This window comes from Candoia aspera, chromosome 2, assembly GCF_035149785.1.
Source record: "Candoia aspera isolate rCanAsp1 chromosome 2, rCanAsp1.hap2, whole genome shotgun sequence".
NCBI lineage: Eukaryota > Metazoa > Chordata > Lepidosauria > Squamata > Boidae > Candoia > Candoia aspera.
The window spans coordinates 262949684-263181946 of NC_086154.1; the positions used below are offsets into that span (position 1 = coordinate 262949684).

At 45.3% G+C, this 232263-nt stretch overlaps 3 protein-coding genes and 1 non-coding gene across 5 annotated transcripts; 1 reads left to right on the forward strand and 3 right to left on the reverse strand.

The window, feature by feature from the left end:
• Positions 1-12539: 12539 nt before the first annotated feature.
• NOL6 (nucleolar protein 6) lies at positions 12540-76949 on the reverse strand. The gene is made up of 26 exons (XM_063295892.1): positions 76872-76949; positions 74954-75181; positions 65576-65692; positions 64364-64543; positions 60060-60228; positions 59470-59604; positions 58022-58185; positions 57165-57285; positions 55207-55265; positions 54540-54641; positions 53689-53804; positions 52956-53133; positions 47215-47337; positions 46489-46637; positions 45865-45940; positions 43467-43607; positions 42504-42621; positions 40632-40786; positions 38513-38676; positions 37794-37946; positions 35714-35811; positions 27553-27677; positions 26397-26486; positions 18818-19018; positions 15496-15597; positions 12540-12880 (listed from the first exon to the last, which is right to left on the reverse strand). The coding sequence occupies exons 2-26, from the start codon at positions 75179-75181 to the stop codon at positions 12731-12733; spliced, it is 3414 nt and encodes a 1137-aa protein (XP_063151962.1). The 5' UTR covers positions 76872-76949; the 3' UTR covers positions 12540-12730.
• Positions 76950-83960: 7011 nt separating this feature from the next.
• On the forward strand, positions 83961-142039 carry UBE2R2 (ubiquitin conjugating enzyme E2 R2). Its single transcript, XM_063295883.1, has 5 exons — positions 83961-84143; positions 134259-134345; positions 135588-135685; positions 137322-137456; positions 138896-142039. The coding sequence occupies exons 1-5, from the start codon at positions 83967-83969 to the stop codon at positions 139122-139124; spliced, it is 726 nt and encodes a 241-aa protein (XP_063151953.1). The 5' UTR covers positions 83961-83966; the 3' UTR covers positions 139125-142039.
• Positions 142040-145362: 3323 nt separating this feature from the next.
• UBAP2 (ubiquitin associated protein 2) lies at positions 145363-228109 on the reverse strand. 2 transcript variants are annotated; one of them, XM_063295887.1, is made up of 28 exons: positions 228020-228109; positions 201290-201429; positions 197928-198005; positions 196703-196813; positions 194532-194685; positions 193734-193811; positions 189931-189985; positions 187679-187782; positions 185684-185736; positions 183238-183305; positions 180403-180592; positions 178256-178469; positions 177331-177614; positions 176506-176675; positions 174180-174387; positions 171970-172009; positions 170457-170634; positions 169819-169867; positions 167945-168125; positions 164970-165061; positions 164126-164173; positions 154696-154774; positions 154168-154382; positions 151761-151860; positions 149603-149710; positions 148652-148719; positions 147766-147957; positions 145363-145575 (listed from the first exon to the last, which is right to left on the reverse strand). In XM_063295887.1, exons 2-28 carry the CDS (start codon positions 201386-201388, stop codon positions 145480-145482), a joined length of 3312 nt encoding a protein of 1103 aa, XP_063151957.1. In that variant the 5' UTR covers positions 201389-201429; positions 228020-228109; the 3' UTR covers positions 145363-145479. The 2 variants fall into 2 exon arrangements, with proteins under 2 accessions (XP_063151957.1, XP_063151956.1); XM_063295886.1 differs by having other exon boundaries at positions 164126-164176.
• LOC134492618 (small nucleolar RNA SNORD121A) lies at positions 179995-180080 on the reverse strand. The gene has a single exon (XR_010067494.1). It is a non-coding gene; the product is annotated as a small nucleolar RNA SNORD121A (small nucleolar RNA).
• Positions 228110-232263: the final 4154 nt, after the last annotated feature.

Consider the following 232263-nt stretch of genomic DNA (forward strand, 5'->3'; position numbering starts at 1 on the left):
TATCATTCTTGTAGCCTCTCAATTTTAAATCCACTTTCAGATCAGTCTCAGTCTTGTCTGGTAAAACTTGTTCCTCTTTCATAAACTTGTTTCTCTTTCATTGGGTGTTTGGGCCTCCCAGTACCAAGGTAATTCCATCATTGGTCCTGGATGGGGTGGCACTGCCCCAGACAGACCCAGTGTACAATTTGGGGGTCCTCTTGGACTCAGGGCTCCTGCTGGAAGAGCAGGTGGCAGCTGCGGCTAAGAGGGCCTTTGCACACCTTCGGGTTCTGCGCCAGTCGCACTCATTCCTGGACCAGGAGGCCCTACTCACTGTCACTCATGCCCTCATGACCTCTTGTTTGGACTACTGCAACACGCTCTACATGGGGCTGCCCTTGAAGAGCATTTGGAAGGTTCAGCTGGTGCAAAATGCAGCTGCCCTGGTTATAAACAGTGTCGGCTATTCCGCACATGTAATCCCATGGCTCCTGGGGCTGCACTGGTTGCCAGTGTGTTTCTGGGTGCAATTCAAGGTGCTGGATGTCACCTTTAAAGCCTTCCATGGCTTGGGACCGGGTTACCTGAGGGACCATCTTTTCCCGGTTGTTCCTACCCTTCCAATCCGGTCTGGCAGGATGGGCATGCCCCGGGTCCCGTCAGCCAAGGAATATCGGCTGGCAGGGACCAGGAGACGTGCCTTTTCTGCCGTGGCGCCTGCCCTCTGAGACATCCTCCCTCCTGAGCTTAGGATGGCCCCGACCCTTTTGGCTTTTCGGAAGGCCTCGAAGACCTGGCTGTGTGCCCAGGCCTGGGGTCCTGAGTGTGTGAAGGGCCCCATTTCTTGATTGTGCTGACACCAATGGATTTTAATATCTTTTGGCTGTATCTATATTTAATTTTCTGTATTGTTTTACTTGTCTGACTATTTTTTTATTATTGTTAGCCGCCCAGAGTCACTGGTCTGAGATGGGTGGCTATATAAATTTAATTAATTAATTAATTTAAATAAATAAATAAATAAATCTTTTAAACATAGTCTATCTATAGAGGCAGACACTTTTAAAATTAACTTCTGAGTCCATTGTTCAAAAATATCCTTCAATATGTCCAATGTTAGAGTATTTTGCTCTATTCTCTATTAGTAAGTCATATTTAAGTGTTCTTCTCCTTTAGTTGTAATCTTTAGTTCCTTCTGGTTCCCTCTAGTGTCCAGCCTTCAAAGACCCATCCTATCTGGTTTTTTTAAGAATTCAAAACAACAGCATTTTCCCACTGGAAGGATTCTTATAATTAATCTCAAAAACTTATTTCAAATCCATCTGGACCCTTCATCCATTTGTAATTTTCCAAAATCAACGTTCTAATCACCCTTTTGCTGTTTATTCCCAACGAAGAATTTTTTTAAGTCCTTAAACCTGTACTTAAAACTTCTTTCGCTAAGGATTAAAGGAAACTCATCCGCTGAGTGCTATAAAATTTGTTGATCCGAAGGTTCCTAATAGTTGAAAAGCAGTTAAGAGGCAATTTCCAAAAGTGATTAAGAAATGAGGTTCGCAAGCCTTATGGCTATATAGGCCGCATTACAGCTGTGAGCTTGGTTGAAATCCCTCGACTCCCAGCTGCTCGACTCACAAGTCGACCACAAAGACCTCAGGTCTTGCAGTCTACTCACAAGGAGCAGCTTTCCAGAGTACATGTGGGCAATCTCATAATCTCTCCTTTTTTTGGAGAGAATTCACTGTCTGGCCACCAATCTCCGCAACAATGCTGGCCCAACTCCTTCAGGGATGTCTAGTTCGCCATGAATCCTCACCGGAAGTCCAGTTTCTCTTCTTAAAGATTTACAAAATTAAGTGAACGTTTATTTATTTATTTATTCATTCATCCATTCATTCATTCATTCATTCTTCACATTTCTATCACCGCCCATCTCTCCCAAAAAGGGGACTCTGCGTGGTTGGGATATTGGGATAATATCTATAATAATAACTTGGGATATTGTTATAATTATAGTGTTCAGAACAAGAAAATATATAGCAAGAACAAAGGAATACTGTTCTGCTTTCCTTTTGTTTGTGTGTAAAAACTGTTTATTTTTATTTTACATAATTTTACACATGTCTGTTTGAAAGTGGATCAAAAAACCATTTGGTTTGGGGGGAAAAAGAGTGGGCATCAGTTCCTATGCCCAGCACAGTTCTGTCCCTCCTCAATGCATCTATATCCAGTACTTTCACATTTCCTTCTCCCATATTTCTCTAACAATCCAACATACCCAAAGCTTAATCCAGTGGGAACGTTAGTAACAACAAAAAATTAACTCAGCTAAACTAAACTCATGTGGCAAAAAGCCTTGTGTGGCGCAGAGGGGTAGGCAGCAGTATTGCAACCGAAAACTATCCCCGCAACTGGAGTTCAATCACAGCGGAAGCCGGATTCTCTCTCAGGGAGCCGGCTCAGGTCCACTCAGCCTTCCATCCTTCCAAGGGTGGTAAAATGAGCACCTGGCTTGCTTGGGAAGGTGGCGACTGGGGAAGGCCATGGCGAACCACCCCGACAGAGTCTGCCAAGAAAACGTCGCAAAAGCGGCGTCCCCCCAAAGTGTCAGACGTGACTCGGTGCTTGCGCAGGGGACCTTTCACCTTTCACAAACTAAACTACCTAACCTGGATGTCCTTTCCAAGGGGGAAAAAATGGGGAAAAAGATCTGAACATGTACTACCATAAACATTTTCCAAGTTACTTTAATTACAACTTATAATTTATATAATTTATAATAATTTAAATATAAACATATTTAATTATAACTGTCATAAACTTACTTTTGATTGATGGTTTTGTTTTTGGCTGTATTTACACAACATGCTTAATTGCTTCAAACTTCTTGACTGTAAAACCACCAATTCCAACCTCAGAATGCCTGTTTAGAGGTCAGAAACAGGCTGATCTTGGAATATTTGGCAAACCTCTATGCTTAACTGGATCAGTTAAAGACTATTTAACAGTATTTTCCAATCTAAGCAATTTCTGGATGTTTGGACTTCAACTCCCAGAATTCTCAGCAATGGCCTTGCAAGTTAGGGAATTCTGGGAATTGGTCCACATATCTGGAAATTGCCTGAGTTAGAAAACACTGACCTCATGACTGCCCAACATAATAAGCTTAGATAACATTAACAGTCCCAGACTTTAAGTTTGGAATATTTGATCAAATTTTCATCTGGCAGAACTTTAGGAGGTATATTTAATTTAAAGCTGTTGCTTACATTTAGAGATTGTCTCATCTTCTCATCTACACACACAAAAACACATGTGCTCCAGATGTGCACATATTCAAATCGCCATAGCAAACACCAGCATTTTAAATTAGTTAGAGCAAAACCTTTCCAGGCAAAATAAATTCATAACTTACAAATGTCCAAAACTGGAGTGGTAAGCATCCACAACTAGCCAGAGTGACACCCAACAACAAAACACGCAACAGGACATCACTACACACACTCTTCCCCTTCAACTTAGAAAGTTTAATCTATCTCAGGAGCTTTTGGTACAGTTTTACAGACGAATTATTAAATCTGTTATCTGTTCTTCTGTAACTGTCTGGTTTGGTTCTGCAACCAAGCAGGACAAATATAGACTTCAACGGATAGTTAAGTCTGCAGAAAGAATTTGCAATCTGCCTGCCTTCTATAGAAGACCTGTATATTGCAAGGGTCAAAAGGGGGGCGGAGAAGATATCTGCAGACCCTTCACATCCTGGACACAAACTGTTCCAACTTCTACCATCAGGACGGCGCCACGGAGCACCGAATGTCAAAACATCTAGACATCAAAACAGTTTTTTCCCTTGTGCCATTGCTCTGTTGAACTCCTAATTAATGTAGCATTATATAATGATCGACAATGTATGGTAAGACATGACTGCTAAGATGTGACCGGTAATGCTCTGTTAAATGTGAACATACGTTAGACAACAGGTGCAGTACACTGTCCCTTAATTCTCCCTTTAAATATGAGTGTCTGTTAGTTAATAGCTGTAGTATTTTTTCCTTCAATTTTTTTTCTTTCTTGATTGTATGGTTTTAGTAACTAACATTATTACTTTACTATTGTTTAGTCTTGATGTTAGGTAAATATATTGAGAGGTCTTGCACCGAAGTCAAATTCCTTGTATGTCCAATCATTCTTGGCCAATAAAGTATTTTGTTCTGTTCTGTTCATACATGTATCATGACATCCCACAGAAGTACATAAAGGGCAGAGTTTGAGTCAGGAAGATGCAACACAGATTTCATCTTGTGTCCCCTTCATGGGCTCCAGTGATTGCAGTACTTTATCTAGCAAGCTAGAACATAATTACAGATACTGCTTTACATTTAACTTGCCATCTTTAGTTGAAGACTATATAAAATTATTCTAACTATGGCATGAATACATTTTTTTGTTATCCTTAAATCTTTTAGGCAATTTTTAAAAATATAAATCAGCATCTAACTGAACTTGGTTGTTCTCCAAAAGAAAAAAAGTTAACCAAGATTGGGCCTGGTTACTGGTTGGGTGGAAGACCACTAGAAAATCTTAAGATTGTAATCTAGACTGGGAAAATACCAACAACAAGAGGCTGGCAGAATGCAATGGCACACCCATATTGTTGCAAGACAATCAAGTGTCTACGCAATGACCAGGACGAGAGATTGACTTGAGGAAATCTTTAAACTCAAGGGAGTCTCTAGCTTAATCATCATCATAGCCATGATCCTACACTAAGCATCCTTAAGTCCCATCTTTTGGGTAGTTTGAGTGTCACCTTATTGGAATGTGGCTGAACTGTTTGCTGGCGACCTGTCCGTCCTGCCTGACCCACAGTCCTACTTCTTATAATATAATCAAAGCTGGAATATATTTTGTGAAGCAACAGCAGGCTATTTTCAAAAGTGAAAATAAAAATGTGTTTTGCAGAAAGCTGGTCCAGATGTTGCTTCCTCGCCTGAGTTATATCTTTAAGTTATAACCTTCTCATCACTTAAGAGAAAGCCCAGAGCTAAGGACAAGATGGGGCTCCCTTCTATGCCAAGCGTTTGCAACCGTTTGCTCCTTTTTTCTCTTCTCCTTGCTTCTGCCCTTTTGTGTGAATCTCCCGAAATCTCTTTTACTTTTAATCGCATTGAAAACGTTGCTGCATATCCCCTCCAAACTTTGAGGTTTATGAACGTTCGCTTGGAAGCCTTTTGCTCAGAAAGCCTAAACAGAGATGGTGGACAGCTCCTTCAAAGCCACACCATCTTTTTTTCAGGATGGAACTAATTCCCATCAGGAATAACGCAGGCATAGCCTTCCCTAATTCTTCTCACACTCCCACATCTAAAACTTCAGTAGACCAAAAGGCACATTTCTAACTGCCCATGTCCGACATTCCCCAAAAAGGTCCTCATCTGAGGTTGGGGGACAGCCCCCCAAGGAAGGCTGTGCCAGGATCACGTTCTGCAGTGACCAGATGTTGCAGCCTTCTCAGCCCTGAGATGGATAACTATCTACAAATTCAGGACATCTGCACAGATCTCCATTATCAGAGAAATGTCAGCCCCCTAACCTGTTCACCAAATATTGTTTACCAAGAGAATTACGAAGTCCCCACCCGAATGATTTCAGAGATAAACTGGGTAATAAAGTGAGACTATCCAATTATCAATTTTTCAGCAACCTAATCTCTTTCCCCTTTCCATCAATCTTGCTTGCTGTTGTCTAGAGTTGGTACCAAGGCCCCAGTTGTTGAGTCTGATCAAAGTGCAGCAGGGGTGTTTTGTTAAGCTGGGTTTATGGTTTACAGATATTTCAAACTGCAAAAGCAGGGAACACTCACTCACATTAAGAGCCACCCAAAGAAATGCATCATGAAGTTTGGCTGGCCACTCTCCAGTTTCTGTGAGCAGGGTGGAACGTTTGAAGATGGAGCCAGCTCTACAGTTGGAAACCAGCTGTGTGTGATGAGTAGCTTCTCCCCAATAAGGCGCAGACTCAAACTTAGGCTGGCTAAGGAAATCTGGTTTATTGAGAAGGATACAGTCACTAGAGAAAGACGGGAATGAGCACGTGTTGGGCTCCTTCCCTTTATATACACGTGTGTAGGCCTTGCCCCTTTCCGCCCCCCCTGTCCGTGTGTCCGTTCCCGGCCCTCTTGATGGGTGATTCGGGTGGGGCCGTCCAACTGCCATTATCCTCCTTCTGTGTGCGCCCCAGGTGAATGCCCTGGGGCCCTTTGGAGTGGCTGGTGATTATGTTGATGGCCGCCCGGCCTTGGGCGTGCCACCCGTGCAATCTGTTCTTGAGGGGGGCAGCCTATGCATGCTTCCTGCCCCTCCCTTCCAACAGGAAGGCATGATCACGTTGTAGGGCATGTATGCCTTAGAACGGGGCATGACACTGTGCCTTTTGCTCCTGTCCTGTTCCACCAAGGGAGTATTAAAACTGTCAGAAAATCCAGGATGAATCGTAAAGCTGGGCAATTAAACATGCCAGGGCAATGGAGGTTCATTGTAAAGAACGGGAGCTTTGCTCAAGCAAGGGTTGCAAAAAGATCTCATTATCTTCTGAACAAAAGCAGTCATTTCTCTGGTTTGAGATGAGCACCTTCAAGAAGGATGAGATTTTAAAAGATTTATGCCCGGCTGATGAGCAAAGAGATGGGTGGATCTGCAGCAGCAGAGTTTTCCTTTCAGCTTCACCTGCTTTATTTGACAGGCCTGCTTTCATGCCGAGGGTTCAATAGTAGCATCCTGGTTCTGTCCATCAACTCTTGTAACAGTTGGCTGGAGTGCAGGATGAAGGACAAATGTGATGCTAAAAGAGGAGGAGGAAGGGAAAGGAGGTGCCTGCAGACACGGTCCTCCAGGAGCCACTTTCTTTCAGGAACATCAGAGCTCTGGTCTTCCTATCAAGCCTCCCTTCAAAGCTTCTCCAAGGCAACATTTGATTTTTCTCCCATTATGTTGTCAGCCTTCACAGAAGAAGCAGATCCAAGCCAAGCCAAGACCTTGTGGCTGCACTGATACAACAGACAGACTTTGGATTGCCCTAACCTTATTTCTGCCTCTTGTGCAACCCACTATGTTTGGTTAGTTGTTGGTACAATATAATGTAAACCCAGAAAACATTAATCCAACAACCGGGTTAAGTGTGTTACATGAATAGAGCCTTATCTTTCATGAAAGAACCTTGAGAAGTTCCATGAATGACCCTGAAAAACTCCACCCTATTTAGCTTTCCTACACCTGCATTTGCACAACACACTTCACCTGATCTGCATTTGCAGCGTGCAAAACTTGGTTAGGGTTAACGGTGGCATAGATGAATAGCTTAGCATAATGTACACACCCAGCTCAGTTGGTTAGCATTAGGGGTGCCGTGTGAAAGCAGCCAAAGTTATCCAATGGGATGGACAATCTCTAGCCCTACTAGCTCATTCTGTAGACCTCATCTTTGAACAGCCTGACTGGGAAGGCAGCTCCCCAAAATCTGGAAAGCCCCACATTGACCTCTGGTGAGCCAGCTCTCTCCCAGGCTCAGTATCTAGAAAGGAGGAGTAAGCATGCTTCTAATTTCCAAGTAAACCCTTTTAGTAGTTGTTGGTCTACTGAAAAAGCTATTGGTCTATTAAAAACAGGAGACTGGCTTGTGCAATGAGATAAAAGAAGCCAGAAAATTTGGGGTGAGGGGTGGGTTTCACAGGAGGAACTGAGTAAGTTTCTAGCAGTTGGAAGAACGTGCTGTCACTTTCTGCATTGTCCTGTGTCCTCACTCCAGTTTAGCAGACAAAAGACTGACATGTGTGACTCCACTTCATTGGCACTATGTATAGAAATTGTAAGCTTTCACTTCGGGGGAGAAATACATTTACTTCCTCTACTACCTATTTATGCATGTATGGCATATTTCTGTTCTCACAATCCTTTTTGGAGAGAGGGAGGAAATGATCAGGCACTCACATTGCATTCACATATCACAGTAAATTAGAAAGTGATTTGTTCATGGCTCAGCTATGATATTAACCAGCCATTAAATTTCATTATTGTGACCCAGTCAGCAAACCATGATTGCAAAATGCAGTTAATGCGATGTATGCACTTAGTCACTGTCCTGTCCATTGCCAGAGCTTCATAGTCAAGTAGATTTAGAGTCAGATCCAGCTGGTTATGGAAAATGAGCTTACTATCCCCATGTTCAATTTTAGGAGGAACCAACAGGATCACCTAATTCTTCTTCAAGACTTTCTGGTGGATTTCACCTACTCTGTTAAACCTTAGAGTTGATTGGGAAGAAGGTGATGCATCTCACAACCCTTGCAGAAGTCTCCTTCTGTTGCACATTCTCCAGATGTGTTGGGAGAACAACTCAATTCCTAGGCTGTGTGGCCCAAGGCAATCTCAACAATACTAGCCTATTTCTCCAGATGTACAAAGCAGCCTTGCAACCAATCTATGATTAATCTCATACAAGTGGGGAAGGAGCCAGGAAGGCTCTGCCCTAGACTGAGCAGTTTAGATCTGCAGCTGAAGTGGGATCAGGGATTGGCAATATTTCTGGGCTCAGGAGCTTCTGTTAAGTCCTTGGTGCTGAGCTTGGTTGTTTGCTTGCACAGTTCAACCCTGAGCTACAGATACTCTTTTATTGGTATCAGGAGCTTCTCTGGAACTTTAACAGGCTGTTGTGGCTACTTGGCCAACTCGGCCGACATAGTGGACACAACCAAGGCCCAAGTATTCTTCAACTCATCCTTGACTTTTTTCCTGAGACGTTCAACCTTTCGAAAACTTATGCAGCCCTGGAGCATTCTTGTACATAATAAGAATGCTAGAGATTGGCCCTTTGCTTCACAGCAAGCCAGCATCTGGTGAAACTAGAAGTGAAACAGGCACTAGTTCCAGAGCCCAGAGCTACCACCAGCCGGTTCCTATGTTAGCCATGACCAGCCCAGCTTGTTTCTTTCAATGTCCATTTTATCACCCACCATTTATTAGCTACTAACTGCCTCTGATTGCTAGTTCCCATGCTAAAACTAAGCTCCTTGATTCTCCATTTCCTTTTCCTGCTTTGCTCCTTTGCTAGTTGCAACATCACAGCGGCAGGCCATTGCACGCTTCCTACCTCCACTGACTTTTAAAAGAAAATTTTGTTTTAATAAAAAAAAAGTTTTTATGAAAAGGAAGAAAGTAAACACATACTAAGGGCTACAGAAGCCTCTGAATAAATAAAAAGTTTTATTCGGAGGCTTCTGTAGCCCTTAGTATGTGTTTAAATTGAGTCACACTTTTTCCGGTTCCTTACGTAGGGAAAGAGGAACATAACTGTATGACGGTTGTTATCAACCACCTACTGCCTTGGAGTCCCAGAAACAAACAAACAGGACAATGTTGTGTGTTATGGTGACACCCTCACCCACACACTTCAGCAGCAAAATGTAGAGAATCTACCGAGTCACTGCAATCAGTGAGAAAATTATTTTTTATTTATTTCACTGGGAAAGGCGCATGAGGGATTAAAATTTGAGGTGAAATGTACAGTCCTGCAAAACATTCGAGTTGAGATTGGATACTCCAAGGCCAAATGGGACATTTAGGAGTGGGAATACTTCAACATCAAAAACGTTTTGCGTGCTTCCGGTGTAGTGCTTCTTTTTTCTTTAAAGAACTTTATTGATTTTCAAAGCATAGTTAAGCAAGACTTTTATATGCACAAAGATGGAGACTTACAAATCCCTACAGTGGAAGAATGGATGATTAAACTGATGGAATTGGCCCAACTGGCTAAATTAACAGCGCTCATGCAGTGTTCCTCAATCTCAGCAACTTTAAGACGTGTGGACTTCAACTCCCAGAATTCCCCAGCCAGCATGACTGGCTGGGGAATTCTGGGAGTTGGACTCCACACATCCTGAAGTTGCTGAGGTTGAGAAACACTGTCCTAGTGAATAGTCCCATTTTAGGGGTATTTAAATTACCTTGGAACCCAGGGTCATCTGGGTCTGAAAAAATGGAGGCCAAGTCCTGCAGAAAACACCAGGGCCATCTTTCTTCCCTGCTCCCATCCAGCCCCCTTCCCCATCTCGCATTCGTCCAATGGCGCAAATGCAAAACATTAGCTAATACTGCAACCACACTTTGGGGGGAAAATGTCAGCTGGAGAAACACGATAGCAAGAGCTATCGGGGGGGTGTACGTTACAAACAAATCTCAGTGAAAAATCCCGGCAACGTTGGGGTTCTGCTAAAACCAGAAAAGTTTTAGACCATTCAGACCCACGGAGAACTTCCCAAGTGTACAAGCAACAGCTGGCAATTTCCAAAGTTGGGGTTTAGCATCGGCACAGAAGAAAAACGGAAGTAACGACTAGGGTGACATTACGTGCATCACTACGCCATGTCAGACCCAGCATGTCCTACGCACCTGGAGATGAAGTCATTTCTAAATTAGACCCAGTCAGACTTGTGGAAAAGCAAGGAATTCTGGGATCAAATATCTGTTATTATTCGAAAGATTCTTAAAGTGGGCTTACTACTGAAACTGCTTCTCTTGGTTCTGATGGATCGACGGTTTGAGAAGCGGAACGGGACTCCGTTTTTACATACGGCAACAGCAGCAAGACTCTTCTACGCCCCAAAATGGAAAACTTACAAATCCCTTCAATGGAGGACTGGATAATTAAATTAATAGAATTGGCAGAAATGGCTAAACTGTCAGCATTGATCAGGGAAAATACCGTAACTGGATTTGTTTCTCCTTGGAAGCCACTTTTGGACTATTTGCTTGTAACAGAAAAAAATTGAATTTTGATTTTGGGTTTTGACAATTAAACGGTTTGATTTTACGGAAATAATGTTATTAAAAGTTTAATTAAGAGATTAACTTTTTCATATCTGTGATGAAGGAGGCTAGGAGTCACCTGTCTTTTATACCTTTCTATCTATTCTTGCACTGTTTTAGCTTTACTTGTTTCTTTTTAGATCTGTATTCTATCTATTTTATATTCTGTATTTTGTATTTTAATTATACTTTGAAAAATATTAATAAAGCTATAATAATAATAATAATAATAATAATTAGACCAAATGAAACCTGACTTTGTTTTAGATGAAGTGGCCAACTCGTATTCTGCAAAACCAGACAAGGTTAACAGAAGTAACTCTGGTCCCGCTGCCCCTGCATAAGGTGTTTGGTTACAAGTAATCCTTGCTTAACGACCACAATTGGGACTGGAATTTTGGTTGCTAAGTGAGGTGGTCATTAAGCAAATGACTCAATTTTATGACCTTTTGTGGTGGTTGTTAAGCAAATCACAGTGGTTGTTAAGTGAACCATGTGATCGTTAAGTGAATCACACAGTTCCCCATTTATTTTGTTTGCCAGGAGCCAGTCGGAAAAGTCAAAAATGGTGATCCCGTGACTACGGGATGCTGCAACTGTCATAAATGCAAATCAGTTGCCAAGTGTCCAAATTATGACCACGTGATCGTGGGGATGCTGTGATGGCCGTAAGTGTGAGGACCAGTCATAAGTCGTTTTTTCTAACACCGTTGTAAGTCTAAACCATCACTAAACAAATGGTTGTTAAGCAAGGACTCCCTGTAGCTTAGGATTCAATGTATTCTGGGAAGCCAGAAAACAGGATAAATAGCCACATTAAAGTGGGTCCATCTCTTTGGGGGGTTTCTGTTTTTCCCTACGGATGTACGGGGGAATGAAGTGAGTGTAGAAAGGGTGTGGTGCTACATCTGCCTCTGGTGTGCTGACTCTAAATGATCTATTGAGTTTTTTCTCCATCTTGCGCTGCTCCAAAGTGGAGCTTCGGAAGGGCCATTACTACTGGTTCTTCCCCCCAACGACACAGGTACGAGTGTTCTAGCCTTACTTGAGCATATCAGCATTAAAGGGCTGGGTGGAACCCTTTTTTTAATGGAAGGGATTCGGATGCAGCTGTGCGCATGAACGTTGCTGGAATATTGACAAGCTAAATGCATAGTCCTCTGAGGATGCTAAACAAGAACTCCTCTTGGTCTCAGACCCCCTCAACAACCTGAGGGACACTAGAAGTTGTAATTCAGCAGTTTCCTCGAAGACTGCATGCTCCCCACTCCAGCAGCAATGCCTTGGATTTCCTGTAGAGAGGAACAAGGATGCTTGTTCTTTGACCTGGCCCATGTCTTCTCCCATCACGATCTATGCTGTCCTTCTTTTGAGAGGGAAATAAAGCAGAGCAGTTCTCTTATTGCCAGATACTAAACCCGGACCACTATTCAACGTGAGAATGAGAAGCGGGTTCATAAATTGTAGCTTCCTGGAGTGGACGTCAAAATCACGACAGGTTCTGGCAGACGTCAAGGCCTCAGCCCTCCTCAGATTTAACCCAAGCCGTGCTTCTTAAACCCAATCCCTGTTTATCTCTTCTATTGTAACCTTCATTTTCCTTTAAGGAAGGCAGAGGAAGAAAAGTGAAGCTTTAATCAGAATGAAAAGCAATTTTCCAATTGTTTCTTTGGCTACAAAGGCAAAAAGATTTAAGAGTTTCTAGCATACAAAGTCCTTTATTGGGGATTCAGGCTTATCTGAGCTGAACAGGTCTTTGGAAGGAAACAGGATGGAAAGAGCTTTCAATTTCCGTGTAATAAAAATCTAAGAAAATTCTTAAAAAAAAGTTATGGGTGGGAAGAATACAGCCTCAACATTTCTAATCACAAGCAGGATCCCAGATGATTCTAAATGGACCATTTTTCTGTCCGAGCTTCAACCATTTTGACCAGGCCTTTGCCCAAGATCTTGAAGTCTTCCAAAATAGCCTCCACATTTGGAACCAACATTGACTCAGAGCTTAGTCTGGACAGCATCCTTCCTTTCACGTTTGACACCTGGTGGGAGTAAGAGATGTAAGTAAATGGCTTCCAAGTATGGATCAACTTACACACTGCAACCAGTTCTACACTGAACTCACCATGGTTTAGAGCTCCAAAATGAAGCCGACGGCCTGAATAAACAGGCAAACTATGGATTAGAGCAGGGTTTTCCAAACTATGTTCTACAGATCCCTAAGGATCCACAAGAACTTGATCGATTCTATGACGGACTAAAGGGAAATAGGAAAAAGGAGTATTTTCAGCTAATAGGTCCTATTGCCTAAAAAACATCTGAAAACCTCTGGTGTGAGCATGCAAATACTGCATTGTAACCAGCTGTGCTGGCTGAGGATGCTGGGAAATGAAATCCAATACGTTGCTAGAAGATGTCTGGTTCAAGTGGCTGATCTTTTACTTACTTCACATTAATGTTCTAGCTGTTCAGCATTCCCATTTCTAAACACAAGGGTTTTCAGATATAAGCAACAGGCCCACGTTCATCTAACTGGAGTCACCATAGCAAAACCAGGTTGCAAATCTACCTCAAAACAGGATTTGAAGTGAGTTTTTTTAGTGCTATTGCTCAGTCTTGGAACAATCTCATCCAGCCAAGCGGTTCCTTACCTTTCTGATCCAGCTAAAAGAGTCTGATTTGACCAGACTTCTCAAGAGTTTTACTGATATGTTTTGAAATATCCGGTTGCTTGAATGAGATAATTGCTCGGGAATTAGCTGGCTGAGTTGCTTTGTTAAAATTGAGAAGCCAGAGAGAGAGAGAGAGAGAGACCTTTAAATAAACCACATTCTGAAATTAATTCCTTGGTTGATAGCAAAGCACCCTTTCTCAGTTTGAATGCCACACCAGGTCACGGTCGTCTCTGTGGTGAACTGAGGCTCACTCGCCTTTTGAAGCAGAAGCTACTGTGGGGAATTAACAGCTTTCCTGATAATGGTGCCTCAGCTGATACACCACGGCAGGTGGAATTAGTAGATGAAGAGGAGGAGAACAAAGATGAGAGGATTGCGCGTAGCTCTGGCCTTCTCACTCTGGTCTTTCTCCTCTCCTGCACACATGTCCAACTTAATGACATTTTGAAACTGCCCAGCAATTCAGCTTCCTGAGACTAGCACAGCATGCATCCGTGCCAGGCCCAGCCCATGAACAACGAAGAGTCAATCCAGCCAAACTTCAGTTCTTTATTTGCTCACACAGTATAGACAGGATCTTGCCAGACTCAAGCTACTCTACCTAATCCAAAGGGAAATAACCTGGGAAGGGTCTAGCAGGGGGCTCTTCTGAACTTCTCAGACTTCCCATGTTCTAGCTCCAGGCTGTGTTTTCTCTTATCTTGCCCACCTCCTTGGAATGTGCTCCCTCCTTCCCGAGGACCAGCAGCATTACTGAACTCAATCACATCACCTCCCCCTTCAGAGAGACATTCCATCATAATTGGTTCTTTTCTACCTTAATCCTTGTTCTAGTTCACATATTTCTGTTTAGGTCATGGAATCCCCGATCAAGAGGCAACATTGGCTGAGTTCAAGGGAGCTTTTCAGAACCTCATCAAGTTCTCAGGGAACCCCGGGGTTCTATGGAACACCGTTTGGAAAAACCCTGCTCTAGCCTCTGCACATTGTGCAACCTGTGTTTCGGTGTCTCCATGGAAAACCCTTTACCATCCATCCCTCTGCAAGGAGCATCTTCTGCTTTAACCATCCTGGCATTGTTAAGAGTCTTCTCCTCCTGAGAACCAGTGCTTCCAGCTCAGGCTTCTGGAGGCAACTGGCTGCAGCTGGAGAAGCTGTGACCTTAATCCCCAAAAGGCCCTGCTGAGTTGACCAGGTACCCTCCTGGGCCAGTCCAAGGCTCCATACTTGCCACTACTAACTGGGGAGGCCACAGGTAGACTTGTGTTCTCCTCACCAAGACACACAGTCCACACCAGGATAGGTCTCAGCTCAGGAAGTTCCTGGTTCAAACCACATGAATTATCCTAGCTCCTTGACAATTGTTGCTTTCACAGCTCCCTGAATTCCCTTCCTTACCTCTCCCCACAAATCTGATCTCTCCAGTAATGTCAGATGACGACTTCCTCCCATGCCCTTTAGGATCGGCCCTTCAGGATTCAAGGTAGGAGTTCCTGTCATCGGTCCCTGCTGCCAACAATTTGTAAGCAGTTGGCCTCATACCAGATGTTCTTGCAGATAAGCCGACCCTCGAATGTTTAACCAAAATACCATGAAAAATGTACCCCCTGTGAATAAGCCATACCCTTTTCATGGTATTTTGGTTAAAAAGTCGAGGGTCGGCTTATCCAGGAGTACATATGGGACATAAGCGTACTTTAAAAGTGTATTACCGTATATGCTTAGGGATAAGCTCATCCACAGATAAGCTGAACCCAGTTTGGGGGGTATACTTTGGCACTTAAATTCTCAGCTTATCTGCAAGTATATACGGTAATTTTTTTTTTAACTTGGGTACAAGTGCTAGGTTTTCTTGTTCTACAAAATGGTTGAACTCTCATGAGAATGCCAAACTTCCTCAAGAGATGATACTAGTTAAATGTTATTTACCAACAGTAGAAACTAATTGGACACTGAGTCAAATCCCAGGATTGAGCACTCACCTTGAAGGGCTGTGGCTCAAAGGCTGAGGGCTTCCAGAGAACCCCAATAACTTCTCCTCCATATTTGTCGTAGAAGAACAGGGCAAAGTCACTGAAGGCTTCCTGCAGCAAGAAAGGTTTCATTAAAGGAGGTGCTCATAGGCAAGGTTAGCCGTTTCAATAAGGAAATTCCCGCCATCTCTGAATCTGCTCAATCTTCACACACACACATAAAAAAGGGACAGGGTTTGATTGCACAGTTGCAGTTGTCATCTTGACTTTTCACTCACACACACACACAGGATGCCCCTGCCTCGTATTTCATACAGGTCATGTACTTTCCCTTCTCACAGTCATTCTATTTTCATATTTGTTTCTTTCACTTGTTTCCTTTTCTGTGTCCATTTTTTCTCCAAGATCCACTCCTGGCCCTTTCAAATAAAGGTCTAGGACTCAGAACACCACTGTCACCTTTCACTAACTCTCTCAACCTCTCTTCAGAATCAGTGAGATCAGCCATGCTTTTATATTCATTCCTTTTCCATATGTAAGTATTTATGGCTATATACTCAAACAACATATTTGAAACAAAGCAATCTTTCTTTAAGCAGGTGATCTCCAAAAAGTATTCTCATTCAATGCTTGGGTCTTCAAATGACCCCACTGGTTTTTCTGAACTGTCCTCCTTTGTTTCTGCCCATCCACTCATGTCATCTTACAGGATAATTTTTTCCCCTGGATCACATTCACTTAGAATATTGCACATTTTTTCTCTAGTTCCTCCAGAACCAGAGAAACCAGGTATTGGAACATAATATGCAGCCCTCACCCATCTATGCACTTCTCCTCCACAGCAACTTAAACGACACCAGCTATGCTTCCGGCATACATTTCAGCCTTTTCCTCACAAGTAACCTACGTATCACCCTTCCGCGTGTATTCATCAACTCCACTCCACAGGATCGTAAGAATATAAGCTGGGCCCTGCTGGACACAGCCCAGCAGCCTGTCCTCACAGTGGCCAACCAACTGCCCAAGGCAGTCTACTGGTCGCCCAGCAGGTGGTCTTCAGAGTCCATCCCACTGCCGTTAAGGCTGGTCCACATGACTTCCATGAAGTCGTGCAACTCTCCTTTTAAGCCAGCCAAGCTGATAATCAGCACCATATCTCGTGGTAAGATCAGACCACCTTCATTCAGATGTGTTCCCTTTCCCCTTACATATTTTCCTTTCTTTCCTTTCATGCATTACTTCATGCTCTTCATCCTTCATACCTCTTAAATTCCAAGCTGCAGTCTTCCAGCTGCCATGAATAATTACGAAATGAACTGGTAGCTATTGACTTCCACTGCCTATCATGACTTTGGTGAAATGAGGCTCTAGCATAATGATTTTTAGTAAGACAGAGAAGGTGCAGACTAGGTTCCCAACTCTAGTTGCACCCAGCCACATACAGCATTTCCTGCTAATGGTAAGGAGAGTTACAGTCCGGTCTGGCACATTTTGACCACAAATGCAATCAAAGATCAGTTTTCTCCCGAGCTAAGCTATTCAGGTACTCTGATCTAGAGATTACCTTGCAAGCCAGCATATCGCTGCCTGCATTCCATCAACTAGCAGGTATATGCCTCATTCTGACACATAATCAGGAAACTGAGCATGTCTCAATCTAGTGACACATCAAAAACAATTCATAATAAAAAGTCATGTATGTGTTTAGAGACTGAAACACAAGGAGAGAATCCCTTTGGCGTCAAAGCTGTCGAGTCCCTTAGTAATCAGTAGGTTGCTCAACCCAGACCACAGAATTGCTTCAGAGATGTTGCCATCACAAACACCAGAGAAGAGTAAGGGACTTATCAAGCCCAAGCCACGGAGAATCCATTGGCATGCAACGGGTTTGCGGGTTGCTACCATCTCTCTTGCAACAGCCGGAGTTCGTTGCGAGAGAGGGAGAAAACAGGTTCCACCTCGATCTGTTTCCTCCTCAGGAAAAGACAGTTTCCCATGGAGCTCTTACCCCATTTCTAAAAGCTTCCTAATTAGGTTGTCTCTTGCTTTTTTTAAAAAAATAATTTTTATTAATAGATTTTACATAGATAATAAATACATTCAAAGAAAGAAAAAATGAAGACATATATAGCAAGATAAGTGTGAAAAGAAAAAGAGAAGAAGAAAATAAAACAGACAGAAAGCATGAAATATAAATATAAATATATAAATAAAGAAATGGCTTCCAACATCCGAGAGGATGCATTAGGTTGTTTCCATATCTTCTGAATCTCACTATGGCTTTAATAGGATGATTTTTTTTAATCCGTTCAGTCGTGTCCGATTCTTGGAAACTGCCTGGACAAGTCCCTGCAGTTTTCTTGGCAAGGTTTTTTGGAAGTGGTTTGCCATTGCCTCCTTCCCAGGGCTGAGAGAAGGTGACTGGCCCAAGGTCTCCCAGCTGGCTTTGTGCCCAAGTGGGGACTAGAACTCAGGGTCTCCCGGTTTCCAGCCTGGTGCCTCAACCCCTGCACCAAACTGGCTCTCAATAGGATAATTAAGAATATGTAATCTGACTGGATTCAGAGCAAAAAGCCAGATGGGCACCTCCTGATTAGCTTTAATTGGCTTTGGGACAATGTCTGTCATTACATAAGACTGCAAAAGGCTGGGAAGATATCACACACACTGTCATTTTGTAGAAAAGCAGGTATCACATGCTCATCCTAATGTATAAAATGGCAGAAATGTTCCCTGTGCTGAAGATAATGGAGGGAGGCAAACAGGAAATCAAAGACCTATTCGTTCATCCTGCTCAGCCATGAGACTCGCTTAATCATAGATTCCTGAATAAACCACAATTGGAAGGTTCCATACAGCTTGCTAAGCCGTGTAATCGGCAAAGCCAGTGATGGAATGTGAGGGCGGCCTTGGAGACCTTGAAGGGAAGAGATGCTGCCTGGGAAACGATCAGGTAAAAGGAAAGGAAGTCCAGGAAAGGGAACGATCTAAAGAAGAAACTTAGGAAAGACCCTTCCTGACCACTCAAGTGATAAATAGGGAGGGCGGGAGATTGGTCCTTTCAGACTTCCAAGATTCCGTTAAGGCAGAATTAGCTCATCTAGTCGTGTTTCCTGTCTGGTCTACCCGGGAGGGCTGACAAAGCTATTCAATAAAGATCTTTAGACTGGCTACAGGTTTGGTCCTAGAGGACGGAGCATCAAATGTCAAATGTTTTAATTCGGATTCCTGCACTGAGGGAGGTTAGACCTGGGGGCCTTGGTGGCCCTACTCAACCCTACAATGTGATGATTGTAGCTGCACTTTTCCAGGCCAGCTGCCAGACACTTACTCGGAGCTCCTGAAGGTAGCACTGCACTGGGTCATAATCCACCACTGGGAAAGAAAGGGTTTTTGCGGCACTGTTGCTCTTCAACATCCCCCGGCTAAAGGATGCGACTGGCCGGTCCACTGCCTCCAGGTGCCTTGGAATCTGCTTGAGGTTCAGGTGGATGAGGACATCGTAGAAATCCAAAGGAGGTCGGAAGACCATCTGCAAGAGAGAAAGCCACGTGGCTGTGGTCAGCAGATGAGAAGTGAAGCAGAGACCTGACATGGCCTGGAAGGTCTCAGTTCAGCAATGACATGGACACCTTAAATGGTTGCCCATTGTCTATGTTGCTGAAACCTCCTCATGGAAGGTGACTCCATAGTCAAGTTGCCATTCAGGAAGCAGTTCAGATGCCTTCACCTCACACAGCTGACCAGTTTTTAATCCATTAATTCTCAGAGGTGGGGGGATGTGACTTCCGATGGACGTTCCATCATTTCGGAAAGATGACAGTGTATCTCTAACAGTCTGAACTATTCGTTCTGTCATGGAGTACCAGCAATCATGAGCTAATTTTCTCTCTTCCCAAGATCTACCTGCTGAACAATGAACACATCCTTGCAGGAATATCCATGGGAGGGTCCAAAAAGGGAAGATGGCTGTACCATCCCCTTTTTGGACCCTCCCATGGATACTCCTGCTGCTGCTATCTTAACTTTTTGGACACCCTCAGTACCCCTGCAACCTCACCAAATGTATTAGCTAGGAACAATTTTGTCCTTAAGATACAAATGATCAAACATCAACTGTAGATGTTTGACAGTCATCCATCCTAGCCTTCACTTAGATACCTTTGACAAGAGTGTCTCTGTCCTAACCAGGCCAGGGTATATAGCTACATTATTTCTCCCTGTCACGTGAGGCTCAGCCTTCAGCTTTTGAGAAAAAAGTCTGAAAACGTCTCAGGAGGCCCTGAAAGGAATATGATGCTTCAGGCAATATTTATGTTGATTAGGAATACTTTGATTTATACTGCACTGCTACTCTGATAGATTGGCTTATATGCCCTGGCTTCCTCATAATTTAGACATAGTTAAGACATTTGAGAATTTCAAATGAAGACAGATTCTCCCTATCCAGTCCAAGTGAACCAAGATGTCCTGTTGAAGGTCTCCACCTAACATGGTGTGCACTGGAACAAAACAAGACAATGGACATTCCTTTGTTTGGAACATCCTGCCCCAACAAGGCAAGAGGTGTTTCAGAAGATCTTCAATGACTGTTATATTATTACTGCCAAACAGTTGTTACTACATATAATTTAGTATGATAAATACTATAAATCAGTATTACAATTTATCACACAATGTTTACGGTGTAATCACATTGGTATATTGTTATTGTTGCTCATGTCTACACTGCTTAGGTGCCAAACTACTCAACCAAATGTCAATATAACATCTGATCGAACTCGCTGCCATTTTGAAGACATCCAGAAACCCGTGTCAGCAGACTGCAAGTCGCCAGCAGGGAGGGGGAATGAGATTGGAGTGTGAAATATATTGTTTGGGTTAGATGCCCCTTGCCAAGGTCAACAGGCAGTAACTGTTCAAGCCATCTGCTGGTACGGGGAAAGGGTGCATACCTAGGAGGGGAGTGGCGGGGGGGAATAGAGGTTTGTGATTTTAAAGTGCAGAATACACGGGAAAAGGGCATTCGCAACTTTTTCCTTGTATCAGAACGCTTCGCTTCATTAAACAGTTAACTGAGCCCAAGTCTCTAGACTGTCATTGAGTGAATGCTCGGGCGGCTGGTTATTACATTAGGGTCCTTTAGATCGAAGTAAATAAATAAATATCCCAGGCTATTCCAGTGTCAGCAACCCATTTGAATTTAGCTACTTGGGGAAGCACACTGACAGCCTTCGCAGAGGCTGAGCTTATGAGCTTGAGAGCTCATGGCGCAGATTAACTTTTGTCCTCTCATTCATAGGTGGAATCCAGACCCAAAGGACAGGAAGGGGCAGGGGTGTCCACAGGGTATGGTAAAACAACCGAGATATCCATCACACATAAAAATAGGTAGAGCGTCAAGCACACCCTGGTGGCCACCATCTTGAGCGTTTTTACCACAGCCTGGAGATATACCTGGTAAGGGAAGAGGTCCAATGATGGAGCTGCTGCAGACAATGCTGGAAGGAGACAGTAGTAGTGAGATTCTGCTTGGAAGTACTTGGCAGTTTCCATCTTCTACTCTACCTTCTGAAGGCCTTGGAGGACCTGACTCCCACCAGCAGAACCTGGCTGTTGTTTCTGAACATGGTAAGAGACACCCTCAAGCTAAGCTCATCTGCTGATGACTACATGGAAGAAACCACACTTTTTCTCGGCAGCAACGTCAAACCGGGTTTGCCATGACCTTCTTCTGGATGTTTTCCGACTTCCCCATCCAGCTGACAGCCCTGGAATTCCCAGGACAGCTTTGAAGTCCAGACAATTTAAGCCCATTTCTGCCACTTGCACACAGCTCTTCAATCTTCTGAGAGTCTTTTAACTGTCAAACACGATTTGTCAAAGCTTACCAGTCTCAAAATATTTCCATGCCCTAAAGTCATTGCCCCAAATGGTCTCATTTCCAACCTGAACTCATAAATGATTATTTTCAAGATCAGAAAATGGGTTAGCTGGCTTCCGTGATACTGGAAGCAGCTGCCATAAAAGGGCTTCTGCATTTTTAAAAAAAAATTTCCATCCCGCCTTTCCCTAAGGAGCTCAAGGAGGCAAACACAGCAATTCCTCCTCTAATATTTTTCCACAGCAAGGAGCCTTTGGGGTAGGTTGGGCTGAGAGGAGATAACTGGCCCCAAATCACCCAGATTTCCAAGGCTGAGGATCACTGTAACTGGGTCTCGCTAATCCTAGTCCAAGACCCTACCCTTCTCTTGGACCAAATCCACACTTACCGTTGATGGATTCCAGAGGAACAGACTATAAAAACGCAATGCAATAAAAGCAACCCCATGTTCCAGCCTTCAATAACAGTAAGATTAAAAGCTTGCAAGACATTATCAAAAGGAGGGAGGCAGCATGTCGTCTGAAACGCTAGGCCTTAAACAAACATACATGAACCTGGTGCTGAAAGCATTTTCTGACAGCCACTGACAAACACATCAGTTCTTTGGGACTTGCCAGAGTTAAAAGTCCTGCAGGCTCAGGGTCACAGTAGAAAACGTAGGTACAGGTACTCCTCACTTAAAGACCACAATTGGGACCAGAATTTTGGTTGCTAAGCAAAGTGGTCATTAAGTGAATCCAACCTGATTTTACGATCTTTTTTGTGGCAGTTGTTAAGCGGTGTGGTCATTAAGCAAACTGTGTGGTCATTAAGCGAATCACGCAATTACCCATTGATTTTGCTTGCCAGAAGCCACCAGGAAGGTTGAAAATGGCAATCACATGATCACAAGATGCTGCAATGCTCATAAATGCGAACAGGTTGCCAAGTGTTCAAATTGTGAATGTGTGACCAAGGGGATGCTGTGACAGTCATGAGGACCAGTCATAAGTTGGTTTTTCCAGCACCGTCATAAGTCTGAACCATCACTAAACAAATGGTTGTTAAGCTAGGACTACCTGTAATGTATCAACTAATGGTATTTGGTGAAAGATCAATCTGATCTTAAGTCTTCACCAAGACTTTTTAAGTAGAATTACCTGCTGGAGGGTTGCATTTGATGCGGGTACAAAGAATACAGAGACCTGAAAGACCAAGTTAGGGAAAGGTCGTCTATCCATGTGGTCGCTAGGAGTCAAAAGCGACTTGATGACATATAATCAATCAATCATAATCAACAAGGAATACAAATCCATAATACTGATTCCATGCATCTTCTAACTTTGTACACTTTTACCAAGGCATGTCAACTTTTTTTTTTTTTTTGCCTTTGGGGCTGACTAGTGACTACACAAACAAGTGCATGCAATTTTGTTAAGCAGCTTTTTTGGATGTGCTTTGCCCTTGCCTTCTTCTGAGAGGGACTGGCCCAAAGGTACTCAGCTGGTTCCAAACCTTAAGACAGGGCTAGAACTCAGTTTCCCCGCTTCTAGTCCACAGCCTTTAATTACTACCCCAAGCCAGCTTATTACCTACTTATTACCATGATGTAAATCCTTTTGTTTTGAAGGGGAGTGGACTTTTTGGTAGAATGAATGAATAAACAAATAAATCCCGGACTAAAGTTACTTTCATAGTCCAGCCACAGAGATCTGCCTGCCTTAGATCCCTGCCTTGCAAGGCAACTGGTACAGGAAGGATCCAGTGAAGCCTGCAAATAGGAACAGCAGGAGTCTTTAATACATCTAAAGATTCCTGATTGGGCACCTTCATTTAAGATGAACCACACCTTAGAGTCTGAATGTTGCACCAACCCAAGGCACAAGTGAGAATCAAATGCGGCCTATGAAAACTTGAACAGGGTCCCAGGACCTGTAAAAGTTGTCATCAGATTGTAATTTGCAATGTGCCAGTAGGAGAAAATGCTTAATAACTGGAGAGATGAATGAACTATACAGAATTGCAATTCAATGCAATTTCAATCATACTCAGTTTTTGCTTTAGCCCCGCCCCACCCCTACCCAGGCCATGTGCGTCCTTTTCTCCCAAAAATGCCAACCGAAGATGAACCCCTTGCTACTGTGTGGGGTAGAAGGGGAGATGAACCCTTCGACATTGGCAAAGCTTGAGACCGTTGCAAAACCAGGGGTGTAGGGTTGGGTACAGCAAGTTCCCTCTGCTGATGGGGATTGGCAATTCTTCCCGCCCGCCCTTTTTAGTATTACTTTTGCTTAATTGACATCAGGCAGGAAAAAAAAAACCTAACCTTCCCCATTGTCATTAAGCAAATCTTCCAGGGAACAAAGATCAAATGTGGGACCAGCTCAGCCGCAGCACAGAATATGACCACAAATCACAAATCTACACACAAGCTGGCAGCTGAGTCACACACAGGCATTCACTGAGTTCATACATCGCCCACTCTGCCCTGAAGCAATCTGCTGTGCAACCCTCTTGGGGCCCCCGAATCGGCCTCAAAGAGGTCCAACGAAAAACCGTGCGCAAGGGTGCCTCCAGACAATGGCGTGGGGCAGATAGAGGAAGCAGCTGTCATTCTCAATCTGACTTTAAATAAAACTAAGCCTGGCTCTAAAAATCACACAATCACACATGTTTTTTGCTGATCCTGACAATCTAACAGAGTATTGTGCTGTGAGCAAATTCAACAGTTCAGTCTCTCTTTCTGGAAAGCTCATTCCCAGGAATTCAGACTCTTTAAAGGGATGGCTGTCCTTCACGTTTTCGGGAAGTACCACAACAAAAATCACATAAGCTCTCAAGCTTCACTTCAAACCTCCATCAATTATCAATAGTTAGTTGTGCAGTATAGGAATTTACATTCTACCCTCCTAAGAAGCGTCAAATCAGTGAGTATTACGGGGCTATTCAGGACACAACCCCCTCTTCAGTGCAACAACCCATGAACATTTCTATCTATGGTGCAATATAATGGCACAAGTTAGTCCATCTGGGCTCCTCTGGAATGGATGAAAATTCACAATCTTAACCTGTCTCCAGCAATAACTTCTAGCTCTTCAAGAACATTCAGAAATCTCTTGGAACGCGTCTATCCGTCTTATTCATTGTCTACTCCTTGCCAACAGTTATCACTTTTTCTAGTCCAAAGCACATGAGTTTCAAGTTCAAGGGAAGAATCATCCTTTCCTTAGTCCACTTTACTTGGTCTTGTGGGTCTTCTTGCATAGTATACTTAGTAATCATCTCCCAAGCCATAATGTGAAGGCATCTATCCTCTTTCTCTTGTTCTTCTTCAGAGCCCAGCTTTCACAGCCTTGCACTATCACCAGGACTGCATCCCCACCAATATTCCCTAGACAGCCACAAACTCTAATACGATCTTGGCTATATTATAGCTGAGCACATGCTTAACAAGATTCCTTTTTGGTATTATTGCCATTCTGCTCCTTCATGGGATCTCACGGCTTGAGTAGAATATCATGTTATCATCTAATTTAAAGTGGCTCATTAGAGTATTCATATTCCAGCATCACAATATACAGAGAAATAGAAGTTGCAACAGAAATGTCTTCTTCAACCAATAAAGGGTAGTAACGGAGGGAGGATGCTCCCTGATTTTGGTGGAACTACTGAGGAAGCCTTGTCTTCTGCTACTGTCAACCATGGTCTGCCCCAGATAAGACACAGAGATAGGTCACTATGAAAAGTGAAATCCTTCAGGAATCCTGAATCCGAGTCTTGTAGACTTTAACTACCCACGCCAAGGAAGCAACATTTATAGACATTGCAGATGTCATTCTGCATCATTTTTCCTTTTTAAAGTCATTTGGGAGAGAATCGGTTGATTTTGTTAATTAGATGATTACGATAATTATGTGTCACCAAGTTCGTATTGACTCTCATTGATGACACGGATAGATCTTCTCCAGGAGGATCTGTCTCCAATCTGGCCGTTCAGGTCTTCCAATGCTTTGAGTCCACGCGCCTTGGTGCTGATCACCCTTTTCTTCTCTTTTCTTCCACCTTTCTCAGCACTGTAGACTGCTCCAGAGAGCTAATCTTTGCACAGCATCCAAAGAAGGGTAATTTGACCCTGATCATTTGTGCCTTGAGTGAGAACTTTGGGTTGATTTGTTTGATGATCCATTTGTTTGTTTTCTTCGCTGTCCATGCTATTCTCTGGAGTCTTCTCCAAGCGAAGTGCAAAGAACAGTCTAAGGCAGTGTTGCTGGCTGGGGAATTCTGGGAGTTGAAGTCCACGTATCTTAACGTTGCCAAGGTTGAGAAACACTGGTCTAAGGCATTCGCAGCTCATCTCTGGAAATCTTAGGATTAGAGGCCAGAGCCTCTAATGGCTGGAGATTTTCCCAAGCACCGTCTATAATCTGCAAACTGTATCTTATGCGTTACGTCTTCCTCACCCTTGTAGGCATTTTCGCCTGGGAAGTTCCAAAAGGAGACCATGATGGCCTTAAACTCTCCTCTTTCCTTCTCTGCATTTCCAATTACAAATCTCTCTCTGGGCTGTTACTAACCCAAAGAATGTTTATGCCAACAACTGAAATAAACATGTTACATTAGGAAGAAAGAAACACAGCAGCTTCTGAGATATAATTAAGCCATGAAAAAATGCCATCTTAGCTGAGATTGCAAGCAGAGGTTATATTTAATATTATTTGCCTGTTTGTATAACCAGAATGGACAGTCTGAAGTTCCAAGACAAGAAGCCACAAAGAGCGCCACCCAACTTATGTTTTAATATGTCGGTGGAAAGGAATATACATCGTAATCACTGTAATCTGATTTTAATTAACTTTAAATTAAATGAAAACAAATCTGGTTTGTCATTGCTCTGCTTGCTTCTTTGTCCTGTCCCTTCCTGTTTGGGGAATATCGCTCCCCCCACCCCAACAATATCTACCACTCAGACCAAACCACTTAGCCCACGTTCTTGGGCTAGGACTCAGCTGTCCTGGGGTGGCCCATCTTCTTCTGTTGAAGAACTGACCTTCACATCCTGCGTCCCCAAAGGATCCATAAGCTGCACATCCAAAACCTGAAGGGACTCCTGGGCCAGTACAAGGAGGCGTTGAAGGATCTGAAGAAGAGAAGAGGAACAGCTTTTAAGGCCAGGTCAACCAGGCAGGCTGACTACTTCCAAGGCCTCCACAACGTTCCTCCACAAAAATATTTTGGATGGAGTTGCCAGGCTGAAGATGTTCTCACAGGATGTCCCCACAGAAAAGGACCAGCAGAGTTGGAGGCATCACTACCCAACCCCAGAAAATACAGCAATGGCTGGGGTTTTCATCTGGAAAAAAGGCAATGGAAGCACACAAGAGAGGTAGGCATCCGAGTCGGAGAAAGACGAGAGAGAGTGAAGTTCTTCTATCGTAGTAAAACCAGGGAGATGACGAAGCTGAATGGTGGGAGGTTCAGAAGGGTCCATGGAACCACTCCCACAAGATGTAGCAAAGGGCACTACGAGATGGGCACCAGCCTGGGCAGCTTTAGAAATAGAGTATGGCAACACCACGAAGGGTTAGGGATTATGCCAAGTGGCCATGAATACTACCCTTTGCATCATGAGTTTAGGGAGCTAATGCACTCATATCTTGCTTGCAAGCTACCCAGAAGCCTCCAGATGTGGGACCACAACACTGGACTCGATGGGTTTTGTCTGCTTCAGGCATACTATGCTTCCCTGGACAAATTCTACCCAAGAAGTCAGATGCAGGCCATGCCCAATAATTCAGTGCAAGGGAGAGAAACTCCAAGCTCTGCAGCATTAGCATCCAAAAGCCCATGCTGGCTGGGGAATTCTGGGAGTTGGAAGTCCATGCACCTTAAAGTTGCTGAGATTGAGAAACACCAATCTAACTCTTACAGAGGTACAGTATTTATCTTATCTCCCAGCTCAACGCTTTCAGCTCTGGATTGAAAGCCGGGTGTGCAATGAGATTTCAGCTCTCTGGCAACCAAGTGAGTATAAGAGACCACTTGCCCAACAGACCTTGGCAAAACTGGAAATTGGAAGGCAGGCCTTCAAACCCGACCTTTCATTCATCGCTGCCAGCGGAGGCATCCACAACTGGTCTGATTCAGCAATGAGAAAAAGAGAAGGGAGGATGCTGCTCAGCTAAGTTGGCCACAGCTTAACATACCTGAGGTGATGGCTTCTCTCTGGTCCACACTGACAGCTGCTGGTCTTTCGGGGTAGCAACGAACAGGGCCGGGAGGCGAGGCCGGGCAGCTATAAAATGGTTCCTGATCGCTACATAATCTGCCTCTGGATGTAAAATCAGAGCATCAGCGTCAGAAGGCAGTCACCCATTTCTGAAACGTCTTTATATTCTGAAAATGGATGGAGCCACATCTTTCTGTACAGCTATAGATGTACAGCAACAGAAGGAGCCACATCTTTCTATACCAGTGTTTCTCAACCTTACCAACTTTAAGACGTGTGGACTTCAACTCCCAGAAGTCCCCAGCCAGCCATGCTGGCTGGGGAATTCTGGGAGTTGAAATCCACACGTCTTAAAGTTGCCAAGGTTTCTCACAACCTTGTGCACCTGTTGAGAAACACTGTTCTATACAGTCCAGATAGAATAATAAGTTTAAAGGCTGAATTAATTTCATATGGATATATATTGTATGGATCCTTCCCCCCACCCCCACCCCCCATTTAATTCATTTTAATTTCTGTAATTTTTAAAATGTGTGCCTTCAAGTCAGTTTTGACCCTTGACAACTCCTCCCTGCAGTTTTCTTGCAAGCATTTCTCGAAAGTTGCTTGCCAGTCCCTTCTTTTTCCCAGGGCTGAGTGGGAGGGACTGGCCCAAGGTCACCCAACAGGCGTTGTGCCTAAGGCAAGACTAGACTTTACAATCGAGCCTGGTGCCTTAACCACTACACCAAACTGGCTCTCAGTTTTTTGTAACGCGTGCCATTACAAGGTAGTCCTTGTTTAGAGACCACAACTGGGACCGGCAACCTGGTTGTTAAGCAAAGAGGTCACTAAGTGAAACCACGACTGTGCTTACAATCTGACGTCAGCTCTCCTTTGCTTTACAAACCTGTGAAGGTCATAAATGTGAGGATTGGTCGCAAACTTGCTTTTTCATCACCATCATAACTCTGAACAGCCACTAAATGAGGCAGTCACTAAATAAGGGCTACCTGTATTTTCACAGTACTATCACTGGTGTCTTTTCTGTGTTTGTTTGTTACAGTATACTTCACTAATTAAAAGATCAGAATGAGAAGGCAAACATGATGGGAGAAATAAAAACACTCAAAAGATATGGGATGTAGGGAAACAGGTTTTTCTGGAAGCAATTTTGCATTTCAAGGAAGGAAAGACTTAATTGGTTGACTTAATCAAAAGGCCTGTATTTTGTTAGAACCAAGCTGGCTTAGCCTACTGTAGATCTGGCTTTGATGTATCACCCACACAGCACAGATTGATTTATGTATCATTCTAGGAGGACCAGGGTTTTTCTTAACTTAATTCGAGCACCTTAGGTGCCAAGACTGACTTCTCTGAGCATTGCTGAACTCTTAACGCCTTATTATTGAGCCCATTGACTGTCTGAGCCCTGAGAAACGGTACCAGGAGGGCAGAATCACCATCAGAGAGACAGCTTTGTAAGAGGGACAAAGTGGGGTGTTTTTGTTGTGGATAGTTATTTATTTATTTATCACATCTTTATAGCCGCACATCTCACACAGTAATTCTGGGCGGCGTTCATAATAAAACAGTCCAATGCATAAAAACTATTTTAAAAAATTTAAATTAACCCCATTTTCAGGGCCTTCCAGAAGGCCAGCAGGGTTGGGGCCAGCCTCACCTCGGGGGGAACGATGGCCAGAGGACGGGGGCCATGGCAGAAAAGGCTCTCTTTCTGGATCCCACCAAATGAAGCTCCTTGGCCGATGGGACCCACAACATGCCTCTCCTGCCGGACCTTGTGGGACGGGTAGATGTCAGTGGGGAGAGGCGGTCCCTCAAATAACCTGGTCCTACACCATGTAGGGCTCTAAAGGTCATCACCAGCACCTTGAACTGGACCCAGAAGAAAAATGGCAGCCAATGCAGCTCGTGGAGCAGAGGTGTCACACAGATCTCTGCAGATCTCACAGAGCGCACATAACTGCCCGTGCTGCTGCAGTTTGCACCAGCTGAAGCTTCCGGGTACTCTTCAAGGGCAGCCCCATGTAGACCTCTTCAAACTGGCCAAACTTTGCTTTGAGAATCTGCTGGTCAGGAGCTGTCCTGCCACAATGCTGGGACCAGCCCGGGCTTGAGCTGAGACTCCCAGCACCATAGCTTTTTTCCTTTTAGGATAAATCCTGATTTTTACCGGTGGATTGTGCAAAGAAAGCTGGCTGAGCTCGACAGCGCAGGGTTGTTCTTTCTGCAATCGAATCCTGTCAACTTTCAAGCTATTTCCCTACCAGAATTTATTTTGCATGTCCTGCGAAACAAGTGGACAAACAGGATTTTGAGCCGGAAACGTGCCTTTGCCTTTTAAAAGGAAACTCTTTGGCAAACAGCACACTTCTAGGATGGCCTGTCCCCTGCCACGGCAGCTCCTCTTGCTGCTGTCATCCGCTGGTTCTTTGTGAGGCTGAGCATGAAGTGCACGATGGTAAAAATCCAGAAGACGTGACGGAACGCCTGGCTGCTCTGGGGGCCGGAATAGAGAAACGGGAGTTTGCAAGGTAGATGCCTCTGGCCTCTTTTCAAAATTCATGGGAAAAGTACAGGGAGACTCAGCTCAGCAGAGAGGTTTGCAAAACAAGGGACTGGCCTCCAGCCGGCACACAGCCTGCTGAGAGACATCTTGATTTCTGCCTGGCATCACAGTGGCCGGTGGAAGGAAACAATCATGTCGGACATCACGTGGCTGGTAGAAATGAAGCCGAGAAAAGAGGAGGCCACCGGAGCTGTGCGAGGGCTCTCGTGAGCTGCCCTGGAGGAAATCCATCTTGTTAGGGTGGAAAGAAAATCCCTAATTCTAAGTTAGACAAAAAAAATTATTATTATTTTTTTTTTAAAAAAATTTCCTCAGAGGAGGAGACCAATGAATGGGAAATTTCTGAGGAAGGGGTTGAGGAAAAGCGGCTCTGAGTGGGGATCCTGCGAATAATAGCAAACGAGGATTTTACAGAGCATGAATTGCTAAATAAGGATTTTATATAGCTGAATCAATTGGAATTAGTTGAGTCAGTTAACACTTTATGAATGATAATTTTTTTAATATTATTTATTTTAGAAGAGTGCAAAATATAAGCCAACGATCAAGATACACTACAGGTAGTCCTCGCTTAACAACCATTCGTTTAGTGATGGTTCGGACTTACGATGGTGCTGAAAAAACGACTTGCGACTGATCCTCACACAACCATTGTAGGGTCCCCCCAGTCACATGGTCATGATTTGGGCACTTGGCAACTGGTTCACATTTATGACCGGCGCAGCGTTCCATGGTCTTGTGATCACCGTTTTCAACCTTCCTGGACAACTTCTGACAAGCAAAGTCAGTGGGGAACCACATGATTTGCTTAATGACAATGTGGTTCGCTTAACGCCCACAGTGATTCATTTAACATCCACTGCAAACAAGGTAATAAAATTGGGTCAGATTCACTTAATGACCACTTCACTTAGCAACTGAAATTCTGGGCCCAATAGTGGTCATTAAGCAAGGACTACCTGTACAATAACAAAGTTAAACTAAAGAATCCTTAAAGGTGAAAATAATTTAAAAAAACAGAAAAAGGAGAGAGGGAGAAAAAAAAAGAAAGCAATCAAAGATATGTTTGATACTTTATTGGGCTTTATGAACAAAGATTTGGAAAAAAAACTATGGAAAACTTCTACTGTATTTGATTACTTCGGCCCGAATTCTCTACGCTGCAAAGCGGAAAGAGGAATTAATCCCATCTGTGGAGGAATGGATACTTAAATCCCTAAATTTGACGCAAATGGCAAAACTAACAGACCAACTAAATGATAAAAATATGGAAGATTTTCAAAAGGATTGGACACCTTTTTTCAAATATGTGGAATGGACTCAAAAAGTTAATATGAATATATAGTATATAGATAGCAAATTGTTTAATTGTTTAATTTCTTATTAGAATTAATGAAGGTAATTTAGAGAATTAAGAAAAAAAAATACTTTAGGACATTAAGCTGTACTGTCTAGAAAGTTGGAAATCCCAATCTTTCTATTTATTTATTTATTTATCATCTTATCACCCCCCATTTTTTATTTTTATTTTTTTTATTTATATATATATATATATATATTCTTTTTTCCTTTTTCCTTTTTTTCCCCTCTCTCATCTTTTTTCTTTTTCTTTTCTCTTTTCTTTTTTGTATTGTAAGATATTGTTGTTTGTATGTAATTCTATGTTTATTTGTATGTAATTTTTGTTTGTATGTAATTCTATGTTTATTAAATAAATTAATAAAGATTTCATTAAAAAAAAAAAGATATGTTTGACACTTTATGAATGATGAGAAGTCTTTGAAGTTGCCAAGAGCAATCGATTGCTGGGCACAGACCCCCTTAGTGAGGGGAGTCTCCCCACCTCACCCCAGCCTCGCAAGGAGCACGATCCAAACCCTTTAGCTCAGCACTGTCTATCTGGAGAAGAGCATCGCAGACCTGTAGATGCCCTGAAGGCTAGTGACACCCACCTGCTGTGCACGATGTAAATTCAGCCCTGGAAACAGCACATGCATTTAATTGGGGGGGGGGGGGTTAAAAAGGCCCTGTGCACAAAAACTGGGTGGCACCCACTTTAACTGACCAGGGCTATCTCATGATTTATCCTGCACACCTTGCCTTTTTAGACACTGATGGGAAACACGCATTTAATAAGAACCTGGGAATACGATCATAGGAGGCGACATGAGTAGGGAAGGGCAGAGCTTGTGTTACGAAACACATTTTGTCATTTTGGCATCAGCATGGCTAACTGTCTACAACCCAAACCTTTACTTTGTTATATTTAGTACTGTAGGGTTGGCTAGATATACTTCTTATCTGACATGAAGTCTTAATAAATAGTAAAATTCCAGACTACACAGAATTTTTGCACACTGCCACTTCTTTGGAATAGATTTTAATATTCCTAAGCACAGGAGATATTCAGGGATAAACCTCCCGCAAGACTGAGAAATTTCTATCAACCCGTTCTCCACCTTAGGAGAGTTTCAGAGGAGGAGGAGGAGATTTATATCCCACCTTACATATTTGCAGACATTCTCATAGCTGTAGCCCAGAAAATGCTTGAGTGTTTGGTTTTGAAATGAGTCTAAGGAAATTAAGAAAGTTTAATGTAGGATTTCCCTTGAAAAAGTCTGCATCTGCCACCTAGTGCACAGTGGTGCAATATTGAAATAGATGCAAGCTTCAATTCTAGGATTAATATCTGCAGGATGGATTTTCTGAAGCACTCCAGAGATCCCACTCCAGAAACTAGAAAGGAGGAACAAATGGCACATTTTTAAAAGAACGATTCTTTAATTATTTTAGTTATATGTAAGTCTGTTTTCAGCCTGGAGCATTTTATATCTGTTTATGTGCATTGTAAAGTGAGTGCTCTATATGTGTGCACATGCATAAGAATTCTGCCACTAAATTTTGGTATATGCATTTTGCGAAACTTCTTAATCCAAAACTTAAATCCAAACAATTATTGCTTTCCTAGATTTTCAGGGGCTCTTATGCAATTTACAGCCTCTTCAAAACGCATCTGAATGATCCAAATTTTGCCCACTCTCCCCATTGGACGCTATTGGGTCTGTCCAAAAAATAATCTGGTCGCCTCCTTTTTTAGATGCTGGGGGAGATCTATCTATCTATCTATCTATCTATCTATCTATCTATCTATCTATCTATCTATCTATCTATCTATTTATTTATCAATCATGTTTCTTCGCCACCCATCTCGACAAACGCCTCAAAATACAGTAAGGATGGAGGATACAAGCGAACAAAAGTCCAAAAAGCTGCAGCTACTTCGTTGAAAACACACAAGGCCTCGCCTGACCTCAAAAGTGAAACCTAGATGGGGGAGAGAAGGGAGAGGGTAACGGGGGGAGAACAGTATTCCCCCCCACATCATTTTGCAACCCCTTCAGGTAACACCCTGGTCAGGTAAACAGGTATAGGCAGAAATATCCAGAGAGCTGCTCAGGTGTGGCCGGTCAAGATGTTTGTTTCATGAGTGAGCGACAGAAGTGAGCAGCTCACACCCCATCTGCAGTCTCCCAGCATTCCAAAACTTAGTCAATGAAGCCTTATTTCAGCAGTGAATACTTTAAAAGAAATGACAGGTGGGAATTCCCACCCTTAACTCCTTCGCCAATGGCAATCTTAGGCCTCTTCTGGCTGCTTATTTCAGAGGGCAGCTAAAGATGTGTGCATTTTTCAAGCACATACACCCAAGCACAAGGGACCAGGAAGCACTGAAAAATAGTTGTCAACAACAGCCCAATTCCAGAACATATTCTTGCCTAAGCCCTCATCAGAGTTACTTTTTGTGTTGGGAATCCAAAGACAAGGGGCTGTTTGTCTCCTCTTGCAAGCAGAGGCTGGGTTTTCTAGATTTTATGAAAACAAGAAAAGAAAAAAGAAAAAGGAAATAAAGGAAAAAGGAAATAAAGAAAAAGAAAAGAAAAATACGTTTTTTCTTTTCTTTTCTTTTTTAAACTGTGATCAGCTCTGAGAGATCTGATATGGGGGACACTTTTCATTGGTTCCTACATGATCAATCTTCTGTTTTTCAAGGTTTTTTTTCCTCTTTAATTATACTCAGAGATGGGTGAAAAAAATGTAAAGGAATGGGAAACAGCAGAAATGAGGAAACACTGCATGTTATGAATGCGTTAAACATTTCTATCTAGTGAGGTCTGAGAAAGGTAGTTTTATGACTCTGAATGAGATTGGGCTAGAATAATTTGATCAACCCTAAAAGATTTACACCGTAGAGAGTATCATGTCAGTTACCAAGATCTAGAAATGTAATGCCTGAAATCGTCATCCCTTCCAATTCTAAGATATTATGGGATGGCAATTTCAAACTGGGTGCAGGTAGAAAGTATAAACTTCATGCACCCACCACTTATAGAAATCCAATAAATGCTGTGCACCACTTTCAGTTATTAATATATATAATGGATCTATATATATAATGAATAATATATATTAATGAGGATCCTGCTCACCTGCAATTTGATCTTAAGAGCTCTCTCAGAAAAGGAAGGGAAAATAAATCTATGGGATCAAAATTAATCACAATTCCTTTTAAGTCCTACTGATTTCATTGGACCTACTCTGAAGATTCCCTGTGATACTCCATGGAAGCGAAAGCTGGACTTTGAAGAAGCAGGAGAGGGAGCATATTGACAATTCTTTGGTGTTGGAGAAGACTGTTGAGAAGAGCACGGATAGCTAAGAAAGCAAACCAACTGGATCATTGAACAAATCAACCCAGAGGTCTCACTCAAGGCAAATGACCAGGCTCAAATTATCCTACTTCAGGCACATCATGAGAAGACCTAACTCTCTGGAGAAGGCACTGATACTGGGAAAGGTGGAAGGAAAGAGAAGAGGAGGACCAGCAGCAAGAGGAATGGACTCAGTTACAATGCTGTGCCTTCTACAGCGATGGGTGTACCATTGGAAGACCTGAAGGACCAGGCTGGGGACAGATCCTCCTGGAGAAAATCTCTACGTGTGTTCACTAAGAGGCAACGCCAACTTGATGGCACATTATCAATCAATCACTTTGAAGAGCCCTTAGTTGACATCCAGTCCATTATTTCTAGCTACTAAGGTACAAATAACAGCGCTGCAACTTAAAGAAGATGAAAGATCCACTTACTCCAGGCCATCACAGACCCTGGCTGGAAAATTCCAGAAACACTGGGCTGACAATTGCCAGAGACAGAATAAAGGTTTCAGCACACCCAATCTTACATTCAACAAGTTTATGGGAGTGTTACCTTGGTATGCGTTCTTTAAAACAAAAGGATCACAATGGCCTTTAAGCTGCCATATAAATTGGATTACAAGCCACCTGGCCCTGTTGCCAAGATCAGATGACACAATCCCCTATTAACGAAGTACAGGAAAGCAGGAAATATTAATCTGTGTGTTTGCAATGCAGCTTTCCACCTTTTGTTTCTTTGGAGACACTCCTGCGCAAGGCGAACTTGGGGAAGGATTTTCCACCCCAACCCCACCACCTTTGAGCCATTTTTCTACCAAAAAAGGAATGGAAATACACTCCCCCCATGCTCACCTTTGAGTTCACCATTCAGGTTCACCAAAAGAGGGCTGTTTTTCCAGTCAAAGGTAGTGAGCAGGTGAAGGAATCGAAGGAAACCCACTTGGGGAGAGCTGTTGAGGGGGAAAACAGTGAAGAGCAGGTGAGACGTATTACCCCCGAAGGACATTCCGCCCACTTTCAACACCAGATTGAACAAAGCCTCTAATGAAAAAGAAAAAGAAAAAAGTTTTGGGGCTGCAAGCAGAAAAGCAAACACATAAATCACAGAGAAAACAGATTTACGCAGAAATTCAGCCCAGTTGTGTTCTGTGGTACTTATTTCCTGGTAAGTATCTTGAAATTGCAGTAATTCATTGCAAAAATCCAGAGGAGTCTAGTAGCCCCTTCTCCTATTAACAGATTTTATTAAAAGTCAGAAGCTCGTGAGCTTATGCCTTTCAATAAAATTTGTTAATGGGAAAAGGACTACCAGTTTCTTTCAGATTTTTTGGCCACTATAAGCTAACTCATTTCTCCTCGTACAATAATTCATTGCAGTGATTTATATAGAAAAGCACAAAGAAAGAATTCCCGCAGAGAAATGCCAATTTTGCGAGCGGTGGAAAGAAATGTCTGCCCATCAGCAGTTGTCAGTGATCAACATTTACCCTACTTTCGTCAGCTTGATGCCCTCCAGAAGTATTACAACTTCCAGAGTCCTGTAACTGCAGACCAGCCTTTCTCAACCTTTTGACCCTGGAGGAACCCTTGAAATATTCTTCAGGCCTCAAGGAACCCCTGCACGTTCAGGCTCAAATATGGGCCAGAAATCACAAAATTGTTACATTCGTTTCATGGGTAGGCCTGCATATATGCATTAACTGTGTTCTTAAAATAAAGAACGAAACACATCCCTGTAATGTGAAGTTGCCTGAATCTGAAATAATTGTTTAAATAAATCGTGATCTCCCAGGGAATCCCTAGTGACCTCCTGCAGAACCCGAGGGTGCCACGGAACCCTGGCTGAGCAACCCTGCTGCAGACAGATGAAGCAAACACAGGGAGATATCAGACTGGAGAACAGATTTTGTTTTACAGACTGCAGTTTGGATGTTTGTGAGACAGGCTTGCTGGGCAGTGCTGTACCCAGAATGAGACAGCCCATTACCAAACTAAGTAGGCCTATCTACTATATCTATTTATAGCCATTTAGATCATAGCCACACTCTGGGCAATTAATTTTTTTAATAAATTTTATTAAAGGTTTTAAAGAGGATAAAAACTAACAAACACTAATACAGAATAAAGGAAAAGAAACAAAGACAAAGAGAGAAAAAGACAAAGACTTTTGTAAAAGAGATAAAAGGAAATAGCAGCAGCTTCCGATTTCTCTGCCGCAAATACAAGTATAATTACAAGGTTATCTCTTACTGTATAGTTACAAAAAAAAGAGAGAAAAAGCTCACTTTTTTCTGTTATCCTTTTTTTCCCCCTAATCATCAAATCCACAAATTGAAAATACAGTTTTTTCCATTTCACGCAAAAAGCCTGTAAGGGGTTTCCAATCAGCCATAAATGTAGATATTGTCTTTCCTCTAAAAGTCAATTTAGCCATCTGTGCAAGTTCCGTCATCTTCACCAGCCCTTCCTCTATTGTGGGCAGTGCTGAATCTTTCCTCTTTTGAGCATACAGTGACCTTGCTGCAGTTGTCATATATAAAAACAAAGTTCCGAGACTTTTTTCTAGTTGTCTGTCCGTTAATCCCAAAAGAAAAGTGTCAGGTTTCAATTGTCCATTAGTCTTTAAAATCTTCTGAATTAGTGTATGTATCTGAATCCAAAATTTTCTGGCTTTTTTACAAGTCCCAGACTCTGGGCAATTAAGACTGGCTAACAACTGTGTTAGACTAAGACTGACTAATGCAATGAGTCACTTGCTCCCACAACTTTTTGGGATTTGTGTCATTGCAATAAAGGAGAATATATGCAGCTCAGGGTTGAACTGGAGGGTTCCTGGGCTCTCTGAACATTCCCTCGTGAATGAAAATGGAGGCCGTAGTGAGACCACGGCACAAAGGAACTCATCAGGATAAGGGACCCTCTGGCTGCTCACCTGGGTGCCGTGAACGGTGCTGGGCAGAGGAAGAGGGAGGCTGCTAATAAGTCCACAGCCTCCTCTGAGAGGCTGTCGCTGAGCAGCTGAGCACTGATCCATCGCTTGGCAAGACGGCAGGTGCCACCAAAAGCTGGGTATTGCTGCTGCAGACTGTGGGGAGGGAAGCAAAGGAATCAGGACCATGATCTTTCAGGATCAACGACCCACCCTGTGCTGGGAGGTTTTTATAGCAAAAGCCTCCTTGCTGGAAGGGATTTTTGCTCTCTTGTCAGAGGAGGTGGCAGGAAGGTGTCTCAAAATAAATGGCTCGAACCCTCCACAGCTATGGAAGTGGAGAAGCCCAAACATGAAGGGGGTGGACCTGAGAAGCTGAATCTTGGCCAGGGGTCAGCTGTTCCATGAAAGGAACAGGTCGAACGCTCAAGCACCATCAAGGACAGGATAAGGACACGGCTCTGCTAACTCCTGAACCGGCAACCACACCAAAAGGACGACTCATGGAGAACAGCAAAAGTGTCAAGGAACTTGGGGCCTAGAAGGACTTGTTGGTCTGAAAAACGCAGCACTTCTCTTGGTGGCAACAAATTACCTTCTTCACCACAACTACATGGGAACCAGATCAGAGAGGAGGTGCCAAACACCCCCTTCTTCCCTCATTCCAGCTAAGGAGAACAAGTCTCATCTGGATCCAACTAGGGAGACCTCCTCTCTCTTACCCATGGAGCGAGCTAGTCAAGAATGGCAAATGCAACATCTCAAGTTCCAGCTGCTGAGACTCTGGGGTGTCCTGATACTTCAGCATCCCCTCAGGAGTGACCACCTCCTTCAGGATCTGGGGCTCCCGGTGGTAGGCCACTTGAAGACGGAAGACATAGCCATCCTGTGGAACCAAAAAGTAGAAATTACACCCATGTCTAACTCCTGCCCTTCCCCGCTTCTCCATCCCAACTTGGCTGGGAAGCCTGCAATACCCACCTCTTAATAGTTTCTCTAAGGCTGGATGGATTAGCAACTCTAAGACTCATGAGCACTCGCAAGCTTAGAAAGGAGGGAGAGAACTAATTAGGGAAGAAAGGACATTAAAACTATGAATTTTATTAATCTTGAATTTTGGCTAAGTGATCAACTCAATAAGCAATTCATCCTCCATACTGGATGGAAGTCATTATCTTAGAAGTAGACTTCTAGGACTTCCAAGGGAGGTAAGGCAAAATGAAGATGTCTCCATGAAAGAGGAGCCGATGAACGCGGCAAAGATCAAGGAACCAGTGAATAGATTGGTTCCTTGAGACCTCTCCAGATAAGGAGAGGACGGGAGATCGCCCACATGTGCTCTGGATGGCTGCTCCTCGCGAGGACACCACAGGACAGCAGTTTTCCATGTGTCTGAGTGCCAGGAGACAAAGGGATCAGCCATCTTGCTTGCAACCATGGTGGAGCCTTTTACAGGACACTAAGTCTGCAAACCTCACTTTCTAATCACTTTCGGAAACTGCCTATTAACCATCTTAACGCTATTAGAGACCTTCGGAATGACAAGTTTTAAAAGTCATCAGGTGAGTTTTATCTTCAACTCTGAACAAAAGAAAAATCATTTATAAGCTTAAGAACGTAAATAATTTGAAATAAGTAGCAAAAAGCTAAATAAGCTTTTGATCTAAGAAAGTTATAAATCGATTAAGGGTCCAGATAAATTTGGAATATTGACTTTTACTGTAAGATTTTGGAATTAACTATAAAAAATAAACAGCTTCTCGTGGGAAACAGACTTATTTTGGCTATCCTGACTATTGCAAGTCATAACAAAGATGTTACTTTGTTATTTTAGAACCTGGACACTAGAGAGGACTAAAGATTCTAAGCAGAAGGGGAAAAAAAGCAAGCCTTTTCTTATGTCAGTTAATACTGGAACTTACAAAATGACACAAAACGTTATAACATCGGAAATATTAAAAAAGATCTTTGAAGAATGGAGCCAGAAATTAGTAACTACAATATCAACACTGTCAGTAATGATGTCTGCTTCTATTGATAGACTATGTCTAAAAGATATTAATGGAGGAATGACAGATGTGGAATAAATTTTAACTGACAAAAAAGAGAAAGTGGAACTACAAATCACAGACCAAGATAATGATTTGAAAAGGATGCTTTACTGGATATACAAAAGAAACTGGCTGAAGTTTTAAAAATTAAAAGGGAAATACAAATGATAAAACAAGAGAATGGCCTGGAAAATGTTTTCTTATTGGATCTACAAAAGAGGCTTGTCAAAGCTTTGAAGAAATCTGTGTGAAGGAATAAAGAAGAATTGAAATCAAATCCTACAATATTTGACTGAATTAAAGATTAGGACTCTAGAAGTAAAACAAAGGAATACAAGGTTGGTTTATCTGATCAAAGTTAAAATAAGACTTTTTTTGCAAAGTTCTGGCCACCCTTTATGGACTTTTTGCCGATACCAGGATTGAAAAGTTGTTTCATGGATGCTCTTATAGATAAGGGATGGGATATGGGATGAAGAGACATCTGTTTGGAACCTTATAGGGGGTGAAGAGCTACCAAACTTGTTTATACTAGTTGCGATGAAGGTTGGAAGTCACTTCCTTATATATTTATCTCTTTTTTCTTCTTCCTTTTTCTTCTTTCCTGCACTTTTTATTCTTTTTTTCTCTTCCCTTCTCTTTCTTTAAGTTTAGTTTTGTATTAGTTTTTACTATTGTAATCAAAATTCTTAATAAAAATTATATTTGCAGAGAAGTAGACTTCTCTCTTTCTTTGGAAGGCAGGCAGGCAGGCAGGCTGGCTGGCTGGCTGGCTTTCCAGCACTATTACCTTATATATATCAGTGTAGGTGGGGGCTGGCCGGCACAGCAGATGGTGTTGCTGGTTCAGAACTTCAGCCAGCTGCACCTGGAAAGCGGCCTTGATGTGCTGGATGGCCTCCTTGCTCCGAGGCCATTGACCACTTCCCTCCATCTGGCAAATCACTGAAATGAAAGGGAGCATCACCAAGGGAACATCGATCAACCAAGGAGCCACAAGGGGACCAGCCATGAGCCCTGCTGAGGCACCAGACCAAAGGTCCAGCATTCTCCTCCACATGGTAGACAGCTGGAAAGCTGTCTCTGGGAAGTCAGCACCTCTGGAAACAGATAGCCAATGGCAAACAGCCTCTGTTACCAGGGATGATATACAGTCCTTGGTAGCTTTCTTTTAGTAGCCTTCTCCTCCATGAATGTACCTAATCCTCTTTTTAAAGTGTCCAAGTTGGGGGCTAGCACTACATTCAGTGGAACTGAGTTCCCCAGATTAACCTCATTGTTTTATATACCTTTCTTATGTCCCAATCCTGCCTTCCTTTTCTTTCTGAAGCTAAATAGCCCCAGATGCTGCAGGCTCTTTCACACAGGAGACCCACAAATCACTGAAGCGGCCCAGATTTGCCCCCGCACTAACTCACTACATTTTCTCTGCTGGGGTGACTGGTCAGGACTGCACTATATCCACCCATTTTTGAGTCTTTCCCCCAAGGTCCCTAGCATGGAATTTGCCCTTTGCACAAAAATCACACTCCAGAGGTGACGTTTTCATTAAGCTACACATCTCACACACACAGAGACAAACTTCATGGTTATTCCAAAGCAGTTCAGACCTTAAGGCGCAAGTGGGCTACTTTTTGTGAACCATTTGGAGGAGCTGAAGCTAGCAGAGTTGGGCTTTAGCAAGTCTGTTTCCTGTTCAAGGTCCTTGCATTACAGCTTTCCTCGCTCCCCAACTCAGCTCAGCAAGGTGGGGATCTGTGGTGCTGACTTTCAGCATGCAGTCAGAAGGAGACACCAAGAACTCTGGAAAGGAATCTCCAAGGCCTTACGCAGCCCTGGAAGGTAGGTTGCTAACCCCTGTCCTTTGGGTGGGGGAAACAGTGTCCATGTTTTACTGCTGCTTCTGCAAGGGGGACGGTAGCAAAGGGGAAGGAGGGGGCATGGCTGCTGGATATGGAGGCCAAGAGGTGCTAAGTCAAAGCACTCACAGCTCAACGCTGGTTTCTTGCAAAATGTTTGTGCTTATCGGTTGCCTTCTTCTGTGGGTTGAGCTTAGACTCACCTTCACTCACCACAAGGAGATTCTGGCAAGCTACAGGTGGACACGGATCAATACACAACACACCTGTGTGTGTCTCTTGAAGGCAAGGGTTCGTTCGTTCTTCAAAGTCAACATAAAAACCCAGAAACACACCCAGGAAAAGTGTCGACTCAACAAGGGTGGTTGGGTGATACAAAAGCTGAGCTATGTGGCTTCTTATCACACCTGCAGAGTTAGAAGGGGCCTCAAGTCCAACCCCCTGTTGGGCATAGGAATCCAAATTAAAGCACCCCAAATTAATCCACCCAACTACCACCACCTCTCTAGATAATAGGTATTTAGTGTCAAACCATTCTTACCTTTAGATAATTTTTCTAGCATGCAACTTGAATCGGTGTTCCTGTAATCCAGGATTATTAACCCAAGCCCTGCATTCTGAGACGGTAGGAAACAGGTAATGTCTTTCTGAGCCCCTGATCCCAAAGTCAACATGCTCCAATCACTTGGCTTGCTTCCAGACTCTTTTGAAAACATGAAGTCACCAACCTCCAAAACTTACTGGAAGTCAACGTGAGAAAGACTAAGATTTCCGTCCTACCCATCCCAGTGATAAATCCTTGCCTTTTATTGGGGCCACATAAGCAGGACAGGGTTTTTCCGCCAAGGGCAGAAGTGATGCTCGGTCTTTGATCCTGCCATGGAATGCATATTCTGGTCTCACAGGGACTGGAGGGAAGGTCTAGGAAAGAATCAGAAAGAAACACCAATAGAAGAACGAAGGACCTGGGGAAGCGGGAGGTGGACAAAGCTCCTAAAATCACTTTGCTCAAAAATTGATAGCTCTTTCCAGATTTAAGGCAGGTTCTCCAGAACATCCTGACACCGAATACTCAGTTTTTAATCAACAGAGAGAGTTTAGGCTGGTACAGCTACCATTAAGCGCTTTAGTCATCCCAGAAACAATGACATTGAACCTGGTCCGTGTAGCACAGCCTACATGGGGCTATCAGAGGAAACAGGCTGGAAAGTTCAACCAGGATAGAATGCAGCTGTTCAGCTGCTTCAGCCTGATGCAAAAGTTCCTGGTACAGGCAGTCCTCAGCTTACGATCATTCATTTAGCGGCCGTTCAAAGGTACGATGGCATTGGGAAAAGTGACTTATGACCAGTCCTCAAACTTATGTCTGTCGCCATGTCCCTGCAGTCATATGATCAAACTTCAGCCACTTGGCAACTGGCACGTATTTATGATGGTTGCAGCATCCCAGGGTCACCTGATCGCCATTTATAACCTTCCCAGTCAACTTCTGACATGCAAAGTCAATGGGGGAAGCTGGATTCACTTAACAACCACATGATTCACTTAACAGCCGGAGCAGAAAGGCCGTAAAATCAGGCAAGACTCAGTTAACAGCCACCTCGCTTAGCGACAGAAGTTCCAGTCCCAATTGTGGTCATAACTTGAGGATTACCTTTATCTCTGTCTTCCACAAGAATCATCCAGCCACCCCAATATGCCTAAAAAGGCATCCCTTCATGGGTCAACCCCCTCCCGGCACCTCCCATTCATCCCACTTGACTCACATCTGTGTGTCGAAGGGCCGGGTGAGCTCCTTGCACTGCCGTCACCGTTAAGGGCATCCCCTCCAGGTTCCAGAGCTTGCGGCTCAGATCATCGTAGGAACGGGTCAGGCTCACCAGCTCTTCCTCGCCAGTCCCTGCCAGCTGTGGATGTCCCAAAGAGCCAGGTGGGCCAAAAAGGATTGATAGCACAAAGGCATCTCGGTCAATGCTCCCCACCACCACCCTTTTCAATGTTCTTTTAAAAAATCAGGACGAAAAGGAATAGCAAAGGAAAAGGGGTTTTCTCTTTTTGGCTGAAAACTTGATACGCCTCTTTTAAGTGCTAAACCACAATGCCCCAAAAGAGACACAATCAGCATTTACCCTCTTTGTACAGGCATCATCCTAGCTTTACTATGCTGCTTCATCTTTCTTCATTCTTCTCTGCTTTTCTTCATCATAGCTCAGCATTGGTTTCTTGCTAAATGTGGTCAGACCCACCTTCATCCACCTTTATGAGACTCTGACAAGCTAAGGATGGACACTGGACAAGCTTCTGAATGCGGAGGTTAAGTGTGCCTCCAACATCAATACAAAATAAAGAAACACGCCCAAGAAGAACGTCTACTCAACAGGATGGTCAAGCAGTCAAAGTGCTGAGCTAGGAAATGTGGCTTCCTATCTTATGACTTCAGAACTCGAAGAGGGGAGTTGGATCAGGAGACTCCAAGATGCCGTCTAACTCTACAATTCTTTGGAGACCCTTCTACAGGTGCAGAAATATTCATCACCCATAGGCAAAGGGCAAAAATAGTTTGTTGACCTTTGAAAACAAGGCCATGATGTTGGGTTTCAGGGCTTCCCTTTTTATTACTGCCAATCAGTTTCTTTACGCTTAAAGCAGCCTTCTCAATGGAGTGTTCCCCGGACATTGGAACTGTGATTCCCAGAATTCCCAGGACTAAGCCAAACCTCAGCTAACTGAGAATTCTGGGAGTTGCAATCTTATTGTACCTGGACGGTGCTGAGTTGGAAGAAGGCAATTTAAATGAGATAAAAAGATCCGTAACGTAAAAGCTTCTTGATGGTAAGATCTGCACAACAACGGAATCTACTTATGGGGGTTCTAAGTTCTCCATCTCTGGAGATTTTAAAGGGAATCTGACCAACCACCTCCCAAGGATGGTTTAATGAGTTTCCCTGCGCACTGGAGAGGACTGAATTAGTTGAGCCTGGTGGTGCATTCCAACCCTACAATTCTATGGGGTGGGGGGATTAAACTTGAGAATTGTTGTTGACAAAACACTAAACACATTTTTTAAAAATGAACAGAAACAGACAATGGAATACTTCCTGTTCAGTAATCTGGAAGCATGGCTTGAAACCTGAATCTTTCACGTGGCCGATTTCCAGCCAAGCAGTGTGTTACCGTACAAGGAGATAGTGCAAAATGCAGGAAGCAACGCAGACAGACAGGGATGTAACAGGGCTGTGGTGTAAAAGTGCCACAACAGCTTAGGGGAAAAGTCAGATTTCAGCAGCCACCCTGCCATTCCTCCAGCTGCAATGAAGACCTTGGAAAGAGCAAGAGGGCACCCCTCTGGGTCAAACAAGACACTGCAAATTGCAAAACCCCACCAGCTGTTTTGCACTCACACAAGGTCATTTATGTTTCTCACCAGGATAATGAACAAAAAAAACAGATGCAATGTTACATCTGTCAGCACTTTTAAAGCATCTCAGCTTGTTAGCTTTTTAAAACAGATTGTATGGGCTCCTGGAAAATATCAGGGCCACGGGGGAGTTGGGGGACTGACGGGGTAGACATCTTTGGAAACTTTCAAGGGAGGTGGGTTGTGGAATGCTGACATTACAAAGGAGGCAGACGCAGATTCATCTGGCCTTTTTTTGAAAGAAGAACACTCGGGGCAAGGGGTGAATATAGCAGAGCTATTAGATGAAGCCACACAGAAGCTCAACACTCCTATTTTACTGCTTTTTTTGTTTGTTTGTTTTAAAAGGAAAATCACACTGCTGTAATTCAGTGGGTTGGGAGGCTTAAGGAACTGCAAAAAACTGTGCTGGGCGGTTCCTCCGGCCCCCAGGATTCAACATCAAGAGTTGGACCCAATATCAACACAAAAATTCTGTCATTCTGGCTTCCTTGGACCACTTCAGCAAAAGGAAATGTGGGGCCCTCAAAAGATGAAGAAAAGCTCTGTCAAGAAGAGTCTTTGAAATTCACACTGGGTGGGCGGGGGAGGTTAGCGTTTCCCTCTTGGTTTAGAAACTTACTTCGTGGTTTCTTCTCCCAGCGTGGAAAGAACAAGAGAATATCCTGGGCAAAGATCTCAAGAGACATCCAGGGAGGACAAAGAGGAAAAGGAAGAAGGTAGAATGAGAAAGAGGGGGACCTCACCTCACGCCCCAGTTTAATTAGGGGTTCCAGCAGGGCCCCTGTGTAAGAGATGGAAGTCTCTGGAATGTCCAGGTGCCTGCAAAGGGAAAACAAAGACGACGAAGTAGTCTTCAAAGTCGATTTGCCTTCTTCCTGTTTCACTACTGCTGTTCCTAAAAGGAAGTCCTCGGTCCTCTGAAGCTGCCAAGGATTCTGCTTGCATTCATGCATCACACTAGGCAAAGATGTCGTTGGCTTAGTGTCAACTCGGTGCAATGGCTCAGCCACGATGGCTTGTAAACCAAGCTTTACAGCTTAACGTGGTGCATGAAGACCATTATGGCTTGTTCAACAAACAGTGGTGAAAACTAGCCATGGTTTAGTGTAATGGGTGAACCAAGTAACATCTGCTGGAATTTCAGGAGGAAAAAACAGGACTAACATACAACCTACATTCCACCTCAAGAGTCTAAAGTTTCTGGAAAAAGAATTTGCTTGTGGGACTTTGCTCACACCTGCCTTATCCAGTTGGGGTCCTATTCTGACTTCCAAGTGCCCGGAATTAAAACTGGGAAGTCAGGATGTTCCTCACCAGACAGTCTCATCCTGTTCTCTTCCACCGAAGAGTTATCATTGTCTACTCACAATTGCAAGATGTGACGTATGATTTGCTCTGGAATAAGACGTCTCTGGCTCATGTTTGGAGCGTCCCACAAAACAGCCTCACAGATGGCGCCATCTTGGAAACGTCTCAGCTCTGACCGCTTTCCCCAAAATTGCCGAAACTCCGTGGCCTTCAGGAACAGACACAGGAGCAGTATTTTCCTCCCCTTTTCAGCATATTATCTTTAAACAACTATAAGGCAAATTCTAATATTTTAAAAATTAGAGATTCCACAGGGACTACACAGCTATTGGACATCTACAAAATACACATATAAGGCAACATTTGTTAGTTTTTCACTGGATTAAGAATAATTCTGTGGGTGTGCACGCACATGCGTGTGTACATACACATTGAGCACCATAACCCTGATTGCATTCAAAATCTAATGAATCCAAATCTGTTTCAAAAGGGGGCAGAACCAAGGGCTGAGGATTTTTTATGAATCAAATCAGAAGCTTGGAAAAATCTTAACGGGTTTTTCATTTCCTCACAGAGGAGAAGAGCAAGGAAGGATGCGGAACGTCTCTGTGGACATGTCCCGAGTTAGGTGGACATGGCTGTCCAGTGGGCTGTGCACACACAAGCAGTCTTCCACATGGAGTACCCTCTAACAGTGTTGGGTTATGATGGTCGAATCCTGCACTGGCTGAAGACTTCGGTCAAGAGAGAAGAGATGGAAGCGGGCAGCCTAACTTGGTTCTCACCTCATCTCTGTCTGCTTCAGGGCCTCGCTCCAAGACACTGGTTGCGAAATCGAGATTTAGCAAGAGCCCAAATGCCAGGGAGCCGACATCTTTGTGCTTCGGGGGATCCACCTGGATCGACCACTGGAACAAAGTACAGCAAGACAAAAATTAGCAAAGTTACTCTGGCAATATTCTGAGCCTCTAAGAAGCCATGAGTTTGGGGCTACTCAGCCATATCTTCGTAAGTTGGATGTCTCCCAAAGGAGAAGACATGATTCTCTTAGACCTCTTTAAGTGGAAACAGAGGATCTGTCCTTTCTTCATGCAACACACGTACTCAGCCCCTAATCTAGGGTTCCTTCTGCTCTGAAAGCTGAACACGATTCCTTTCCACAAAACAGAGAAAGCATGTTCTGTTTAAGATCCTGGTAAATGGAAATTGCATGGATTCAACTGTTGCCAATATGACATTTCAACATCTGCATAAAATCAGAATTTAACCAAAGGACATGGATAGTACCACATTACACCAGTGCTGCTGAAACTCACCAAATCCTTTCTTCCCCAAGGACCAAACTTAGAAGGAAAATAGAACACATTAGATATTCTGGAAACTGTTTAGAAGATCCATCTTTTGCCCAACTATATTATTGTTATTACTGGAATCAAATATTTTCTTCAAAGGCTAGTATGACTTCCTAAGAAAAATCCTTCTCATTTTTAAAACATTTTATAGTCAGGATCTCAGGTGAGTACTTCCACTGTTACAGGTGCACAATTTATAATATTCATTTTAAACACATTTTATCACTTTCGACTTCAGCAAAGGATCGTTACCTCGTCGTGGTGCTGGAGCTTGAGCACCTCAGTGATGCCATGAGCTAAACCGTGAAGGGCCACCCAAGACGGGAAGGTCATGACAGAGAGGTCAGACTAAATGTGATCCCTGGGGGAGGTAATGGCAACCCACCCCAGTATTCTTGCCGTGAAAACTAAATGGATCAGTACAACCAGAGATATGTCGGTATACCATCGGAAGATGAGACCCCCAGGTCGGAAGATGGTCAAAACGCTACTGGGGAGGAACAGAGGATGAGTTCAACTAGCCCCAGACGTGATGACGCAGCTAGCTCAAAGCCGAAAGGATGGCTAGCGGCCGACAGTGCTGGTCGTGAACGGCGAATCCGATGTTCTAAGGATCAACACACCATTGGAACCTGGAATGTAAGATCTATGAGCCAGGGCAAATTGGATGTGGTTATTGGTGAGATGTCAAGATTACAGATAGACATTTTGGGCATCAGTGAACTGAAATGGACTGGAATGGGCCACTTCACATCAGATGACCACCAGATCTACTACTGTGGACAAGAGGACCACAGAAGAAATGGAGTAGCCTTCCTAATTAATAGTAAAGTGGCGAAAGCAGTGCTTGGATACAATCCAAAAAACGATAGAATGATCTCAATTCGAATTCAGGGCAAGCCATCTAACATCACAGTGATCCAAATATACGCCCCCCCCACAGATGCTGAAGAAGCTGAAGTAGAGCAGTTCTATGAGGATCTGCAGCACCTACTGGACAACATGCCTAAAAGAGATGTTATTTTCATCACAGGAGATTGGAATGCTAAGGTGGGCAGTCAAATGACACCTGGAATTACAGGTAAGTATGGCCTGGGAGAACAAAACGAAGCAGGACATAGGCTGATGGAATTTTGCCAAGACAATTCACTCTGCATAACAAACACTCTCTTCCAACAACCTAAGAGACGGCTTTATACATGGACTTCACCAGATGGACAACACCGAAATCAGATTGACTACATCCTTTGCAGACAAAGGTGGTGGACATCTGTACAGTCGGTAAAAACAAGACCTGGAGCTGACTGTAGTTCAGATCACGAACTTCTTCTTGCACAATTTAGGACCAGACTAAAGAGATTAGGGAAGACCCACAGATCAGCTAGATATGAGCTCACTAATATACCAAAGGAATATGCAGTGGAGGTGAAGAATAGATTTAAGGGACTGGACTTAGTAGATAGGGTCCCGGAAGAACTATGGACAGAAGTCCGCAACATTGTTCAGGAGGCGGCAACAAAATACATCCCAAAGAAAGAGAAAACCAAGAAGGCAAAATGGCTGTCTGCTGAGACACTAGAAGTAGCCCAAGAAAGAAGGAAAGCAAAAGGTAACAGTGATAGGGGGAGATAGCCCAATGAAATGCAAAATTCCAGAGGTTAGCCAGAAGAGATAAGGAATTATTTTTAAACAAGCAATGCACAGAAGTGGAAGAAGACAATAGAATAGGAAGGACAAGAGACCTCTTCCAGAAAATTAGAAACATCGGAGGTAAATTCCAGGCAAAAATGGGCATGATCAAAATCAAAGAGGGCAAGGACCTAACAGAAGAAGAAGAGATCAAGAAAAGGTGGCAAAAATATACATAAGACCTGTATAGGAAGGATAACAGTATCGGGGATAGCTTTGACGGTGTGGTCAGTGAGCTAGAGCCAGTCATCCTGAAGAGTGAGGTTGAATGGCATCCCAGCTGAACTGTTCAAAATCTTGCAAGATGATGCTGTCAAGGTAATGCATGCTATATGCCAGCAAATTTGGAAAACACAAGAATGGCCATCAGACAGGAAAAAAATCAACTTATATCCCCATACCAAAAAGGAAACACTAAAGAATGTTCAAGCTATCGAACAGTGGCACTCATTTCACATGCCAGTAAGGTAATGCTCAAGATCCTTCAAGGTAGACTTCAGCAATTCATGGAGCGAGAATTGCCAGATGTACAAGCTGGGTTTAGAAAAGGCAGAGGAACTAGGGACCAAATTGCCAATATCTGCTGGATAATGGAAAAAGCCAGGGAGTTTCAGAAAAACATCTATTTCTGTTTTGTTGACTATTCTAAAGCCTTTGACTGTGTGGACCATAACAAATTGTGGCAAGTTCTTAGCGGTATGGGGATACCAAGTCATCTTGTCTGCCTCCTGAAGAACCTGTATAACAACCAAGTAGCAACAGTAAGAACAGACCACGGAACAACGGACTGGTTTAATATTGGGAAAGGAGTACGGCAGGGCTGTATACTCTCACCCTACCTATTCAACTTGTACGCAGAACACATCCTGCGACATGCTGGGCTTGAGGAATCCAAGGCTGGAGTTAAAATCTCTGGAAGAAACATTAACAATCTCAGATATGCAGATGATACCACTTTGATGGCTGAAAGTGAAGAGGAACTGAGGAGCCTCATGACAAAGGTGAAAGAAGAAAGTGCAAAAGCTGGCTTGCAGCTAAACCTCAAAAAAACCAAGATTATGGCAACCAGCTTGATTGATAACTGGCAAATAGAGGGAGAAAATGTAGAAGCAGTGAAAGACTTTGTATTTCTAGGTGCAAAGATTACTGCAGATGCTGACTGCAGTCAGGAAATCAGAAGACGCTTCATCCTTGGGAGAAGAGCAATGACAAATCTCGATAAAATAGTTAAGAGCAGAGACATCACACTGACAACAAAGGTCCACATAGTTAAAGCAATGGTGTTCCCTGTAGTAACATATGGCTGCGAGAGCTGGACCATAAGGAAGGCTGAGAGAAGGAAGATGGATGCTCTGGAACTGTGGTGTTGGAGGAAAATCCTGAGAGTGCCTTGGACTGCAAGAAGATCAAACCAGTCCATCCTCCAGGCAATAAAGCCAGGCTGCTCACTTGAGGGAATGATATTAAAGGCAAAACTGAAATACTTTGGCCACATAATGAGAAGACAGGACACCCTGGAGAAGATGCTGATGCTAGGGAGAGTGGAGGGCAAAAGGAAGAGGGGCCGACCAAGGGCAAGGTGGATGGATGATATTCTAGAGGTGACGGACTCATCCCTGGGGGAGCTGGGGTGTTGACGACTGACAGGAAGCTCTGGCGTGGGCTGGTCCATGAAGTCACGAAGAGTCGGAAGCGACTAAACGAATAAACAACAAAATCACTTTCAAACGTTTTCCTCCAGTATCACAATTGCAGTGTTTATTGCATTTTATCCATAGTCATAATTCTGTGATTTCAGAATTTAAATGTTACGATTGTAAATTCTTAAGAGGTTTTTGTTTTTTTACTGTATTGCAAAAACATTACTTTTTCTTGTAACGGGCATGTAGAAACAAAGGCAAAATATGGAAATAGAGGGTAGAGAGAGATGAGAAAAATATGTGCTATTCCTACTAAGGTAATACAAGATGAACAAGGGCATCTACAAAGCATGTGAGTGACATCACACGAATCCTGACATCATCATGCAAATAATGAAAATCAGATACTTGGGTCATTTCACATCACAAGGCAGCACGTAATTCATTCTGCATTATTTTGCATGGTAATGCAAATATGTAATTAACGGTATTGCCATGATGTCATCACGGCACATGAAATGTCATTTTGAGGTCGTCATGGTTTCGACAGGATGCCTATGGCTCTAATATTAGTTAACGTCAACTTTGAAATCCCATCCGTTTTCGACCATCATCTTCAGAAGGACTTATACAGAAGTGGTTCTAACAGCATTAGGTAGTGGTTTAGATGGTTTTAAATTACAGGTAGTTCTCACTTAATGACCACTCATTTAGTGACAGTTCAGACTTACAACAGTGCTGAAGAAAACAACTTTCAACCAGTGCGCATGCTTACAACCATCGCGGCATCCCCGCGGTCACGTGATCATGATTTGGGCGCTTGGCAACTGGTTCACATTTATGACCTTTGCAGCATCCCATGTCACGTGACTGCCATTTTCGACTTTCCTGGCCAGCTTCTGGCAAGCAAAATCAACGGGAAACAGTGTGATTCGCTTAACAACCATGCAGTTCGCTTATCGACCACAGTAATTCGGTTAATGACCACCGCAAAAAAGATCGTAAAATTGGGTAGGATTTGCTTAATGATCACTTCACTTAGCAACCAAAATTCCTGTCTCAACTGTGGTCATTAAGCGAGGACTACCTGTATGGGACTTAACTAGTATTTTACAACTGTTTTGAACATGTGTGGCCTTGTGACAGCTTGGCCATGACAGATGGCCAATATCTGAAGGGTCAGAAATTAAGTGACACTTCAAGGGATCACACGATTCCTTAAGAGTGTCATGACCTCGTTGCAAGGCACAAAAGAGCCTCACAACGTAGATCATGATCATTAAGAAATAGAGGAAGAAGATAATTAAACCAGGGATTAAAACAAGCACCCAAAGTACCCACACCCATGGACCCATAGACGGCTGAAAAGGAGGACATCGGACGAGCAGAGATAAGCCGCACCTGGTGCCCTGGAGGACACACCAGAATCGAGGGGACAAAGGAAGACACCGGGAAAACGCCCATGCAGCCATCAAGGATCCCATCAAGAGGGATTGGGACAGTGAAGGGTGGAGGAGCCCGGGGCCCTACGAGAAGGTATAAAAGGGGCACCTCCACACCACAACCCCCGTTCCCGTTTTTCGTTCTGTCAGCCATCATTCCAATAAACCAGAAATCCTTAATACCCATTAAGTGAGTCTGTGTCTTATTGCGAAGCGAGACTGACCCTGACAAAGGGGGACTATTATTATTATTTATTTATTTATTTATTTATTAAATTTATATCACCGCCCATCTCCCCCAATGGGGGACTCTGGGCGGTTTACAATAAAATATCCTGACTATCCTGAGCAAAGGGTTCTTTCAGCAGGCGGAGCAAATAAGCTGCATCTTTGGTGAAGTTACCGGTTGGGTCTGAGGCAACTGGTGTGTCAGGAGCACCAATCGCCGGGCTAGTCCTCGTTCCAGCAAGCTGAGGAAGAACGGCAGAACGGCAGCCACATAATTCCCACCACGGTCCATCAGTGCATTAAGCAGCTGCATCTTCTTGCAAGCCATCTGGAGTTTGGAGACATGCCAGAAGCTGAAGAACAGGAGGAGAGCCATGAGCAACACGCGGCAAGCTTCTCAGACAGCAAATAAACGAGTTGCTTTGTGACAAGGAGGCTCACAAGCAAGGAAATTAACATTCTGTATTAAGCAAAATCATTTTATGGATCTATAAATCAGTCTAGATCTGTATCTGTAGACCTGTAGCCTTCCACAAGAGTTAGACTTCAATTCTCAGAATCCCCAGCCAGTGTGACTTTTTATTAGCAATCACAATTAGCCAATTTCTCTCTCTCTCTCTCTCTATATATATATATATACTGTATGTATGTGTATGTATGTGCGTGTGTATATATATACCAAAAAAATCTTGAAACCACTGTATGTTTTCTTTCACTGCCTTTCAAACCCTGCAAGTTCTTCAAACATTCCTCTCCAACCATGCGGACTAGAAACGTAGGGGTTGTTGTTGTTTTTTTAAGGTGGTGGGAGGATAGAGACAAAACCCTTATTTAGCCCACTCCTGCCTTGGTAACAGTAGAAAGCAATTCATCCCTCTATGCCAACCATTCTTTTGAAAGCAACATACTGAAACACGTGGTCAAAGGTTCGGATCAGAGGCTTGGGGGTCACAAAGAGCAACTGAAACCCATCCACTGTCTTGTCATCCAGAATCTCCATCGATTGCCTGGCTTCAAACTGGATCTAAGGAAGAACAAAACCACATGCACATTAGTGTGTACAGGGATCACGCCTCTTGGCTGATTGCACTGCATCTCTTCTTCTTCTCTGAAGGCATCTAAAGGTCTAAGCAGCTACCATTTTGGAGCAGACTAGCTGGCTCTTCCTTCCTTTGACCTGCTTTCCAGAGTCTATTGGTGCAACTCAAGACAGCCTAGCCCAAACATGGACAGAAGAGCCAGGTTCAAATCTCCATTCGGCAAGGGAGGTCCACTGATGGCCTTGGGCAAAGCCCTCTTCCCCCAAGCCCACCTCAAAGGGCTAATGATGACTATATATGCTCCACTGTCATTCTATATTGAGTAAATTCTACAGCAGTAGGCAGGAGTAACAGTCCCTTATGAAAATGTAGTGAGAATGCACGGACCTTTCAGCACAATCATCTGCCTTTTCTCATTTCAAACAGCCCAAAAGCTTCTATGCTTCCATAATGCAGGCAAACACTGGGCACTCCAAAGGAATCCTTCCTTTTCCTCCCTCCACAAAGCCCTCTTCTCACAGCCTTGAAACCTATCAGGCATCAGAGGACAGTGTTTTCCCTTTACCACATCAGGTCTTGGACCAATCTAGTTCATCCTGTAATGGGATCCCACCTTCGAGTCTGACTGGAGTGTGGACCTTCAGATTCTCCTTTATACTTAGCAGCTGCTACCTCCTTGTAACCTACTCCAGGCATTGGTTCCCCCCACCCACCTTTACCTGTTTGTAAGTGTTGGCAGTCATATCCGCACACAGGTTGACCAGTCCAGAAGAGTCTACAAACACCACTTGGAACGCTTGGTGGAAGTCTGTCAGGGAAGGCTAAAAGAAGGTCAAGAAACTCAGATTGCAAAGATGGCATTAATTCAAATAGGAGTAGCAGCTTGCAAAGAATCAAGCCACCACTTCAAGAGAAGCTACATCTGACACACGCACACACACACACGCATGCTAAAATAGAGGGTGGGACAAAGGCTGCCCTCCATTTAATATCTTCATCATGAAGTTCATGGATTCAATCTATTTGTCAGATTTAGATTCAATCCCTGAATTCAAAGCAACCTCCATAGTAATGTTCCCACCAATTTTACCCAAACCGGGCCAAAACAGAGTCTTCCCAGCCCAAGTCATTCAGGGTGCTTCCAAGGTTACAGAAGAACTTGGATTTCCCCACTCCCACACCATACTTTAACTACAATGCCACTGGGTCCCCCACATTAACTTACAATACATCAACACACTGACCAAACCACGCTCCAACTGTTCATGAAATGCCAACTTGCCCTGAGATTCTCATCATTTTGAGTAATTCATTTCATACAACTTAAAACGTTATCCTCCATCTCAAACTTAATCTACTGGTAAATAATTTAAATGGCTCTCTCACCACAATGGGTTCTCTATCTTTTGAGAGGCTGATTCCAGATGTAGTGAGGTCTGTAGTAGCTGGGAAGGAAGAGGAAAAAGAGGACGATCACTTTGGACAGGATTCCCTATCTTATATCCTTGTACCCAACAATCTGTTGGACTGCAATTTCCATAAATCAGAGACATGCTGGGATGGGAATTATAGTCCCACACATCTGGAAAGCCAGGGGGTCTTGAGAAGCACTTTGGTGGAAGAATGTAAATGTGCAGGGATTAACTTATACCCAAGTTTATTGGTAGGCTGCAATAACTTCTCCAAAATTACATGGGCAAAGCAAACCCAGAAGCCAACGTTTGGTATTCTGAGCTAATCTGAAATAATATTTTTTGCTTCTGACCACAAACACTGGGAGATGTTTATTCAGAATCTGGAGGGGAAAGAGGACAGATGTCTTTCTTAAAAAATGAAGGAGGGTGACATCTGGGAGGAAAAAGGTTGGAAGAAACCCTTTCCTATCAGAGGTTCTGCTGATGGCACTCCATCTTTTGAGAACTCACACTCTAAGAATGATATGGAAAAAGATGTTACACTGAACGTATAAAAGAAACTGGTTAACGTCTTAATAATTAAAAGGGATATACAAACAACAAACCAAGAGAGTGATCTGGATATTTTTTCCTATATTGGATTTACAAAAAAGGCTTGTTAAAATTTTGGAGAATTTTGTGAGAAGCGACAAAGAAAAAAATGAAAAGAAATCAAATTCCACAACATTATTTGATGGGACTAAAGATCAAGATTGTTAGAAGTAAAAGGAAAGAATATACAGTTGGCTTATTTGATCAAGGTTAAAATAGATGTCATTCTTAAAAATGTGAAGGAGGGAGACATCTAGGAGGAGAAAGGTTGGAAGAAACCCTTTCTGTCAGAGGTTCTGCTGATGGCACTCAATCTTTTGAGAACCTGTGCTCCACTCACTTTCAAACCATCCTGCAAGTTTAAAATGAGTAGGATTGGGACAGTGGAGACCATTCTGGGAAGGCAAAGGAATACAATAGGGGTGGATAATTGTGATGTGCAAAACAGAGTGGTCCATTCCCAGAATGTTCTATTATTCCCTGGGAACAGGCCCATCCAAGCATTCCAGGGGGTGGTTCTTTTCCAAAACATCAAATACTTAATGTTTTTCCAGGGGCCAAAAAACTGCAAACCACTTCTGATGGCTGAAGATACACTTCTGGAAAAAGTCATACCCTCTTGGAAGACTTGGACTGATCCATTCCAGGGGAAAAAACAGGAATTTGAGGAACAGACACTCCACTTTGTTCATAACTGAAGACATACAGTAGTTGAAAGTGGGCAAGGGTCACAGTAATAATTGGAGGGTGAGGTCTCCATAAAATGGGTCCAGTCACACATGAGGACAAGGCTGGATTTGGAAAGACAGTTTGGGGGTTGTTTAACCGTGATATCCTTATTTTATGGACTGTATGATAATCTACATCATTTCCAAGCGCCAACTAGAAGGACCACACTGATGTATGGTTTTTAAAAGATGAGGGGACAGGTAGATATGGCACCCAATACAAAAAAAAAAAAGAACATGCAGAGCAAGTTATATACAATATTTATGCTCCTCTGAACTGTATTATATCTGCCAAAAGATTTGTTTTTCTCAGTTCCCCATGCAGGTTCTTCTTTATTCTTACATTTACGTACTTCCCTGCTGCACCTTCCCTACATCTAGAAACTCAGCATTTCAGAGAAAACGTGCATTCCCTTTCTACACATTCCTCTGATGGGGAAACAATTTAAAAAATCCCATTTCCCCCTCCCTCCATGCTGGTTCCATCTGAGATTTGGCCAAACTGGTCAACAGCTGCAGATCCAGCCCAAAGAGTCCAGAAGTCTGATCAGCAAGGACCGGCTTGATTTGAAAGGCCTCCTGGCTGAAAATCAATGCTTGTGCAGCTTACCTAAGAAATGAAGAGCGTTTCGCAGAACCTGGTACCCACTCATCATTTTGCTGATCTTATGAGTGGCCAAGAGGTGCCCCACCAACATGGATGCAATGAAGCCATTGAAGCATCCCAGACCCTGGAAACAGGAAGAAAAGTGAAAGGTTAATTCAAACATGCACCCTCCACAGCCACACACACCCAGGGCTTATACAGGTAGTCCTCGCTTAACAATCACAATTGGGACCAGAATTTTGGTTGTTAAGCGAAGTGGTCATTAAGCGAATCTGACCTGATTTTACGACCTTTTTGCAGCAGTCGTTAAGCAAATCACTGCAGGCGTTAACCAAGTCACATGGTTGTTAAGCAAATCACATGGTTCCCCAGTGATTCTGCTTGCCAGAATCCAGCCAGCCAGGAAGGTCGAAAATGGCAATCATGTGACCATAGGATGCTGCAATGGTCATAAACGTGAGCTGGTTGCCAAGTGCCCAAATTGTGATCGCGTGACTGGGGGGACACTGTGACGGTCCTAAGTGTGAGAACCAGTCGTAAGTCAGGTTTTTCAGTGCCATCATAAATCTGAACCATCACTAAACTAATGGTCATTAAGCACAGAAGTCTACACAACTTAACATTTCCACAGTTGAGAAGCACTGCCTTAACAGCTAGGCCAATAAATAAATAGAGTAAAATTAATGTATGTGGCTTGCATCTTACACTCTGCAGTTGCTGGATTTCTAGCACCTGCAACAGAATGAACTTGTCAAGAGCTGTGTCCTTGAACCCTGCCTGTGAAGCTTCTAGTCCCAGCTGGGTTCAGGGAAGCCGAAAGAGCTTCTGCATGTGGCCAAGTCAACCAGCAAATCGGATACCTGATAAAGTTCTCGCTGGCGAAGCCATACTTTGAGGAGGGCCACACCACCTCGCATGCCTTGAAAGGTGCTGGCTGCCTCGGAGAGGAAGATCAGGTTGGTCTCCATCACCAGGTCCCACAAAATGGAATTGTTGTAATGGGGTGTTGGTGGCTCAGCTGCCCCTGGAAAGAAGCAAAGCAGGACAGATTGCAAAGGACCATCGCACCTGCCCATCCACAGGAAATGCTTCTGCCCAACTTCCTATCTAGTGGGAGGGAGGAGGAGACAAGAGCATGCAAAACAATTAAAGGTATCAGATGCATACAGATATTCTGATAGTTCAATTAAATATCCTGCTATCAGGTGAACCAGAGACTCTTGTGTTGCATTAAAACCAGCCCAATACCTTAACTCAGTGTTTCTCAACCTTGGCAGCTTTAAGATGTGTGGACTTCAACTCCCAGAATTTCCCGGACAGCATAGCTAACTGCTATGCCAATCAATCAACCAACCAACCAATAGAGTAAAATTAATGTATTTAAACCAATGCGGGTTACATTCCCAACATTCGTATAACACAATTTTTAAGTGGTGTGTGTGTCTAGAAACACACACAAAATACCACTGGTGCTATTGTTTTATATGAACTGCAATGGCCAACCCAGGAGTTTCTAGTTAATCTAAACACGGGATTAAGGTAACATCTCTTTTCCACTGTTACTCCCTTGTGGCCAGCATTCAGGGGTATACTTCCACTGTCCATGGAGGTTCCTCCAGCTCTGCTCCTCTCCCTGAATGTGTCTCATCTATTTAAAAGCCACAGAAGCCAATAGCCTCACAGACCCTCACAAAACTGCTCTAAATTTTGCAGTTCACGGACAAGATCCGGTTATTGCTGCACTCAGAGAAGATCTGCTTTAAATCAGGAAGGTTAAATCAGTTAAGACCAGCAAAAGAGGGGTGGGGGGCAACAAGGCCAGGTGGCAGTCATGCCATGCAACCAAAGCCCTGCAATTTGCAAGTGCATATAAATGAGTGTGGTTTCGATCACAAAGGCCACCCTGACTTTTTTTAAATCTCTCCTTGCATCTACCACTGGCAAACTCAGCTAACTCCCATGTGCTTCAAAGGGTTTAAACTAAACGTGACTGAGATCCAGGCTGGGCTGTTTGGAGAGTCCCTTGAGCCAAAGGGGCCTTCCTCCACCTGCTCGTAATATCCTCCATTCTGGTTCACAACATCGCACATTTGGTCTAGTCTGGCTTTAAAGAGCGCCTTGAACCCTGGCTTCTGTGAATTGTGGGCCACAGTTAGGTTTTAGCGTGCTCTGCAAGCCCAGCCACCTATGGGCTCTTCAACAAACCATGGTTAAACAAACAGGCTCAGCACACTGTGCAAACTCAAACGCACATAAGCATTGGTCCTGCCCATCAACCATTCTCTGGCCAAACATCTTCAAAGCTTACCGGTCACAGGCAAGTCCTTCTCCGTGAACCAAGCAGTACGGATGTTGTTTTTGCTGGGATGCAAACGGACGGGTCTGAAGACCCCCGGGGCTGGGCAGGCATGGAGGCGGACTGTCACCATCTTTGCATCTTTCCCTGCAACCCCCCAGGCAGGTGGGGAGGAAAGCGAGAGAGAAGAGAATAAAAAGGAAGACTGGCATGCGGACTTCATTAGAACTGACCTGTTACACAAACACACACACAGAGTCCTGTCTGATTTGCTTTGGGCTTTATCTTGCAATCAACCTTTAAAAGCAGAAAATGATGAACAATCCACTATAGGAATCTGCCACAGGGGTGGGAAGGCAAGAGATGTTATTAAATCTCAGAAGCTAAGCAGGATCGGCCCTGGTGAGTCCTTGGATGGGGGACTGCCAAGCAGGCTGATGACTGAATTGGGAAGTCAAAACAATCCCTCGATGAAGATGAGGGCAAACAACTTCCCTACGAATGCCAAGAAAGCTGCATGGCTGCTCCACTCAGCGGCACCTTTACTTCCTCACCTTAGCAACTGAACGAGTGGCAAAACGCCTCCCCCCTCCCCACCTTACCTGCTGGCTGCAGAAGCACGGTGGGCTTCAGATGATTGCCATTCATGTAGGCAAACTTCACACCCCCAAAGTTCTTTTCCTTGGCCAGATGGTGGGCAATGTGTGCCAAGTAGAGGGCCCTCTTGCGATGGTAGCGCTGGTTAAGGCTGTCCTTCTCTTGGAAAATTTCCTAACAAGACAAAAACGCCCTTTGGAGATGCAGCTTTTCCCCAAATCCTTTGCTTCATCAGCACTGATGGCTGCCCCATCAGAAAGGCACCCCTCTTCGCAAAGCGTCAGCCAGCAGCGTGCGCATCTGCTTGAAGGCGGACCTTGCTGCGGGGGTCTAGCTCTTCAGTGGTAGCCCCCCAACTCTGGAACACCCTCCTTTCTGGGGCACCCCCAGTGCCACCATTCGTGGCTTTTTTATTCTCCCAAGACTTTTTTTTATATATAATTTTATTATTTAAAATACAAATGACAAGACACACAACCAAGAACAACAAAAAATGTAAAATAATTCAATCAAACAACCAAAACATAACACACATAACTTTGTAACTTGACCTCTAGGTGCACCCATCACCCGGGGGACCTATGACCCTCCTCATCTCTTTACTTTTTATTATCACACATTTTTATTATTAATAATTCTTAACAAGCCCTCTTCTCCAAAAAGATAACATATATTGATCTGGTTTTACTCCCTTCCCTTTAACATATTCCAGAAATTCACCCCATATAACATCAAAATCGTTCCTTTTCACCAAACCCTTTTTACATTTTAGTTCACACATCAATTTATCATTAATAGCAATAGTCCATACATCTTTAAACCAATCTTCAAGTTCATACTCATAACCCACTTTCCATTTTTTAACTATTATTAATCTAATTTTTTCCACTACTGTATATTTTTATAAAATGTCTTTGTATTTTATTATTGTATAAAATGTAATCTAAATTTTAATTATATATTATATTATCTGTATCAGTATTCCTTGACCTCAGCAACTTTAAGACATGTGGACCTCAACTCCCAGAATTCCCCAGCCAGCATTTTTTCCACTATACATTTTTATAAAATGCCTCACTGGCATTATTACTATTGTATAAAATGTAATCTAAATTTTAATTATACATCGTTTTATTTATAACAGTGTTTCTCGACCTCAGCATGCTGGCTGGGGAATTCTGGGAGTTGAAGTCCACACATCTTAAAGTTGTTGAGGATGGGAAACGCTGATCTGCATTTTATTGTAAATGTAATTTTTAATTTAAAACCGCTTTGAGATTTCTTTTAACAAGAAGAGATATTGAAATGTTTTAAGCAAATAGAACTAATAGATAGCTGGAGTTAAACACATCTGTATGTGGACAGCATTAAACGACAGGAGACAGTCCTGGAATCCTACGGATGCTTTTTTGAGTTCCGTTGTAGAAGGAAGACAAGAGATCAAGGGATGGGAAAATTAAACATGGCGGACTCAGTGCCAAACTAATCAACCTGTCCTCAGACTAAGTAAATAACCTTTTTCCCTGTGCTGTTTTCTCTTCATCCAAGTAACAATCTTATTGACCACCATGCCACAGAAACATCTGTGACCCACCCAACTGTCTCTGCTCTCAACCCCACTGGCAACACCAAGTGCATCCGCACAACACAGGTCACCCAGGGTGGCTTGCCACCATCACGCGAGCTCAGACACGCAGCTTAGAAATGTCAAGCCACAGGCAGCCAAGAAAATGAAATGATGGTTTGGGGATTAACACTCAGAGCTATTACTCTTATTACAAAATTTATTGGCCGCCCAACTCCAGTGGACTCTGGGCAGCGTACAAAAGTAGAAAATACATACAGCACATCCAGCTAAAAGCATTTATTATTTATTAATTTAAATGCATTGGCTGCCCAACTCCAGTGGACTCCAGGTGGTGTCAAAACCAGAAAAAACATAGAAGCAGCTAAAAACATCACCACCAGCACCACCAGCACGGGCTGAGTCCGAATACAGACTAACAGTATTCCCCCAGAGACAGGCTGAAGGAGCAGAACAACACGGCTCCAGATGAGCTAATCTGCAGTCTCCTGTCGTTTAATGCTGTCCACATACAGATGTGTTTAACTTCCGTCTGCTGATTTCACAGGCCCATCCAATCGGACTGAACCAGGTCACTTCTCTCTGGGCATCTGAGGATGCCATCTGACGGATCTAGGAAACAGGCATTTCCCATGCTTTGAAGCTCCCTCTCTACAGAGGGTGATAACGTTACTAAAATTGTTTATACTCATTGTGATGAAGGGGGAAGTCATTTCTTCCCCCTTCATCACGACGAGTATAAACCATAAATATTTCTTTTCTTTTTCTTTACTATAGTCTAACGGTTTTCTATTTTTCTTTTGATTATTTTTCTTTCTTCTTTTCTGCACTTTTTTGTTCTTTATCCTATTATTTCTTTTTAGTCTGTATTCGTTTTTCAACTTTTTAATGGCAATGTTTAATAAAAGTTATTTACAAAAAGAAGAGAAACTAAGCTTTTAATATTGACCAAGCCTGTTCAAAAATTTTTCTCAAAGGGAGAGCTAAGGTGACATTCTCTGATTAACTGGACATATAATTTTCTCAAAAATGGCTAAATCACCCATCTCTGAAATCCAGTCTTTTATATCTGGACTTGTAGCATTTTCCCACCTCCTAAGGACGATTCTTTTTGCTGTCCTTAGAGCACGAAATAAATAATTAATAATTAATTAATAAAATTGTTATTAAAAAAGAAACTCCCTCTCTACAGAGATCCACTCTACCTTTTCCCTCCTGGGTTTCAGGAAAGCAGAGAAGACCTGACCTCTCCATCTAGCCCAGGGGGAAGGCATGCGCTGAACGTTGGGGCGCATCGGCAGGCACGTGACTTTGTATGTATGTACCTATTCGTTTATCTCTCCCTTGGGATTCGGCTGAGATTTTTATCATGATTTTTTCAATGGGTTTATTTATGTTAATTGAGGCTTTCCTTTTTCATGACGTTTCTGACGGTTAGCTCCTCAAAGCCTTTGGGAATGAGCAGCATACATACATAACTAAATACAAGCATACATAAATAAACGAACAGACTCTACTTCCACAGTCAAAGAAAACACAGTGCTTCCATTTACCTGGGCTTCAGCTTCCACTCCCTAATCCTGATCTTAGACCCTGATTTGGGTTTACCCCTTCCATGATCCGCTGGGGGAGCGGGGAGGCTGTGCTGGTCAAGTCAGAGGGTGACAAAAAAGTTGGTCGCCCCAGCTTCTGCAGGGAATGATCCAGGGCCTCGCAGAGAACCTCAGAATTCAACCCAGATTTGAGAAAAGACATTCTATAACTTTAATGCTAATTGAAAACTTTTTTTGGACTTTCCGTGGGAAACAGAAAAAAAAATGTTGTATGGATTTGACTATTAGAAATAATATGGGTTTACAGCAGCCTTTCCCAACCTTTTGACCCTGGAGGAACCCTTGAAATATCTTTCAGGCCTCGGGGAACCCCTGCATGTTCAGGCTCAGACACAGGCCGGAAGTTACAGAATTATTATATTCGTTTCATGGGTAGGCCTGTACGTATGCCTTAACAGTGTTCTTAAACTAAAAATAAAGAATGAAACTTACCTCTTCAATCTGAAGTTGCCCAAATTTGAAATAATTTTTTAAGTAAATCGTGATCTCCCAGGGAACCCCTAGGGACCTCTCACAGAACCTGAGGGTGCCACGGAACCCTGGTTGAGAAACCCTGGTTTATGGTAATAATGAAAATTATGTTGTAAACTTAAAGCAAGAGAATGATGTATACTGTTACTTATATCTGTTGTGAGGAGAGTCAATTCTTTTTCTTCCTTTATCTTTTTTTGGAGGAGTTGTTTTTTTGCACTTTTGACCTTGGTCATTCTTCTTTTCTCATTTTTCTTTCCTGTTCTTATTTTCTTCCTTTAATATTAGTTTTTGTTAGTTTTTACTGTTTCTATTTTAAAGATTTAATAAAGTCATTTAGGGGGGAAAAAAAGAATTCGACACAGGTTCAGTCCCTGCTAACTTGAGTCCCTGACCTCGATTTCACGGACGAGCTCACAAGAACAGCCGAGCCACCTGAACGAACATCAGGGGCTGTGAGGATGCGCTGGTGTGTTTCATTACAGGGGAAATGGTGGTTTTGGGAAGAAGCAGGGGCATTGCAGGAAAAATAAAACACCAACGTGCATGAAATAGCTCTTTATGTGCCCTGCACACATGTCAAGGGTACTCCCAATGTTATAATTAAAAGGGAACCCTCATTTCTGCCCGCGCCACTCACCTTGGGCATGATCACTGCCACATCCACATTCACCTCTGGCTTGATACAGGTGCCCAGCAGGTAACTCCCCACCACCTTCACCTCTGCTGGGGGCAGAAAATGGAATTTGCCCTTCACCTTGAAAGGGACCTGCAGGAAAGGGACCTTCACTCCCTTCGGGAGCCAGGACTGGTCAGTGATCTGAAAGAAAAGTAGGATCCCCCTTTTCATCACCCAAACAGGACCAGGCTGAAGTTCCGTGGAAGAGGTCCCAGGTGGCACAAACAGAAGAATCTCTAGGAAAAAATTACAGTACCAGAGACCAGGAGAGACACACCAGGCAACAAAACAGTCCTGCACAAGGAGGGCTATGCTAACTCAAAAGAAGCAATATTTCTATTCAGGTGTTCAAAATTTCATGTGCCCCCCTCTCTATACCATTGCAATGAGATGGGCATTTCCTCCCAAATTTGGGAGACGCCCCCAACTGTAATAAGCTTAGGAAGTCCTTGGTGTGGGGTGTCCTGCTTCTCCCCATCCCCAAATCAGGATGAAATGCTTCTGAGGGCATCTAAACTTCTTCAACGCTCAGCACCAAAACAAGGTCCATCATTCCATCCCAGTTCTGAGCTAAGATAGACCCCTGAAGGCTGAGTTGTGACCCTGAAGACGGTACCAGGAAGCCCCAAATTTGAGGTGACTTCCCAAATCCAACCAAAAGCCCCCCCTCAACATTTTCCACCCATATTCTGCCCACATGTGGCAGCCTTCCCTAATCCAACCTCTTCTGGATACACTGGACTGCAGATCCCAGTCTTCCAACCAGCAACCCCCCGGCTGTGCTGGCAAGCGATCCCGCAGGAATCCCAAATCCGGAAAGCCGCAGGGAAGGTATTGTAAGGGACTACCAGAGAATGAGGGCGAGGGCTGATAAAGGCTGCAACGTTAAACCCACTTCCTAGAAAGGAAGCCCCACTGAATACAGTGGCTTCCTAGGAAACGTGCCTCAAGTTGTTATAAATGAGACCCATCTGAACCATGCATCTCTGGAGTCCTTGGTGCCCTCTGAGCTTGCAGACGTTTCGTTGCCCGACTAGGCAGCATCTTCAGTGCTGAAGATGTTGCCTAGTCGGGCAACGAAACGTCTGCAAGAAAACAACCAAGCTCAGAGAGCACCAAGGACTCCACAGTTCAACCCTGAGTCGCAGATGCTCTCTCCTCTTGGTACCATACATCTCTTGCTGGAGCCTCTGGGGCACTGCTGAGCAAGGCGCTGATCTCATGAAGGAAGCCATCAATTCTCTGTTTCCTCTTCTCCTTGAGGGTCACCTCTTTTAAAAGCTCCTCAATCTGCAGAAAGAGAAAAATACAAGGTACCCTAAAATGTTATTGCCTCTGTGCCCATGCAAAGGAATCACAAGGTCAGCCACTGCCCAGAACACCAGAATCACGTGACGATGGAATTTGCAAAGGTGGCCAAATTAACTTCTTTGATTAGAGAAAAAACAATATCTACATTTTTGGTTGACTGGAAACCCCTTATCGATCTTTTACATGAAACGGAACAAAATGCACTTATGATTTGTGGTTTGGACGATAAGGAAAAAAAGCCTGGATAATAGAAAAAAGTGAGCTTTTTTTTTGTAATCACAGAGTAAGAGTTAATTTTGTAATTGTACCGGTATTTGCTGCAGAGGAACTCAGAAGCTTCTTCTTTCTATTTCTTCTTGTTCTTACTTTTTGCACTTTTCTTTCGTTCTTCTTTCTACTCCTTATTAGTTGGTGTTTTTATGTTCTTTGTAAAACTCTTAATAAAATTTATATTAAAAAAAGAACACCAGAATTACGTGTCCCAGCCTTAAGAACTTCCTACGGAAATCTGCTGAGCCAGAACCAGCGAGTAAGACGGGCAACCTTCCACCTGGCTTTTACAGATGATTTTGTTCTGGTTGCCACTTGAAAATGATCTGGACCCATGGGGAGAAGCTGATAAACCTCTGGCCTGGGACTGCAAAGATGAGAAACTCAGCGAGTGACTACAGGCCAGGTGTTACTGGTTCCAGGCCAGGCCAGGCCAGGCAACTGATATCTCCAGACTGAACTCTACTCAGGATCCGGCTTAGAGCGGAAACTCATAAACACAACACGGCTGACTAATTGACTTCTTACAAACAAGGTAGAAGACATATATACCCCAGAGAGATAAAGTGCTATGTATGTGTGGGCGTACCCACACAAACACACGTATATTATTATCCGTTCAGTCGTGTCCGATTCTTGGAGACTGCCTGGACAAATCCTTGCATTTTCTTGGCAAGTGTAATGACCAGAACGCCCGAGCTTTCACTCAAAGACAGTCCAGAGACTTTGTGCTCAGTTAACTGTTTAATGAAGCAAAGCGTCTGATACAAGGAAGAAGTTGCCAATGGCTGTTCCCGCATGTTCTACAGTTTAAAATCACAAAAGCCTCCAATTCCCTCCCCCCACTCCCCACATAGGCAAGCACCCCCTCCCTGGTACCAGCAGATGGCTCGAACAGTTTCTGCCCGTTGACCTTGGGCAAGGGGCATCTAACCCAAGCAATATAATTCACACTCCAATCTTGCTCCCCCTCCCTGCTGGCGACTCGCAGTCTGCTGACACGGGTTTCTGGGTTTCTTCAAAATGGAAGCGAGTTCGATCAGATGTTGTGTGTCATGAGTGCCGTTGAGCTAAAGTCATCAGCGCAATGGCACTCATGACAATGACAAGGAAATAAGTGAAGGGGCACAAGTTAAGTAGCCATCAACCCACAACGACTAACGGCTAACAAACAATAGCTAAACGGATCACGGAGCCACCCAAGCCATCAGCGGCAATACAACGGGGATCGCCCAGCTGAAAGCAATCAGCAGAAGAATGGAAACCTGAGGATGGGCGATCCTGGAAACCCTCAACCAATGGCAGGGCAACGCATGGGACAAAGGGGGGTGACGTGACCGTGAGCGAGGGGGCGCTGACCGGCGCGGGGTATTTAAACCCCGCACCGGCGCGCTCCTGTCACTCTCAGCTTTTTTCTACCAACGTTGTACCTACCCTGAAATAAACCAGAACCTGATTTGCAAACCAGCGTCTGAACGTTATTCAGAGGTAGGCAGCGCATGACATAAAGCTGAGAGTCATAAACTCAGCCTCGCCGAGCCCCACCGGACGACAACGAGCCGCGGGAGGAGTAGGCGGCGAGAAGACCAACAAGATGAGGCCGGAACGGCGCGGACAAGGAGGGCGAGCCGCGCGGCAAGAGACAGAGGAGGACCGACCGAGGCCAGAGGCACCGCGGACTCCCGGAGCCATGGACGCCCACCCCACCCGACCCGAGCCTCAGCTCCAACCCCAAGGGGAGATGGCGACGGAGGCAACCCGACCGCGGGAGGGAGCAGCACGACTTCCGAAACCAGCGGAGGACCCCGCGCCCCACATCGCACCCCAGCAACGGGCGTGGAGCGACAGCCCCACGGTGCTCAACACGGAGGAGGACGACGGAGACACCCATCAGACGGAGGAGGAAGCGGACCCGCGGCGGAGGGACGATGAACCCCACCGGCAACCCACCCCCGAGGACGCGCCAACGGAAACGGCCCCAGCGGCGGCGCGGGCTGTGGACGAGGAGGCACGAGCTGAACTCGCGGCCATGCGAGCTCAGCTGACGGAACTCCGGACCATGCTCCAGGCGCTTATGCCCCCCGCGCCACCCAACGACGTCCCCGCACAAGCCCACACCCCGAGCGAAGCACCGAACCCACACGGGCCAGCGGAGAGCCAGCAGACGGCACAGGCGGCCGACACCACACCCCGGGAAGCGAGAGGCGGGGCCGCACAAAACGCCCGGGCCCCAAAGGACTTCCCCATCTTCTTCGATGGGACCCCCTCAAAACTCTCGTTTTTCGTTACCAACGCTAGGGAGTTCATGGGGAGGCACGGACACTCCTATGACTCCGAGGCCGACAAGATCGCCGCCGTGGCGATCAAACTCCAAGACAGGGCGGCGGACTGGTACGTCCAACTGTACGAGTCCAGCTCCCCCGCCCTCGCCACCTTCCCTGCTTTCATCAAAGAGATGAAAAACTACTTCGAAGACCCCCTAGCTAAAGTACGGGCGAAAAGCGCACTCCAGAGACTTAAACAGGGCACACGCACGGTCCCTGACTACGCCCTTGAGTTCAAAGCCCTCGCGGGAAAGGTCTGCGACTGGTCTGAGACCACCCTGCTGGAAATCTTCAAAAGGGGGCTCAACCGCGACGTTCTCCAATGGGCCCTCTACCGCGACGACCCAGAAACGTTACACGGGTGGATCCACCTCGCGGGGAAAGCCGAACACGCGCACCGCACCTTCCTTATGACAACCACGGAAGACACAAACTACGTCGGGAAAAAGGTACCCGCACCACACGGGGGGATGGCCGGCCCCATATACCCAAAAAAGAAGTTCAACCGGGAGCCCTGCGGGAGGTGTGGCAAATTAGGGCACAAGACGGCGGATTGCTTCGCCAACCGACCGCCGACCAGCGCGCCCAAGCCCGCCCCGAAAATTAGCCCCAAACCACCCAACCCGGGGCCGCCCCCTCACCGCCGAATGACCGTGGCCACAGCGACACCGGAAGAGGGCTGGGACGCTTACTGGGGAGAAGAGGACAATACCGACCCCGACCAGCCGGCGGGAAATGCTCCCCGCTTGCCCTGAGACGCGTGGCGAGGCAGGCGGTGGGACAGCAACGCGGACCACCTCAACGAAACGACAAAAGCTCCGTAATATTGGCAGCAATTCAACTCTCTGCCGGCAACGGAGCCACCACGGCCGCGGCACTAGTGGACTCGGGGTGCTCAAAAAACCTCATCCACCCCGACCTAGTCGCCAAACTCGACCTCCGCTGCTTCCCCCTCCCCACGCCGCTGGCATTCCATCAGCTGGACGGCTCTACAGCGGGAGGGAAACCAGCCACGCTACAAACCGAGCCGGTCACCCTGCAAATGGGCACTCACACCGAGCGCACATCGTTCGTAGTCACGCCCATCGGACGGCCCATTGCAGTCCTGGGGATGCCATGGCTCGCGAAAAACAACCCGCGGATCAACTGGGCGACCCGCACCTTCACATTCGGCGACGGCGAGTATCGAGCACCAGTACCAGCTGGCAAAAGCAACCCCACGGTAGGACGAGCGGAGGCGACCACACAGGACAACGCCGCTACCACAGCAGACCTACCAGAACAATACGCCGACTTCTCCGAGGTCTTCGGAGAGGCAGAAGCAGACCAACTACCCCCCCACCGCAAGACGGATTGCCGGATCGACCTACTGCCCGACGTCCCCCTACCTAGACCAAAGATCTATTCGATGACCCCGAAGGAGATGGCAACCCTCCGGGAGTTCATCGATAAAAACCTAGACAGGGGATTCATAGAGCCAGCATGCTCACCGGTCGGAGCCCCCGTCTTATTCCGGGAGAAGAAAGACGGGACCCTACGGCTCTGCACCGACTACCGGGGCCTAAACGCGGCTTCCCTGTCCAACAAATACCCCTTACCCCTGGTGAAGGACATGCTCGCCCACCTGTCCACGGGCAAAGTCTTTTCCAAATTGGACCTTCGCGAGGCGTACTATCGCATCCGAATCAGGGAGGGGGACGAATGGAAGACGGCGTTTAACTGCCCCCTAGGCGCTTTCCAGTACAAGGTACTGCCCTTCGGACTCGCGGGGGCCCCTGGGGTGTTCATGCAGCTCATCAATGAGGTACTGCATGAACATCTGTTTAAAGGGGTCCTGGTCTACATCGACGACGTCCTCATTTACACAAAAACACACGAGGAACACGTAACCTTAGTCAGGCAAGTCCTCGACAAGCTCAGAAGGGCGCAGCTTTACGCAAAGCCTACAAAGTGCGAGTTTCACAAAGAGCGCCTAGACTATTTGGGGTATCGAATCTCCGGGGACGGCATCGAAATGGACCCCGCAAAAGTCGAAGCGGTGCTAAACTGGGAGCGGCCCCGCAACAGACGGCAACTACAGAGCTTCCTGGGATTCGCGAATTTCTACAGGTCCTTCGCCCGGGGGTTCGCTGAGATAGCCCTCCCCTTAACGGACCTCCTCAAAACCAAAGGGGTGGGGGACACCCGACGAGCCAAGAACCCAGGCACAGTGCTGAATTGGACTCCCGCGTGCCAGACCGCATTCGACAAGCTGAAAGCGCTGTTCACGACGGAGCCAATCCTCGCGCACCCGGACCCAGAACGGCCGTTCGTGGTCCAAGCCGACGCCTCAGACTTCTCCCTGGGAGCCATCCTGCTACAAAAAGACTCCACGGGGCTCCTGAAACCATGCGCCTACCTGTCAAGGAAGTTCTCCGAGACAGAGAGGCGATGGCACGTCTGGGAGAAAGAAGCCTTCGCGGTGAAATCGGCACTAGAGACATGGCGTCACCTACTCGAGGGAGCCACCCAACCATTCGAGGTCTGGACGGACCACCGGAACCTCGAGGCCCTACGAACGCCTAGACGCCTTAGCCCAAAACAGGTCCGATGGGCCCAATTCTTCAGCCGCTTTGATTTCCAGCTGAAGTTCATGCCGGGCAAGAAGAACTTCCTGGCCGACGCCCTCTCCCGGCTGCCCCAAGACGAAGAGGCCGCCCCAGACACCATTGGGACGGTCCTATCCGCCTCGCAACTGGGGATGGCCGTGACCACCCGAAGCGGCGCACGGAGGCAGCTCGACGCTACGGCGCAGCCGACGGCGGGACAACCGGCGACGGAAAGAAGCCAACCGCAACTACCAGGGGGAATGCGCACGGACCTCGCCGCCGCCCTCAAAACCGACCCCTGGTTCCTGGCAAACCCCGACAAGGTAACGATGGCGCAAGACCTGGCATGGGGGGAAGGCAGAATCTACGTCCCGGACTCGCAACGCCAGGCGATCTTGCAGAGGTCACACGACGCCAAGCAAGCGGGACACTTTGGGTTCCTCAAGACCCTACACCTAACACGGCGCCAATTCTGGTGGCCCGCGCTCAGGCGAGACGTAAAAACCTACGTGGCGGCCTGCCCAACGTGCGCTAGGGCCAAACGGGCACCAGGCAAACCCGCGGGGCTATTGCAACGGGTGGCAGAACCCTCCCGCCCATGGGAGGAAATCTCTATGGATTTTATAGTGGACCTCCCACCCAGCCAGAAGAAAACGGCCATTTGGGTGGTGAAGGACTACTTCTCAAAGCAGGCCCACTTCATCCCCTGCACGTCGGTCCCATCCTCACAACAACTAGCCAAACTCTTCCTCATCCACGTGTACAGGCTACACGGATGTCCCGCACGTGTGGTGACCGACAGGGGCACACAGTTCACCTCCAAATTCTGGCGGGCCTTCCTGAAGCTGACGGGGACCCAACAGGCCCTATCTACGGCTTGGCATCCGCAGACGGACGGAGCCACTGAGGTTCTTAATGCCACCTTAGAGCAATTTATACGATCATATACGAACTACCACCAAGACGACTGGGCTGAACTGCTCCCGTTCGCCGAAGTCGCATACAACAACGCCGTCCACACGAGCACGGGGAAAACCCCGTTCGAAGTAGTCTCGGGGCGCGACTTCGTCCCCATACCGGAGCTACCTCAACCCCCGGAACCCCAGGTGGACGCCAGCGACTGGGGACGGAAGATCGCGGAAGCATGGCCAGTAATCACGGCGGCGCTGAAGGAGGCACAGGCTGCTTACAAAGAGCAGGCCGACAAGCACCGGCGCCAACAACCGACGTTCCAGGCGGGGGATATGGCCTACCTCTCCACCAAGTTCCTAAAGTCAACCCAACCCTCGAAAAAACTGGGGCCTAAGTACATCGGGCCGTTCCGAGTCACGCAAATAGTGAACCCGGTAGCAATACGCCTGGACCTGCCACACAACCTCCGGAGACTCCACCCGGTGTTCCATACCAGCCTCCTAAAACCGGCAACCACCTCCCGATGGCACCCAAGCACGCCACAGCCCGCACCGCTAATGATCAACGGGCAACACCACTTCGAGATCAGGGACATCCTCGACTCCCGAAAGCAACGAGGAACTCTACACTATCTGGTCAGGTGGAAACACTTCCCCCACCCGGAATGGGTGGCGGCGCACAACGTTAACGCGCCTGACCTGACCAGAGCATTTCACCGGGCATACCCCGACAAACCGCAATCAAGGTCAGCAAAACCAACCCCCCCCCGCAGGCCCCCCCCCGCCTCCCGTGCCCCAAGGGAAAGGGCCCCCCCCAAGCCCGCGACTTGGGTGGACCTTCCCCCCCCCCGGGACTCACTCCCCCCGCCCCGGGCCCACGGGGTGGTGACAAACGATCGCCAGCACCCTCCCCCCGCCCCCCGGCCGCGGGGGAGTGGCAAGCAAGTCAACAGGGCAACCTGGGGGCAACGCCCAGGAGACACAACAAAGGCGACGCACTCTAAATAAGAAAAGAAGGGCCCTACCTGGAGCTGAGCAGCACCCGACCAGCCACGCCTCTCGCCTCGCCGAACTGAGCCAAACAAACAGGGTGTGGTTGGAGCATGCGCACGCCAGGTCAGAACCCGAGCATGCGCACCATGGACACACCCTGGGAAGGCACGTGGTAGAGGGAGGAGCAAAGGGAGGGGCGACAACTACTCCGGCGGGAACTTTGAAAAAAAAAAAAAAAAAATGTGGCGTTTTGACAGCTCCACGGGGAAAACCAAGAAAACCGGGGGAGAACACTATTCGAAAAGGGGGCAGTATGTCATGAGTGCCGTTGAGCTAAAGTCATCAGCGCAATGGCACTCATGACAATGACAAGGAAATAAGTGAAGGGGCACAAGTTAAGTAGCCATCAACCCACAACGACTAACGGCTAACAAACAATAGCTAAACGGATCACGGAGCCACCCAAGCCATCAGCGGCAATACAACGGGGATCGCCCAGCTGAAAGCAATCAGCAGAAGAATGGAAACCTGAGGATGGGCGATCCTGGAAACCCTCAACCAATGGCAGGGCAACGCATGGGACAAAGGGGGGTGACGTGACCGTGAGCGAGGGGGCGCTGACCGGCGCGGGGTATTTAAACCCCGCACCGGCGCGCTCCTGTCACTCTCAGCTTTTTTCTACCAACGTTGTACCTACCCTGAAATAAACCAGAACCTGATTTGCAAACCAGCGTCTGAACGTTATTCAGAGGTAGGCAGCGCATGACATTGTGTTAACATTTGGTTGAGGAGTCTGACAGCAAGTGTTTTCAGAAGAGGTTTGCCATTGCCTCCTTCCTAGGGCTGAGAGAGAGGGACTGGCCCAAGGTCACCCAGCTGGCTTTGTGCTTAAGGCGGGACTAGAACTCACGTCTCCCAGTTTCTAGCCCGATGCCTCCACCACTACACCAAACTGGTTCTCACACACATATATGCATGTATATAAATTATAGGTCTATTCTTTCTGCCTTGTCAAGTCAACAGAAATGGCACTGTCCTCCTTCCAGCCTTGCGAGACAGGCTAGGCTGAGGAAAAGGGGCTGGCCCAGAGTCAGCAGGAACTTCCACAGCAAAAGGTAATCTTCAAGTGAACTTCAACCTGGGTCTCCCCAGTGACAGTCCAACACCTTGACCACCATACTAGACAGCACTGAGCGACAATGCCCATCATCCTTAGCCAGAAAGACCAAATAGATTGTCATTGGATTTGTCAACGTGATTGGGTCTGGCATAATAGCTGGGTCAAATGAAGCCAGAGGCTTTTATACAGGAGGCAAATTTGAGATATTTATAGGCAGTGATGGCACATCTCTTGAGAAATTAGTTCCATAAGTTAGGAGAAAAACAGGACTAGAAGATTACTTAAAATGTAACAGAAGCTTCATCAAAAAGCAGTATTTACTACTGGATTGATAAGGCCACCCAACTCAACAACGTGACTCTGTGCAGTGTACAACAAGAAAAAACCAACTATAAACCAAAAAAGAATCACATGTTAACACACACATAATATATAAATTATGAAACGCAGAATATAAAATGGCGACCCGCACCATAACACGAACATAATAAGGGGGAAGGAGGTTCCTGCAGATGCGACTGGTGAAGGCAAAAAAGCTGGTGAGAAGGAAGCCAGAATGCTGAAAAATACTTGACTTCTTTAAACACAGGAGCTGCACTTTCACAGCATGTTCTACACTGTCACCTCTCACCCTGCTGAGCACAACGTTTTAATCGGAGGAGAGATTCACCTGGTCATCTCAATCCAGACCGGCCTCACTGAGGGTTTGCAGAAACTGGAAAAAGGAACCAAGGTTGGCTCCAAATGTCAGTTTCCATCAACTGGAAATAGTGGGCTTCTGGTCATCACCTCCAGCGAAAGAACTGGAAATGCCCCCAAACCAAGCCATGGCATGTGCAACCACCGAGCCTGTTAAGAGTGGCTTGGCATGTCAAGTGAACAGGGAGAACCACGGGGAGAAACCCAAGGACATTTCCGCTTCTCACCCGGCACAGAAAAGGTCTGGCTCATCCACGGGGGTTTAAGGTCTTCCTTTCTTTATAGGAATTGTCCCACTCTGCCCCTGCCAAGCCTGCTTCACCCATCAAGCTGACCTGCAGGCGCAGAAGGTTGGAATGGAAAAGGTTCTCTGTCTCCTTCAGGTGGCCGAGTTCTTCATTTGTGGGCACCTTGTACAGCTCCCTTTTGCCCAGCTTCACCGGCTGCAAGATGCCTTCAGAGGAGGAGGACCGTCGCTTGCCCCTTGGCTTCCCTTCCTTATGGATGCCATCTTTGTTCTCTTCCCTCTCCGGACCTTCACTTCCCTCATCCCTTCCAGACATCTGCAAGTAACAAAAAAGAAGGTGATGATTCACCCAAATAAGGCTGCTAGTTTTGTCTCAACACTCCTGCTAAGGGGTCTGTTTTTTGACAGTGGCCACCAAAGGGGAGAACCGCCTCCGACTGCATTTTTCCACCTGCTGGCTGGGGAATTCTCGGAGTTGAAGTCCACACATCTTAAATTTGCTGAGGGAGAAAAACACTGCTCTAAGGTAGAAGCAACGCTCTGGAGATCTCAGTGGGTGGGTTCAGACAGCCCATGATACCCAAATTAAGTAGAGCTCATTATGGTTTAATGGGATGTGTCAACCCAAAGGGAACATCAAACTCTGTGGGTTGAGGCAGGATCTGGAATCTTACGGATGCGTTCACTGCTGGCTTTGAATGCCAAAGTGCCTCTTTGAGGCCCAGGAGCAGAACATGCCAGCTCATACTCCTCCCTCATGAGCTTTTAAACATTATTTATTTATTTATTTTAAAGGGCTTGTATGGCCAACCATCTTAGAAACACTACTCTGGGTTGCTCACAACGGTTGAGTAAAAACCAAGCATCATGCAAAAGATACAAGCAGCAAACAATAAAAACAATTATTATCATTAGTATCTCCCACCTTTACTTGTACTTGACTACTTTTTTAAAAGTAGAGTTTGAAAAAACAAGGTTCAGTAGCTGGAAGAATTAATTTGATTCACATTCAGAACCAGGGTGATCAGTAGAACCAAACGGGTTTATCAAAACCACTCTTCTCAACCAAATGTACTGGAATAGCAATTCCCAGAATTTCCAGCTAGCTGTGGATTTTCTCCACAGGGGTTGGAAGAAGCTCATCTGCAGCACCAGCTCCCCCCCTGCCCCCGTGGCACCCAATGCATCTGAGAAACCTGCAGGATGGCTGAGAAGGTAGGAACTACAATCCTCAGCTGTTCAAAGGGAAATGTGGGGACCCCTTCAAGGGTGTCCTAAAGGTCCCCGTGGGAATATCTGAATGTTTTCCTAGAGCAGTGTTTCTCAACCTCGGCAACTTTAAGATGTGTGGACTTCAACTCCCAGAATTCCCCAGCCAGCATGTTCTAGAGGTGGAGGAGGCCTTACCAATCACTCATTCCAGTGCCTTCAGGCTGGCTGGGGATTTCTGGGAGTTGGTCCACCCATCTTAAAGTTGCTGAGATTGAGAAACACTGCTTTAGAGTGATGGAAGAATCCAGTCAACTGGGTTTAAACAAACCAGCGCTAAGGAAATCATCCTTCAACGCCAAGCGTGGACCAGACCAGAGATCAGCCTGAAACCTTCCACTCTTTTGATAACGTCCTTAACTAATACTCTTTCAGTTTTCAGCCCCTAGTTAAATCTTAAATAAGGTCCATCCTTGGATCTCACTTGGATGGGAGGCCACCAGAAATCCCAGCGCTACATCCTGCAATGCAAAGGAGACGCAGATCCTTCGCGAGGAGCGGGGAAGGCTGCAGTCCAACAGGTCAAGCTACGGCCAAATTGGGCCAGGCTGGGACGCCCCTCAAACGCGGGAACAGGCGACGGGGAAGATTGCGGATGGCCCCGGACTACAACTCCCATCGCCCCCGTCGTGGGTGATGGGGGTTGTGGTCTGATGAGAAGGGAGGGGACGCACCCGGACGCTCAAGGGGCTTCGTCTCCCCGGATCATTCCCCCACCCCGCTCGGCCGCAACCCACCTTCCGCCGGCCCGCTTCTGCAGCCACATCGGTGGAACCCCGCGAAACCACGTGGAGCCGATAGCGCCACTCACCCCCTTCCGGGTTCCGGCGGAGCGCGGGATTCCGACGCCCGGGTTCGTCTTTCTCTGCCTCCGATTGGTTAGCGTCGTTCAGCCACGCCCACCCCGCAGTTTGGTTGAGAGGCGCAGGAGGTTTGCCAGAGCACCACTAGCTCCCGCTGGTTATCTAGAAGTAGGAAAATGTAGAGCGGTACAACCGTACTCTCTGAAGCGCAGCTTCCGAGTTCAGTTTTACAGCGTCACTTGCACTTCCCCAGGAGGAACAGGGATAACGGTTTCCGAGGCTCCGGCTTTCATGCGTCGTGCATCATTGCATGCATCAAGCGCAGGGGAAAAAAATGGGAAGGTCTGGTTGGGAAGGTGGCAATCAGAAACCTCATCTTTCCAACACAGTAGATTTTGCAAAGCCAAAATCTTACAGTCAGAGCAGACCATTGTATATGGGTGTTTCTTGTGATGCAATCAAAGCAGCGTTTTTCAACCGTGGCAACTTTAAGACGGGTGGACTTCAACTCCCAGAATTCTTCGTCTTAAAGTGCCAAGGTTGAAAAACACTGAATTAGGGAGATGAAATCATTGGCAAGGTCACAGAGCTGAGAGTCAGCAGAGAGACAGGGATCTAGTGCATGCATCATGCTAAGCCAAGGTTAGTCGACCAACTGACCCAGCTTTGCTCATCCCTTAGGCAAGCACAGAGAGGGGGGCAAAAAATGAAAAGTGTGGCATGGACACTGCAATGCAAATTTCATCATTTTTTAAAATATTTATTATCCCGTCTTTATTAGTTTTGTAAATAACTCAAGGCGGCAAACATGCCTAATACTCCTTCCTCCTGCTCTTTTCCCCACAACAACAACAACCCTGTGAGGCGGGCTGCGCTGATAGCGACTGGCCCAGGGTCACCCAGCCGGCTTTTGTGCCTAAGGCGGGACTAGAACTCTCATACCACGCCTGATTGGCTCTTGGGCTGAGAGGGAGGGACCGGCCCAGGGTCACCCAGCCGGCTCTCGTGCCTGAGGCGGGACTAGAACTGTCAGTCTCCTGGTTTCTGGCCCGTTGCCTTAACCACCAGGCCAAACTGGCTCATTGGGTTCACTGGGGGTAGAAATGGATGGCTATGTCCCACAGGGAACGTAAATCTTACCCAATAGAAAGTTCATTTATTTATCACGTATTTATCATTTAGATTTAGAAGGCTGCCCAACTCAGTAATGATTCTGGGCAGTGTACATTTAAACACAGATACAACATCTATAAACAAAACGAAAAGTACACATAACAGGGTGGAACAGACCTTTTTGTTGGGGGATAGGTAGAATAAGCCGCAATAAACTGAGTTCCCCTATTGACTTGAATCATAAACAGTGGTTTACAAATCATAAACAGTGGTTCACACACGCTAACCCAGATCCCAAACAGCCACATTGGGGCTTATGGCCATGGGGGAATACAGACACAGCAGAGCGCACTCCATGTGGCTCTGTGTGTTCCATGACCCTGAACACTGTGGCTTATCAACATAGTTTATGGCCTGGCGTTACATGTGAATCCAGCCAGCTGTGACTCAATCAAATGTGTTCAGCAAAATCTTGCTTTAGGGACTTTCATCAAGAAGGAAGTGAGCGTGAAGAGGAAATTTGCTGACAAATGGGTAAAACTAATAGTAGACAAGAAAAAGAGGAAGATCAGTTGAGGAAAGGTCTTGAGTTATGCTTGACTCCTGGAGATGAATTTGTGCTGTTTGCTTGGATTCACCAGCACCTCTTTCTGGATATTTTTGATTGGAATTTCCACACAGTCTTCCTTCTATAAAACCACAGCTGGCTGACCCTGCTTAGCTTCTAAGATCAAACTTTTTCAGGCTGTAGAAGCTGTAAAAAAAAATTTCTGGAGCTCCTGATCAAAAGGCAAAGATCTAGTGATAGAAAATGGGCTGCATTGGAGTGCTTTCCCCACCACCCTGGCATCTCACGGTGTCCTTCAGGTTCTTGTGGATCCGGAGGATTCTGCGGAAGACCAGTTTGAGAAACCCTGCTCTGGATGCTGTGACCGGCTGGGGGTGCACAAGGTGATGGGCCAGGCGAGCATTGATTTGGGAGCCACCAGCTGGATGGTCAATGAAAAGATGCCATTGGCAAATGCCTGGGCATTCAGTCCACACCCTCGAGACGGGATGAACAAGGACGTTAAGTGTGTGCCAGAAGTGGTTCAGAGCTCCTCCAGGCCACAATAGCTGCTTTGGGTTTGTACATTTTGCCTTGCCGTCATGACCTCTTTCAGCTTTGTGGAGGACATCTGCAAGAGCGTCAAAGAGATCCATTTCCTTTCCAAAAAACTGCATCCCTTGGCAGTCTTCCTACTCAATCGCACCCCCTCTGGCTTCCAGCAGATGTCGCCCTTGTCCTGCTCAGCTCAGCCCCAGTTTAGCTTTAGGAAGCTTTAGGTGGTGTCTGCAGGGGTGGCGTAACTGTGCAACGGAAGCCCTGCCCCTTTTCACACTCAGGGCTTTATCACATGATTGGACCCCCTCTTGACTTTTTTTGCACTCTTCCCACAAGGGCCCCTCCATCTAGTCCCCATCCAGGATTCTTTCTGACCAATTCATAAATTTCAATAAGCCATAGCTTGTTTAGCTGTGGTTTATTGAATAAACCACAATTGGTTAGGATCACACAACATCATAAGCCAACACCGAGCAAATTCCCATGATCAGTGAACCCAGATATGTCAACCAAGCACCTCTTACCCAGTCTGCCCCCAAACTTTCTTGAGGTAAGGTAACCTTGAATTTAAGATCACCATCCCAAAGGAACTTACAGAGGAAGATTTTGTCTGCCCCCTTTACTGCATTCTCAGGAAACCCAAGATTATCCTCACATTTTATTATATATATTAGTAAACATTTTACATAAAGAATAAGTAAGGAAAAAAGGGATAAAAAATAAACAGGGAATTTACACGTGACATGAAAATTAAAGTTCTTCAGTTTTTCATTAACTGATTGTAATAACAGCATATTGTATCATTTAAAAAAACAGTATGTCATTATTAAGATATAAACCGAATATAAATATCAAGAACAATAATTGGCACAGTATAAATCATAAAATGATAAACTGTGATAAATTCTATCCATACTACTAGAAATCTGTCCAGATTAAGAAATCTTATAAAACCAGAATATTAACATTTTACATAAAGATTTTGATTGTGAAACAAATCCATATAAAATTATGGATTATAAAATTATAAAATTGTGGTAGATAATGCTCCCCTTTTAAAGATAACCCCCCCCAAAAGCCGGAAACAAGTTGTCAAAATTGGTTCACAAAAGTCAAAAAGGTCTACTCTGAAATTGTACATGTGCGTAGAAACAAATTCTAAAACATTTAAAAATCTGTAAAGTCCGCAGCGGCAAAACAGAAGCGCATTGCTGTTGCTGCCTTCTCCCAGGATGTGCTCTTCTACCTCTTTATGAGTCATGCTCCCCGATCAAATGTCCCCAGAACATCTTATCGGACTCTCATCCATCTTCCCGCAACACGTGTCAACATGCGAGTCGACCAGCAGGGAGGGGGAGCATGGTTGGAGCGTGAATCATCTTGTTTGGGCTAGCTCCCCATGCCAAGGTCATCTACAAAGAGCCATTACAACCCTCTGCTGGCACGGGAAGGAGGGGGCACATACCTAAGGTGGTGGTGGGGGGGGAAATTGCAGTTACTGAACTTTTAATTGTAGAAATGTGCGGGAAATTTCATTCGCAACTTTTCTTCTGCACTGAAATGCCTTGCACCATTAAAATAGATTTCTAAGCAGAAGCTTAGAGTCATAATTAATGAGTCCTTGAGTGTTGCAGTCATCACATCATGGTTCTTTCTGTCCAAATCGGTGCTGGGCTGGGGCAGCCTTTCAAATTAAGTGGGGAAGAAGCAAGCTTCCTGGAGGGAGCACAAGAGGGTTTCCTGAAAAAGGGGCACCCGCAGGGTGGTCTAAAAAGTCAAGATGGCAGACTGCACAATTGAAGGCCCGCCCCTTTTTTATACATGATGCACATTAAAAAGGGGTGGGGCGTCAATCACATGGTTGCAGTTGCCATCTTGAGGTTTCGACCTCCCTCCCTCTCCCACTGCTGATGCCACTGAGTTCAGTGTAAAAGGAAAGCGAAAGTGTTCGTCTACGGCGGCAAAAATTAGGAGTCTGATAGCACCCTTCCCGACTAACCAATTTTATCAAAAAGCTTTGCAAGCTGAAGATATTAAGAATGTTAGGAAGTACTGGGATTAGATACGTACTCTATATATAAGAAAATAAGAGTTGTTTTGGATTTCTTTTTTTTTTTAAGGTGGGATAAATTTTTAGGATTATGGTTGGCTTGTAAGATGAATATCCAGGATGTTTTTTTTATTTGAAATAATATTGATATTGCTAATGGAAATACTATTTGGGTTGTATTGAAAAAGAAAATTATTTTTTTCTTTTTTTTCCCTTAAGATTTATAAAGGGAGGTATTTCTTGTTTTTTTTTAAGAATGTTAAGAACTGCTGGGAAAAGATGTGATCCTAAAGGTCTCTAAATTGAATGCATAACAGAATTTTTCCCCTGTAAGTTTGTTGAATATTTAGTTTGAAATAACAGCTTGATTTGTATTTTTTTATATAATAAGAGCAAGATATTTCACATACAGTAGTAGAAGGTAATATTAGGGAAACAATAAGATAAACTTAATAGATTTGGCAGAGAAGGCAAAACTGTGTGATAATATTTAGTCTAAACTTGCTTCTGGTAGAGAATTCTGGGTTTTCTTGTTGGTAACTGAAAAAAATTAAATTATAGTTTTGAATTTTGATTATTAGGTTGAAATGGATTATACAAATAATGGTTATTGTAGTTAAAATTGGAGTAAGAGATTGATGTATTTCTTATGTATATCTTTGCTGTAAAGAATCGGAAGTAATTCTTTTTGTATCTATTTGTTTCTGCACTTTTTAGTTTTTCTCTTTTTTTAGTCTTCTTTCAACCTTTTTCTATTTTTTCATGTTTTATCTTTACTCTGTTTAAGAGCCATGCTTTTTAATGCAATCTTAATTCACTTCCAATTACCAGCTAGCAAAGCAAGTCCAGTCTGGCTGGTGGTATAATTATAATTTTAATTATCCATCGATAATTAAACTTAACTTTCTAGGCTTGGAAAGAACGCAAAACCATTCACTAAAAATTCCAGCTGAAATTGCGTGATCTATCTGTGGCCTATTTTGTCTTTGCTCCATGGCATGACACAGTCAGCAAGATACAGGAAGCTGCAGCAAGTTAGCTCGCTCTAAGTGACAAGCTCCTCCATGTCCTCTATGCTGCAAAACATCTTGTACACTGGCGGTTTTATCAGATAGCAAGAATAACAGCAACACTATACAGGTAGTCCTCATTTAGTGACTGCCTCGTACAAGGACCGTTTGCAGTTACAACGGTGATGAAAAACCAATTGCAACCAATCCTTGCATTTACGACCTTCACAGGTCTGTAAAGCAAAGGAAAGCTGAAGTCAGATCATAAGCACAGTTGTGGTTTCACTTAGCGACCGCTTCACTTAACAACCAAATTAAGTTATGCTGGGTGGGGAATTCTGGGAGTTGGAAGTCCACCCATCTTAAAGTTGCCAGGTTTGAAAAACACTGGGCTATACTGTCCTGGTCCACACTACCGGCTGAGCTGTAACCAGGCTGCTCAACTTGGTTTAAGGTGGGCAATTAATTCAACCCTGAAAACCATGGCTTATGGCTGTGGTTACATCAAGGCTTTGCCCAATGGTGGTTCACCCATCATGGTTTGGCACAATGCATTAATGTGGTCCAAGCAGGTTGCTTCAATTTATTGCTTAAACCAGCCACCCCCCTTAGTAAACCATGTACTGTGGCAGAGAGTTGTGACATTTTACTGATCAGCATTTATCGTAATTGATCCATGGCCTACATTTTGTTGCAGTTTTTCTTGCATTGTTTTCCTGCATCAATTATCTCAAAAAAATTTGGAAATAAAGTTCAATGAACAAATTAGCCCTGGAAACCCACTTTTTTTCTCATTGAGAAAAAATGCAGCATTTCGGAGGCCAACCATCCCCCCCCTCTTTTCAAAGGCTTCATGGTTCTGTCCGCTTAACCCCCACCGCAAGAGAGATTCGGTAACAGAGACGGAACCCAGCCAATCACTGAAGGGGACTGAGTCCTTTTTAACACGGGCAGCCAATGGCCGAATGCTCCCTTCCCGTAGGGCGTGACCCATGAGAATTAGGCTGAGGACCCAGCCAATAAAGAAACGCCGGGGGGCGGGACTAGGCTAAACATTGGACGAAAGAAGGAGCGAGGCGTTCCGAACGGAGGGCAGAGAGAGAGAGAGAGAGAGAGAGAGAGAGAGAAAGAGATGGGCGGTTCTGGCCAACCAATCGCAACGGAGGGGCGGCGCGGCTGAAATTGGCCCAATAAAGCCGCCTCGCACGTAACCGAGGGCGTTGCCAAGGCCGTCTCTGTGTGCGCGTGCGCGGAGGGGCGGCCGGCCGGCCGGCCTGCGCCGCCTGCCAGGGAAGCGGAAGCGCCGCGGCGGCGGACGGAGGGCGGGGCCTAGCGGCGGCGGGGCGGAGCCGGACGCGGAGCCTGCGCGTTCACGTCACTGGCCGAGCGGCGGCGCCGTCACAAAAGGAAGCGGCGGCGGCGTCCAGGGGCTGCTCGTCGCCGCTCCGGGAGCGCAGCGGGCCGGCCGGCCGGCCTCGGTCCGTGGCTGCTCGCTCGCTCGCTCGCTCGATCGCGCAGGCCGCGCTCCTCGCCCTCAGGCCCCGAGGCGCCGGCGGGCGAAGAGGCCGCCCTCGCCGGGCCTGGTCGCAGCGCGCCCGCCCGCCCCGCACGGAGCAGGAGGATCGCGGCGGGGGCGGCGGCGGCGGCGGCGGGCGGGCCGGGCGGCCTGGCCCGGCCTGGCCCGGCCGCGGCCCGGCCCGCCCCGGCCTGACCGGCCCCCGCGCCGCCTCGCCGCCGCCGCCGCCGCCGCCATGGCGCAGCAGCAGGTGAGCAGCTCGCAGAAGGCGCTGATGCTGGAGCTGAAGGGGCTGCAGGAGGAGCCGGTGGAGGGCTTCCGCATCACGCTGGTGGACGAGTCCGACCTCTACAACTGGGAGGTGGCGATCTTCGGGCCGCCCAACACGCTCTACGAGGGCGGGTACTTCAAGGTGAGCGCCGGCGGGGCCGCCCCCGCCGCCCCAGGGCGCCCGGCCGCCCGGCTTTGTCCCCGGAGGCCCCCGCGCGTCTCGGCGGGAGGGGCCCCGCCGGCCGCCCCGTCCCCGCGGGCCCAGGGCGCGGCGGGGCGGGGAGGCCCGGCCCGGCCTTCGGCCCCCGCCCTCGGGCCCCGGCGCTTTCCCGGTGGGCGCCGCTTCTCCGCCCCCCCGGGAGCCCCACCAGCCGGGGGCGTCCCCGCCTGTTCCCGAGACCCCCCCGCGCCGGCGCCTGGGGACGCGCCAGCCAGCTCGCTGTTGGCAGGGCGGCATCCGGGGCGGAGAATTCCCCGCTCCCCGTCAGGCCTGGGCAGCTGGCCGTGGGAGCCCCGGCGGGCGGGCGGGCGGGGGTGCCCGCCCTCCGCCTGGCCCGGGCGTGCCTGGACCCCGCGGGCCGCTCCCCTCGTTTGCGTCCGTTTCCGACATGCCCGCGTCCCTCTGAGGGAGGATTGGCGTTCCCTGTGTTTTAGGAGTGCTCGTGAACGCTTTTCCCAAGTCGTTTTGGTGCAAAGACCCTCCTAAGCGGGGGCATCTGGTTGGGGGAGGATGGAAGAAAAGTTAAAATGGTAGCGGGGACCATGTGATCGCAGCCCTGCCCCCTGTTTTTATGTCTGTCACGTGGCCCCCGTCCTGACTCCTTTGATTTCCGGACTGGCAGGCACCCCGCTCCTAACGCTTGTCAGCCTTGGCAGCCTGCATGGGAATGCAGTGGCCGTGTCGGATGCAGGTGTATTCACTCCCCGCCTGAAACGGCAGGGAAAGGGATGTTTTTTAATCCTTGTGTTTTAAATGTGTGGGTGCAAAGTGATTCTCCTCTGCTTTGATTTCAGCTGGCTAGGGAAGGTGCGGAATGCAGTATCTGCAGTTAGATTATAAATAAACGGGCTTTTAAAATGTGTTTTGCAAATTGTGGTGAAATACCTTGATGCCCTATTAGGTGAAAACTATTTTATTCCCACTAATGCATGTGTGTTTTGTCATAAGCGAGGCAATAGTGGTCCTTGTGGGGTGTTTCTGAAGCAGAGAGATGCTTCTGTTGAATAGTTGGTTGGACTTGGTCTACTTACCCTGCAGATGTATTTTAAGCCCTTCCTTGGGAGACTGATGGCTGCTTTGAATGCAAAGGGACCCTAAGCAGTTATTAAACATATCTTGCAGAATTCTTCCTTGGGCTATCCAAGTAGATGTGCTTGAGACTGAAACTTTGTGACATGTTCTTGTTCCTCAGTTAATAATTGCCTCATTTTAAGTGGAGCTATGCACTGGCTTATAGCTGCACTCTAAAAACTGAATTGGCTGTAATTTTAGAGTTACTCTCTTCTGACTGTGAATCACAAAATTGGTTGTGACTAAAATGGTCGCAGGGCTACAACTTGCTGATTAATGTATTACAAACTGACATATGTGTTTCTCTTTATTCCAAGCGCTTTAAACTGATGTCAGAAAATGGTAATATATTATTGTCAAGCTTAGTCATGGACACACTACGCCAAAAGACAAGAGCAGGTCAGACAGGTGGACTAAGGGTCGGCGCTACCAAGGAGGAAACACTTAGAATGAAGGGAATGGGGCTAAGCATTAGAAACCAGGGGGTAGTATATTTGTAGCCCATGACCTTTCGCCCAACCTCATAGCAGCTCAGGGTCCAAGAAATTTCATGAAACCATAAACCCCTCACACTTCTCTTCTGTGGAATAATAGCTGGAAGATGCCAGCTGGAAGTTTTCAACCCACAGGGAGCAGTAGTTATCGCACAGTGGTTGTAAACATAAGAAGGTAAGGGATGCAGGCTTGGACTCCTTGGAGGGAGAGAACGTAAAAATGAGAAACAGCTTTTTAAAAAGCTGGTGTCATGAGTCTTGTGTCCTGAATATGAAATTTCATGTATCCATAGATGGCAAAGAGAACTGAATGCATGGAAGTTGGTCCAGATCATCAGGAGAGTGCCATATTATGAAAGGCAGATTAAGAGCATAATTGTTCAGATGGATCAAACCAAGGTCCACCGAGACAGGTATCTTTCAACAACAGGCAGCTGAATGTATCTGGAAAGCATGCAAGACGGGGGTGGCGATGACCTTGGTTGTTTTTCCAGAGCATCTGGTATTCAGAGAGAGGCTGCCTCACTCAGTACAACAAAATTCCATTTAACTCTCAGTGCTTATTGCTGCATGTTCACAGAGGGTGATTTTCTTCAGTCCTTTTTTAAAAAGAACATATATGCTGGTAACCAACATTGCAACGGTTAGACATAATACAAATAGAGCACACTAATTCGCACAGCAATGGTAGCTCTCTAGCAAATTAGAGAGTTAATTAAAATTTCCTGAAAGATTTTTAGAAGGTGTGTAAAGCCCACTGAACAGAGCAATGCAGCAAACATCGTAAGGTATATATAAAATCTGTTACTTCAGTAAAGAGCAAGCGCTTAAGGTCAAGTGGAGCACAGGGCCTGGTGGAAGAGAAGTGCCTTTCCTAGAAAAATGTTAGTAGGAAATCCAGGCACATCCTTCTGGAGAGGGCTTTCCACAAGTGTGGCTCCGCGACCAGGAAGGTCCTTGTGGCCGCCTGCCTCCTTTGGAGATGTCCTTCCAGCTTCTGAATGCTTCTCCGTTGTTCTTCGGTGTGACTTAGGTCTTGAGCATAAGAGAACCTCCTTCCTCACAGGGTGTCTGGTGCTGCTGTCAAGGTTTTATGTTTCGTAATCAACAAGTGAAAACGTGGCCCTTCTGGGAGTAGCTCAGAGGCATCATTTGCCTTTTTTTTTAAGATGATACACACAGACACTAATGTTATAACTTAAAAGGGTTTTTTTTTTCAGCATTTGAGGAAATTTATCAATCAGCCCGGTCTACCTCCCAGATGTGTTGTAGGAAAAAATGGAAGAGGGCCTAGAGAGCTGTGCTGGCTGGGGAATTCTGGGAATTGAAGCCCACACAGCTTAGAGTTGCCAAGGTTGAGGGACCCTGTCCTAGACAATAGTCAGGATATGGGTGTCAGATAAAAACACATGCTTGTCTGCAGTCCAGATACAGAATAATTGCATTTGGGATGTTATTTTCGACCATAGACTGGATAACAAGAAGTCTCTGTGCTTTGTATGACCTCCGCTCTTATTCTGATCAGTTTTTGACCAGCTGTAACCTAATTTCAAGTTCAGTTTATAGTTAACCTTAGGAATGGCTGATGGAAAGAAACCATTAAGGTAGTTTAGGTTTCACCATATAGTTAATCGTGGCTAGTCTAAAGAACACCATCCGCTTCTTCTGTGGCAACCTTGAAGGAAAGAGAGAAGCTCACAGGCTAAGCAGGGGATTATGCGCCTTTTCCCAAGCAAATCTGTTGATGGCCAGCACCGGCTGCATCATTTCCAAGAGTCAGAATAGTGAAGCAAGGCTTTTCCTTGGCAGAAGGAATGCTTGCACTTTCTCGACATAGTTTGTGGTGTGTACTAAAAGGTTTTTACCTTTGTTTTCTGTTAACTTGCTGGGAAAATTGATCTTTTGGGCAGGGTTATTTCGGCACAACAGTGGAGTTTTGCTTAAACAATTTTGATCTGCTACAGCAAGTAGGAATTAAGGATTGCTGTGGCCTTCCAAAATGGACAGCTAAAGTTGAGCAGGCCCATTTTAAATGGTTTTGGCACCTGGGTGCACACTTGGGTACTTATTTGGAACAGCTCTGTCCTGAAGAAAGCGGTGCTTATTTATTCTGCGGTGATTAGTGGACCAGAACGTAGGACCTGCAGCACCAGCAGGAAGGGACTTTGTCCAGAGATCGGTTGCCAAGAAGCTGTAATAGCAGCTAATTTGCACTGGCCCTGAGCACGCTACAGTATAGTCACCACGCATGGCCAGCCGAGCTCCCAAACTTTTCTCTGGTGCCAGAGGAAATTCTTGCCAGCTGGTTTGAGGAAGCCGAACCTCTTTAGTGCTTTGACAACCAGTATCTTTTCCATTTAGTCTGGTGTCTTAGCCTGCCTCTGTCCACCGCCTCTCCCCTTGCATGATCTCTTCCCTCTTTGTGCAGTGATTCTGCTGAAGGGCCAAATCCTTCCTACTTACTGTGCTTCCCTTGATGTAGAACAAAAGGGTCCAGGTGGGATTTCTGAAACTAAGGTTCCTTTCTTGGTTGATCTAGTAAAAGCAGTATCGAGCCTCTTGGTTTGGCCTGCAGTTAGCTACCCTTCTCTTGGCGTTGTGCAAGAGAGCTTCCATCTTCACAGCCCTCCATACGAATCTTACTGCTTTCACCTTTTCTCTTTCCTCTGGTACCTCAAGAGCTTCCCATTATCTAATTAGCTACTTGGGATTCTCTCTAGCAGCACCAAGTCTCCTTCCCAAGCATTCATAGTAGTGGCAGAGCAGCTCACACCCTGATCCCTTTCCAAGCGATTACCAATTCAAATCTGCGTTGGTTTGATTATATATAATACATTACCCTTACACCTTGTCAGGCCATTAGTTCGTGTTGCTCCAAATTACTCTGGCAACAGCAGCAGCACTCAAAACGCCCTGGGTAGAGAGCTCTTGTCCCCCCACAGCCCTATTTTAATTGCAAATTATGGTGATTGAATCTGGAATCTTCTGTATGCTAAGCATGTGCTCTTTGTCTGAGCTGTGCGCTCTCCTTCCACAAACTCCAGACTCCGATGGGTGTGAAGGGCTCAGCGACAGTGACAGGGGATGTGGGCCAGATGGCTTGCGGTCAGCATGGCATGGGTGCCCTGCACCGTTCCTGGTCAGCGGAGTAAAAGTATCATTTTGAAAGCCTTGGTGCTGTTTCAAAATGCTCTTGTCCCATTCTCTCAGATCCACCTGCCTAACAAGCAAGCTATCCGTATTCTGGAACTTTTTAAGTTCTTAAGACATTGCAGCTGTGTTTGCCGGAGGGGTTTGGAGTTTGACATTGGGCAAGTTCTGTGATAAACTGGAGTGTTTTCCTTAGTTACTATTTCCCACTATGGATGGGAAGTCTTTCATGTTTGAAAGCTGAGCTGAGTCCTTCATATTTTCTAGTCCACAAGTGTTCTGCTTGAAGGGATGACACAGCTATGGCTAAAGAGGGGGAACATCATTTGATCCCTCTAGTGCTGGCAGTTATCCTTAGTTAAGAAAAGGGGCAGGAGTAAGGGATAAATGAAGTGGGGAGCAATCAAAGGAAGGTCGAGCTAACGATACTGGCTGATGATGCTAAATGGAGACTGCATTCCTCAGTTTGGTCCCCTCCAAATGATCCAGGACTGGCAGGGTCTTCTGGATTGTATAGAGCACCACATCTGGAAAGGCTGTTTAAATACATATTTGTTGCCTGCTTGTTAAATGTGCATTTGGACTTCTTTCTGCCACTAAGAATTAATGGGAAGAGACTATTGATAGATGAAAGTTGTCTGTGTGGATAAAATAAGCAGCCAGGGTTTTTTATCAAATTGTGCACACGGGGCATGCAGCAATAATATCCAGCTGTTTCTGGATAAAGTTCTTCCCTGAGACATTACTCTGTTTTAATGTACAAATACGATATCTGTCATACAGAATTTTGTAACTTCTCTGAAATACACACATACAGAATTTATTAATGCTGCTGAACAATGTACAATACTACCTCTGAAACATAATTTACATCCGCCGTTGACTTGACATCATACATTACGCTGATTATTTATAGCCCAACCATAACCTGTGTGGGGGTAAGTCAAACCATATTGTCTGCTATTTTATGGATGAACAACGTAGAAACAAGTGTTCATTACTATGTAGTGAAATATATCCTCACAGTACAAATTCAGTTATTCCTGAAAACATTTTCCTTCATAGTGATGGGAAGGGGATTTGAATTACCAAGTTAAATACTTATGACCTCTAGAGATGAAAAACTGAAATAGGTCTGTCGGGTTGCAGATATACCAAATAATTATTTAAAGTTTCAAATGTGAAAGTGCTGATCTCCTGATTAACATAGGAAACATTTCTTTGACCCAACTATTGTGCTGGAGGATTAGAAAGAATCCAATGTAATACGAAGTTTAAAGGTATTCAGGAAACTACAGATTGGTTTAGCTCAAGGCCTACCCAAGAAATCTATTAGAAAAAGTTCAAAATAAAATTATTAATAATATTGGAGAATCAGTGTAGATTTGAAAAGGTGAGTCTTGTCTCTCAAATCATTTTGCGTTCTTGGAGAACATCAGTGTGTGAGTAGATTTGCCTGAGCAAATGTTTGCTTTGCTTTGCTTTACTTTCAAAAGAACCTGAAAGGCCTTGAGGCTACTCCTGAGTAATCTTAGCGCTTGTAATATAAAATAGGTCTTCTTGAGGATCAAGAACTTAAGCCGAGAACATGAATCAGAGGTCTGGTCTTACAATGGAGTGAGAGAGTCCTTCAAGAATCCGCATGGGGACCTGTGCCTTTTAACTTGATTGTAACTTATCTGAGATGATCGGTGAGATGCCAAATTATTTTGGTGAATATTTCCAGGGAATCATCCCCAATATTGCTGATTTTTTTTTAATGCAGGTATATTGACAATCCCGGCGGTTTATCAAGAACGTTGTTTTCCTTTATGATCTGGGAAAATAGAATATGGCGCCTTTCAAGTATTGGAATTAATTAGTTAGATCTTGTTGTTTCCCGAGACCTCTGGTGCCTGATGGATGAACGCCCTGCCTTTTGATTTGTGCCTGGCACAAAGGTCTTTCCCATGATTTCCTTGATTCTGGCCATCTTTCTTATTCATTCTCTGCCTTTCGTTTTTTTTTTTTTCCCCAGAGCATGTTGATCCAAATAATTGCTGGCAGTTCAGAAAGTGTGTGGCCAAAAGCTCTCTGTATTTAGACAGCAGATAGTTCAAGCTGCCTTCTAGAGACAAGAACTGGAATGGAAAATTCTTAGATTATAGAATTTCAGAATTATAGTGATTTGGGGCACTTACTGGCTTATTATAAAATGTGTCACTTGCTTTTCCAGCCAGATCTGAGAACTTGAAGATCACCTTGTTGCTTGAAGGGAAGTCAAGCTTGCCAAAGTGACTAGGCAAAGAGTTGCGTGCGAAGCTTCCCTGGCAAGGAATCTTCAAAAGAGGTTGGCTGATTGGCAGTTTCCTTGAATTAGTATTTGATAGGTTTGCGCCCAGCACGATTTAGCTTGTTCTTCCGTTCTAGAGCTCTTAGTTGTTAAGGCAGAAGGGAAGAGATTTATACATAGCCTTGGGCAGAAAGGCAGGTATAAATAAAATTAGCAGTCTTAGTTATGCCTAAGTTAATTATGCTTTGAAGGCTGTTCCAGGTGGGTAGATAGTCGGCAGAGGGGGTGGGTGGGTTAACCCTTCCCCAGAATGTATATAAAGGCATCCTAGAGTACTCTAAACTCTTGTCTCATCAAAAATGCAGTTGTTCTGAGAAGGCTGTGAGTCACACAGTTTGATAGGGAATTACGCTGTCAGTATCATTGGACTAGACTTACTTCCTCCATCAAGCATCTTTTGGATTTGCTAACTGATAAGTCATGCTGCCTGAGGCTTAGGGAAGAACCAGGGGTCATGATGTCCATACAGAACATTATGTGGTAGCACTTCCTTTATAAAGCAAGAGCTCACACGGAGAAGAAGCAACCTAGGTAGGATATGATGGGCAGAAAAGGTTTCTGTCCACCCGAAAGCCCTGAACGCCGTTACACTGTCCTTTTGTTTTGGGTGGACAGAGATCTTTTTTGCCCAAGGGAACAAGGACGGGGTTGCTTAATTCAGTAGCCTATTGCCAGCTGCCTTTCCACGCAGAGCAGGACAAGTATCCTCCTCCTCTTGTCTCTCAGCACCAACAGCTCCGAGGCGTTTTGCTCCTTGGGCTTCCAGAGTGACCTGTGAAAACCGCTGCTCTAACAAATGAGTGAGACACCGTAAGGGCTCAAGAGGGTGATGCCATTCTGGATGATGGTGGTGGTGGTGGTGGTTTGAGGAAAGCTAGGTCTCTTCATAGTGGCATCCATTAGGCAGCCTGGATTTTAGATTGGGTTTCATTAGTCCCATCACTGCCCTGCTAGCTGAGGGTAGTGACTTTTGCAGTCTAACTTGTCTAGCAGGTGCCGGATTGGGGAAGGACTATTCTCAGGATCTTTTCCTGTCAAAAAGGGTTTATTACAGGAGTCCAGTAGGTACTTGTCAGTGGTAAATTTCATGTAATTCCCACTTCAATGGTGCAACCAAGATGACCTTTATATTAATTTCAAGGTGTATGTAACTAGCAATTACCTATTATCTGGGTGTCTTTTAAAGCTGCATTTTAAAACTTTCAGAGTTTCCCTCCCTTCCCCAGGGTGTTGTTGTTGTTGTTGTTTTGTAATAACAGAGGATTGGAATGAACCTTGGAAGTTTTCAGGCCCACACCAATGGCTATCCAACCTTTGTTTAAAGAGCCTCCAGTTGTGGAACACCCATGACCCCAGGAGGCAGATCAGTCCACTGTTTAATGGTTCTCACAGCCAGGAAATTCCCCCTTATTTCAAGTTTGGAACTCCCTATGTGAAACTTCTAGTGACTGGATCTTGTTCTATCTTCAGGAGCTCTGATGAATAAACCATACTCTCTTCCCTCTTCTTTAGGCTATGCATACCCAGTTCCTTTAACTGTTCTTCAAAGGATTTAGTCTCTCCTCTCAAAATTAATCTATGGTTTTCTAGGACATCTAGATCCTTCTCATAAGTACTCTAGCTGAGCCGATTACCGCCTATCTTAAACGTGTCTGTCTAGGTTTTTCCTACCTACTTGCAGAACCTTATATATCTTGCCACTGAACAGCATTTTGTTGAATAAGGCCCAACATTCTAGTCAATCAAGATTTCTCTGAACCTTAAGCTTGTCTTCTGAGGTGTTTACAGTCCATCTCCCTCCATCCCAGCTTTGTGTCATCAGCAAATTTGATGTTTCTATCCCCTCATCTAAATTATTTAAGAAAATGTTGAAGAGCACTGGGCCCAGGACAGATCCCTGAGTTACCCTGCTAGATACCTCCCTCCATGTTGACATAGATCCATTAAGTAGGGGACCATTGCGTAAGGTTGTTCAACTAGAAAATCCATCTGGTAGTGGGACCATCCATCCTACTTTTTTTTATAGTAGAAGGGGCAGACTCTTTCTCAAATCCTGGTAGTGGTCGTAATTTTATCTAGTGTCTGATTAGAGCCAAGCAAGTAGAGGTGAATAGGCAGTTAGGCTTCTTTGGATGCCTGTAGGAATGTTTGGGAGGAAGGGAAGCATTGGAGACATTTCATTGTAGGAGGCCATGAACAATCTTATGAGAAGAAAGACAAGATGTCCATAAAATTAGAACTATTGATTATGGATTGGAATAGCTGTGTCTGCTGTAAATGTCTGGACCACGTTTGCTGACAGCCTTCTCCTTCCTAGAACTGCTTTCCCAGATGAGTTCTCTGGAAATCCTGAGGATTTCAGTTCTGAAATACCTGGTTGTACGAAGCTCTTCCAGGACTGAGACACTGTTTTACATGGAGTCAAGCTTCCTTCATGGGGTGAACAAACAGCTGACCCCTGATAAGTGGGGCCATATCAGATTGACTTGGACCCTTAACTGGGCATACAACTGGGTGTGTTTAATGGGTTTCCACCATTAGTTTGTCTCTTGCTAAATTTCTTCTGGCAGCACCATTGCTTCACCAACACTGCCAGTATAGTGCAGATCAGTGAAACTTGCACTTTTCTCATGGTTACACATCTGATCTTTTCCTTTTTTTCTCTCAAACACTTGGTTTTGGGACAGTAACGTTTAAGATTTCATTTTATAATTTTTGGCGAAACTTGTTTTCCTAGTTTCAAACGGATAGGATTACTTTATTACTGTCATAGTACAAATATTGAAAATGTGTTTATTGCAAACATTGTGAACAGTGGAAAGGCCCATTCTTGTGCAACTTTGTGATTTAAAACTTTACTGAAGAACTTGCAATTCGCCAGTGTTTCAGGAACACAGCAGATACTGGCAGAAAGCAGCTGGGAAAGGAATTTGTGAGGTTACCATCAACCAGAGACCAGAGTACTTTCTCTACTGGGCTCTGTTTAAATCTTGGGGTATTTCAATTACTTGGAGATATTCCTGTAGCTGGTCCTTGCATGTGCCCTTTCAGGATGTGGTGCATTGGAATTTGGTCAGATTCCAGGCCTAGGAAGACAAACCAGAAGATTAACAGATCTATACCCAAGGGGAATATTACAGCTATTTCCTTTCCCTGGGATTGTGTTTGTTCAGAGTGTTGCCATTTTTCCCTAAACTAATATCTGGTTCTTCCAGATACTGGAATGGAACTTGCATCACCTTCATTGACACTCATAACAACCTAGCTCAGCCTTTCTCAGCTTTTTGATTCTGGAGGAACCCTTGAAATATTTTTCAGGTCTCGGGGAACCCCTGCACATTCAGGCCAGAAGTTCCAAAATGGTGATATTCATTTCATGGGTAGGCCTGTCTATATGCATCAACAGTATTCTTAAACAAAAGATAAAGAATGAAACTTACCTCTTTAATGTGAAGTTGCCCACGTTTGAAATAATTTTTTAAATAAATTGTGATCTCCCAGGAAACCCCTGTTGACCTCTCACAGGACCCAAGGGTTTCATGGAACCCTGGTTGAGAAACCCTGACCTAGCTGATACTTTCTGACATACGTTTTTGCCCTGATTTGTTATTTATTTAAAATTTCGTCACCGCCCATCTCCTTCAAAAGAGGGACTCTTAATTAGACCTGCACCTTCACTTCCCTGCATATTTTACTTCTATTCCACCCAATGTCACTTGGAGCTGGTGGCTTATAAATTTAATAAACTATTATTATTCCACAAGGTCAGTCTGCCTTCATTCTAATCTGTTGCAGCCTTCTCCTTTCTCCTAGTTCCACAGATGCACAACCCATGTAGTTTTCTTTCATCATTTCATTTCATTTGTTAATTGGTGCTCTTTACCATTTTGCTTCTCTTACATTTTGAGTTGTAATTGTCCATTAGTGGTGGTATTTATTTATTTATATTGGGGGGAGGGAGTATTGCTCCAATTCTGATAACACAGTGAGCTGAGCTATTGTTGGCCAAAGGGAAGAAACAGCCGACAATATCAGAATATAGCAGGGTTATGCAAACTTTGGTACTGGTTGGGGAGACAAGTTTTTAAGTATTTGGGCGTGACGGTTGGCATTCTTCCCTGCCACTGACCTGGTAGCTGGTTTACATTGGGCTGTCTATGCATTTTGAAGTCAAATCTCATAGCACGTGACAGCCCCACATAGTTCTTTCTGCAGACTCAACAGTCTGTCTCCTTAGAATGGTCGCTTTCATTTGTGTGAGGCGTGGCTTGGAATGTTGCTTTCTCTTTCATTCAAAAGAAATTAAATTAATTGGCAACTCTTAATGCTGTGTAATACTGTAGGAGGTATTGGGGAGGGGTTTGTGTGTGCCTTCAGGTCAGTGTTGACCTCGACAAGTCCCTGCAGTTTTCTTGGCAAGGTTTTCAAAAGTGGTTTGCCATTGCCTGCTTTCTAGGGCTGAGAGAGAGTGACTGGCCCAAGGTCACCCAGCTGGCCTCATGCCCAAGGCAGGACTAGAGCTCCTGGTTTCCCAGTTTCTAGCTGGGAGTTGCTTTAACCACTACACCAAAGTGGCTCTTGCAGTAGAAGGACTGAGGCTAAAACTATTTTGAGAAATCTGTCCAGGGATGGAGGATTAAAGGCCCCACTGATAGCAGTAAAAGCAAAGTGCACTTCTGTAGACCAGTGTTTCCCAACCTTGGCAACTAAGCTGTGTGGACTTCAACTCCCAGAGTTGAAGTCCACACAGCTTGAAGTTGCCAAGGTTGAGAAACACTGCTGTAGACCATAATCCAGTAAAGGCCAGACCTCCAGTGTTGTGGTCATTCCTCTTTATATAATTGACAAGCCAAAGAGTCAGGCTCCTGATGTCACAGGGCATTGGCTCAGTTGAAAGTGTCCAACCTTGTTGGACTTGCACCATCTTATTTCTTTTTTGGAGCAAGAATGTAGGTAACAAAAATCTGAGAGATGGTAGGTGCTGGGAGAAAGCGCTTGGCTGCTACATAGCCTCTGCTTGTCTCTGGAAATGGCAGTCTCACCCCACAGCAAGGCTGGAAGATCCTGAAGCAAGTCCAGCATAGAACCGCCTGAAGGACCGTGTGGTCCTTCACTGTGGAAGATCATTTGCTACTGGGGGTTGGCGCTGATGCCAACTCGCCGACTGCAGCTGACAGCCATTTATAGGAGCTGGATTGCGTACAGTGACCATTTGATAAATGGCTATCGGAGTTTGGAGCAGGATGTTTCAGACTGTAAAAGGAGGAAGGGGAAAGCATGACTTTCAGCAAAATCTTTTTAAAAATGGAATTCCAGGTCTACGAGCACACAGCAGGTGGTTCTTTCCTACGCTTCGGAAAGGATGTCACCTCCTGCTTCCTTACAAGGATTCCCGATGACATGTATGAAATGGGAAGAAATGCCCTAGAACCGCATGGGAATAACTTTCCTTTGTGCGAGTCAAAAGCTTAAATACAAAAGATGAAGTTCTGTCTCACTGTTTTTCTTATCTAAAAAGCAGTCTAGGCTTGTCGCACCTGTGATGTGCTTAGAACTCTCCAAAGCCGTCTTCTACTCTAGGGAGGATTAGAAAAGCTCTAGGGGAGAGAAAGGCCTTCACAACTCTGTGTGTGTGTGTGTTTAAGTAGTAGGCATTCAGTTAAACTTCAGTTGTAAGGGATGCAACGCTGCAGTGGAAGGCCCTTTTGTGTTACGGTCCGTACGATCTGCTAGTCTCCAGCTGTCTGAGATGGCCGCTTTTGGACCCGCATCCCATTCCATCCGGCTCTTCTGAATGCTATGATGCCATCTTGTTTGCCTTACTCCGTTCTTCAGCCTGGAAAGATTTACGCAAATTTTGGAAGAGCCTGGTATAGATGTGTTGTTGACATAAGGATGATTTGGAGGCAATATAGTCCTCAGTAGGCTTCTCTTTGAGGGCTTCATAACATCATACAGAAACTTGTGAAAAAAATTAAGTGCTAAAAGTGGGAAGGGGGGAGACACGGGATCTGAACCATGACTATGAGTTGAAAGCTGCTGCAGACAAGCCAGAATTGCAATAGGTGTTGAGTTGAGAATTCTCAGTGTTTTACTCACTGGGTAGATTAATTTAAGACTATTTTTTTCCTCCTTCCCTTTTCTTTACAAGATGGAGTTGCAGACGGGACTATATGAAAGGAATTTCCATTTTGCATTATGGACAGTAGGGGTGAGAGGTACGAAGGGCCGTAAGAGAACTCCATCTGCCAGTGAGGGCTGCCTGGGGAACACGCGCAGACTTGTTTTGTTTCTGGAATCGGATGGAGACTTCCTGTTCACATGTCTTCTACTGAAAGGAGGAACTTCCTGACCATGAGAGCTATTACAGATCATGGGAGATTTTCAAAGGTTGGACGGCCATTTGCCTGGGGTGGTCTGGGGATTCCTGCCCTGGGCAAGGGGTTGCACTAGAAGACCTCCAAGGTCCCCTCTGGCCCTTGGATTCTATGAAAGTTTGCCAGAGATGTTACCTCGCTTCTAGATAACTTAACCAATATACAGAGAGCTCTATTAACTCAATAGAGGAACTGTTTGGGTCCTTTCTGGGTTTTTTGATGCTTTAATTGTACCTCATTTTGATTTTATTATAAACTATCAAGATTTTCCACAAAAGGGAAAGGCAGTATATGAACAGTGAGATTATCTTCAGCTCTGCAACGTATATTTGACGGGTGAGTTGCAAATGCTGTTTATTTGACTAACAAGCTGTCTTGTTGAGTATTCAGGCAATCAAGTGCATTATTTAGTGATACTTAAAAAGCAGAAGAGAAGAGCTTTAGTTAGCTGTACTTGGGGATACAAGTGCAAATGAAAAATAGCTGCTAAGTTGTGATATTAAATATGTCTGTCTGTATTGATAGGCATGACTGATGGAATGTATTTGAGATGTAAACTCAGCACGGCGTGTTCTTCTAAGCTGCTGCATAGTGATAAGAAATGGGAAGCTCAGCCGGCAGAACACATTGGGGAAAATAAATTCTTGAGTCTTCTTTTGCCCCTGACTTGGAAGCTGACTTAGTCTGGGCTCAGAAGCTAAGTGGGGTGAAGCTAGTTAGTACTTGGATGGGAGACCTTCAGGGAGCACCGCCTCTAGGCTGGACAAGTCAGAAATACCAACAACGACATCCTTACGCTTGCCAAGAAAACTCCACAGGAATAGCCCTGGAGTCACTAGACCGGTGTTTCTCGACCTTGGCAACTTGAAGATGGGTGGACTTCATCTCCCGTGGCTGGCTGGGGAATTCTGGGACTTGAAGTCCACCCCCCTTCTAGTTGTCAAGGTTGAGAAACACTGCACTAGACATTGAACTTGACTTGAACAGAGGCTTTACTCTTTAACAACTTAGGTAGTGTATGAATTGTTCACACAACAGTTACCCTTACCACATGGTATCTTGCCTGTTGAAAGCTTTCAGCATGCAGCAGCCAGAATTTGAAGTTGAGAGCAGCGGTTTTCTACATGCATGATGGATATGACCATTTGAAAGTGCTAATGGCCATGCAGAATGAGGAACTATCAGAGTGGGAATTCAGAGCTCTTGAAATTCACAGCAGAACTAAAAAACAATATTCATACAGGTTTTGAACCGTGGGGCCTCTGCTGCCATCTATTTTTATTCCAACAGCCAAACATCACAATGTTCAGGACGCTGTAATTCCCAAAGAGTAACCGATGAGAAAGGCAGCTATTACTGCAACTGCTTTTGCCTTAAAGTGATAGATCTATAAATGTAAGAAATGCAAGAAAACGTAGATTCTGCCGCCTTTGAGGGCCCGTAACTGAGACTATAAGTGTTTTGTCCAAATGTAGACTAGCTGTTTTGAAAGATCAGGCTGCCTCTCAGTAAATGTTGAACAGATCATACCGTAATACTCCTGAGATCATTTTCCAGACATATGATACAGCCTTTGCCATATTAGGAAAATAAGGTCTGCTGGGAACCTGGACTTTGGTCAAGCTTGCGTGGGGGTGGCTGTGTGTGGTGCAAATGGCAGCCACCCTCTGTTGCTGACCCAGAGAGGGCCAACAAAGAGCACTGAATTTCCCTCTCCCAGCCAGCAGTTTTATTTGTAAAAATAATGGAGGGAAAGCTGGCTGGATCGGTGAGAGTGGAAGTATTCCACCTTACATATAATTTCCCCCAGTTGTAATCCATATCTTGGATGACTGTGGAACTGCCTCAGTTTGTATGGTAGATTCTTGCTGATGGAAACCCTTATAGATTCAGGAAATGGAAAAACCTGAGCAATTATTAATGGTTTTCAAGGCATGCGGAGTTTACTCAGACTTCTTAACAATCAAGACCAAGCTAACACCCTCCTCGGTCTAATTTGGCATGTATTTACAAATGGCCCTTAACTGTGCATTCTTCAACCAGGCTACATGCTGAGCAGCTACAGCTGATGTACTTTTGGCAGTCCGGGGCCCTCTTCTGCAGGAAGCCCCGAAAACCAGCCAAGAATAGAAAATGCCAGCGGCCTCTTGAAGCCTTGGTTGGAAACCGATTGTTTTGCTGGGGCTCGCATGGAAGGAATTGTCCGTGGACTGTGCTGGCTAAATTGTGTTTTAGTTGGATTCTGCTGGAATGGAGTCATGATTGCTGTTCAGAACAATATTTCTTAGGTTAATCAATATTATAGAAAATGTTTATTTTAAACTGAGTAGAGCGTGCTTTTTAGTTATATAAATACAGTGGCTTTCTCGGTGTCTCCTTTATTATTCATTGAGCTTATATCGTTCCCTTCCTCCAAGAGCTGAAGGGAGCATACCCAGCACTTCTGCCTCCTGGAAGAGGCATAGACTCAGCTGAGAGTGAGCGATTGGCTCAGAGTCACCCAGGGGCTTCTGTGGTTACGGAGGGTGGTCTTCCAACTGGGTCCTCATCCAACACCTTAACTGCTCCCTCATGCTGGCTCTCTGATGCGTTGAAGCCAGTTTATGTGATTGAGATAGTCATAGTGTGATTAGCCTGAGCAGCCTCCCCGTTGGGTCTCTGGCACTTCAGCACCCTATCTCACTGTTGTGACGTCAAACCCTTGTGTGTCCTAGACCTAACGCTTTCGTTATCTGTGATCACTCACTTCTGGATGAAAGAAACAAGTTGGCGGAATCTCATATTCTTGCTGCGGGTCGCTTGCCCTCAATGGGCTGCTGCAACGTTTTCAAGACTATGGAGTTTTGCGGGGTAAATGTTCTGCCGGTACGGCCAATGTTACGCTAACACAGCAGGAAACTCCCATTTCTTTAGCATTTGGACAATATTCTAAACGAGAGTCCAGCCATTCTTTTGAGACCTAGAACATCATAAGCAGTTCCCTGTTTGGCTAATGCCTCTTTTCCCTCCCTGCGCGGAGTTTCACTTGGCAACTAGCAGCTGGTGTAGGAGAGGGCTGATTGACAGACATGCGCAGGATGCTCGCTGTGACTTCTGCCAGACCCATCATTTGCACAGTGAGGGCCAAGGCAGGGGGCTGTTGAAAAGCCACAGTTGTTGAGCTTAGTAGGGGTTAATGCGTGAAGCAACCCATTGTTGTAGCCCGGCCAGGCTGCTTTGCCCGCAAAATGGTAATTTGGGGGTGTTTGAGTTCTTCAGTAGTTTCCATGACAATTCTGCCTTGCGGGCAATGAGTCTTCCCTTTTTACCAACCAGATACTCAGGACGGCATATGGCAGTCATGGCCATAAAAGCACAAAATGGCCTTGAGAATTAATGAGTGCTGTGCCGAGTCCTGAGGTGGAAGCTTCTGATTGAGTTGGTCCCTGGCCTTGGTAGGCCAAGTGTGGGAAGGTTGGCCATATTGTCACATCTAAGCAGTCTTGCCTCCCCGTGGAATTCAGGTGTGTCACAACAGAAATAGGTATTTATTTATTTATTTATTTATTTATTTATTTATTTACTATCCCGCCTTTATTATTTTTACAAATAACTCACGGCGGCGGACATGCCAGAAATATTCCTTCCTCCTATTTCCCCCCAAAACAGCAACCCTGTGAGCTGATGGTTTCTCGAACTGAAGAATAAGTCCCCGGGGAAGAGGTTTCAGAAGGTTCCTTGGGGCCAGGCAAGGACCGAGAAGGCTCAGTGTTGGCTGAACACTTTCCATGTTTGCTTCCCATTTTGTGCATGTCTTGCTTTGCAAGCTGTGGGCTAAGACACTGGCACGTCTCTCTGAAGGCAGTGTTTTCCTCCTGGGAAGAGTCCTACGTATGCCGGCGTGTGGTAGTTCCCTTGTATTCTGCTTTGTTCGCTATTACTAAGCTTCACACGGTATTGGGGAAAAAAATCTGGCAGCTCTTAATGGTGAGTGAAGCCCTTTCTGTCAAAATAACCAACTTGTAGGGTACCAGGCTAGCACTCATTGCAGCCGTTTCAGCGGTGCTGCATACCAGCCTTCCTTTAGCCCAGGATTGTTGCCTTGGTTGGGACCACCACTCTCAAAATTCCCAGCCAGCATTTTTTCAGGGAGTGGGTCAACCCTCCTGATTCAGATTCCTACCTAAAACAAGGATCACTTTCTTCTTCTCCTCACCATGCATTTTTCACGAATCCTTTTTCATTCCTTTTCCTTCCAGTCTACCCTGCCCTACCACCAGCAGCTAAATTTCATTTATTTGTTGCAACAATGGTGGTGTGTTTTCTTCTGTAGGCATTATTTCCCTTGTTCTCACACACCCTGCCATCCGTGTTCGTCACCCATTTTACAGTTGCATACTTCACTATTTTGCCTCACGGCATGCGAACCCTTTACTTAGAAAGTGTACTGTAAGAAATGGCTATTTATAAGCTCTCCGTTCGAGCCCTCGAGCTGCCCCCCCCCCCCCGTTTGCAGGCAGGAGCAATTTGGCAGATGGAGCATCTTCACCAGCAGCATTTGATCCCACTGCCAACTCTGCAAGAGTGCTCTTTTTATAGACGAGGCAGCGAGGGGGGGGCTGAGCCTCTGACAGTGTCAGCTGCAGCGAGGGGAGAGGCGGGGGGGCGCCTCTCAACGGGGAGGCTTCTGGTTTGAAGGACTTGCTGACAGACGAGGAAGACGGCTTTGGCGCTGCTGTGATGGGCAGTGGCAAGAGAGGAAGAAGTAGAGGTTGGCGCGTCTGTTAATGCCACTTGTGCCCGGGGGATGAAATGCCAGGGAGTCCAGGGAGCAGTTCAGGGTTGCTGCAGAAGACGCCGAGCAGCCCTTTCCAACAGATCTTAGCTGCTGTCTGGTGTCCTGCATTGCAGAAAAGATCAGGGCAGGTAGAGGGGGCCCTTGATTCCCACATCAGCTGTTGTAGCGGAGGAAAAACTCAACAGGGCTACAGTCCTGGAGGGGGCCAAGAGTGTAGAGCCCACTCCCAAACAGAAGGAAGCTCTCCCTTTGTTCCCCAAATCTGCATTTTTGAACAGTCCAACAAGGGTCTGCTATACGCTTTCTGAGTTGGCTTTCCGTATTTCCCTTTCCATCGGCTCGGAGTCAGTTTCTAGCATTTAAGTTGCTCTGCATGTTTTTAAAGTGTTCTACGGCTACGAGAATGAACCTTTTGCAAAAGACGTGGGTTTAGGATAGAAATCTTTGGTGCGCACTGAGAAGGACAGGGCTCCACTTAAGTGTGCAGATTGGGTCCTCTGGCTTCAGAGGCTGCACTAAATTTTTTCGGTGAATGGGGGACCAAAGATTACGTTTGCATGGCCGTGTGTCACTCACAGTTGCAGTAGCCAAGATTTTCTGGTTTTCCCCTTTAGGTTTAAGTGTGGTCATTTTGCAGTTTTAGAGAATAATATGTTTATTCCTTAAAGTTATTTTAAGTACCAACATATTTTATGCGCATTTTCTCCTTAACAAAATAATAACGTTTAAGACACAGCCGACATTTTAGGCCACAATTAAAAATAGAACCCGTTTCTTTAAAACATCAGTCAGTCAAAAGGAAGAGAACCAGGGAGAAGGCCCACTAATCAGGGCAGGGGAAAATGCTGTCCTCAGTTTATGCCTGAAAAGTAAGGGTGGTGGCACTGAATGGCCATGTCTGATGACAAGAAGTTTCACAAATTGGTGGCCGCTGCCAAAAAGGCTTTAAAAAAAAATATTTTTTGTGCATGTTTCTTTAAAAAGAAAAAAAAAATGCTATCAGTGTTTGGCAGTGCAGTTTGGAAGGCTGAAGCAAAAGAAAATTAGAGGCTGTGTGCTGACTTGAGATTTCTGGACACCCAAACCAGCATTTCGTAATGGTTTGTTTCCTCTGGCTGTGTTCTGCTTATCTCCGTTCTGCTTTGGGGGAGGTGCTTCTAAAATGGTTCACATTCTGGCCTTCCCCAGATAAGCTAGAGCGGTGTTTCTCAACCTTGGGAACTTGAAGATGGGTGGACTTCAACTCCCAGAATTCTCCAGCCAGCATGGCTGGCTGGAGAATTCTGGGAGTTGAAGTCCACCCATCTTCAAGTTCCCAAGGTTGAGAAACGTGCTAGAATTTGGCTTTTTCCAAGCTGCAGAAGAAACATTGGAGCAACCTGTGCAGGAACAGGGCTGTTGCGACTTTTTCCATGCGCAGGTGTGAATGCTGAGACAACTCATTCTGTGCACAAACCATTCATTACTTATCCCAGTGAACTTTCATTCAACTATAAGATAGAGAGCACCCTTGCCCTGCTAGTCGAAGTCTAGAAATCTTGGCCGTTTGGGCTGAGAATTACGGAGTTAGTAAAACCAGCACGAAAGAGCACACAGTTGTGAAAACCTTATACAGCGTAAGTAACATTTTTCTAATATGTATTTTTTACAGCAATGAACAGAATTAAAAAATGGCCTTTAAGGCAGTGCTGAACATTATTTAGCAGGTGCAGAAGAATGTGTTATGCTCACACCGGGGGTGCGAATGATGATGTGTTCAAAGTACACAAGCATTGGTGAATCCTGGGAGGCTGTTAAATTGGTTACAACTGCATGTAAACTAACAGCAGCAAGTGGGATTGTGTTGCATGTCACAGCAGAAATTATTATATCTTGTTTACCTGGGGAAGCAGAACTTAATAGGACTTAGTTCACACCCCTCTTCTGGCCTGTATGAAGCAATGGTGTCCGGAAGAGACTAGTAAGAGGCAAAGTTGCCCCTTTTCGTAAAGAGAAAGATACCTCAGTAGCCAGGACAGAATGGGAAGCTTTATTCAAAGTGTGGGTGAGCTGAGCAAATGAAAGCATCTGGTTTCCCCGGATACTGTAAACAAGATATTCTGTGACTGCCTGTTGTGAAACATTTCAAACACACTTGCTGACCCATGACATTTTATTCAAACAGTTGCCCAATCGACTGTGAATTGACCTTTGTACATCCCCTTCATAAAATCCCTGATAATGAGGGTAGCGATTAGCCACTCAAGTACAAAGTAATATTCATCAGCACTTAAAGAGGTAACTTCTTAAGGGCTGTGGTGGTGAGCTTGTGTGTCTTTTAGAGAGCTAGGTGCCCAGCTCAAGAGTGACATAGGACCTTTTGGGACTTCACTCATAATCTGGAGCAGTGTTTCTCAACCTTGGCAACTTCAGGCTGTGTGGACTTCAACTCCCAGAATTCACACAGCTTGGAGTTGCCAAGGTTGAGAAACACTGATCTGGAGTATATGTATCTCCCCTCACCCCCACAAAACCCCCCAGATATTACAGCAGTCTCATAGATTTAGCTGCAAAATGTCTGGAAGACGGATAGCGCGCTCTGTCCCTCCTTTTCAGTTCCCTAAGAGCAAAAAACAGACCAGTAAAACTTTTAACAAATGATAAATGCAAAGGCGTGGAGTGATCCCTCACCTGCTTGATTTCTGCCTGCAGAATACCAGGGGAGGCATGCAGGGCTGTCCGTCCCCGACCATCTGTGTAGGATTCTTCAGTGGCTGTGGCCATAGGGAATTCGCTTTCTTTCACGGCCATCACACAGACTATGGAGGCTGTTTGAGGAAGGATGAAGGAGACAGTGTCTCTTCTGTCAACCTGCTCACATATTCAGATGGATTTCCATGCAATGTGCGTGGTATTTCCTGCTACTGTGGGAAGTGAAGTACGTAATTAAATACAAAGCTAGGCTACAAATAAACTTCACCCTTGGTAGACATGAGCCCTAGATAGTATTGCCTATTAACTATTATTCATTATTCCCTGTTCCTTCCTTCCGGTTAAAGGGGGCATATGATCCACCACCCACTTTCTCAAGCCTTGTTGAAGGTTGAGCAGTACCCTATCTGCATCAGCTTCTAGCAGTGGTGTTCTGTGCATTGAGGAAGAGTATTTGAAACAATTAAGTCATGCAGGTGCATCATGTGAAAATCAGGAGTAATGGAATGATTAACTCTTAACTTTGGGGGTGGGGGTTGTATCTGCCTGGGTTATACTTTGCGTGCAGGGACTTCTAAGAGTTGAAACAACGAAAGTGCCACAGCAAAACGTAGCCCTTTTGTCGACAGTATTTTCATTTAAATTCTCCAGCTGTATCTGAACTTGAAGAATGGGAAACTGAGGAGAAACAAGTCTTTTTGGCAGGCTTGTTTTGTCTGGCTCATTTGCTAAAATGCAGTAAAGTGAATTACGGAATCCCAGAGTTGGAAGGGCCTCTGAGTCCAGCCTTCTCTCAGTGCAGAAACCCAGGTCAAAGCATACAAGGCAGGTGGATGCTCAAACCCCATTTGAATACATCTGATGAAAGGGAGTCTATCACTTCTGCCACAAGAGAAAGACATGCAAAATGCATGTTATAATTGGCCTGACCTGAAAGAGTTTCTCAAATGATGTACTCTGGAACCCTGGAAATTTTCTATCCAGCATTAGGAATTCACTAATGCAAAGTGGTGAATGCGTTTGCTCATGGGCTCTTATTCTTCAGTGCCTCATAGCACTTAGCCCTCCATTAATTGCAATAATAGGAAACTGACTCAAGTCGAACTTTTGAGATCGACCTTGAATTCAGTATATTGCCTTTATTTATTACATCATTTATCAGCCACCTCACTCCAGGTGATAGGCAAGATAAAGTCACATACAATGCCAAAAAAAAAAAAAAAAGTGCAAAGTGCAAATAAAACCAGGAACAATTGCAGTAAATCCCTGAGCCAGAAGTAAAAGAGTGGGATATAGAAGCAATAAGACAGATTAAGACAACTTGAGTTGCAGATAGTTGCAATGCGTATATCAGAAGTATTGAAAGAAAAGGCGCTCGGAAACAGACAAGTTCTGATGGTTTATCATTTTATTGTTGCTTTGTTTAAACATATTGGTTATCCTAGAAATGTGAAATGTTTCATTCTATCAGCAGACCATTGTCCTATCTAGATTGAAGTTTGATGCATTCCTTCCAAAATATTGGAAGGAAAAGGATGATCTCCTTTCCTGCACCAGTTTGGATCCAACCAAGATTTTACCACCATTGGTTTTTATGACACTCCCTCTTAGATGTCTTGGTAATCTCTCATAGCAGTGACGACATCCAAAGAGTTGCCAAGAAAACGATATGTCTGTGCTTATGTACACACCAGGATAGAACTTGGAAAGCTGCTTGTTGGAAAAGCTGCTCAAAAATAAAATAGAGGAAATTCTGCCGCAACTGGACCTGAATTAGCATGAAACTTTTTATGGCTGTGGTGTACCTTTCAGATGCCATTTTTGGAAGGATAGGAGACCGAACTTCGAGATCAACCTTACTTTCTGTAGAAGTCTTTGTTCATTCATTCATTTATAACAGTTATAAACCACCTAGATCCAGGTGAAGTGTAAAACAAGTCATAGTGCAATACAGAATAACCACCCAGAGTCATCGTTATGCAAGATGGGCAGTGAAGAAATATAGATAGATAGATAAATAATATTATAGTGTGCAGATAAATCCATAAGCAGTTGCAGGAAATAGCTCCATTTTTGGTACTGCTCTTACTTCAGCTGCTTAATCTCCACTGGTCTTCCACGAAAGCTGACTCTTCACTATTCTTCGGAAGACTGTAAGAGCGGGGGCCACTCTTGCTGTGGGTGGCTGAATTGTTTCAAAGGAGGGGAGCAGCCTACCTCCCTACCCATGCCTATGGTACCTCCTGGTGGCAGGGGACCTTCAGCAGGTGTTCCCTATCTGTCTGGGCTGGAAAGAAGTTACTTAGGACAGGTGGTCCCCGAGATACCCAGTTCTTGAGTCATACAGGGCTTTAATAACCAGCACTTGGAAACAAACTGGTGGCCAGTGAAGGTCCTGTAGCAATGGTGTTCTGTACCAGTACAAATCCTTATTTTATTTTATTTATTTGATTTCTATAGTCGCCCATCTCAGCGAGTGACTCTGGGTGGCTTACAACAATAAAACTATAAACAATTAAAACACCCTTGTTTCGGTTGTTCCTGTTTGCAGTCTTAAGGATCTGCAAAGCTGCTAAATCATGCATTACATCGGCCTAATAGTGATTCGCTTTCAGAGTTAGGGTAAAGATTGCAGAGAAGACAGGGTGCTCAGAATGTGAAATGGGTGTTTGCAAAATGTAAGAGGGGCCTCAAGGAACTAAAGATGGGACTGAAGATTAGGAGTGGAAGTCAGATTTCTGTGATTTTAAAAGGCATGTGTTCATTAGAATTCTTTAACTTTTACCCAGCTAATTGGTTGAATCCAAATATCACAAAAACTTGGGTATAATTGTTTTTAAGATCCCAAAAGAGGGAAATTACTTCAAGATGCAAACCTGCAGTTTACTTATATGTTTCTAGAGATGCACACAGACGTACTGTTGTTTTGGTCCACATACAGTCCGTGTGTCTCTGTCTGGAACTGAAATCCTAATCTTAACAGTAGCTATGCTTTTATATTTGCGTGGTGATCGCTTCTTATGAAAATCAGTTGCAACGAACATACACGTGAGCATTTTTATGTATGCCAGGAACTCTGCTTCATATGTGCTGAGTTAGTTTATCCTGCTGGTGCCCAAAGCAGCTGTTTTATGCTGCCTGTCTGCTTTGCAGATCGAATGAGGAAGGGGCTAAAGGATCTCTTGTGAAACCTTTATAGCTGCGTTTCCACCCCGGAACATGCAATGCAGCAGTCAGCCAGCACTGTTTTCAAAGAGGCTATGAAAAGAGCTGCTGGCCTTCTTGATAAAGGAAAACTGTGGGACGGATTTGTAGTTCCCCAATAAGACCTAGAAAATGGAGAGTTGGGTGGGAATGCCAGAAGATCCTTCCCCTCCTTTTCTCAGCAGCTCTCCTAAAAAAAAAAATCACAGTGATCTCAGAGGGCTTATTTGACTTGTTCTGTGGTTTATGATGGCTTGTTGTTCTGCTTTGGGTGAAGAAGTATTTAGAACTTGCCAACCCTTCCATTGTCATCCAGTTTTCTGTGATAAGAAAAAGCCTTTTTAACGTCACTATTTAAAGGGAAAGGAGAGCTGGGGCCCAAAGGGTCATGACAGCCGTGTCGGCATTGGGCCAGCGCTTGGAATTTCCCCTCTTCTGTTATAGTAAAGTAGGATTTTAATGGCACAGTCTTGAGAGCCTCTAAGTGGGGACCTGAGTGGGGCTTCATGCGGGCTGTAAGTTGTATATTCCTGTTTTTGGCAGCGTTGGATCTTTAAAAGAAAAAAGCTGTACATTCTGATTGATTTGCCTGATTACCTTAAGGTGGCAGCTTTTACATACCGTGTTTTTACACTCACCACGCACACACAGTGCAAAGTCACAGACCGGCCGTCCCAAATGGCTGTCCCGACTTTAAGAACCAAGAGTGAACTGCAAAATTACAGAATTAGAAAGGGGCCTCAGAAGTTATCTAATCAGGTCAGTGCTTGATTGGTAAAGCGTTTTGGCCATAAGACGTGCCAGCCCCTGCTCAAAGACCTGCAACTAAGCAGAACGCGTCACTTAACGTAGCTTGTGAGTGCGGCCCAGACGTACTTCCTTGTAGTTTTAGACCCGCTGGGTCTGGCTCTGCCCCGGGGCAGCTCTACTCGCTTTGCAGCTGTTAGACCCCCCAGGAACTTGCAGCGGCGACCCTTGCACTGGCCCCCAAAGATGGTCTCTCCCTGCCTTTATAGGACGTGCTTTGGCCCTGCGATAAAACTTCTGAGGGGGCAGCTCGTTAAATCTGAATGTGTCTCATGTGCCCCATTTCCTGTCATTAGTGAAATGGTGTGATTGGGATAAATATTGTGTTTTGCAATAACTAGATCTACTAGATGTCCCCCCCCCCCCGTAATGGGTATGAGTCCTTTAAAGGGGGGTATCGTTCGGATGAAAATTTGGTTGCGTCTGAAGTCTACTAATAAAGGTTCCTTCAACCAAAACTTTACTGTATATGGACCCACTCCTTCAGACCCGCCTGCGCGTGTTCAGACACCGCGCTATCTAGAAACTCTTCTTTCAGGCAAACAGATCAGGTTTGGCCGCTAAGAGTTTTGGATATCGGCGGAACAGTTTTTTTCCAGGCACCCTCAACAGGTCTTAGTGAGTGAAAAATATTCCTTAGCGATAAAATCGGTGGTTTGCCCTGATGAGTTAGGCAGATGCGCCCTGTATAAGGGTAAGAGGCATTGCCTCTCCTCCAACTTCGGATGTGTGAGGCGGTTATGTGGCCCAAACTGGCTCTTCGGTGTCGCATCACAGCCATTGAGGAGCTAAGGCTTATCTGGAATCTTTGATGGTGAGATTTGAAGCTCCGTTATTAGCAAAAACTTGGGGGTAGCGGGGTAATGTATAGTCAGTAAGTGCTGGGGCTCCGAGGAACTTTGCTGTTCTTAAAGGATGCCTTCTTGCTTCAAAAACACAATGAGGAAATACATGGCAAAACTGTAAAAATTGGTTTTCATATGTCCCTCCTTTTTGGAGAAACCTAAGATTTGACTTTATACTTTGGTTAAAAAAAAAAAAAGTTTCCTTTCCTGGGTTGCTTTAGGCCAGAGCTTCTCAAATGATAGTCCGGAGATTTCTGGCAGCCTGGAGCCCTTTTTAAAAGTTTACAGGCAAGTTACAGAATAGTCAAGCATATCTGTATTTGATCTTGCTTTTATTTTTTATTTTTTCCTGACAGCAGAGACCAGGGCTCCTTTAACCAAGGTTATATATCTGTATGGAACTGAATTTTCGTTACTTGCCATCCCTACACCCAAATACAGGCGGTCCTCACTTAGTGACCACAACTGTGGTCAATTCTGTCTCTAAGCGCCACAATTGCTAAGTGGAAAATCATGCGACTACAACAGACTTATGACATCATTTCCCATTTGGTCATTAAACAAATCTCCAGGGTCCTTGAGCAAGATAGCACTTGACCACGACTTGCAATTTTACTTCCAAGTTCTCCATTACGTCTCCTTATTGGAAGCCGATTGGAAAGCTCACAAACGGTGATCATGTGACCACAGACACTTTGATGGTCATATTTGCGAGGATTGGTCACAAAGCTTTTCTTTAACACCTTCATAACTTTGGTCACTAAACAAGGCAGTTGGTAAGCGAGGACTACTTGTAGAGTAGCCAGATTAAACTGACTTGAAGCTAAAGCTGACAGATTTTGCTCTCACGTTAGTCAGTTTCTATTCACTGGCAAATCATATTAGAAAAGCAAGATTGCTATTAATAAAAGATTTATAATCTTTTTATTTTTAAAAAGTACCAGTGATGATATGTTATAAATGCCTTCTAGAAGCTGCCGTTTTCTACGCATATTAGCTGTAATCCTGCTGTTGTGTGTAGGAGTAGAGTTAAGGCCAAGTTGCCCTTTTAATACTACATGCATAGGAAAACGCCCGCAAACAATTAATCTGGTCAGAGTTGGTTGTCGGTGACTGCTGATACATGATGCCTTGCTTTGGGGAGTATTTCTTTTTTTTACACAATTCAAATATTAGCTTTTGCTTGAACTGACTCTCAGATCTACTCACAGCAAATAAACAATAGCAAAGCAAAAATCCAAATTAAAAATAACAGTGAAATCAGCGGTTAGCAAAGAACACATCAGCACGTTACAGACAACTTGGATGATAGCCTGGAAGGGCTGGGCGATTGGGTTTATGTGGTTTTAAAAGGGCACTGAGTATTGGGACCGGCCGTGCAGGGGAACAGGGCACCAGAATGCCCCAGGGTCCTTTCCGCCCCTTATTTGATGATGGAGCTGCTGCTGGTGTGGACTCCTGCAGTTCTACAGCACAGACCTGGAGCACACGTGTGAACGCTGACCTTTGGAGCCAAAGGCTGGTAGTGAATGGCTTCTCCTTCTAAATGCTTTTAGCGGTACTGGAGAACACAGAATACAGGAAGATGAAAAAGTGGTTTTGAGCGCTGGTGCAAGACTTGAAACAGCATCTGTTCTGCAGATGGAAGAGCTGCTTTCAGTCTTCAGAACGTGTATTATTTGAGAAGAGACCCCATATCCAGAAAGATGTCATTGCATTCACTTAAGGATGGTGAAAACTTGGGAGAAGGGCCTTTTTTTGCTGATTTACTGAAAACTTCTATGAAAGGGCTGTTTAAGATGAGTTTTGATGAACTGAAAAGATGTAGAATGATGTTTTCACGAGCACAGCCTGAAGCATTAAACAATTGTTTGGATGTGCCTCTATATGCAGTAGGTGTACATAGATACAGTTGCATGTGAAATTGCCCATCCAGTCAGTAGGGCGCCTCTGGTGAAATTCATGTTTCAGTGAATCCCTAATTCATTGAACAGAAGCTGACACAGCTGCTACACGATACAAAGTTAGACAGGACATTTTCCTGCAAAATTTGAATGCATGCTTATTATTTGTGGGCAATTGTTTACAAACTCAAAATAAGAGAAATATGTCAGATACAGAAGCTTGAGCACTCTTGCCGTTGATTCAGTGCTACTTTTCTTTTGTACTGCACCATAAAATTGTTAATAAGGCCCCCAAAAGTGATAGATGTATTAGTGAGAAGACAATTTCACAGGGGAAGAAATTCTTCCTCTCAAATTGTGGTGGTTGTGTCTGCTGTCAGCAGTCATGGGTTTCTCTAAGCAGCTGTCTGAGCATTTGGAAGTGAAAGTAATTCTCTTTTACAAATCAGGGGAAGGCTATAATGAAATTTCTTAATGCTTCCAACTAGCAGTTTCAACTGTGGGAAATGTTGGTAAGAAAAGAAGCTTCTACAGAACTGTTAAAAGGCAAGGCAAGATGAGGAAGACTAAGAAAAGTCTCTGCAGAATGTCTCAAAACTGATCAGATCTATAAAACAACCCATGGATCACTGCAAAAGCCCTGCTTAAAAGTTTAGCTGATAGCAGAGTAGTAGCCCACTGTTGCTAATACAACAAGGGTCTGCATGGGCAAATTATAAGAAAGAGGTCTTTTCACTTATCACAAAAATCATCAGTTAAAGCAGGGTTCCTCAACCTTGGCAACTCTAAGCTGTGCGGACTTCAACTCCCAGAATTCCCCAGCCAGCTTTGCTGGGGGATTCTGGAAGTTGAAGTCCGCACAGCTTAGAGTTGCCAAGGTTGCGGAACACTGATCTAAAGTATGCAAAAGAAAACCTTGATAGGCCTTGGACAGTTTGGAACAAAATGCTTTGGACTGATGAAACAAATTAAAACATTCACACACAAACAAAATTGGAGGAGAAAATGGGAAATTGAAGAAAATAACTCCTCGACTATTAAGCAAGGAGCTGGTTCTGTTACAATTTCAAGTTTGCTCCTCAGCAAGTGACACAGAGAGGGTGGAAGAAGAATGGATTCAACTAAATATCAACATATGCTAGATGGTAAGATCCCACAGTTAGTGAAGAAATCGAAGCTCCCGAAAAGAGGCAGTTCTCAGAAAAGAAAGATACAGAATGGTCTTCAGAGTCCCCAGACTACTTGAAAATTGCTGGGGTGGGGGGAGGACAGTCAGACACACAGTGCATTCAAGGAGACCTAAGAATATTTTTGAGCTGGAAAAGTTCTGCAAGGAAGAGTAGGGTGGAATTCTAAAAGCAAGAACAGAAGGACCTTAGATGGGTGCAAGAAATGTTTGAAAGCTGTTATTCCTGCCAGAGCTGGAATCCCTGTATATTGAGTAGCAGGGTATCCAAACGTCTCCCCCTCTGCTCCCAGAAGCCTTATTCTATGATACATGCTGAAAATGGAAACATAAAAGGGATCCTGGATTAGACCCAACAGTATTTTTGAACTGTGGTTGCCAAATGTCCACACAGCTGAAGTCCACACATCTTCAAGTTGTTCAGGTTGGGGAACACTGATCTAATGAATGCTGTGTTTCCTTGGTGTTAATCATATTGCATGTTTTCTTACTGTTTTAGTTTATTAACCATTAATTTTATATATATGTACAGATTTTGAATCTGTAAACAATTGCATGTGAATAGTAAGCATGTAGTCAAATTTGCAGAAAGATGATGTGTTTAATTTTCATTGAAATGTATAGCTCGACCTGACTTTTGCTGGCCGTACGGTGAAAATTATTTCTCCTCTTCTTACCGTGTGATAGGGAAGCAGATTCGTGGCCGGCCAGCCACATGTAACCCTCTAACTCTCTTTCTGTGGCCTGCGTGTACTCAGCCTGCTTGTGCTAACCTGCTCCTCCAAGAAGGCTTAAAGGCTTCTGTGGGAAGGGATCACAAACCCGAAGTCAGGCCGACAGTTGCCATCCCCTTCTCTCTGGGCCTGCCTTTTCTTAGCCCAGCAAGGAGTTGATACCAGGGCAGGGCAGTGAGGAAGGCATCCAGCATTGGTAGCTGGAGACTTGACTTGTATAGAGTAGAAATTGCCTGCCTGCCTGCCTGCCTTCAGTATCTATCTATTTCTATCCCCCCCCCCTTTTTAATCTTGTTATGGCAGAGAAAGGCCGAGTCTTGGATCTGTTGACAGCTGTAAAGTTGGTGTGCCGTGCTTGCAGGTCATAAATAAGGTTGCTTCTCATCCCCTCCCCCTTCTTTTCTCCGATCCCTGCGAAGGAGAAATTCTGGAATAAGCAATTCTTTAAATGCAGAGCAGGGCAGCCTAGGACACCAGAGCCAGAAATCGTGCCTGGAGTGCCAAGATAACACCCCTGAAGGTCGCCGTTCAGGGTTGTGCTCTGTCGGCTGTTAGGCTGCACTTTTACCCATAGAATGGGGGTTCACCCTGCTTCCCCCATTGATTTCTGTTTCTTTGCATTGTTTGATGCAGCTTTGGTTTCTGCCTGAAAAGCTATTTTGGATCTAATAGCAGAAAAACAACGTTCTAGGCCAGTGAGCGGCTCTTAGCTAAAGTAAACGCCCATGCTGGTCACCAATAACCAAGCTGAAGTAATTCTTCTGGGATTTATGCAAGCAGGCAGCCAGTGCCACAGTTCCTCAGCCCTGCTTGAAAAGCTGGGACCCACAACCCGGTGGTTTGCTTGAAACACTCATTTGCACCCTCAAAATGGTGAAGCCGCTGTTGGAGCTGGCTTCTGCTATTCACCCATGGGTGAATAGTAGATGCTCTTTAAGATCAGAAGTTCCCATTGGAGGCTGTATCAACTCTCTGGCTTCAGGGTAGACAAGCAGAGTTAGGTTTGTTAGTAGCAAATCTGGAACTCACTTGAACGTATGTGATGTTGCCTAATTTCTAGGGTTTTTAGACAGGCTGGGCAACTGTTTTGCAACTATTTCCTCAAAGATGCTTTGGAATACTAACCCCTCGAAGCGAATATTTGTAGCTCAGGGTTGAACTATGGAGTCCTTGGTGCTCCCTGAGCCTTGTCGTTTTCTTGCAGACGTTTCATTGCCAGGCCAGGCAACATCTTCAGTGCGAGGAGGGAGTGGGCCTTGCTCCCAGTTTATATACTGTCCAGCTTGTGTTGGTAGGGGTGTTGCTTTCTCCTTGGGAGTTCCTTGATTGGGCTGTTGTTTGCTGCTGGGTTGAGACCAGTACACCTCCTCGCCAGCAACCAACACCCACATATGCAAAGATTAACACCAGGAGTAACACCAGATGAACCATCAAACAGCACAATACACCCTAATTGAGGAACTATCAACTCAGGCAATCAACCAAGCAGCGAACAACAGCCCAATCAAGGAACTCCCAAGGAGAGAACAACGCCCCCACCAGCACAAGCAGAGCAAGCCATATATAAACTGAGAGCAAGGCCCACTCCCTCCTCGCACTGAAGATGTCGCCTGGCCTGGCAATGAAACATCTGCAAGAAAACAAGAAGGCTCAGGGAGCACCGAGGACTCCACATACTAACCCCTCTCCAAAGCTGCTTAAAGGGAACCTGCCTGGTCTTTGCACACCCCTTTGACCTGCCAGCTATGCCCCAGCATCTGGATCTTCCTTGGCACATTGCAGATTGCTCATCTTACTGGCGAGGAAGCTTCTGTGCTTTGCAGACTCCACAGCATATATAAATTAAACATGGTGCAGATATGCAATCTCATAAAAGTGAGGAGGGCTTATTCTCAGACACCACATCTGCTGAGGTAGAGGATGCAGTACGAAAGAGTACTGGATAGAGGATGCAGTACGAAAGAGTCGAAGCATTGTCTTTCTCTGTGAACTGGAGTTCCTGGTCCATTCATCACCCCCACAGTGTTTAGGTTGAAATTAATTCCAGCTGAAAAAGACTAATCAAAGGCATGCTGGGGTGGCATTTTAAAAAGGGAAAAAAACCCACTGTGTGTGTGCCAGCCTCCTCTCTGATTCAAGGATGAGCAACTTTCCTAAACAACGTTGGTATAAAGCTAGCAATTATAGCTGCAGTGTCCCGCTTACGGTTTGAAGAGGCATTGCCAATGAGGACTGGTCAGTGGTTGCATTCGTTTCAGGTTCTGGCACGCAACTTTCATAGTCTAGATGCCGCCCACATACCTGTGAAATAAGCCTAAATGTTTAATTGAATCCCCGGTGTTGGCATGCCATAGCAAACCGCAAATTAGCCAGCCATGTTTTAGCTTAGTGTGGTTAATTTATAGTTCGGTGTGCTCTGCAAATCCAGAAAATTGGTTAATTGACTAACCCACGGTCCAGTTAATCATCAGGGAACCTGTCAGGCGAACACAAACAGTGAATTGTCCGTCCTGGTCACTGGCTTTCATCCTGAAACTGAAGGAAAACTGCTGTTCTTGATCCTGGAAGTAGCTGAAACTAACATAATGGACTGTGGCTTAAATCTCTTCAAGATGAACTTGTGGATGGAGGGCAGAAGTTCATAGCTTCAGTTCACAAGAAGATTCATCCATAAAAACAAGCCAGACTCAGTATAGTGCTTTGCATAGACTTTTCACTGCATCGTTTTTAAAAAAAACCTGTCGGGTTACTTTAGAGAGTAGACTGGAATCACTGGATGTGGGGAGCAGAGAAATGAATAGCTAGTGCACAGGTAGTTCTCCCTTAACCATTCATTTAGTGATGGTTCAGACTTACAACGGTGCTGAAAGAAACAACTTATGACCGGTCCTCACACGCACAACCATTTCAGCGTCCCCCGTGATCATGCGATCACAATTTGGGCGCTTGGCAGTGGGCTTGCATTTACGGGCGTTGCAGCGTCCCTCGGTCACTCAATCGCCATTTCCGACCTTCCCTGCTGGCTTCTGGCAAGCAAAATCAATGGGGAGCCTCGTAACTGACTTAATCGGGTCAGGTAAAGGATCTGATGAACGCTGTGTTTCCTTGGTGTTAATCATGGCTAACTGTTTTGGGTTTGGCTTATTATACAAACCCGTCCTGTTCCAACCATAAATTGCATGATGTACCGTGTAAGACAGATTCAGAAGAATGGGCTAATAAAACAGCTGTGTTGACACTGGTGAGTGGAGCCTTTGCGTCGCCCAGAGGCCATCCAGATGTATTTCAAAAGTGGCCAGTGTGGACACGGGCGCTAGGTCCCTCCTGCTGCTCAGCTCCTGGCATTCAGACCATCCAGTCCAGTAGCCACTGACCACATGTCCGGGACCCTTTATGGACCATCTGACTTGAGGGCCACCCTGTATCCGAGAGCAGCCAACACCGCTGCTTAACTGTGCGTCGTTTAAAGTCTTCCCCTTCACTGGTGTCAGATCACCCTGCGTTACTTTTGAAGGAGAGCCCTCACATTTCCCATACTGTGTTCTTACAGTCATCTTATGTGCTGCTATCCCGCCTACCCTGAAGTGCCCCCGATGCAGTCAAGAAAAGTGAGCTTTGGGGGATTGGGGGGAGCTGCTTAGAAGACGGAGGAAGCACAATCTCCCCCCTTCCATCTGACTTTTCATCTGCCCTTTGAGTAGTATAACTCAGACCCTTGTGTGGACACGTCTTGCTCTTTTGCAAGAAACGCCTCTAAACTTGAGGGAAAGTGGCAGTTCGTGGAAATAACAGGGAAGGATTTTGCCTGAGCACGTGCGTTCCAGCTACAGAAACCTGAAAGACCGTCTCCTGGCAATTAGGCGGGATGCTCTGATTTCAGGAAGGACCCTGCCCTTTCATCTGGGGAGGACAGCTGCGTGAATGGCTGGAGGGCGGGTAAGCAGGATTGTGTAACATTGCAGCAGTGCCTGGTTTACACTTCCCAGCCTATAAATAATTCTCTTTGCTGCTCCCAGGGAGGAGACGGCTGCCTGTGATCAAGGAGACGGCTGGGTGTTTTTAACGGTCCATGTGACTGTCCGGGGGCGGCGGGAAGAAGCGGTGGGAAGGGAATGGTGCATCTGAGCTGGTGCAGGCTGAGAACCGCGGAGGGGAAGGAGAAGGTGGTGGCCCCAGTTTAGGTGGATCAGGCAGCCCCTGACTCACGAGCTGTCGGTTAGCTGGAGGTGGCTGTTCCAGTTCAAAGTGTAGCCTAAAATATCAGAGCAAGGTGAGAGTGACCGTCATTGCAAGCTCTTTTTACTTCTAAATGAATTAAACCTCTAAATAAATCAATTAAACCTCTAAATAATGGAAGTGGGCAGACAAAACTCTGCAACATGGGGGGGGGGCTTCCCTTATGGCCACCGTCAACCAGAAGGGGAACTTGAGGCTTTGCGAAACTCAGGATGGTCTCATCTGTGGGTGGCTTCCTGGAACCCCCCACCCCACCCCACCCCACCCCATCCCATCTGTATCACGGTGGTCATCGGTGAGAAAAGTTTGACAAGCGCCTTTTATTCTTCCAAGGTTTTAACACCATTTTAATACACTCGGAAGGTCGGCGGTTCGAATCCGCGTGACGGGGTGAGCTCCCGTTGCTAGTCCCAGCTCCTGCCAACCTAGCAGTTCGAAAACATGCCAATGGGAGTAGATCAATGGGTACCACTTCGGCAGGCAGGTAACAGCGTTCCATGTAGTCACGCTGGCCACACGACCACGGAAGTGTCTACGGACAAACGCCAGCTCTTTGGCTTTGAAACGGAGATGAGCACCGCCCCCTAGAGTCGGACACGACTGGACTTAATGTCAAGGGAAACCTTTACCTTTACTAATCATTTATTATTGATGTATGCAGTCAGCGTTTATCTGCTTCCTGTATCAGGACTGTCTTGAAGTGATGTCTCTCAGATTAAAATAACCTGTATGACATAAAACAAGTAACAACTTGTAATGAATTTCTTTCCATTCATAGAGTGCTAAAGGTGACTAACAAGAAAAGCTGGAAGCATTTTACCTGGGCAGGCCATTACAGTGCTTTCGTTATCTTGGACCCGTTAACTTATTTTTGGATATATTCACATCTAAATAGTGCTGCTTCTGATAAATTTCCTTGGGTGTATGACAGAAGAGTGGGGAAAAGTGCCCTCGATAAAATTCATTTGTTTTACTGAAACAAGTACTCAACGTAGCTAACATTAAAAACATTCAAAAGGATACAATACAAATTACCGGCAGTCCTCGACTTATGACCACAATTAGGACCAGAATTTACGTTGTAAGTCATTGTGGTTGTAAGTCAAGTCACCACTTGACCGGTCCTGATTTTACGACCATTTTGTGGTGGTGGTGAAGTGAATCACCGCAGTCGTTAAGCGAATCCAGCTTCCCCAATGGATGTTTTTTACTGGAAACCCGTGAAAAAGGTCACAAATCGCAATCGCTTGACCGCAGTATGATACAACTGTCATAAATGCAAGACGGTTACCAAGTGCCCAGATTGCAATCACGTGGCTGTGGGGGTGATACAACAGTCATAAATGCGAGTCCAGGTCATAAAGCACTTTCTCCAAGGCCGTAGTAACTTTGAACAGTTGTTAAATGGACGGTTGTAAGTCAAAGACCACACCCGTAATATTAATATTGACGAACAGTTAAAACCTTGGCAATAGAGGTGCATCTTTGAGGATTTTCTGAGTGCAGAACAGACAAATACTTAACTCCTGGGGGAGCCTCTGACAGTGGGGGCATCTTTAAAGGACCTCTTCTGCAGATCCTTGCTGGGATGGTTACTCCTGGCCTGGAATAGTGAAGTCTTAAGCCACGTAGAGCTTTGACGGTTAACACCAACATCGTAAGGAGTGTCCCGCGGGCACGTGGCAGCAGTACAGATTCTTCCAGAACAGGCATTGTGCAATCGTTGGTGGGCCGGCTGCTCCTTAACTTGTACGCGATGACCTAAAGCTGAGGCTGAGCCGTCTGGTATCCATAGTTGCTGCTGATGCTAAACTGTTCAGAAGGGACTGTGAGTAGGCTTAGTGTAAACAAATGCCCACTGAGGTGTGTGGGCACACACGCAGAAGTTCAGGTACACGTTAATGGGTTCTGATTAAAGAAAGGGATTCTGGTCACGGATCGATTGATGGAACTGAATCCAGTGTGCAGCTGCTGTAAGGAAATTCCATGCTAGGAATCTTAAGAGAGGACTTGAACCAGTATAATAATGCCCTTCTACAAGCGTAGGGAGAGAAGCTCTTGGGGTGTTAAGCAGTTTGGTCCGTGCACTTTGAGGAGGATGTTGTAAGGTTGGAAAACGTGCAAAAAAGGACAGCCAAAATGATTAGAGAGCTGAAGCAGATTCCCTGCAGAGGAAAGTAGAGCAGCTGGGGCTGTTAAACTGGGAAGAAAGGGGGGTGGCCGGGAGAGACAAGATAGAAGTATTTAGAATCATGCATGGCATCAGTAATGTGGACAGAGGAAAAGGTTAGTTTCTTCCCCCTTTTTCACAGTGTGAGAACTCAAGGTCATCCATTGAAATTGAATGTGGAGAAATTCACAATCAAAAGAAGGAAATACCTTTGCACGTAGCACACAGTGAAACTATGGAATTAGCTGCCAACAATTTTGGGAATGGCAGCCAGTTTGGATGGTTTAAAAGGGGGGGCTGGACAGATTCATGGAGGATCAGGCTACTAGTGGCTGCGAACACGGATGGTTTACTACCTGCTGAATCACTGGCAGCATAACTTAAATATTGGTTGCTGGGAGGCGACCGGGGAGTGAGATCTTGCTTCCCAATCCAGACTTGTACACTTTCAAAGGCATCCAGTTGGCATCTGGGTGGCGCAGCATTCTGGACTAGGTGGGTCTGTGACCTGGTCCAGCAAGCTGCTTGTATGTTTTGTCTTACACGGGTTAGCAGTTCAGCTCTTAATACCAGTTGCAGCTCCCAGGGGTGGCTGCACCTGGGACACACTGCAGTCGTCCAGGAAGATGGCCACCGAGGCGTGGGTACCTTTCACCGAATATGGCTGGCTCTAGTCTGGTCCCTCAGCACCACATCCGGCTCAGAACCTGCCAGGAGGGACCAGAGTCACAGCATGTCAGGGCCCCCCAGACGCAGTCCCGTGAGATAGTCCAAAAGGTGGGTGAAACTGAAAGGCCCTGTCATCTAGGAGAACTGGCAGGGCTCCGTACCATACTCTCCCGAAAGCCTGATTGAAATGGGTCCAGATAATAATGGTCTTCCAACCATAGCTGGAGGGGCAAAGCCACTACTTTCTGAATCGCAGTTCCCAGTTATTGAACGCTTTAGACGGCGTGCATAATTGCACCCAGCGTTCTGCCAAGCCGGTGGAGGGTTTCTCCAGCAGAAGTCCAGTAGTTTTCCTTCCTGCGAAGAAGCCTTCGTTGCTTCATTGGGAAGCCACAGTGGCCTTAATCAGCTAGAAGGAGCAAGGGCTGAAAAAGCAGGGGGAATCCTGTCCATGTTCCTGAGAACTACAAAGCAAAAAGATTCCAAAACAACCAAACTGGCGGCTGCTGAAATTGCACCCTGTGACTTGCCCCAACATTAAACCTGCTACTTGGCCTGATCCGCCCCCAAGAGTTTTTCTACTTATAGTCCAACCGTAGTTCCATCTGCCTCACCTCCAAATACGTTGCGTGTGTATTAACTAATTATAGTTAAAGAGGAGCATAAGCAGTGCCCAATATTGTGCTTCCACAACCACCCATTAAGTGGTAATATCCTCACAGAGAGCCAGTTTCATCTGACAGTTAAGGCATTGGAGCAGGGTAACCTGAGCACTGGTCCTGCCGAAAGCCACTGGGCGGCTTAGGGCCAGTCCCCCTCTCTCAGCCCCAGGAAGGAGGAGGCAAGGGCAAACCACTTCCAAAAAGACGTTGCCTGGAAAATTCATGGACTTTTCCACATAGTTGCCAGAAGCCAAGGCTGACTCAAAGACTAAACCAATCATTCTTCACGCGTGGGCAGATGGTCATAGCTACCTGATGAGATCAAGGCTAAGGAGAGTTGAACTGATTGCTTGTCATGATAGTGTTGAGGCTCCAGGGCCACGGGGCGCCAGGTAGTGGCTGCTGGAGGCATCTGCTGCTCCTGCACCTTGCCAGGGGGATTTCCATGGGAAACAGGATTTGGACTAGGTATGGATCTCTGTCCACTCCTAGGACTGCCATGATGAACCACAAACTAACCCAGCTAATCTTGGCCCCCCAAAACTTAAATCAGAATTGAATCTAACCATCTAGCTCAGTGTGTTGTGCAAATGCATCTGATCTGGTTATGGTGTGTGGACACAGCCATTTAGCCTACAGGTTGGTGCTGGTGTGGTGCAAAATGTGCCTTTGCTTGTAAGAACACAGAAGTAAATGGATGGAATATCCTGCAGGGAACATGGCACACAAGAAGTTCAGGAGAAACAGTCCAGTCCAGCAGAAGACACAGGGGATGAAGGAAATGTGGCGGTGGTGGCGGAAGGCTGATTGAGCCCCAGAAGGTTAGATGGAACTGCTGAGAGAAAAGGAGCAAAGGGATCCTGAGGAAATGATGCTGGCACAAGGGATTCATGGGGGGCTGGAGGTGGGATAAGACACTGGAGCCTGAAAAGCTGCAATGAGAAAAGACATTGCAATGGAAGTGAGAAGTTGGATTCTGGTCAGGTCTTTTCATCAAGGAGTCTTGGAAGATCAGAAAGGGTTGGAATTTGAGGGCTTCCAGGTGCCCTTGAGGGTTGGCGCTCTGCTTGTCGGAGCACGGTGACCCAGCAGGCACACGGCCTAAACAGGGCAGCGGGACAGGCTTCACACAGACCAAAACGTTGGCAGAAGCACTTCGTTGTTTTAGCTTCTGCTGGTGTCGTAGCTGGCTAAATTTGAGCAGCCTCTCTCCTAAAAACAGCGGCTTAATTGCAAGCTTCCTCCGGCCAATTCCTACCTATCAAGTACAGCAGCAGGGTGCCTTTTGACTGGGCTAAGAGCAGAAGATGCGCTTCCCCTTAGCTCCCTCTGATGCTGATCAGTCCTCTGATAAGAGGGCAAGTTCCGGGCTGCAGCCTTCCTCGCAGGGCTGGGTCGCTTTGCTGTTGATGAGCTCTTGCTTCCTTGTAGGCCACAAGTACACCTTGGGGGGTCATTTAAATCAGCATTTCTCAACCTCGGCAACTTAAAAGATGTGTGGGCTTCAACTCCTGGAATCCCCCAGCCAGCAAAATCCAAGGGCTGGTTTTTCTCTTCTGTCAAACAGCCGGCAGGGTTACGGCTGAGCGGTGGACCCTCCTAGGACAGACTTCCCCAGCTACAGGCCCCAGGATTCCCAGCTGCTGGAGTCTGAAGTTCTCATTCCTTCAGCATCCTCAATGAGATGATAGCTTGCCTTGTGCTGGTTACACATCCTCATCCTGGGCTGCCGCTGGAATCCGGCATGCGTGAGGCTTTGGCTGGGAAAGGCTGTCTCAAGCTCCCCCACCTTGATGCCCTGTGGAGGGAGTGGGGAATGGGGTAAGCAGCCACTCAGTGCTGGGTCCGGCCAGGCCGTCCCCACCTCCCAGGGGCGAGCCTTGACCTTCCCCCTGGGTATGCTCCAGGCCATGAACACGTGACTGCCAAGCAGGGATTATTGGAGCCCATCTTTCATTTGGTCTGTCCTCCTGAAGACTGCAGCATTGGCTCAGCCCTGGGTACGAGGGCCATCCATCAAGCAGCCCCACTTTCGGCTTCAGCAATCTGGGCTGGGCTGGGCGGCTGCCTCTTGCTAACAGCCCCCTCCCCTCCGCCTCTCAAGCGCTGCAGGCCAGTTGGCACCCTGCTCTGACAAAGCGGCTGACAGCCAAGCCTGCCGGGGAAAGGCAGAGGGAGGCTTTAGAACACGCGGGCAGCCGTTGCCAAGGGAGGCGCAGGCTCTGTTGCCTCCCGTCAGTGGAAACGGCTCCGTCCCAGGTTGGTCCAGCAGAGCGCCCGTGGGTCTTCCCAGCTAGGTGCCTTTGAAGGGGCCGCGGTGGCGAGGGGCGGTTGTAGGGCATCGGACTCCTGGGCATTCGGCGGGGGGGAGAGTCCAGCTTCGGGGTGAATGGCTGCTGAGCTGGGGCTGGAAAAGGATTTGCCTTTCTTCCCTGATGAGTTAATTTGGGCGTTTTGCTTGTTTCAAAGAGGGTGATCCCAGGGAGCCCTTGCTTCACAAAAAACTTAGCAGCAGCAGGTCGTCTCGCAGGAAGACACGTCATCCCTGGCTGGATTAGACAGGTGGCCCGTCTCGTCCAGTTTTAGGGTCTAATGATGGCCTGCCAGTTTCTTCCCTGACACTGCAGTTATCATGGCTGCGCACCACAGATCCCTGTATGAATGCGTCTCAGCTGTTTTTAAAGCTGCACCAAGTTAGGTCTTGTGATACGGACCCCGTAGTTGAACAACCTGCTTGTGTGTTCAAACAGTGCTCCAGATCAGGCCAAGACTGAGCAGATGCGTCTGCATAACATTCCAACAAGGATACCTTTGACCCCAGTTCTTCTGTGGCTTAGATTCAGTGTATTGTTAAAAACAGAAAATTGGCTTAATTCAGTAACCAGTTTAAGCGTGCTGTATTAACAGCTACAGTGTGGAGGAATATTTCTCTCTTTTTCTAGATCTCTGCCTAGTGGTCCTTCCTACCATTTCCCCCAATAAACTGAAGAACCCCAAACGCAGTACCCTTTCCCTGCAGGGGAGCTGACCCAGCCACAGTTCCTTCAGTGTGCTTTTCTGCACTATTTCCAGTTTTCCAGTACTGTTTTTGAAGAACGTTGGCCAGAATTTTACACAGGATTCCAAGTGTGGTAGCAGATAGCTTTTTTAAAGTTCAGTGATGATGCTCTCAGTAAATTTGGCTTCACACTTGTAACTCCAGGTTCACGGACATCCAGAGACCTTTGAAGGAGGAGCAGCCTTCCTTCCCCTTCTCTTTTATGCAGGCCTTAGGAGGGCAGCTTGGGGAGGCAGCACGAAGAATGAACCATGGGCCCAGTGGGCTTTATCAGTTGCTCTTAAGAAACCGTCCAAATAGGGTGTCAGGTTTGTTCTGGAAGGAATTAACTGGGAGGAGAGTTTATCGTTAAGCCTGCTCACGCATTGCATTTGTATTCCTGGCCAACTCAGCTAACGCTCTGGCATATTTGGCCGGGGCTTTCACAACACATTCCTAGAGAAATGCTCCAATAGCCTCCAGACTCTGGGAAGCATGGAACCCAGCCCTTCCACCCAGCCCTGGAGCTACAGGGGAGGGGAGTAACCTCTGTTCTTTTCCAAAGTTCAGAGGAAGGCTTGCATCTGCTTTGGTTCCAGGCAGGTTTGGAGCACCTAGTAAACATGGAGCCAAAGTCCCCTGCCTAACTCAGAGTTGGAGGAAAGAGCCAGGTGAGTTTGTCAGGCATTCCCAGATCCAAGGCAGTCCTCTCTCTCCACCCACCTTCCCAGATGAAACCGAAGAGGCAAACTGGGCATTGGCCTCGCCCTGGGTTTCCGTGGTGTGAGATCTGGGACCATGATACCCCTTGAAGCAATTAGAGCCTCTGCCAAGGCTTTCTTTTTGCCACGGCCTTCAGGGTAGCTCCAACTTAGCCAGCGCAAAAGAGCAGGAATGATGACTGCACTGGGAAAAGAGTGACTAACAGCTAGTAAGAGGGATCTGTCTGATGGGGAGCTTGCAAACTAGTCCTTCCCCAGTGAGTAGTGAGGGGCACCGTCTGGTGTGGGATTTTCTCAGTTCTTGAAGTCGGAGGATGTGAGCCAGATGCTTGAGGCTGTTCAGTCCACTGTAGGTTCTATTGGCCCTTGCCAGTTCTGGCTTATTTAAGTTAGCCAAAGGAAGTTGACTGGTTGGATCCAGGGTATAGTAAACCCACGGTTGTGCCAGTTCTGAACCAAGGAGTGGTCTGCCCTCTCCTGAAGCAGCTGCTGCCAAACTTGGTCACAGACACCTATTTGGGGCAAGGTGCTGATGCCTTTGCAGTTGCAGACATTCATGGAGGGTGCTGATTATTTTGATATTTTTCTGTCTGGGCTCAGGCCTGGTTTTAGAAGAGAATCTTAGGTATTTTCTGTAAGAGGGGGGCTGAGATCATGTTTTTCTGCTGATTCTGTTTGATCTCTGTGTGGCTTTTGATAGCATTGAATGGTATTCTCCTGAACAGTTCCTGGGAGTTAGAGACACTGTTATAGAGATACCACTTTTTTTTTTTTATGGGATGGTCTCATAAAATTGTATTGGTGACTGTTAATTTGTCTCATGGCAGGAACACACTTTTGTCTCCGATGCTGTTTGACAACTATGCAGAGCCAGCGGTGGCAGCCATCAAGACTTTTAAGACTGGGTGCCACCAATAGGCTGCTGAGACTTAGTTGTTAATTTGTGCAGGAAGCAGTGGGTAGGAGCTGACATGCTGCACTCAGTGTGGGAAGCCAGCCTCCAAGAGTTCTATATTCGTATGTCGGTTTCTTGGTCGTGAAACACAGTTTTGATCTTCCTCGTGCCATACGGAGAAGCTCTCACTTCGCCCCGATGTCTGAATTGAGAAGCTGTGCATATTCTGGACCTATGTCTGGAATCTCTGATGGGTGGATGATGACCATTAACCTGAAACTGGATCCTGACATAACAGGACTTGTGTACGATTCTCACGTATGGAAATTTGGGAGTTGCAACCCCCAGAAAGAGCAGTTACGTAGTTTCAGGGGCTTCTCTTGGAAGCCCATGGGCCTGTGTGGGCATCTATTCCAGCTTGAGTAGCATATCAGCTACGACCTTTTTTTGTTGCGGACAGCCTAGCTATGTGGTTTACACACTGGCAAGCTCTCATTTAGGGCCAGTTTGGTCTGATGGTTAAGGTGCTGGGCTAGGAACCAGGAGACTGAGAGTTACAGTCCTACCTTAGGCATGAAAGCCGGCTGGGGGACCTTGGGCCAGTCCCTCTCTCTCAGCCCAAGAGCCAATCAGGCGTAGTAGGAGAGTTCTAGTCCCGCCTTAGGCATGAAAGCCGGCTGGGTGACCCTGGGCCGGTCCCTCCCTCTCAGCCCAAGAGCCAATCAGGCGTGGTAGGAGAGTTCTAGTCCCGCCTCAGGCACGAAAGCTGGCTGGGTGACCCTGGGCCGGTCCCTCCCTCTCAGCCCAAGAGCCAATCAGGCGTGGTAGGAGAGTTCTAGTCCCGCCTTAGGCATGAAAGCCGGCTGGGTGACCCTGGGCCAGTCTCTCTCTCAGCCCAACCCACCTCACAGGGTGGTGGTTGTGGGGAAAACAGGAGGAGGAGGGAGCCTTAGGTCTGTTCACTGCCTTGAGTTATTTATAAAAATAATAAAGGTGGGATAAAACACAAATGAATGAATGAAAAAGAAAGAAAAAGAAAGAGGAACTGCCCTTGTACTAGGTCCAGAAGCTCAGCTGGCACAGAACGCAGCAGCCATGTTGCCGGCCACATCCATCTTTTGCCCCTTCTGAAGCAATTGCACCACCTGCTGATCAGCTAGCGAGCCAAACTCAAGGCTTTGCTTTTGACATTTAAGGCCCCAAAGGTGGTTCTCAATGGACCATAGTTGCAACTAAAGACCTTGTGGATTGCCAAGATCATGAGAGGACATGTCTCCTGCAAGTTTCAAGATGTTACCGCAGGGTAACATCTTTGGCAAGGCGGCACCTGCTCTTCACCCCCTGAAATTTATGAGTCACCTGTCATTATGTTACTCTTTTTTTAATCCATTCAATTGTGTCCAATTCTCGGAGACTTCCTGGACAAGTCCCTGCAGTTTTCTTGGCAAGGTTTTTTGAAGGGGTTTGCCATTGCCTCCTTCCTGGGGCTGAGGGGGAGTGACTGGCTCAAGGTCACCCAGCTGGCTTTGTGCCTCAGGCAGGACTAGAACTCACGGTCTCCCGGTTTCTAGCCTGGGGCCTGAACCACAACACCAACCTGGCTCTTGTTATATTATTAAACTCTTCATTCAAGCCTTCCTGGCATGAGTGAGGTCTTGGAGACTCAAGTGGCTTCTGGGGCCAAATGGTTTTGCTGTTGTTCTCCTTGCCCTCTTTTTTTTTTTTGAACATGTCATTTTCCTTCTTCTTCACTTCTAGTTTGTATTACTGATTTTTTGCTGTCTGTTGTAAACTGCTTCATAATGTATTTAATAATAATTAATAATTGCCTTCCTTGGGGAAAGGCTGGATATAAATCTACCAAATTTACTTAATAGCCCCTCCCCACAGGACTTGGATGGTGTCTGTGCCCTTACAGACCTGGTCTCTCAGTGAGATCTTCAGAGGTCCTTCTCGTGCATGTCAGGAGGTGCAGAGGACCATCCTGCAGCTACTTACGCAGAGCTTTGTGGGCATCTGCTCTTCGCATGGCTCCCACCCTACTGAAATTCCTCTTGTGGGTATCTGCGGAAGACCCCTCGCTTCACCTAAGCTTTTAATGGTGGGATGAATTGTGTGGGGAGATGCATGGAAATACAAGGAAGGCAGGTCCTTCATGCAGATTGATCAGAGGTTGTACAGTAGTTCCTTTCCGCAGTGGCAAATGTGAATTGGCTGAATGTAGAAGATGCTGTTCTTTAGGAAATGAATTATGCTTATGAAAATGTCTGTAGGATTTTGACAAAAACCTGCGGCAAAGTGGGGAGACAGTTGTTTTACCAGGAGCAAAACTCAGAGTAGATTTTATCTGTGGTCCTGGCCTTGTTTCAACAGGTCATTTAACTTTTTGCTGGGACTCTGGTAAAACCTGCTTTAGAAAGACAAGAGAAAGCACATTTGCATTTTCACCCATATTCATTGTGCGGTGCCTGGCAACGTATCTGAGGTGCAGCGTTGCGGCTTCCTCCCGTCCAGTTAGAAGAGTTGAGCCTTTTTCCTTTCAAGAAACCGTATTTGGTCTGTTGGGTCCAATCCTGTATTGACCCGTGTGTTAAGCTGGAAGAGGCTGTGGTGCTTGAAAAAATTCTGGCGCGTTTCTTAGAACCAAGCAGAAAGCATGAGCTGTTGCCATGGAAGCAATTGAGGAATGTCCCTTTTCATTAATGGGGAATTTCCCCCGGTAAAGAGAAGAGATTCCCAAATGTATGGTTTTATCACAGCTGAGCAGCAGGGGATCCATTTCAGGGAAATTCCCCATGTCACAGCTCTCTCAGCGCCACCGAGGAAGATCTTGGTGGGGCTAAATTGTGACAAGTGCTGGGTAGGAACTGACCCAGCCGCGCGTGGTGTGGGAAGCCAGACTAAGCATTCTATATTTGCGTGTTGTTTCTTGATCCTGAGAAAATTTGTTGTCTTCTGTGGGCAGCATGGTACCTCTCTCACCAGAGACTAAACATCATTTGTGACTTCAGTTAAAGAACACAGATACAGTATTTTTTTTTGATGAATGCTGCCTCTTCCCAAGGAGAAGACCTCTCAACCAGGTCTCACAGAGCCAGCATGCCTATAGCGTGACCCAGAGCTCTGTTGGAAACACCCCCCAGGATCTCCGTTGCTTCCCTGTGAGATCAGCATGTTGTTGAACTCAATCCAGAGTCCCAAATGACCTCTCCCAGTGATTAAAATCGAGATATTTAATACTTAACAGAATAGACTCATGCGAGAATTCTGTAGGCCAAGCGAGGTCTCCAGCAGTATTCCCCTCCCCCAATACCCCCCTCTGGACCCAGCATGAAAACTACTTGGTATTATGATGCTGGGTGACCTAGCTGTGCACAACCGAAGTATTTGTACCCTTGAATGCTGACTGATGATGAATCCAGAAAACACACAGGTACTGTTGGGTGTTTGAAAGTCACCTTGGGAAATTCAGCCTGTTCTGGGGAAAAAATTCTCCATGTGAAAGATCAAGCTTGTACCAATTCCACTTGTCATCCCCTATCATTTCTTGCATGGCAACCTGATCTGCCACTTCCAAAAACGTTCTGCTTTGGGATGGGTTTTTCACACATACAGGCTCTCATTTTAGGTGGCTGAGTGGCCGTGCATTTGTGAAATCATAGTTTTGCTTTGAGGCGTTCCAAAAGTCAACTATGGCATTGTTGGGTATTTTGAGGGTTGCAACTTAAGCCCAGAGGTTGAATTCGTATGTGGTTTCTCTGTCTCTCCCAAAACATGTTTTACTTTAACCTGTATCCGGACTACTTACGGTACTCTTGTGGTTCCACCAGTGTCGTAGCTTGATACTGTGGCATCGTTTAGTAAACAAGATAAGAGTAAAATCTCCTTTGAGTTCAGCTTGACTACTATGGCTGTATGGACCCAGCTGTGTCATTTTCTTGGTGACAAGACAGAAATGTTTCACCAGTGCCTTCTGAGATACTTTTTCACCTCCCCAGCTAGAGCTTCAACAGCACTGAGTTCTTTGGAATGGTCACTTTAGGAAATGGCCACTTGGATTCAGCTAATTATAAATATCTTTGCTACAGGTGAAATGCTCAGGTGTCATCACTTTCTGAACTCTGGGTGATGAAGAGCTTCCTCTCCATAGTTTCTGGAACTCCTGGTGTGATCCCAAAAAAGCTAAATCTGCTTCAAGCAAGAGGATCTTCTGCACAGCAGAACCATAGTGTTATAATCCAGCGTTGGAGTGGGCAAAAGCCCTGACAACATTTCCAATCCCTCTTCTGCCTCAGCAAGAAAGCAAACAAGGGCTCTGTCCCCATGAGAAGTGAGGGGAGGAGAGAGGAAGGGTGGAGAACATCTCCTTTGGTGCCATGAACTAGCAGAAGACTAAAGAAATTGTCAGTTCTTTCCCATTTCTCCTGTTACTTCGTGCCAAGAGAAGTAGGAGAGGAGAGATCTAGTCCCCTCTTTTGCCATGGGTGGCAGGTGGAGTGAGGGAGAGGAGGAGGAAAGCCTTCCCGGGGGTGCTGGTGGAAGACCTGCTTCTCTTCCCACAGGTCAAACCATGGGAAGCTTGACTGCAGGGTGGTGGCAGCGGGGAGTCAGGCCTGTCTCCTCATGGTACAAAGGGGAGCTGGGCTTTTTTGATACGTGTCCAGCAGTCTTCCATGTTGAGTGAGCCAAACAGGTCATTGTCCATTCATGTTCTCTGTATTTGGTTGCTGAGGCACCTCCAGTCAGTGGTGAGGAGGTTGGATAGAAAAGCCAGAGCTTGAAAAAGCTAAGCGAAGGCTAGTCAGAGACAAAGAGTAGACTATCTATTGTCTTTCAGTGGTCCATGTTTGAAAAAAGGTTCTCCTTAAAGCCCTTTCATATTGGGCTATTCCAGTGGATTCTTGTTACTCTTTTTGTCACTCAATTTTACTTGCCAAAAAAAAAAAAAAAAGGAAAAAGGGAGAAAAACTCGCAAGAAACATACCCTGATCAAATCAAAACTCTTCTTACCTAAGCATTTATGTTATCTAATACAATTGAACTGTTCATATTTAACTCAGTTTGTAAAACAGCAAGAAAATAAAGCCCCAGCTGTTCTGTTCAGTGATCTTGTCCTAATGATCTCGTCCAGCTCTAAGAAGAGAAGTGAGTTCTTTGTTCCATTCTGTGCTGGGTGGAGAATGGGTGTCCTCCTAGCCTTGTCTTTTTGAGATCATGAAAGCAGACGGTTTCCATTTCTGTTTTTCCTCCTGTCAGTTTCCAAACTGTGGTTGTGTAATGCTGAAGAGCACAAGCAACGTGAACTTCCAGGAACGAAGTTAATCAGTGAAAGAACTTCTGTCCAGAATGCCAGACCTCTAGTAATCCGGGACTGCATCACGTGAACCAGCCTTGCCTTTGAGGGCCCTGTCTCCCAACCGTTCGCTGAATTTGTCAGCCTCTCCTCCGATCGGTGCCCGATAGAGACTTTTGTTGAACTAGCCCCTATCCTCCTCAGTTAGGCTGCTGAAGATAGCAGAATGGTTTGATGTTGCAGGAAGGGCAGCAGTTCCATACGGTTAGCCACTGAGTAAAAAAAGGTGGTGGAAAACACCATGTGTCAAATCCTCAAGGAGGGAATTTTTAGGCTGCTGAAATAGACGGGCCTTCGGGGTTGGCATTGGAATCAGCCCTGATGAGCTGGTCGTAGCACGTTGTACCCGTTTGTGACCTTGGTTGCTTGCTGCCTTGTGTGGGGAAGAAGGCCCTGCTTGCTCACTTGGGGATAAACCCCCATTTGCAAAGTGTGTAGGAAGAGCGGCTCTCATTCTGAAATTAATGTGGGTAGTGGAAGCTACATTTGGTAAAATCAAACGCTGTGTGAAGGCAGAATGGGATGCTGGCTTCCTCCTTGCTGGGCTCTCCCTCCAGTGCCCCCATTTTCTCCAGAGCGCCGCTGGGGAGGGGGAGCAGCGCGGGGAGAGCCCTTCCAGGTATTGCGGAAAGACGTTCCACCAGCCCAAAGGCTGCGCTGCAGTTTCTCCTGCTTTGTTGGCCGAGAAGTTAAGGAGTTGGAGGTGACAGAGATCCTTCTTTGCGACTGACAAACTGTCTGCCTCTGGTCTGCTTGCTGCATCAGTCCAGGTTTTTCTGCTTTTACGGGGAAGATGCAAAAGATCATCTGAAACCTTTGCTCTGTTCACTTTTTGGGTTTTCTTGTCTGTTGGTCTTTCCTGTCTGTCGGTCACACACAGAGCAGCTGAGATGTTCCTCAGTGGGTGGGATGGGAAAGAGGCACTGGGTGGGTATTTGGAGACCACACTCAGCTCCCCAGGCTCCCCAGAACTCTCTGTATTAGGGCACTGTAGCCTTCAAATACGGCATTTCCCCTCCCACCCCCAAGAGAAGTCTCCGTTTCTGATCATCGTCAAGGAAGGTTAGATGGGAGGAGTCTGATCCAGGGTATTGCTCAGCTTCCCTGCTTACCCCCACTGCAGCCAAATCTGAGAGGTCTTCCCCAACAGGTACACCTGTGATACACCTGTATATATGTGCCCACACCCATGCACACACACCAGAAGCCTCTTTCCAAGAGGTGACAGAACCAGAACCAAGGTTAACATTGTGTAAATTCATACCCATTAAAATTAACTGCCTGAAATAAAGCCCCTCGTTGTATCACACAGACACAGTTTTTTCACAAACTCCTCTTTCCAATATATGCGTGACTGTCAGTATCTGGGCTTTGCAAGCTTGCTTCCTCTATAGATAAGTCCCACTGAGCTCAGTTATTCCCAGGTAAGTATGCTCAGGGGTTCTGGTCCAGTTCCATCTGCGTTCCAGGCTGGTGTTTCTAGAGCAGGGTTTCTCAACCGTGTCAGCTTTAAGATGGCTGAACTTCGATCCCCCATGCTGGCTGGAGAATTCCAGGAGTTGAAGTCCACCCATCTTAAAGTTGACACGGTTGAGAAACCCTGCTCTAGAAGCCGAGCATCTTCAAGGAAGAGCGTTCGTATCCATGGGGACTCTCCACCGACTGAGGATCCTAGTTTTCCAAAATGCTCACATGAAGGATAGAGACGGAGGTTTTCCACTGCAGGCAGTCACACCCGGGGGACAGGCAGTGGGCATTTGCTCCTCTTCCTTGTTTCAACTTCCTGCTTTCATTATTTGTGTCTTCTGCCCATTTTCTTACTTTTGGCAAAGTCTTTCCTTTTACTGTATTCTCAGCTAATACATAATTTTCACCCTGATTTTTTGGGTGGGAAAACTTGTCTTTCGTTGGGGTAAATACAGTGTTTTAATGCTTGTACCATTATGGAATACTGTCTCCAGACTTCACCCAATTTTGCAACATTCTGATCTAGCTTTGCTGTGTGCTCACTTCTAATATGTATATGCTGCCTCTTCATCACTGAGCTTCATTCACTGAATTTGCAGTCCCCCTTTTCCACCAATCACTGTCTTGACCACCAGCGTAGGGCAATGACGAAGATGATGGGCCGGGACTAGAGGCCCCCACACTCGAGTCAACCCCTTGCCATGGAAACTCATGGGAATACTTGGGGCTAACCTACCTCACAGGGGGATTCTTGGAGGAATGAAATGGAGATCCCTTTGAATGTTGTCTTGTCCTCCTGGAGAAAAGGCGTTATAAAGACCAAAGAAACCAGCAAACAGTCCACCCTAGTTCCCTTTTGCCTACTTTATTCTCACAACCACCCCGTGAAGTGGTTGTGAGAATAAGCACCTGATGGTTGGTGGCCGATCAGTCCATGATCTTTATGGCTAAGTGGGGTCATGTTCTGTTCCCAAAAGTGCGTATCTGCTTGTTTTTAGGAGCTGCGTCCGTGCAATGTAAGACACTTCAGAGAGGTTTCTGTGGCTTAGCTGTTGTATGACTCCCGCCCGTTTGGTTTCTGTATGAGTCCATGTATTGTGCAAACCCAGAGAAAGGGTTAATTCCCTTAGCAGGGCAAGTGTATTGTGTAAACGCAGCCAGTGCTGGGTGAGGAGCAGGTAGAAGCCAACCCAGCCACCCTCTTTTGAGTTGTGCTAAACAAATGCTTAATGTGGATCCTGTTTTCTGTTTCAGGCTCATATTAAATTTCCTATGGATTACCCATATTCACCACCTACCTTCAGATTTCTGACCAAAATGTGGCATCCCAACATTTATGAGGTAGGAGGCTGAGCACATGGATGGGCGTCAGTAAAACACTTGCAGCATCAGCATGGCAGAGCTGGAGTTCCACTGCCTGTTTAATGCTTTGCAACCCTTGGGTCTTGACTTCTCTCCTTCCACCGTTGTGAAGAAGGATGCGTGGAGACCAAGCGAGATGGAGATTCCTTTGGCAGTGCTCTCCCTCTGTTGTGGTCTCTCTGGGTCACCAGAGGATCCTGCAGCTCCACAACCCTTCCTTCAGAAATTTGGAGAGGAGGCGCCAAGGCCCCTTGCAGTCCAAAGAGCAGATTCTGGGATCTCACTCCTAGGGGAGAGCTCTCATCTGAGCAGGTGTGTGGAGCTGTGCCACCTGGGTCGGCCACCGAGTTTGTGGAGAAGAGCCTGGCTACAGTCTCCATCCTGTTTAGAAACTGTCCTTTAGCTTTAACCCAAGGGGGGGGGGGAAAAGCATGTCCTAGGGCTTTGAGGGCTAAAAAAGGATTGATTCTGCAACATCAGTGGCGTATCTTTTAAATTCTGCTGCAGGCTGGCAAACTTCATAGCAAAACCCATGATTCCAGCCAGCCAGCCGCTTCTCCCCCATCAGCATAGCCAAGGGCAGCCTTTCTAATCTTCTGTTGGCCAAGGGAGATGGGGAGGTGTTTGTTCTTGACTCTTGGGAAGCTGCTTGTGGAGCTCCAGGTCTAGTCACTGCTGCCAGCTCTGTCTTCTCAGGGAGAGCTCTGCCTCCCCCTGGTGGAATCATTTGGGTTCTGAACACTCTTCACAGTGCCCCCCACCCCCCCTGATCCACGTACATGATCCTCAGAAGTTAATAGGCGTGGTGCATCTGTGAGAATCGCAGCAGAGGTGCCGTGCTCAGAGGACTGAGGGATTCTTGAAGCAGCTGTGCTGAGCCATGGGAAGGGCAGGGGCTCCGTGCTTTCTGCAAGGGGCTACTCTGAATGGCTTGGCCAAGCCCTAGTGGTCCAGATCTGCATCTCTGTCTATGCAGCAGATTGTCCCAACATGGGGCCTGTCAAATGTATTGGGATTTACAGCCGGAAGCTACCAAGTTTGTATGTGAGTGTATGTGTAGAAATCTATGCACCTTGCTCAAAGAGGTTTAAGCCAGATGTTTATGAAATGGCCCAGTGAATGAGGCAGAGGTGGGGTGGGTCAGTTTGAGTTGTATATTTGCTGCACAGTTTGACTTAGTTGCCTCTCTTCTTCACCCACCCACCACTTTTCTTTTGGTAGAATGGAGATGTATGTATTTCAATCCTTCACCCACCTGTAGATGATCCTCAAAGTGGAGAGCTGCCATCGGAAAGGTGGAACCCAACCCAGAACGTCAGGTAAGACCCTCTGAGGCAGGGAATTTCTACGCAAGCATGGCAGAGTCCCGGGAGGCCCCTCTGTCCTTTTGCCGTCCCCCCATGTGTGCAGTCCCTAACCTGCTAGTCAGAAAAAAAAGCCAAATCATCCTCGAAGTTCATCCTGGTCCTGCTGGCTCAGAGGTGCCAAGCTGGCTTAGAAAGACTGAGGGTATCTGTTAAGAGAGATGCAAAGCATCACAGCTGACCCATTTTACATAGTTCCCTTCTTGGCTGAATGGGACTGGCACATGGTTCAATAGCTGATTGCTGTGGCTGTTGGGATAGGATTCTAAAAACGTGACAGTGAAATGCAATTTTGCAAAGCTGATAGTTAAAGGTTCCACTTGGACTTAATCTTTGCCTCGAAAAGGCAGTCTTACTTCAGCAGGCCACGTTATTAAAAAGGAAAAAAATAACCTGAGAGGGAGAACAATGAAGACAACTCCCCCCCCCCAGCAGATTTCAAGGATTCCTACCAAAAGATAGTTTGGATAGCTGTCACCAGTCCAGTGGGACCTTCTGACGGGGCTGGTCTGTCCAGCAAGGGACATCTCAGCCCACCCATCCAGCACGTCTCCCTTCAGTCCACCCTAGGAAAAACGAGAAAGAAAGGGGCACAAGGTCTTCCCACCCCAAGCCAGAAGTGCAGCGTGTAGCTAGCTATCTCTGCAGCCTTGGACATGGGAGAAATGTCCCTATTAAACCAATAGAGCCAGATCTCTAGATACAAAAAGGTGTTTATTGGGAAAAGGGGAGGAATGAGGCAACTGGCCTCCTCACCATTTCATTTCAAATAAAATCATACGACCATCCTAGCTAAATTTTTTGCTGCCTTGCCTACAACCTAGGATTTGAGATTTTTAATTGGAAACAGCATACAAGAATTTTTTTTAAAAAATAAAAAAAATAAAGTTTGAAGGACAGGTAGTCCTCACTTAATGGTAATTGGAACCGGCAACTCCGTCACTAAGTGATGCGGTTGTAAAGCATGACGTCACGTGACCATGCCAACTTACAGCAGCAGTCGCAGCAGTCTCAGTTGCCATAGGCGGCTCCTGCGCAGTCACAGCGTCCCTCGGTCATGTGATCCCACTTCCGACCTCCTGCCGGCTTCCCCATCGACTCTGCTTGTCAGAGCTTGGCAGGGAACGTTGCAAATGGCGATCATGTGACCATGGGATGCTGCGATGTCATAATTGTGAGCTGGTTGCCAAGTGCCCAAATCACGATCGCGTGGCACTGGGAACGCTGTGACGGCCGCAACGAGGACCCACTGTAAGTCCCCCTTGTTCAGCGGCATCGTAAGTTTGAGCAGTTGCTGAACGAGTGGACGTTAAGTGAGGACTACCTGTAAAAGGGTTAGGGTTAGAGGCTTTGAAGGAAGTGTGAAGAACAAGCAAGCAAGGACACGCGGCTGCTTGGGTCTGGGTTACCCGGCCTCAGCGCGTGGAAGCGTTAGCGGCCGGGGCTCCGTTGATCCTGGGCTGTGATTGTCCTAGGAAGGGGGGGCTCCTGCCTCATCCCCCCCCGAGCATTGTTCACCGTGGCTGCAAGTGCAGCGAGAGTCTATGCGCCGAGCCCTTGGCTCAAGCTCTCCTCCTCTCGCTTTCCCCAGGACGATCCTACTGAGCGTCATCTCCTTGCTTAACGAGCCCAACACGTTCTCTCCGGCAAACGTGGACGCTTCCGTCATGTTCCGGAAATGGAGAGACAGCAAAGGGAAAGACAAGGAGTACGCGGAAATCATCCGGTAAGTCCGAGAGGGCAGGGCCGAGGCAGAAGGGAGGCCGGCCGCTCAGTCGGTCGGTCGGTCTCCCGAGGGCCCGCCTGAACCTGCCAGGCGACGCGGACGCCGCATTCGCCTGGGAGAGGCTGAGCCAGCCTCTCCTCCCAGGCTGGCCGGAAGCTTCTGCCCAAGCGAGCTGGGCTGCCGAGCCCAGTTGGTCTTCCAGAACGAACCAGGGCTAATCCAGACCTGCCCCGCTCTCTCCACTTCTTTCCTCCGGCTCCAAAGGCTTTTTGCCAGACCTGCAAGGACCTGCTGGTAGTTTTGCTTTTGATTTTTGTCCTTGTTGGAAATTGTCCAATTTGAATGAATTCCAGGACTTCTGAGGCTGAAGGGGAAATCCTTTCCTCTCTCGCATTGAATTTGTATGCTACTCCCATCCCAAGAGTCTAAGCAGTTCAAAGTAATAAAGCAGATCATGAAAGCATCACCGTAAAATCTTAAAATACGAAAGAGTCAGCTTTAAGCTGAACAACATAATCACCAGGAACAAAATTGCAGCCACCCTAATTCCTTTCTCTTTCCTTCTGATACTTGCGCGGCAGGGCGAGCTGGCAGGTGAGATTTTGCTCTCCTAAGCAGACCTGAATGCCACACTCACCCCTTCAGTAGTGAGAGAGGCAGATGACCTGGATGGAGATACGCAGGATCCTTTTCCTAGGCAAAAGATGCTGAAGCGGTTTTTAGTCCAGAGCAGCCAGATAACATTTGGAAGTAGCTGCGACAGGCCCCCCCCCCCAGCTCATTAGAGCAGGGTTTCTTAACCTTGGCGACTTGAAGATGGGTGGACTTCAACTCCGAGAATTCCCCAGCCAGCCTTGCAGGTTGAGGTCCGCCCATCTTCAAGTTGCCATGGTTGAGAAACACTGCGCTAGAGTATAAGAAAGGAGAAGAGGAACTTTACAGTCAGACTTGCAAGATTAGATTTAGCCTTCCTGTAGAGTTGGGGCTGACCCCTTCCTTCTTCGGTGTTGCCAGATATTCTGGAGGGAGGAATATTAATATCCGAGAGGAGAAAGGAGATGCTTGGCTTTTCCTCTGAGTTTCCTGAAATGTGCCCTTCACAGCAGTGACCGGACCCTTCAGTCCAAAGAATTCAGCTGTCCCAATCCTGGAGCACGGGAGGCTGCAGGGCACAGCCACGGAGGCCCAGCTCCGTCAAACGGTTGGCCAGTTGGGCCAACGATACTCCTTGGAATTAGGAAGAAGGTTTCTTGCACGCTTGCTGGAACCTCCGGTGCAGTTATGGATGTGGGGAGAGCAGGGCCTAAGGGGCTTGCGTCACGGGGTAAGGGAGACTCTGGGGTAACGTGGCCAAGTTGGACGGAGTGGCCATTAGAGGGCAGGTTGGGGAGGAGGCCCGGCCCCCTAACCGCGGCGCCGCCGCTTCCCGTGCCTTGCAGGAAACAAGTCCAGGCCACCAAGGCAGAAGCAGAGAAGGACGGCGTGAAGGTGCCCACCACGCTGGCAGAGTACTGCATCAAAACTAAAGTGCCTTCCAATGACAACAGCTCAGATTTGCTTTACGACGACTTGTACGACGACGACATTGACGACGAAGACGAGGAGGAGGAGGAGGAGGAGGATGCCGATTGTTACGACGACGATGATTCTGGCAACGAGGAGTCGTGACCTGTTCCCCCTGGCTCCTGTACTGCCCTGCCAGCTTTGCCAGAGGGGAGCAGCGGCAATCCAGTGACCGTTCAGCAAAAAATATATATATGCGAGGGGTGGGTGGGGAACAGATACCAACCAAACCCGCGTTTCCTGCTTTCTCCTGTTGTTCGGATCTCGATTTTAGCCCCCACCCGCCCGGTTCTTTGGCCTCCTAGCAAGAAAGACCTCCGCAGATGATCTCGGATCTCGCCTCCTTTCCTGTCCCATCACTGTGTTCTGATTTTTTTGCCCTTTTTTAAAAAGACAGATCCTCCCCCTCCCTTCACTGTCCTCCCCCTCTTCAGGAGAGTTCACAGTACAGCGAAACAGGCTTGCTCTGTGTTTAGATTCTTGAATTAAACACAGTCTTTCATCAAGATGTTTGATGTATTTAACACCGGAGACTGTGGGGACGCTCCCCGCGAGCTGCGTCGAGACAGGACGAGACGCAGGGGAGCCCCTTCCGAAGGCTTCGCTGCTCCCTTGACAGCCCTTGTGTGCGCACTTGTGTAGCCTTGTGGTGGTGGTGGTGGTGGTGGTGGTGGTGGTTTTTCTCCTTTCGTTTTCTTCCCCCAAGGCGGTGGGCAGAGAGCAAACGCTTCTGTGTTTTGAGCTTGGCCAGACCTGGTGCTGAAAGGTCCAGTGCTCCATTTCAGTTCTGCTAAGCTCGCGTGGGGATGGGGGTGGGTGGGAGTAGCGCCTGGGAGGGGGGCTGAAGCCTCCAAGCAGATCAGTGGAGATGGGGGTGGGGAGAGGGCGGTTGTCTTGTGATACGAATCTTCCAATAAACACTTCAAAACACACCGTTTCTGTCCCACTGACCCGTTAGTTGTGGATTGCCCATAAACGTAGCGGCTGCCTCTCCTGTATCGCAGTGAGCCCTTGGCCTGTTGGGTTCTGCAGCCTCCTCATACAAGGGAGGAATTGGCTCTGGCCCAGCGCTTCGCTTCAGGAGCTCCAGCCTCCCTGCTGCTTTCTGCATCCAGACGTCTGCAAGGTGCCACCCACATTCCTGGGTGGAATGCCAGAGGTTCTTTGGCAGAAGGTGGCGCTCCTAGGGCTGTGAAGGTGGGTGGCATCCTTGTCAAACCATGTTTCTTAGATCACACAAGTGCTGGGAGAAATAGCCAGATTCGTTGACTGGTCTTAAAGGAAACCAGGTCAGAATCACAGGTGCTGAGTTCTGGAGGAGCCATCAGGATCTAGAAACATGGAACTGGCAAGGAGTCTTCAGAGTGTGTTGAGTGTATTCTTTTCTGGGTGGTAGACCTGATGCTGTAGAATCCATGACTCCTTTGCATTTCCATCAGGACAAACTCCAAAATAAAGCGTTCCTGGAAAGATTAAGGGCTTAGAGCAGCGTTTCTCAACCTGGGCGACTTGAAGATGTGTGGACTTCAGCTCCCAGGATTCCCCAGCCGCTGGCTGGGGAATTCTGGGAGTTGAAGTCCACACATCTTCAAGTCGCCCAGGTTGAGAAACGCTGGCTTAGAGCTTTCAATTGGGGGTGAAGGTGGGGGGGTTCAGGATCATCTCAACAGTGAAGGTTTCAAGGGAAACTAGGAAATACTTGATTATTGTTTCTGGGGTGCTCCTGTAACAGATCCCTCTTCCCTTTCCATTCATTCAGTTAGGGAGAGACTGTGCTGGGATGGTCGATGCTGCTGCCCATGCAGGCACTGGGGCTCTCCTTCAGCCTTGCGTTCCATCCACCTGCTTTCCCAGCCCTGCCCTGCCCTTGGGCCTCTGGGAATCCCAGCTGGGAACGGCCTGCTTTCACTCACAGCTGCAGCTGGTATCTGCTCAGGTTGGATGGAGCTTGAGGACCACAGGGGGCTGCTAACCTTCCCAGGGCCTCGTGTAGCGCACCGCCTTGCAGTTTCCCTCCTGGTGCAAGGAGGGTGTAGCTCTCGGTGGGTCCCCTTGCTGGATGAGGAGGGTGTCTCCCTCAGCTGCTAGGAGTGCCCCCAACTGAAAATTGGAAAACTGAGGAGAGAAGAGGCAATGGTGGCAGACTGGGATGGGTTGCCAGAACAATCAAAATGCGTTAACTTTTTGTTCCAAATAGCCCAGCTTTGGACAATCTTTCGTTCCCTCTGGCGAGAGGCACTCTTCGAAACAAAGTTTACTATGAAAAAGTGCATTAAAAAGTAGAGTACAGGAGCCCTGCTTGCCGGCCCTCAAGCGGGAATTCGCAAGGGGCAGGGGCTGCTCTGGCTGTGCTCCACCCCAGACCGGTGTCCTTGGCTAGGCTTGAGATGAGGACGTTGTGTGTTTCAGCTGTCGCTCCTTTGTATTTCGACCGTTTTCGCTGTATACTCTCCGGTGACTTGTATGCTCGAGCTCGGTGGTGTGAGATGCATTGCTAGACCTCTGTATGTCCCTTGCCGCAAGTTTTTATGGGGAAGGGGAACGCCCGTCCCGCCAGCCAGCGCAGGCTGCCCCCTCCGGCGGGCGGACACTCTGGCCTGGCCACTTGCTGGTTTCCCGTTCATGGGATCCAAGCAACCTGCTGAAATGCAGCTTCAGAGTTTGAGGACAAATGTTTACTTGAGCCATCTGTAGCCTGGTTCTCTCTCCTCTCCTACCTTTGTCTGCCTTTACATTTCTGATTTAAAAAGAAAAAAAAAAAATCAGATGCAGTTCTTAACCCATTCTGAAACCAGCAGGGAGCACTAGAATTCTATGGGTAATTTTCCAGTGCTGAAATTCTAGGTATGTTTCTTCTTTCACCCTCTTCTGCCCCTTTGGTTGATTCAGTTTCCTAAACCAGGTTAACAAATGCCTATTTTCTTTTGTGTTCTCTCCCCCCCCTTTGGTAATTTAGTTTTGGTTTTTCTGCACATCTGTCTACTAATAAAATGTGGAATAAAGTACAGCACCTCTTGCTAGTTGCATATTCAAAAGCCCTGTTCGTCTGCCGGCGTGCCGAGGCTCTGAAGAAGCCGCCGTCCCCATCCCTGTGCTGCTCCCACTGACACACCTGCTACGTTGCCCCCGTTGTGTGTGTCCTGCTTTGGGAATCTTGGTTGCACGGAAACCAGGTGCTCCTAAGTGTGCATGTGGATTCATGCATGCTTTGCTTGGAAGTTCCCCACCCAAACGGGAGGGTAGTCGATCCATAGCCACTGTTTTGGGCACGGACATTTTAACGCCAGAGTTCTCCTTCGGGGAGATTCGCACCAGTTCTGGCCACCTCTTGTGTTTCTCTTGGGCGAGGGGTGGAATGACTGCATGACGAGCAAGCCAATTTTGTGTCAAAAATTGCAGAAGGCTTGAGAAATTCTTTCTCTGCGGACACCCCTTAACATCTTTTAGTGCCTGTCATGTTATTTAACAGCCTTTTAGGCAGATTCTCCGTGTTTCTGTGGCCTTAAGAGCTCTCCAAAACAAAATAGTAATTGCTGACTCTTGGGCTTGAGAGGGACAGCCCTGAGGCCTTCCAGCCATTCTCCCTCCAGCGCCCCTTTGTTCTTACTGGCATGGAAAAGAGCGACCACAGGCAGGACTCTGGAGGCTGCTGCTCGGACCCAATTCCCGAGTTGTAGATGAGGATCGTTGGCACCACGTGTCTTGTCAGGCTGGTTGCAAAACTAGCAACTGGGTGAGCGTGCACCACTTGCTTGTTTACGACTCACATGCAAACCCAGCCTGTTCGATTGGTATGGAATTTATTGTACTGTGAGAACTCAAAACATGGGGCACTGAAGGAAGGAGGGTAAACGTACTCCATGAACATTGCTGAAAGACAATACCTTTTAGGCAACAAAGGCTCCCTCGAGTTGAGCTCAACATCTGATTACAGGACACACCCATGTTGGGTTTCACAGAATTAATTTCCCCTTGTCTTTGGGGAGTTTTTTAAAACACTTCCCAGTAGGGTTCAGCCCTGGAATTTCCTGATGTTCCTCTCACAGGCATCATCCTACTCCAGCACAGTTTTTGTTTTCCAGGATCGGCCAAGGTTGCAGGGACAGTCACATTCACGTTTTATTTGGCCACAATAGGGAAGTGGCTCTGTGGCTTCCAGGTTATTTCCGTCTCCCCCAACGTCTTTGCAGTGGCCAGAATCATCTGCGTGAGATGCATCAAATGTGGAGGAGGATAAAGTCGGGGGGAAAAAAAAATCACGCTGCGAAAATGGTGGCTAAGACGCAGGATCACAAGATAGTGGTCGTTCCTAAGATAACCAGTTTTTAAAAGGTTTTACATTTTAAATTGAAATGGTTATCATTGAAGGAAGGTATGTTCCTCCTAGCTTTTTGACGTTGTAGATTTTGCAGCTTCCAGCCATGGGCTCCAAGTCAGAGTACTGCGCCTTGCATAGGTAAGCTTTAGTTTAAAGGAATTTAGAGCCAGACCACACCATCCGATGCCTATCACTGCTGGCGAAGTCAAAAAATGGCAGCAGGTAACAAGCGCAGCAGTTACATCCCGGTGGTGGTCTTTTGAGATCACAGCTCTTCAGGAATAGTCTTAAAGCTACATAGCTTGGCATTAAGATAAGCAGTTGCAATGTTGGTGGCTCCTGGCAGAAAAAGCAGGCAAGAGGGGGCTGGATGGCTGTGGAAAGACGCAGAACACCACACAGATTGCTTGCTGCCAGGGTACAAGAAGGAAGCTGATCACCTCGGAATCAATCTGAGGGACTCCCACTCCCATTTTCTCAGATCTGGAGCCAACCATGCTGCTCCAACTCTCAGCCACCTCTACTGCACCCGCCGTGGTCTCTGAAACAAAATCGTCCAGATGATGGATCGGCCAATGTAGGCTAGTTCCCAGTATCTTATTGTCACAGTCTGTCACTTGGAAAGCCTCATGAGCAAAACGTGGCATTTTGACCACCAGAAGGCGGCTCCCATCCCAAGCCAAAGTCCCTAACTGATTTGCGGTTCTTGAATCGCCAACTATCTTCTGCAGGAATTATCTTCTGCCATTTCTGGAAGCGCTTGACCTCCTTGCCTGGAAGCATTGAAAGTTCTCTTTATCAGCGATTCTGCCCTATTCGTCCCAAGCAAGCGATCCCCATGCTTTAATGTTCCCTTCCCTAAGTGCTGGGTCTCCATCCAGCCGACAGCAACGTGAGCAGGATGCTAACAGGACCACGCGGCACCCCAAAGAGATACTCTTATTAAACGTTCTGAGACCCACCACGGAGACGGTTCTTCTGTGTGTCAAACAAACCTCGTAAAGTAGACAGCATCTGCAGCTTGCTGGTTTCAAACAAAGAGCTTTTGCTCCACTCTTGGCAGGGGCAAGTGGGGCCGTCCAGAGCAGCCGCTGGACCGGACAGGCTGAGAGAGGTAGATTATGAATGAGCCACCCAACGAAGCCAGTGAGTGCGACTTTTGAAAACGGAGACCGCAAACACTGTTGATATGCTTAGAACTTTATTAGAGGGGAGTTTGGGCTAAAAATAAATTTCTAAAACCTTCATTATGGTGATGGGGAGTTTTCTGGCACACACCCCGTCAGTCTTGGTGCCCCTCCTCAAGGAGGGAAGGAAGAAGCTGGCCACGGAAGGCAGGATGTGTCCTGGTGGAGCCAAGCCCTGCCCAAGGAAAGTGCGCTCCTGATTGGCAGACAACATTTCGGGAGAAGCTGATAGTCCGATCTCCAGTTACCGGAAATCCAAATAAAACCGGAAGATGGGAGTGAAGGGAGACTAACCCTTAGCTTACTTGTTTACTTAAATGTCCCACAGAAAAGTGCAACACTGCAATTTCTAACTAGGCAGCCCATGACTGTTCAACCTTCCGGCTGGCAGGAAGTGGGGCAATAAGAACCAGGGCCCTTTGGAAAACACCAAAATTATATTTAAAAAAACAAGGAACAGACAAGAACTCCGTTCTTGTGTCTCTGACCACTTGCCTGAGCTAAGTACTGCTTTTAAGTCAGAAGAAGCTTCCAGGGTCCAAAATAATATTTTTTAAAAATGGCACACTTTTGTCCTTTTGACAATCTATAAAGTCCTCAAAACTATACAAAAATCCAGAGAGAGCTGCCATAGGGGCCGAAAGGGGAGCTGTCTGGTTAGCCCGCCCTATAAGGAAGAAAACAACAGTCTTCAGAACATGCAGAAATCACTGTTAGGCTCTATTACATTTACAAATACATACATAAATATATTACATAAAACAGCAAATCAGGAAGAGTCACAAACGGGGGGAGTGGCTGCCAATTCTTCCCACAGGGCGTCTGGGCTGAGCTCTCGCGGGAGGGGGGTGTCTCTTCTTCCCTCCCCAGTTGATGTTCTCCGGTGGGGGGCGGGAGCCTGAGAAGGACGCCGGCCGCTCCGTGCCGCCTCCCTTCCCTTCCTCTGGGCCAGGGCTTAGTTCGTCCAGTATGGCGATGTTCCATAGGTGCTTTTGGCAGCCTGAGACTTCTGCTGCAGGGCACTGGGCTGACCGCGCTGGCCAGATCCACCCTGCAGAGAAGCACAGGCAAAACGTGTTGGTGCCATGTGTCCCCCGACTGCCCCTGGGCCTTCTCAAAGCAAGGAGGTGATGCATGGATGTTCCCTCTCTCAAGAATGCCTTCACATTCCCTATGATTCCTCAGGTTGACTGCGGAAGTTGTGCATGATGCTGGACACCTTGCAGGGTGCATTTTCAGTTCATATGGAGCATCATCCTGTGCCATTAAGGGTGCGCCCTGAAACATACCCAATTCTTCCTGGCGGTGTAACCTTGTGGGGAAGGTGGCTGCTCTCCCTGAAGATGTCCTGACAGCACCAGAGTTCTCTGGACCAATGTCTGACTACACAAGACCATTGGAAGATCTGTGCCCAGCTGCTCTAGGGAGGCCCATCAGACTTGGAGGGGGGGATCGCTCTGGTGCTCCAGAAAACCCCAGGCATGTCATTCTCCTACCACATACCACCTCCCCTAGTTAAAAAAAGAAACAGCTGCCTCCTACAACCCTTTTGGTCTTTGATCATCATAAAGATGCAACTGACTGACTGACCCTCCTCCTAGAAACAGCAAGCAGGCACCTGGGTCTGCACACCCTTGTGGCCAAACTCTGATGGACTGACCTGTCATCAAAACTCGGTGAGCCACCCTTTAAAGAGCATTCTTACATCCATGCCCACGTATTTGTAAGGTGCTTGGGGAGGGTGGTTCAGCTCTTGACTGTTTTCCCTGTGAGCTTCCCCCTTACTCCAAGGGACCAGGTGTTGCTCTGAGCCACTAAAACAGTCCCTTCGGCTGTGCAGTACGAGAGCCAGATGCACAGGGGAAGGTGTTTGAGGTCACTGCGAGACCTGAGCTGTCCAGCCTCCTTCCCCTCCCTCACAAATGCCCTAACCTCATCTTTGCAAGGGAGACAGGAAGCTCCCCATCCGCCCATGACTGCATTGCAGAAGCCATGGGGAGGAAAGGCAGTTCTCACGCCCCAACCACAAGCAGCGTTCTTCAAGTATCTCGGCTTTCTGGCAGATACCAGCTCTGCATCCTATCACCTCCTTAGCAGCCTGTGACGCTTGGCAATTTCAGGAAAACAAGGTCCGATGTATACTCACGCAACATTCAAGGACATTCTACCAAATCATAAAAACGACCGGTTGAAGAGCAGAGCGCATGCTTTGTGCACAAAAAGAACTGGGTTCAATTCCAGGAACAAAAATGCTCTGTTTCTTACATGGCCAAGCTTTGGGGAAGAGTTCATTTAAAAAAAAAAAAGAGTAGAAGGGAAAGGGATAAATAAGTACTGACATTTTCCTGAGCGGCCCTGGGATTCTCAATGGCATGTCAGGGATGCCCTAGATCACACCCTCCTGGGTTCAGAAGTGACTGTTGGTTTTGAAGGGATACGTAGTCCTTGACTTACAACCACAATAGGGACTGGAAAATTTGTTGTTAAGTGAGGCATCGCATGACCACACTCAATTTTATTACATTTTTTGCTGTGGTCACTAAGCAAATCACGCAGTTCCCCATTGACTTTGCTTGTCGGAAGCCAGCTGGGAAGGTCACAAATGGCGATCACATGACCCAGGGGCCCTGCAACTGTCGTAAATACATGCCGGTTGCCAAGTGCCCCAAATCACATGACCGCAGGGATGCTGGAATGGTCGTAAGTGTGAGGACCAGTTGTAAGCCACTTTTTTCAGTGCCATTGTAACTTCAAATGGTCGCTAAACGAATGGTTGTAAGTTGAGGAGTACCTGTACTGCTTAAGTGGGAGTTGCCATTAAACTGGACAGAGTTTGTGATTTTCCAAATGTTTCAGAAACACATGCCTCCCCAGGAGATGGAGAACAGTCTTCCTCTCTGGCTTGAAGACGGAGAGCTGACGGTGGCAGCACCGTCTCTACGTGAACTGAGAGAAGAGCTGGGTGGGGGGTCTCCTTGACAGATGGCCTACAGTAAAGGCCTGTGATTCCCTGCCTCCCGAGCTAAGGGCGAATGCCAGAATACTTTTAGGTTGCATTTCCTCCCAAACACAGAGTGGGCGGTTTCCGAGTTTTCCAAAACGACAATTCTTACTCCCTCTCAAATCCTATGATTTGACCCCTTTGTCTTTCTATGCTGGAATTACCAATCTTGACCAGAAAGAAAACCAGAACTAGGAAAGTACCCACACGCAGGCTACAAAGATAGGCCCAGCCACTCACCTGCCCATCCGGCTGGAGGTGATGGTGCAGCACCTGGGAATGCGGCTGCTGGTGGGCAGGCAAGACGTGGAGGAAGGGCGCCGGAGCGTAGCCAGGAGCGGCCCCCGGGTTCAGGGGCCCCGTGGAGCCAAGGGCCGAGGGCAGGTTGAACGGGGGCGGAGTCCCAGCATGGAATCCCTGCTTGTCAAAAGCCTGGACAAAGGAGGAAGAGGCTGGAACGCAAACCAAAACACGCACCCTTTCCACAAGCAAGGGGCTTATGCTGCTGGAGGGGGGGTAGAGAAGACCCCCCCGCCCCGAGCTGTTTGAAGGCTTAAGAGCAGAGCAATTCTTCTCCCAGGGAAACCCTTCCAAGGCGGCGCATGATGCCAACTTTGTTCTCAGTTTGGGGCTGGGTAAAAAAACCTGCTATTCACCAAACAGAACGTTGTTACAGCTCTATCGGACTCACTAATTTCAAAGCTTCGTGGTCACTGTTGCTTGCTGAGCATTCCTATGTGATGCTATAGGGACATTACAGAAGCAGTGGAAGGAAGAACACAGAGGGCAACACGAACACCCGTGGAGCGGAAGGAAGACCGTCGCCTCAAGGGTTTCCAGGGCCGGAAGCCCGGAGGAATCAACTTCAGGTCAGGCCAGACCACCACCCGGCTCTCTTCTCACAAACCCCTTGAGAGACCGAGATGGGATGTCAAAATGCCGCCGTGACAGGGTGTGGTAAAAAACATCAAGATGGTGACTGCGATGATGCAGATAAAAAGCAGGCGGAGCTTCCATCATACCTCCGTAGCTGCCATCTTGACGTTTTTGACCACACCCTCCCTGGGGACACCCGATGATGAAGCCAAACGTGAAACCAGCCTGGGCATGCAGGTGCCGGACTCACCTGAGCCTTGTTGTAGACAGAGCCACTAATATCAGGCACACCCGTGTTACTCGAGGTCACAGAAACACCTGGGGGGGGAGAGAGAGAGAATATCAGTCAGCTACGCCAACAGCCCGCGGGCAAGAGCATTTCTCGTTACTGCCCTGGATCTCCACAACTTCGAAGAGCAATGAGCAACTATGTTCTCTGAACCTCAGGCTGCTCCGACATGTTCCAAGTGCTGCTTCCCTTCTACCGGAAGAGCCACATGGGTCGTTGAGTCCAGCAGAGCCAGTTCCTCCCTTCACCTCTTAAGAAAATAATTTTTCTTTTCTGAAGAGAGCAAACTGGAATTTTAAATATATTACTCCTGCAATTGATACCCTGCCTCTTGGCCCACAGAGCACTCAAACAAACTGCAGTGTAAAAGCACAAAGTGGGACAGAAGCCCAGTTCTTAAACTCTGGCTGCTCTCTCCACACTAGATTGGTGGAAGTATGTATTTGCACCACCTGCTGTTTATTTTATTGTTTATTACACTTTATTTGACTTAGATGCCACCCAGCATAAAAGCAAGAGAACAAGTCTACAGTCAAAACAGAATATAAACAAAAAACCAGATGGCAAAGCCAGTCAGCCCAGGGCCTGGGAGCAGAGCCAGGTCTTCGAGGCCCTCCAGCGTACTGTCCCGGTGGGAGCCTCCCACTCTCAGGGGGAGCCTCATTTCGGAGGGCAGGTCATCGAGCAAGCGCATTTCCTGGGTCCCAACAGATGACGCAGCTTAACAGAAGGGACCCAGAGCACACACACACCCCGTCAGTGCAAAGCAGCTAAGCAGACACCACTGGAGACAGACCTCTGAGGGTGACGGATGAAAATATGCTACGTGGCACCTTCAACAGGCATTTAAGCAGCCCCCCCCCCCAAAAAAACCCAAGGGACACCAGGGGGAAAAGGGCACCCCGAAGTTACCTTTCCCCGCTCCGCCACCAGATGACTTGCTTTGTGCTTGAGAGGCGGCAGCGTACGGTCCTTTGCTGTAGTCTCCAGCTGCAGTCCCCTGGGCAAGGTCATCATAGCCTGAGGGGGCGAACAAGAAGGGCCACAATTGCAGCTGTACCCCAAGCAAAGCAGCCAGAAAGGGGAGGAGTGTCAGAAATCTGCATTCCTCAGCGATAAATGATAATAACTATTATTATGTTTATACCAAACTTGAAAACTAAGTGTGGAACAGAAGCAATGGCACAGCAATTCACTGAAATGCACAAAATGGGCACAAGCAAACCTAGGCAGCTCAACTCCAAAGGAAGAGTAGGGTATCAAACAAGTATTTACAACAAACTAGATAAATAAACTGGGCTATGTAAAAAGTTGTCGACAGCTTGTAACTAATTAAACCAGGGCACATTAAACAATACACACATTAAACAATATACAACATAAAAGAGAAGCTTGTCATCTAGGCCAAATCCCCAGTTTTAAAACAAGTTTTAAGCCCAGCTTTAAAAACCAGAAAGTCTTCACCCCTGCAAGGAGATAAGCGGAAGCTGACTGCAAAACTCCGGGACTCAAGGTGAGGACTCCCCTTCTGAGCTGACCTTGTTTTCACAAGAGCAAGGAGTGAGCAATCCCCTTTTTAATTACTTTTGTTGTTGAGCCGGAACAAAGGGCCAAGCTATGGGCTCCTGGAGACAACTTGGACGGGTCTAGCTTTCCTGGCAGCAACCCGAAGTGGAGCCTCTTTCCAAAGGTTTTTGGGGGATTCCTGGTTCCAATGGACTGTTCCAAAAATAGGGGGCGTCTTTTCTGATACGCCTTAGGTGTGCATGTGAGAAAAAGATGACATGAGCTGATACCGGTTTATTTATCCAGAGTATCCATACATGCCGCTCCGTTACTGCTGCAGGGCGGTTTAATGTGACAGCAGAAGTACAATAAAGCAAACCTTAAAACACTGTTAAAATAGGTAAAGCCGTTTAAAGAACCAGGTAAGCAAAGAAGTTTCGAGCCCCTTCCTAAATGGGGAGGGGGGAGGGGGGCTTGGTTCAGCTCCAAGGGCAACCTGTTCCATAACAGGGGCTCAGCCTTAGACAAAGCAGAATCAGCTGTAGATGTCAGATGGACCCCTCTTGGGTCTGGCAAAAGCTGCCTCTCTGAAGACCATAGGATAGGTCCGTCTGGAAGGAGGGGGTCCTCTAAGCGGCTCGACTGTAAGGGGAATAGCAGAATAGTCATCCCTCCCCTTCTGCAAGAGCCCATCAAGTGCTGTGGAGGAGCCTCTTGCAAGGCTGTGGGGAGAGGGGGGCTGGGGAAGTTGGAGAAGATGCTCCTGTCACACCAAACGAACCCCAAATGTCTGTGCGACAGTCAGAAAATGTGTGTGAGATACCAATGCAAATCTTAGGCATCTTCCTTCCATGTTGACTTGATTTACAGTATATCCTGCCTTTCATTAGGGAGGTCAAGGCGGCGTACCTTGTGCTTTGGCCTCCAATTTTCCCCACAACAGCCCTGCATGGAGGTTTGGCTGGGAGAGGGGGACTGGCCAAAGTCACTCCATGAGCTTCCTTCCATGGCTGAGGGAAGACTAGAACCTGAGTGTCCTTGCTCCTCGTCTAACACCTTTGAGTTCCCCTTCTGGCCGCCACCTATTTTGCCCAGGGACAACATTCCAGCCGAAGCAGCTCACAATCCAGAATCGGAAGTACCACTTTGCACTGGGATTATTCCTGCCCACAGAGTTACCCCACCAGACCCCAGGGCGGTTTAGGGCCTGCACAGTCAGAAGCGTTTCATGCCCTGCCCTTCTGGAACCCAGGCATTTTAGGGCAGACCCAACTGGACAAGCAACTGCCCCTCTCTGGCCACGTTCACCCAGGAAGGCAGACCACTGCTCTCCTCCCACAGCAAGAAGAGTGCCAGCCCAGAGGCACGCCAAAGGGTGGAAAGTCTGTAGTGCTCGGCTGGGTTTTCCACAGTCCTAACCCTGGAGCAGGAGGAGGAGCGGCACCTGCCTGCCTCTGCGGCCCAGAGAGACGGGTTTCCAAGGGTCCCCTCGGCCCTGCCCAGATGTGGAGACGTGGCCCTCCTGCCGCCCCGAGGCGTTGCAGGCCCCGGGCAGAGCCATTACCTGCTCCATAACTGTGTTGGCCGTAGCTGCTCGCCTGCTGGAAGGGTGTGGAGGCAGCGTTCAAGGTGACGCCATGCTGCTTGGCTGATGCCGGAGGAACCTGAAGGAAGGCAAGGGGAGGCAGGTCAGAGTCAAGGAGCAAGAGTGGCAGCAACCATGTGTGTGTGTGTGTGTGTGTGTGTGTGTGTGTATCACTGGGAACCCTTCTTCTCACAAGAGCCCCAGCCACACAGCTAAGAACCACACAGTGGAGTTACCACAAAAAAACACACCAAGCAGCTCCTGCTCAGAGTGTGCTGCTGTGTCCGTTTCCTTGAGGCTCTGTGGGCGGAGGCATCATTGACCCACCTTCTTACACCTAAATGAGGTTGCTTCTGAGAAGCAGATGCACCATCCCGTCCAGGTGAGTGCCTGATATGCTCACAGATGACAGCCTGGACACCTGTGCAGTGGGACTGCATCGTAACCTTGTCCCCCCAAGTCTGGGCACGCAAGTCTCTCCTAGTTCCACTATACTTAGCATCCAGCCTGTGTACGCTTATCTCCAATGGCCGCAAGTTTTAATGTTAAAGGGGGTGAGCTTGTAAAGACCCTGCAAAGCCCACCCAATCTGCCTCACCTCCAATTAATTGGGAGGGTTGACTAAGCATCCCCTGCTGCACTTCCGGAGAAAGCAGATACTTTGTCAACTGGCACGACCCACAGAGGAAGCCATGGGTGGCTGGTCTTAGAGAACAACTACACATTTAGATTTGAAGAAAAGGATGGACAGCACTCTTGGTCTACTGGTGTGTCCAGTGGTATGTCGGAAACGGTAAAGGCATATGCTGTTCCCTTAGCAAAGTAACAGTGACATGAATTGAAATGATACCGACAGAAATTCTGAAAAGCTTAAAAAACCCTGAGATTAAAACAGCAGAAACATCAGCATGTAGAGCTCCTTACGCAGCTTGTGTTTCACAAACCAATTTAGTGTTAACAGGCAATCTAAGCATAGGCATGCACTGTATACACAGTCTAAAAGGACACAGCTGTTGCCCCTAATGGACAGCCTACTGATTAAATGAATTTATGAGGAAGACTGCTTCCACCGGCTGGATCCCCCCTTTGCCTCTGGCACGTAACCTTCTGCCCCAGCGCCAGTTACAGCTCCAGGATGAATCAGAAGTTAAAAGCTCTATTTACAGCATGCTCAACCGTAACTGCTGACTAAATATGAGAAGGGGATCCTGCTTTGCGCTTTCCAAGACCATCTTGCGTGCCCAGTTCAAATTTTCCAGGATATTTGAACCCACAAGGGAAAAAAAAACACTCATAGGTCTCCCCCCACCCCACCCTCCTTTATACTCTGGAATTGTCGGGAACCAGGCCAAGGACCACCCTGAGCCGACATCTCCAACTCTAGTCCTTTGTTGTTCTCGCCATACAGACAGAATCTTGCCAGACTAAGGCTACTCAACTGTCATGTTCATCGTTCCAATGGTTTGAATACATCGTAACGTTTCACATGTCAATTTCCTGTTCCGTGTCTGTCATTTGCGGGGAGGGGAATTTCAGCCGTGCCGGGCTGTAATCTCCTTGCTGTTCTGCAGGAATGTATGTTTGGGTTATGACATGTATTCAAGGTTACTTTCCCAGGCCAATGTGTGACGGTTGCCAACACCTGGGAGGGGGTGGTTGCTATGGTGGGGCGAGGGGCGGGATTGGGTTTGAAGCGAGGGTATTTAGTTTGTATTTCGCGCGCTTTTGGTTTATTCTCAGCTTTGTCTGTATCTGCACACTATTCCTTTAATAAATCAGTTATCTTAAAGCTCGGGCTTGTGAGACTGAGTATATTGGAGTAGGCAACCATTACATCAACTAACCTACGGGGAAATAACCCAGCAGGGCTCTAGGCAGAGCTACCTCGAACCTCTTCACCTTCCCAGCAATAGAGTCCGGGCTGCGAAGCCTCTGATCTCTCTGGAATGGGTTTCCCTCCCTGGGAACCAGTGGCAGCGCCAGAATCCAACACATCACCCCCTCCTTCAGGAGCACATTCCATCACAGGAATACCAGATTCAATAGAATTGGTTGACACCAATAAATCCCCGAACTTAAGTGTCCCCACAGCAGCACTTCCTGATTCTTATGCTCAGGGATGGCAGTCCAATCTCGAGCGTAATGCACACACAGACTATCCCAAAAGAGAACTGCGTGGCATGACTCTTCTCACAGTTCCAGTAAGTTGCCTTTCCCAAGTCACACTGCCATTAAGGTGCCATTTCCCCCACTCCTTGCTCCCAGAGCAACCCACCCAGAGAGATCCTTCCCAGAATCCAGGTGACTCAGATGCAACAGTATGGAAGAATCCCAGCAAACGCCCAACAATAGTTGTAGAAGAATCCCAACAAAACCTGAGACTTACGAACATGGTGGGGCCGTACTGGAAAGCACTGGGAACCCCTGGCACGCCAGCGTAATATGGTAACCCGGTGTAGCTGTACCCAGGCGGCAACGTGGGGTTGAGGAAGGGTTGCTGAGCGGTGTGATGTGCTTGCGTCTGGTTCTGCTGAGCCTGGGCAAGTGTGGTTGCAGGTGCAGGTGAAGCTGAATCTCCACGGCCAAATTTTGTGACATCACCTAGACAGGAAGAAGTAAGTAACAAAAAAGCGGGTCAGGGACAAACACCGAGACTACGCTGATTTCTCTTCACGGTGATGGAGCAGGTTGGGCTATGGCAGCTGCAAGAATAAAGTTTTTCTCAAGTTGAGCAAGACTCCTAGGGATTATATCAATATGACCGAGAGTTTCTTCTTCTTCTAGGGAGTTAACAAAAAAGGCATGGAAAGCAATGGATTCCCCATTGCTGTCACCATCACAACGCAACAGCTAAGCAACAGACACTGAGGCATGGACACGGGAGGTCCACAGCCATACCTGAACTCTTCCTCACCTGAGTAAGGGTTGTTAGCAAGGGCCCCCTCTCTGCCCGTCAAGGTTGCAGGAGCAGGGAATGTAATTCCATAGTAATCCTAGAAAAGGAAAGCATCAGAGTAATTTATTTCTAAAACCAGATTACAATGAAATCAGCTACCAGCTCACTGGGTAGTCACATGCCTGTGTAATCAGGAAGAGGAGGAAGAGGAGGAGGGGGGAGGGGCAGACATGTATCTAAATGGTGGTATAGTCCAGACCTTTCATTAATTTTATTTAATGGAACTGGCTGCTTCAGTCTAATGCAGGAGCCATTTCTATGTACATAGTCAAAATTTCTCCACAGAAACTCAAATGCAAGCGTCAAAGCAAAGTTAAGGAAGAACCTTTGCCTTGAATCGATTTGTGGTAAAAAGCAAAGTTTAAAAAGCACCATGCTTAATCTTTTAAGAACCTATATTGTTGATTTTTTTAAAAGAAGAAAAGATAAGCAATGGCCTGGTCACACCCCCGCAGGACTGTCGGTTCCATCAGAAACAAGGCAAGTGAGCTTGTACGCTGTGCTGTGCCAGGGAATCTGAGCAAATGGAGCCAATTCATTTTCAGCAGGAGCCTCCTTCAGCTTTGGAAGCTCCTGTGGCAGGGACGCAGACGAAAAACAGCTGGAGTTCAGCCATTTCGAGGCAGTGCAACTCTAAGGATAGACTCAAGGGGGCAGCGCAGGGCGCACCGCTGGTCAGGGCTAGCTGTACGGCAATAAAATTCGGAGGGTCACGATCCCCTTGCCTGTTCCAGGTTATTTCAAATTCTTTCTTGCCATGCAGCCTTTCCTCCTGCTTTGCTTGCATCCTCTTCAGAAGAGGAACCAGAATAAGAAGCAGGAATGAATTTGCACAAATCATCCCTAGTCAAATGCACTGCAGTTATTGCAAGAAAGCATTCCAAGGATATCGAGCCACTTGTTCTTTGCCCATATCTGGAGCAGCTTTTTCCCCTTTCAGTTTCGGGACTGTTTTGTCTTCAGTATCTCAGCCCGACTCTTAAATCCAACTTTTGGATTTCCAAAAGAAAATGGAAAAACGGGCCCAGGGCTGACCAGACACAAATGCACAGGAATTAATGCTGCAGAGTATTTAATGGACAATGACTCACTCAGTAACCGTTCACATTTTTTTTAAAGAATCATTTAACAAAGGGGGAAAAAACGACGGGTGCTGGAAGTGAACCAAGAGAATCTAGTGTTAATACTACCTGGTATGAGTTATTAGAAGATGCCAACTTTTATAGAAAGAAAATGATTGCTCTACAAAATCAGTCTTCTGATCAGGCAATTTTCTTTGAGCAAAAAAGGTTTGCTGTTGATTTCCTCTGGTGGTGGTAGTGGTATTATTATTATTATTATTATTTATCTTACAATCCTCAAAACTTCTAACTGAGGTTATATCTCAGGTTCTGCCTTTTGTCCCATCTGAATTCCCCCAGTGGGAAAGGGGCTGGTTGTGGCTTAGTTTAGCGCAGCCTGAAAGTTATATACAGGTAGTCCTCACTTAACAACCATTTGTTGACAGTTCAGACTTATGATGGTGCTGAAAAAACCAACTTGTGACTGGTCCTCACACTTATGACTGTTGCAGTGTCCCCACGGTCACATGATCACATTTTGGGCGCTTGGCAACTGGTTCGCATTTATGACCATCACAGCATCCCACGGTCATGTGATCGCCATTTTCTACTTCCTGGCTGGCTTCTGGCAAGCAAAATCAATGGGGAACCGCATGATTCACTTAACGACTGTGTGGTCTGCTTAACGTCTGCTGTGATTCACCACAAAAAAGGCCATAAAATTGTGTCGATTCGCTTAATGACCACTTCACTTAGCAACCAAAATTCCAGTCCCAATTGTGGTCGTTAGGCAAGGACTACCTGTAGTGCAATCTATATCAAAGCTCAGAAAAATGCTTTAAAAGAAAAACTCCTCTCAGGACACTGACATCCTGATTATGAAATTCTGCAACCAGACTATGTATGTGTGTGTTGGAAAAGGGAAATTTATCAGTCAGAAATTGACGCACTGCAATGTTCTCCCTTAGGAATATGGCTGGGTCACATCCCCACAGATGCTACTAAATCAAACTCCATTCTTCAACTGACTTTTTTTTCTCCTTTCCCTCTATAAATAGTTTACACACTATTTTTGTAATTTTGCTGGGACATGAACTTGAGCCTGATGCTTCAACATGGCGCAGGTTTGAAATCTACATACACTTATTAAGCCAAGCAATGGGGATAGGATGGGATAGTTGGTTAAGGTTTTATCCCCCAACAATTGGCAAAATGGGGGAGAGAGTGGCCCAAGGGCAAAGTAATAACTGAAATGGGGAGACGCCATTGCAAGGAAAGGAAGCCGGCTGACCTCCCTTGCTTTCGGACTGCAGCTTGACCAGTAAAGCGGAGGCAAGGGTTACGTGGACCCCAACCAAAGTGTTTGTTCTTCAGTGCATCAGGCTCAACCCTGTTTCAACTGGGCTTTTAGCCAGGATACAGTATTAAAATGCCTGCTGTTGCAGTTGTACCTATGGCGTCTCATAGGATTCCATCTTGTCCCCACACCGTTCCACATCTTCCATGTTAACCCACTTCCCCTACTTGGAGAACATACTGGGACAGCACAGTGAGGACATTTAACCCTATTGCTCATCTTATCTTATCCTTCAGGAAGCAACTCATACCCTTGACTATTCCCTATTTTCAAAAGAATCCATTTGGGCCCACAGAGTCTGTCTTTTTAACAATCCTTGAAATACCATTGTTTGAGCTAGTTTTAGCGGAAGGTTTGAGAACATTAAAAAAGGAATCATTTATGCTGCTGCTGACTTAAAAGCCCATCCAAGGCTTTAGTAAGACCAAAACATACCACACATCTCTGCTTATGCAAATGAAAGCAACTGTTAACTGTACGTCTGATCAACCTAGCACGCAGAGACCACATGGCAAATTGGGTGCAGGACGAAGCCACATGGCAGACATGGCAGGAAGTGTCCTTTGGGAGAAGGGAGTCAAAGGTCAAAACATGGCTAAAGCATATTTTGTTCCTTAGCTACCCCTAAACCTACAAAGGGAACTGCTCACTCTGGGAGCTACAGAAGGGGTGTTGGGAGACATAGGATACTCGCTCTGATTCACTTACAAAGTGGATAAATATATTGGACAATGGTTATCCTACTACCAGACACCAAATAAAGCCAGTCGTGTTGTTAGGAAAGTTGCATTAAAAATCCTCCACAACTCCACTAGTTGGTTCCCTGATGAAAAGGAATACATGTGTTCCTTTGGTTTGCAAAACTAAAGTGCACGCAATGTATCTTGCAGCATAGGACAGCAGCATTAGCTCACCGCACTAGCTGGGATATTTGGGGTGGAAGGAGTGGGCAGGGAATATCATTTCCTGAGCTGCAAGAGGAAACAGAGCGCTGAAGTCAGCTGCCAGAATCTCAGGACCACTACCACACAAAAAGTTACATCACAGGTAAAAACCCTGCAGAAACAGAAATCAAAAAGTGAAAATGAGACCAGGGAAATTCGGGAGATAAATGATGAAAAGAAACAAGTGCTACAAAATGCATGGAGCAGGATGGAAGACCAGCATATCTCAGTGCTGGACCACAGAGTGGGCTCATCCGTAATCCACAGCAGTGGCTGCTTCAGATACTTCCATGTCAGCCACACCGACTGACGTGCGCATTCGGCTTGTCTGCCTGGTGCTGCTGCTGTCTGCTCAAGCCACGGGACTAAACTGCGACTTTCTGGAACTAACAGCAAAGATTTAATCGGCACAGCGTGGAGTTGATGAAAGGAATGAGCACGAAGATGAGCTTCCTCAAGAATGTCTAAGGAAGATGCCAGCTTTCAGTTTTCCTACAGCCGTCCTAGAAATACATCAGCCACAGGTCGCCACCAAAGTAATCCTTGAAATGCTTCATGGATTCTTGAATATCTTAAGCGATGGTTGCCTGTGGAATGCTTGGAAGGCCACACTACAAAAACGGTCAGTCTTCTCTTCTCAACGTGTGCATCTCTGTAGTAGGGTAGGCAGAAGGGTGAGGACCCAGGTGGTGAGGCAAGGTCATTCTTTCTCGCAAATGCTACTGTTCTGTAATTCTAGGTTTCTCAACATGTTTCATGCACAAGCTCAAAGTGTTCAGAGGTGCCTCAAAGGAGAAAAAATGATGCTGGGAAAAACTAAAGAATGGAAATAAAAGCTGAGACTGAAGAAATACTTCCACAGCATCAGAAATTTCCTTGAAGAGAACAGACTTGATACATGGACACAGGAGATTGTAAAAAATGAAATCCAGGTGGATTTCATGTATATTGACAGACTGACAATGAGAATGAAGGACTAAAGCACATCTGAATTTGGAACAGCAGGAAAACTGCAGGGTGGAGCAATGAGTAACGAGCATAAAGATTCCATCTTCAGCCAACCTGCAACCACCAGACATTAAATAATATTAAGTATTATTTATTAAGAAGACTGTTTTATTGTGCCGGTTTTTACTGTTTTATTGTATTTTAATTAGTATTTTACTCCTGTTTTATGTAACCAGCCCAGAGTGTGCTTTTATTTCTTTATTTTGTATGCTGTGCTTTGTAATAAAGGTGTTTTTTAAAGAAACTATACAGGACTCAAGGCAGATTTTATTCCAACTATTTGTCTCTGAGACTCATCACTTTGCCTTGTAAAACGGGTTTTGGAACAGAAAATTGGGTTCAGTATTCACTTTGTGGTTTAAAGCTGGCCCCTCCATTGTATTTAGGTTCTTAGAAACATTACTTTGTTTTTCCAGTGTGGCACAGTGGTAGAGGTGCTGGGAGACCCACGTTCAAGTCCACCCTCTTCCAGGGAGAAACGTTAACACGATGTTGGCCCAGTCGCTAACTTTTAACCTGAGGAAACTTTGGAAGAGAGAGCACTGTGTAAGCTGTCTTGAGCCCCTGCAGGAAAGGCAAATCTACCTTTGGAAAAATAGGTCTCCTGTGACTCACAGCCATTTTGAAACGCTAAAACTCTCTGCCACTGGGAGTTATTTGCGAACAGTGCCACAACACCCCCTTAAGAATCTAAATATACCAAGTCCCTTTTCAAAATAAGGTTGGGAAATGTTCAGAAAACGTAGGGGCATGAACACAGCACTGGTTAGGGACATTTATGGGGTTGTGCAACTGCTTTAATGAGCTGAACGTGGGTGCTCTACCCATGTCCCAGAGTACATCTTCCCAAATGATTCCAAAGCTGCGCACAGCTGCACTAGAAATCCTAGATTAACTTCTGCGAACCTCCTGACCATGGATTCAAGTCTCTCAATGATTTCCAAGGTACGTAAGTGGAAAGGCATTCCCAGTGGTGGGCAGACCACAGCTCTGCCTTCTTCCACTTTTGCTGGACTTCAGCTCCCTAGCTCAACTCATTTAGAGGGCAACTGGTTGGAGAAGGCTGATCTGGGGCTGTCAGTGCACTTCATGTTGACTGAAACCTTGGATGCCAACCAAATTTTAAAACGATTTGCTTTCACGGTCCAAAGACATACTCTACAGCAGCCTTTCTCAGCCTTTTGACCCTGGAGGAACCCTTGAAATATCTTTCAGGCCCCAGGGAACCCCTGCACGTTCAGGCTCAAATATAGGCCAGAAGTGACAAAATTATTGCATTCGTTTCATGTGTGGGCCTGTATAGATGCATTAACAGTGTTCCTCAACTGAAAATAAAGAATGAAACTTACCTCTTTAATGTGAAGTTGCCCAAATTTTAAACAACTTTTTAAATGAATTGTGATCTCCCAGGGGACCCCTAGTGACCTCTTGTGGAACCTGAGGGTGCCACGGAACCCTGGTCGAGAAACCCTGCTCTACAGTAACTAAGGCCTCCAAAGAATTTGCAAGGGCACATCCCCAGAAAGCACACTACATTACCTAAAGGGGAAATTACTGATTTGTGAGGAATGCTGGCAAGTTTCTAATGTGAGTGAAGGGGCTATAAACAAAACAACTATTCCAGTTTGGCTGCATTCAGTTTTAATACTGGTCCTCAAGTAGTTCATAAGACCATTCAAACATTCATCCCAGAAAAATCTTACTATCAAAGCTGGATTTATATATAAATTTAAAAAAAAAAAACAGAATTGGATATCAATTATTTCATAACAACATGGAACAGACTTGGGAGCACCCCGCAGAAAGCAGCAACAAGTCAACACAGAACTTCATGAGTTACAGAGAAAGGCACCAATTACCTATGAAGAATCTTATTTCTTATGAATTCATGAAGGACTGATGAAGAAATCTCAAAAGAATAATGCTTCTGCCTTGTAGTCAATTCAAACAAGAAAGATTTAATGATCCAAGAACGTACTTCTCTATCAGTTCTCCAGAATGAAAACCACCTACCAGGACTACCTAAAGCAATCCTGCTTCAAACCTGATCTGGATCTAAGAAAGGATCAGGCAGCTCTCAATTTCTCATTAGTTTTTAGCAGGAAGCAAACTACCTAGATGTGCTGGGTTGGGCAAATATTTTTTAAAAAACCACACACAAAAGAGATTCACGCTGAGCCAAGCAATGGTTTGCTTGTTAAATAAACTTAACCTAAAACATAAATCCATCTAAAATATTTTAAATGTTTTTAAACAAAAAAACTATCTTTGAAAAATCTGGTATAGTATTCAAAATTAGTAAGTTGATGAAATCACCAATGAGGGCTCTTGAAGTCAATTTAATTGGACCAGAGCCTTACTAATTAGTGGAAGCAGCTAGGAAGGTTAGAAATTCAAGAAAGACAGATTTCTTCAACCTGCTCCAGTAACACTGGCTTTACATAAAAAACACCGAACAGCCCAAGTATCAGATGCGTCTATAAATTTTTATAGTATTAATTACACCACTTGCCACAAAGGCACACAATTTTATCCAAAAAGCACCTTGTAAACTTTTCAGATGGCTAGTAGTGATACCAGATTGTTTTTCCCAGACCACGTGAGAACCAACTTTCTCACCAAACCCACAGGGAAATGACACTGGAAGCAAAGGTGGTGTTCAGAAGCAACCATATCAAAATCTCAGCCACTGTTCTCTTCCAACTGCAATCAGGTTGGTTGGCAGGGCCAATAAAAACACACACAACATAGCAGAAACCGCACAGACCTCCAGATTACAAAACAGATCTCCCCTTAACCATTTAATCATTACCAAATGGGTCTCCTTTTAGCTGCTTCCTTGCAAACAACGCACCATCACTGGAAGTCTCCCAGATGAAATCTAGTTCCCACTGTCAACCATAATGAGATCAGGAACATTCAGTATAGCGTATCACACGTAATGTACATCCTTTGCAATTGTTATGGCTCTTGTGCTGATCAGAAGACAAATTGGTCATAAATATGATGCTCTGGAAACAAGAATCAGGAGGACCTCCAAGTCAATTCATGAATTAGTATTAACAGCCAGAACCTCAGTTGAGCATCAGAAGTATGGACGGTGGTCACAAAGGAGTATTCTGTTTTATTTTTTATGCCACCTTTATTATTTTTATAAATAACTCAAGGCGGTGAACATACCTAATTCTCCTTCCTCCTCCTCTTTTCCCCACAACAGCAACCCTGTGAGGTGAGTTGGGCTGAGAGAGAGGGACTGGCCCAGGGTCACCCAGCCGGCTTTCACGCCTAGGGCAGGTCTAGAACTCTACCACGCCTGACTGGCTCTTGGGCTGAGCGCGCGCAACTGGCCCAAGGTCACCCAGCCGGCTTTCGTGCCTGAGGTGGGACTAGAACTCTCAGCCTCCTGGTTTCTAGCCCAGCACCTTAACCACTAGACCAAACTGGCTCTCAGGTTTGCCTCTTGCACCTACATTTATAACCACAGTCTTCACCTACTGGAGATTTCCAACAAGAATAGCACCCTTGCAGGTCCTAGCAATCAGCTTGCCCATGCACCACAGAATACCAGTGGGAACTAACGGGACCAGAACCTGCCACCCACCCCATCCAGCAACCTTGCTACACAAGTCAGGTAGGATTCTGTAAATGAAGAGAGTGCTTCAGAGCAAGAAGGTGGAGAGTGGAAACATGAAACAGCTACAGACAAGGGAACGTGAGAGATGGAAGGCAAGGGCTCTGTTACACAAAGGAGATGAGGGGAAAGGTGGCACTGGACTGGGACTAGGAGACGGAAGTTCTGAATCAGCCTCACACTGCTTAGCGACAGTCAACGGCCAAGGCCGCAGGATCGGACTACAGTCAAGACTTAGGTACTAGCTGTGGAGCTCGAGGCTCTGGGAAGCTTCCGCTTAGTTCATGTCTGCCTTGGGGAGCCTGACCACCATCTTCTTGAAGAGAGACATCACATGTGATACGAGGCTGACCCGGTGTAAGCACTAATAAAGGACTGGAAAAGTGAACAGTGACTGTATCTCGCACTCCCTAAATGATTAGAAATCATTAGACTGGATCAATAATTATTTTCTAGTTTGCATAGTATCTTGTCCTCGGCAAGACGAAGGAGCAGTAGTTTACACACACACACACAAAAACCCTCTCCTCCAACACCCATAGAGTTCAGTCTTTGGGCATTTTGCCTATATGACATAAGCATCTCTCTTTCTTTTGAAGGGCCCAAAGGAGCACAGCCGCGGGAAAATACAACATCAATTTTGCATTAGGTGATTTGATACAATTCCGTCCCCCATTTTAAGACCTCTACGAAGCCTCCTGAGATCTCCTCCTCCAATTTGGTTTATTTTTTCTTTCAGCAAAAGAGCAGGCTTGTCCATGCTTATTCATTTACCCCGTAAGTTGTATGGTAATCGAACACAACACAGCACAGAACAGATTGAAGAGACACAAAAATGGGTTTATTACAAGAGCCTTCCTCGATACGTCAGTGGAATACTGGAGATGACCTTCTTACATTGCAGCCTTGTCAAAACAAAGAGCTGAGTCTCATTGGTACTGCACAGGAAAAGAAAAAATGAGGCAGGAAAGCTCTTCAGTAAATGCTCCCTTGTGCAAAGGCTGGTACCCCATAAATGCACCTGGATGAAACAAGAGCCTGAGAATATACCTGCCTGACACACCGTCTTTCCTTTCCCAGCCTTCGGGTGAGGAGGAGGAGGAGGAGGAGGAGGAGGAGGAGGAGGAGGAGGAAACAGTACGTGCAGCTCAGGGTAGAGCAGTCATGCCATGTGAAAAGACATCTTGTGACGAGTAGCCACCATGACCGCCCCCTCTCCAATTTCTAAGCTTTTATTGAAAGCTGTAGGAACTGCAAGGGCTGGAAACCTGCCCTTGTTTTAACAATTAAAGAAACAGGAGTGCTGAATCTTAGATGCCACGTTCCAAGCCATACCCCATGTCCATAAAAGTTAGTGAGAAAAACACCACTAGAAAATGCTACTTACCATGGGCAGCCTGGATTGGAGCATTTGAAGATCATCATAACCATAAATCTGCTTAAAGACAGGAAAAGCACACAAACACACCACAAGATTAAGACACCTTTCATGGTATCATCTAACCAGGAAAGATCTTTGCCTTCAATCCAGGGACTACAAACAATGGCAACTCGCATCTCCCAGATAACGTTGGGTTGCAACTGCCATAATTCCCGGTCAACTGCAGGTACCAGCTTGGGGGAAGGCTGGCAAAGAGCAACCATTTTAAGAACTGCTACCCTCTTAGGCCCAGCCTGTTCAAACATTAGACTGTGAACTCCATTTTTGATCACAAGGCAACGCAACTTGTACTGTAATAACGTACATTATACTTGCTTAGCACTTTTATAAAGTGGAGTGCTCAAAGAACTTCACAAGCATTATTTTCCCACAGCCTTTATAATAGGGAATGGTGGGCCAGTATCCCTATATTCCTGTTGCAAATCAAGTAAGTTCTGGGTCAACCCTGGGTTGCCCAAGAAGGTTCAGGTCAGGGACAACTTGTGAACTGAGGGCTGCCTCTTCCTCGCTTGCTCTACGAATTCTATGGGGGCCCAAAGTGTACAATCCGAAGACAGTATTACAACTGCCCTACTCTTGTCTCCAGAGGATGGATCTGATGGGGCATGAAATTGGGCCTTCACATGCAAACCCCATAGCCCAATTTGCACTAGGAACTTCACAACCGAGTGGTAAGGAAATGACATGACCCAGGGTGATCCAACCCCCCCAAAGCCCTCCCCCATGGCTTGTGGGAGAGAGGTAGCAGCCAAGGCAAGGGAAGGAAAGGAGGCACAAGGAAATGGCTTACTGGGTAGGCAGGCAGAAGTCCTCCAGGTCCCACAAAATACTGGTTATGTAACAAGGGTGGTACACCTTGGGGCAAGTTGGGGGGTGCTTTGCCTGTGAACCAAAAGAAATGCCTTTAAAAACACACCATCACCAAATGGAGAAAGAAGAAGAGCCACACGGCATCAAGCTGTGAAATCCTGCCTTTGAAAAGGCCTGGAGTTACCCCGATCACGACAGATAAAGGGTGCAATGGAGAAGAGGTTGGAGTAAGCGTGAAGAGACCCAGTGGGCCACTTTGGTTCTCACAACCCTGCCCTACCAGACTTATCCTCCTCTCGCTGCTGCCTTCTGTTATTCTCTTTCCTCTGATTAGAAATAGTAGTCCTCTGGGATCACTGCACACAATTTGAGATTAACTGAGAGATTGTATTCTTCTGGGGTCCAACTGGGAGAGGGGGGGAATCTGATTGGTTGCATGTTGGAGATCTTTTCTCTACCTTAAAATGAAGCACACTACCTTCAAACTGGCACTAGAAAGTTACAGTTCATCCCTCTGGTGCCTTTATCACTATCAAAAAGCATCCATTGTGGGGGATTCTGTTGTTAACATTATAGCTAAAGATAATGGAATTTGATTATGCACTATGAAATTTATTTATTCAATTTGTGCACCGCCCAATTCCCAACGACTCCGGGGGCTTCACAAGAAAACATGAGAATTAAAAAATGATAAAATGGCAATAAAAGCAGCAGCAAAGATGGCAAAACAGGGCAGCAACAAACACACACCCACTCCTCAAAAGCGGGTACACCCATCCTAGCCAAATGCCAGGGATTCCACCTGCATCTTGGGGGGAACTCATTCCAGAGGGCAGGCACCATGACATAGGAGGCGTCCTTCCTGAGTCCCAGTAGATGGGCATTGCTTAATCGAAGGAACCTGGGGCAGGCCAACCCTACTGGATCAAAGTGGCTGGGCAGAGACTTGGGGAGGTAGCCAGTTCCTCAAGAACTCAGTCCCTATCCCCTGTAAGGCTTTATAGATAATGACCAGCTCCTTGAACCAAACCCAGAAGCAAACTGGCAATCAGCGCAGCCTGAAGAGCAGAGGTTTTACATGGGCATACCAAGGCATGCCCATCACTGGCTGCACCCTTGCACTCTGGACCAGTTGAAGCTTCTGGGTGGTTTTCAAGGGCAGCCCCAGGTAGAGTGCACTGCAGTAGTCAAGCCACGAGGTCACCACGGCATGAGTTACTATCCGACTGAGGAAGGGCCACAACTGGCACACCAGATAAAGCTGTGCAAAGGCCTTCCTGGCCACAGCTGCCACCTGCTCATCGAGCAGCTGTGAGTCCAGGAAGAACCCCAGATTGTGTACCATTCATGAATGAAGAAGTGCCACTCCATCCCAGGTCAGAGACAGAATGTCCCCAGACCTGGTTGGCCCAAACACCCACAGCCACTCGGTCATGATAGGTTTGAGTTGGAGACGGTCCTCCCCTTTCAAACCTGCAGAGCCTCCAAGCACTGGGACAGCCACACCTAGTTGGCCCAGGGTCAAAATATATAATTAGGTATCGTCAGCATACTGACGATACCGAACCCAAACAGGAAGATGATCTCACCCAGTGGTTTCGTGTGGATGCTGAATAAGAGGGGGGAGAGAGCAGGTCCCTGCAGCACCCCACAGAGGAGGGGGGAATATCTCCCACCCCCAGCCATCACGGACTGAATACAGTGCCATCTCCAGTCCCCAGAGCCAGCTCAGGAAACCGTGATCAATGGTACTAAAAGCTGCTGAGAGATCGAGGAGGACAAGGATGGATGCACCACCTCCATCCCAGCTCTGCCACAGGTCATCCACAAGCCTGTCTTAGTACTAAACCCCAACCTGAAACGGGACTGAAATGTGCCTTAGAGAAAAACAAACGTATTTTGGGAAAGAAGATGTACATGAAATTTGGATGACTGAGAATATTGCTGACACGTTTCACTAATATTAACCGAAAATTATCAAAATCAATAGAGGCAGATGGATTTTGCTGAAAAGGAAGTCCACTGTGTTAAAACTGAAGCAGCAGTTACTCTGGCAAAAGGCTGCCAGAGCTTCGTAACCAAGGCAAAAGACTCTGCAAACAACCTTCTCTGCTTTTTATGACATAATTTACTTTAAACTTCAACCCTCATCAACCTCTGGAGCAGCCTGGCTCACAACATCCCAAATCGCTGAATCTGAATTCAGTGCTTCCTACACAAGCAGGGAGCCAGAAGACATGGGAATCCTAATCAACACTGACATATAAATCCCATACTGCACTGTTTATCAACCTTGGCAACTTTATAGCTTTAACTCCCAGAATTCCCCAGCCAGCTTTTCTCCATTTCCCACATTGGCTGGGGAATTCTGGGAGTTGGTCCACCCATCTTAAAGTTGCTGAGGTTGAGAAACTGGCAGCTCCCATTCTGTTCCTTGACGTTTTCTGCCCATTATCAGAGCAGATACTTGGCATCTGCACCTGTACCCATGCCACCTGGAGAGCCAAGCAGAATTGCTTATTTCACAAGAAGGAACACCAAGCTCTGGGTAGACTGTGCTAACAGAAGTCTGGAGGTTCTATCACCAATAACTTATGCATGAACATAATTCTATTTCCATGATTAATTTTTCAAATAAACGGAAATATTCTAGCAAGAGAATTGGAGTAATACGGATTCCGTTCCGCTTTCTCACAATCGTGAGGATGTGCTTCTTATTCTTATGATTGCTAGTTAACCCTTACGTGTAGGAATTTCTCCATCAAGTATTTCCACACAGCAAAAAGCCAGGCAACTTTTATTTCACAGGCCATGTGCAAAGCATGCTTTTAAAAAGGGCGAAGTCTTTTAGAAAAGGCATAATTTTTTCAGTGCCGTTAAGAGGTCCCCAATGGGCAGACCTGCAGGCCGAAGTCCTCTCTGGCTAGATCCATGGGATCTGTTAACATTGCGAACCTGAAGGCACCAAGGGAGCTGCCCGCGTGGTGGGAACTGGCAGAGAGACGCTAGTCGCATTCAGGCCTAGGCTGTTGGTAGTGCCGGCCACGCTGATGGCCGAAGAGGTGGTGGCCATGGTTGCAGCCGCTGAAAGGGCGCTGGCGGGCTGGAGGGCAGCGGCATTCTCAACACTGCTGTGCTGGAAAGGAAGAAGCAAACATGCAAGGTTAAAAACTGAACGCAGGGCACGACAGCAATGAAACGGTAAGCTTCATCAACAAATGACACACAAGTGACAAAGGCCTGCTTCTGACTGGTGAATTTCTGCAGCTTGACCTTGCCCTCTTTTTCAGATCTGGGGAGGCATGTAGGATGGGAAGGTGAGAATTGGAGCAGCTGGCCTGGCAGAGGCCTCCCCCTTCCTTTTCTGTCCTTTTTGAAAAAAGGAGGAAATTCAGCCATTTTGCCACTAACTTTTGTGGGTGCAATCTGACCGTTGGAGCTACAAATGGGGTGCTAGGGGCCATTTTTCCAACACCAGTTTTGGTGATGAGAGAGGAATCACAAGAATTTCTGGCTTCCTGGTGAACGGTCCATTTAAAAATATATATTAATGTATAAACTTCTCCTAAGAGTTTGGGAGCTTTGCTTAAGCTACAATACCAAGTTTGGCCAATTGCCACCAGCCTCTAATTTTGATATCCAAGATCACAGAACATCTGCTGCCAACTGACTTTCCAGCCCAGGTCTCAAATGTCCCTCCTATCAAACTGCGGCCTTCCAAGCTAAAGCTTCAACAACTTTAATCCTTCAAAAACAAAAACACTTCCTTCTTTCAGTATTGTCCCCTTTGCGGTATAGGAAGTGCCACACCATTCCCTTGAAGCTCAAAAGAGGAGAGGAATATCTTAGCCCACGGAGGTAACTGGGCACACAACAGGGAGTTCTGGAAGGGCAATGTTCTCAGTATCCCATCTAATGGAAGGCATCCATTTTCATCATGAAACAAAATTCATTTAGCAGCCTTTGAGATCACAATAAAAAAGCTCAATTGTACCATTTAGCTGTTAAGGTAAGTGTATTTGTGAATCAATGCAGAAAATCATCTGGTTGTCAGTCAATGAAACAAAAGGATCCTGTAAATTAGGTGCTGACAATGAGTCTCTATCAGAGAGCAACCTACATTTCTTGCCCCAATTCTGACCCTTTCTACCTAATCTAATGACCCTGTATCAGTGGAACTTGGGGCCAGGAGAAAACCATAAAATGAGGAGCGTTAGGGCCATAAATTCCTCTTTTGGGCCTTAAAGGGGCAACTCTCTGGAGAGTAACATAAAAAGCAGTTAAAGGCACCCCTGTGCAGATAGATGAAAATTTATCTCAGGGAAAATAAATACCAGCAAAGAAGTTAAGACATAAACATATTTTATGATTTGGGAGAGACGTTGCTGTTATCTCATATTAATTTGCTTATAAATATCTGTCAAGCTTAAAACAGGAACAAATTAAGAATAAATCTGGGAAAGTATAAACGATGCTGAAAACACGTCAGCTGTCCAAAAGGGGAACCACAGATTCTTCCCGGCAAATACATATGATTCAAACAGATGAAGCAATTTACTTGCATTGATCAATTGATCAAGCAATTTACTTTACTTGCATTGATCATCTGAATGCTAAGCCATGGCGCTAAGCTAACTTGGCAACATTTTAGTACTATTTTTGCCTGTTTTAAAGCAACACAATAGAACTGTGTTTTAGTAACAAGAGGTAGGTTTTACGCTAAAGTGTGATTTAAGACACCACAAAGACATACGTTTTCTGGGAAATTGAACAGGATACTTCAAAAATTCTGACCAAAGAGAATCCGCCACCATAGGGAGAGAACTCACCGTGTGGGAAGAGGCAGAAGGGAGGCTGCTTGGATGATCTGAGAGCGAACTGAGAGGAAGCCAAGGACAAGAGTTATTTTACATGCAGTCGACTCTTATCTAAGCATCTCGTGAAACATTCCCGTCTCTGGTCTCCCTCACAGTCAACCATCATATGGAGGGTGTCTGCTCAGGAGGGTTCAGGCCTCTCTTGAGAAAAAACCACTGCAAGAAGACCACCACACTGAAGGTCTACCTGCATCAGGAAAGGTCCAGCTACCGAAGCTTTATGGGCTCAATACTGCTGGCCTAGACCGCCAAAGAATTAATCCCCATCTCCTTCCCAATCTGGGCACCTTCCTGATGCCAGAATTTCCCCAGCCAACAGGGCCATTGCTGAGGCAGCTGTTAAGGCCCTCCACTTCCTTGTTCTTCTCACTAGCGCCAGGCCAACCAAGGTAAGGAGGTAGCTCTCCAATTCATTCTCCGTCCTGAGCCCTAGCAGGGTGGGACAATTAGCAATGAAATAAGCAAACTTGTATGTCTGGAGGGTCTGGAGGGTCCAGGAAACTGAAGGGACCTCCACAGAGCTGCCCGCTACGTCTCACGCTCACACAGCTACTGCCCACAAAAACTTCACGCCGCACCTTCTACCGTACCTGCTCAGCTGGGAGAGGGAGCTGTTGGCCAAGTCGTTTGAGGGAAGCGCTGGCGTGTGAGGTGGTGCTGAGGGCAGAAGCAAAGGAGTGGCAGCCGTGGTGCTCGGCAACGAAGAACCTTTGGCAGGCAGCGATGAAGGAGAGGTTTCCGGCTTTGACGTGGGAACTGACGAAGTAGCTGAAAAGTTGGGAAATGGTATTCAGAGGAGGGCTGAAACAGCACCAACACGATGGTGGACTGAATGGTGTTTGTGCAAGAGACAGAGGTGGGGAGAGAAAAATGGAAACGCATCCAATCATTTGTGCCAGGGTTTCTCAACCAGGGTTCCGTGGCACCCTCGGGTTCCACGAGAGGTCCTTAGGGGTTCCCTGGGAGATCACAATTTATTTAAAAAATATTCAAATTCGGGCAACTTCACCTTAAAGAGGTACATTTCATTCTTCATTTTTAGTTAACAACCCTGTTAATGCATACAGACAGGCCTACCCATGAAACAAATATAATAATTTGTTAACTTCTGGCCTCGATTTGAGCCTGAATGTGCAGTGGTTCCCCGAGGCCTGGAAAATATTTCAAGGGTTCCTCCAGGGTCAAAAGGCTGAGAAAGGCCGATTTGTGCCAATAAGGACTTGGGCCTGCGCTGGTTTTTTTAGAAGGTGTGTTTCTGCTACGCTGCAATTCCCCCTCCCAGGGCTCAGGCGCTTTCACTAGACCTGTCTACTCCAGCCACTTCCAGGTGGAAGCAGAAGAGAACGACCGAGCCATGCTGCAGTGAGACTTCTCTGCAATTAAAAGCTGCACGGGTGAAATAGTTTCATCCACTGTTAGTGGAGGAAAAAACAAACAAAGCTGCAAGACAGTCTATGCCACCATCAATATTATTGATTTACTGAATAAGGACACAACAGCATGCAAAACACGTGTTTTCATGGGGAGAAAGTCCCCTTGCTGCTTCTGATTCTAGGATACTAAAACCGCTTTCTCCTGCCTGGAATTCAGCAGTTTGGAGAAACCAAAATCCAATATTCAGGGTGAGGAGGAACCTGGCTGGGGAAGAGCAACATGGAGCCTGTGAAGGAATGAGAAACCTGAGCGGTAATTTAAACTGTAAGCTGCAGCCGGGGGGAGGGAAGGGGAGGTGGGGGCATGGACTATTTTGTTTTTATTCTACTGTGAGCCATCCTGAAAGCATTTTAGGCTAAATGTGGAGAGGGAAAATGCTACATATAAAATTCAACCACACTGAAAATGTCAGCTGCTAGCCTACAACAATATTGGAGCATGTGGCAATCTTCACAATTAGCTTTTAATATTTTCAAAGTAATACAACCGCATGTTAACAAATAAACAAGTGGAGGTGCTCGACTGTAAACTGTTTGGGGGGGGGGGAGATTTGTGAAGCAAATCAGCACACCTGTTAGCCAAAGGAAGGAGAAAAAACAGGCATGGATTACATGGAGAAGCACAGTTATTAAAATTCTTCACCACAGAGCTAAGGTTTCATCTACTTACTGTCAAGAGCTGGCTGTATTCGAACACTGTTGTGTCCATTCTGAAAGTCAAAGGAAGGAATTAGTGGCTTTTTTATCCAAAATCAATCAATCAATCGATCTATCTAAAGTCCATCACATAATCCTCATGTGTTTATTGTGACTCAAGTAGCATTTCAGCTAATGTAATGAGGAAAGGATTCAAAATTAATCAGAGTATAAAATATGGGGTTTGTTCTCCCTTTCTCACTTCAAGTTTTGGAACTTGACTGGAGCTCAAGGTGGGGAGACCTGATTTGATCCGTTAAAAGGGAAATTCTTTAACAACACAGAATGCGACTGTGGGCATGGAAATGGCTGCCGATTTAGATGCAGGCAAGGGCTATCACAGCTCTTCCTCTCAAACCTGCAGACTGTCTGTGGAATCAAAGGCCCCAGAACCTAAACACCAACTGCCAGGAATTATGGCGGAAGAGGCCATGTATTCCTGTCCTGTTTGTCAGGTTTCCTGGATGAATCTTCCTTGGCATGTGGAAAAACAGAATAAATCACATAGATTGAGGGATTAAGTGCCATTAAGTCCAGGTTGTCTCTAAACAACTACAGGAATAGATTCTGCCTGGATAATTCTTATCTGTGTGGGCCCAGATCCATCATGACACTTGAATATCCATCCTGAGGCCTTCACTGCAGCCATACCATGAGCCTATCTGTGGCATATTCCTAGACTGTTGGACCCTTGGCTGTTGACAATCACCCCTAAAAGGAAGCAGCTCTCCTCCACTTCAGGGTCGTCATTATCAGAGTTCTCCTATTACTAGGGTGGACTTCTGTTGCTGCTGCACCCTCATGAGCCAGGAAGGGAAACAGATTGGACTCAGTAATATTTTGTTGCTTATTTGTTCAGTCGCTTCCGACTCTTCATGACTTACCAATCGAGGCAAATATCTGTAGCTCAGGGTTGAACTGTGGCGTCCTTGGCGCTCTCTGAGCCCGGTTGTTTTCTTGCAGACCTTTCATTGCCAGACTAGGCAACATCTTCAGTGCGGTTAGGGTTAGGGCACTGAAGATGTTGCCTAGTCTGGCAATGAAATGTCTGCAGGAAAACAACAAGGCTCAGAGAGCACCGAGGACTCCACTCTGCATGACTTCATGGACCAGCCCACACCAGAGCTTCCTGTCGGTCGTCACCACTCAATGGTCATCACCACTCTATCTATCTACCATCTACCATCTACCTATCTACCTATCTACCTATCTATCATCTATTATCCATCCATCCATCCATCTATCATATATATGGTATACTCTATACTCATTAGTATAGACCTAGGTATTTGGTTGGTTAATTTGCAAAAGACATCATCTTTCTGCAGATTTATTTTGAAATTCATATGGTGTTCATTTGTAGCCAAACTAAAGGAACCAAGTCTGTGATAACGAGAACAGCTTGTAATGGAAGGCAAGGCAGATCTTGCCCAAATGTTGTCAACTTTTGCAGTTTTCACAGGTTATACACCCTATGAATTTTTGTTAATGTTGTTAATATAACTGCTTCACCTTTTTTTTTCCTTTGGAATTGAGAAGTGGCACAGACAAGTAGCATCTGCTTAGACTGCATCTTCTTTTTTTGGATTAAAAACTGTAATTCAAACAAGGAACGCTTCTGGCTGTTAGATGATGTCTGAGGAACCTAATCAACTTATCGAATGGCAGTAGATATGGAAGTACAGCGTTGTTATAAGGATAACTGGCCACACACACACATTCATATTGTGCATCAAGTAGCAAATCCCAATGGAAATATTTAAAAGTGACACAACTTGAAAGGAGCAAGTGATCAATATTTCAACCAATAGTATAGGAAGAAAACAACTGATTCTCAGATACAGGGGCCATATGAATGAGGCGAGAATGGTTAGAAGTATCTGAGTCTGGGATGAATATGGTTACTTGATATAAGGCATCATGGTTTTATGACCTTAATATTGTAATTGCTGACTGTATCTTTTATTCTTGAAACACTGATAAATTTGTTGATTACTGTATTGTTACCTGCTGTATGCTGTTGCTTCTAAGCTGCTTAGAGTTTGGCAGCTGAAGGGGCATAAAAACATCTTACTAAGTAAATACAAATAAACGCAGTTGGTTGTGAAGTTCATTAGGGGGCAAGTAGCACTCTCGTCTGAGACGTTCAGTGGCGACCGGTGATGTTTCACTGAGCACACTTACCACGACAGCAGCCGAGGCAGGTTCTGACGGAGGCACCGAACTTTGGTATGTCATTCTGTCATGCACAGAGGCCTGGTCGTAGGAGGGGGCGGCCGTTACAAGGCTAGCGCTCTGGGAAGAGCAGGTCAGGCCGGATGTGATGACAGGGGTGGTGTAGGTGGACTCCTGTACTGTATTGGACATTGGCAAAGAGGTATTCAAAGGTTCACTGAAAAAAGTAAAAGCCATTTATTGTCATGGTCAAGGTTTACTCAGGATTCGCTACGCAACTAACCAGCTATGCTAACATGGAGACACAGCAGGGAATAGATTAACGGGGCAAATCTTTGCCAAGCACTTCCACAACTTGAAGATCAAGCAGAGAGTTTACAAGAGTTTAAGTCCAGCCAGAGTTGAGGCAAAGCCAAAATTTCAAGGAAACCCAGCAGTTTATTTATATGTATCTTTATCTATATCTTTATTTTCTATCCCACCTTTATTATTTTTATAAGTAACTCAAGGCAGCGAACTGATGCCTAGAATGCCAATACATAGCTGATTCATCTTTCATTGTGTTGAACATTCCCAAGTGTATGCTTCTCACATTCCATGTGTCCCTCTGTAATTCTGTCTTTGCAGCTTCAGACTTTCTTTCCTTCACGGCCACATCAACAACTAAACGTCCTGAAGGTTTTAATTTACCCCTGTCATAAACGCCATCAGTGTTCTGAAAAATCCTCAGTAGCGTGTTGAGGGCCATCTGACCAGAGGGGCCATCATCCAGTGCTGTATCATTGATCACTTTTTCTACGTATCTGTTCTATTTTCTATTCACGTGGTTTTCTTGGTAAAACATAGGAGTGGTTTACCATCGCCTTCTTCCACACAGTTTGAAATGATGCTTCTGTCGTTGTCACAAAAGTGATCATCTGCCTCCAGAATCTTCCCATGTATTGCTGCTGCCCAATAGAGGTGTCTGCTTGCTTTGACTGGGCAGCTGGGATGACCTTCAAGCCTTGGGTGACCTTGCTGGGAATATATACCCTTGGCACATACTTCTGGCGTTTTCCACTCATCTCTCCCAGGAACACTGTCCCCCTGCCTGCCATGATGAGGCAGCACAGCAGGCGTTGACAGGTTCTTCTTGACCCCCCTCCGAAAGGATGCCTGGATTTTCTGCAAATCAAACTGCAATTCTCACCAGAAAATACTCACAGGAGTATTTCCTGCACAGACGGATCTGCTTCTTAATCAGAACACAGATTAACGTATTTGCACCGTACTTCAAAGAAGACTTCTAAATCCCTGTTTCAAGGGTGCTGATGAGTGAGAGCAACAGCACACAGCAAGTGAAGTACTGCAAATTTCCATCCAGTGCATTCTCCTTTATAGCACTGCCCTGATTCACAATCTGAAAAGCATGCAAATCAGTCAGCAAATCCCCTGAATGTTAGAGTATCCAGGCACCGCTGTTATAATCCCTCTGCCTCAGTGCATTCTATCTGCCTCTTGAGACTGAACATTAAACCGCTGATCTCGTGGCTGAAGCCTCTGGCCTACTTTTTAGACTTTCGTGCTCTTTGTAACATCTTTTCTGACTAAGCATTTCAGGGGGCTCAAAAGCGTTCTTAATCTTTCACACATTTTTCATTTGTCCTTATTTGTTTAAATCGATTGATATAACCATCCATCTCACAACCAACTAAAACACCCTACACCAACAGCATGGGGGGAATTACTCTCCCAACCCCCACGCCTGGGAAAACAGCCAGGTCTTTCATGCTTCCCAAAAGGTGAGCAGAGTCGTGGCGAACCTAAGCCTGGGCGACGGAGCGCTCTTAATCCGGTTATTGCCTTATTATGTGTTTCGTTTTTGTCTTGTTTTTTTCACTTCCTAGACCACCACCATCTGGAATGTATTTTTCAGATACTGAACCTCAGCTCACATATTGTTGTTTTTCTCTCATGCTTCCTTTTCCCCAATTTGCCATCTTGTGTAAGTCATACCTGAGTCCAACACCATCCAAGAAGAATGGAACTGGATGCCCCCAAGCCTTCTGGCAGCTCTTATCCTCCCTGTAGCCCGATTTTTTTAGGTAGGTCTTTTCAGGAACTAAGGGGGAAGCTTAATCACTGTTAAGTTCCTGCTTCCCAAATTATCTTATTTCAAATAAGCTGTGTCAGAGCCCAGGAGAGTCATCATACCACCACCACTGCACAAATGGCATCATGTGTGCCAATCACATTGTGCATCATTGTGATGACGACATGCATGAGGTCACTGGCCTCTCCTTGTCCCCCCAGACCTCCGGCCTTGGAGCTAGTCCCTAGACAGAAGTCAACTTACTTTACAGGCTTCGTGTACAGGCTATTATTAGGTGCTGGGCTGTTTTCATAGCTTGAAGCAGGTCCAAACTCTGAGAGAGAAGGTTCCAGCCCAAATTCAAGTGCTCCAAACTGCACGTTTAGCCCAGAGACATCAGTAGATCCAGGCATTTCCACCGCGGAGGAAGGGATCTGCAAATTGATATAGCAGGTTGTAACCACTAATGCCAGCTGGGAAAGGGACACTTCCTATTTAATACATGAATCATCTGTCATTGGAAAGGATCTGAAAATTAACATAATTAAACCTCAACCTGGTAGCTAAAACTTCAGAACGCAAAGGAAGCTCACAATCACCACCACAATCACTGAAGCAAGTTCTCACTGGGGAAAAGGAAACAGAATCTACCCAGGAAGAAAACAGTGTGCTGGCAGATCTAAGGAGCCCTGAGCTTTTCAGAATGTATTTTACGTGCTGCCAGTCACTGGAAGTTAGTTTAGATTTAATCCACAGAAGCTTCAGATCAGGAACAGAATCTCCCAGTGAGAGATGCAATATGCAAGAAACATGGCTCCAAAAATTTCCCAAAAAACATCAGGAAAGAATCCTCCAGTGCCAGCGAGTTGAGTCACAGCAAGAGAGAGTAGAAAAAATAAAATAAAATAAAATACAAAAGCAAAAGCAAAAGCAAAAACCAGCTTTTCCCTCTAATAAAGAAACGGTTATCTTTCAATCATTGTCCCTTTGGGGCATGGCAGATAACCCGGCAAAACGTGACAGGCTGTCCTCATCTACATCCAGATCAGCTGCCTACCAGAAGTCCTTAACCACTGTGGAATTACCCACTTTTGAAGCTGGGGGCATCCTCCGCTTCGACGGCTTGATCTGCTTCTGCTGTGCTTGATGGGCTGGCGCCGCCGGACCCTCTGGAGACAGGCTGGAGAGCGGCAACGTTTTGCTGCCAGCTGCACAGCTGTCCACTGGCAAGGGCTCTCGGGCTTTTGGGGGGTCCAAATATTCCAGTCCAGATGGAGGGGCCGTGGCTGCCGGTGGGGGCGGCGGCGGCTGCTGCTGTTGCCGCTGGGTCAGTTGACTCAGGACCGGGGATGGCTCAGGCTGGGATTTGAAGTCTGGGCACCATTAGCAAGAGGAGGAAAACATGGAAAACCATCACCAACCCTCGCCTGAGCAAAAGCTTAGATGAAGGAAGGCAGCAAGGTGTCTGCAGACATTGTGCTTGGCATCTCCACCTGAAGATGCTTTTAGCTTTGAAAGACAGTCTCTAGCACAGTGTTTCTCAGCCGTGGGAACTTGAAGATGGGTGGACTTCCGCTCCTAGAATTCCATGGCCAGCAGGCTGGCCATGGAATTCTGGGAATGGAAGTCCGCCCATCTTCAAGTTCCCACGGCTGAGAAACAGTGCTCTAGCATTTTCATGTACAATAGTTGCTGCAGGGCACCCAAAGGCACTCTCCCCCCTCCCATACAGAGGTAAGGTCGGATTGTCCAGAGGATGTCAGAGGCTGGGAAAGAGCAGCAGGTAAGTGGATGTTTGACGACTGGCCCCACGTGGGATGACAAAATTTATGTGAACAGGCAATCCTCGTGTGACCTCTACGTTGTGGGAGCCCCACCATATGCACTGAAAATCCCAAAGGGAGGCTTCACCAGACGGCGTTACATTCCCTAACATCAAAATGTGTGTGTGTGCATAAAAAAGACTGCCGGGGGGGCATTATATCGACTTGTTTCTATAAGCCTGAACACTTACCAAAATGGCTGAGGACAGAAGGCTCTGAAGTCGAAGATTTCACATCCCAGGATGAGGCTGGAGTTGTGGACGCTGGAGAGGTTGTACTGAGAGGACCCTGTGAGGTGAACTGGCCCAAACCTGGAGATTTCAGCTGCTCCAAAATCTGAGAACCAGTGGAGTTGGCTAACTTGGAAGAGCCGAGCTCTCCGAATCCAGAACTGAGCACCGAAGACTAGAAAAAAGGAAGGGGGAAATGTGGAGTGCTGAATAACATTCACACTGCCTGTATTAAGGTACTGCATTCATGCATTTTATATTATAAGGAGCAGGCATCAATTATACATCCCCAACAATAAAAACACAAGTAACCAATGCATCCTTCTCCAGCCTGGTAACCTCCAAATAGGTGTGACTTCAACAGCCATAGAACTAGGCAGGATAACTGTGCTGATCAGGAAATAAAAGAGCAAAAAAGACTTCTTGACAGTATTCCCTACTGACATTACAAAGTTTACAGTCCTTTAAACTAGGAATGCACAAACCATTTTGAATCAAAGTGCTCTGAATTTGGAACTGGCTCATTCAAAAGGCTTTGCGCACCACTACGTCTGCCATTTTACACAATAGTGGGGTTCTGGGGGAGCTGCCAGTAGACTGAAGAAATCTCCAGTCATCCAATCAGCTCAATCTGCACAGGAATACCCTTTCTTTCTAAAAAGCGGCTTTTTTATGTAAGCATACCATGTATCTCTTACAGGCATGACTCCTTCCTGTAAAAAGTTATGAGAAATCAAAATAGGTCCCTCCGTCCTTTTTTTAACTATTAATGTTGCGAATAATATTTCTGAAAAGATGTTTCAACAGGCAACAGAGTTTTTTAAAAGATTCAAAAGCTAACAAACCACCAATTCAACCTGAATCATTCATTCATTCTCTATCCCACCTTTATTATTTTTATGAATAACTCAATGCAGCGACCATACCTAATACTCCTTCCTCCCCATATTTTCCCCACAACAACGACCCTGTGAGGTGAGTTGGGCTGAGAGAGCGCAACTGGCCCAAGGTCACCCAGCCGGCTTTCACACCCAAGGCAGGACTAGAACTCACCGCTTCCTGGTTTCTAGGCCGGTGCCTTAACCACTAGACCAAACTGGCTCTCTCTTTCATCTACGACCTTGTGAATATTATGTAAGCTGCAAGTTTCTTGGATAATCTGCCTACGAATTAAGGAGTGTAAACATTCCGTCTGCACCCTATAAGTTTAAATATAGCAACTACTTGAGCCTATCTGTACCTGTTTCCCTTCTCTTTCCTCTATTATATTATTTTCATTCAAAATCTATTTCTAAAATCCCTGGAAAAGAAGTTTGCCATCTTTTCCATTATTCTGTAAGTTGCTGAATACATCGCTGGAGATCTTAATAACAGTGAGCAGAGTATCATGGCTCACCTATTACTCTAGGCCGTCATGAGCTCTGATTTTGGCTTAGAGGTGTAAGCCCACCTACTGTGACTTAGAATTACACGCATGCCAGGCACTTACGCCTATTTCAGAAAGCAATACAGTAGTTAAAAACCCTGACAGCACCATTATAAACATACCCAACAGTAACTGATGAACCTAAACAAAGTTAAAACTGATAAATGTATCTGAGTGTCAGGAGTGTTAGAAAAGAAGAGCCTATACCATACACTGCAGAATAATCTGGACCTGAGAAAGCCAATACTGGTTCACATTCAGCCAATTTTTATTAGACTCGAAGACTCAGGAATAGTTGATTTCCACATAAAGCAGTCAGATATGTGCTTGGAAAGAATTCTACATCATAGTCTTCCAGCCTGGAACTACTTGGCACTGCACGAACAAGGCAACTTTGCAGTAATTATTATGCACAGGGTGTGATCTGTGCTTCTCACAAGAATCGCATTAAGTAGGTCACTCCAGCCACTGGCTGGAAGGCGCCAGTAAGGCACAGCACAGCGCCCTGGAAGGGTGCAGGTACAAAAGTTACCCTTTGCAAAAGACAGCTAGCCTGCGGCAGCCCCATCATATTTCAAAGCCATCTGATTTTTTTTTCCCCCAGATCCACAGCAAAGGCAGCAAAATCTGTTCAGAGCAGGGGGCTGCTCAGCATTCTGAGTAACCCAAAGGACAACGTTACCAGGCTTTGTGGCGAGTAAGTGTTCACAGTGCTTGGGTTGGTTGTTCCCAAGGCCATTTGAGGATTGTGCTGGGAGTTAGTGAAGACGAGTGCCTGACCGAAGTTTTGCTGCTGTGGAGTATCAAAGGAAGCGGCCTCCATGTCTTGGCTAGAAGCACCGGGATTCCGAAGCAGCGTCACCAGGTCCACGCTATGGATGAAAGGGAGAGAGAAGAGAGAATCAGAGGGTGGAAGGACCCTAAAAAGAGGGACTAGGAGAAATCAGAGTAGCCAAGAACTCCTGAGTATCTACAGGGGGATCGTGTGATTAATGGAAAAAGTACTGGACTAGGACTGAGGACCCCAGGGTCAAGGCCACCCTCTGCCAGAGCAGCTCCCCAGGTGATTTCAGGCCAGTCAACCTCTCTCAGCTCAATCCACCCCTCACGTGGAATTCAAAGGACAGCAACCAAGATGGTTAGTAACTAAATCCCATCACATTTAAAGGAACTGAACCTATTTAGCCTGCAGAGGAGAAGACGTAGGGGAGATATGATTAACAAGTTCAGTATCTCAAGGGTTAGTGTTCAGAAGGGGCACTGGACTGGTTCCTGTCATCCTGGAGGGCAGGACCAGACCCAAAGGGTTAGGCAGAAGACTCAGGTTAGATCTTGAGACACTTCCTGATGGAGGACCTACAGCTTATATGGAGGTTCTAGCAGGGGAGCGCAGCTATCATACAGCCCTGACTAAAGAATTGTGCATTCCTTCTACCTGGGAAGGTTGTCCACTAAATGTCCTTCCTTTCGTCCAGGATATCCTCCCTTTCATCCAGGAGCCCCGAGCTCCTGGAGGAAAAGGAGGATATAAATCTAACGAACGAATAATAAATATATAGTCCCTACTTATTGTAGTAGTAGCCGCAATAGTTTCATTTATTTATTACAAATTAATAACTAACCACAGGACAGATGTGGGGTAAAACAACAGTTGATACATAATGTATTACAATCAGTTATAACTTTATGATGTAAGGAACCTCTAAAGTAAAAAACCCATCGCAATGTAATAATATTAACCTTCCTACATGCAAAGCAACATGCCATGGTATTTATTTATTTAGAAGCAGCTTCACTGGGGGGGCATTAAAATGAAGCATTTCTGTTGCATTTTAAGTGATCCAGCTCCAAGTGCACCCTGATGGGAGCCGACTCCAAAGAACGGGAGCAATTCACCCCCATCTTCAAAATAGAAAAGCGTGGCGACCCAGGAAATTACAGGCCTGTCAGTTTGACGTCTTTACGGAGCAAGGCCCTTGAACCAATTATTCAACAGTGTGTTTGTCAGCACTTGGATAGGAATGCAACGATTAGTCATGCCCGACTAACTTTATCTCCATTTTTTGACAGAGTTACTAGCTTAATAGATTGGGGGAATACCATGGACACAGTGTACCTTGACCTCAGCAGAGCATTTGACAAAGTGTCTCATGATAGCCCTACTAATGAAATGGTAAAATATGGCTAGATGGCTTAACTGCTAGATGGATTTATAATTGGCTGAATGACTGCATCCAGAGAGCCGTCATAAATCACCCCCCATAAGCTTGGTGAGTAGTATCAACTGGAGTGCCACCGGGCTCTGTCCTGGGCCCTGTGCAGTCCAATGTTTTTTACTGATGAAGGGGTTGTGAGGAAAACTATCAAATCTGCAAATGACACAGAATTAAGTTGAGTAGCCAGCACTTTTGAAAACAGAGAGAAGATCTACTAGGTAAGTATGAATAGTGGGCCAAAACAAACAGTATGTAATTTAACAGGAAACATGTAAAGTCCTGATCTGGGAAGAAAATAAATGAAAGGCACAAGTATAGGATGGAGGAGACCTGGCTTGGCATCTGAGTGTTCCAAAAAATCACAAATCTTATGTGAGCCAACAGTCTAATGCAGCTGCTAAAACAGAATCCAGATCAGGGGAAGTGATCATCCCACTTTATTCTGCCTTAGTCATACTGAAATATTGCATCTGTTTCTGGTCACTGCTTTCTGAAAAGGACATTGACAAACTGGAGTCAAACTGGAATTCAGAGGACAGCTACCAAGATGGTTAGTAACTAAATCCTATCACATTTAAAGGAACTGAACCTATTTAGCCTGCAGAGGAGAAGACATAGGGGAGATATGATTAACAAGTTCAGTATCTCAAGGGTTAGTGTTCAGAAGGGGCACTGGACTGGTTCCTGTCATCCTGGAGGGCAGGATCAGACCCAAAGGGTTAGGCGGAAGACTCAGGTTAGATCTTAAGAGACACTTCCTGATGGAGGACCTACAGCTTATATGGAGGTTCTAGCAGGGGAGCGCAGCTACCATACAGCCTTGACTGAAGAATAGTACAATCCTTCTACCTGGGAAGGTTGTCCACTAAAGGGATGTGGAAGGGATGTGACATGGAGTAGGGAAGGAGGAAGGGGACACCCATCTGGCCATCCAGATCAGTTAAATCAACCCTGGCAATGGGGAGACACATGTTGCATCCAGTTTAGCCTCACATCCTGATGGGAAGTGCTGTCAGCCAGAGGAATATGTTATCTCACGATGCAGCACGTTCCCTTTCATGGAAAGTCTTCAAATGGCAGCTGGATAGTCATCTGCCCAAAATGGACAATGTACCAAGCAGGCGGCTACAGCAGATAACCTCTATGATTCTAACTTTCCAAGTCTGACTGCTTCTTGTCTATGTGTACACTTGTAGATGACGATCACGCCCTTTATGGAGAGGACCAACAATTCCATCTGATAATAATGCAACCTAAACCAGCTCACAGACACAACTTCTCCAGGGCAGGAAAATACATACCTCTGACCAGAAGGAACATGGTTCTCGGCTGGAACCGATGAAGCTGTGAAGACCTTTGTTTCTGAAAGCTAAGGTGTCAGAGAGCAGAGCAGGATAATGTATTTCACATTAATTTCTTTCCCCCAGGAGATAGTAGCAAAAATGCTAGGTACTCAAAAGATCTAAAGCACAGACTAGGTGACAAAATTATATAAAATTTGCATGCACTAATTTACATGTACGTGGGCAAACAGGGAATAACTAGAAACGGCACTGCATAAATATTTGCTGGGGGGGGATGTCTGAAAATATATATCCCCTTTTCGGGAGAGATGGGTGGCGATAGAAATTTGAAATACAAACAAATAAATAAATAAGTAAATAAGTAAGTATCTAGTGGCTTCATTTTGCTCCTGATAAATTAAAGCTTTCCCCCACACCACATGTGATTTTAGAATGATGGCAGGCCTCCCAGATATATCAAAGCCTCGGCCTCCCCTGAATGCATGCTCCAAATCAGAATGCAGTTCTTCAGAGCAGACTTGGACCTTTTCTGCAGCAGAGGTTGCCAGATATCAACACATTCATCTCACGCAAGCTACGCATAAAGCTACTCTAGCTCAAGAGAAATCCTCACTGTACATAAATCCCAATCCGGCCTGCTTTGTTTGGCAGCACCTCTGCAGGATCTTAGCTGAATGCTGAAATCTTTTCAGGGAGAGGATTCCCAGGGCTGAGTCTGGGATCTTCTCCATGCAAAGAAGCAGCCCTTCCCGAGGGCTGCCTGTTTCATAGGAGGCACTTGGTGCATCGTTAGGTCAGCCCCCCAAGTCAAACTCTGAATATGTGGGGGTGGTGCACAATCACGGAATTATGCATTGCAGATAGTCCTGACTTAACAACCACAATTGGGCCCAGAATTTTGGTTGCTAAGCAAAGCAGTCATTAAGTGAATCCAACCCGATTTTATGGCTTTTGCAGTGGTCGTTAAGCGAATCACTGCGGGTGTGAAGTGAATATGGTCTTTAAGTGAATCACACAGTTCCCCATCGATTTGCCAAAAGCCAGCTGGGAAGGTCAAAGATGGCGATCACTTGACCATGGGAAGCTGCGACAGTCATAAGTGTGAGGGCCGGTTGTAAGTTGGTTTTTCCAGTACCGTCCTAAGTCCGAACCATCACTAAACAAATGGTTGTTAAGTGAGGACTCCTGTATGAGGAAGTGCATCCACTTCCAAGAGCGGCCCAAGTCTTGTACTTCCTGCTGTCTTTACAAATTGGCCCACTGCATCTGAGTTGCCACACAAGGAGCTCTCAGAGCTTCGGCAGGGAGGTGCTCCTCACCCCACCAAATTTTCTATCACGACCCCCTTCAAAGGGGGGTTTTGTGCTTCGCCCCCAGAACTACGAGAGGCCACACGACAGTGACTGGGAAAACCAAGCACACATCTGTTAAGGAGCTGTTGTTTCTAGAGGCCAGAAATGCCCCAGCAAACTGGTAGGCTCAACGGCGTGCCAACGAACAAGCTCCACAGTGCAAGGCTTGCTGGCAACCCCCAAAAGGAAGGAAGGGTAGGGGAGTCTCTATTCCAAATTAAGACCGGCCTATAACTGCCCTCTGCTTGCGGGTGGAGCTGGTGCTCCCGCCTGTGGAGAGGGGTAAACAGAACCTGGCCCCAAGACGGTGGCATTTACGAGGTCACCCGATCCACCCAGCAGCTGACACGTCTTTTGTTACACAGAAGCCCACAAGGTTTCTGGGAAGCAACTTAATCTGCTTGTGAGTGGCTGCCCAGGAGAGCCTAAGCCAGGCACCACAACAGAAGACAACAAGAATTCCTTCCTGGAAACTGGCGATTCCTTAAAACCAGCAGCTGTTAAGCGGGGGCCGCCAGCCGCTTTGCTGGAATCAAATTCCCAGTTAGATTCTCTCAGCAAAATCCTCCCTTCAGGAGCAAGCTCAGCCCCAACTAGTTCCGAGGACAGACCGTGCAGAGCCATCCCTTTAACCTCCTCCTTGTTATTTCCGGTAGCTGAAGGTGGGATGAGAGGCTTCCCAGTTTAGACCAGTGCAGACCTATTCCACTTTCGGTCACCAACTGCACTAGGAAAACGGTACACGCAGAAGTCTGCAGACCACCCCGAAGGCACGTGTTCAAACACCCCAGCAAATCCAGCTGGTATCTACTCATGAATGAATCAGCATGGTTTTATTCTCCATACAAGCACGTTACAAGTGCAGGTTTTCAAAAAGTTGTGACTGCACAGGTGGAGGAGCTCTGTTTCGCCTCTGCCTAAGTTCTCTGAAAAAGTACGTTTGAACAATAGCTCAAGATTAAAGTTAGCCAAATCACGTTCCAGAAGTTAATACTGCTCAGAAGTCTGGCAATGTATTCTGTGACTTTCTTTCACTCTCTTGAAAGGAACTGGTACTGCCTAGCAACAGAACGAACTAAATCCAGACTTACATCTTCGTTCCAATCTTCGGCTGTCCATTCTTCTATGGAATTCTTCCATGCTCCTGCAGCAACAAAGGACTGATCAGAAAATCTGCTCATCCTTAAGGAAACCGGTGGCTTGCTGAATCACCATTCCCAGGCAGCCCAAGCCAGAACGGCCAGTGGTCAGGGAAGTTGGGGGTTGTAGTTAAGGGCCGTAGATCTTCCATGTTTTGGATTACAGATGTAATTAAATCTGACAGATTGAAGATGTAGGAGCAGAACCTATGGGCCACCAATCAACATTACTGCAAGCTATCAGACATCTGCTGAATGAGGTAAAAATGATACTGCCCTCACTGAAACCAAAAACCAAAACACATTGGTTGTCTCAGACAAAGTCGTATCTGCAGAACAAGGCCAGAGTGACCTGCAAACCCGTAAAACCAGCCATCGGATACTCAGTGTCCTTCCCATCACAGAGATGCAGGGGGGAGAGCTGAGATCGGGAAGGAACATCTGTTTCTCACATCGTCTGAAAACTTCTGTGCCATGCTTCAGGAGGTACTCATTATAGCAAACGATTAAAGTAATAAAAATGATAAACACGTGAAAGAACAAGATGCATTGCGCCACGCCGTTCCACTAGAGTCTTCTGAGATTTTGTTCAGGCCATCCTTACAGAAGCTGCTACCCAGCCCTCACTGCCAACATCTTAACAAGAGGACTGCCACCCTGCTACTGTGATAAACTGTTTTTAAAATATGCAAATGAACAGCCCACGGCAGAAATAGAAGAGCCAGATAAAATTCACGGTGAGGGCACCCTACTTCTGGGTTCTTGTCTCCAGACTATAAAGCCTGCAGCAGTCAAAATTATATTTTCAGCTAAAAAAAAAAAGGCTTCATTTTTCTAAATCATTTCACATGGTGATCATTAATTTTGTCTTTTATTTGTGTTTTCACTGGGATTTTTTAAAATGTTTTTATTTTATTTCTAGGGGCTCACAAGCAAGCATTAAAACAAACTGCATCAGTTGTGAGAGTTACTGTCATGCAAGGACATTAAACAGATTTCAAGGAAAGTTTTTCTTAAATTACTTAGGGCAGATTTTATGCATAGTAGAAAATTGGTACGTTGAAGATATTAAAATGTTTTTCTAAAAGAGGATTCCCAACCTCTATTCCCAACCAGGTGAAATATGAACCATGGATTCCCTGAAGTAAAAGGTTTTGCTTCTTCAGTGATTCCAAACTGTTGGCAATTTTTCCTGCCCTCATAAGAACTAGGAATTTAAAAATAATCACAAAAATGTATCTGGAGTTTACTTGAAGATAACATTTATCTGCTGGTGAGTTGCCTGAGGTCTCGTCTGGGAAAGAGTATCCACAGCCACCTTAAACTAGAAATATTGCAACCTGATATGCTCCAATTGGTTTGTAAACTAGGAATCTCATATATAAAGCTGTCGTAAAAACATCTCTAACATCTGCCCTGTACACATGTTAAGATTCATTTGTTTGTTTTACATTCCTCAGTCCCCCTTCTGTTCAGGCTTTAGACTAAACAAGTTATCAGACGAAAGAAATTCTGAAAAATGGGTGAGAGTGCAGTGGTACCATGTGGAAAATTTAAGACAGACACTCCAGGCTTCCCAGGTCTTCCTTGTGGCACCGATCAGAGTAAGAAGAATAATTCACAAACAGCTTTGACAGAACAGATCAAAGAATTACCCGGTTTGCTATAAAGTGGGTGCAACTATCTTTCCCTTTAGAGGAGGTCAGGATCGGTGGTGAGTAGAAAACCAAGGTTTTTAGAGTTCTTAGGAAAGTAATCCACATCATTCACACACACACACACACACACATACTCAAAAAAGGGCCAATAGAAAGCATGTACGCCTTACCTTCAACTATTCTTAAAAAAGGACTGCACATTCTTCTGTATCAAGAATCACACAGCAATATTACCTGCTGTTAGCAATTTGGGGCAGACTTTTAATCTGCAAGCTTTTTGTTCCCTCACCTGTTCCATCATCTGCATCAATCTCTCCAGGTTCCCAAGAGTCTTGTTTTGCTCCAAAGCCATCTGTGGCAGAAGAATCGGTATAATCTGCAGGGTTAAATGTCCTACAGGTCAAGAGAGTTGGAGAAAGTCAGAAATCTAGAGAAAGCAAGGCTTAAGCACCTGTCTGGTCAGCCTAGCCCAGCCTTTTCCTTTCCAACCTATGGAGGTCTCAGAAGCTTTCAGCCCCCACTACCTCTGAGAATTGAACCCAGGACCCCATGTGTGTCAAGCATGTGCTCTTCTGGAGAAATCAAGAATATGGAAGGGCCACCAAGTCCGTGCATGTGCAGGAACTATAAAAGGAAGTCCCTCCATGCATAGCATCTACAGCATGAGTGGATCTAGGATGAATGGGGAGAACAGAAAAACTGTTTTAATACAATTGCTACTAGGGATCTGAGAAACATTTCCTTTTGAATGGTTTGAACACTTCCAGAATGCTTGAAACAGGATCTTTGCTCATGCTCAAAATTGTCTAAAATAAAACATCAATAAAATAGATCGAGTCATAGACCAGTGATGCAATATTGATATTCCATACAAAATTTCCAGGTTGAAAAAGGAGTAGGAGAACTTTGGGTGGGTGTGGAGACAGACAGAAAAGCAATCAGTAGCATAACTCAGCACAAGATAGCTCCCCTTCGGTATATTAGTCAACATTCAACACTGAAAACAATCCTTTTAAATGTCAAGGTTGCATGGATATATTCGTCAATTCAAGTACATCTGCTAACAAAAAGTTGTTGTTGTTCTTAGCACTTGTCCCACCTGGTTGCAGGTCCACTTCACTTACTTACTTATTATAGCAATTTATATAGCTGCCCACTTCACAATTGTGACTCTGGGCGGCAAACACAAGATCAAAACCATCAAAGACCGCTAAAACAAAAATCATAACGCAGCCACTGTTTCTGAACTGCGCTCACCCTGTTCTTACAGCAAAGCTATTATTTATCGGCCAGCTCCTCACAGCCTGAGACGGAATGACTGGCCTACGGTCACCCAACTGGCTTCCATGCCTAAGGGAGGATTATAACCTGGGTCCCCCTGCTCCTAATTCAGTACCTTGACCACCCCATGCTGGCTCTCTATTTGCTAGCAAAAAAAAAAAAACATGTAGTGAATCTGACATTGCCATATGGCGTCAAGGAACAACCATGATCAACTACCTACAGAAGGCAAAGACCCAGAAATACTCAATTGGAAGATAAGAGAAGCGAATAAACTCACCTGATTTAAATCGTTAATATGGGACTTATTAATGTTTGCACAGTGCCAGATTTCTGATTTCCAAACTGTATTACAGCAAAAACTAGTTTTCCAGCACTTTAAAGAACAGCATATTCATTACTGCATACAGTTTACTGCTCATTCCATGTCAGGTTGACCTGTTGTTCAGCATCCAATGCTCTAACCTCTCAACCACTGCCCTGGACGCCTCCGAGGGCAGCCAGGCGGCCCTCGTTTTGGGTTCTACAAGCTGCTTGATTTCACCGACAAATTAGGGTAGCTGTATCTTTAAAACGTTTCCGTAATATATTACCCCATGCCACAGGGTACGCAAGTGTATGCTATTCAAGAGTAAACAAGGAAAGCAACATTTAAGGAGGCTTTCCTGGAAGATGGTCTTTGGGTACGCCATTCCCTCTCTCCTTCCATTGTATCTGGCAATCTTCCTAGGGGCCATATTCAACATTCATATTCTTGGCAAAAACAAAAAAAAATCCCACATCATTCAGCATTTCAACCTCTGGGCTTTTACACAGCTCTGTAGCAGCTGCTACATGTTTAGTAGTTATTGCTGATGCAGACACCTGCTTTGAACAATTACTTTCGGAACGAACTGCTCCAGTGGCAGGAACTAATGCTATCAGTAGCATCTGTAAGAGGAGCATTCTTAGGCTAACTGGTAAGGTGCATCTTGGGTTTACGTCATCTTCAGGTGGCAAGCCAGCCACTTGAGGTTGCCTTTGCTACTGCCATTTACACATTTACTCAGGAGAATTTGCCTAAATGGAAACAAATACATCTCACATTAATTTGGTTGCCTTTGTCCTTTTATCACGTTTCCTTGCTAATGGAATTAAAGGAGGCAGAATGTCCTGTTCAACAAAATCTGCAGAATTTCCAGCCTTAAACAGTTAAGCAGTACTGTTTGGTCCACATTTAGTTAAAACACAAATCTTTCATCCAACACGTTAAAAACCTACCCCATTCCCTGGGCTGAAAATCTCCCAGCTCCTCTTCCTCTGGCCCGTCCAAATCCTACAGAAAAGGAAGAACTTAGTTTAAAAGGCCAACGTGGATAAACTGAGTTTTCCAGTATTCAAGAGAAAAAAAAAAAAGGAAAGGAAAAAGTACTTTTTAAGAGTAAAATACATCTTGGACAAGGAAGTAGAACCAGATTTAGGATTCTACCAAGATAACAATTCTTCCTCTACCTTCTTAATATTTACTGTTCTCCCGCTAGAATCCTAAATCTGGTTTTACTTCCTTGTCCAAGATGTAGGAATGCAGGATCATATTGGTCAAGCCTCAATTTAAAAAAGCCACAGAAGTTTAGCAACCATATTCTAAGCCTGTAAATACATCCAGCCCCATAGAAACGACCTTGTTATTTAGCTTTACTTGACTTCCAGAACATTTTCCTTGTTAAGATTCCTGGGTGGCCTTGGGCTAGAATCTCCCATCTCCATTTTCAGTTGGGTCTTTTTCAACTCCCCTCTGCATCTTCCCCAGCCACCCCTTTCTGACTGTACCTCAGTTTCTTGAATGATCAGGCATAGCTCAAGGGCTAGTAGGGTGTTAGAGACACAGCAGGGATCTGGCCCTACACTTCAACATCAACTACTGAAAAGCTGGAGGCAGACAGGCCCTGCGCCACTAAAACAGGACATGACAAAGAGCTAGAACAGCAACAAATGCGGTATTATTCTTATATATAAGGATATAGGCAACCAACTCAAGCTTTGCAACACACACACACAAAGAAACCTCTCTCACAGGATTACAGTGAAAATAAAAACTGAAACTTGCAACAGGTGAGCTGCCTACTGTGAGATACAGAATTTACCAGCCAACCTGTCTAGAGAGCACAAAGGAATGTTTTCCTTTCTTTTCCTGCTCTTTACTTTCTAGTCCCAAGGCAGTAATGACCATACCTGCTCTGAACAACCTTTTCCAATTCCCAAGCATTTTTTGAGACATGGAAAGCAAAGCAAGGTGTATGAAAATGTCTGTGTATCAAGGGATGCAGCATAACGACAAATAGCCGCATTGCACAATTGCTTTACGGTAGAGCATCTGTGAGACAAAAACAAAGATCTCAACATCCTTGCACCCACTCTGTGTTTTCCAGCCTCGGCAACTTCCAAATAGCCCTGCTGGCTGGGAATCCTGGGAGCTGAAGTCTGCCCACCTGGAAGTTGCCATGACTGGAAACAGTGAACACTGCAGTGGAAACAGGCATCCTGGTGCATGTTCAATGCAACAAACACAAACATGGGGAAAATATACCCTTAATGTCACAACCAGACTTGAGAGGAAAAAATACCAAACAAAGCTTCTCCATTCTTCCCTCAATGAAAGGGGAAGAATATTAAGTTCTCCACCACCTTCCCTTCTCTTCCCTCCCCTCAAATCTTGCTTGGCTTAGTATCTGATGCTAGCGTCCTTCTGCTTAGTTAAGAGACAAGAAGAAATATCTTTCTTCCCCCAAAATGGCAAGTTGTCAAAGTAGAAGGTCCATTTAGGAAACGTAGATACTTTCCCAAAGTCTCCTTCAACATTACCTCATCCAGAGGTGTCTGCAGCATGTGCTTTAAAAAGGCAAGAGGATGGCGTGGAAGTCTAGAGCAGTGTTTCTCAACCTCAGCAACTTTAAGATGTGTGGACTTAATGGCTGGCTGGGGAATTCTGGGAGTTGAAGTCCACACATCTTAAAGTTGCTGAGGTTGAGAAACACTGCTCTAGATGGTGACGCACCTAAAGAAGAGGCATAGCTTCAATCGCACCATCATGGTCGCCAGCTTGGCTTTTTTTACCCATCCACCAAAATACCTTCCACAAGTCACCAGATCTCCTGTCTCACAGCGACTTCAACAGGATCAGACTTCTAAGTGTTTCTCTTTAAAAGGCTTCACTAATCATCGCTGCTCTACAAGCACAGCCTTTACAAAATTGGCCTGATAATTAAAGGCAACACGACATTTGTGTTACCTGGGCTCCATTATATCTGTGTTGGTTTAAGAGCCGGTCAGTTTCTTTCAAAGAAAGCAGAGCTGATCCAAAAACAGCTTATGCCAACAGCATCAGATGCAAATCATCTCTCTGCAAGGCTCAGGTTTTAACTAGACCTGCTTCATACTGTGCATATCATATGTTAAGGGGAAATGATGCACTTCAGTATGAAATGGATCAGGAATTTTAAAGATAACCTTACTGAAGAGGGACTATTGTAGATTAATTGTATACCACTGTATATTTTTCACCCCACCGCTGTAGATGGTACAAAAGCAGTGAGTACATGGACTCAACAGACTAAGTGAAATACAGGTAGTCTTCACTTAAAGACCAGAATAGGGACAGGAAAATTGGTTAAGTGGTGTGGCTGTTAAGTGAGTCACCATGTAACCAGACCCGATTTTACAACCGTTTTACAATGGTCGTTAAGCAAAGCATGGGTCATTAAGCAAATCACCACGGTCATTAAGCGAATCCTGCTTCCCCAATGGACTTTTCTGCCAGAAACCATTTCGATTTTTATGTATTTGGACAAGCAACAGTTCTCCAGAAAAAGTCCTTTCTGTCACCTGCTGCCTAACCCTCTTAACCAAGAGGCACTTGCCTTTACCAGGCCTCTTCTGCACATAAACCTTTGACTCTGGCATTGGCTCAGTCCCTCCCTGATAAAGATAATGCCTGTCCTCTCCTTCCCTGCTTCCAGCAGGGCTTATTTAGGACTTGGCTACTGGATCTTTCCCCATCCATCATGAGAATCACATCTTAGAATGAGTAATAAGCCCTAAAAACATTCATAAGCATAGTGGTCCACTTTGCAAGTTATGCTAACCCTGGACCATAGGGCCAGGGATAACAATGTTGACAGACAAGCCTATTAGGGCCTGCCAAGTTCTCGGCTGGACGCAAAGTAGAGCAGCACAGCCCTCTGCCGTAATTTGCATTCCCAGCTGTGCTTCTGGGCCCCCGAGGGGATGGAAAGCATCCTGGGCAGCTGGGAGGCCTGGAAGGGAACAACCAGGCCAGTTGGTCTGCTGAAAAGCCAGCATTTTGGGGTTCACTCGATGAGAAGCACAGTGGTAAGGGTACTCTTGCTCCTTCCTCAGGTTAAGACTTCACTGGGGAAAATAAAGGCAACATTAAACTGAGCTTGTCACGGTAGGTTATCATTGTGGTACCACTCCACATTGTAATCCTGCATTGCCTAGAAATTAAAAATACCGCTGAAGGACTTTACTTTGTTTTGGTATCCAGAGGTCAACATGCAAGTCCTTGGCAGCAGGGGCTGGTTTCAATGTCTGGCCAAGCCAAGGATTCCGTTTAACGTTCAGTGCCAGGGAGGCGGGAGAAGAAAAAGGTCAAGCAGGGACAGATTATCAGGCACCTTTTGGAGACAACCCTCCACCGTCTCCTGCACAGTCTAGCTGATTCGAGACACTAGGCAAGGTTTTTATTTTAGGTTGTGCTGCTTTGTGGCTATCTGATATAGGGAAAATTCTGTCAATTCCAGTCTCTTTCAAGCATGCCAGACGGTGCTTTTATTATTTGAAAGATGTTCTTCTTGGCCACAACATACGTCAAACACGACATACGTTCCCAAACACACAAACTCCTGTGGACCTTCCATCCAAGAAGCTGCAGAAAACACTTTGGAGAAGCTTTTCACAGACGCTGTTCCTTTCGAGGTGGGTCTCTTTTTCAAAAACTATGAAAGGTAGCTTAACAACCTTGAGCATCAGCAATAAGGCGGGGCATATACGTAGCAATATTTTACCTCTCCCTCTGCCACGCTTCCCACGATCAGAAGGCCTATCACCAGGGGGCGTTTCCACTCCATTTTCTTCGGTTCTAACTAGATATGAGATGAGAAATACAGAAAAATAGTCTCAGAACGTAAATACCATTCTAAAATTGTTTATCTAGTCAGACATTTTTCAGCTATACACAAACACGAGTAAGTCAGCAAGAGGGAAAGGAGGGAGGGTGCAAGGACTGGCGTGGCAAACGTGACTTTTGCCTCCTGCCTTTGTCCCGAGATCAGCGTGGTAAGCCCATGGCGATCAACAGCTGGATAATATCACACCTGCACTTTTCCACCAACCAGCAAATTGAGGCTTCTTTCCATTCACCGGGCTACACGTCTTCATGCTATCTTCCATTGACCTAAATAACTTAGGGCTGGGGCTTTTCTGTTTACCGTTTACATTACTGCGGTGCCCTTACAGTTCTGAAAGGTTTGCAAGGCGTCCCCAGCCTTCTTCGGAGGACTGGAGTGCAGACTGCCAGGCCCCACATCCAACAGCTGAGAGCTCGTAGGCTGCCTGACTCACACTGTCACACTGTCCGTCAATGCCCCAAATCACCCCGGTATTCTCATCCTTGGATAGAGAGGAATAAAGGGTAGCAAAAGCAAGCCAGGATCAGGCTTCCTCCAGGGGCAGCTGTGTGTGTGCTCTTCCCACCAGGCTCTACTGCAAACGTACAACAAAGCGACTCAAGACCAACACGCTCCTAGGCGAGCTCCGGGCAACTATGACCACCGCAATCCTAGCAGCACGATGCCTGCGCTTACGCTCTCGACCGCGGCCGCCCCCTCTTCCTCGTCTGTTGGCACTTCCCCGTCCACGGCTCACTTCTCTGTCCCCTCGCTTCTCTCTGTCCTCTTTGTTCTCTGAACTCTCCTTTCCAAGACTTTTCTTCTTTCCTCCCACCGTCTCCCACGAAGTCTATTTAGGTGGAGAAGGAAAACACAGAACAATTCAAAAGGGATTTAAAGACTGCCTTACAGAGTACCTCCCAACCTCAATTCCCGAAACCTCGGGGAACATTTTTGGACCCTTCCAGTGTGCGAGGTACACCCAGGCAGGCGCAGGACCCACAAAAACTACAAATCTACAACCCTGGAGCAGTGCTCTTAGAAAGGAATGTATTGCTCAATGGCTTTTTTACCGGCATGGCATTTTCGTAGGGGCAAACTACTTCTGATATTAACCGTGGGTGTTTTTAGTCCCAGGAAGGGGTGAACAAGAAGAGGACCCTGTGGAGAGGGTTGCTGCTCCCCCTCTCACCCTTCAGTCCTAATGGAAATCCCTTTCTTCAGTCTGCCGTTCGGAACAAGATTCCTTCCCTTTCTAGCCTTGCTGGGAACTCCAAGATACTGTATTTAGTAAAAATAAAAAAAGAATAATGATGATGACCAAAATGCAAAGACGTTTGCATGGTGTGGCACGGCAACGCACCCTCAATCCTTTGAAACCAGGATGGCTGCACTGTACCCCCTCTTCTATTATAAGACCACTGATGATGGTAGAGATACAGACCTTTACATTTTGGTCTTACGTGCAAAAATGTTAGTTGCTGCCTGCCCTCCTACATTCACCAGGAGGAGGAAAATAATCCAGCCTATGCAACAGCTTGTCCGTCAGAGCCGAAACTGTGAACTGGCTAGGCAACAGCTACGTAAATGGGGAAGAGAAAGGGGTCCTTTCTTTCTGCAATCCTAAACTGCATTTTATCCAACTGTCCGCATACTTTCTCATAAGGCAGGGCACGCAATGTGTTCCCTGAACCAGGTGACTGTATATTCCTGGAAGGGGTAAGGTTGTCTGATTCAAGCTATTCCAGGAAGAACCGAGGATGCTTGAAGAACAGGCATGAATCATAGCCACAAACGTAAGTAAGGAAAGGTGAATACCCCACTGTATTTTTTCTAGGAGGTGTCCATTCAGGAGGATTTATCCCCATTTCCACTGCCACTGTGACTCCTCCAGCTTAACCCCAGCGACCAGCGTGATCCCTAATAAATCCACAACATTCTCAAAGTTGGATGTTCATAAGCCTCCAGGGAAAGAGAATTCTCTCAGAATGCTATTAAGCAGAGAATCAGAAAGGAAACAGATGCAGAGGTATAAATTGCAACCTCCAGACAGGGTAGATGTAGGTTTGGACCAAGACAGGAGGGGAAACCGCTGCCGTTCTCAGTCCTCGAAAACATTCTAGGAGGTTCCTATCTGGGCACAAGATGGAACAAAAACCCGGAAAAAGGCCTGTTACCCCTGCCAATGCCGCCTTTGCTGTCCTAAGCAAGAAGGCACACCAAACACCAAGGAGGGTGTTCTTAACCTACCAAAGAACAATGGTTTTGTTTTTCATTTTCTTAACTGTCCTCACTTATTTAATGCATACTGCACCACAACCATCAGAAGGAGGCTACATGGAGGGCACAGCTCTACAGGAGGGAACAAAAGGACAAAGTACAAGGCCTTGATCAGAGAATGCATTGACATAAAAATCTCTGCTTTCTTCATTTCTCTTTAAACAGCAAGTTCCTTGTCTTTAATGTGGCTCAGGTATGCTTGAATGTGCGTGGGTAATACTTGCTGAAATTTCAGAACCCAGAAAGATGACGAAGTAGGTGTGGGGCTGGGTTTCCTGCATAGTTCATTGTGGCATTTCAAAAATCAGCTTTCTCGAAGTATAAGCAAAAGTTTAAGCAGCACACAGAATCCTGACCAGGAGAAAATGACTTATCTCAGTATTTGCAGAAAAGTGGTGGGGAAATATTAAAAACTGGAGGCTGTTTATCCAATGTTTCTGAGCTCTACCTACAAGACTGGTCCTAAAAGTTTTAACACTTTTTTAGCCTTCACATTTCCCACTAAAAGCAGGAAGTCTTCCTCACAAGCAATCTTTAAGAAAGATAACTTCTAAAGAACTCGGAAAGACTCTAAATTGAGCACTTACTGTATCTGAGCTTCCTTCCAGCAAGATATTGATTGCTCTGTTCACATCTCCATTACAATCATGTAGAGCAACTATGCAGTCGTCCTGATTCTTCCCTGTCACTTCCATGAGCTAGAAAAAAAAATCACATACAAAAGCAAAATAAAAAGCAGTCCTGGATAACCAAAAGGAGTTTACACAAGAAGCAGGAATGGGGTGGGTGGGGGGGTAGTGTGTATATCTATATACAATTATAGCTCCTCAGATAGGTTATAGATGAGCTCAGAATCACTGCTACTAACTTCAGAATTAATTAATTAATTAATCAATCAATCAATCAATCAATTAATTAGAATTTGGGCACTGCCTGACTCCAACTGACACCTGTAGTCTACAAATAATAACATTAAAAAAAAATACAGACCAAAACCAAGATGGGATCTGGGCACAATATACAGAAAGGGGGAAAAAAAACCCAACACACCCGAGGGGCCCCATCTGTCTCACCCCAAGGCCTGGGAGAACAGTCCAGTCCCCAAGTACTGAAGGTCCTTTAATTTCTTCAAGAACAATGTAGCCAGAAGCATGGGCTGTACTTGGAACATAAAAGGCTTTATAATCTATACAATTCTAGGCCAAACTGTCTTAAATCTGGGGACTCAACTGGTTCAGTTCGATCATTCCACCACCACCACCCCGAACTTCCCATCAAGGATTGACTGAGTTCACCTTCAAGCCATGTTTCAACTTCACTCACTTCAGAAGCTGTGAGGTTTGGAGCCAAGAGAGGTTTAAGGGAAGGGATTAATACCTCCTGCGTGCGCAGTGTGCAGACAGAAGCTCAATGCTTTTTCATGCTTGCACGGGTGGTAAGTGGGTAAAAGATATGAAAACATCTGTGCAAGTAGAAGCAAGCCTGTGGCTCCTGGGAGTCAATGCCAGGAAGACCAATCTCAATGCTGGAAGGACAAAACAGAAATTTGCCCCCCAACAGACCGTATTTTTAAGAATATCCCTCATGTAATATCTTGTTCTGGCTTTTCCACAAATCACAACCACTGACTTTTATTTGAAAAGATACAGATCTTCACAGCGACAGGCCAGAAGTGAGAACAAACTATGTTTAAATTTTAGGAAGCAAGAGGATTTGGGTATGGCTTCAAAATACACAAGACTGGACTCCACTCACTAAGTGCAGTGGCAATCTCCTCTGTCTCTCTACAGCAAAGCTGGGGAGGAAACTTACTTGTTTCACTTTATCCTCAAAGTCTGCATCGTTCTTATCATAGATCATTTGGGCAAGGCGAATTTGTTCTGCTGTTGCCTGAGAAATGCAAAAGCATCCACACAAATCAGTGTACTCCCCTCACTGCTTTACTCTCCTGCAACTTACTCTTCTATTTTTAACTCAGGAAGAAAAAAATAAGCAGTTCTTTTCTGTGCTCTTTCTGTCCATCGACCTAAACTCCAGATTATAAGCCAGTATTTAAAAAAAGTCCAACAGGAAACAGTTCTTACGATAAAGCATTGAACACAGCACACAAAAAGGGACTGAAAAAAAATTATCAAATGAAATATATTTCAGGGATACATTATTAGGAGACATAATCAGAACTTCAAACCATAGTTAAAAGGCCTTAAGAGTTTTTGTGCTCATAACCGGAGGCGGGTTGTCTAAATCTGAGTTCTTATAATGGGGCTAGCACTTCACATTAAGGATGGTTCATTTAATACTGGTTGGCTGAACAAGCAACAGTGACCTGGCTCAGGCTTAACACTAAATCTTCTCTCCTTCAGGCAGAGTCAATTATAATTACGTTGGAAAGCAAAAGAATAAATTACTGGAGGCGTGAAACCTCTGATTAGCTATGGCTGGCCCTTAGATAACTTCCTCTGTTGGCTTTCAGGCTTCATGCTCCAACTGATTAAAAAAAATATTTAAATTGTAATAAAAAGAATGGGAAGCTGATATGTTGTAAAATAAACTGCCAGCCTCCAGAATCATCTTTATTTCCCAGATGTCTCTGCGTCCCATAAGCACGTTTAGAAAATAAAAAGGGGCAGATGGCTGCAGGTCATTCCTTTTTGGGGAAGTACAGAAACAAAAATCAGAGGATCATCATCCTCATCCTCTTCACTACTGCAGTTTGTCTTCTGGCAAATGGGCATTTTCCAGCTGCCCATACCTCCAAAGGGGCTACTCTCCCCAATGCTTAGGAACCACAGTCAATTATTTGCACTTACCATCCAAACAGAACTGCAGATAAACTCAAAACTACGGCCTGAAGTCCTAACCTGGATATGAAATAGTTTGATCAAACCAGGAAACACCTGGCATGCGTTAAGAGTCCACACACATAAGTCTGTGGCCAAAGTAAACCACAAGTTAACTACTTTTGCATTTTTCATTTAAATACATCAGCTCTAATTTATGAATTCAGCAAAAAGAAGTTGCAGAAAGACATTATGCCAGTTGTTGATAATATCTGAGAACTCTCTGGCATGGGCAAGAATCCTGCAAACATAAAGGTTGTAACCAAAATTGCATTTTCTTTGCCCTGGCTTGTTACTTTTTTGATTTGCAGAAACTTCTGGAAAAAAGGTACATATTGAGGTAGCATTTAGGGGGGGGGGAAAACCCAACTCCCTGAGCTTGTAATTTGAAGAAGGACAATCCATCAGTGGCATCTGAAGACCGGGCTTCAGTTACTGCTCTAATTGGAGGCCAAGTTTTTGCTTCCCTAAGCAGCTCTTGAGGTCATTCAGTCACCAGCAAAATTAAGTAGGAAGAGGATGACAGGATGCTTGTGTTCCATGACATTTCACTGAGACTTTTCCTCGCTGCTACCAGTTGACAGAGTATTTTACCAAGATACACAAATAAGTCTTTGTCCATCTGTAGGTTGAGTCACGGCAACTGGATTTCTTTCTTTTTGGTTGAACCGTTTCGCTGCTTGTCCAAGCAGCTTCTTCAGTCTTTGTCCACAGCATCCTCCAGCATAAACAGTTCTGGGGGTGGAATCTCCCACACACACTTCAGCCCTGGTAGTGCCCTTGAGCTTAGCCCCCTCACCGTCAGCACAAACATTTCTCGCTTGCATGTGCTTCTCTGGAGTAACTTGCTCAAAAAACCTTTTCTGCGCACCCAGCTGATCTTTGGGAAGCGAGCACAATGATAGCCCAGCTCCACACCACCGGCCAGGCAGTAAATCAGGCCCTCTCTGGCTATGAGGCTAATTAAAGGATTATACTTGGAAGCTCAATAAACCAGTGTTAAAAGCGTTGCGTGATTACTTGTTATACCTACTGGAAAAATATTTTCTCATTCAGCCCTTGACCCTTCTAGAGAGCGCTAATGCTACACTGATTACGCTTAGAAGTGGCTCTCCCCCACCTCTGTCATATCCCCACGGAAGTACTCAAGTAGGAAGCTGAGACAGTGACTGGACTCACCACTCATGCCCGAGCACAGATTTGAACCTGGCACTCATCTGATTAGACTGCCACACTCCGCTCTGGTCCCCAGAGACTTTTGGAGCTGTCAAAGTAAGGTCTCTTTCCCAGAGAGCAGCGTGGACGGGAACAGCTCACACAGCATAACTTCGAGCAGATTATTTCCTCAGGCAGTCTTTCTTGGATCAGAGGGGAGAACACGCAATTCCTGAAGCAACTACACTAAACTGTGGAACTGTTAAAGCTGAGAATCTTTATTATGTTTTTTTCAGAAAAGCAGGCCAACTCCCTGGTTAGAGGAAAGCGGAATGCCAAGATCTGAGAATGATAACAAATCAATCCTTTATTCTTTTGTAAATCTTATTATTATAAAAATCCTCAAAAGGACCCCTGAATTCCAGAACTGGAATGGTAATACTCTACGTACATTTAGCATCACATCCTACACAAGGCTTCAAGTGATGTTGAAACGCGGCTACTGAGGAGCTAAGCTTGATTTTTACCCACTGTTGCACATGGGGGGGCGCTCTCAGGCTTGCATCTCTAAATGTAGGCAGGGTTTGGCTTTTGTGAGTACTGGAATTGAGTGCTTTCCAAAAAGTTTTAAATCGCTGATCAACTGGAGCATTTACAGAAATCTCCCAGGTAATGAATATGCCATTACTCCTTCTCCTTCCAAGCTTGAACTTCCATTGGGGATCTAGGAAAAGCCACACAAGGGCTTCTGAGGCCCTGGTAGGCAATATTAATCCATCAAAGATGCACCAAAGTTACTAATCTTATCATTCTGGATGGGCAAACGACACTTCACTGTGTTTGAATCAATCCCTCCTACAAGAAGGACAGAGAGTGCCCCCCATAAAAATATTCCATCAGAGCTTGCAAAACACTGGCAGCTGCTTTTGTTCATCTCTTCTCCCTCAAGTATGTGACCGCACATTTGGATCAGGCAAGCATATAGGCACGCTGAAAAACTCAACCAGGGAGTCTTTCAGCTTAGAAATAGTTTTCAACTTTGGGGCACCCACACCTCAAATCCAGATAACACCTCCTGATAAATGTAATCGCACACTCACAATTTATCTGGTGACGTTCTTGCTTGGCCATTAACATTTATAGCTTAAGTAGATGGACCAAATGCTACCAAGTTCCTACCTGGACTACTGGTTTCTGTGGCTGTGTCAGCTGCGTGGTTGAAATCTGTGTTTTTTCTCGTGTGCCCCGAGTACGTTCACTGCCCACCGAAGTCATCATATACAGTATATACAAAACAATGTATGTACAAAATAGAAAATCTGAAATGAGAAAGAAACACACACTGAGGCACTACTTCCAAGACAAAAATGCAGATGATAGTCTAGGATGAACAAAAAAGGGGTTGAGTTGTGTTTGTATGTTAAATAAAACCATGTCCCCCCCCCTTTTTTTTTAAATGAGAGGTCGGAACTAGAAATTCACCAGCTCCTAGTCAGCTTCTGGGTACAACTCAAAGTCCCAGCTGCCACCTATAAAGCCCTACATGGAGAGTTATTTCTGGGGCCACCTATCTCTGACTATTTCTGCTCATCCCGTCAGATCCAGGCGTGCGCCAAGTCTCTCCTATTGAACAATGTCATCTGATGGGATCCAGGAGCTGTGCCTACTCTGTCGCAATGGAATGGAACTCACAGATAAAAATGGGATTCTGATACGAATGTATCAGAAAAATAATGGAAGGTAACATATGCGATGGGCCCAAAAAGACTTGATGACAAATGAACAACCTCAGAAATTGACTAAAATAAATAAATATATGGATATGTATGCAAGGTACCGCGCAAGTTACAGAAAGCAGATAGCATTATTCAAGACAATAACGTTACCTGCTTTCTGTGACGTTTAGCATGATATGGTCAAGACAGTGCAAATGTAGACATATATGCTAAACATATATGACAGAAAGGAGTTATTATTAAAACTGGCTTCAAAAATAATAACAAAAAGGGGATAATCTGAAGTACCATATTTAAGGTAAAGAGAAAGCATCATCTAAAAGTTGCAATGCATTTATTTTCAATTAGTGAGACTGACTTACAATTAATGATTCTTTAGAGGACAGTAGAGGAAAAAAAGATTTCAGAAATGTAAAAGGTGAATACAAAGTATTTATATAATTCATATCTAAACTGATTTAAATGACATACTCCCTTTGAAAAAGAAATTGTCTGATATTTTTATGATTGCATTATTTAGTAAATTATTTTTAAAAAATTATCCCGAATTTTGCAAATCCACTGTCAAATTCAGCAAGCCTATTTGTGGAAAAACTGTCCTTTTTTCTAATGCAAATTAGCTGCCACCGCATGATAACATGGGTCACAAAAGTTCAGAAGTGACTGAACAACACTCGAAAAGTCGCACTGCAGTGTATAACCTAGGGTGTTAGTATTATAATCTCCAAGCTTCCAGGCTAGTCTTGCCTGGAATTCTAGGGTTTGACCCCTACGTCTCTGGAGAGGAGCAGACGGAGAAGAGCTTGTTGGTTCAAAGAAAACAGACTGAGGAACTTGATACGAGCACAGTTGCCTATTAACACACAGAAAGGTCTGCATTTTGCTTACTGTTAGGATTGTCTGTGGGGGGGAAGCACCCTATGTTTTTAAATTTATTTATTTATTTAACTTTGCACACAGTTGCATTTCTAAACCAGAAGGACAACTGAAAAATCAAGGTTATTTTTCCAGCAACCCATACAGGTCACTTTGCAATTCAACATAGTCTGGTACAGTCTGAACAGGTGTTAAGATTCCCATGCATATATCAGCAAATTCAGTTTTTTACTGACCAAGACTGTATCCAGCATGGGAAACAATACAATCAGGGAAGCCCCATTCCATGGATAATTGGAAATCTGAGGGTTTATGGAAGGGAGCCATCTCTGAGCAGGATCCCTGCAAGACAGCATTTCTTTGGTGGCGGGACCCTTCCCATGTCAGTGTATTCACAGAAAATATACATTGTGCTTTTACTGGCCTGAAAAAAAAGGGAACACTTAACTCATGAGATATCAGGAGTTAGTTACACCAACCTTGAGTGATAATTAACTGCACCTGCTCTGTTGCCAAAAAGACTCGCTGTATGAGTCAGCAAAGTCTGTGTGTATAAACTGTGAATGATAAACCTATTCTCTTTGGGTAGTTAGATGGACGTGGTTAAGGTGCATGCTTGTAAATATAGTCTGTGCTGTACAGTAAAAGTCTGTATCTAATTAAAGCAGCAGACTCCATAGTTTATTTCAACCTGGAGGGTTGCTTACAACAACAGGCAAGCGGATTTATTTATGGACCACTCAGTGCCCAGTGCAATGCTCGCACTCTGACATCCCAAGCTTTCTCTTCCTGATTTCACCAAGTGGGCTGTTTCAATCCAAAGAAAGTGATCTCAGAGATGCCCAGGCCCTGAGCTACATTTAGCTATAAACGTGGTAACTAGCATCTTGAATTGCATCAGATAGCTAACTGGCAGCTAATACAACTCCCCTAGTAAGGTGAGCCACTTCTGTTTAGGGGACTGCAACCACATCCAGAGTCAAAGATGGACTATCTTTGGGCTCAGTCAGCTTCCAAATCTACAGCTACTCAGTCATAGTAGGATACTCCAAAAGTCTGTTCTCCCCATGTAGACCCTAACAACTTCCACACTCCAGATCAAGATCTCCACTACCCAGGGTGGAGATATGTAACTGGATGCTGATCAGCATACTGATGACACCTCAACCTGTGCCACTTGACAACCTCTGCCAGCAATTTCATCTACTGTAAATGTTTTTTTTTATTTATACATATACATATATATATATATACACACAGACACACACATATATACACATACATACATACATATATATATATATATATATATATATATATATATATATATATATATATGTATAAAACCAGCCTCTCAAGAAGAACCACTGCAAAACAACGCCCCCATTCCCAATCCTCATAGCCAACTCAGAAGGGTACTACGCCTGATGATACTGAAGGCAGCCAAGAGATACGACAGGATCAGAAGAGTCACCCTCCTAAAATCACAATCCCTTCAAGAGTGACCAATGGATTTTTGGTCCAAGTTGGCATGATTTTTATCAGCTGATAAGCAAAAGCTGCCACAATCATAAAGGATATGATTTATGAAAGACAAGCAGAAAACAAATTTTTGAGGAAGGGGCTCAAACCAGTCCCCTCTTTCAGAGCTGGAGCAAAAAATGTATACAGGAAAGAGTAATATCCTCTAGCGCACCTTTGTCCCAAGGGCACAGAGAAAAGTCGCATTACAGCTGACGGTTTGGACTGTATTCAAAATTGGGATGAGGACATCCCTGCCCCAAAAAAGGAGAAATATGCTTCAAATAATTTTCACGCTAAAAACTTATTCTCATTATACCGTAACTTGGAACAAATTTACTTATGCAATAAACACATTGTATGGTTACCCTTGTATACCCTGGATTTACATATCTATGTTGCTTGTGAAATAATTTATGGAGGGGAACCTTCCCCCACCCCCACCCCCACCCAAGAAAACAGAAAGACTGACTCTGCTGGCCAGGCCATAGAACCACAGTTGCATTATTCACAGGTCTATCTGATCTTCTGCAGAAGGTGAATTCTAGAGAACCTCTTATGTGGATGAGATTTTAGGGTAATCAAAATCTTAAGCTTTTTAACATGTTTTCACTGGAAATATGCAGTTTCAGAGAGTAGAGAAAGGAAGCAGGTATATCACTAAAACCTCCAAGAACAATTCTCAACCATTTGCTCTGGAAGAACTCCACGTGCAGTTCAGTGCAACACAGCCCCATTTTGAGCTCAGAACATTTCTGCAGTGGCCAGAGCCATTCGTTTGAAATTCAGATGGGGATATTTCAAGTTCAAAACATTCTGAATTCAAAATCTTTAAATGGTTTGCCCAATAACAGTGTTCTGGAACACTGCTGTATGCACTGAAGTTTCCATTTCTCTGCAGGAGACAGGAGGTCAAGAACCAGTCCTGGGAAGAGCTTTATCGGGCTGAAAACAGACCTTCCTGGAAAAAAAATATGTGAAATACATCTGTAAAGTGTTGTTCCCAAGCAGATTTGCAGGTCTGAGGATCCGGGATTCAGTTACTGCTCTAAAGCTTTCAGAAAGTGACATCTTTAGAGTTTATGGCTGTTTCGAAACAATTCCAGAGATGCTCTGACATGTGTTTTTTGTTGCTGTTGTGAGCCAGCTTGAGGGTCAAAATAAACAGAAAAGCAGGATATATGGAACTTAAATTAAATAAATAATAAAATTTCCGCCCTAATCTTATTTTTACACATCTCAATCATTCCAGAAGAATGACCTGCTTTGATTTTCCTAGCTTGCCTTTGTAATGCTAAACAAAGTTGGCACAATGGGTAGCAGCAAGATGTAGTTGGCAAGATGGGTAACACTTACTGTCACCTGTTAATGTTTTTTAGTTCTTTTTCATAAATTGATGTCAAGTGCACAAACTATTAAAGGGTTTAATCTTCAGACTGCAGGAGATTAACATGAAAACTAATCCTGTAACGTGAAAGTTTGGCCTGCACTGCCACCCCATTTGAGTCTCTTTTGATCCACCACCTTCAATTCAACTGGATAGATAAATTCAGAAAACAGCAGGTGGTGGTCACTAAAGGCCCCAAATTGAAAAAACTTGAGCTGTTTTTTCACAATCTATCTAGTTCCCTGGCCTGTCTCTGGAGTTTGCTCCATTTAAGATCAAATATTTTTTATATGCAAGGGCCACAAAAGATGAAGCCCAAGCAGATCAAAGTTGGTCTCTCCCAAGTTACTGGAGAAACAAATGTCCTCAGTGATCCTGCTTAAGCAAATGGCTAATTTGGCCTTGTCCCTTCCAATCCTCAAATTTCAATCTCACACTATAACAATATACAGGATTAATTTTTCTCAAGGAAAGAAGAATAAAAATAGAACAATCACTGAATGTTTTCAACTGATCAAAGCCTTATTATCAGAAAAGATGGTATGATGTGTAATTTACTCTGTATTATTTAAAACTTTTCTAGCTCAGAAAGATGGCAGACAGGACATACATTCTGGACAGCTTATGAGAGTTATTCACATTTCATAACCTCTTGCCTGGGTATTATCCAAATTCAAGTCAATTATCCTTACTGTTCTTTTTATTGTTGTTATTATTTACTTCTATAGGAATTCCAACATACAAAATTCAAAGAAGAAAAGCCAATCTGGCACAGTACGGTTTTTATTTTTAATAGAGCTAAATTGTTGGATCCTAAATCATAAATTGCCTTTAGTGTTTAGGAGTCTGGATGTTTTCCCAGGAGGCTGTTCTAGGGAATCCTAACTGAATAATTTGAGATACCTCATCCCAAGATTATCAACACAATTTGGGTGCCAAATCTTTTTTTTTTTAATCGGTTCAATCGTGTCTGATTCTCGGAGACTGCCTGGACAAGTCCCTGCAGTTTTCTTGGCAGGTTTTTCAGAAGTGCTTTGCCATTGCCTTTTTCCCAGGGCTGAGAGAAAGTGACTGGACCAAGGTCACCCAGCTGGCTTCATGCCTCAGGCAGGACTAGAACTCACAGTCTCCCAGCTTCTAGCCTGATGCCTTCACCAAGCTGGTTCTGCTGAATCATTACAGTGCTCTAAATCTTTACTGGAGAAGATCTTGGAGAATTACATCTCTCAGTCTCATCACATCCAGTAGCACCAGAGATTTTCCCATGCACCTCATCAGTGCATGGGAAAATCTCTTCGAGTGAGATGGGCAGTGATGAAATTTTAAATTTGAAAACAACCATCAGCTGAACTGTTTTAACTCCAATTTACTGTCTTAGAGCAAGTTGTGGTTCTACTGAAGCATCAATCTTGTTATTTGTTCTTCTGGAATATCTCATATTGGAAAGTGGTTTTCCTCCATTCAGGGATTAATTTCAACAATTCCCTGAATAAAAAGTTTTGCTCAATTGAACTGGATTATTAAGAGGCAAAAGTGGAATATTATCCTGAGTTTCATGTTTTGGGTATACGCCAGTAAAATCAAAACTCCTTTGGTTGTCCAAGTCACATTTGAAGAAGAATCACCCTGAGCCTATTCATCAAAATATCTTCCAAAGCAAACATTCAAACACAATACTATCTGGTCAGGTCCTGGTAAACTTTTGAATTATTTTATTAATACTGTAAGTCTTCCTCAATCTATAACTTATGCTTGGGAAGGAGACATCAGGCCTTCTATCACAAAAAGGAACAAACCAGATTCTATTAGCTGTGTAGGGCTTATCTATGGAGTCCTTGGTGCTCCCTGAGCCTTGTTTTCTTGCAGACGTTTCATTGCCAGACTAGGCAACATCTTCAATCCTAGTCTGGCACTGAAGATGTTGCCTAGTCTGGCAATGAAACATCTGCAAGAAAACAACAAGGCTCAGAGAGCACCGAGGACACCACAATTCAACCATGAGCTACAAATATTCTCTTCAAGGGCATATCTAATTTGCCAGAATTATCCAAACTATCAGCATTAAGTTTACTAAAATTAACAAAGAGAGCCCACAAGAAGAGCCAGCTTTCTACCAGTAATAGTTTTTATTATACATGTAAGCAATTATGATTCAGCATCCTTACATTCTATAAATTCACAACTCTTAGGCCATTCTTATAAAAACCTATCTTATAGCTTATCTATCTTTACCACAACATCTGATTCTATCGTGAATAAAAGTATTGCAATGCCCTAAGCACTTATAAGAAAATATTCTCATACACAAATTAGGAATCTACTTTCCTCCTCCAATCACTTGGTCACAGTTGCTGCACCAAAAAGTCTTTATTTCACTTTAATACGGCTTAGAAGAGTAGAAGGAGAACTAGTAACGATCATCCTCAATTTGGGGAGATGAGTTTACTTAGGTACATGGCCAAAAGACCACTCCATACCTTAGGTTTTCCCTAAACGTTTTACGAATATGTTTAACAGCAGACACATTTTTAGAAAAGCATAGTAGCATTAGCGACCTGGGACGCAAATGGCTCTTCAATGTCTGGATCAAAAATAGTACAATGAAAAACTGGCTGCATAAGTAAAATGAATTATCAGTGACTTAGTAAACCCGCTTGACTTCTTTGCTGAGAAACAATGCAGAGGGCTAATGGGCACAGTCAATTCCCACTGGACTAACCACAATCTTTGTGCTAATTCTATCAATATTACCGTTCAGAAAAATGAAGGGTACTATCGGGAACACACCAAACATTCTCCTGCTGAGCATCTTTATGGCAGTGAGTAAGCCCTCTTCCAGAAATTCTATTTCCTTCTTAGTCAATTACTGGTATGAGCATGAAATAAATGATTCGTTTAGTTTTATGCAAATAGCAGGAAGTCTAAAGTAAATAGAGCAATTTAAGCTTATTTTAGGTGCATGGAGAATAGAGATGAGGACTCTTTTGGCCCTGAGCTTTGCTTTCCCACAGCATGAAATGATACATTCTCCTTCCAGCTGTACACAGATTTGTAAATGTTAATACAGGATCAGGTCAGAAGAAGATGAAATTGAACCTCTGCTCTTTCCTCCCTTCAACAATAAAATGTTTCACGCAGATTGTGAGATGTAGAATTTCCTGGTTCAACTGCTCTCCAAGCTTTAAGAGCTTAAAAACCCAACCCATTATATGGTCAGGACCTGCACACTGGGTTAACTACTGTGCTGTGAAGTCACATTGTTCTCCTAAATTAGCGCAAGAAACTAGAAGTAACCTGGCTGTTAAAGAACCTGTAATTTCTTTACAACTTTGATGTGTCACAGTGCGGCAATTTGTACTTCTCAATCATTCCTGTTTATAACTGGCTTTCAGATGTCCCTATCAGAGCATGCAGGATGAAAAGCCTTTCATTAAACCCTATGTATAGCTAAGCAGGCTGGCAGTTTCAATACGCAATTCAGTTGTCTGCCTACGAAGAGAATGAGCGCAGGTACCTGTTTTCTCTGACCCAGCAAGGAGAAAAAGTAAGCACAATAGTAGTAGCGGAGAAGAAATCATTTAAGTTTGAAGGCTCCAAAACTCTTAGCTAAAACTCAATTCTGGGTATTTTATACATGCAGTTGGTTAAGCTTGCTTAACTTGATGTTTCATACATAGTGGGATTAGTTTCTGCCCTTTAGAGACAACTAGAACACGGTCCCTTGGACTGCAAGGTGGTCAAATCAGTCAATCCCACAGAAAATCAACCCTGCTCACTGGGAGGACAGATACTGAAGCTCAAATACTTTGGCCACCTAACGCAAAGAGAGGAGTCACTGGAGAAGCCCCTGATGCTGGGAAAGACTGAAGGCAACAGGAGAAGGGGACGGCAGAGGATGAGATGGTTAGATGGCATCACCGATGCAATGAACATGAATTTGAGTAAACTCCAGGAGACAGCAGAGGACAGGAAGGCCTGGCGTGCTGTGGTCCATGGGGTCACGAAAGGTCAGACACGACTTAACGACCGAACAACAACAAACCACAAAGTAGGAACATTTGTATAGCTTCTGCCTGCAAGTTCTGAGATGAAGATCCAAGATACCTGTATTGTTCTAGGTACAGACCAGTGAGCTGGTAACTCCCGGCTAAAGGCATTACATAAGATGGAGGGAAAAAAATTGGGGACCAACACATTACCACAACTACCGGAGCGTCTGCTACGGTAGACGGAATGGAACGGACCCATGATACTGAGTCTAGGCAGTTGATCAGTTGGCCCTGGAGGCTGAAAACACTCGTGAGGTCCAGGCATCTGTCTGAGAAACTGGCATGGCCAACTGCTGCATGGTCTCCTTTCTCTCTTTCAGTGGGAAGATCAGGCCTCTTTTGATGTCCAGAATGGCGCCAAGGTACTCAGACTGAAGGATACTTTTATCTTGGCTTCATTAGGAAGCCCAGGTCTTTGAGGTCTGCATCTTGCTCCTTACATCCTTCTTTCCTGCTCGATTAATGGAAATTGGATCAACAGGTCACTGAGATTGGGGTACAAGTGTATTCTCCAGGATCTGCCAACAGCACTATTTCCATCCACAGTCTGGAAGCTAGTAACAGGCTGAATAGAAAGGCTTTAAATGTTAGTGAGCATCCCAAAATTCAACCACAGGAACTGTGCATAGATTAAAATGTGTAGGAAGGCCCCCTGTATGTACAACATAAACAGAGCATTTTTTTTTCTGGAGGGATTCTATGAAGCCTGTGTGTTTCCATCTGGAACCCGCAGTATCTGATGTGGAGGTTTGCACACTTTGGGCCTAGGATGACACATCATTCTTTGTTATTTTTAGGAACAATGAAAAATATGGAATCTGAGCTCAAGAATTTCTTACCTAGTGGGACCTGTTCTATATAATGAGGAGGAGATGCTTTGTTGACTTGCACGTCCTGGCAGCTAGGTAAAGTAACTGTGGGAGGGCAGCTGGTGACTACGTGACTATGATGTGACTAATTGACCATCTTTAAATCATGTGTCTGAAGTTATATTTTACTGGTGGTGAAGACCAGACTATATCTGAGGCTGGTGTGAATTGAGAACTCTGTCCCCATCCCCGTGTTCCTAGGGTCTGCTTTGAGTGCAGCAGGAACGAAATGAATGGGAGGTGTAAGCTCACGTTCTCTGTTCTTGACTTCCTAATTCATTTGGTTGGGCAGAGCTTTCTTTTCTCTTTAGTTCTGATTAGGATCTCACGAAGGGCCTCTTTAAACAGCTTGTTCCCACTGAGTGGAACCAATGTTAGAACCAATTTGAATTTAGAGTCTACATTCCAGTTTTTCAGATGCAATGACTTCCTGGCAGCCATGTACACTCTGTGGAGAAAGGTAGGGCCAGAACTGAGGAAGGATACCTCATTTCACCAGAAGCAGCATCAAAACCTTTTGTAGCCCTGCCTCCAACAGCAAGGAAAAAGCCAGGTCTTTCTTTGGGCCCAGAGAGCAAATAATGCTGGTGTCAGCCTAACAGGAACAGAATTCCAGGAGTAAAGCTCTCTTGCATCCCACACAGTCTGCCTCTCCTAACCATGGGATGCTGTAGTCACAACTCTCTAATTTTAACATTCTGTTCACTTTGTTCCATTTAATCTTCACAACAACCCTGCAGTAATAATAATAAAGATTATGCCATCAAGTAACAACTTGTTCAAAATGCTCAGTAAGTCTTGCATCTAAACAGTGATCTGAACCTAGTCTAACATTATATACACCATACCAGAAGGCTTAAGAGTGAAGAAAAGTTGCTAATGATGTGGTTGATTGCTGAAGAACATGTACAGAATTCAGAAGGCAAACTGCTTCAGCATAATCCAGTGCTACAGCTCTTCAGTCCAGGAAATCTTAGGGGACAGAAAACATTTATTTTTATTTTTATTTTAGTATCATCTCTATACCTCCTAGAGAAGAGCAAAAAGAGATTGTCAAGAAAAAGAATCAAAAGAGCACTTTGTTTGCTGCCCTATTAGTATCACCTATTTAAAATAGTCATGGGAATCATTTCGACATCTGTCAGTATTCCACACAGATATCTATCTAATGAGTTCCTAAAGCTTTTAAAGCTAACAAGCAAACTAGCAATTAACCATTTAGCAGTAGAAAAGCACATCACTGGTGAAGTTTGTTTTCAAGGAATTAGTTTCATTGATCCCCAAATGCCACATGTCAACTAGATATAAAGTTCTTTTTAATTCCAGCTGGGCCTGGCTAACTGTTCGCAAATACTTATTAAGTAATCAAGTGTTTGTAAAATCATCTGTCGATTCAGATGGTCTGTTCACTCCCTGTTTGCTATGTTTTTTCCATGTGGAAATATACTTTGCTTGAGCTTGCTCTCTGCCATCTTTAGAGTCTTCCTCCAGTTCACATTGACCTGAACAAATTTTCAAACTCTGGTCTCCTAGGAACCCTTCCCATTTGACTTGTATGTTAGGTAGCCTCTCTAACCAGCCACAGGATTTCTAGAGACCCCCAGGGGCATTGTGGAACTAAGTGTTCTAGATGGCACAGACAAATTGTGCTAGCCCTGCTTGCCATAACCCAGAAAAGGCTCCCTAGATGCCATCACATACCCCCGCCATCCGCTAGACATCCTTCTTTCCGTTTGGTGTCCCTGAGCAGGGCCTGGTCAGCCAACGTTTTTTGTTGTGCTCCCCCCAACATACATTGTTTTAAAAACCTGATGTCCCAGCATGGATCTGAGGCACACTCTCTTCTGTTTTAAAAAACTATCAGCACCTGCCTGCAGAAAATCTAAACGGAAAGGGCACTGCAAAGAGATACTATAGGACCAGCTCACTTTTTCCTCCTGCTTGCTTTTTCCAACGGTATGATGGTGTAATCAGCCATACAAAGAACTTGCACTTTTGTTAGGGGAACAGAAACTACAAGAAGCCATAGTTACATCCCCCTTATTCACAAGTTAATCTAGCCTGAGAAGATTAGTCAAACAACCATAATTGGAACCACCGGGCTGGAAGGCATATTGTTGTGGGGCAAACAGGAGGAGGAAGGAGTATTAGGTATGTTCACTGCCTTGAGTTATTTATAAAAAATAATAAAGGTGGGATAAAGATTAATTAATCAAATCAAATCAAAGTACTGTATCCAGGGCAGGCAGGCTGTCTTTCAGGGAAGCTAGTCCACCATTACTAATCTGCTCTTAACATATAATTTGTATTAATAATTTTGATTATAATAGCAAAATCTAATACAAACCACACTTAAAGAGAAGAGAAATAAAAAGGTGCAAGGAAAAAGAAAAAAAGAAAAGAAGAGAAAAGGAATATATAAAGAAGTGACTTCCAACCTTCATCACAAGTATAAACAAATTTAGTGACTCTTCACCCCCTCCAAGGCTACAAATGTTTATTCCTTCAGCCCATATCCCAACTCTTATCTATAAACAAATCCATAAAGCATCATCTTTTCAGTCCTAGTGTCAGCAAAAAGTCCATAAAGGGTTGCCAGTAGTAACAACATATTTTGTTTTAACCTTGATCAAATAAACCGACTTTATATTCCTTCCTTTTACTTCTAACACTCCTTAACTTTAGTTCATTCAAATATGGTCATAGGATTTGATATATCTTCATTTCTTCTTCGGACCATTGCACAGAGTTCTTAAGGCTTTAACAAGCCTCTTTTGTAAATCCAACAGGAAAAAATTGTCTAGGTCACTGTCTTGGTTTATCATGGTATTTCCCTTTTGAATTTTAAAATATCATCCAGTTTCTTCTGCAGATCCATTAAAACATCCTTTTCCAAGTCATTCTCTTGGCCTGTCGGTTGTAAATCCACTTTCGGTAACATCTCTATCTTGTTAGATAAAATTTGTTCTACGTCTGTCATTTCTTCAATAACATCTTTTGGACATTCTCTATCCATAGAAGCAGACATCGTTACAGACATTGTTGATATTGTAGCTACTAATTTCTGACTCCATTCTTCAAAAGTCTCTTTCAGTATTTTCATTGTTACGACGTTTTGCAACATTTTGTAGGATTGTATTTTTTCCTCTACCCAAAATCTTTAGTCCCCTCTAGTATCTAGTTTTTAAAATCACTCTATCACTTATCTTTGTTATGTCTTGCAAAAACCAAAGCAGGATCTAGTCAAGCTGTTTGTTCTTTATAATTAATTCCAAAATCTTATTGCAAAAGTTTCAATATTCCAAATTTATCTGGACCCTTAATCTGTTTATAACTTTCTTAGATCAAAATCTTATTTAGCTTTTTGCAGTTTATTTCAGATTCTTTAAATTCTTAAGCTTATGATTAAAATTTTCTTTCGTTCAGGACTGAAAGCAAACTCACCCAGCATTTTCAAACTTGTCATTCCAAAGGTCTCTAATAGCTTAGAAGTATGTAGTTAATAAGCATTTTCCGAAAGTGATTAGCAAGTGAGGTTAGCAAACTTAGTGTCCTTTAAAAGGTGCTGACTGGAGTTGTGAACAAGATGGCTATTCCCATCGAACAAGATGGCTATTCCCATCGAACAAGATGGCTATTCCCATCGTCTCCCAGTACTCAAACCTGTGGGAGACTGCTGTCCTGCAGTCTCCTCACGAGAACCAGCCATCCAGAGCACATGTGAGCAACCTCCCATCCTCTCCTTTTCCAGGGAGATTTCAAAGAGCCAGTCTACTCACTGGCTCTTCCTTCTTCACCATGGTCGTCAGCTCCGCTTTTGCGGAGACATCTTCTGTCTGCCGTTCCTCCCCAGGAAGCCTGTTACGTATCTTCTCTTAGAGAAATTTATGCAAAACATTCTCTTATCCTACAAAAACTATTTTGGCTGGGTTTGCATTTTACACTAAGCAAAATGTGACTTGTTTGATTTTGGCTTAATGTGTTATATGAACCAAGCAAACATTATATCTTGCCAACTATGATTTCTGTCTGAACTAGGCTACTGAAAGTTAACCACGGTTAAATAAGCCATAGGTTAGTAATGTGTAAGCCAGTTCTTTGGAAACTGTCAGGCTGGGAAGACAAAGGAGGACGACCTATAGGACTTGGTTTACTTCCTTGAGTCATCTGAGATAGTTTGTCCTCTGTGTGTGTGTAATAATAATAACAACAACAACAACAATAATAATAATAATACCCCATTGTTTAAGTTCCAGCATATCATATCCTGGACTATGTCGAGAATGGGCCCTCTTTGTGGGTGGAGCGTTACATTTACCGACATTTCAGACCTTTCCACATATAACAAAGACCACCAAGTCCAATTTACTTTTCGGGCTGACCCTTACAGATCAAGACAGGGAGCTACATTCCGCATTTCTGTCAAACTCACAAGAATCTCTGTGAAGTTATCTCCCGTTTTATCATCTTACCAACAACTGAGTTTCATTAACAAAGCTCAAGGCAGCCTCGTGATTTATTTTAGTAAGATTCTCACAGGGGTAGAAATGCGCAAGAACCCAAGCACTGGTGAACCAAGCCCAGGAATAACCCAGACGAGCTACGCTGGCTATAAATAGCTAAGCTGAGAGTCCGGGAGTTAACCAAGGGATCACAAATGAACACACTCCCACTGCCCCTGCCCTGCCCTGCCCCCATGCCCCTTTAACTGGTTTAAAGGTAGGACAATGAAGAAACAAATTAGACCCGAATGCCAGTCCTGTATATTACATTATATACAGACAAAGTTGCCCACTTTTGAAGCTAGAAAGTTAGTTGTAATATTTCAAAAATGCATCTTAGAACTCCACCTTGAGTACTGGGTCCGGTTCTGAAACCACACGTTAGGGAGGATCTCAAGTAACTGAACTACGTTCAGGAAAGAAACCCCAACATGACCAGAGAAGTAGAAAAATAAATCTTGCTAAGAACTGACATGGCATATTCCTGGGAAGACAAGACTGAAGGGGGAGAAGATCGCACCCGTCACAGACCTGAAAGGGTCTCCACAGAAGAAGGTAAAGGCTTCTTTTCTATCAGTGCACAACTCAGGCCATGGAATACAGAGACTGAGGGATGTAAGTAACACGAACGTGGGTTCCAACTGAACATTGAGAGAACACTTCCTAATAGTAAGAGGAGTTTGGCAGTACAACGAATTGCCTGGAGAAATGAGGGGCCTCCCTTCACTGCAAGCGGTCGCTGGGCAGCCTCTTGCCATGGGTGCTGTAGTTTGGGTACCTGCTCTGACCAGTGGCCTGGACGTGATGACCTTCCACCTCTATGGCAGAGATTTCACTTGGGATCTTCTGCACGCAGCAGGAGGACTATGCCAGAACCCCACCACAACCTTGAGGATCGATTAAGAATGCTCCCCCACATCTTCTCTTGACGTATCAAACTGATCAAAATCCACGAGGCCACATTCAGTTATGACCTTGGTGGCTTTACTTTGGCCAATCTCAGGGCCACACAATCCAAGGTCAACCATTGTCCATGGGATGGGGTAGTTTTGAGATTAATCAAGAAAAAGATCCCAGAAGAAAATAAAATGTTTTATCCCTTTGAAAGTGCCACAGATGATTCTATCCTCAGCTATGACTAAGCACCAGCAGCAATAATTTTGTTTGGGCGCAGGTAAATGGAAGAGGAGAAGGAAAGTGGTAGGATTATCCAAGTGCAGCATCCGGTATTGGGAGCTATCCTAAAGGCTCAGGATAACTGCAGTACAATGGCTAAGAAGGCGAACTACAAGCCAGTTAGGTTTCCTGTTTAAATTTTGTGGCTACTCTAAACGAGCTACTTTCTCAATCATTCTTACAGTTACTATGGAAGATGGGCAATACAGGTAGTCCCTGCTTAACGGCCATTCGTCCAGTGACCATGCGAAGTTACAACAGTGCTGAGCAAATGGTAGTTGCGACCAGTCCTCAAAGTTATGGCTGTTGCAGCATCCCCATGGTCACCCAGCTGAGGCAGCTGCTGGCCTTTCTTGCTGCTCTGCAAGGCCTCACAGAAGCCTCGGAGAGCCAGCAGCTGCCTCAGCCTTGTCAGCAGCGGGAGGAAGACGGCGGCGAAGGTCATCTGGGGCGGCAGGGGTAGGCGATGGAGCGCAGGGCGGTCAAACGGGCAGAGATGGGGGAGATAGGTGGGTGGGGGAGTTGAAGTGGAGGCAAGCGCAGCAGGGTGGTGGAGCCTTGTCTGCTGAAGGGAGCTGGCCAGGCCTGGCTGAGGAGGAGGCAGCCAGGTACAGGTTGGTGCTTTTCGTGAGAATGTTGAGATCATGACTCCAGAGAGAGAGAGAGAGAGAGAGAAAGCTGAGGAAGAGGAGGATTTGCCTATCTCCTCTCATTAACTGTCATTCACTGGGAAAAAAGAATTCTTCCAGAGTTCCAGGCTTAGGTTTGCAGGAATTAGTATGGGGTTTTTTTTCCTGCCCTTGTCAGTAATGTGTCTTTCTCCTTCTTTTCTCTCCTTTCTGTCAAGAGCTTCCTTGCATCTCTCTGTCATTTAAGCTGGGTTCGCACAGCTAGATTGTCTGATAAGAGCACAAATTATGTGAACTCAGCAGTTGGGTTCTGTTAATTCAGGATTCCTGGCCAGGATCAAGGCACCAAGGACTGTCTCACTCCCTAATTTTTTTTTAAAGCGGATCCTTCAGGACCTCTTCCTGGGGAGCATCATGCTGGGTCCTGGCACTGAGTCTGCAACCCCTCTTTAGGGGGCTCACTCCAGGTCACAGCACCACCAAGTTTGAGGACTCCCAAGCTAAGCCATAATGTGGTTTATCTGGTTCTGACTTAGGTGTAAACTCAGCTATTCTGATTTGTAAGCCATGGCTTAGCATGTACTTGACGGTCACAACACCTGGGCTATTAGCACTCAATACAAGTCATACTAAGATATTAATGAAACTGGACAGACAGTGAGACATCGCGCTTGGGGACACCTGGTATGACCTCCTACTCAAGCAGGGCCAGAAATATAGAACTGAAAATGAAGAAAGCCCCAAGCATGGAAATTCTCTTTTCACACCTCAATACCTCTCAACTGACTGGAGTGGGAACGGAGGAGGATAATTTTCATAACAGCCAGTATGGAACATAATATATTATTATTTTTATAAATAACTCAAGGCGGTGAACATACCTAAGGCTCCCTCCTCCTCCTGTTTTCCCCACAACAACCACCCTGTGAGGTGGGTCGGGCTGAGAGAGAGGGACTGGCCCAAGGTCCCCCAGCCGGCTTTCATGCCTAAGGCGGGACTAGAACTCTCCTACCATGCCTGATTGGCTCTTGGGCTGAGAGAGAGGGACCGGCCCAAGGCCACCGGCTGGCTTTCATGCCAAAGGCGGGACTAGAACTCTCATACCACGCCTGATTGGCTCTTGGGCTGAGAGAGGGGGACTGGCCCAACGTCACCCAGCCAGCTTTCATGCCAAAGGCGGGACTAGAACTCTCCTACTACGCCTGATTGGCTCTTGGGCTGAGAGAGAGGGACTGGCCCAAGGTCACCCAGCCAGCCTTCATGCCTAAGGCGGGACTAGAACTCTACACCTCCTGGTTTCTAGCCCATTGCCTTAACCACTAGACCAACCTGGCTCTACTCCTTTGGAATGAACTGCTGTCTCTTTGCTGGCCTTTACGAAAACTCAGAAGAGCAACTCTTTCTTAAGCTGCATTTCACCTTTTAGATCAACTACCTTAATGCCTTCCATCCTCACTACTGTGGAGTTCATTAAGTGATTTTTGTTTTCCATTATTTGTTTCTAGTGTGTGTTGGTCTTCCGGATTTTAATTCTTTTCCATCTTTGTTTGCTAACTGGCTAGGTAGGACATAATGGGAAAAAATACCAAGCCCAATTTAAATATGCAGCATAAGGCTAACATTTGAATCCACTTTGTGCTGAAGGAAATTGTGACTTTACAAGCTGATGAAACCCAAGGCTCAGAGAAGGCTATATAGCAGCCTTCTTAAGAGCTGGAGATCAGTAAACATTATTCAACTAAGAATCCATAATTTAGAGTAAATTCATTTGTTAAACATGAGGCGCTCTCTCTAATCTTACAACCTTCGAAAAGCATCCCTAAAGCAAATAAGCTATAAAATTGAAAGGTAAGCATTCACAGGCATTTATACTTTAATCATATATTTATTTCTGTCTATGTAAATATTTATTGACCACACACTATTCAAAGTCTCTCATTACAAGATAACACCGGGAAGGCCCATAACATAAATAATGAATTACTTAAAAGCACAGAGTTGGGCTGAGAGCGCGCGACTGGCCCAAGGTCACCCAGCCGGCTTTCATGCCTAAGGCGGGACTAGAACTCACAGCATACTCTAACACCAGAACCATTGTCTATGTGTCAATAATCTGTTGTTCCTTTCCTGCCTACCACTAGTGTTAAAATCTAATGTCCGAAAAGTTTTTGCCCACCATAGACATAACTGACTGGTGTAATATCCTTGTTATGATTACGGTGGGGGTACATAAATTCGCAGAGGTAACTATCAACCATCGATCAATAACCTTATCCCATGAGGGGGAAGCAGGAGACAGTCGAAATAAGTGGACGTAATTGACTGCTGCATGAAACTCACTAGCAGGCAAAAACTTTTTGGCAGACAAAAAAGGAACAAGAACCTACAAATATCTATGGCTAACTTTGCCATGCTTTATTCAAACAACCCTATCTTCTGGATTCAAGTAACATACTGAACCCTAAGCTGAGCACATGGGTGGATTTACACGACATGTTCCACTAAAATCTAGTTGGCTAGTTTCAGTTTCAGTGTATCATATGAACACAGCCACTGCATGGTAGGGACGTGCCACAGAAGGGGCTAACTCAAGCCTATGCAGCTTCAACAGCTGCTGCCACGGCACAACTTGGTTATTTCTCTTAAAACCCCTCTGCAGCAGAGCTGAAACTTATGAGAACAATCCTAAATCCCAGACTTGGACTACGATTTTAAAATCTACCCCATTCTATTTCAGTATCCCGACAGCCATTACAGCAGATGAACACTGTGCAGTAAAGCATCCTCTGACTTTAAAGTCCTTAAGAGTCTAGGTGCTTACACAGCAGCTTAACAGACCCCCAAAGCCAGTGACCTTACCCTGGCCTCTCCATGCCACATTTTCTTCAGGCGCAAGACTGAAAACTAGCAATATTTATCTTCTCCCTGTATTCTTCTTTGAAGCCTATTATGGCAAGACTTTAACTCATAGGTAGGTAACCCATAACTCTGAATTTGTGACATCATTCTGTTGTCACAGAAACAGACCTAAGGTCAACATGGTGTCACCATCATATATTACAGTAGGGGACAACATCAGAGCCCTGTGTGTTTCCCCCTTTTGCAGTTCTGAGACGCCAACTATCAAAACACAGCAGATGGTTCCCTTCATCCAGAGGTGGAAAACAGATGAAAACGATAGTGAAGCCCTAAAACAGACTTAAGATAGCCACCTCAAAAAACAAAAGCCTACTTTCTCCCCAAAATGTTAACTTAGTTGCTTGGTTTATTGTACTATTCTGTGGCTTACTGTTTTATATTTTCTTGAATCCTGCCTTGAGATCTACAGATAAATTGGGGTAGAAACATTTTAATAAATGAACAAGTTAAAAACCTTAACTTGTATTAAAGTTCCAGTATTAAAATATTGGAAGTTGCTGCTTGCTGTTGGAAAACACACCAATGAACAAGGGGCTGGAAAATATCAATTAATATTCCAGTAACAAATACAAAGGGCAGTGCAAAAGAATGCTCAAAATTAAGCATTACAATACATTTTATTGTAAACCGCCCAGAGTCCCCTGTTGGGGGGAGATGGGCAGTGATATAAATTTAATTAAATACATAAATAAACAAAATGCCAGCTATGATCAAGGCAGGAGGGGGAGCAAAAAGTAAGAGTACGGATTGTTGGAGAAATGACTGTCTATATCCTCATGCCTAATAACTGAAAGTTATCTAGTTTAAGCACTGTATTTTTACTGTCAAAGGATTCAACTGGCCTGAATCCTTTGGGAATTGGGCCCTCCACCAATTGGTTTGCATTAATAATGGAGTCCAGATCCTCATTACCTATTCCCAAAGTACATAGACCATTAGCTACTGCAAGTAAATGGATATTCAATTATGTCTTTCTTCTGATTTGCCTATAAATGGTGACAGAGTACTTGGAAAATCTCTGCAAGATGACAATTGAAGGATTAAACAGCGGTGGGACAGGAAAATTTCAAGAATACAGATAGTCCTCGCTTAACAACTATTGTTTAGTGACGGTTCGGCTTACAACAGAGCTGGAAAAAACAACTTGTGACCGGTCCTCACACTTATGATCATCGCAGCATCCCTCATGGTCACGCAATCATGATTTGGGTGCTTGGCAACCAGTTCGCATTTTTGATGAAGTTAAATTGGCACACTCTTAAGTTTAATGATATAGTTGATTAATTCTCAACACCAATTTCTTCTTTCATCACAGCAACTCTAATTTTTGTAATTTGAAGTCAACCATATTTTAAACTATAATAATAAAGGTAGGGAGCCATTGCTAAAAATTCCCTTTAAATATAGTGCACTCCAGCAAGAACATTTTAAGTATTTCAATAAATGCTCAGATTCCTTCAGACCTGCAGGATCTGCAGCCAGGTAAACAGAAGGAAGGGAAGATTAGAAAAGTCTCAAAACACAAATTTGCTCCAAAACGTAAAGCCGCTAGTCACAGTAGCATGATCTAGTTTAACGTTCACAGATTCTGTAATCAATAAATCACAGGAAGATTTCAGAAGGAGGCTGGCAGCAAACTACTAGTTGTCCTTAGGTGACCTTGTAGTACTATAAAGATCAAAACCTTTTCAGTGGAAAATAGTGCTGTAGAACTATATTAACAAGGATTTTCTGCTTCACAAATCTGAGAGAGAACAGCCTGTCTTGTGTAGTACGTTAATCTTACTCTGTTACCTAAATAGCCAGGAGTATTTTCCTTCATCCAGTCAAATAAATAAATAAAACCCATAGACTCATATTGTATTCCAACATACAATAACAATCCACACAAAGCATAAGGTAAAAAGCAAGCCAGCATAAATATGTAAATAGACCGAAGGGAACTTTTTTTAATTCTTAAAAAGTTTTTTTTTCCCCCAGGGATAAGGAAAGATCAAAGCTCACTCGATACTACAGAAATTTCACCAATGTTAACACTAGCTGTTTAATCAGGTTAGCTGTTCCTCCAGCTATTCCGTTGGAGGACTGAATAGAGCTGTAAGAAACAGGACTTGATTCTCTGTTTTTTTCAGAACATGCCTTGCAGGGTTGGTCTGAGCAGTGACACAAATGGAAACTCATAAATATGTTCTACGCAGAGCTCCTCTTTCCACAAAAATGGCACTAGGGAAGGTTCAGCCAAGGCATACACAATATACTGTAGCTACGCAGAAACCAGCTTATATCCATGCCCAGGTATAGTTAAAACAGATGCTACAGAATTACGTTTATGGCTCTGAAAAGCTTCTCCAATTTTGGCACATGGGGAAGTTGGGAAGAAACACTTAAAAAGTTTTTTTCTAACCTTATTTTTTCGCAGAAGTTTTCAAACCATGGCCCACAGAAAGGTTGCAAAACAAGCAGGAACACCTTGTGGCATAGAATCCCCCTTGAATTCATTTCAGGAAGTTATCAAACAAAGACCCTAACCTTGAAATACATCTTTCATTGGATCACTGCTACTTAATCGTGTGGGAAATTGCCTTGGCTGAAACATTAACACAACAAACAGCTTTGAAAAAATGCACAATACAGTACTGGAAGTGTGCAAAACTGAGGTTGGAGTTTTCTGACCTCAAAATGTCCCTTACTGGATATGTTCTTATCTCGCCGAACTGAAATATTGAAAAAGACCACTTGGAATGTTTCAGTATTGGAATGTTTCAGTCTCAAAATATTTTGCACAACTGTAGGAAGGATAAGCATCCGGTCACCCTTTGGTAGTGCTATTATTTTGTTTTCAACATACATCAATAAGAAATTTTTAAAAGTAGGGAAAGTACTCCAGGGAGGGGTGCCACAGGATTCGGTTCTCTCTCCTCTCCAACATCTACATGAGGCATCATCAATATGCTGATGATACTCAACTATACATCTCCACCCCGGGTGAGGTAAGTGATGCGGTGACCGCCCTCTCTCAGTGTCTGGGGGCTGTGGGGGTCTGGATGGGGAACAACAGGCTTCAGCTGAACCCTGGTCAGATGGAGTGGCTGTGGGTTGACGGTTCCTCTGTATCAGGAAAGTTGTCATCTTTAGTTCTGGATGGGGTTGGACTGCCCCATTCAGACCCAGTGCAAAACCAGGGGGTCCTCCTGGACTCACGACTCCTGCTTGACGAGCAGGTGGCAGTCGTGGCCAGGAGGGCTTTGCGCAACTTCATGTTGTCCACCAGTTACGCCCCTTCCTGGACCGAGAAGCCCTCCGAACAGTCACTCATGCCCTGGTCATCTCCCACATAGACTACTGTAATGCACTCTACATGGGGCTACCCTTGAAGAGTATCCAGAAGCTTCAACTGGTCCAGAATGCGGCCACACAAGCAGTTATTGGTGCCCCAAGATCGGCACATGTGACACCACTGCTGCACAAGCTGCAGTGGGTACCAGTCTGCTTCCGGGTCTATTTCAAGGTGTTGGTTATGATCTTTAAAGCCCTACATGGCATGGGACCAGGTTACCTGAGGAACCATCTCATCCCCATGTCATTGACCCATCCCACCCGGTCATGCAGAGAGGGCATGCTATGAACCCTGCCAGTAACGGAATTCCACCTAGCGGGGTCCAGGAGGCGGGCCATCTCTGCAGTGGCACCCACCCTCTGGAACATTGTGCCCTGGAGGTGAGGCAGGCCCCTTCGTTCCTGGCCTTCCAGAAGAACTTGAAAACCTGGTTCTGCCACCTCGCTTGGGGTGGGAGGAGCACCAGTTCATCTTGGAGGTGGCCAGTGTCATAGATCCCTCCCCAATGAATAAGATCTTCACCGCTTGGATTTTATACCTATTTTACCTTTATTTATTGGTCTATTTATATTGTAATTTATATGTTTTTAATTCTGATGTTATTGTAAACCACCCAGAGTCCCCTTTTTGGGAGAGATGAGCAGTGATAGAAATTTGAAGAATGAATGAATGAATGAATGAATGAATGAATGAATGAATGAAGTATCCATAGTTGCCCTTGCACCACCGTGTTTTGGAAAGATGGAGAGTGAGGCTATTTTGACCACGTCTGGATATTGAATAGGCTAAAATGATCTCGGGCCAGAGCTTCTGCAACACAACCCTAGGGAAGACTTTATCTTTTTCCATAAAAACCTACCAGTTGAGAGGCCACCTCTCAACAGGACGGTCTAGTCCTCCCAATTTTTGCAGTGAGAGAGAGTACTTTTGATAGTTAAACAGGGGAAAAAATTACTCAACACAAGGACCTTGGTTTCAAAAGATGTAATTCCACATGGTCACAGATTGAGGAAGAGTAAATTAGTTCAGGGTTATGTACTGAAAAGTTATTAAAAGAGATAAATTGTTTTTAGAAACTGCTGGAAAGTTTCATGCATTTGGGTAGGGCTTAATTATGCCTTGATTAATTCTTAACTTGCAGCTTACAAACTTTTTAAACTCCGGATATATAAAAATTCTTAAATCTCTCTGCTTTTCTTTTTAAAAGAATGGACATACAGCTGAGATGATCTGTATTCTTCACCCTATCAAATGATTTTTTAAATAATAGCATAAGGAATGCATTTTTAATGCATTCAACAAAAGTACTTAAGGAAGCAGAAATTCAGTCTGAAGGTATTTTGTCAACATCGGAAAGAGCTGCACGGTAATGCTTTTCCATGCTCTACTTCTTTTGTTGTTAATTTTTTCTCACAAACAACTCCACATCTTGTTATTACAGAAAGTACAAGAAATACTGAAAACGCTACAAAGTCAGCATTAAGGTTTTCTCATAACCAAGCAACAAAAAAGTAAATAACTGAAACATACAAAGCAAATAAATACATTGCCAGAGAATGGTGTCTAACAATCTGAAATTGTACCTACAGTGAGGCAAATGTTGGCATTTTAGTGATGAGAAACAGGGGACAAGAAATAAGTTAGCATGCATATCAAAGTCATACCCATATTAGTAAAGCTAAGATGTACTGATAAAGGTTACCAACATTTGTAAGATCCAATTTAAAAGTCCACCTATGAGTACTGAAACACAATTACTACAGCAGATAAGATCTACAGTCCTAACAAAGTTCCATCAGTTGAATTTCAGAGCTATGTTGTGACCTAAAAAAATCAATAATTTCCAGGGTTTTTTTTTACAGGTATCAACCGAACAGACCTCATCACTCTCTTTATCTGTAAATGGGCCACTCATGTGCTGAATTTCAGGAGTATACAGGTAGTCCTTGCTTAATGACCACAATTGGGACCAGAATTTTGGTTGCTAAATGAAGCAGCCATTAAGCAAATCCAACCTGATTTTACAATCTTTTTTGTGGTGGTCGTTAAGCAAATCACCACAGGGGTTAAGCGAATCATGCAATTTCCAATTAATTTTGCTTGCCGGAAGCTATCCGGGAAGGTCAGAAACAGCTAGCATGTGACCAGAGACGCTGCAATGCTCATAAATGCAAACCAGTTGCCAAGTGCCCATCGTGATCACATGACCACGGGGGGATGCTGCAATGGTTGAAGGTGTGAGGACTGGTCGTAAGTCTGGTTTTCCAGCACATCATAAGTACCAACCATCACTAAACGAACGGTTGTTACACAAGGACTACCTGTAAAGTGAGTGGACATGCGTTATGGTTCTGCACTCTTGAAAAGAATATAGCATGGCAGCCAAATAACCTCCTCTCTGCTATCATTCTCCAAACTAGCAGTGGTCCAGCAATGGACACCCCTGTATTCAGCAAAGGATACATAAAGTTCCTGCCCTGTCCCTCAAAGTCCTTTGCATTAAGAGCAGGGTAGACTGCTTTTTGCCAAGAGGAAAACTAAGGGTTAGTTCTTTATACTGTGCTTTTAACCCTGTGTACTAACTCAGGTTATCACCAGACATGGAAACCCCATTAACTATTTAACACAACATATAGACAGACTTTGGCAAACTTTCTGAGTGAGGTGCTTGAGAACTGCAGAAATCCTGAGAACAAATCTCCGACTGTGTTTGTAATCATTTCATACAAGTTTCATCCAGTATGTTTGGCATAAAGATATGTAGGTGGTTGCCCAGCAATGCAGCTCAATCCATATGGGCACACGCTAGTAATGGCAAAACAGGGAATGCCCTCTGAATAAGTTCACGAAGAAACTTCTAAAAGTTTGCCAGGTTCTTCCCAACACTTCCTTTGTACATTTAAAGACTGCAGCTGATATAAAACAAAAAACATTTGCTAAATAAAGAATTGTCATTTGGCTAGATGTTACTAAAAAATTAAGTGCCAAAATAACAACGCATATCATAAAAAGGAAAGGACAAAGGGAATTCCATGTGAATTCCTGTTTTTCACTCAACTTGCTTAAAGATAATTTTCCATATATGCTTCAAAACTAACACCAAACAAAAGAAAAGCCAATCTATGACAAAACTTTTAAATACTGGTGGAATAAAAAATGTTAAAGCATTGTTTCTTCCATGACTCTACGTTAGTAAGTACATTTCCATACTTTGCAGATTTCCCATTGCAACTGTACTTCAAACAGAGCAAAAGGCATCCAATATTTACTTGGAGTTCTATTTAACCACAAAGCAATTAAAGACTCAGAATTTTACAGAAAATATGTAATAACACCCAATGAAGAACTAATCAGATAATAAAGCAAATAACAGTTTTTCTGATGTTATTTTAAAGAGGAAGGCTTGCATTTTTTTGATCCTCATCTCATCCCTACACTTAAATTCACCTCGTTTCTTGGACAACCAGTGGGTATAGAAGGGCAATTGTTGACAATTGTTTCAAACTCAAGATGGGCCTTCCGCTTTTCCAGTCAAAATTACCCCCAAAATCCATCCATTCATTATAATTCTCATGGTTAACTCAAATTAAGAGAAGGGCTGTGAACTGTTTACTATCAAGGCAATTCCTTTCATTTCCAAGGGCCACTTACAGGAGACGGTGTCAACAACCAGGAGATTCACCCCACCAGATCGACTAGTTTCAATTTTGCAGAATCATCTATTTCTTTATAAATAAGCAACTTGTAAACACTTTGATCTTTGACTCGCCTATCCTTGGGACAGTTCAACACCTGGAACAGTCTTCGCCATGTGTTGCCCTCTAGATAAACCCTGCTTCCAACCCCTAAAGAGAGCATCGGGCAACGGACACGGGAGAGGAGAGGTATGGTCAGGACATCTGCAGGACTGCACCGTGTACAGTAACTGAGGCGACTCCCCGCAAGTCCTACATTCAGCGAAATCCCAAAGCTCCGCGCAGTTCAGCCCGAAATACTGCTTTCAAGTCTCACTACTGAGAAAAGAAATGAGTCACTATCGTTACTAGGGCTTCGTTCGCGAACAGCAAGAGCAGGAGAGTCTTCCCAAGTCCCACCTCAACGACGCCTCTCCAAAAGATTTAAATCACGCTCTGGCCAGCTTGACTGAGGAAGGGCCACGGCAGGCGACCCCTCCGTCCGAGGAGGGAGCCGGACGGGCCGGGCTCAAGCCCGGGACGGGAGCCAAGGCCGGCAGAGGCACCGACCCCGGGCGGGGATCGCGCTCCTCCCAAAGTAAATCTGGGCTCAGAGGAGGGAAAGCTGCGCGGGGCACATTTCCGGACTTTCCCCCGCAGACGCCAGCGGGACCGGGCGAGGGGGCGCCCGCGGAACTTCTCTCCCACTCCCGCCGAGCGCGGCCACGGCCCCTCCGCCCCCCCCGCCCCGGGGCAGAGCGCCGTCGCCGGTTCCGCTTAGCCGGCTGTGCGGGGGGGCGTGCGGGGGGGGGCGAGGCGGCCTCCGCAAAGCCCCCCTTCGCCCCCAGCCCAGCGCCCGCCCGGCCGGGTCCCGCCTGGCGAGTCCAGCGCTCACGTGGGCTGGGGAGGATGGGGGCTGTAGTCCGCCCGAGGAAAGTTCGGGAGCCCGCCCCCCCGCCGGAGAGCGGCCCCCCGCGGAGCTCTCCCTTCGCGACGGGGGCACCCGCGAGGCTCCCCGGGGGTCGCAGGCCCCCCCGGGGGACCCGCGCCCCCTCCCCGCGGCGCTGCGGGACTCCGGCGCCATTCTGAGGGGACGAGGAGCGGGGGAGGCGCCTCTGCCCGCGCCCCTGGGCAGCCCCTCCGCGCCCCCCCGCGCCCCGAGGGAGGCCGGCCGGCCGACCCCCGTCCGCGGGGCCGCCGCCGTCGCCCCCCGCCGCGGACGCGCGCTCGTTACCTGCCCAACGTGCTCACAAAGCGGCGGCAGCGGCAGTAGCAGCGGCGGCGGCGCCCACCACGGTCACGTGACCCCTCCCCTCCGTCTCCCCCTCCCGCCACACGTGACCGGCCGGAGGAGGCGCATTGGCGGTCGACGCCTGCGCAGCAACCCCCGCTTCGCGCCCTTTTCTTTTCCCATCCCGGAGTTCGTGGCTGGCGTCTTCGGTCACGTGACCTTGACATTGTCGGAGAACGGGGAGCGAGCGAGGGGCAGGCGGGGATTCCGAAGGAAGTCTCGCCGCTGCTTGGCAGTCCCCACGTGACCGATTCGCCTGCGAATGAGGAGGAGCCGGGGTGACGTCCCTGGCACGTGACCTCCCGCCTCCAAAAAAAAGGCGGGATCGGCGTCTTGCTGAGGAAGGGTGGCCGTTGCGAGGCTCTTCAGGCCCATTAATAAACTATTTTATGTCTATATTTATGTTTATATTACATATATATATATAAAATACATCTTTGTTTATTTATATTTCAAATTTAGTCACTGCCCATCTCACTCAAAGAGCAACTCCGAGCAGTTTACAATAAAAACAAATTGTAACATAATTTGTTCGTTTTATTCAGTCATTTCATATAGCTGCCCATTACAAAGTTAAAAAGCACAAAAACAATACAACAAAATGGCGAAAAACAACAAAAATCATTAAAAACAGTAATAACCTACATATACATACACACACAGAAATTACCAATAAAATTAAATACATGTAAATATACCTATGGTGGAAATGTGAAAGGTCCCCTGCGCAAGCACCGAGTCATGTCTGACCCTTTGGGGGGGATGCCACTTTCGTGACGTTTTCTTATGAATCCCTAAATGCATATATTTCTCTGTGTGCCAGTGTACGTGTGTGCAACTTTAACAACTTTTCTACTGCCTTCAGAAAAGAGTTTCTTTTAACAACAGAAGTTTGGCACCAGAAATACAGGAACTGCTTTCATGCCTTCCAAGATGTCCCTCTGCCCGGGCAGGATGGGAGAGAGTTCAAGGTAGCAAAAAAGTGAGGGTTGAGGAAGGGAAAGCGATGCTATTCATAGCCCTCGGTGGTGGTGGTCTTCAGAATGGAGGGGGAAAACAGAATGACAGTTATGTCTAAGGAAGACACAGTCCTGGAGCCTGGACACTGCCTTCTACCAAGTCAAGACCACTGGCTCCTCCAAGGAGACCCATCACCCGGCAAAGGTTTCTTCATGCTCAAGAAAGTTCCTGCTTCTCATGGACAGGACTTCCCGCTCCCTGCCATAAATGGTCCTCCAAAATTGGAATTTCCACAGGAGAATTTGCTGGACTTACATCCTGTCTTTTCTTCAAGAGCTCAGGATGTATTTAAGCAGAGGGTGGACTAATGTTGGAAAGAGATGCTTTAATTCTGATTTCAGCAGGGACTTGGATTCAAGGGCCTCCCATCCTTCTCCTGCTAATGGTTATTTGACTTCCAGGTTACCACGGAAGAAAATCCTTTTTATAAAGTAGAACACCCTTTCTCAACTTTTTGACCCTGGAGGAACCCTTGAAATATTTTTCAGGCCTCGGGGAACCCTTGCTTGTTCAGGCTCAAATATAGGCCGGAAGTTACAAAATGATTATATCCGTTTCATGCGTGAGCCTGTATATATGCACTAACAGTGTTCTTAAACTAAAAATAATGATACTTACCTCTTTGATGTGAAGTTGCCAGAATTTGAAATCATTTTTTAAATAAATTGGGATCTCCCAGGGAACCCCAAGTGCCCTTTTGCAGAACCCTAGATGTCCATGGAGTGGGAATTGTCAGGAGGTGTCATGAGTACTGATGGGGAGCAGGAGGGGGCCCCTATCCAGGGGGGAAAACACATGCGTAGTACTGAGGAGTTAAGCAGCCATTCAAAGAGACACAGATCAGACCCGCCTTAACCTTTGGGGTTTATCTGTCTGGGTTTTTCCCACGCTTCTTCAGTTAGGATTTTCTGTCTTATGTAGCAGTAATAAAGCACTAGAGACCTATTCCTTGTCTCAGCGTGGTTCCTGGCTGTTAGGACAGGGGGTGAACTCAGCATTGTCATAAGCATAAAAAGGGGGTTTCTCTAATAGACACATCTCTATTGTGCTTGTGGAATGTCAAAAGGGTAACCTGATTTCCACTTCCTCCTTCTTCTTGGGTTTGGGGATTAACAATCTCCATTACCTTTTGGCACACCTGCAAACAGGAGGTGCTGCAGACTGCAGCTCTCATCCTTTCATCTCACTTGCACGCAGACATTTCTATTTCCATAGAAAATGTCTACAAAGAACCAGTGATCAGTAAGTGCTTTCTACTATGAAGCTACTTGTATCCAGATCTCCTGAATAAATGTAAGCTACCTTTTTTTTTTCCTCTTCATCTAACTACTGTGTGAAGACTGAATTCCTTTCTGAAAGTAATTAAGCTTAATGAGCAAGTTTCTTTTTGGTTCATGCTTCTACTTTGCAAGATTGTTGTTAGCTGCTTGGAGTTCTTTTATTAACTTTTAAAAACTCCATCACATGGAACCCTGCTTCAGAAACCCTGAAGTAGATGTTCCTTCAGAGTCAACATCCATAGGATTCCTCCTAATCATCTCCTAGAAGATTAGGAAGAAATAGAGTGCAGGATCCAGGACTACACACATCATGGAAATTAAAACATTTAAATGCATTGTACTGTATTGGAAGCATTGCACAGCAAACAGACAAAATCGTCTATAATTCCACAGTTTGAGGACATCTTAGGAAAAATTCAATATAGTGACTGAGGGCATGGTGTCAAGGAGAGACCTTTCCTAGGTCTCTTGAACCTGGAACCTCCTCTGTGCCCATGAACATGTACACAGTTCTTGCAATACACGCTTCATGAAACAGCTGAAGATGGTGATTTGATAGCTTACTTGTCTCTTTAAGGAGGGGGGATAACTATAGATCTCAGCATTATTGCGAAGCTTAATCTGTTCAACACTAACTATGGTTATTAGTGAGCTTTAATCATCATGTGGCTTCCCTCTGCTAATGAAGATTGGTAGCTGGCATCAAACGACTAACCAGAGGGGAAAAATGCACAAGAAGACACCTCATTCTGCTTCTGATAAATATAGCTGGAATCACTTTTCACTCCAGAACTTCCATTTATGGAACTTTTACAGGTTTTTATGGAATAGGTTCTGGTTCTCAACGTTTTATGGACTGAGTTTCAAATGTTTTACACACATATAGATGGTGGTTTAATTATTTATTTAAATTTATGATAGCCCCCCAACTCTGATGGACTCTGGGTGGCATACAGAAAACTCCATGAAAACAGATAAAACATAAAACCACACGGAAAGCCCAGGCTAAAAGCAACACAAGTGATCACAACATATTCATCACACAATTCTCTATAACGTTCTGGATTTTTTATGGTAATCTTATTATCCATTCTTAAAGGTGAAAGGGTTTAAGTGAGCATATAAGACTGATAGTGCAATTTTATTTTTTAACAAATTCCTCAGTTTGGATGAATTTTTAAAAAACTAATTATAAGTTTGGGTGAATTTTTAAAAATGTGCTTGGATGGAGAGTTTTACAAGTACAGTATTTAACACTGATACCTTTGTTTCTGGACTAGTTAGAAGAATCCTACCACCACCATCCTCCCTTCCAAAGCAGAATCTTGGCAGGTAAGCATTTGCAGCATGTAGTGGGCATGAAAACAAGATAAAACTTACAAGGCACAGCCAGGCCTTGTAAGTCAAGCCACGAACTCCCAGTTTTGAAGCTGGAAACTGCAACATGCATTTGGGTGCCAAAAGAATAATTGCAATTTTGCTGTAAGAGCTGTTCTGTATTCTGATTCTGACACTTTTAAGAGGTCTCATCTGTATCTTCAGTCTGTTTTTCAAGATGGTGCTCTATACCTGGGAAAGGGAATCTATGGGCCAGTGTGCCTTGAGCTGGCCACAACTGTACTAATAAAATGTAGCAGAACCTAAAGATAATTTTCCATTTAAAAAAATAAAGGAATAAAATGGGAATAAAAATTTGTCCTTAAAAAAAATATATCCTAAATCAGATTGGGGAACTGGGGCAAAATTTGCAGTCCCACTTCCTCTGGTAATGTCACTACAGTGGCATCATCTGGGGGAACAGGGGGAATTTAGCAAAAGTAATTTCTTTCACACCCTACCCCATTGACCAGCATAATTATAAATACAGCTGCATGTGGACATATTCCG

What these genes read in the sequence shown, in the direction of transcription:
- NOL6 (XM_063295892.1), bottom strand. Translation starts at nt 75,181, where the DNA reads ATGTCTGGAAGGGATGAGGGAAGTGAAGGTCCGGAGAGGGAAGAGAAC. An exon ending in CTGCCAACACTTACAAACAG is followed by an intron (nt 53,805 to 54,539) that starts GTAAAGGTGGGT and finishes GTTCTTCCTTAG; the next exon opens with ATCCAGTTTGAAGCCAGGCA. An exon ending in GCACCGTTCACGGCACCCAG is followed by an intron (nt 35,812 to 37,793) that starts GTGAGCAGCCAG and finishes CCCCCTCAACAG; the next exon opens with CTCTCCCCAAGTGGGTTTCC.
- UBE2R2 (XM_063295883.1), top strand. Translation starts at nt 83,967, where the DNA reads ATGGCGCAGCAGCAGGTGAGCAGCTCGCAGAAGGCGCTGATGCTGGAG. An exon ending in ACGAGGGCGGGTACTTCAAG is followed by an intron (nt 84,144 to 134,258) that starts GTGAGCGCCGGC and finishes TTTCTGTTTCAG; the next exon opens with GCTCATATTAAATTTCCTAT. An exon ending in GAGTACGCGGAAATCATCCG is followed by an intron (nt 137,457 to 138,895) that starts GTAAGTCCGAGA and finishes CGTGCCTTGCAG; the next exon opens with GAAACAAGTCCAGGCCACCA.
- UBAP2 (XM_063295886.1), bottom strand. Translation starts at nt 201,388, where the DNA reads ATGATGACTTCGGTGGGCAGTGAACGTACTCGGGGCACACGAGAAAAA. An exon ending in CTGCCTCGGCTGCTGTCGTG is followed by an intron (nt 172,010 to 174,179) that starts GTAAGTGTGCTC and finishes TTTGACTTTCAG; the next exon opens with AATGGACACAACAGTGTTCG. An exon ending in TCCCTCTCCCAGCTGAGCAG is followed by an intron (nt 169,868 to 170,456) that starts GTACGGTAGAAG and finishes GCTTCCTCTCAG; the next exon opens with TTCGCTCTCAGATCATCCAA.